Raw genomic sequence first — 288,358 nt, 5'->3', positions numbered from 1 at the left:
TGTTAAGAAGATGCACATATTTGATATTGCTAAGTGTTTTCCAATAGTCTGGATCTTAGTCTACAATAGTATGTCTTTCAGAGAAACCCTGATCATGTTATGACAGTCCAACATCTAGCTAGTCAAAAATGATATCACAGATGGATTTACTAAACAGGAGGCAAAGGCAAAGGGCTCCTGTTCCTATTAGTATACATGGGGAAAAAGGCAAAGCAATGTTTCTAAAATACTTTACATGTTACAGGACTTCAGTAAACCATGGGGTGTCTGTAATGGCTAGTCTAGCCTGATGGAATCAATCGAGGGAGGCCACAGCAGGAGAATCCTTGTGGCCTGCATATAGGTAATATGTGCAGTTTCTGATTTGAAACCTGGACTAGATTTTTAATTTATGATTGAAAAGATTGTGTTCACCTTTGAACAGCTTAGGTAAATTAGATTGTTCCAAGTCACACTTGACAAGCATCATAACCACCTCCATGAGTTTCAATTTGTAAAATGGATCCCATGAAATGCTTGCTAGAGGCACATTCACACACCTAACCCTTAAATTATGCATAAATAAGAACCAGCAACACCTCAAGCAGGCTTATGAATTTCAAAGTGCAAGACTTTCTATGGAGAATTCTCTGTTCAAAAGTTCAATTCAGCAGTGCCAGCAGGATTGCACTAATGAATCAACTCTAAATATATGGAAGAAATGGAAGTAAAATCAATGTCTTGTTATGGCCAATATTTCTCTAAGTTGCCTAGACACCACTAAAAGTGTGCTTCTCTAAAAGAGTTCAGTGAATTTAATTACCTGATATTAGATACTATAGGTTTAAAGGGCAAAAGAACTCCAAAGAGAATAACTAAAGTAATTCAAGTTAAAGTTTCTAATTTCCTTCTCTTCTCTAACAAAACTTTTAAGAATGTTGTAAGAAAAAAAAAAAAGTCACTTGTGTAAAGATTTAGAAGGTAGCAATTGGGTCTATGAATTCTCATTAAATTAGTCCTATAAATCAGAATCTATAGAATAACTCTGAAAAGCAAACCTTATCTTACCCAAGACAACCCACCACATATATTTAAGACCTCATAAAATTCTATTAGTAATGTATATTGTATTAAGTAAGCCCATTTAAAGTATACACTTTAGCTTCCTTAAGCCAATGTTTTTACAAGTTCATGACCATGATAAAATATATTGCTTTTCAGAATAAATATCCTTTATGCCTATCATAACTATGTTCTACCAATTAAATTACACCAACATTTATGGAATAAATTTCTCTAGAAACAAAGGCTGTGTTTAATGCCTGCAGTGACACCTACTGGTAATGAATTACACTTAAGTCTTATAGATATTTGAAAATAAAAATATCATTGACCAAAAAAAAACCACACAAAAAAAAAAACAAAAAATATCATTGACCCATAGTTTCATTCTCTGGTCCTGAACTCACCATCCATTGCAAATTATTTCTTTTTATTAGTTAACTCGTTTCAATAGAGTTTAGTTAACATAAAATATATACAAATGACATTTTTTTGAAAGAATAAGAAATCGTAAAGAAATTTGTTGAGTACGATGAAGAAATACCTTTTTTGTTGGTAACAGATTGTAACAAATCATTTCATTTACACTTAGGCAAAACCAGATGTCTCTTCTTAGTCAAGATGCCATAAGAGATGATATTCTTGACAAATGGAGGAGTGAACCAAAGGGAAAGAAGCCTTTTCCATGAGGAGATTTATAGGATGGTCTGCACTCACTATCATCCCTGAGGGCCCCTGGGTATATTCTATATATTCCACATTGACAATGTGGTACGTTCTCAGAGGTCTTGCTCACACAATAGCAGCAAACTCCTTTTGTAAATCCTCCCCACATGCAGCCATGCACTTTCCTCTGAACACATTTTCCACAACCCAGCTACTTGTGGTCATGACTCAATAACACATTTGCCCCAAGTACACCCACAGTCTCCTGTCCCTCATTCCTCTACAGAAAGTTTTCAAAATTATTTTTAAAAGTCCCAAGAAGCCTTTCCTGGCCATTCTAATACCAGTAATTTACTTCTTTTTGAACTCTCATTGTTCTCTGGTCTCTATTACCTCACTAAGAATTTGTATATATGTTCCTCTTTAATTATTTACTACAAATAATTATAATAGATTCCACTTATGGAAGATCCACAAAATGCTGGCAATATACTAAGGTGTATGTAATGACTTTAATCCTTATAATGGCTCTTCAAGTTAGATGCTATAATCTCCATTTCTCAGATAAAGAAACTGACATCAGAGAAGACAGATACCTTGTTCATAGTAATACAGCTTGATGGCATCAGGATTTGAAACCAAATCAGTCTTGCATTCCTAACCTCTTCTCCTTGAATTATGATACCCTAATTTTGATCTCTAAGTTCTTTCCATCCAAGTGGTAGCCCCAGTGGCTGCTGGGAACATTTCATCCTCTTTAGGTTGCCCCCTCCCTCCCCTACAAACAATGACAGCTGTATAACAAGTAGTTAGCTGTCACTCCACTAATCATCAGAGTGTCAGAAAGTATTCTTGGGCTTTTGCCTAAGGGTTGAATTTCCTGGAGAGGAACTTGTCATTTTGTTGACAGTATCATAGGCGGTTCTGGATACCCCACCTGTGTAGGTAGCTTCTTACTGCTAGTGCAGTTGTTTATCAAGGGAACCTTTGAAAAACAGCCAATCCACCGCAGGAAATAAATTCAGAATCTCTGGGTTAAGACCTTTGCACCAATAATTCTTTACAGTTCCATAGGTGACTCTAGTGTGCAGCCAAATTTGAAAAACTGCTGTGCTCATGTCTCCTGTGTATCTGAAGTGCCTCTGGCCCTCGTGGCACCTGGTGACAGAGGGGAACATGCTTTGTAGCTAAGTTAGCCACTCACAAACACTCTGGAGCATTTCCATGGTAATTCCTCAGCTTCAGTTTCCCTCAGCTTACAATAAATCCATGTTCCTGGCAAGTAAACCATTTTGTACTTAGCATTGCACATACTACTGATCTCATTTCTGAGTCTTTGTCCCAGAGCCACCATCTGACTTTTTCTTCTGCACTAGCTAAGAATTAGAGTATCCAATGACTGCACTGTGAATTCAATTTCTGTCCCCAGATTTGGCCCTGAACTCCCCTACTCCTTCTTCCTCCCTTGCCATCATCTTTCATCAAGTTTATATCCAGATGTGTTCACAGAGTTCAAGGACTTCCTTCAGCGTTACTTCCCTGCCCTTGGGCAGCCCTGGGCATGCTGCTCTTTTACTGTTCACCTGGAAAATGGTAAATCCCACTCTAGCATTCATGAAAATTTTCACAAACCACTGTCTCAAAGCCATCACATAGCCTCTAAGCACCAACTTCATACATAAACTCTCTACTCCCAGGTGTAAGTGAGCATATTCAGTCCGGCTTCCTTCTACTAGACTGAAAGCATTTGAGGGCAGAGGGAGGCCATACCTTATTCCTCTACACGACCTAGCATGGTGCCTGATCAATCTTATGTCGGGGATTGAATCATGCCCCCCACAAAAGACACCTCAAAATCTTTATCTGCATTCCTGTGAACCCATTTGTAAATAGCACCTTTCAAGATATTGTCTTTAGTTAAGGCAGGACCAAATTGAATCAGGGTGGGCCTTAATCCATATTCCTGGAGGCCTTATAAAGAAAGGAAATTCAGACACAGTTAGTCCGAGAAAGCCACTGGAGACACCAAGGAGAGAGATCATCCTATAAAAGATGCAGAGATTCAGGACAAGGAATCCCATCACCAGAGTGCTAAACACCCAAAGAGAAAGAATGACCTTGCTCAGGCCTTGATTTGGGACTTCTGACCACTAAAGATATGAGCCAATAAATTTTTTGTAAATTCTGCGCCCCCCCCCCCCACCCCTGAGATGGCTCCCTCATCTGTTTGCTCATTGTTTTTGTTCTTTGTATGCTTGTTGTCCTTTGCTCATTGTTTTTTCAGGAGGCACTGGAAACCAAACCTGGAACCTCCTGTGTGGGAGGTGGGTGCTCAACTGCTTGAGCCACAACTGTTCCCTCGTTTGTTTTTGCTCATGGTCTGCTCGTTGTTTTTTTGCTCATTGTATGCTTGTTGTCTCTCTTTGTTTTTACTCCATGTCTGCTCATTGTTTGTCTTCCTTAGGGAAGCACTGGGAACCAAACCAGGGACCTCCCATGTGGGAAGTGAGCACTCAATTGCTTGAGCCACATCCACTCCCACCCAATAAATTTTTGTTTAACCCAAAGTATTTTGTGGTATTTGTCATAGCAGTCCTGACAAACTAAGATGCCTCACCAGACATTTAAATATTTAAATGAATATATCAATTAATCTTCACTAAACTTCCTAAGGTTCCAAAATACATTTCAAGGGTTGGGATTATATATGGCCCTTAGTAAGTGATGCACTTGAACTATTTTTGCTCACTCATCACAATGACAGTTTCAATTAAATCATTCAAGTTCTTCAGTTAAACACTCGTGTAACCAAGGTCAAATTGTGAGATAGTTATATAAATTATTTAGCAACCATTAGCACCTCATACTAAATAATCAAAAGGTGCACCTGAGGGCCACAGCATCTCATTTTGTTAAGTACTTCATTGAATTTCTCAATAAAGGGAAAATATCTCCCTGTAGCGGGATGAATTATGACCCTTCAAAATATGTGCCCACCTAGAACATGTGAATATGAACTTATTTGAAAAAGGGTCTTTGCAGAAGTAACTAAGTTAAGGATCTTGAGACAAGATGATCTTGGATTAGGATGGGCCCTAAATCCAATGACAAATGTCTTTATAAGAGAAGAGGAGGGTAGAGGAGAGAATAGGCAGAAGGGACATCCATATAAAGATGGGGCAGAGATTAGAATTAAACTGCCACAAGCCAAGGAATGCCTGGAGCCTCCAGAACCTGGAAAATACAAGAAAGGACTCTCTCTTAGTGTCTTCAAAGAGCACATAGCCCTGCCAGCATGTTGATTTCAAATGTCTGATTTCCAGAACTACAAAGGAATACATTTCTGTTATTTTAGACCATGAAGCTTGTGATAAAATTTTGGTTGCCCTAGGAAATTTATAAACTCACCAGTTGGAAGAGAGGTCATTTACCTATAGCCAAACATGGGATCAGTTATTAAATCTCAACTTTGCCACTACTTATCTCTCTAACCACCCCCAAGTTATTTATTGAGGCCAACTAACTTGTGGGGTTTATTATACTTTTTTTGTAATATGATTTATGTGTCAGTGCCAGCGTACATAATAATAACTATAGCCAATGTTTTTATTATTGTTACATTATTGGCATTTTCTTTACATATCCATAAAAAATATTTTAATGATAATTAATCCTACATTTCAAATATAAAAGATGTCACCAATCTACCATATTCTAGGAAAAGTTTGCAATTTGATAGATCAGTCAATAGACTTAAAAGTCTTTTCATTGCCAAGGAATACTTAATATAGGAGTAAACTGGCCACCGTAGTTCAGAAAAATATTTTGTTTATGTCAAGAAAGCTTTAATGATCCATATTGTATATATTTATCTTCTATATCAATCAACTAATATTCAAAGAGTACCATTATGTTCTATAGATGTTTTATGAAAACAATCTTAGTTTAGCTTAACTATCCATTCTCTATAATTCACACCAACATTTTATTTTCAGAGAGCTTCAGAATCCCTGCCTCAGCAGTATAGAAGAAAGATGAGGTCAGCTCTATTTATTATAGAACAGTCAGATTTTGGAATAGATAGTGGCCTATTTAATCTAACCAGGATCCTTTCAATGCCCTCTACATATAAAATTAGCATTTTATAATAGGAAGTTGCAACCAGACACAGCAGACGTTTGTTTCTGTCTGTTTTTGGCTGTGATTGTTTAAATACAACCTAAGGAAAGGTCTAATGAACACTTGCTGTGGTGATGAAAGCTCCTACGACGCTTCCAGCATTGCATTATTTGATTTGCATCAGCCTGATGTCAGGATGTTGGTGGGGTTCTCTTAATGTCATTATTATAATACATTTTTTATATTCCTAATTTGGTATACATTTAAATGTACATATGTACACACAAGAATGTTTTTGCTTGTTATTTAAGGTATTTGCATTTTTTCAACAAGAACCAACATATGTATTTATTTATGGAAACATTTTTGGCATAAGACTTTCTATTAAATTATAATAAAAAGCCTTATCACCCTGGGGAGTCTGGCAATAAGCCTACCTCCTACCCAGATCAGTCTTTCCCACCTACCCCAGCCTTCTCCCACCCACTATACGCAAACCTTAAGCTGTGGTCTTGCCTGGAGCTGGAGTTGAAAAGAAATGGAAAGTTGAATAAGGCAGTATGTGTCACCATGGCTATGATTCCCATGAACTTCAAGATCCCCTAGGAAATTATAGACAGATCATCTAAAATTTAGTAAGCTCTATTTTCATTTTCTGTAAAATGGACACAAATAAATGAGTCTTTCATTTAATGACAACCAATAAACTAATTGAATTCAATCATTCCAATGAGTGAATGTCAGGAGAACCAGACAATAATCAGTCTTTAAATTTCTTATTCTGCATCCAGTCGAAACTTAATCAATTACTGGTCCCCAAATAAGCACTATGAATTTAAAATGGCAATTATCATTAATTACTACTGCTGAGATAATAATACATACTGAATGCTTATTAACTTCCAGGCAATTCCCAGGTTTAGGTGTGCAACACTATTTACATCCATGATTTATTCAGTTGTCAAAATTCTAATTGAGAGAGCAGATGTAGCTCAAGTGCTTGAGTGCCTGCTTTCCATAGACAAGGTCCTGGGTTCAATCCCCTGTACCTTCTAAAAAAAATTCTAATAAGAAAGAATTATTATGAACCCCATTTCACAAAGAGTAAATCAGAGATTACAAGAGATTAGAGTGATTTGTCCAAAATCACACAAAGTAGAAAGTGGCAAAACAGAAAATTGAATCCAGAGATGTCTGATGAGTCTGTGTTCTTAACTACTGCTCAGTCTCCTATAGTATTAGTAATTTTTATTAATTATAATGAACAAAATGAGTATATATTTTTCCTTGACTGAGTGCTTATTGCGTACCAGTTACATATTCAGTGCTTTTATACTTATCTATAATGTCCCAGTTAATCTTTATATCCATGCAAGTTGGGCATTATTAATGGCACATAGGATCTTTTCTCTCCCATAATGGTATGTATTTGGATTTTTCTTTGCAATATGTTTCCCTGTTGAGCTAACTCCATCTATTCAATAAGCTGAAAAGGTTGGGACCTTCAGAGGAGAAGGGACCTGGGTAGCTGGAAAAGAACAATAAATAGATAAATTTACCAAAACACTTTTCTACATTTTAAATTTTGAACCAGGGTCAAATGTCATAAAAATAAAGTTCTTAAACTAGGGTTCAATATTTTTTTTATTTAAAAAACACATTGTTTCAAAACCATAATTCATCAATGAATAACTGACAAGTTAAAAGTGGAAACTATAAAATATTCAGAATAACTAACAAATAAACTTCAAAAAATAGTAGAAAAACATAACAAAAGAACTCTTTAGAAGATAAAATGAAGACACTAACAAAAACAGAACAAAGATGAATGAATGAATAAAAAGTCAAATATATACAAACAAAAATTAGAGGAAGCTATTTGAAAAAGCCAATGCAATAAGAAAAAAATCTTTAGTAAAATTGACCAAGGAGAAATTAAGTTTGCGCAAATAAAAAAATGGTAGTAGTAAAAAGGAATCACATAGATACAGAACTATGAACAACCTATATCAATATACTTACAAAAGTAAATATGATACATGATCCTGGATGGGATCTAGCAACAGAGGAGAAAAGAGTCAAAGAGACCCTATTGGGGCATATGAAAAAAATGGAATATCAACTATATACTTTATACCAATGTTAAATTTCTTGAACTATATATCTGCACGTAAAGGGGTTTGTATTAGTCAACCAAAGGGGTGCTGATGCAAAATACCAGAAACTGGTTGGTTTTACAAAGGGTATTTATTTGGGGTAGGAGCTTACAGATACCTGGCCATAAAGCATAAGTTACTTCTCTCACCAAAGTCTATTTGGAGCAAGATGGCTGCCAACGTCTGTGAGGGTTCAGGGCATCCTGGGTTCCTACGGTCCTGGGGCTTCCTTTTCTCTGGGTTCAAGGTTCCTTTCTTCTCGGGGCTGGCTTCTCTTTCCTCTTTCAGCTTACTTCCCAGAGGCTCCAGTTTAAGTCTTCAGCATCAAATTCCAACATTAAAACTCCAACATCAGAAACCCTCAACTCTGTTGCGCGCATCAGCACTGTGCATGGGCCAGCTCATCACACAGGACAGGTAGAAATCAGATTACAAGCATAATCCACTATTTCTTTTTGGAATTCATCAATTATATCAAACTGCTACAAAGTTACATATGTGAATATCCTTGTTCTTAGTTTATGTACACAGAAGCATTAAGTGTTCAAGGAGCTTGATATATACAACTTATACTCAAGTGTTCAGAAAATGGACTGATAAAAAGACCAGCAGACAGACAGATGGACAGATGGATCGATAGAATGATATGGGAAATGTGACAAAACATTAAAATTGGTGGATCTGGGTGCTGGGAAGTGGGGGTGTAGCGGTATTTTGGAGGTCTCTACATGGGATTTGTATTATTTTTGTAATTGTTCTGTAAGTTTGAAATTATTCCAATAAAAAGTTTTTTAAAAAGCTTTAATATATATATACATATTTTTTTTTACAAATGTAATAGATATGGAAAGTTTTCTTTAAAACACTTACCATTGTTGATTCAAGAAGAAATGTGGAAAGCCTGAATAATCAATAACCAATAAATTCACTGTCATATCCGACCATCATCTTGCCCCCTAACAACCAGAGCAAGATAGTCACTATTTTATAAAAGCCGTTTCAGAATTTTAACAGTCAAAAAAACAAAAAGAGAAAAAAAGAGTAAGAAAGAGAGAAAGCTACCTAATGGATTTTATGAAACTACTATAAAAACACAAGAATTGTAAAATAAAGAATTATAAGCTAACCTCACTTAAGAGTATAGGTATAAGAACACAATGAATCAATCCAGAAATGTATTAAAAATAATAATAGGGAAGCAGATTTGGCTCAACAGATAGAGCGTCCGCCTACCACATGGGAGGTCCAGGGTTCAAATCCAGGGCCTCCTTCCTGTGTGATAAGCAGGCCCATGCACAATTCTGATGCACGCAAGGAGTGCTGTGCCATGCAGAGGTGTCCCCCATGCAGGGGAGCCCCACACACAAGGAGTGAGCCCCGTAAGGAGAGTCACCCAGCACAAAAAAGTGCAGCCTGTCCAGGAGTAGCGCCGCACATACAGAGAGGTGATGCAGCAAGATGACACAACAAAAAGAGAACAGATTCCTAGTGCCAATGACAAGGATACAAGCTGATACAGAAGAACACACAGCAAATGAACACAGAGAGCAGACAACTGGGGGATGAGGTGAGGAAGGAGAGAGAAATAAATAAAAAATAAATCTTAAAAAAATAATAATATATCATGACCAAGTAGAACTATTTATAGCAAAACAAAGATGGCTTAACATTAGAAAATCAATAAATGATTGTCATAAAAAATTATTAGATAAAATTTATAGCCATTCACTATAAAAATTCTCAGCAAACTGAAAACGGAAGATCACTTCTTCAACCTAAGAGAATATCACAAAAAATCTGTAGCAAACATCCCACCTAATGATAAAGCAGTTACTATAAATCAGGAAAAGAGAAGGATGTCCTTGCTGCTGTTCAGTATTATTCTGGAATGAATATTGATCTAGAATCAATATTATACTGTAGACTATGCAATAAAATAAGATAAATAAAAAGACACAAGGAATAGAAAAGTAGAGAGAAAATTCATTTTTTTCAAACAGTATGAATATCTACCAATAAAATCCAAGAAAACATGTTGAAATTTTTAGAATTTGTAAGTTTAGCAAAATAGTTAAACACAAGATCAACATATAAATCAATAATATTCTTAATCACCATAACTAACCAAATACATAATTTAATAGGAAAAAGATTCCATTTATAAAAGTAACAAAAAACATAATATATTGGGAATAAATCTAAAAAAATGCAAGCCTTTTAGGGTGGGAATTACAAATTAGTATTGAAGGACTTAAAAGAAGACTGGAATAATTGGCAAGAAATTATATGTTCATGGACAGAAAGACTGTTACATTAAAAATGACAAATACATGCAAATTCTAGTCAAAATCCTCCCAAGATTTGTCTTGGTACTTGACAAATTTTTACTAAAGTTCCTATGGAAACATAAAGTCAAACAATAGCCAAATTCATTTCTGAAAAAGTAGAGGATAAATAGAGATACTTACATAAATCTGTACTAATTAAAACTGTAGTGTAAGTGCAGTATGATAAAAAGAGGCCAATGGAACAAAATAGGGTACTTAGAAATGGACTCAAGCTCCAGACTTAATATAATGATAGAAATATCATTATAAATCAGTAGAGAAAAAACAATATAGTCAATATATGATATTGTGATTATTTGCTTGCCTGTACAATTTAAAATTAGTTCTTTAATAACAAATAAATAAATACAGTTTAAAAGCAAAAAATATATAAATACTTACATACACATCTTTAAAACTGTAAGAGGAAAGTGTCTTGAAGTTTTGGGTTAAGGAATGATTTATTAAATAAGCTACAATCTAGGCAAAACCATAAAGAAAGTATTTATATACATAAAAATTTAAAACATCTGAACAGAAAAATACCCAGTACACAAAATTAAAAAAAAAAAATAAGTGATAGCATTAAACAGATTGCAACATAATATTCAAAGGATAGTATCTAGAGTACAAAAAGACCACAGTGAGAAGGCAAAAGAAAAAAAGAATCTAATAGAAAAAAAAATGGTCAATTCAGAGAAAAGAAAACCAATAGCCTATAAATATATAATGAAATGTTCATCTTCACTAATAATTAGAGAAATTCAAATTTAAACATGACATATTTCAGACTCATCAGACTGATGAAATAGAAATTGGTAATACTTAGTGTTGGAGAAAATGTGGGGAAATGGGAACCCTCATATATTTCAATATAGGCATAAATAATTTAATCATTTTAAATTTAGCAATATCTAATAAAATTGAAAAGTGAAATTCTCTATTATCCAGCAATTCATGTTCTAGGTAAATATCTTCCAGAAACAAGGAAATCTGTCTAGGAAAATTTATTGCAGTATTGCTTGTAATAGTGAAAAACTGGAAACTACCTAAATGTCTAATATTTCAAACCAGTATAAAATAAATAAATTCTAAACATATTTAATCACAATTAAGATGAATGATTTTACATGTATCAACATGTATAGATCTCAAAATACATAGGTTGAATAAAAAAGAAAGTTGAGGAGTAGTTTGAGATCTATATATTACTTTAAAACAAAAATATGTACGTATGCATGTATCTAGTTAATATATGAAATACATGTGAATTAATGAAAAAAGCCTAGACATGCTCTGAATTCATGATAGGGGATGTCTTTAGAAGGGATAGGAATGGTATCGCAGATGGAAGGGAAAAAAGACTTCCTTTTTATTATGTGGCCTCTAACTAAAGAAAAAATGACATAAGTTTGCTAATTCTGGGTATGACTATATAAATACTAAACTCTACTTTGTAAAGAGGAAAGGGAGAAAAAAATATAACTTTTTCCTGGTTTCTTGTTTTTAATTTTTACCATATGTTGCCATAGTCTATGCTACACCTCATGAATATTTTTAACATTCTGATTTTTAAATTAGTGTATTAGTCAGCCGAAGGAGTACTGGTGCAAAATACCAGAAATCTGTTAGCTTTTATAAAGGGTATTTATTTGGGATAGAAGCTTACAGTTACCAGGCCATAAAGCATAAGTTACTTCCCTCACCAAACTCTACTGCCGCATGTTATGGCAAGATGGCTGCTGAAGTCTGCCACGAGCTCAGGCTTCTTGGGTTCCTCTCTTCCTGGGGCTCCACTTCTCTCTGGACTCAGCTGCTGTGCTCTCTCCACAAGGCCAATATAGACTGCCAGGGTAATAGCTCTGTCTGTCTCCCCAGGGCTTTTGCACTGTCTAAGGAGCCATCTCTATTCCTCTGTGTTCTTCTCCTGTGTGTTCACTTCCCAGGCTCTAGCACAAAAATCCCCCTTTCTCTTCTGCTATGTCATTTTCCCTGTGAGTCCCAGTCCCCTTGGAATCAATGTCCTACTGATGTGGCCCAACCAAAGCCTTAATCATTAAATAATCAAGTAAAAATAAAACTTTGGAATCCAGTCCAATCTAATATGCCCAGAGGGACAGACCAGTTCACAAACATAATCCAATATCTATTTTTGGAATTCATAAATGATATCAAACTGCTATAATTAGTAAGTTTAAATTAATTTTGTTGAGAATTAGCGGCCAAACCTAAAGAAAACTGGAAAAAGAAAAGCTGGAATTCACCAGCTTAGACATTAATATTAATCATTTTGCCCTAACTTTTGGACGTTCAGAATCATAAGAAGATGAAAAATCTCTTTGTAAGGTAGGAGAATTCAGGATATTCTGAGTATATCTTTAATATCTGTTCTCATACAAATAATGCTTTTTTATGTGTACTTGTTAATTTAATGATAATAAGTACCATTATGATAAAACATGTGCTAATTGTTTTAAATGCATTTTAACATTTAATTCTCATAACAATCTTATAAAAAGTCACTTGTATCTCAATTTAAAGGAGGAGGAAAATTTTTCCTTCTGTGAAATGAAAATATTAATTTATCTAGTTTAAAATTATTTTGTGAAAATTGAATTGATTTATATAATGGTACCTGGACAGAATAAGCTAACAGTATTGATTTAAAATTTAGGAAAATGAGACTTAGAGAGGTCAAATAACGAGCCTGAAGTCACAGAACTAATGAGGACTGGTGTCAGGACTTTGAAATTATGTTTAGCAACTGTGAGGATGACCCCTGTTTGTCTGTTTATTCTCTTAATGCATAGTAATGAAATACCAATTTTCATTTATCACATTCATAAAGACCAAAATTTTTCATTAAAAATATACACACTATTGGTGAGGTTGAGGGGAAATAGACATAAATTGGTATGATTTCTAGGGTGGGGAAATTTAGTAATCTCTATTAAATTTAAAATGTATAGTGGCAGTTTGAGATTATTTTATGAATCCCAAAAAGAGAAAGATTATGTTTTTAAATTAGTTTATTACTGTAGGTATGATATCCTTTGACTGTATTTAAATTCAGTTGAGGCCCCTTTGATTAGATTACTTGATAAGATTGCTTTAGAGCTTTTGATTGGACTAGTCAGTGAAGAGTGACTCATGTTGAGTTTCTAACCCCTTGCTGGGTCTGATATAAATGGAAACACAGACACAGACAGACACAGGAAAAGGAAGCCACCATGTTTGATCCTGCCATGGAAGAGAGAATATTAGAGGATCGTGTGCATGAAACCCTAGGATGCTGGGTCCACAGAGCAGCTTAAGAGCAGACGAGGCCAGCTAAATGCCTGCTTGCCCTCAGCTGAGCTCAAACCTTGGCAGAGATCAGTAGCAGTCTTGCTTCAACATATTGTAGCTTACATGAGTGAGAAAGCCTCGGTTTGGACTTTTCATGGCCTTGGAATGGTAAGCTTATATGCCAAATAAATTCCCTTTATAAAAGCCAACCCATTTCTGGTACTTTGCATTGGCAGCCTTTTGGCAAACTAAAATATGTACCTACCTTTTGACTTAGTAATTTCCCCTCTAAATTTCTGCATATATTGCATGGACCATTGTCTAAGGAGACTTACTGCATCACTGCAGTAGCACACATACTGGAAACACCATCAATGATCATCAATGAGAGATTGTTTTTAAAATCTGATACATTCATGCAATGAAACACTATGCAACCATTCAAAAGAATGGCTTGGTAGCACAGCATTGTGAATATAGTGGTGAATTACACATTTTAATGTCATTAAAGGGGAAATTTTAAGTTGTATAGGTATTACTAAAATAAAATTTTTTTTTAAACTATAGGGCTGTAGTTTATAGTGTAGTTTATAGTGAATCCTAATGTAAAATATGGACTATGGTTAATGGTACAATAATATTATTTCATCAATTGTAATAAATGTATCAGAATAATATACAGTATTAACAATAGGAGTGACATATGGGAACTCCGTATTTTCTGCATGATTTTTCTGTAAACCTACAAGAGACTAGAAGGGATTGATAGTGACTTGAGGAAGATAAGGCCCAGGAAAAATTAGCAAGGAAGTGTGTTTGTCTAGAAGGAGGCTGGGGGCAACTGGAGATGGTGAAATAGGAGAGGGATGGAGTAAAAGGGGCCATGGCTCCAACTGTGAAAGAGAAGATTTGTTTGGGGTAACAGTGAACTCTCCAGAAGTTCATTCTTAGCCTCAGCCCCGAGACTAGATGCCGAAAAAATGGCAACACAGATTACAATATCGGGACTTGTAACTGGAAGGGCAATAGGCATGGAAGTAGCATCTGATAAAAGTGAATGAAGTGCAGGTATCTTTCCAGAAAGCTGCCTCTCATAGCTTGATGCAGGACTTTATGAGTTTCCAGATGGTTTTCACAAAAATACCAGTATACTTGATAAATCTTTACCTGGGAGCTCACAACCCAGACAGCTTGAAACTGGGCACTGAGCAGTCTTCTTTGCCACATCTAATTTCATGGAGAACAAAAGGAAATATCAAGGAGAATTCTGTGAGCATCCCTCCTCCCATGAGTGTTCTGCCAGAGAGACAAAAGTATGGGGTTAAGGTAGGGGTCGAGTTGATGTGTTGAAACCCCAGATTGGGCCAGGCAACCATGTTGGCTAGAACGGTTTAGGGAAACAATGGTTTCAATAATAAATGATGTTCCCTAATATAAAGCATAAAAAACTGATAATGAATTTTTTCTTATTATTTTAAAATGTATCGCCACATGAAAAATGAATAATTTATTGAGTGGAGAACAAAAAAATCATAGAATAATGATAAATAAAGATGAAAGGAGATTTAAGAATTTGGCTGTTCTATAGTATGAGTTAAGGGTACTGTTTTTGACAACACTGGAATACATGATGCTTTCAACATATGCCTGATAGGTATTCTACAGAAACTTGACTTTTTGAAAAATCCTACAAACATTTTATTTGCCGTTGTAGAAAAAATCCAAATGCAAAAGCACACACAAAACAGAGAATAAAAGGAATGAAAAGCAACTTAATAAGACTTGTTCTTAAACAGGGGGAAAGCACTTTATTAAAAAAACTCTACAAATTTAATTTTCCTGATAACTTAAAATATTTACCAATAAAATTTGTATCATTTGACATTTGCTCTTTTCTTTTTTGAAGAAATAAATTTAGTTGCTCCCAGTCATTTTCTGTCTCTTACGCTTGGTAAAAGTAATTCCTCACATTCACTTTATCGTTGCTTGGGAATTTTCTTGGTTTATATTTAGTTTTCAAAAGAAATTAAGGAAATGTTCCAAGAATTCTCCCAGATCTTAACTTATTGCACCATCTGCCAAATTGATTTTGCTTATCAAGCTCTTTAGTTTGTTCTTTTGAGATGCTACATCAAGTCGATAAAATTTATTATTTTTCTCAAAGAAGAAACAGAGGTTGATTTTTAACAGATGTTTAGATGTTTTAATTTTCAGAGTTTGCAACTCCCACTTGGTTTTAATGAGTTCATTCAGTAGTGCCGGGTTTTACTGGATGCTATATGTTCTCACGCTTGGTTTTTCAGCTCTAAATCACAAAAGAGTATTAGAGAGCCTGTAAAACAAGTTTATGGTGGGAATGGAATTCTCATGTGCCAGTGATCTCAGAGTGAGGGAATATCCTTTATAGGGAGTGGAAGAGGGGAGGGATGATGAATGAGGAAATACTTCAAAAGCAAACTCTCTCATAGAATTTTACAGTTGCTGCTTCCCAAGCAAATTCTCAATCACTCTGATATTTGTAACTATATTTGATTATTAATAGTATTACATCTGTACTACATTTGCCTAGCAACATTTTGATTGAGAATATGTAGTTTATTATTTACAGATTGTGTTCTTAGATTAAGTTAGAGTAAAGTCAAATAGTATCTCATTTTAAATCTCAGATACAATCTTTGTAGACTTCTGTTTTCAATGCCAGCCTCTTCAGGGACAGAGTTAAGTTCTTGGTATTTCTTTCTTTATGTCAATGATTCAAGCAATGTTACCATTTATGATTCTAATGTTTCAAGTGCTTTGTACCAAATATATAATCATTCATAAAAATATAAATTTTTCTCATTCCTAGGGAACACTATGCTCAAGATTTATCTGTGTTGGGGTTGAATCATGGGAACAAAAAGGAAAAATCCATGCTTGGTGTATAACATGGTATATAATATGGGTATCACAGAGGTATGACAGGTAATGTACAATATAGTCACCTAGGAAAAAGTTTTATTGTTCAGGATTTCAGGCTATTATTGCCAGGTTCTAAATCCAAGACTGATAGAACTGGAATAAGAAACACATTAGAAGGAACAGAGTAATCTTTGTCAGAAAACAACAAGGGAAGAAAACACACCAATCATTTTCTTCTCTTTTCACTATGGTCAGACATAATTCCTAGATAATATTCTGTGGTCTGCTTCATTCCTTGTTTTCTTCTCCCTTCTCCCCACCAAAATACGGTGATTTGAAAGCTTGTATAAGCCTATTGCTTCTGGACCCCAAACTGTAAGAAACGGCATGAAAAGGGAGTTTGGGTGATAAAGTTCTATAAGAGTTCCAGCTATTCACAGTGATTTAAGTTTAAGCAAAATATCCACTTAAAGGAATTACTTTTTCCATCTAAGTATACGGTTTTAGATAGCCTCAAGACAGTTGACATTCAGTTGAGAAAGATTTCAAAAATATCCAAAATTAAATATTAGCAAAGTAAATTCAATCTGGATTATTTTAGGATTGAAAGGTTGGTTTATTGATATGATAGTTCAAAATATAAGATATCATCTAAGTAAGTCCAATTTAAAAACACTCAATATGTATAAAAATGAAGAGGATAAAATTCATCAACCTTTCCTATAAAACTCATAATATCCTAAAGAGAAAAATATTCCCTGAACATCATTTATAACAAGGGTTCTTAACATTTTTTGTTCTACAGACCCCTTTGCCAGTCAGGTGAAAACCACAGATCTCTACTAAGTCCACACTATACTATGTATTATTTAATAATCTATCAACCCACACCAACACACCACCACAAGAATAATATTATTTTGAATTCCAATGCAAGCTTACAGACCCTCTGAAATCTTTTCATGGAACTCCAGTCCATGGACCCTTAGTTAAGAACCCTTGGTTTAAAATGTCTATCTTACACCAATTGCTAAAATCATGATTTTGATGAAAGCCAAGAGACATTTCCAATAACATGAGAAAACTGACAAGGATATGTGCTATCCTCATTTGCTATTTGCTTTCAGTCAAGGTCCTGATGGGGGGAAAAAGTGACTCACTCAGACTGGGTTACAGGGACTAGATGTGTGGGCACAGATTAGAGAAACCACTAGGTTTCTACAACACCATAGCTTAGCAACAGCAGGGAGATGTGACTACTTACAAGCCAAATCTATCTTAGACTTACCATGATTCCAGAAGCCAGATAGAGCAGCTGTAAGGAAAGGGTCCGTGACAAGAACTGTGACCTTTGGCAGGAAACAGCCTCCAAACACCGCCAATGAGCAGGGAGGAAGTCAAGGAAGTAAATACCTTCCCCTGACTTTCTTCCCACCCTCTGATTTGCTGCCAGTGGCCCTATTGGCCGACCCAATCAGAAGCCAGAAGTCTTGGAAGCCCCAGTGAAGCATGACCTCACAAGTCTGCCTCCATGGACGCAGAGCAGGTTGCTGAGGATGGAGAGGTATCTGAAGGGTGAAAGGGAGATATCCAATACACCCAGCTTGCTCTAGTTACGTAGTAAGAGATGAATCCATTTACTTAGAGAAAATCTAGCTCCTGGGTGTGAGCTGTTAATTATCACATTATGGTGCTTTTCCCTAATCTCAAGGTTAACATTTAGATGATCCAAAGCGGGGAAAAATGGATTCTGATCTCACTGGTAGCAAAAACCATAAAAATGCCTAAATCATAAATTACAGAGGAATACACTGTAAAAAGTGCATAGGGGCTAACTTTTGTGCTTCAAAGAATCACAGCAAGAAAGTGAAAGGGCAATCTTCAGAATGGAAGAAAATATTTCTAAATCATATATCTGATAAGGGTCTAGTATCCAGAATATATAAAAAACTTTTACAACCCAAAATAAAAAAAGACAAAGAACCCAGTTAAAAAAAACAACAAAGGAATTGAACAGACATTTCACCAAAGAAGATACACAAATGGTCATAAGCCCTTGAAAAGATTCTTAACATCATTAGTCATTAGGAAGATAAAAATGAAAACCACAAGTTACCAATTCAACCCAGTATAATGGCTATATATAAAATAGAAAATAAGTGTTGATGAGATAAGGAGAAATTGGAAGCCTCATACATTGCTGGTGGGAATGTAAAATGTTGCATCTGCTGTGGAAAACCATTCTGCTGTTCCTCAAAAGTTAAACATAAAATTATCATATGATTCCTAGGTATATGCCCCAAAGAACTGAAAACAGGTGTTCAAACAAAAGCTAGTATACGAATGTTCATAGCATTATTATTCACAATAGCCAAAAGATGGAAATAATTCCAATGACCATCAGAGGATGAATAAATAAATATAACATAGTAAATTCATACAATGGAATATTCTTTAGCCATAAAAATGAATGAAGTACTGATACATATTACAACATGGATGAATCTTGAAGACATCATATTAATGAAAGAATCTGTATTTAAAAGACCACATCGGGGAGAGGATGTAGCTCAGTGGTTGAGCAGCTCCTTCCCATGCACGAGGTCCTGGGTTCAATCCCCACTACCTCCTAAAAAAAGGGGGGTAAGGTGGACGGTGGGGAAAGAAATATTGCAAGACCCCATTTATATGAACTGTCCGGAATAGGCGAATCCATAGACAGAAAGCAGTTAGAGATTACCAGAGGTTATTGGGGAAGGGGTTCCATGGGAGGAGATAAGAAGATATCATTTAATGGGTAGAAGTTTTCTTTCTGGGATGATGAAAATTTCCTGCAACTGGATAGTGGTGATAGTTGTACAAATTGTAAATGCACTGAATTGTGAAAAATCACTGAAGTAGACACTTTTAAATGGTTTTATGTTATAAGGGTTTTATCTCAAATTTATATATAGGCTAGAAAAAGAAAATATTTACCAAGAAATATAAAATATTGAATAAATGACAAGGAATAACATGCTCCTGAGTGAAAAGATAGAACATTTTAAAGATGTCATTTCTTTCCAAATCAAACTTAGTTTAACATGATCCCATTCAACTTTCTCATAGGATTTTCCTTTAATTTAAATTTCTTTTGAAACTGATTTGCAAGAAAAAACAAGCAAAAAGAACTAAGGTTTCTTTTTCCTAAAGATTATTGAGGGCATACTTGCCCATCAAATAAAAATAATAATAAATATTTCAAGTATAAAATACATATCTTTTTACCAATCAAATTGGCTGGGTTTTTTCTTTCTCTGTTTTGTTTTAAATACCGTGTGCAAAGGAGGATATGGCAAAAAAGGACCTTCTCGTTGCTGCTGGAAGCTTAAATTAGTGCAAACTTCCTGGAGTGCAATTTGGCAAATGGGTAAAATCCTTAAAAATTTTCCAACCATTTGGCTCAGTAATTTAATTTTTGGGAAAGTGTCCTTAGAAAGTAATTAGACTGTACAACAATCTATCTACACACATATCCATGGCATTAAAATAGCTTTTTAAAGTAAACAACATAAATGTTGAACAATATGTAATTCATTAAATTATGAAAATCATGTTTTAAAACATCAGGTAGATTCCAAGGATGTTTGTTTAAAAAATATTTAATAGGGAAGCGGACTTGGCCCAGTGGATAGGGCATCCATCTACCACATGGGAAGTCCGCGGTTCAAACCCCAGGCCTCCTTGACCCGTGTGGAGCTGGCCCATGCGCAGTGCTGATGCACGCAAAGAGTGCCCTGCCATGCAGGGGTGTCCCCTGCGTAGGGAAGCCCCACGTGCAAGGAATGTGCCCCGTAAGGAGAGCCGCCCAGTGCAAAAGAAAGTGCAGCCTGCCCAGGAATGGTGCAGCACACACGGAGAGCTGACGCAGCAAGATGATGCAACAAAAAGAAACACAGATTCCTGTGCCGCTGACAACAACAGAAGCAGACAAAGAAGAAACACACAGCAAATGGACACAGAAAGCAGACAACGGGGGGTTGGGCAGGGAGGGGAGAGAAATAAAAATTAAAAATAAATAAATAATATTTAATAGCATAAAAATACCCCTGATATACATATTAACAGGATAAAATGCAACTCTATGTGATTTGATTGCAAAAATTGTCTGTTTTCCTAAGTCTATAAGGGGAAAGAAATGGAGAAATGCACCAAAATATTAGGATACAGTTACCTCTCATGGTAGGTTTTGAATGATTTTAAACATTTTTCTTTATTTGTTTATATATTTTCCAGATTTTTCTGTAATTAATAATTACTTATATACCCAGAAAAACTAATATGTATGTTAGAAGATATTTAATTTTAAAAATCAAATTAAATACTTAAATTGAAACTCCTTCAGGCTAAAGTGCTGTGTAAATTGTAAACTGCTGATGCCTGATGCTTATATTGTTAAAAGTTCTGGAAACTAAAGTGGCTTCTACAGTGAAGAAAGAGTTTATGTTAGAGGGAGGAAAGCAATGCAGATGACAAAATTGCAGCATTCTTCTAAATCAGGCCAGTTCTATTCATTACCACCTAGGTAATGGCAGGGCAGAATCATTTAACCAACGAAACTCTTGGAAATACAGGACTACCATTTCATGGAACTCTTTTTTCCAATAACTTATGAAGAATTCTTAAAATTAATTGATTAACAAGGGAGTTTTCTAACAAGCAACACTACTTTCCTGATACGTGATCACTAGTATAAATAATAAAACCATATTATTAGAAACTATACTTATATAAATGCATGCTTCTAACATGAAAATTAACAAAAAAATTAAGCTGAATACATATGAATAAGAGAATATTGCAAAGCAGTCAGAAAGAGATATATTAGTAAATATTATAGATATAGATAATTTATCTATTTTGGTGAAAAGTACAGTGTTAGATATATACTCATCTGTTTTCACTCAGCAAACCTAACGTCAGAATTAAATATGTTATAATTATATGTATAATGAATAAAATCATAAACAAATAAGAAGAAACTATATGTAAATACATAAATATTATAATTGTAAGAAAATGGAAGTATTTTTTAAACATGAAAGAAATGGAAGCAGCATGAAGGAATTATGAAATTTAAATCTTCGTATTTAAAAAACAGGTTAAATCTTTTTTTTTATCTATAAAGATTTCTATTTATCTACTTAAAGCAATGGTTACACAATGAACATTCCTGTTCTTATGAGGGTTTGTTCTATACAGTGGAATGGTTTAAGAAAAGCATTGTCTAATTTTTATTTTATAGTCTCAAAAGGCACAGAAGGAAGAGAGAGAAAGCATAACTAATTCTCCAACTTGAGGGCCCAGCCTATATAAAAACAGACTTCTCTGACTTGAGGTCCATCCATATTTTTTAGATGTTCCAATGCTGAGGGAAGGCAAGTGAAGCCCATTACATCCCACTCCTACAGTGAATCTATCACAGTGTTCTAGCTAAAGCGTGTGTTTAAAACTACAGAGGGTTTCACCTCAACATCGAAATTTTAAAACTGAAGCATTTCTGCAACAAATACTCTCAGAGAGCTCATCTCAGAAATGAAGTTGAAAAACTATTGCTCAGATATTCTGAAGTCAAGCTGCAGCTTGTCTCTGCCGCCCTTCAGGCTCAGGCAGACACATAAGGTGGCGGCGGCTCCTTGGCGGTGCTGTTCACGGTGGCATCATCATAGGAGGGTAACAGCACCGTAGTGTCATTGCTGGTAACATAAACCAGGACGTCAGAGGAGTTTCTGCCATTGATGTATGGGTAGCAGTTCCAAACGCAGCTAATCAGGTGACCCTTAAAAGTCAAGATGATGCTGATAAACAGAAGTATAATCAGGACCAAACAGGTAGGATTCACTGACATGGTATCATCTCTGTAGGGAAAATTAGGAGGCAGGTGTCTTAAGTACCCCTGAATGAAGTTTGGATAGACGAGCACAGTGACCGCAACCAAGGTGTTCAGGGCAAAATCAAAGATCTGGTAATAGAAGAAGGGGATGATGCAGGCGGCATGTTGCCATTGCACGTATCAGGATCGTGAGAAGGGAAATGGCAACAGCGATGCACATGTTGGCATCATCCATGAACTCAGTCACCTCCTAGTTCAGAACTTGAAAAGTGATACTGATCTGGATTAGCCGGGGCACTCAGTAAAATCAACAGCACCACGGCATTGATCATCAGGTACCAGACGCCGAGCAGGATGGTGCCGGTGCGCACATGGCAGCACAGGCAGCAGCTCTTCTAGTAGAACCGCGTCCAGGGCGCGACCTTCTTCAAGGTTCGGGCGGCGGGCGCAGCTGCGCGAGCGCGCGCTCAAGTTCTGAGAAGGGTCCGCCGCGCAGCTCCGGCCTCTCCCGCGCGCTCCGCGCTGCCGCCCGCTCCTCCGCGGCTGCCGCCGCCGCGCCCCCCGGCCCGCGCGCCCCCCGGCCCGCGCGCCCCCCGGCCCGCGCGCCCCCCGGCCCGCGCGCCCGCCGGCCCGCGCGCCCGCCGGCCCGCGCGCCCCCCGGCCCGCGCGCCCGCCGGCCCGCTCGCGCTGCTTTGCCCGCAGAGCTTGGAGCGGCTGCCGGGGCGGGACCCTGCGCTCCGAAGCAGAGGTTAAATCTTAAGTGTAAACTTGGAAAAAGAAACCCATTTTTAACAAGTCTAATAGACTAAAATTGTTGTCCTTCATGTATGAAAAATTCTTCAAAATTAGTAAGAAAATTCTAATAATCCAATGTAAATATAAGACAAAGGCATAAAATAACAAATGTCAAACCTTATTTTAAGGTAAATATAAGGGAAATGAATGTGGCTCAAGCGACTGGGCTTCCATCTGCCAAGTGGGAGGTTGGAACCCTGGGGCCTCCTGGTGAAGACGTGACTGCACAGCAAGCCAGGCCCACATGGCGAGCGATGCAGCAAGATGATGAAGCAACAAAAGAGAGACACAGGGAGAGTCAAGGTGAGATGCAACAGGAACCCGGAACTGAGGAGGCATAAGGGACAGGGAACCTCTTCCACATCAGGTCCCTGGGATTGAATCCCAGTGAAGCCTAGAGAAGAAAACGAGAAGAGAAGACAAAAAGATAGCGACACAGAGGATCACACAGTGAGTGGACACAGCCAGCAAAACAGAAGGGTGGGGGGGAAGGGGAGAAAAAAAAAAAAAGACAAACACAAGACACTATTTTTTTCTTATAAAATAGTCAAAGAGTAAAGATATATATATATAGGGAAGTAGATGTGGCTCAAGCAGCTGGACTCCTGCTTAACACATGGGAGGTACCGGGTTCCATTCCCAGTGCCTCTTAAAGAAGATGAGCAAGACAGCAAGCAGGCACAATGAGGTGATTCAACCAAGAGACAGCGAGGAAAAATAATGAGATACAACAAACAGAGGGCAAGGTGGCTCAAGTGATTAGGTACCTCCCTCCCACATGGGAGGCCTTGGCTTTGGTTCCCAGTACCTCTTTATTTATTTATTTAATTCCCTTCCCCTCCCCCAGTTGTCTGTTCTCTGTGTCTGTTTGCTGCGTCTTGTTTCTTTGTCCGCTTCTGTTGTCGTCAGCAGCACGGGAAGTGTGGGCGGTGCCATTCCTCGGCAGGCTGCTCCCTCCTTCGCGCTGGGCAGCTCTCCTTATGGGTGCACTCCTTGCGCGTGGGGCTCCCCTACGCGCGGGGGACACCCCTGTGTAGCACGGCACTCCTTGCGCGCATCAGCACTGCACACGGGCCAGCTCCACACGGGTCAAGGAGGCCCGGGGCTTGAACCGCGGACCTCCCATGTGGTAGACGGACGCCCTAACCACTGGGCCAAGTCCGTTTCCCTGGTTCCCAGTACCTCTTAAGAAGAGCAGAAACAAGTGCAAACAATGAGGGGGAGCAGAAATAAATAAATAAATCTTAAAAGAAAGATATATATAATTTTTCATTATATTTTGGCACATACAAATTTCAAGAGGGAGTATAAATTTAAATTGGAACTATCTTTCTGCAAATAAATTTGGCAATGTGTAAACAGGTATTAAGAATATTCATTCTTTGAATTTGATATTGGGGAATTAATCTTTTGGAAATTATCTAAAACACACTAATGACATGAATAGTCTCACTCAGCTTTACTTGTTAGACTGAACATTAGAAACAATCCATAATACGTGCAACAGTGTAATGGCTAAATAAATTATAGTATTTCACATGAATAATGAGATAGACCTAAATTAGATTTCCAAGAAATTTTAAAACAATTATTGGGATACAAAATATGTATACAGCAGATGTAATACCATTTTTGCACATGTATACACATATGTGGCTGAACTAAGAGTTCTTACGCACTTATATAGGCCAGACACTCTTCTACAGGTTTTACAAAATCTACCAATTATCAATGCATTTCCTCTCAGCTCCAAATTCACCCTTTTTGCCTGCTGGATGAAAATGGAAATAGGCCCTTTAAATATTTTTTCCTTTACCATCTGGCACAGTGTTAAGCTTTGCCAGTAGAGGGTGCTGGAGAGACATTGCAGGAGGAAGGGGTTTGCCCCCTGTTTCTGCACCTGGCTCCTACTATGCAGGGAGACAGTAATTTCCCTTGGTTCCTGACCCCCATCAGGCAATATTGTAGCACAGCCTCCTGTGAGACACTTCCCTATGAACAAGTTTCTCTGGCACAATAAAGGGAAGATTTCTGACACATTCCAGAAAGCAGATTTTCCAACAAATTCTACTAGGGTGTTGACACAGCAAGTTCTCCATTTAGTGAGTCCAGCCATGACTTCTTCAATAAGGTCTGTATGGGGGAAGGGAACTCTTTTCAAGTCTTTTAATGGGTATTATGTCATTAAAACTCCATAAGAACCCTAGATAGTAGATTATTTTTTCCAGGTTACAAATGAGGAAACTGAAGCATCATATAAAACTATATATCTAGGAACTGATGAAACCAGAATTTAATCTAAGCACTTAGGCTCCAAACATAAACATACTCAAAACCACTGTAGCATACTAACTTCCTCAGTATTTCATATATACATGTAGATACATCAAAAGGCATTGGAAGGAAAAGCAAGTGCATGTAAACAGTAGCTAAAATCAGAGGTGTTTGATTTTCTGCTATGAAATTTCCAAATGTCCTTCAAGATGCAAATATTAATTTTTTAATCAGAAACATACATGTGTAAGTCAAGAAAGAAATATTGAGGAAACCTTTCTGGACCAAAGATATTTCAGACTTTACATGAAGTTACACTGCTGGCTCAATAAAGCAAAGACTCAGAAACTATCCTGGTAACCAAGCCAACTCTTTTTTTTTTTTTTTTTTAAGGCACAGGGACTAGAGAATTGAACCCAGACCTCATATGTGGGAAGTCGGCACTCAGCCACTGAGCCACATTGGCTACCCTGATTTAACTCTTAATTTCTGTAGTCTTTACTTCAAACCCTTTCCTGGTATTCAGGGCAATATGCATCACTGAAAACATAACTGCAACTTCCTGTAAGAGCTATGCTTACAATCCATTCAACACAGAGGCAAGAGTTACTATAGCTAAATTTTAATTTGCATAATTACAATCCCACACAAATAAAAGGCATTTATTGTAGTTATACCTGGCTTGAGTCCAATTTGTGTCATTCCCCAGACTGACCATACAGCAAAGATTACTAGCAAAGCGGAGCAGAGAAAATTTAAAGTTTCAGAAAACTAAAATATGAACATTAATTCCCAATATTAAGTTATATAAAGTTATCATCTTCTTCCAGTGAAGTCTCTTTTTAAAAACTCTGCTTATCCTGAAGTCTTTTTATCACATTTGATAATTTGCTCTCTTCTTTGCAATTGACTATTGTTACAAGCTGTGGTTCTTATTCATCTGCATTTCCCCTTCTTTTTCTTGAAATACAGTTCCTTCATGGGACCCCTGACAATCTGGGAGAATCAATTTTCATGCCTCATGTTTTACCCCCAGAGGATTAGTGTCAACAAACAGCAACTATTTTTTTCATAAGAAAAAAAGAAGCCTACACTTTCCCCATATATTTCTACACATGGCCTGTCAATTATTAGAGAGAACTCCAGGTCAAAGTCCGTTGACATAAACTCCTGATTTTTAAAACTCTAAGTTGAAAATGCAAAAGAACAAACAAACGAAAAGCCCAGAAGTGTTAGCTATTTCTACTCTAATCAAAAGTGTTTTCAACCTACCACAGATTATAAAGTTTATGAGAAACTTACATGACCATAAGGGAAACCTTTATTACTGTTCATTATTCGTTATTTTTAATCTTTTATTTGTACCTGTGTCATACATTTAGTTATTCAATCAGCAAATTTGACTGAGTCAGAAATAATGCCTAGAGAAGAGACCTATATGTTCAGCTATTAGATGGTTAGTACAGGCCTAACTTGTATGCAATAAATTAGATAATAGCATTTTAGAGTAATAGCTCAACCTTTTGTTCTAGTCTGCTAGGCGGCTGAAATGTAAATACCATGAAATGGGTTGGCTTTTAACGATGAGAATGTATTAACTTCCAAGATTTGAGGCTGAGAAAAATGTCTAAAGCAAGGCATCATCAGGCAATGCTTTCTTCCTGAAGACCAGCTGCCGGTGATGCTGGACTCCTCAGTCACTTGGCAAGGTACGTGGCAGCATCTGCTGATCTCTCCCTTAGCTTCCAGGTTTCGTTGCTCTCAGCTTCCTGCTTCAATGGCCTTCTCTTTCTTTGTCTGACTTTCAGTCTCTTGTAAAGGACTCTAGTAAGAAGATTAAGATCCCCCTGAATGAGATGGGTAATGTCTTAAATTAAGACCCTACTTTTCAAGGGTCCACAACCAAACAAATGGATCAACCTTAAGAACATACTGTTCTGGAGTCCATTCAGCTTCAAACCATCTCATGCTCCATGCTAAGAAACTGCTCAAATCACTAGTAATCTATGGTTAAAAGGATTGACTTTATTCTTTCACTTTTAGAATTTCTATTCTTTTTGCATTGTCTAGGTTCTGCTTTTGTGGGTTCCCCATTGCTTTTACCCTTTGCAACCTGAGCCTGAAAGTTTTTCAAATATAAAGACCCTTACTATTTTCTGCACAGTACTATTCTTATTCACTACATCTGTTCATTTTAGAGATAAAGTTTTTATCAATTTTATTGCTACAGAGGATTTTGTTTCTCTGATATGTTCTGCTAAATGCCTACACTAGATTCTTATTACCAGTGAAGTCTTTTTTTCTAATAGTTGATATTGTCTCTGTTAAGTATCTCTTGCTTACAGTCCTTTTGGTTCTTCCCTCTCCTAAGATCTGAGAGGCATATTATTCTTTTACTTTTTTTGTAGGGAGAAAAAATCTAGACCGACCACAGGAAATAAGGGATTTCTCAATGCTCAGAAACATGAGTGTCATGATACTTTCTATACTAGATGAATGGTGACCACAGAATCCTTGCAATCCTGTCCTTGAGAGATGAAGAATCTAATTCCCCTCCCCTGGAATCTGGGGAACATTAGAAACTTGCTTGACAAATAGAAGAAAACAGAAGTGATGTGCTGGGATTTCAGATTCCTTGCACCTTCAACCAGAGTCTCTTACAACATTCCCTCTGGGATTCCTGGCTAGTCATGAATAAGTCCAACTACACTGAGACCACCATTCTGACAAGGTCATGTGTAGACTCTGGTGAACAGTGCTAGGTGAGCTCTGCCTTCCAGTCAACCCCACCAAGATGACAGACTTATAAATGAAACTATCTTGGACCCTCCTGGCCAGCTTATTGATCAACTGAATACCACCAAGTCACCGCTATGAATGCCATTTCACACAGAATAATCACCCAAACCAGCAAAATCATAAGATGTTAAAAACAGTAGTTGTTGAAGACTGTAAGTTTTGGGGGTAGTTTGTTAGACAGCAATTGATAACTGGAACTTTCTTCCCTGACTGTAAAATTGTGGTGGTTTTATTCTTCAAAACATTTCAGATCCACTTTCATGTCAGCAACGCTAATCTGGAAGAGATTATGAAAATTCTGCTCTCTACAGAATAAATTGAGATGCAGAGATGTTTGTCCATCAAAGGAAATAGAATTAAACGGTGTCCTGTTGGTCACTTAATAAAACCACTTACAGATCCAATTCAACTGGCAAAATATCCCATGGCAGAAGAAATGGTTTCTTTACAACGTCAAGGTGCTACCCTTGCTTGGTTAACTCACAGAGAATAAGATACTAAGACATTTTTCCAGGGTGAGGAGCCTTTGTGAAAGAGCAGAAGGGAGGCAGAAAGTTCAGAGCACATTAGGAAATTTGCGGGTTAATTAGATGTCTAAATTCCTGATTTCTTCAGGTCCTTTGTTTTTTATTCCTAAGCTAGTAATGTGGTTCCAGCTGCCCTCATCATCACTATTTCATAGTTGCATACAGAAGATAAAATCTTGCTCCTCAACCAAAGATAAGAAGAAAAGTAAAGTGCTGTACTGGAACTCGAACCATCATCTCTATCTGAATTTGAAAGATGAGTTCATTAGAGTCCTTATCTAAGAACAGAGTTCTTTGTTAAGGCCATTGTTCTTCAAGATAGTGGTTCCCAAACTAGGTTGTGCATCAAAATCACCCAGGAAGCTTTTCAAAATACTTTTCTCCAAAATTTCTGATGTGGTATTTGAGAATATATATTGCACAAGACTCTACAGTATAAAAATGAAACAAAACACAGAAAAATCAATTCAAACTGACATATGCAAAAAAGGGAATTTATTAATTGAAATAACTGAAAAATCTAAGGAAGGCTGGATGAGATACAACTGGATTTGGGGGTTTAATGATGTCCTTAGAAATTAGGTTTTGCTCTTTTTGTTTTTTTTACCTTAAATCTCCATAGTAGTCCATTCTTAGGTAGGATTTCCTCTAACGGTAACAAAATGGCTGCAGGAAGCTTATGTATTATCTTTTCCCAATCCTTTCTCCCAACAGTTCCATTAAAAGTTCCATAATTGGCCCTGCTTGGTGTCCCTAAGCCACTTGATGTGATGAGAAGGATGGAGTTCTCTGATTGGTCAACTCTGTTACACCACAACAGACCAAAATCACATGGCCTGTGAGTGGAAAAGGGGTGAATCCTCAAAGGAAAATTACCATTAGAAGAAAAGAATGAGTCTGAGCAGAAATAATAGATGGTCACAATATCGTATTTTTTTAAACTTCCCAGATAATTTTGATAATGCAATCGTGTTTGGGAATCATAGCTATAATGTTAACTTAAAGACCCCAATGCATTTGAGTTATGCAAATAAAGTATTTTAATTAGTCAAAGGCATGCATATACTAGTATCTCCTGACTCAACATTTTCTCAAATTCATCCCAGGCCATGACTTAGATCATGGCATTGTAATGACTCATATTGGTTTCTTGACACAAAGTATTGAACCTTATTTTCTACCAAAAAACAATGTTATGTATATGTGTATATATGTATCAATTTCCAATGAATAGTTTTGATCAATGGAAAAATTCTGTCGCTTTTTTTCTGAACCCAATAATGAAGTATACTCTGTTCTCAGTTTACAAATGACTTATAGCACAAAAGTTAAATTGTAAATTATTTGTTTGGTACTTAGAATTAATGTTTCTGTAGAAACTTTATAAAAAATGGTGACTCACAGAGCATATATCACTCAGTGGTTGAGTGCCTGCTTCATTTGTACAAGGTCCTGGGTTCAATCCCCAGTGCCTTCTATGAAAAAAATTTAAAAATTAAAAAAAATGGAGGGTCAAGTCCAAGGTTAGCTCATAAAAATTACTTAATCTATATTTCCTATCAGGTCTTTATAAAATAAATGTTTTTAATCCCCCCAATCTCTATCTCTGCTGTCTCCTGAGTTTCCTGAGTTGGGGCTCTAATACATATTAAACCTCCTCAATTTCCACCCTCTTTAAGAGGTTTTTTTTTTTTCCTTCCTAGAAGGACTTGAATAAAGAAGGGTTCAATTAAGTCATGGTTGGGACTGAAACTTTGTATGATATAGTGAAGTGCGCCAAGGCCACAGGAATAAACAAACCAGAAACCGTCAAGGAATGTGGAGGTGAAAATGCTAGGAGTGAGTCAGGCAAAACAATATTCCTGTAGAGAAAGGTGGATCAGGGGCAGAGGGCAGGTAGTAGAGACCAAAGTGAAGACATTAATAATCCATCTTTTCCCCCACTGGTTTCAATATCAAGGTTATTATGTGCTAAATTTATATCTGTGCAGGTCTATATGTGACCTCTTTCTTCTGTTCCATGGGTTTGTCTATATACTAATGTTTTAGTCTCCTGGCTGCTAAAACAAATACCATACAATGGTTTGGCTTAATGATTGAAATTTAGTGGCTCACAGTTTCAGAGACTAGAAGGCTTGCTTCCTTTCAAGGTCAATAGAATTCTGGCTGGCCGGTGATCCTTGCTTTCCCCATCACATGACACTGCACATGAAAATGTCCTTTCATTTCTCTCTCAGGTTCCTTCTGACCTTCAGCTCTGGTTCCTACTGTGGGTTTTTCTCATAAAGCTTCCAGTAATATGATTAAGACCAAACTTCATTCAGTTGGGCTCCAAATTAAAAGTAACATCTTCAAAAGGTGTTATTTATGGTGGGTTCATACCCACAGGAATGGATTAAAATCAAGACTATCCTTCTTTCTGGGATTCATAGTTTAACCTACCACAACTAGTAACATTATAATTATGGCTTTATACAACTCTCCTTCCTAAAAGCAAAATCTATCATTTATTAATATGATCATTTTCAGAATTTCCCCCACTATTTACATATATTTTATAGTTTTATTTATTTTATATTTTAATTTATTTTAGTAAGTCAAATAGTTCAATGAGAATTTTTTTTTAATTTGTTTCCCTCTGTAAAATTCCCACTAACCAGAGTCAACCACTTTTATTCTTCTAGGCGTTTCTGTTGGTATATCTTCTATTTCAAATAATATTAGTAGGTCCTTCTTAATATTTCTGTTCTAGGACTTGTCTATTGACTTTCTACTATGGAAGAGGAGGATTTAGTTTATTCACCAATCCCTGTTCCTTGCATCTGTCCCCAACCCCAACACCACCACCTCAATTCCCCACTTCCAGGCATACATTCATGCACTTTCCAATATAATTCAACATTCAAGGTTATATTTCTATAGCTATATAACTGCCATTCACAGATAAGCCATGTAATACATATGATTGCTTTTACTGGTTTTTGTTTTCCCTGGAGTAAATAGTTGCATTTTTATATATTTGTTAATTTGCTTAATTTCATTTTTTAATTCACACCAAATTCTTTCTCAGAGGTGTCTATCAGTTTGTTCAAATATATTGTTTTCAATGAATTTCTTTTTTTCATTTGGAAGATTTGCCCTGTTAGACAACTATCACCTTGGAATCTACATTTTCCTTTCTTTTCTAACCAACCTCTTGCTTCTGGGTTCTATGTCTTCTCTGTATTGATTGAATCCCCCTACCACCTTTTCTTTTTTGATGGAGCATAATCTCAAGTAGCAACTGTGAAAGAGTGTGTCTTAATTTCTCAGCTGCTATGATAAATACCGCAAACTGATCTTGGCTTAAACAAAGGAAATTTATTGTCTTGCAATTTTGGAGGCTTGCTTCCTCCAAAGATTGGCAATATTCTGACTGACTGGCAATCCTTGGGTACCTTGGCTTTCCTGTCACATGGTAATGTCCTCTCTTTTCTCTTCTGGGTTCTTCTAGCTCCTCCCCAGGACTTTATCCAGGTTTGGTTGGCCACACCTTAACTAAAATTACATCTTCAAAAGGTCCTACTTACAATGGGTTCACACCTATGGTATTGAGTTAAGACAACATGTTTTCTGTGCATGAAAGATAATATTCTGAACTCTTACATACCTATAAATTTTCTTCATATTATAGATTGGAAATCCTATTCCTTTGGAACTTGAGGACAAATCTCTTTTGTCTTCCAACTTCCAGTGTTGCTTTTGATAAATCCAATGAGATTGCAAACCTCGATTTTTTAAAACATGAAACATTTTTCTATTTTAAATAATTTGTAGTACTTATCTTTTCTCCAAAATGTCTGAAATTTCACAATTACATGCCTTTATGTGAATCTATTTTGAGTCACCTTACTGTTAGGGGACTTTACAGTCTTGAAAATCCATGACCTATAGTTCTTGGAAATTTTCTTGATTTATTTAGTGATTTCTTCCCTTTGTTTCCTTTGTCCTATCTTTGCAACTATGATTACTCAGATTTTGGATTCCTGGACTGATCTTCTAATTTTCTTTTATTTTTTTATTTCTTCTCTTATGTTCCATATTTGGTCTTAAACTCTATATCCTGACAAATTTCAGCTTAATAATCCAAAATTTCTACTCCAGTTTTAAAATTTCTACTATTGTTTTTAATTTCGGAAAGCTCATTTTAATTCTCTGCTTAGTTTTTGGTTTTGTTTTTTTAAAGAATCATGATATTTTGGGGGGATGAAATATCTTCTCTTTTCTTTTGAAGCCACCATGGATGGTTCACAAAAGCATCTTATCTTTTCTACTAGCTATATTGATAAGAAATAGTGTTATTGCTTTTAGGGCTTTCTTGAACAAATGCGTTTGTTTGTTTAGTGTGTGTGTGTGTTTCCAGAGCATATTTTTATCAGGAGTGGCATTTGACTGCTGTAATGGAGCCAAAATAATAGTAGCTTAAATATGAGAGAGATTCATTTTCTCTCTGTAAAACAAATCTAAAGCTAGAAAATTTAAGGACCTTACGGAATCTCCCTCATGTCACCATTATCTTAGACTGCTTCCAACTTCCTGGCTTCCATCCTCATGGTCATTTCATGGTTGCAAGATGACCACAACAATCCCATCATTCACATTTTCATTCCAGAATCAAAGAAGGAATGCAAAAAGTAGAAGGACATAGAAAATCATTTGACAGCTAAATAAATTTTTCCAGGAGTCTCATTCAATGACTTCCACTTGTATTTCACTGGCCACCTCTATTGGCAAGGAACACTGGGAAAAATGGGCTTTTTAAAAAACTCAATACATTGTTATACTTGAATATGCAGGGATTTTGTTTGGGAGAAAGAAGAGGCAAATGGTTATCGGGTAAACAATTACCAGTTTCTACCCCACTGCCATATTTTGCATTAATTTTCAATGTTTATCCCTTTGAATTCTCTTCTATTTGAAAGATAAGTGTTCATACCTTAGCCCTACTATATGAGGTAACATTATAAATTTGAAAGATTTTACTAGACCAACTTTTAAAACCAGCATTCTAATTTTGAAATACATTTGTTACCCAAAAGTTGCCTTGTTGCTTTAAACTCAAAGCTAGCTAGTATATTGTACAACTGCTTTACATCTTTCATTACTGCATGTTGATCTGACTGCAAAGAAAATAGGTGTACAACTATTTAAAAACAAATAGTAACAAATCATATTTTACTTTAGGTATTTTATACCTAAAAAAAAAATATGTTGCATTTGTTTAACCCTCTATGTATTTTATCAGCTTTACTGTATTTACTGTGATGAAAGCTGAAGCAATGGTTATAAGATTATTTTGTACATCACTAAAAGTAATTTAATATGCTGCAATTGCAGAGTACTTTTAGGAGTTGTTAAAAAAAATCTTAAAAATGACAGCATTGTAATCCCCAGTTCTACATTAAGGGGCACATTCTTCCCAAGATACTAATGCATAAAATAGTATAGTAATAATAGGTACTTGAAAATGTGTACTCAGGGAAGAATATAACCTTTTAAAATTACTTACAAATGGAAAGCCATGCACTACGACTGCCAAAATACATTTCATCACATCTAAAACTAATTTTCCATTCTTGCAAATACAATTACAAAAATATTAAATGAATTCCAAGTGGTAAACTTAAGATAAAGTTTCTTAATTTCAAGTTTACATAGTAACATGAATGGTGTTTCAAAAACTATTTCTCTAACTCAGTAATTTTCAAACTTGTTATAGAGATGGGATCCTTCTTCAAATGAAATCTTATCTAGAAGATAAAATGACAAAAATAAATAAATAAATAACCTTTCACAGTAAGGGATCCTGAATAGCCAGAAACATCTTAAAAAGGAAAAGCAATGTTGGAGGACTCTCGTTTCCACACTTTAAGTACAGTGATAAAAACAGCATGGTACTGGCACAAATGCAGACATATAGAACAATGGAACCGAACTGATGGTTCAGAAACAGACTCTCACATCTATGGTCAAGTGATTTTTGACTAGCCTATCAAACCCACCCAGTGAGCAGAAGAGTCCATTCAACAAATGATGCTGAGAGAACTGGATATCCATCGCCAAAAGAAGGAAAGAGAACCCTTATCTCACATTTTATACAAAAATTAACTCAAAATGCATCAAAAACCTACATATAATAGCAAGAACCATAAACCTTCTAGAAGAAAATGTAGGAAAATATCTTAAAGACCTGGTGGTAGGTGGTGGATCCTTAAAGAAGATAAGAGGAGGACTGAGATGGACTACTGATATTTAAGGTATGTAGAAGTTTTAATTTGCTTTAATGTAAAAGTGTGGGAATGTACAGAGTTGGTGGTAACACATAGTGAGTAACAGCTAGTTTACCAGCCCAGAGGTGGATGGGAATTGTGGTTGATGGTACATATGCAAGAGTGTCCTTCATGAGCTAGAGCAGATGTATATCACTATTGCAGGGTGGTGGGAATGTGGATAAGCATGGGAAAAATACAACTGGAGTGACCTATGGACTGTGGTTAACAGTAATAATGTAATATTTATGCCAAAGATGTACTGTGTTGATAATGGGGGAGTATGGAAAAAGCGTGCCAAATGTACCTGTGAACCTGGTAATAATCTGATGATATTATCTCATAATCTGTAACAAATATTCTACCATGGTGTGGTGTGTTGATAGAGGAGTGTTGTTTGGGAATTTGCAAATGTGCATGATTGTTTTGTAAGTTTACAACTTTTGTCATAAAAATTTATTTAAATAATAATAATAGGATGAGTTGGGGGGAAAACACACAAAATGTAAAATAAAGACAATAGATAGTAGTAAGATTTTGACAATATTTCATAATTTGTAACAAGTGTCTCACATAATGCAAGGTGTTGGTGGTGGGTTATGTATGGGACCCCGTGTGATGTTATGTATGTTTGCTTTCTAAGTTCACAATTTTTACAACACACTTCTTATTTATGCATGTTCATGTAAAAATGAAATAAAAATAATAATAATAATAAAGATAATAGGGTAGGTTGGGGAAGAATACTTTGGTTAGTAATAAGATTTTGAGGATGTTCTTTAGTCATTAGTTAAAAATGTTTCACAGCAATGCAAGATACTGATGGTAAGTTTTATAAGAGTCCTCTATGATTTTATATATGTTTGTTTTGTAAGTTCACAACTATTACTATATACTTATTGTTTAAGTATGTTTATGTATGAGTGATATGCTTCAATAAATTAAAAAGAAAAAAGAAATAAAAAGCCCTTCACTATTTACAGTGATGAAGGAAGGGCCCAAGGACCTGGCCCCCTTGCCGTCTGATGTCCAGTTCTACTACCCAGTTTCTCAGAGATGTGTATGATGCACTTCTGAGAAATTATTAGTGCTTTTAAGACACTTAAATCACTGATTCTCTAGCTCACTTATTAGGTACTTATAAGGTAAAAAAATTTTTGAATGTTTCTGAAATTGTGGGAGGTCCTAGGACTGTAATCAAGGCCTAACAGCTTATTATTTTACCAAAATAAAATCCAGAGTCAGGAAAGTAAACCAAAATAAGTATGAAAACTCTGCAAAGTTCAGTGGGACTATAACCTTTTCTAGCTTTCTCCTTCACTATTTTTAGTGTAGGCTTCTATACTCATACTCATCCCACGGTGTGTCTAGTTTTAAAAGCCCTTAATAATAATTCTATTGGATACTATTGGGTGGGGCTTTGCAGGCTTGAGGGGGCTAGGGTTGGGAGGATATGTCAGATGGTTCATGGAATTGGGGGGAAAGTTGGGGAGAACAGGTGAACATGGGAGATTGTCAGTTTTGTGGTTGAAACTATATTGTTGAGAAAGCTCATTAGAAAATATAATAAGGAAGGGTTACTGGTTTAAGGTGTTTGACGGGGGGCATCTGGCACAGAGTGCACCTGGGGCAGGCTTCTAGGGAGTGAGTGAGCGCTCATCTTATCACGTGTGTTATAACAGTGGGTGAAGACCCATACAATGAGCAGGAAGTTGTTGTACCCCCATCATGGGGAGGTCTGATGTTCTCAGAGGGGAGGGTGTCTCTTGAGAGCATGAGTGGTTCCCCATGGGGGAGGACAGACTAGTGTGTCAAGTCCTCAATATTGTTGCAAGTATGTATGAATCTTGCCCTTCAAGAGTGAAGCTTGGTTGTCACTGTGGGCCCTGAGGGGAGGGGAAGATAGGAATAGAATAGATGCAAGAGGGGGTACCTGGAGGGGTAATGGAAGTGTTCCACAAGACCGTGCAACAATGGATACAGGTCATGTTAAATTTCACCAAAAATATATAAAAGAGTATAGTCTAAAATGTAAAACATAATGTAAACCATAATGTAACCAAAAATTTATAAAAGTGTACAGTCTAAAATATAAACCATAATGTAAACCATAATGGAACCATGGTGAGTAGCTATGTTTCAGTATCTGTACATCAGTTGTAGCAAATGTAATATCCACATGAAAAAAATCATTGCTGGGGAAGAGGGAAAAGGGTTTGATGTTGGGTAAACAGGAGTCCCCTATATTCTATATGTGACTTTACTGTGACCAAAACTTTTTTGACATAATAAAAAAAAAAATTTTAAAGGTTGTAGACACTGAGGAAGAAATGGAAGAGATTGCCTTGCCACTGTACATACAGGGCAACACCTATTACAGAGATGAAAGGCAAATGTCAAAAAAAAAGTTTTATGATAATTTTCATTTTTTAATACCCCAATTTATTTTTTACTTTATTTTAGTTTTTCTAAATTATTATGTATCCTATTTCTAATCTTTAAGCCTGTCATTACTATTTCATTTTCCTACTAATTGAATGTTACCATATATTAGTCACCGTTTTTTAAGTTTTGGATCACAGAGTGGTTCAACTATGGCAGGAGAGAAGCACGGGTGTGAGGTGTCATTGATGGGGGATGCATGGGTGGGAGGGAGTTCTCCAAGGCATGCATATATGGTACATAGATATGTTCAGATGTTCGTTGGGTATTGTCATAGTGGGTAGAGTTAACCCGACAACTGAGAGAGTGCTGAGTTCCCATCCTGGGGAGCTTTGTTGCACTCCCCAGTGGAGCAGCAACAATCCCCCAAATGCAAAGATAAAGACCAGTGAAGAAGGGTCCATTGATGGGCCCTTGATACTGATGACTATGCTTATAAGGCTGAGTGCTTGAAATTTCAGCTTGGCCTAGAGCTGCAGGATGCCTAAAAGTTACCTTCTGAGAGCCTCCATGTTACTCAAATGTGGCCACTCTCTAAGCCAAACTCAGCGTGTAAATGCATTACTTTCCTGCCAGCATGAGACATGACTCCCCAGGGATAAGTCTTCCTGGCATTGCGGGATTACTACCAAGCACTAGTTGGCAATGCAAGTAGAAAAAGACCTTGATGGATGTGTGGGAGTGCTGTATATTATATATATACATCGCTGTGGTCTAGGACTCCTGTGAAGAAAAGCTGAATAATTAGGGGGGAAAAAAAAAAAAAAAAAAAGAAAAAGATAGGATGTGGAATTTTTTCAAGTCAACATTCTTTATCTAAGCTCTTTATCTAACTTTATCCAAGTTCTTTATCTATCCTTTAAACCCATGGCTATATGCCATTCCCTAGTAAGGGACCATGACATTATATTGGGCTTCAAATTTCGGGGAGTTCTGGATCACAGAGTGTTTCAACAATGGCAATGGAGGGATACTGGTATGGGATACCAATGACAGGTGATATATGGCTGACAGGGAGCTGTACAGAACATATGTCCAGGGTGCATGGTAATGTTTGGATATACTCATAGTGGCAACAATTAAAAACCACAGCAGGGGGGGTACTGGGTTCCTGACCAGTGGTGCTCTGTCGTGGTCCCTAGGGGAGCAGCGACAGTCTCCCAGGTACAGTGGCGGGGACTGGGAGGGAGTGAGGGTTCAACAGTGAGCCCCTGATGCTAATGACTATGCTTGTGAGCTGATAAACCTAAAATAAGAACAAGGCCTAGAGCAACATTGTGCCTGGGAATTTCCTCCTGTCAGCCTTCATGTTACTCAAATGTGGCCAGTCTCGAAGCCAAACTCAGCATGTAAATGCAATGCCTTCCCCCCAGCGTGGGACATGACACCTGGGGATGAGCCTCCCTGGCAACGAGGGACCACTATCAACTACCAACTGATGATGCAACTGGAAAATGACCTTATATGGAAGGTTCAATGCGGATCAGCAGAATATCCATGTCTACATAAAATACCATGACTTTAAAATGCTGTTTGACCTAAAGTAAGGGGGAAATGGAAAGGAGAAATGAGTTTATATGGCTACGAGTTTCTAAAAAAGAGTCTGGAGGCTGGCAGAAGGATTGCCCTCATGCACAACTGAGCAGAGTCAGAGAGACAGATAAAGCAGATACAACCCCCAGATATTGGTTCCTTTGAGGGCTAAAGAGACCCATGGGAGTTATGGTCATGGCCGATGGGGTTAACTACCAGGGCAGATGGCCCCTCTTTGGAAATGGTGTTTATGTGTGATGAAGCTGGACTCAAATGGGATCTCCCTTCATAAGACTTTCATGCTAATGTGCTGGAGGTGCAGTTAATGTTGGGGTTTAAGATATATTTAGGGGATTTGAATCTCTGGACTGACAATGTGATAGCCAGGTCCTGAGCCTCAACAGACTCCAGCACCTACAATCTGATCTATTGGACTTACCACACTCAGCTAAGATGGAGCTGAAGAAGGACAACCACCACACCATGGAGCCTAGAGTGATTACAACTGAAAATGGGAGGATTGCATCCAGCATCCATGTGGAATCTGAGCCTCCTCTTGACATAGAGGTGCAATGGACACAACCAATCCAATGTCCACATAGAAGAGGTGGCATTGGATTGGGAAAAGTGGACATGGTGGACGATGGGTATGGGGAAAGGCAGGAAGAGATGAGAGGTGGAGGCGTCTTTGGGACATGGAGCTGCCCTGGATGGTGCTTCAGAGGTAATCACCGGACATTGTAAATCCTCACAGGGCCCACTGGATGGAATGGAGGAGAGTATGGGCCATGATGTGAATCATTGTCTATGAGGTGCAGAGGTGCCCAAAGATGTACTTACCAAATCCAATGGATGTGTCATGATGATGGGAACGAGTGTTGTTGGGGGGGGGAGAGGGGGGGTGGGGGTGGGGTTGAACGGGACCTCACATATATATTTTTAATGTAATATTATTACAAAGTCAATTAAAAAAAAAAAAAAGAAAATGTTAGCAAACATCTTCAAAAAAAAATATATTGAACTTAATAACTGCACTTTAGGTAGTTACATAAGTGAATATCCTGTTTTAGGGAATGTACATGGCGGTATTAAGTGTTCAAGGAGCATGATGTGTACAACCTACACTCCAGTGTTCAGAAAGTGTACTGATAAATAGGTAACAGAAAGTTAGATAGAATGATACAGCAAAGGTAGCAAAATGCTAAAATTGATGAATCTGGTTTTCAGGGCTATAGGGGTATGTTAGGGTTCTCTGTGTGGAGTTCGTACTATTTTTATAACTGTCACGTAAGTTGGAAAATTATTTCAAAATAAAAGTATAGAAAAAATGGAAAAAAAAAAAAAAAGACCTTGAATAAAAAAGGGGAAATGGTAAAGATAAATGAGTTAATATGCCTAAGAGACTTCAAAATGAAACAAGAGGTCACCAGAGGGGCCACGCTTATGCACATCTCAGCAGGATCCCAGAGACAGCCAAAGTAGATACAGTCCCAGGTACCGGTGTTCCTGAGGGCTATGGAGACACCCAGGTCCTACAGTCATAACAGATGGCTCTGGAGTTCAGTGCCTTACCAGTGGGCCCTACTTTGGAATTTGTGCTCCTGGGTGTGATGGAGTTGGACAGTGCTCAGATGTGACCTCTCTACACACGCCTTTTCTTTCACTTTTACTGAACCTGTGGTTGGCGCTGGGGTTGGTGTATGCTCAGAAGACTTGAATCTCTGGACTGTGCACATGCCAACTGGACCCTGAGCCTCAGCAGAATTGCAATACCTACTCTCTGGTTCGTTGGACTTACCCAGGTCATTTAATAGGGAGGTGAGGATGGTCAACCACTACACCAGGGAACCAAGAGAGTCTACAACTGCAAGCAGGAGAATCCCATCCATTAGCCATGTGGGATCTAAACCCCCTCTCGATTTAGAAGTGGAGTGGACAGCACCATCCCAGGGTCCTCAGGATGGAAGAATAAATTATGGATTAGAGTGGACTTACTAGTATTCTACTATAGAATTATTGTGACTCTAGCAATGGAAGAAATTTATCATTGATGTGGAGACAGTGGCCACTGGAGTTGCTGAGGGCAGGGAGATGAAAGAAGAGGTGTGATATGGGGGCATTTTCAGGACTTGGAGTTGTCCTGAATGATATTGCAGGGACAGATGCAGGACGTTATATATCCTGCCATAACCCACTGAATGGACCGGGGGAGAGGGTAAATTACAATGTAAACTATAATCCATGTGGTGCAACAGTGCTCCAAAATGTGTTCATCAAATGCAGTGAATGTGCTACACTAATGAAAGAGGTTGTTGATGTGGGAGGAGTGTGGGGAGTGGGCAGTAGGGTATATGGGAACCTCTTACATTTTTTAATGTAACATTTTTTGTGATCTATGTATCTTAAAAAAAAAAAAGACAATATAATAAAAAATATTTTTTAAAATCCTTAATAATTCAGTGAATATGTGCCCCACATATATAATTATCATATAGCATGATAATGTTTATATACATTACTAAAAATGAGCCAAATTAATTTTTCTATATATTTTATCTCATTTTAATGCTAAATATTATTCATATATGCTCAGTCTTCACATTTTGTAATTTATGTTAAAGGTAATCTAACTACAACTTAAACCAAAAGAAAGAAGGAAAAAAAATCAAAGGAAAAGCCTCAAAATTTAATTAATATCAAACATAAATATACCCGTATTTGTTGGTAAGCTGGAGCAAGGTTTTTCAACAGTTGGAATACTTCCTAAAGACCAGTAATGTATCATAGAGATAAAGAGCAAAAGCTCAGAGAGTCTAATGAAGAGGCAAAGCCCTTAAAGTCAAAATCAAATATTCCCTTGAATGCTACTGAGGTGTTAGCATGCTCTTGTGAAATTTTTCACCTTGTCCTTTTCCATTTTTCCATCTTATTACTGAACTAGAATTACTAAGAAAGCACCAAATTTGTTCATTCTTACATACTTCTTTTTTAAGAAATACAATATCTACTGTTGAAAGACAAATCAGAGCTGAGTTCACAGACTACCGCATTTTATTAGGGACACCAAAGTTTTGCTGCAGCAAAGGAAACCAGAACATTTGCAGGAACAGAAGTAGTTTCAAAGTTCTAGGTATGGCAAATGATTTCTATAGACATAAAAAGGAAGTTAGCTTGGCTCCTATTAATTGATAGGAGTTTGTCTAGTAGGGGTTGGTTTAGGGCAGCTGAGCTTTATTTTGCACTGGGTCAATATCATGGACTAGGGATTTTATTGGCTACCCGGGATTTCAAGAGAGAATTTTCAAAGAGGAAGTAGGGCACAATTTTGTTTTTGTTTTGTTTTTTGGCTCTAAGAGGATGCCAAGGCTTTCTCTATACAATTTTATCACTATATTCATTAAATAGTTCATCCTCTAGCAACAAAGATAAAGCCACTGATATCAGAGGCTAATTATTCCATTTATGAATTTAAGTCCTTCATTTTGTCCATCCTTTTTTTTTTTTTTTTCAATATTACCACAATGGAAAGATTAAAAACTAATAGTGGGGGGGGGGGCGCAGATGCAGCTCACCATTGAGTGACAGCTTCCCATGTACAAGATCCTGGGTTCAATCCCTGGTACCTCCTGAAAATTTAAAAAAAAAAAATTGTGGAAGGCAAAGACTTTTAAAAGATGGGATTCTCAAAAAATGATGTAGGTACAGTACATAGTTTCACAGTTCTCATTTCTCCATTCCTCCCTTCGCTGCTTTTTCAGCCAGCTTCCAATTTCCTCTCTGTAACCAGCATTTTTAAGCTGAAAGGAGCAACACAGATAACTCACTTAGCACCTTATCATGAATTAACTTGATAGGTGGTGTCTGGTTGACTCCTTGCCTTTTAAAGGGAACTTCAGGGAAATAAACATGTGTTTCAAAGTCTTTGCTATGATTTGCCCATGTGAAATTACCTCTAAAATATAAACTCCACTAAAATCTACAAATGTAGTTACTTATAAGAAAGGATGCAAATAACTTCAGTCTATTAAAAGAAAAAATAAACTACAAATTCCTTTGGATTATATTTTGGATGCTCTAACATTCTTGATTCCTGTCAGGTATAGTACATAATTAAAGAATTCTATCAGGCAAGAAAAGCTATGAGTTTTTTGAGAAAGAAAAGAGTAGTGTAAGGACACCAGTTATTAAAACATACTCTAAAGCTTAACAATTAAAACAATATGATATTTGTGCAAGAAATGACACAGATGATTCGTGATCCAGCAACAGACATTATAATATGATTCTAACTGTAAGATAAAAGAAGCACACCCAACATCAATTGGGACGTTCTTGTTTTCTTCAAGTATTGATGAAACACCAAATCTTTGGACACTAGGGAATTTTAATCCTAAATTCTAAACAGATGTGCTAGATCCAACACTACTGCACTTACTTAGAAAGGGTAAAACTGAACTTCACAAACTTTGCCCATAATCCATTTACAGGTTACATTTAAAAACACAGTAGGGATTGAAAGGAGGGTTCTCAGAGTGAGGAACACGGTAGCGTTTTCCTCCCTTCTTTACAGTGGATATTGTCTTGCTTCTGTGCCATCTTGCCCAGGCAAGATGCTTGCTGAGCAGCAAAAACACCACTTAGGCCTGCTTGGTGCAGCTACTGAAGCACAGCATCGTGAGCTAGTCTTGAGGGGAATTTGGTCTGTGTCCCCTGGAGGGTGATGATCATAAAGATTACCACCTGACTTTCCCTTAGCAAAGTTTGAGTGTGTGGGAGGCTGCCTAGAATTGCTTGTGATGGCAGAGCCAATCTGCTGAGTTTCCCTGTGGTGCCATATAGAGGACATGGAAGATAGTGGGTCTAGATAGAGCCATCTTAAAGGACACCCCAAAGAACTGCCTGTTGGGTGAGGGAAGCCCAGCAGGAAGAGTCCACGTGGGGTGTACCAGGAAAGCAGGATCTGAAGGGAAGTCTGTGGCGGTCAGCAGGAATGTACCTCATCCCCACAGCAGGCAGAGATCCAAGAGGCCAAAGTAGAGGTGGTCTCCAAAAAATTACTAAATCACCCGTAAGAGAAAGAGTCAGCCTTTGGACATCTGCCATTGAAGACAGTTCTCAACATCTAGCCAGGTAAAAAGATATTTTTGCTCCTTTTCATCTCATTCCTGTCTCCTTACCCTAACTGTGTGGGAGACAGAAACAGCAGTGAGTGACTTGAGAGGAAGGAGAGTGCATAGAACGAATAAAACCAACAACATCCAATTAAGCCTAGGGCGGGGGAGTGGGGACAGGAGACGCTTTAAACTGAATATAAGGTGATTTTTTTTTAATTTAGTTTGAACAGGAATTTTTAATACAGTACTCAAAAATAAGCTCTGGTTACTAATACCCTCAAAATGACTGTAAAATGAGATCTGTGGTAATTTTAAACAATGCTGTAAATTCCTTGACACTCTTTCCATCAAAGGATAGAGTCTATGCCTCTTGTACCTGGCAAGGCTATGTGACTGCCTCAGTGAATGAAATGTGGCAGAAGAGACTGCATGACTTCTTCCCCCTGCCTTCCCTGAGATGGCTCCCTCGTTTGTTTGCTCATTGTTTGAGCTCATTGTTTGTACTTGTTGTCTGCTGGTTATCTGTTTGTTTTTTCTTTAGAAGACACTGGGAACCAAAGCCGGGATCGCCCATGTGGGAGGTGGGTGCTCAACTGCTTGTGCCACATCTGCTCTTCCTGCATGACATCTAAGGCTAGGTCAGAAAAGCCGTACAGTTAGGAGCCTTCAGGGGTCATTTAAGGAGTCCCAGGTACTCTGAGGCCACCTTGTGGAGAGACCACATGGAGGGATCATATTGAAAAAGGAATGGGAGAGAGAGAGGGAAAGAGAGAGCAAGGCTCAAGAACTTCAGGGCTGTTACTAGAGGAAGGTGGGTGAGGCATTCAACTCCAGCACAAAATTTAAGGAGGTGACAAAAAACTCAGTAATCAAGATAAACCATATTTTAATGAATTTTTTTTCTTTAAAAACTTTTATTGAAGTATATCATTTATACATGAACATACATAAACAATAAGGGTATAATAAAGGTTGTGAATTTACAAAACAAACATGCATATCATCATGCAGAACTCCCATACACCAACCTACCACCAACCCCTTGCATTGTTGTGGAACATTTGTTAGAGCCTATGAAAGATTTATGCACTATTTAAAAAGATAGAAATGAATGCAAAAATCCATGAGGAATAGCACATCAACATTTCAAATAAAGGCAGGATCACTATTACTGAGTACTCATTTTGCCTCAGGCTCCAATGTTGCTCATTGACTGGAAAGGGACAAAAGGAAAATTTCTGGAGTGACAGAAATATTCCACATCTTGGGTTGACTGGTGTTTACATGGGTGTGTACAATTTTCGAAAGTTATTGAATTGCGCACTTAAGACCTATGCATTTTCTTGTTTGTAATTATGCCTATTTCTATATTTCTATATGTATTTAGAATGGGCATGCTAACCAATTCCGCCTAAGAAAGGCTGGAGGAATGTTGCAGGACTTTTTCAAGCAAGAAGTTTACCTTTCTTAGAAAGAACATTTACAATGGATGGTCTCTGGTCATGGCTGTCTAGTAACTAGCCTGAACATGAAGTTAACAGGTGGAGAAGGCTAAAGCCAAAAGCATCAGAGAGAAATGAGCCAGAGCTGTAACTGAATTGTGCCTGGTGGCTACATTTACTCTGGATCTATGAAGTTACAAAAGCCAACATGCTTTTCCATTTTTAAGTCACGTTGGGTTGGGATCTCTACTACAGATTCAGAAAGACACCCAGAAAAAGCAATAAATAGAAATGGTGATGGGGCAGGAACTAGACAGGGGCAGTAGTCAAGAGGTAATGATGCCTACCACCCACCAGGCACTGCCATAGCATTGGCGAAAGGACAGAAAACGAGACGAGGGCTCTTCTCTCATAAGTTATTCTCACTGGAGTTAGAAGCAAGAAGGGAGACATCAATATTTCTAGACAGTTACAGATACTATAAAGAAAAGAATACAGAGCTGTGAAGAGGAAGGTTACTACTTTCATTGGCAAACCAAGGAAGGCTTCTCTGCAGAGGTGATATTTGAGTAGTGACCTGAATGAGAAGATGCCAACCACCTGAAGATCTGAAGAAAAAGCTTTTCAGTAGCAATATAGCAACATATTATTGGAAGACAAAAGGCAGACAAAGTAGAAATACCCTAAGAATTTTAATGTTCATGTAAATCACCTGGGGATCTGGTTAAAATGAAGATTCTGATTCAGTAGGTCAGGGATAAGGCCTGAGAATCTGCATTTCTAACAAGCTCTTAAGTGATAAAGAGGTTGCTGGTCAAGCACCACACTTGCAGTAACAAGACCCTGCGGTATTTTACCTAAAATGGGACCTATAGGCTGGTCCACAAAGAAATTAAGCATTTAAAAACCTTTATGGAAATTTTATATTAACACACCATCCAAGCATGCAATAATTTTTTCTAGTAAGTCATTCTTTTTTATTGCACCCCCCCCCACCACCACCACCACCACTGGAGGCTTTTTTGCTTGCTCTCTGCTTTCTGTGTCCATTTGCTGTGCGTTCTTCTGTGTCTGTTTTTATTTTATTTATTCATTCCTCCCCCTTGCAGCTTGCTTACTGTCTGCTCTCTGTGTGCATTCGCTGTGCGTTCTTCTGTGTTTTGCTTGCCTCCTTTTTTGTTGGGTCACCTTGCTGAGTCGGCACTCCCCAGCGCTTGCAGGCCAGGCAGCTCTCTTAGACGCTTGCCAGCCCGCGGCTCTCCAGGGCATGCGGACGAGCCTGCCTTCACAAAGAGGCCCTGGGAGCTGAACCCAGGGCCTCCCATATGGTAGACGGGAGCCCAACTGATTGAGCCACAGCCACTTCCCTCTAGTAAATCATTCTTAGTGTATCAGTCAGTAATGAAGTTGGGAATTTAAAAACAAAAACCCCTGACCCTTCAAAGATGGTTTGGGAAGTTCTGCCCTGGGGCCTGGAGTACTACTGCTGAGGAGAGAGCGATCCATCCACTAGAACTGCAGAGAAGCTGGGAGTTGAAATACAAGCTACAATGGAGAGTGGAAATAAAATACCAGAAATGAAGCATAGGGATTAGAACAAATGATATCACCATTCTCACTGACCCTACACATTCATACACATGCATACATACACACAAACACACAGACATCAGTGCAGATCTGCACAGACACAAACACAAAACCACATGTACAGACATACACTTAGCCATACCCACATATACACACACAAACACACACAGACTCATATACAAACATACACACATGAAGACACATCAGACAGGCAAACACACACATACACATATACATATATGTTCAGACACACACATACATTCACACATATAAACACGTGCACAGAGGCCCCAAGCTGCTGTTCATTGCCTCATTATTAAATATGAACAGACTACCAAGGATCAATGGATTTCAGGCCAATTTAAATAATCATTCTTAGAGGCAGAAAAACAGCAAGACAGATAGGGACAGCGCCAAGCAGAATCATAATTATGGTAGAATTGCAAAGACTATAAGAAAATCTGGTTTCTAGAGCTTCATTTCTGTCTATGTGACTCAGTGTAACCAGGAAGAAAATACATTTCTACTAAGACCTGGCAATTTACCTGTGGAAGATCTTATATTGTTACACTCCAATCTATTCTTTAATAATAAAACTCCCACTGAGGTAATCTGAGTGTGTCCTTTTGAACTTGGAAGTAATCATCTAGCTCACTGTGAAAGATTTACTATGCATGTCCCACTCATTTGTATGTTCTGGTTGTATACACCCCAATTCAAATTAGCTTAAGAACTAAAGGGGATTTTTTGGCTCATATAAATGAAAAGATAAGAGATAGAGTAGGTTTCAAGTAAAATGTGATCCAGTGACTCAGTGGTGTTCTCAAAAACTGAAATTCTTTTCTCTATTTTTTTTTTTTTTGCCATCACAAAGGAATATTACCTAAAAGAAACTATACAACTTAACCATGTATTTTTTTTTCTATACTGTTGATTTTCCTTGATTTTTTGAATAATTACCATATACCTTCATAGTAAGTATGAATGAGAGAAAATATTTTGTAGGAGAGAGATTCTAAAATGTCATCATAAATGTCATGCATAAATCTGAGATAGAGATTCTGTAACGGTTTTTGGATGTGCTCCTCCTAAAAAATAAGGGAGATCTTGACCCCAAATTCTTTCACCCAGGATTTCGTCACAGCACCAGACTTCTGTGGGTGCCAAGAAAATGAGCTTAATGTCGGAAGATCATGACCTCTTGTCTTGTGAGTGTAATTTTAAGAAACTGAAAGCAGATTGACTCAAAAGTAATTCAGCTCTTGAAAGCAGATAATAGTGTGAAGCTCAATGCAACTTAATTCCTTGCCTTAACACAAACTGCCAACACAAATAATAGGGAATAACTAGAATAAGGGCAAAGAACATATCTGAAGGTGGAGGATATCAGAGTCTAAATTTCATTGGTTAGAGAGCTTGCAGAAGGCAGTGGAGTAGCTTTAGGAAGTCTTAGGAGCCATTCCTACACAGTGTAGGTGGAGGCTCCTTAGCCATTGGTGGGAGGTGCTGGTTGCAGTGCACCTGCAAGGGCAATAGTGAGCCTTGCAGCATAGTACAAGAACTGGAGACCAGGAGTCAGAGCAACTGGGTGTCAGCCTACCTCTACCTGAGGCTCACTGAAGTGGCATCTGCACTGGTTTTGTTTTTTTTTTTAATTATTTTTTTAAAAGCTTTAGATTACATAAATATTACATTAAAACATAGGGGATTCCCATATGCCCTACCTCCTTCCCCTCCCCACTTTCCCACGTTAACAACATCTTTTATTAGTGTGGTACATTTGTTACAGTTGATGAACACATATTGAAGCATTGCTACTCACTGTGGACTATAGTTTACATTATATTTTACACTCTGCCCCTCACAATTTTATAGGTTATGAAAAAATGTATAATGATCTGTATCCATCATTGTAATTTCATGTAGGACAATTCCAATATCCAGAAGTTGGTCCCATATTACACCTGTTCTTCCCTTTCTCTCCCCTCAGAACCTCTGGTGGCCACTGCCTTTATAGCAATGATAGAAGTTCTCCCATTGCTAGAATACTAAGTCTATAATAGAAAATTAATAAGTCTATTTTAGTCCATTGTTCATTCCCCAATCTTGAGGATTTGAGGATGGTGATGCCCATTCTGTCTCTAATTGAAGGGGCTTAGATTCCATGGGGCAGATGGATGGACCTATCTTGCTTGCAGTTTTAGACCTCTCTGTTCCTTGGGATGTGCATTGTCCATCATCAACTCTTGTTAGTTGTCCTGGGTGAATCCAATGAACTGAAGAGCAGGTGCTGCAATTCTTCTGAGATTCAGGACTCAACCAGAATGTTAAAAGATGAATGAGTTAAGTCTCTGGGACATACATTTAATGAATACAGTGCTAATTATAGGTTCACATAAAAGAGAAGAGCCATGCATAGGGAAATTATAAATGAGTCTAACTGTGTTACACAGGGGAGTAGGTTAACATATATTCCAAGGTAAGGCCTACCAACAGAGTGCTGATTTCTTGGAGTTATGTACCCTGTCTATAATGTCCAGATGTCTCTAGAGCTCTCAAGAGCATCCATGATTGAGGTATTGTTTACCGTGGCAGTCAATGAGATCTTCCTGTGACATGCATAAGCATAACCTCTGTAGTGACCTTCTGACTAACTTTGAAATCTCTTAACCATAAAAACTCATTTGTATTTAATATTTCGACCTTTAGGTCAAGGTCTTTTAACAAATGCATTGCTGGTTTGTGCTTGGTAATAATTCCTTGGTGCCAGGGAGGCTCATCCCTGGGAGTGATGTCCACATCAGGGTGAAGGTAGCATGTTTATATACTGAGTTTGGCTTAGAAAAAGACCACATTTGAACAAGAGGGCTTTCAGGAGGTAATTCTTGAGCAATATGTAATACGAGGCTAAGTTTCAATTTCACAAGAATAAGAATTCACAAGCATCAGTATCAAGGGACTGGCATATTGGTCTGTCCTCCTTCACCAGTTACTGCCCATGTACTCTAGGGATTCTTGTGACTCTATTAGAGAATGTACTAGGACTCCCCAGGATGGGAATTCAGTATTTTTTCAGTTATTTTGTGGACCTCCATCCACCAAGACAACACTCCATGGCCACTTGGACACATTCATATTCCATAGAGGCATGCCCCGGGTGTACCCCTCCCCACACATCCCCCCACCACTAACATCCTGCACCAGTGAACCTGCGCTGCCACACTCTTCTATAATCCAAAACCTCTCTGAAAATGAAGTTAACAAAATAACCAAATAAAATTAATAGGACAATTAAATAAAAATAGTTTTAAAGATAAAATAAAAAATAAAAGATTTTTTAAATTTTGGGATAAAATAAAAAATTTTGGACATTGTGTCTTTCATCATTGTAAGATCTTTTGTATATACAGTGGCAATTTATTCCTATATTCTCCTGGTATCTTATTTTTTTCCTATTTTATATTCAAAGAAACTTTAAGATACAGAAAAATTGTATTTTTACAATACAATATAGGGATTCCCATATACCCAACACCCTCCCCTTTTCCACTCTCCCCTATTTATATCTTAGTAGTCTGGTCAACAATATTTCTTATTGAGGGTGAGACTCTCTTGGCTGGCATCAAACCAATCCATAGCATATTCTTGCATGAATATCTTATTACTTATTACAAAAACATGTTTTTCTCAATTTGTTTACTTTCTAATTGTGGTCAACATATTTATTTTTAAGACTCAAGATCATTAATATCACTTCAATATACAACAACCCACTCTTTGAAATTTGATATAGCTTTGAAGGAAAAATTCAATATCCTTTCTCTTATTCCAACAAATCATATTTCTTTCATTTTTAGAACATATTATCACAGTCAAATTATCTATATTATATACTTGCAGTTTCTCTGGCATATCAGCTAAAGTCATATGCAAGTTTATTTCTTTTTTTTTTTAATATTTATTTATTTATTTTTTTAAATTACATTAAAAAAAATATATGAGGTCCCATTCAACCCCACCGCCCCCGCCCCCCACTCCCCCCACAGCAACACTCTCTCCCATCATCGTGATACATCCATTGCACCTGGTAAGTTCATCTCTGAGCATCACTGCACCCCATAGTCAATGGTCCACATCATAGCCCAGACTCTCTCACGTTCCATCCAGTGGGCCCTGGGGGGATCTACAGTGTCCCGTAATTGTCCGTGAAGCACTATCCAGGACAACTCCACGTCCCGAAAACGCCTCCACATCTCGCAAGTTTATTTCTGATATCTTTGTATAGCTAGATATTAGTTATGCACCTAATGTACACTCATCCATACTCTGTGCTGATATCTGTATTCCTTCTATTTCTATGGGTATTTGATCTACCCTAAGGATCCACACTCCTCTTCAAAATCAGGGTATCGACAAAACTCAGTGTCCAATATCTGCCTGTTATGACTGCTAGCCTTAAAATATCCTACAAGGCCTTTAGTTTCTTGTTCCAACCCAACTCCTGAAGGGCATGGGTCAGTGTGGCCATATGACCAAAGAATGCACCAAGAAATATGTTAGGCATGAGCTTTGTTTGGATTTATTAACAGGAGAGACTTTTTAATGGCAGCTAATAGAAGAATGAAGATAGTACTCCACAAAGAGACAGGAAAATGAGGGATGATATAAGGATTTCAGAACAAAGGCATTCCATAGGGTATGAGAACAGAGATTCTACAAGAATTACATGAAGTGTTTAAATGGGGTGTTTGGTGATGTTATCACGAGAAGGGTATATACAGCCTTGAGAAGATTAGAGTTTGCAGTACAATCTGTACTTTCTTTCCTCTGGGGAGGTTTGTTACTTTTTAACTAGTCAGTGTTCAAATTATGCTGATGGCTACATGCTTCAGGCTGTATTTCATTGCATAAGGAGAGTCCACATAGACACACATAGAGCCCCAGCTATTTGCAATCCTGTTTGGTTGCCTTTCTACCTTCACCTGTCAGCTTTCAGGGAACCAGTGGGGAGGTTTTTCTGTTTGGAGTTATGCAGGACTTCCTCTGAGTCCAGGACTTTCAAACTGGACCTCATGACCAGGGTCTTTAATGGGGGTTTTATTCTGATCAGTCACCTTCCTTGTCTCCTATACTAACCTGCCTCAATTCCCCCCTCAGAGAGTTTACACCCTTATTCTTAAAGGAGAGCTGAAAGACAACGGTCATTCTGTAGCTGCTTCCTGCTGGTTAGGGACAGTATCTCTTCCCAATGGGATGTGAAACCCTCTGGCTATTTTATTGAGGTTGAATGAAGGTGGGTCCAGCACCATGGTTGGAAATGGGTGAAATCCCTGCATGACTAATACTTTGTTCTGGAAGGCATTGATTCTAGAAGAAATAAACTCAAGTTAGAATTTTGAAGATACATGGTTCTACTAAGAAGATGAAGAAAGTAGTGGTAAGCAGCCCCAAAAAGGGGGAGTAGCCATGACATACTGTACCATGGTAATGAGAAAGGCAAGGTGCCTCCAGAGGCTACATCCTCCCAAAGCTGATGGACTTAATACTGTAAGTTTCACATACAGTCTAGGAAACTGCCACTCACAGTTCCAACAGAAGTAGTTATGCCTAGGACAGCTGGGAGAGGTATGAGGAGATGCACTGCCCTAGACATAAGCTCACAAAGACAATATAGGCAGCAATGAAATAAGCATATGGCAAGCAAAAGACAATACAATATAGGGATTCCCATATACCCAACACCCTCCCCTTTTCCGCTCTCCCTTATTTATATCTTAGTAGTTTGGTAAAAAATATTTCTTATTGAGGGTGAGCCCCTCTTGGCTGGCATCAAACCAATCCATAGCCCAGGGAGATGTTTTAATTCCAGATCTCAGCTTCCATGGTTTTCCTCTTAAAGCTGTTTTCCCTTCCATCTCTCCCCTCCATGTCCCTACTAGTCCAGGCTAACAGTGGTTTTGTAACAGTGGTTTGTTGGTTTAGTATGCAGGAAACAGGGTCCAAGCCATCAGAAAGTAAAATTTATCACAAGTCTTTCCTAGATAACTGCATTTTCAATTCTGACTTACAAATTCCATGTTTAGTTAATTCCTCAAATGGAGCACTACCATCTGGGGGCTTGATTTCCAGACACTTGGAATTTCTGGAGTCAGTTTCTGGTTTCTTTGTGCCCATTAATTCAATTATCAGTTTATCTCTTTCCTCTAACATTTTGCTATAAGCATCAAGGAGAAGCCAGGTTGCATTTTCCACATTTAGTTTGGAAAACTCCTTGGCTAAATGTCCAAGCTGGTAGTTTTCAAATTCTGCCTTCTATACAAAATCAGGAGTCAATCTTGCTAAGTTCTCTGCAAATTTAAAACACAGATTGCCTTTCCTCCAGTTTCCAATAATAGTTTCATCATTTATTTCTAAAGTCTCATCAAAAGTCTCTTTAAGATGTGGAGGCACTCTCGGGACTTGGAGTTGTCCTGGGTGGTGCCCCAGGGACAATTGCCAGATGTTGTATGTCCTCCCATGGCCCACTGGATGGAACATGGGAGAGTATGGGCTATGGTGTAGAACACGGGACATGGGGTGCAGCGATGCCCGGAGATTTACTCACCAGACGCAATGGATGTGACATGATGATGGGGGAGAGTGTTACTGTGGGGGGAGTGGTGGGGTGGGGGCAGTGGGGGCAAATGGGGACCTCATATTTTTTTAACATAATATCTTTTTTAAAAAATGAATAAATTGAGTAGAAAATAAAATAAAATAAATGGATGACTCTGCAAAAAAGAAAAGTCTCTTTAATGTCAATATCCCTATCAGCAGTCTCTTCAAAGCAATCTAGGCCTTTCCATCAAGCACCTCACAATTCCTCCAAAAAATACCCTCTACTGATTTATAAAACCAATCCAGCATTTTGGTAATTGCAAAAGCAACACCCCACTTCTGGTACCAAATTCTGTATTAGTCAGTCAAAGGGATACTGATGCAAATTACCATATCAGAAATCTGTTGGTCTTCATAAAAGGTATTTAATAGGGGTAGAAGCTTACAGTTACAAAGCCCTAAAGAGTCCAACTTCAGATTACTTCCTTTCCAAACTCTGTTGCCACATGTTGAAGCAAGATGGCATAGTAGGTGACATATGCAAAGGATCAGCCTTTCTCTTCCCACTTAAGGTTTTGTGGGTCCAGCTTCTTCCAATCTCAGCTGTAGGCCTTCATAAGGCTTGTCTATCTTCCCAGAGCTCATTTCATTTCAGGTTCAACTGCTCTGGTCTCTTCCCAATGTCAGCTGTAAACTCTCAGGTGGTGGCTTATCTCTCTCTGGGGCTGCAGGGTCAAAGTTATTGTCTATGTCTAAGGAGCTCTCTCTCTTTTCTCTCATATCTGCTTCCATATTCTTCTCCTGTGTATCTACTTCTCCTACTTTCTTGATTGATTGTCCATTTATATAGCTCACAAAGGGGGCAAGGACTCAAATTAAGTTGCCCTAATGTTATGGTCTAATCAAAGCCCTAATCTTAACATAATTTAATCAAAGGGATCTCAGCTGAATCTAATACAAACAAAGGGTATTATGCCCAGAGGAATAGACCAATCTACATACATAATTTATATCTCTTTTTGGAATTCATAAATAATATCACACTACTATAGCACACTTTGGCATTATGAAATAGAACCAGTCTGGAGGCAACATCTAGTTTTAATCTGTCCACATCAAGCCATTGCCAGCTGCTGCAGAAGTCCAAAGCAGCAACATACTTTCCATCCACTTCAGGGGCATATCCAGAAATGTGGTTGACCCTTTTCTTATTTTAGGGGTTGTGGTGACCAGCTTAGCCAATAACTGAAGTAGAAAGACACCATGCACAGCACAGGAGGCCTGGTTTGAATGCACAAGGAAGTTTGACAATCCTGAAGTCTATTTCTTAAATTTAATACACTTCCTAAAAATTTCCAATGCAGTTCATAACATATTAAATGAACTTAATTATTTTTGGTACTTTACTTTTTGCTTCTACACCTTTACTATAATTACATTAATTAACAGGTATTTATTTTACTTTAGTAGTATAGGAAAAACTGCTTTCTCCATTATTTTATGAAAACCTAAGATTCCCAATGGAATCAAGATTATCTTCCCCCTACCACCACTTTAATACACAGATTGAGGTGGCCTCTGACAGGTTTCCCTGTTATGAAGTTACTTTTTGTTCTCAACATCAATTCAGTTTTCTATTTAATAATGGTTTCTTGGAAATAGCAATTTAAATATTTCAGTTTAGAAAATGCTTTTGCAAACTTCCTATAACCAACCATAACCACATAAATTATAGTTACTTCATCGAAAGACAATTTTCACATTTATAAAACACATTCCCTTACTTAAAGCTACATTCTACAATACCTTCTATAACTTTGTTCATTCAAGCCTTGTCTTATGTATTTCAGCCCTGATTTTATGAAAGCCAGCCTTCTTACCTTAGGACAAAACATATTCCCTTAAATAAACATCAAATTTAGTCAGCATTGACTATGAATTAACTTCCACAAAACTTTTACTTCTTTCTGTATTCATGTAAGTCTCATCCTTCATTCTGTTCTGTGAAGAAAAAAAAAAAAAAGATTTACTTAAATTTAGGCAAAAACAATTTTTAAAAAAAGGCTTGTAATAATTTCATTAGGCAAAATCTTACAATTTTCATTTTCTTAAAGATTTAACAGACTTAATATTACCTTATTTTATTAGTATCCATATAAACCTAGGGAGATAACACCCAAGCTAAATAAAATTTGAACAATTGTAGTTTATACAACAGATATTCTTTTTTCTTCCTTCCTTCAAAAGAAGCTAAAACCTCTTTTTTCTTTAATAAAATTCTAAAATTGTAAATAACCTTAAAAGCATACTGGCTGCCAGTTTCTGAAATATATTATAATTGTTTAATTTGTTTTAATCATAATTTAGAAAAAATCTTTCCATAGCTTTCATGGACTTTTTCCTTTACTTACTGAAATTCAACAAATGGATTATTAATTACTCTCTTTTTAAGGCTGTTAAATGTTTAAATTGGGGAATTACAAGACAAACTATGATTCTTAATTCCATAGCCTAGTAGATAGAGTTTTTGGGTTCCAGGAATATTCATTTACCTACATAAGCACTTATTTAATTTTAGCAATTTGAATAGTGCTCTTTTAAGAATTTTCATTTATCTATTTGATATTACCATCCCAGTGTATGAAGATATTAACTGAACAAATAAGCAGACACAGAGTTAGACACAAAAACACAACTCACTAATATTACTTATAATTTTCATCCTCTTACAAAATAAGTCCAACCATAAAATAACATATTCCAAAGATGTTTTTGAAGGTTATTTCTAATTAACCTAATCTGTATAGTGACTATGCATTTTTGCACAAGAATTTAATTCTTTTAAAATTCTTATAACCAACTTGTTCCCAATACTTTAAAATATAATCTACATCATTTTCCTTTATTTCAGAGCTTTGCTTATTTACACAAGGGTGAGGCTAGACCTGAAGTAACCATAAACAAAGGTAAATTAGTTTAAGATTGCCATCACAACAGTTGGTCTAGGCTAAATCCACCCAATTATAGCAATTTCAGATATTATCCTTTTTCCTGTTTTAGAATATAACGCCATCTATAATGATCTTAACTCTTAGTTACAGTTTCTAGTAAGTTTTTCTGTCAAAACAAATTGGCCACTTTCATTTATTAACTAAGAAACTAAACTATTTTATTAGTTACATTAATGTTGCTAAATTTTCCTGCTTCTTCAGTAGTTAAACTAATTCTTTTAGCTCCACTAACCCACAAGAGCAGCCTGCAGGGCAAAGGGTTCCCAGAGTTGCAGCTGGAATGTTTTTCCTATCTTAGTTAACTCTTTCTTCAAATGGTGGCTTTCTTAGTTCTCCTCAAGACAATCTGCTCTAGCTAATCGTATCGCCTATAGCAACTGGCAGCCGACTGCTGCAGCAGCATGCCTGCAATCTTTACTAAATTTCATAATCCTCTGTCCCAGCAGCACAAGCTCTACTCCTATCAGTGTTTTTGAGGAGTCCCAATACAAGTCAAGTGCATGGGCAACCCTATATTCTCTCAGGGGTTCCCACTCATCCTGGAGGGCAGCCTCTCTCCCCACATGGACATTATAGGCCAACCCAGGATTTATCCCACAGATTCTCCTTTCCCTGAGCTCATGCCCACTACTGCCGGTGGTCCTTCGGTCTCCTGGCTAATGGCTCACCAATTGCTCCAACCCAACTCCTGAAGGGCATGGGTTGAGATGGCCACAAGACCAAAGAACACACCAGGCAAATTAGATGTGAGCTTTAATGGGACTTACAAACAGGAGATTCTTTGATTACAGCCAGTTTAAGAACGAAGATTGAGCTCTGCAAAGAGATGGAAGAATGAGGGGTGATATAAGAGGTTTCAGAATAAAGACATTCCATGAGATCAGACTTTCTGTAAGAGTTACATGAAACACACAAAGGGGATGTGATGTTATCACAGAAAGGGATTATACAGCCTTGAGAAGATGAGAGGTTTCAGTATATCTGTACATTCTTTCCTGGGTTGAGGCTTGTTACTCTTTACCTAGTGAGTGTCCGGGTTATGCTGGCTACTATGTGCTTCAGGCTATCTTTCATTTAAGGGGAGGGGAGGTAGTTCAGACCCAACATGTCTGTTGCAGCATGTTACACTAATTTTCTTGCTGTATTTTAATGATACAAAATATTTAAGCCCTAATATTTTGAGGGCTTAAAATCTACACAACCTATTGCTGTTTTTAAGAGGTCCAATGGTTCTTCTACCTTTCTTTCTTGTTCCTGAATGTGATCAATGATTTCATATATGTATTTTTTAAAGATTTATTTATTTTTGTTTATTTCTCTTCCCTCCTCCCCCCAGTTGTCTGTTCTCTGTGTCCAGTTCTTCCGTGTCTGCTTGTGTTCTTGTCAGCAGCACTGGGAAACTGCATCTCTTTTTTGTTTTATCACCTTGCCGCATCAGCAATCGGTGTTTGTGGCGCCACTCCTGGGCAGCTTGCACTTTTCTCAGACATGATGGCTCTCCTTAAGGGGTGCACTCCTTACATGTGGGGATCCCCTATGCAGGGGACACCCCTGCATGGCACAGCACTCCTTGCGCGCATCAGTACTGCACGTGGGCCATCCCTCCACACAGGTCAGGAGGTCCTGGGTTTGAACCCTGGACCTCCTATGTGGTAGGCAGACACTCTATCTGTTGAGCCATATCTGCTTCCCTCATATATATTTTTAATTTGAAGTCCTGTGTGTGAGGGAGTTGCTATGTCATAGGCATTGAATTTTGTTGTGTTCTTTTAAAATCCTCCAGTTTCACACCCATTTTTCCTATTTGTTGCTATGATACCAAAGTTCACACTTATGGTCCATCTAATTCCCATAAGAATTGCAAAGTTTTCCTGCTTCTATAGTTTTGATTTAGTGATAAACCCATACATTGCAGGCTATATGGTTCTTGAAAGTACTTACTGCATGTTGGAGGTCTCATACAAACTATAAATTTTCTATTATTAAATTGTAAGGTATAGAGTTCCCATATACCACCCTATTATTAATACCTTACATTAGTGTGGAACATTTGTTATAATCAATGAAAGAAGATTTTTAGAACTCTGTATTTTATACATGATTTTTCTGTAAAACTACCACTTTTCTAATAGTCATAATTTCAAAAGTCCATTCTGAGACTTCTTATGAAGACCTCCAAACTCAAGAAGGCCTATATGGAGAATTTGTGCTATTTTTGCATCTATGCAAACAATCAGGCCAGATCTAATAAGAACAGCCTTATTTTGTGATCAAGAATAATCTTTCTTTGAGATTATTATGATCACAGTCTAAAGACTATAGTTAAAAATTGTGACAGACTTTGAAATGCACAAAAAAGTTACTGGTTTTCAGGGTTATCTTGGGCTTTCCTTGACTGTTTTAAAATTTGGTAAATTGTAGAAACTGATAATAATGCAAATGAATTGTGTCAGATTGACTGCAAAGGATGATTGTCCTGGGGCCAGACAATTAGCTTCCATTTGTAAATTCCTTTCTGCATTTCTGGTTCCACTGAATATATGTGGTTCTCCTACTTTTCCTTTGAACAAGTCCTCATATATTACTGGTTCCCTTATTAACTAATGAGTTAAATGAAATATGTGATATGTGCTCATGACACGTGTTTGGCAGTCATGTTACCTTTTTGAAAAAAATTTTTCTCTTTAATAACAAGAACTTTCAAACCCCTACGCGCTAAGTATTTATTCTGATCTACACTTAAATGACAGTAATTTCAAGTCAAGGCTCTCAGATGCTGAAGAACTTCTGAAAGATTAAAAAAAAAAAAAAAAAAAAAAAAGCCAGGGTGACCTACAGAGAGACTTTGTTCTTAGAGAGCACATCGGAAAGCAGGGTTTGGAAGCTCTTCTTCAGAAATTATCTGGCAACCAGTGTGATGGGTCTCTATTTGGAGGACCTAGCTCAGAGGACCAGCTCAGTATCACCCATTACCAAGGAAAGAATGCATTCAGCTCAATTATGGGTCATGGGCAAAATCGTGCGGAAGTGAAAAGGACATTTGGGGAAAGAAAAGGACATTTGGTTCATCCAGGCCTAGGGAAATAGTTTATTTGAAAGTTATATGAGATGTGAAGAAATTGGAAACCTCATATACTGCTGGTAGGAATGTGAAGTGGGGCCACTGCTGTGGAAAACAGTCTGGCTTTTCCTTAGAAAGGTAAACACAGAGTTACAGGAGGACCAAGCAGTACCACTTTGTTGTAGAATTTGAGAGAAGTTCAATTATTTGAGTATAGAGAGGCCAGGACTCAGGAATGATTTTGAGAAGGAAAAATGGTTTATTGACGGCCGGCCAGACTTGGGAACTTCTGTTTGAATCCCGAGCCCCGAACAAGATTTTCAAACGTCTTTTATACAGAGAGGAAAGGCCAAATGGTCCCTTTGTTTCAGTTCTCGATAGACTTCAATTAGCATATATATCTTCCACATCTTAGGTAAGCTTTTAGCATGGACTCCAGATATTCTAGATAAGCTTTTAGCATATTTACTTTTTGCATTTCCCCTAAATACTTAAAGTTTATAGCCCTTGCATTGTTAAACTGTTTCCTGGGACTGGAGCCTGTTGCCATTGTTCCTAAGGGCAGGACTGCAGCCTCTTACCGTTCCACACCCATAGCCTTCAGCTTAGGTTATCTCTGAAGAGACAAAGAGCCTTCCACCCATAGCCCACATCAACTTGAGGTGTATACCCAAGAGAACAGAAAACAAGTCCACAGGAAAACTTGTACACAAATGTCGAAAGCAGCATTATTCACAATAGCCAAAAAGGTGGAAACAATCCAACTGTCCATTGATGGATGCATAAACAAAATGTGGTCTATCCATATAATGGAATATTATTCAGCCATAAAAAGGAATAAAGTTCTGATAGGGTTAAGATCTATTCTGATTGAGATGGGAAACACCTTAACTAAAGTAGTCCCAACAAATGTACTATTTAATATATAAATCAATTTATAAAGATGAAATTGGGTTAGTGGTTATGTAAGGCTGGGAAAGGACTGCTAAGAGGTATGGAGTTTTTCTTTTTAGAGTAATGAAATGGTTTTAAAATTTTTTGTGGTGATGAATGTATAGCATTGCAATTATACAAATAGTCATTGATTATACACTTTGGATAGTATGGTATGTGAATATATCTCAACAAAACTGCTTAATAAACAAACAAATAAACAAACAAAATAAAAATCCTACTTCACTGGGTTCATACCATACCCACAAGAATGGATTAAGTTAAGTACATACAACTTCAAATCACCATAGTGTCTGCTATGCATTTGTTCACCTAAATGGCAGAGGATTTTTAAAAACATCAGTGAATTTCTGGTGGGTATGGTCAATTTGTCAATTCTGATGCAAATTTAGAGAAGTAAAATTTTTTTATTTAATTGCCTTTTTGAAAAAAGATACGTAGATCACAAAAAATATTACATTAAAAAATATGACGTTCCCATAAACCCCATACCCCGCCCCACTCTTCCCGCATCAACAATCTCTTTCTAGAGAATTCTTATAATCCACAATATTTTCTGTTGTTAACATCAGGGAAATTTCCTATGTTGCCAGTTCTATTCTGCATAAGCAAACTCATTATCAAACTGTGACCAGAATTCTTTTGGCTTAAAGAACTCAGATTTTCATGTGGTTAATTTAGTTTCATGGATAGTCATATTTCCATAATGGAACACATTTGGCCATTCTGTGACCATTTGCTGTATCATAGTTCCACAGAACCCCTAATCTTATCTCATCGTACTGTGATGGAGATAATTTCACATTAACCTTAGCCCTTCTTTTGTAGAATTTAACAATTGTTGCTGTATGAGAGTTATAGATATGGTATGTGGTCTTGGTGTAGGACTGGGTATAGTGCTATTTCCCTCATCTTCCTCTTCTGCCTCTTTGTCTTTTTCTTCCTATTCTTCCTCCTCATCAGCATAATCACCTTTATAATCATCACTAATTTCCACAGATATCCATTGTGCCATAACCAAATAGAGTAAACCTCTGACTGACAAGTCTAAGTACCATTCATAGACTTCCCATTTTGTGGTTCATGTGGGATCATGCCTGTTATAAGACTTTTCATATTTATGCCTATAAGATTATAGTAATTATTCATAGCACATCCAAGAATTGTTTGGCAGTTTTCCATTGCTTGGTAAGCTGGGGCTATATTAGTACTTAAAAGTAATGGGAGTCCTTTTGCTTTGCCTGTGTGGTTAGATTATGGACTCTAATGTGCTCATGGTGGTGAACTCCATACCTACTTAAGTATCTCAAGGTATCGTAACATTTCCGGGAAGTGTTGGTCAAAGTAGTCCGTGCAAACACGAGGGGATAAATATTTTAATTCTGATTTTTTTCATATACTCATATAGGTATCCTGAGGTTTGAAGGTTAGTTGCTTCTGCTAGCCAATAGAGTCAGCCAAAGATTAAATGTTTTCCTGAATTTGTATAATTGGTTCCTTGGTAGTTGTGACTATGGTTGCAGTTTAATTACTAGAATTACCAGTCTCACTTCTCCTATGTCTCCCATTGTTAGTATTATTGGAGATATCACTCAGCAAAAACATACCAAGCATAATATTAAATAATAACAACATATAAAGCCTTTTAGAGCAATTAGCTTATATTCCCCACGGATGCATTACTAGTTTCCCTAAATGGAGCTATTCCGGCATCAAATAGGCTTCTTAGAACCCTTTGGCTTCCTTTGTTGGCAGTTCTGTTAGTTCTAGAGTACCAACAGCTGATTGTGCATAGTATGCACCCGCTGTTTTACTATAATATGCAATTATAGAAAGCAAATTAGGTATCAAATTTGGGTACTGTTCACTCAAGCCTTGAATAGCATCTAAAACTGCATCTAACTCAATCAGAAATTGTTCAAGAAAGCCAGAGTAAGTACCTTCAATAGCAGAATTATCAAAGTCCTCAATGTCCCAGGTTGGCAACAGGCATTTCCAGTCATTCCATTCAAGGTCCTAGAGTTCCTCATCACAGTTGATATTTTGCTCCATTGCTTCTCCCCACTCTTCAAAAGTGCTAAAATTACTGTGGTGCAGGGTTGGTGCAGTAGAAGGTATGGATGTAACTTCAAATTCAAGTTGTTTGGCAGTGTGACAGATAATGATATCTGTATTAGTCAGCCAAAGGGGTGCTAATGTAAAAATACCAGAAATTGAGTAGTTTTTATAAAGGGTATTTATTTAGGGTAGGAGTTTACAGATACCAGGCCATAAAGCATAAATTACTTCCCTCACTAAAGTCTATTTCCGTGTGTTGGAGCAAGATGGCTGCTGATGTTTGTGAGGGTTCAGGCTTCCTGGGTTCCTCTGGGCTCAGCTCCTCTGTTTCCTCTACAAGGTCAACTGTAGACTATGAGGCTCTTTAAGCTTTGTTTCTCTCCACAAAGTTAGCTGTAGACTGTCAGGTGAATGGCTCTGTCTCTTTACCTGGGGCTCCAACTTAAAACTTCAGCATCAAACTCCAACATTAAAAGCCCTCAACTCTGTTCTTCACATTGCCTTTTATCTGTGAGTCCCCAACCACCAAAGAGTAGGGACTCAATACCCTAATGATAACTCAATCATGCCCAGGTACAGATCAGATTACAAGTACAACCCAATATTTCTTTTTGGAATTCATCAATTATATCAAACTCCTACAGTATCCTAGAAGTTGGAGAGGGTGGAATGATTGCTTCTGGTGTCTTCTCTGCTCTTACAGTGAATTTAGTTTCCAACCAGGATGCAGATCGAAAGGATGTCTAGTCCAATCAGAATTGTCACAGTCAGTACCCTGCAACACATCTGCAGCCTAGATAGGCATGATATTAGAATGTTTAACCAACCCTACATGCCCTTTTCCTAGGTTTAGCACATGAGTCTTACATGACGCTAGTGCTATAACTTCTCCGGTCTTCATAGTTCTGTCCGTGTTTCTAACACCTTTCCCTCTGTTCTCTTTTTTAGTCTGTCTTTCTGCATTACCTCCTGTATTTATATTTCATATAAATACATAGTAGGTTGTGCTTTAATCACATCTATAGCACAGGGTAATTTCAGTCTTTCCTTGAAAAAGCCTTTAGTGACCTTCCAAACTTATTTAGGCCAATCTTTCAGGTCTGTGTTAAATACTACTATTTTCATTTTTTCTTTTAATAATCCATTATGTATTTGATACTTCCTGCTGCTCTGATGAAATGTTCAGCATATTCCTTCATTCTCTGCTAATTTTTGCACTTATTTATCTTGATCTGATTCCATGATTAGAGGGTTTCCATAACATGTAACCATATTTCAAGAGCTTTAGTAGTTGATTTGTGACCATTCTTTTTACAAAGAAAAGGGATTCCAATTCTGGATCATCTGTCTACTATAATACAAGAGTAAGATTTATTTTCTGTTAGTGGCATTAGACCTATGGAATCCATGTGTATGTTTTTGAAATGCTGTTGTAGCAGTTTGATATTGTTTATGAATTCCAAAAATAGATATCGGGTTATGTTTGTAAAATAGTCTGTTCCTCTGGCGTATTAAATTATGTTAACTTCAGAAGATTCACTTTTACCAGATTAAATTATTATTAGGGTTTTGATTGGACCATGTCAGTAGGACATTGAGTCCCATCCCCTTGGGGGCGGGCTCACAGAGAAAATGACACGGCAGAGGAGAGAGTTGGAGTTTTTGGTGCTGAAGCCCCAGAGAAGCTGTTATGTGAGGAAAGAGAGAAGCCTCCATTAGACACAGCAGAGGCCCCCAGGAAGAGAGAGGAGCTGTTTGCCTGATAGTCTACAGTGGGCCTTGTGGAGAGAGCAGAGCAGCTCAGCCTGGAGAGAAAGGAGCCCCAGGAGAAAGATGAGACTTCTCCCAGCCTAGGGCAGAGATTGGAAGAAGTTGAGACCACGGAGCCTTAAGAGGAAGAGGAAGGCTGAACCCTCACAGACATTGCCTGCCATCTTGCTCAACATGTGGCAAATGACTTTGGGTGAGTAAGTACATCTTATGGTACCTTGAGTTAAACTCTTTAGGGGTCTGGTAGCTGTAAGCTTCTACCCAAAATAAATACCCTTTATAAAACCCGACAGATTTCTGGTACTTTGCATCAGCACCCTTTTTGCAGAGTAAAACAGCTGTTTCAATGTTTGTCAGTTATAATGATTTTATATTTTCATGTTTTAGATTTTTACAGCTCTCCCATTTGTGAACAATGTCTCTTGCAATGTATGTGTATGTGGGAAAATTCTTCTTTTGTATTCATTTAATTGGACCATGTAATCCTTGGTGTCCTGTCTATTCATGTGCCTATTCATAGACATACCTCCATGGTGTTACATCATCTTTGTGTATTTTCCATTCTCCGTTTGCTTTTTAAATAATCTTAAGTATAGTTGCCTTATGCTCCTTTTCTATCTTAGTTAACCTGTCTATGCATTATTATATTTTCTTGTCTTAGGTTCTGATGTGCTGATACACATATGACCATGATATCTATTTTTGAATGAGCAATTTTATCCCATATTTCTTTGCCCAAATGTCATGCTTATTAATTTTCCAGTTATTCAGTTTCTATGATCTAGACCATATTGCCATTCTATTTAGCTACTGCTCATAAATCTGTAAATATGTATATTCTCTTCTTCCCTCCTTTAGTATTTGTTCAATTGCCAGCCAGACTACCACTAATTCTGCATATACTACTGGAATACCCTATCCACTCACTAGTTAGGGTTTTTGCATGTTTGGGTTTCAAAACCTTAGCCTTCCAGCATACTCTAGAAGAGGTCATGCTGGCTCCACCGTCTGTAAGCCTTGCATTTTTCTAGTGGCTTGGACCTGGGTGGTCCCCATTGCCCAAATGCTTGCATTTGGACTGACTTACCATGTGGTGGTTTGGAGCTGTATGAACCCCAGAAAAGCATGTTCTTTAAACTTAATCCATTTCTGGGGGTGTGAACCCATTGTAAGTAGAACTTTTTGATGATGTTACTTTAGTTAAGGTGTGCCCCACCTCAGACAAGATGGGTCTTAATCCTGTTACTGAAATCCTTTATAAGTGGAATGAAATTCAGACAGAGAAAAAGTCAGAGGGAGCAGCCAGAGGATGAACATCAACAGAACTTGGAAGAGAAGGGAGAGACCAGGACAGGCTACCATGTGCAGTGCACATGACAAAAGATCCCAGGACCAAGGATCACTGGCAGCCAGCCCCGGAATGCTAGCCTTTGGAAAGAAAGCATCACATTTATGATGACTTAATTTGCACTTTCCTTAACCTCAAAACTCTGAGCTAAAACATTTTCACTGTTTAAGTTATCCCATTGCATGGTGTTTGCTTGAGCAATCAAGGAAACTAAAACACACACTTTGGAAATTCCAGTAAGTTCACAGCAGGCAGTGCTGAGATTTCCTCAGTTAATGCAGAGGGCTGAATGTCTATCTTGATATTATACTGAGAAATACACCGTTTCCAAGATAAATTATCCATTGATCCAGGATAATTCTATTAAGTGTATTTGGTGTTTGCTTGGCCCATGTCAGTATAGGTTGTGGGAGTCTTAGCAATATGTTTTGTTTTTCTGTTAATGGCTCTGTATGTTGTAGTGCTTCATACAGTGCTTGTGATGGTTCAGTTCAAATGTCACTTGACAAAGGAGATTGCCTTCAGCAATGAGAGAAGTTTCATCTAATATCTGAAGACCTTAAAGAGAGAATTACTGATTCCAAGCAGTCAGACAGAAGAATTTCTATCTCCGTTTCAGCCAGCAGCTTCTCCTGGAGAAGTCATCGAAAACTTCATCAGAATTCTCTGAGGAATTCATACTTGCCAATCCCCTGCACAGTTGCAAGAGCCAATGAACCAATTCTTGTAATAAACACACACACACACACACACACACACACACATATCTGCTGTTGGTTGTATTTCCCTGGAGAACTCTGAATAATACAGTGCCCCAAGTACTTTTTTCTGTTGGAGATAATCTGGTCTCAACCCTGGTAAGGATTTTGTCCAGAAACCTACTGGATAGAATTTAGAGTTTTTTGATGTCTTGGTCCATAATGACCATCTGGCAAAGCTCAGTGTAAATATACATTGTATTCTAAATTTAGAGTATAGTACTATCAGTAGTCATGTCTGATAAGTTGTAATTGCGTCTTTATTTCTTGTAATATTTAATATTAATTCCTTTTTTTCTCACCAGATATTTTGGTTTTCCTTGTTGTTTCATGTATTGGTTTCAACAATATACCTAAAATATGGCATATGCCATATCCAATAGCCAAATAAACCTAGCAGTTTTGTACCTCTTCTTTTGTGTTGGGTGGTTGTAACTGTTGTAATTTTATGATTGGATGTGGTATAGTTCATACTTCTGAGGACAGGTGTATTTCTAAAAATTTTACGGTAGTACATGGACCTTGCATCTTACTAGGATTTATAGTCCAGCCTCTTTCTGTAAGAAAGGAAATTATTTGTAAATTAGTGTTCTCCTTTTCCTTTGGTGGTTCCAATTACAATGATGTCATCCATGTAAGATAAGGTAGTATCCTGGTGTGGATGTTGCAGAAAATGTATATAAATCTTGCATTAACAGATTGTGTGCTATTACTGGTCTATTAATATATTCTTATGGTAATCTAGTGAACATATATTGCCTTCTAACCCATGAGAATGCTGTCATGGGTTGGCTTTGACTAGCAATAGGTATTATATAAAGAACTTGTCACTAAGATGTATGGTTGAATACTATGTACATTTTCCTATGGTAATTTTATTAATTAGTGTACCAATATCTGGTAGTGCCCTCTCCAGTTTAGGAGCAGACTTACTGAGATTTAGAAAATCAACAGTGAGTCTATAAGATACACCTGTTTTTTTTGACTGGACAAATGAGATGGTAGGTATTATTATGCCTACTTCTAGAAGCTCTTATATCTTTTTGCTAATGTCCTGGAAACTTTCTTTTAAATTATATCGTGGGGCATTAGCTACCCTATTTACACCTGGTAACACTACAGGAGTCCATGTAGCCTTCGCTAATGCAGCTGTTGTATATACTTATTTCTATTTACATGTGGTGCCATAATGTGTATTCCCAATATGTTTTCTAAATTAGATCCTTTTAGGCACTTGGCTTTTATGGGTTCCATTTCTTCTATTATAATATATCAATCAACCCCAAGTTCCTATACCATCTTAGCCTTCCAATCCTCCATTATAAATTTTTTCATTATTTTCTTCAACTTTGTTAATCTGGCTTTTAATCATTGTAATTTGAGATCCAGTACTCACTAACATTAAATGGTGTTCATATTTACAATTACCCTTAGAAATGGCCATCCTTATATCTGAGTAATTTTACCATTTTGGCTAGGAGTCTGAGACTGTCGGGTACCTATGGGGAGACAAGGTTTCTACGCCTCTCCTTCCTTTCTCTTGTTTCACTTTGCATTTCATGCCTTACTGCCCTAGTTATATGAGAGGTCTGTTGTAGTTTGCTAAAAGCTGATGAAAGCAATATACCAGAAATGGGTTGGGTTTTACAATGAGGATTTATTAGGTTGCAAGCTTACAGTTCAGAGGTCCCGAAAGTGTCCAGATCAAGGCATTATCAGGCAGTGCTTTCTCCCTGAAGATTAGCACATGGAGGCATCTGCTGATGTCTTCGTCCTCTTCTAGGCTGAATTGCTCCTGTCTTTCGACTTCCAGGGATTTCATCTCCTTGCTCTTGGGGCTTTCTTTCTCTGTTCCTGTGGATTTTTCTCCATGTCTCTCTGTATTTATCCAGTTTATAAAAGACACAAGTAAGAAGATTAAGACCCTTCTTGTCTCAGGGAGCCCTATTGAAGTAACCTGATCAAAAGAAGCCCCCACTTAAAATAGATTTACCCACACAGGAACATAAGGGCATGATTTTACGAGATTCATAAAAGCCTCAAACTACCAGGGGTCCTAGGTGGTCTAAAGTTTTGTCTTGATCTGCCATCACTGTTGCTTCTTTTTTTAAAAAAAAAAATTATTTTAAAGAAGCTTTAAATTATATAAATGGTACATAGAAAATATAGGGTAATCCCATATAACTCACCCCTTCCCTCCCCCTTGCACACTTTTCCCCTTTAACAACATCTTTCATTAGTGTGGTACTTTTGTTACAATTGATAAACATATATTGAAGCATTGCTACTAACCATGGACTACAGTTTACATTATAGTTGACACTTGGTACCACACAATTTTATAGGTTTTGACAAAATGTATAATGGCCTGTATCCATCACTGCAATGTCCTGCAGAACAATTCCAATGTCCTCAGAATGTCCTATGTTACACCTATTCTTCCCTCTCTCTCCCCTCAGGAATTCAGGTGGCCATTGTCTTTATATCAATGTTACAAATTCTTCCATTACTAGAATAATATAATGTAATCTACAATACAATATAATATATAATAATAATATGTCTACTTTAGTCCATTGTTACATTCCCCCCTTATGTTTGCTCATTCCTCAATCTTGAGCATTTGGGGATGGTGGCACTCACTCTACTTCCTATTGAGAGGCGGGTCATAAATCCCATGGGACAGATGGACGAAACTGTCTTGCTTGCAGTTATAGATACTCTCTGTTTTGGGGAGATGGGCACTGTCCATCATCATCTTTTTGTTAGTTGTCCTGGGTGAGTCTGATGAATTGGAGAGTAGGTGTTGGCTGCAATTCTGACCATTGTTTCTAAATGGTGTTCTTATCTGACTAAGTTCCCCATTTCTACAATTGAAGGGGATCCTAATATCTTGTATCCCATTTTGTTTCTGCATTTCCCCTATTGCTATAGACTTTTGCCATTCTGGATTAAATGGTTTTTTAAACCTGAACAGGACTCTGAATGGGTAATATTTACCCTTGCTCAATTCTTCAGGAGTTCTAACTGTTTCAGTTAATTTGCCAATTGTTTTAAGACTTGTGAAAATTGTGAATAGAGTTGTTCTTGCATAACTTGGTACTTTTCTTAATTTGGTGTTTTGTTTCTTCTCCTAACAGACTATTGGCACAACTGTCATGGTAGCCCTAGGTTCATCAAGAAATTAATGGCATCCCTTGCAGAGGACGAAGTTCTTATTTTTAATGCTGTTAAATTTGGTAAGAGCAATCTTGATTTCCAGGCCCCAGATATCCAAACAAACAGTAGTCTTTCTGTTTCTGGATGTTTTTCTCCAGAACTTCCAAGTATTTGATTCAGTCTAACATCATTAGATAAGTTTCCTGATTAGAGTAATCGGCCGCCTGTTAGGAGCAAGTTTTGTCTTTTGGACCGTAGATCTAATAGCCATTCTTTCAGTTGTTTCTCCATTTTGAGACAATTCTTGTTTTAATTTTATGATTTCTTGTCTGGTAAATGCCCTTTGCTCTGTTACTGTAGTAGGGTCATTATCATTATTGCTCTTACTAGTTTTAGCAATTGTCATGAGTCTTGCTACCCATCCACCTGGGTTGGGTGGATTATGGCATAGTCATAAGAGATCTGGGTCATTATTTGGAGCAAATGGGTCAGAATTTGGGATTGGTTTTTTAGAAGCAATACTTCTGGTCAGAATTTTCCCTTTAGATTTATCTTTGTCTATGTTGCTTATTGCTTCTAGTAATAAAGAATGTATTTTGTCCCTCATAGCTCTTTAATTATAGGAAAAATTCTTACGGTCAGGTGATCAGGCCAACATCAAAGTGCTTCTAATCCTGTTTTCCTAAAAGGTCCTCTATTGGCCTCCAAGGATCCTCATTTTTTAATCCATAGTTTTTCATTTTCAGTTGTTTAAAAAGATTTTTCCACATCTTAAGTATTCTCCAACACTTGTCTTAGTTTTTTCCTCCCAAATGTAAATGCCAGTTAAAATATGAATGTACAAAATTCCAAAATAGGAAGTGAACATATGTCTAGATAAGAACTCTATTGCCTATTGATTGATTCAGGTGTTATGCTTCGACATGTGTCTTTTATGAGATTCTTCTTTATACTGGCAGATACTGAACCAGTGTCCCACTTGTGACGAGTTGTCCCTTTTTATAGGACTCTTCTTTAAAGTGTTAAGTGCCCTTGTAGCATATGTGCATGACCTGTAAAACCAGTATTTCCTTAGGATCTTGAGACTGACTAACCTCAATAAGGTGATTTTTTAAAATTTAGATTAAAACATTGAAGCTGCTGTGCCCTAACAAGGTATTCACATTGGTACTGGAATCTTGTTGACTAAATTCACTTGAATGCAGATTCAATATAGTTTGAATGCTCAATGCAATTTACTTTCTTGCTTAATCACAAGCTGCCAACATAACTAATATGCAATAACCAGATCAAGGGTACAAAACACATTTAAAGGTAGAGGACACAGTCTGTAAAGACCATTGGTCTGAGAGCCGACAGAAGGCAGGCAGTTACCTTTGATGAGAAGCCTCTGGAGCCAGGTGCCATGTGACATCATCAGGGGAACCAGGGCTGCTGGCAGGAGGAGACAGTCGCAATCCACTGGTGAGGGCAATAGCACTTAAACATTGGAGCTAGGAGTCAGAGCAACAGAGTGTCAGCCTGCCTCAACCTGCCACTCACTGAAGTAGCACCTGCTCTGGGTTTTTATGCCTCAGAAGTCTGGTCATCAACATTTTTATTCAGGGTGTGCCCCCTCTTGGCTGGCAATAAGCTAGTCTGTATCAAATCCTCCCACAAATGTCTGCTTATCACATTACAAAAAGCCTGTTTTCTCACTGTTTGTTTATATTTTAAATGTAGTACGTATGCTTACAATGATTTTGGGATTCAAGATCATTGATATCATTTCAATACACAAAACCTCCTAATGCCCTTTCTTCCTTAGAAAGATGAGGCCCAATCAGACACACTGTAGGTATCAGAGCCTCTATTCCTCTATAAACAGTTTGTTACATGACGAAAGACAAATTACCTGTAGATAGTCTCAAAAGAGAAATGTTTTACATTTTTCTCATGCTTGGAATTTTCTCTCAGTCATTCTCTCCTCCTAATGGCTTTCTACTGGACACATAGGTATTCATTATCTTAATGTTCTTTTCTTTCTTTTTCTTCTTCTTTTTTAATCTTGGGTGGTAGATTGAAACTGTACATACCCCAGTAAAAAACATATTCTTAAAATCAATCCATTCCTGTGGGTGTGAACCCACTGTAGTAGAACCTTTTGATGAGGTTACTTCAGTTAAGCTGTGTCCCACCTCAATCAGAATGGGTCTTGATCCTATTACTGGAGTCTTTTATAAGAGAATGAAATTTAGACACAGAAAAAGAAAGTCACAGGAAGCAAGAAGCAGAAATGGAACCTAGAACAGAAGGAAGAGACCAGGAGAAGCCACCATGTGGCAGAGGAGCCAAGAATCACTGGCAGTCTGTCTTCTCGAAGAAAGCATCATCTTGATGATGCCTTGATTTGAACATTTCCTGGTCTCAAACCTGCAATCACGTAAATTCCCATTGTTTAAGCCAGCCCATTATTGGCATTTGCTTTAAGCAGCCTAGGACATGAAAACATCTTGTTTGTTTTCAATGGAGGGAAATTTAAAGATGATTTAAAATGGTCTTGTGAGTGCAGACAACATTCTTGATTCTTTCACTTTCAGATCCCAGAGGCTGCAACTGATGCAAAATAGAATTATTGACGTATATGTATAAGGGAACTTTCAACCCACCTTATAAATTAGAACAGCTCTATTTTTTCTATTTTCAATGTGGGCTTTCTCCCTAAGATTTTACTTGAAGAAAGATTTTAGTTTGACTTTATTTATTTATTTTAAACCGTGGTGCAATATATCGCCTTGTCTTATTAACTCTAGAAGATCTTGAGTCGTATAGGTTAGAAAAAGGAGAGGGAAGCCAGGGATATGTATAGGGGCTAACCTCAAAAGGAGAAGCTCCTGGGTATAATCATCCCCAAATGCTGGATAGTTTTAAGGAAGAATTAATCTAAACAGTGTTCCTTTTTGTCCTCTGCTACTGCTTAAAGTAGGTATATAGGATTTGCCTTGCTAACTGAGACTAGAACAAAACTGCCTTTTAAACCAAGGTAAAGTTCTTTTTCTTTTTTTTAATCTCATTTAGTCACTTAAACAAAATAGACCAGAGAATTAAATTCCTTAAACATTTATCAAATTCAGTATTATGGGTTCTTCCCCTATTGTTTAGTACAACAAATGAATTCTACCTTTTAAGACTCCTAGATTACTTTCAGTAGCTAGTTATAGAGTTGCTTTCCTCCTACATGTCTCCTAGCAGCTAGATTTCTTGTGCTTATTTCCTTTGTATTTGAGAATAACCAGATTTGGAAAATGACAAATGGAAATGCTTTGCTGTTCAAAGGGGAGGAACCCTTTGAAATGTCTAAGCAGTAAGAGAATTCTCACCAAATGGGATGCCTTGAGATGACTCTATGACAAGAACACTAAGTCATATAGATGAATTGTTCATTCCAGCAGTCATCTATTAATCCTATGCCACTTGAGCATGGGCCAGGTGTGAAGTATTTTGCTAAACTCTGAGGAAGAAATGATGATTTGATCCCTACTCTGTCTAAAAGGGAGGAAAGACATTGTATAAATGATTATAAAATGTAATATATAATTATAAAATATGATTAATATTATGAAATGAAAGTATAGGGTACATTAAGAGTTTATCCTGATTGGTTTATCCTATTTATGGAAATGATGGAGCTATGCCTAGGGAAGTGTTCCCTAAGCAAATGACATTTGATCTGAGATGTGGCGAATCATTATAAGTTAACAAGGAGAAGAGCAAAGGGGGAGCTTAATGCTACCCGCTGTACCAAATATCCCCCCAAATTTCAGCAGCTTAATACCATAGAATTTATTTCTAGCTCAAGTCTGCTGTAGTTGTTCCAGGTTGGCAGGCTTAATTCCCCCATATGGTGATTTAGGGATCTAGGTTCCTTCCACCTTGTGACTCCATTAGCCTCTAGAGCCTTGGATCCCTCTGCTTCTAGCTTTAGAAAGGGGATACAGAGAGCAGGGAAGCCCCATCAGCCTCTTGAAAGCCCTGACCCAGCAATTGTACATTTCTTCCACTTATATTCCACTATTGAGAAATAGTGGCATCATCACACCTGTATTTGAGGGGGTGTGGTGAGTTTAGAACATGATTGCCAATTCTCTTACATTCTTCCCAGTAAGACACATTATAACAAATAGAATGATGAGAAAACAATGCTGTTTAATTTTTGAGACTTGGTTAGCAAAGGCCATACATCTTCTTCCTGGTTCTTTTGTGACATTTACATTTGGAGCCCTGAAACCCTGTGTAAGAAATCCAATTGCCCCAAGGTTGCCATGCTAGAGGAAGCCTAAGCCAAGCCACATAAAGTATTCTAGTCAAAGGCCAGCATCAATGCTAGACATGTGAAAAGGTGCCTGCAGATGACGCTGGTCTCCTGCCCTCAAGTCCCCTGCAGCACTTAAGTTGTCCCAGCTGAGGCCTGAAACATCATGGAGCAGTGACCAGTTACCCTAATGGGTGCCCTGTCCATATCCCAGAACCAAAGAATTCCTGAGTATAATAGTTTTGTTTTTTTTTCACTATTAAATTTTTGGGTGCCTCACTACACTGCAGTGGTAATTGGAATGGGTCTAAGAATTGTTATCTACTTTTCTGTAGAGAGATGCCATCTTTACAATGTGGAAGGGGGAGTGCAAGTTTTTGCAGTAGCCTAGCCATCTCACCACAAGAAAGGATGACATCCATGAGTCCTGCAGCACTAAGAGCAAAGTACCCTTAAGTGAACTGAAACACAACTGGTATGGCTGAAGCACAGAGAGAAAATGGAAAATCATGTGTGATGAAGAGAAGAGGTTGGCAGGATCTGGACTAAGCCATGTTAAGAATGTAGGTTATTAATCCTAAAAGCAATGGAATGTGTATTTAAAACGTTAACTGTGGTGACAGTGAGAACAGAATGGGAGTAACGAGATCAATGAAGCTATTCCTATAATCCAGGTGAGACAGGAGGTACTTGGACTGTGGCAATGGAAGTGGAGAAGTAGATAGAATGAAGAGGTATGTAAAGGGTGACATTGACAGAACTGGTTGAAAAATCAGGATGAGTATGAGAGAGAGAACAAAATATTCCTAAGTTTCTCTTTGTGCAATTAGATTGATGGTGGTGCCATTCCTTGAGGCAACTGTGGAGAATGACCAGGCTTGAGTGGAAATATCATGGTTGGATTTTGAACACTCTAGGTTAGGAACAAGTGAAGATGTCAAATAAACACTTGGTTATATGGAAAAGAAGTCTGGATTGGAGATAATTTAGAAATCCTTGAAATTAATGAAGTTTATGTATTAGGGTCCTTCTCTTGCCTGTGAGGCACTCTAGCAATGTGTTTACATTGTCATATATTTTTGTAAATTTTTTATAAGAAAGATATTTTTTGTTTTTATGTCTTAAAGCAGAGCCACACATTGTATAAGCTTCAGGTCTTGCAGATCTGCCCTATCTGAGAGGAAGAAGCAAAACCAAGAGCTTGTCATCACTTGGAATTGGAGGGCGGGGGGTGGGTGGGCAAGTCATCAGAGTGTCTAAGAGTTGTAAGTGCATCTACGAAGACAAGGAACATGAGAAAAGAAACATATCCATTGGATTTACGTAGGGGGAGGTCATTGTTATCCATAGCAAGAGCCATTTCAGTGCAGTGATGGGGCAGGAAGTCAAGAACTTGATGAATTCAAGAAACTTCATTGTGAAGGTGAGGAGAGAAAAAGTAGCTGGAGGGAGATGGGCTAAAGGTTTATTACTCCCTTCCCTTCCCTCCCCTTCCCTCTCCTCCCTTCCCCTCCCCTCCCCTCCCCTCTTCTCTTCTCTTCTCTTCTAACATCGGGAGACTTGAGCATGTTTAAATCCTGATGGAAAGGTTACACAAGAGAAGGATGTGCTAAAACACAAGAGAAAAGATAAGCTGAGATGGGTTTTCCCTCCATCCTAACTCCACTTTCAATTTCAAAGGGTCCAGAGGTGATGAATGTCCATAGAGTCTGAAGAATCTAGTCTGTGTTTATTTCCCTGGTGAACAACTTTACACTGATTCTGTATAATCATTTCTTTGTGAAAGCACAAGAGGTTGTGGGCTGATGTCACTTTCTCCCCCCAGGGCACCGAGCTCACTTTACTTAACTCACAACCATCTGCAGGCAAATTATCTATTTTACAGTTTTCTGAAAAATATCCATTTAAAGACTTAAATCTGTTTCCCTCTGAAGCCTTATATATTTTATAAACTGTGTTTCCCCCTAAACATTTGGTGAACATTGAAGAAATGCAAATTGATGTTTTTCGTAGACAAAACAAATCAAATTATAAGTCTGCCCAAGAAAAATAATGCTTTTATTCAGAATATAAAAAGAAATTCTTATTAAACTGAACTCCGTATGCTTTGTGTACTTTAATTTCAGACATATGTATTTTAAAACAGAACTTCTTCCACAGGAAAAAAACTCGCGAGACTCAGGAATTAAGGATATCAGAAAGAACATTTTAAATGACACAAAATAGTAATGGCATTTGGCACCATGTAGTCCTAAACTCTTTTTTCATGTTTATTGTTTTTGTCTTTTAATTGGATCATTGGTTTAAAAATGCACATTGATTTACTAAAAGATACTTAGAGAGTTACATGATTACCCCTTTCACCCCCAACCTCTTGCAATGTCTCTCATTAAAGTGCTTACAATCATTCTGTACCACTCAACAAGCTACTATTGCAGAAGGCCTCTCCACGGAGCAGTTCACCTAATAGACGTTAAAAAATCCCTGAATTAGAAATAGAGGCCACCAGTTCCCACAGGTTGATAGGTTTAGCAATCAAAAGCACAGGCGACCGATTAAATTTGAATTTCAGATAAACGACGAATACTTTTTTAGTATAAGTATGTCCCAAATATTGTAGGGGCATACTTACACTAAAAAAAATATTACTTTTTTATTTGAAATTCAAATTTAACTGGGCGTCTCGTACTTTTATCTGGAAACCCTACCCAGGCCATTGCCCCCATCACAGGTTCAGTACCCAAGGAGCTAGTTTAAAAACCCAGGACCGACGGCCGCGGCCGCGCCCCCTGATTGGCCGAGGCGCGCCCGCCGCCCCGCGGGCCGCAGGCGTCACGGCGGCTCAGGCAGCCCCGGCAGCCCCGGCAGCCGGGTCCCCGCCGCCGCCGCCGCCTCTGCAGCCCGGGTCGGCGCTAGTGCGGCGAGCGCAGGGGGAGGGGGCGCGGCGGAGCGCGAGGCTGGCGTCGGGTCGCCCGCGGCCGGCGGGATTAAGTTTCCTGGTCGTGCGTGAGTGTCTGTGCGCGTTTATCCCGACGCTCCTCGCCGGGCCGTTACTTTGGAGGAGAAGAGAGAAAGCGTGGGTGAGGCGAGATACTTCGGGTCCCCAGCGACCCTGGCTCTTCAGCCCTCCGCCCCTCTCGCGTACCCGCCCGGGGCGGCCGCCGCGAGCCGGGTAAGCGGCGCCAGGGCCGAGGGCCGGGGATGGGAGGCCCAGGCGCGCCCCCGCGCCCCCGCGCGCGCGCGCCGGCTGAGTAAGTGCTGGGGCTCTCGGGACTCGGCGCGGGGGGCGGGAAACGGGCGGGCTGAGCTCGCCCCACCCCGCGCGTCCCGGGTGCTTCGGGAAGCCGCTGCTCCCATCTCTTTCAAAGGATGGGGTTTGGAGGTTTCCTTTGCTTCTAGACGGCCTCCCAGTGACAGTCCCGTCCTTTTCATCTACCTCCATCTCCTCTTTCGTTTACTCGAAATGGTGTAAAAGTATTTTCTTTTTCTGCGCCTGAGGGGCAGTAATGTTGCCGAGAAAGGTGACTGACCAGGCGTGCGGGCCGGGCGCTGGGGGGCGCGGGAGCCTGTTGCTCTCCCGGGCTTTGACCGTGCACGGGCGCCGGACGCCCCCTCCGCCGATACTCAGGTGGGCTCTGCGGGTTGGGGTAGAAAATGCCCCCGGAATTGGTCTTTTGCCTCGGCCACGGGAACCCCGAGGCAAACCGCTAATTGCCTTCTGCTCTTCCCCGCATGCCCCGTGGCGCCTGTGCCCTTTCTTCTGCTGTCCGCGTGGGTCTGAGCATTTTACTTTCGCCTCCTGTTTCATACCTCCGCCCGCAAGGGGTGGCTTTGTCTGCGGCTTCGCAGTCCTGGGATGCCGGATGTTCCTAGGGAAACGACGTTTGGGAGAAGCTTTGTGTCTTGGGGAGTTTGCGTGTCGGGGATGGTGATGGTGTATATTTCTGCTTGCGTTCTTTGTAGAGGCACAAAGACCCGGTTATTCTCCCCTGCAGATCACATGAAAATTCTAGTTGGGACTGCGGGAGAGTGGAGGGGTGGGAGGGGGCGGGAGAAGGCAGCTGCTGAGCCGTGGCCGGGGGCGAATGGGGAGGGGACGAGTCCAGCCTTCTCTGCGATTGGAGCTGCTGTGCGCTGGAAGAACCCGAGTCTGGGCGCTGAGTGTCCTGGGAGTGGGGAGGGTTCCGGGTGGTGACTGGTGTTTCCTTGGTATCTTCAGATAAGAACTATGACTTCACCACTCCAAGGAAAACCTCTCCATGTTCTTTTGATGTAGAGAGGGGAAGAATCTGAAAAAGGACCAGGCTGTCTCATCCAGACTTGGTGTATAAACATCCCCTTCGTGTTTCCGTATGCATTCCTTTTTTTCCCATTTTTTTATTATCCTTTTTTTTTTTTTTTTTACGATATAGATCACACAATGTTACATTAAAAAATATGAGGGTCCCATATACTCCACTCCATATACCCCCCACTCCTTCCACATGGGCAACTTCTTTCATTAGTGTGGTATATTCATTGCATTTGATGAGTACATTTTGGAGCATTGCTACACAGCATGGATTACAGTTTATGTTGTAGTTTACACTCCAAGTCCATTCAGTGGGTTATGGGAGGATATATAATGTCCTGGCTTGGTCCTTCGTATGTCTTCCTTTTAGGCTACCTTTTTCAGAATAAATAACACTAAATTTGAAAAACTAGCCAGGAGATGTTTGGGGCCTAGGGAGTTTTTACATGTTCAATTTGGATATAGATGATTAAACTTTGTGATGGTGGAATCATCTAAATTTGTATAATATGTGCTTAGCACCTGGTCATATTTAGATATACAATGACTTTTTTTTTTTTTTTAGGGAAGTCTGGGAGTATTTAACCAAGGACCTTGTACCCCCTGCTAGCCCTGAACCAATGCACTACACTCATTCCTATACAACGACATTTTAACACCCAAAAGAACTTGAAGTTTCTTGGATTGAACTGATATAGTGTGTTGCTCTGGATGGGTTCACCTGTGCCTTTGACTTGGGAGGGGGAGGGAGAAGAGAAGGAGGGTGATGATGAGCTGGAAAGGGCCCTGAGGGCTAGCTTGTCTGGTGTGACCATATAGCCTTCCTGCTGATGGGCCATTTTCCAGATGGGCATCTCCATCTAGAATGTATGTTTGCTGAGGCATACTATCCCTATTTGGTTTGCATTAGGATCCTTTAAAGCAGAGGTCTTCAGTCTTAAGGACCTCAGGTCAAATATGCTTGTCCCAGCTTGTTTTGTTGCAGCCTGGGAGCTAGGAATGGTGGCTTTTACATTTTCAAATGGTTGAAAACAAAATCAGAAGAACAGAATTTAGAAAAACTTGAGAAATTCCAATTTCAGTGTCTGTAAGTGAAGTGTTACTGAATCACAGCCCTGCTCATTCCTATTGTCAGTGATTCACGTTCTTATTATTTGTGATTTTCACAACACGTCAGCAAAGTTGAGTAGCTGCGTAGTGACAGAGTCGAATAGTCGAAGAATAGAATGTATGACTTTGAAAACCTGGAATATTTGGTATTTGGCTTTTTACAGACAACAGTTTGTGACCTGCTTTAAAGGATGGCTTAAAACCTTCCTCTTGTGATGGGTACATTGTTTGTCTTTCTGGCCCTATTTCTGATGTCCCTTGAACTGGCAGGCTTTTTTCCAATAGGCATACAAATTCAGTGTGTAGGATTTTCTCAGTTCCAAGTTTCATTTCTATACAGTTTTTTGAGCGTCTGGTGTCTTTTCTTTTGTAGTATAAGTTGGAAATTCTGATTGACACAAATTTGTATTTATTTTAAGGTTAATATAGCGATATATCAGGGTGGTCTGAAGTGAGTTTTAGTGACTTCTCGCTGCTCTGTTACCTGAACAGATTTAAAAATTCTGTACTGTTTGAGTGGGAAGAGGGATGGGTTTGGGGAAGGGTTTCTTTTCAGAGACCTGTGGCTACTTAGGCAAAACTAGTTCTGGTTCTCCCTTACTCTTCACTACTCTACTCTTATTTCATTTACTAAATTAGTCCATCAGTTAATATGTGTATGTGCACCAAACTCCTTTTTGTTGCTTAAATCTGATGGTTGTGACTTGGAAGGGGAGAGATGTTAAGTCACAGTTTTTTTGTGTTTTTTTTTAAACTTTATTTCAACTTCAAAAAATAAAATAACAGATCAGAGACAGCCTAACAAATTAAGGAAGCATTATTTAAAAAGTACTGTCCAAGCACATTTGTCTTATTTAATCCTAAAAACAAACTTAATCCTTTCTCCAGTGTTCTGAAAGATCAGTGAATAAGCACTGATGGGTTAAATGACATGGCTAAGGTCTCATTGTTAATGAAGAAAATGAAAAAAAAAAAAGCTTGATCATATTCGCATCTCATAAAACTAAATCCCATATTCTTTTTTTTTTTTGCCTTTAATGTTGATATGGTCTGTTCTTTGCCTTTGCTGCAAAAATATTACAATACTATTATTAACTATAGTCTATAAGTTATGTTAGTGGTATTTTCCCCATGTATCACCATATTCTTAATGCTTTGTAGGAACATTCTTGTATTTGTATTATTAACCACTGTCCTCATCTACCATCAAAATCACTGTAACAATCCCAAGATTACCCTGTAGCTGTCTTTCAATTTACAATTAACCTCCCTAGACTGCCCTTTTCAGCCAGTCATTTTTATTATCAGCAGTGTTAGTTATTCTCATTGTAATGTGTTACCATCAACTTTGTCAATTACCTCATATTTACAATGAACCTTATTAAACATTCTACATACATTCAGTATCAGCTCCTCAACCTTAACCCACCTTGTCTGCTACTAACCTGTGGTCTGTAATTTAACTCCATATAACTCATTGTATTTAATTCATATCAATGAGACCATACAATATTTGTCCTTTTGTGTCTGACTTATTTCGCTTGACATAATATCCTCAAGGTTCGTCCATGTTGTCCTATGCTTCCCAAGTTCATTTCTCCTTACAGCTGAATGGTATTCCATCTTATGTATATATCACATTTTGTTTATCCATTCATTGGTTGACGGGTACTTAGGTTGTTTCCGTTAGCAATTGTGAGTAATGCTGCTATGAACTTTGGTGTGCAAATATCTGTCTACACCCTTGCTTTCAGTACTTCTGAATATATCCATAGTAGCTGGATTGCCGGATCATGTGGCAGTTCTATATTTAGCTTCCTGAGGAACCACCAAACTGTCTTCCAATAAGCTGCACCATTTTACACTCCCACCAACGGCGAAGGACTGTTCTTATTTTTCCACATCTTCTCCAGCACTTGTAGATTTTTAAAAATAATGGCCATTCTATAAGGTGTGAAGTGATATCTCATTGTAGTTTTGATCTGCATTTCCCTTATAGCTAGTGATTTTGAACATTTTTTCATGTGCTTTTTGGCCATTTGTTAAAATGTCTACTCAGGTCATTCAAGTCACAGTTTTTTAATGTTCTTCAAATTCCTGTAATTGACAATATGGGATGAGGTAAAGAACCACTTCTGGATAAAGGAAATCAGTATTAAGTAATACATTGCCTTCCTATGAACTATTTCTTGAGGATTTGTGCTGAAGAAAAAAGGTTGGGTGACGAAGGCCAGGGGATGGAGAGCAGTGTGGTACAGGTTGCGCTTTGTTTTATCCTCTTGGAATGTCTTAAGATAAACTGGGCTGCTGTAAGCCGATGAGACCCTGGTTGAGGGTAAGGGAAGGAGGTCACCTAGGAGGCCACTGTGGGAATCTAGGCATTTTGATGTTTGGGAAGAAAGGGAACTTGCTCTTTGAGGAAAAAGATATTTTATCTTTGGTCTGAAACCACTTGTTTTCTTTCTCGTGTTCACTGGGAAGTTGTACCACTTAGTGCTCCTTCCTTTTTGTGGAGAGAGTTACAGTTTTCTAAGTGTTTCATAAAAGCATTCACTTTCTTAAAATATTTCTTCTGTCTCTTAAAAACCAATAACATTAAGTTAGCAACGATGGAATAATGTTAATGTAAACATCTCATGATGGTTTTAGAGTTTGATTAAAACAGCAAATTTATTTTTTAAATTACATTGGTTTAAAAACATGTTATCCCATGTTTTGTGGGCTAATATTTGGCATAATTTTTTTCTGGAAATTTTTTCTCTTTTTTGGAAAGAGATAAGATTAAAAAAGATTTATATCATATAATAAAATAAAACTTTTTTCGTGTTGCAGTAAAATAGGTCAAGAGAAATGTTAAAGCCGTTTTTCTAAATCTGTCTGCTTGACTTAAAAAGAAGTACGAGATTTAAATTTTTGCTTGTTTTCTTCCTGCCTTTGGTAGTTACTTTTGTTTGAGCTAGAGAATTCTTATCTTTATCCTCCTTTTAGTTTAATTTTTGTCTAGCAGCACCATTCATTGTTATTTTCTTGTAAACCACTCTACCTCTAGTTCTAAAGTGCTATAAATAAATGCATGAGGGAAAAGTGAAAAAGTAAACACTTGTTAGAAAGGAAAAAACAGAAACTTCAGCTTCCTCTCATAGGAAACAGGAAAAACCTATTAGGACTGTGTTGGCAATTTTAAGTTGATAATTTGAGCAGATTATGGGGCGATTTATTATTTACTCTGTTGACTACATTTAAAACTATATTGGTAGTAAGATTCATAAGATTGTTCTTTCTCTTAGTAACTTTTTTATTATAAAAATAGCACATTAAAAAAAAAGTGTGTGAAAGACAAGTGCAAAGAAGACTAAAAACTTACTTGATATTCTGCCACCCAGATTCCCTTTCCCCCAAAATCCCTTACATATTTTATGAAATGAGGATGCTTAAATTTTTTTTTTTTTTTAAGAACTGAAGGTAGAACTGTTGAGCAATAGATTCCACCAGTTGCTCTTTTTCTCAGTGAGGATAATCTGATCTGAGACTATTAAACATCCATAAATTATGAATTGACACCAATAGCATTTCTTTGGACTAGTGTCTCTTGCCTCTTTTGAGGTGGTATAATGTGATTAACTACCACGTGGCACTCAGGGCATGCATTTAAAATCTTGATCTCTGCTTACTTAAAGTTCAATGTTACATAGCCATAGAGTTAATTTCAAAATGACTTTATATTATACCTTGCCTCACAGAAATCACTATAGAAAATTGTCGTGGGCAATCTGAGATTCTGTGTGCATAAGACATCACTGACATAAAACTGTGAAGTTAGACTCAAAGATTAAAGATGATTTTTCAATTTTAAAAAATCCTCCCTGATCTGTACCAAGTCTGCTCAGCCTCCCTTATCCCTTGTTAGGTTCCTCTAACAGGTACTGTTTTGTGTATTTGTCTAAAGCATTTTCCATGAAACCTTAGCCACCCCCCCCCCAAGCACACCTCTCCCACCATTTTTGAAGGCATTTAATTTTTAAAAAATTAAATAAGCTGTAGGTTTACAGGAAAATCATGCAGAAAATACAAAATTCCCATATACCTCCCTCTATTATTAACACCTAGCAGTAGTATGGTTCATTTATTACAAACGATGAAAGAATATTATTATGATTGTAGTTTTAAATTATAGGCCATGGTGTATATTAAGGTTCCCTCTCTGTGTTGTACAGTCCTATGCTGTTTTTTTTTTTAAATTCTGGTAACATATGTACAACCTGAAATTTTCTTTTTTAACCACATTCAAATATATAATTAAGTGCTGTTATTTACATTCACAGTGTTATGCTGCCATCACAACCATCCATTACCAAAACTTTTCCATCACCCCAAACATAAACCCTGTATAATTTAAGCATTAGCTCCCCATTCCATACTGTTCCCTGGTAACCTAAATTCTAGTTTCTAACTCTCTGAATTTGCTTATTCTATTTATTTCATTACAGTGAGCTCATATGTATTTGTCCTTTTGGGTTTGGCTTATTTCACTCCCAATGAATATATGTATGTTCCACATTTTGTTTATTCATTCATCTGTTGGTAGACGTGTGGATTATTTTTACCTTTGACAATTTTGAGTATGAACATTGCTGTGCAATATCTTTTTTAGTCCCTGCTTTCAATTCTTTGGGGTATATACCTAGAAGTGTGATTGCTGGGTCATATGGTAATTCTATACTTTCTGGGGAACTGAAGGGTATTTAATTTTAATAAGTCAGTAGTAAAGTCTGCCTTTGGGCAACATTCATTTCCTACTTTGGGACTCAGGGACTTCAACAACTGGGTGGAGTGGAGTATTGCCCAATCCCCTTCCCCTAGCCTTGCCTCCCTCCACTGAGGTTTTCCTGGGTGTAGTGAATGTAGTCAGCCAATACCCTTTTAGAAAGATACAGCATAGGAATACCTCTTTAATCTAATCTGCTGGGTTAAGCTGCATCACAAGGTAGTTTTAGATCTGTTTTGTGCCTGAAGTAGGAAAACAAAAAAAGAAAAAGCCCCTAGCCAGATCCATTAAGTTCACTGAATATATGTTGGGTGCTAAACTCAGGATATTCAGGATCCACTCCTTTCTCAAGGGCGGGTGTAAGTTTTATTGAGGTATGTTTGACATACAGTAAATGGACACAATGAAAGTACAATTTGATGAGTTTTTGCACATACAAAACCATCACGATCAAGTGATTATAATAAGGAAACTATCCACCACCCCTGAAAGTTTCCTCATGCCTCTTTGTAACCCCTGGGCTCACTATCCTTCCATCTCCAGGCAATTGCTGATTTAGTCTTGTCACTTTAAATTAATTTGCATTCTCTAGAACTTTGTATGAGTGGAATAAGACAGTTCGTACTCCTTTTTATATGACTTCTTTTACTCAGTGTAATTATTTTGAGATCTATATGCATAGATTCTATGCTGTCTATCTGTGTATATCAATACTTCATTCCTTTTAATTGCCGAGTAGTAGTCTATCCTATGGATATACGATTAGCAGCCTTTTCATAGTTTAGAAATTTTCCATTTTTGGCTTCAACTGCTTGTGTCAGGCTTTTGCATTTGACAGTGTTTTTCAGTCTTGAATCTACACTCCTTTCGAATAAACATAAAATTTAAATGTCCTTATATAATGGTTCTTTAAGTTTCAAAATAAGTCATGGATTTAAAAACACCTAGAAATTGCAAAATAAAAGGATTTAAACATTTTTCATCTTGAAAGATATCAGGTGATGAAAGTAAAATATAATAGTTAAGTGTCTTGGGTTTTTGTTTTTTTTTTTGTCTATTGAGGTTTCCCACAAGCTTTTGTAGAGTATAAGCACAGCATAGTCTTCAGTATTGAACTCTATGCTTTATTTTCAGACTACTTGTCAAATTCTTACCTATTTGAAAGCCTAATGCATAGCTTTTGTAGTTCTTATCATTTTTAATAGATTTATTTTTATAAAGACTCCTGTGACAAATTCGTATGGCAATCAGATAGTGAATTTGACTGGCAAAGGGTAGTTTGATGCTTGAATTATCCAAATTATTTTATTCGGTATTAATTAAGATCTTTAAGCTGGATTGGAAAAGGGGATGATGTGAACTCTAGATCATTTTAGATCACTGCTATCCAGGAGAAATAAAATGCAAACCACAAATGTAATTTGAAATTGTCTAGTAGTCACAAAAACAAAACAGGTGAATTTAACTTTTAAATTTTTATTTACTTTTTTATATTTATTTTTTGAGGTATGGGTTGCCAGGGATTGAACCACTCAAACCACTGAGCCACATTGGCTTCCCTGGGTTGTTTTTTTTTCCTTTTGTTTTGCTTGTTGTTTGTTTTTGTTTATTCAGGAGGCACTGGAACTGAACCTGGAACCTTCCATGTGGGCACTGAACCCCTTGAGCCACATCTACTCCTTGAATTTAATTTTAATGTTATATTTTATTTAACATAGTAACTCTAAGTATTATCATCTCAAACTTGTAATCAGTATAAAAATTGAGATATTTTATTCTTTTTCCTTTGAAAGAGAGTCTTCAAAATCCTTTGTGTATTTTACACTTACAGCATATCTCAGTTAGAATGTGGCATATCTCAGTTAGAAGTGTTCAATGGCCCTGTGAGCACTTGGCTAGGATATTGGTCATCACAGCCCTAGATAATGTTTCTAGGTTGCACAGAGAAACTGAACCATTTAATCATTTAAGAGAAGAGATGTCTTCATTATATTAGGAAAATATGTTATGCTGGCTGGAACCATTCAGATTTTCTCTCATTTTTAACATTTGTACTTTCCTATAACTTAATTGAAATTAAGTGGCAAATAAAAAAAAAACAAAAAACATTCTATTTAAGGCAGATGTGCTCTTTGGATTATTACGAAAGTAAAAGTTAGTTTATAACCTTAATATTAGCATTTAGTCTCTTGAGTACTATAGCGAAATGTAGTTAGCAAATGCAGTTTAATAGTGGATGAGTTAATTAAGAAGCAAATAGTCAAGTTTATTGAAAGAGAATAAGACGTTTTAAAATGTTTTCAGAGAGAAAACACCAGTTACCAAGATGGCCCTTGAGAGTCCTACAGTATTACAAATGGTAACTAAATCGTGTAGCCTGTTACATTATCTGTGAATTAGTAATCAGGGGATTGAATTGGTCCGTGCTTATTTATCTTATATGGCTAAGGTTCATGTTCCAATAGGTTCATATTAATTTGGATTTCTTTATGTAATTTTCCTTATCTGAACTACTGGGAATCTTGCCAGCAGATATAAATTGCCATCTATTTTGTCAACTTTCCTTCTGAGTAGTCTTAGCAAGGCAGGCTTCTAATGACTGACGAGCTCATCATCAGATTTAAGCAGTAGTATTTCTTTGCTGTTAGAGGACTATAGAGTTCTCTCTAGCAGTTCTTTAGTTCAGAATATGAAAAACATTTTATGTTTTATGGTTGTGGACAAATTTTACTTTCTTCTTGGATTATGTTCATATTCAATTAACAGAAGATCCAAAGGTGAGTTTGTTTTGGTTTAGTGTAGAGGTTAATAAGAGGATCATTCTCCTCCAAATATACTTCTTACTTTTTTCATTCTAGAGCTTGTGTGAATATTTTTGATTCTACTAGAATTTTTAATTTATCTCACCGTTTATTGTTTGATGGTTATTTTGATCTTCCCATGCATTTAATTTGACCTTATTAAGGCACTCTTAGCATAGTATAGGAACCAAAGTGATGTTAGAAATTGTTTATTTAGGATCAGCTAAAAATACAGTAACAATATACCTTACCTACTGCATTGACCATAGTGGATACCTAATGAATGTGGTACTTAAACGGTACGATTAAGCATGAATTGTCTTGATTTCTAATAGGTTTTTATCACTAAAATAATTTATATATCACTAAAATAATTATTAATAAAATAATTTACATTCCGGAGTTCCAACCCCAGCACTCCCCTCTTGCTAATCTGTACGTATTTCCTTATTGAACTTCTTTATTGTCAGCAACAGTTTGGAGACCAGTGCTTTTCCACTTTTATGTATTCATGTTCTTTTCTTCTTATAGCCACATGTGTAATTGATTCATTGTTTCAGCATATCCTTACCAAGTGCCTATTCTTTGCCAGCTACTATTTCAGTAGGAAAAAAAGGAAATAAAAGAACAACACAAATCTTTACCCTCATGGAGTTTCCATTCTAATATTTCCTATTTCAAAGGCATTTCAAACTCAGTATGTCAAGAAAAGGAACATATTTCTACCTTTTCCTCTAAAAACATATGACATTTCTCTTTTCTGCTGTTGCCCTTTCACCTAATGAGATCCCAGTATTTCTTGTTTCCTAGGTTAGAAACATTGGGAGATTCAACATCTATTGCAGTCACTGAATCCTTTTGTTTCCCCCTAATGTGTGTGTCTGTATCTCCTTTCTTTCATCTTGCTGCTGCCTTAATCTAGGCTCTCATTATTTTTTGATTAGGCAGTTTTCTTTTAACAGCCTAACATCTGCTTGTGCCATCATTAGTACTTTTCTCTCTTTGGTGAGTTATTTATCCTGTTGTCAGAATTGTTTTTCTAGAAAACACATTTTAGTAATATCCACACTCCATCTCTATGTGCTCCACTGTGCTTAACAGTATAAAGTCCAAATGAGGACCTGGCTTTGCTAACTTGTCATTGCTTTCAAAGCCTAGTACAGCAGCCCCACTGCATTAAATGCTCCGGGCACTTCATGATTTCATTGCCTAATAGATGTTCTTCCCTTAGCAAGAAATACTTTTCCTTCTCCTTGCTCTCCCCCTCACTCACCAAATCTCTGCATCCTTCAATACAACATGCCACATCGTCTCTGAATTCTTTCTGACTCATGCTAATGGCATTGGATTCCTCTGTATCTTCACAGTATTTAGCCATCATTTTGCAGTGTAATTGCTTACTGTTTTCCACTAAAACCGGTGCTCAGAAGTTAGGTACTCTTTTGCCACAGTAACAGAGGCAGATCCACGTTTTGGGAAGATAGAAATTTATAGGATGGGGGAGTGCTTTTAAAGAAAAAGAACATAAAATTATGTATATGAAGTTACATATGAAAGTGAATATTTCAATAAGAATAGAAAGGTCTGGATCAAATATTTTCATGCTTATGCTCCAAGCCTAGGAAAATATGGATGCTCAGTTAATACTTGCTGAAACAATGCCCTGATTTTGGGGGGAGAATGTAATTTTTTTCTGTTGATTTTCTTAAAATCAGTAGCTATTCTGATGGCTTATTATTATTATTGTTATTAATAATAATGCTCAGTGTTTTTACAGCATGTCCCCATTTTCCAAGCACTTTTGTATTATAGGATTCTGACAATGAAGTCTCAAGGAAAGTGACTCAGACTTAATGACTCTCACTGTGCTTGGCTGCTTTGAGGGTGAAAGTAGAGTTGAGGTTCTTACCTTGCGAATCAGATTTCACTTTGATGGGGGAAATGGTTCAGTTCTTCCTGTACAGTAGCATCCTTTTCTATCCCCTGTTAGCCTGGTGAATGCTAAGGAATTTTCTAAGGGCTTTTTAAATCATCTGGCTGCAGCTCCATCTTTCAGTTTCTTCTTTCTATTTTTCCTTTAACCTATTCAGCTTCCTCACCTTGTTATTTCTTCTTCCTTTGCCGCCCCTATTTGTTTATCTGTGTCTTGATTATATCAAACCTATTCTCTCTCCATCTTTCTTTCTTGGTAGATAACTTACTATTCCTAAGTGTCAATTCTTTGACTAAAGCTGAATTTTAGAGCTTGTAATTGTCAGTTCTGATTCTACTTCTTTGAAGTATTAGGATTTTGGAATCCTCAATATAAAAAGTATGTATAATTTTCAGTAATGGAGAAGAAGATATCATAAAGCCATATATTTTACTGCATAGGTAAGGCGTGGTGTTATTTGCAAGTTCCAACCCAGAAATGATCAGTTTTGATTGGTGTTAAAGAGTTACTGATGTAATAAGCTTGGTTAATCCGATAGCAAATGGGAAATATCAAAATGGAGAGATTAATGTCTAGACACTAATAGAAGATACAATAATAATAGCAATAGTGTTTAGATACCTTTTCCTTCCAGCTACTTTGCATAGATTTTTTGTTTGTTTGTTTTTTTGAGGTACTAGGGCAGGCATTGAACCTGGGAACTTGTACATAGGAAGCTTGGCTCTCAACCATTGAGGCCCATCAACTTCCCTGAGTAATTTTTTGTTTATTTGTTTGCTTGTTTTTTGTTTGTTTTGCTTTGCTTTTAGGGAGACCCTGGGAACTGAACCAGGAACCTCCCTTGTGGGGAGCACATGTTCAACCACTTGAGGCACATCCACTCCCATGCATGTGCTAGTTTTGAGCCCCATTTTACAAAGAGGAAACAGCAGCTTAGAGAAGTTGAGCTACTTACCCAGGATCTCACAACTAATAAATTGGCATTGTTCTTTCAAGATAACTTTGTAAAGCAACGAAACCCTGAAGGCATAGCTGCCTGGGGCTACTGAATGTAGAGGTAAATAAATATATTCTTACCTGTATTACTATTATTAGAGCACAGAGCAATGATTTGGTAGAGGGGGATTTGGCTTTGATGTCAGACTTGAGCTGGGTTTAAGTTTTGACTCTTACTTACCAGCTTAGTAAATGTAGGGGAAAACACTTTGTCTTTCTTAGCTTCAATTTTCTTACCTGAAAATGTGTAAGTTTCTGATATAGGGCTGTTAGGATTAAAGGAAACATGTATTTGTAAAGCTCATACGTTCTGGTTAAGAAGACAGATATATCTAAAACCTATTTCATAAATAGTTCCTTTCCAAACCTTCAAAATAATGCCAGTTTCATTGTCTAAAAGAATACATTTCTGTTTTCTAAAAAATTAACTTATGGAGACTATTTTATTCTCCATAAGAGTCACTGTTATAGATACAATAGAAATCAACTCTTAAGTCCAGCTTTATTATAAGTTCTTACTGAATAACATTTTTTAAAAGTCCCCAAATGACAGATTGTTCATTTCATTTGTAGATTACACAGAGCCTGCATTTTAGACATTCTGATGATGAAAATATATTTGGAAAGCTTTGCCTGTTAAGGGGAGCATTTGTTGGTAGATTTGTGCCTGAGGAATAACGTTGCTTTTTTATTGACCAAATGGCGTGGAAAGTTAAACAGTTTCTTACTTAGGGAATCTAGTCAGGGTAGAATCCAACGTGATTAAGTAAGGCTTTTAATCCTTATTATTTCTTCTTTCCTCTTCTCCCGCTTTGCCTTAACTCCTTTTGTAGCTGACTAGATTATTTTTGGTTGGAACTGTTCAGGTATTAGTTGAGCATTTTATTATATATTCTTTTCAATATACCACATAATGTGGCCCTAGAAATATACTTACTTAATAAAAGGTCTGAGTTCTGTGACCTTGAGCAAGTTAGTAATCTCTCTGAACCTCTACTTAGGCATCTGTAAATGTGGTATTAGAAAGTTATGTGTTTGGAAATGGTAAGTGCTTACAGCATTTTCTTTATATCGTCAAATAATTAAATGTTGATAACTTTTTAAAAAAGTGTTGATCTAGTCTCTCAGCTAAATTTATGGGTTCTGAATTGTCCTATGAAAAGTATTGCAAAGAATGTGTTCAGAGAGTGCATGAGTACATGAGCCCCCTCTCAGTACACGTGTGGTATTTCTCTGTGCAAAGAACTGGGACCAGACCAATAGGGAATGCAAACTACTGGTCACCATAAGCATATTATAGGAGAGAAAAACAGCCAAGTTAAAAATCACTCCAAACGTTGTTCTTTTCCCAGAGGATTTCCTATCAGAAACTTGAGACTGCCCTTTCCTGAGTAAAGATGATAAATTTTATCTTTATTCCTTTCCACATTCAGCAAGGAGAACTCATGAAAGCCACAAACTGAATTAAGGAGGTGCTGATTGATGGGAGGGATAAAACTATCTAATTATGTTTGGTACTTAGGGGCCAGTGATAAACAAGTAGGCGATATGATACACAACCCTCTTCAGAAGCTTCATAGAAAGTATTCCAGAGTGGGAGAAACAATTTGGAACAATAATAGGGAAATGTTGGAGGCAGAGTTATTTTGGAAGTTATGAGGAAAAGTCCTACAAAATGAATGAATAGTGTAAGGTATTTGGGTAGGGAGATAAGGGGAAGCAGAATGATAATATCCTGGTCTATCCTTGCATCTTCCAGTGCTGCAATTATGTCTGCATTGGAAAGGTTTCTATTCACTGCTTTACCTTGAGGAATCACTTGGTCACAACCAAAAAAGCTACATATTGTTCTACTCAACGAAAATCCTGTCCCTGAGAGAGTTGCCAAGAAATGACAGATAGCAGAGTGTCACCTCCTGCATTTGATAAGATGGAACAGGGAGCTGCAACTGCTGATGGCTGTTTAGGGGTCCCGTGGGGATATCTTGAATAGCCACACTTTTTGTAAGTACCATGGACACAGTTTTCCTGGGCTCTTTGGAGAATTGCCTTACTTCAGGCAGGCAAAAGGGCAGGAGATGGGAACCTGGTATAATTTCTCTGGAGAATTTTTTGTCAACATAGGAATTCCACTTGAGAATTCTGTGTCATAAACTTATTCCTGCAGGTTTTAGGTTGCCTCAAGAAAATAATATAGCTGGAATGCGCTCTGGATGAGGATCTAACTGCCTCTGGAGTTCTGCATGACCCATTTTCCACTCCAAGGGCAGCCCTGTTCAGTACTGGCTGGGGAGAGATGCGTCTGCCTGGTTCTATCCAAGAAATATGCTCATCCTGTTGCATCGTGGCCATTAACACTGAAAATGTGGTAGCATCAAGGGCAAACTGCCTGGCAACCTAAATTCCTCTGAGTTTACATGAGGAGTGAGAGAACCCAGGAGGCCAAATCTTCATACTTGGAACACCTAAATCTTTTCCGAGTCACTGTGTTTGAGTGAGTTAACAGTCAGGGGTGGGAGGAAGTCTCTGTCCTAAAGGGATGTACTAAGTAAGAACACTGTAGATGGAAAGTATATACAAATGTGGCCCCAGAGAAAATGTATTGGAATTGATAGTTCTCTCATGCATTCTTTTTTTTTTTTTTGAGGTACTGGGGCCAGGCATTGAATTATTGAATTTGGGACCTTGTATGTGGGAAGCTGGTGCTCAATCACTTGAGCTACACCTGTTCCCCTCTAATGTGTTTTTTGGACTTTCTTTTAAATTAGCTGTGGTGAGGGCAAGGGAAGGAGATTAAATATAATAAATGGACTATAAACAGTTGATTTGTCTAATCTTTTTTAAAGATTTATTTATTTATCACCCTACCCCCTCCCGCTCATTGTTTGCGCTTGCTGTCTGCTCTCTGTGTCTGTTCGTTGTTGCTTTCTGTGCCTGTTCATCTTCTTTTAGGAGGCACCGGGAACTGAACCTGGGACTTCCCACGTGGGAGGTTGCCCAATGGCTTGAGTCACATCCACTCCCTACTTGTTGTGTCTCTTTGTCGCATCACGTTGTTGCATCAGCTTGCTATGTCAGCCCTTTGTGTCAGCTCCCTGTCTTGCCTGTCTTCTCTAGGAGGCACTAGGAACTGAACCCAGGACTTTCCCTGTGGGAGGTGGGCTCCCAACTGCTTGAGACACATCCACTCCCTAATATATTTTTTAAAAAAGAGAAAGTCCAGCATTTCAAATAGGCCATTAAGTAATAACAGTACCTGGAGGTTCTAATCTCAGACAGAGCATTGATTTGTTATGTAATCACCTTAGTGGACTTTAGCTTGTCTGTGAACGTATATCTTTGTATTCCTTTTAGCTCTAAAATTGATTTTATATTTGGGTATAAGCAGTACATAAGGGAACTTAAATAAAACAGTACCACGATATAATTTAAATGTGTAATTCTGGAAATGGATATGATTTTGGTAAAATGTCTTTATAAAACTTGTATCTTTGTGCTTTAGTGAATCTGCATTATGGAAAGAACATATGTACTTTTAAAAAGGATGGTAAATGCTTGACCTCAGCCCAACAATCTTAAAAATAGAAGGATTTAACTATCTAAATCAAAGTAAATTTAATGAATGTTTGTTAGTATACATATATTTATTGTGTAAGTGTATCTGTAAGGAATAGAATATTTTAATTCCTATGTTATATATATTTTCCTTTTCAGTAGATTTTTTTCCATTAGGAAATTTCTAGGAAAAGGAATGAAATGCTGCTATTGTCACCAAAACTTGTTTAGAGTATGTGTATGTGGATTGTTGGTCAAAGTAATGATTTTTGATTATGTGGTTTATAATTGTGGATGAATATGCCACCTTTCGTATTTTAGTATTAGCTTACATATTCTATGGGGCTATTTATTTTATTGAATTGTCCTTTGAATATATGTGAAAGATAAACAAGTTCTCTTTTAATTGAAACTGATTTATATTTATGAATTCTTCTGGGTTCACTCATTATTCTCAAAGTTGGGGTTTTGGTTTGCACTGTGCGTATGTTCTAAAGTGGAACGGCAAGAGTCGTTCATCACTTCCTTCCTCACTGCTCTTTCTCTGTGACATGGAGTTGGCTAATCCAGGGCCATCAGCATTCTGCTTCTAAGGCTCTTTATCAAATACAGCTTGGTAAAACTAGAGACAGAGTAGCCAGCAGAAAATCAGACTAAACCTTTGTTTTTATGGTAAGCTGGAACAACATTTCCTTTTGAGATAGTAATTTTTGAGAAAATCTTCTCATAGTATTTCCTTTCTCTTTGTTTACTAATCTAGCCTGAAGAAATGATTTTACTGACAGTATTTAGCAACATGGAAATTTTTTCCAGATAATTTAGTAGTTTCAGGTAGGATTTTTTTATCTTGAGAAAGGATTTGAAAAATATGGTGAATTATAAAGAAGAGAATAATCATTCTCTTCTAGTCCTATCCATCAGAATTAAATATAAATGTTATGACATGTTCACTGCCAATCTCTTCTTTTTCTAATTTTTATTATGAAAACTTTGAAGTATCCATAAATATTACATTGAATCCCCATATACTCATTTACTTTTAACAGCCATTGGTTCTTGGCCAGTCTTGTTTTTTCTCTATGTCAGCCACCCTGTTTTCACCCATTTTTTAAAAGCAAATCCCAGACATTTTACACTTTTATCCATGAATATTTCTACCAATCACTTTTTAAATATATACTTTAAAAACATTATAAAAATAGTCTTCTTAAATAGAGAAAGCTTAAGTTCTCTTTTGATTTCTTCCTGATAAAGCCTACCATTTCTACCAGTCTACCCCTTAAAATAACTACTGTTATAATTTTACAATGTGTCCTTTTAATTTATTGTTTTAGTATGATAAAAGTACATGAATATTTATATGTAGCGTACAGTATTGTTTTTTATATTTAAAAATCCATGTAAATGTTATCAAACTGTACTTATTTTCTGTAACTTGATTTTTTTCTCTCCGTTTAACTTTTGGACTCCTTTGAGATGTTTTATTAAGTGTATTTTAACCCATTAATATTTATTGTGACTATGGGTGCTTGGATTTATTTTATTCTCTTTGTTTTGTGTTTTCTGTTTACAATGCTTTTTCCTTGTTCCTTTTTTCCCTCTGTTTCCAAACTATTTCAGATTGTTTAAATATTCTTTGTTCCATCTCTTTTCCCTTTGCTTTATTAATTATAGATTACATTTCTGATGTTTTAGTGGTACCTTAAAATTTTAATGTAAGTACTTAGCTTATTTTTCAAATAATGAAGTTTGAAGTGAGAATGTTTCTATCTTCTTCACAACTTTTTAGCCAGAAATATTTTCATTGTCTATAAATATTGTCCACAGTTACTGTAGTTTTATTTGTTTCTATAATGTTATCATTTTTTTGTTAATAAAATAAATGCATGCTTATTGTAGGAAAAAAAATGGAAAGTAGAAAAATTGAAAAAAAAATCGCCTTTTTTTCTGATTTATTTCCTGGCCATCTTTCTTATTTAGACATATTGTATTTTTTATATTCTTTTCCTATTGTCATTGAAATAATGCTGAACATTTACTTTTCAGATCAATTTGGTATTTGGATTTTTTTCCCCTAGATTTTTAGTGTTTCCAAGTAAACACTAAAATAGTAAAAAAAATAAAATAGTAAAAAATAAAATAGTAAAAATAACTTTAAGGCTTTATCATTTTAAGAAGTGCTTTCATATACTCTTACTTTGGTTGGCTTTTACTCAAACTTTGTGAAATAGGAAGATGTTATCCCCATTTTATATTTGAAAAAAAATCATTACAAATATTAAGATTTTCATAGTTAAAGAGTGACTTTGTGGCAGATCTTAAACAAGAGCACAGGATTCTGACTCCTTAGTTATTGCTTGTCCCAGTATGGTTTATTGCTTATGATTGAGAAAGCCAATTACATTTTAAGATTTAAAGAGTTTCATGGTGGTATCTGTAGTATTTTACAGGAGGAATGTGAGTGATTCACTTATATCTGATTTTGTGACTATTTCTTTTGCATCTGTCCTTAGCTTTTAACATTCATAAAATTCTGTCCTCAGACTCTCAATATGACTTGCATTATAGCTTTTAAGTTTTTATGGGAGGAGATATATGTGCATATGTGTACATAGCACTTTGCATTCAAATAGGATCTTACTGATGGAATACAAATAGCATTTGATTGATTTAAAAAGCAAAATTTTAAAAATAGCTTTAAAAAGTTAACTTGAGGGGAGCAGATGTAGCTCAGTGGTTGAATGCCTGTCTCCCATGTATGAGGTCCTGGGTTCAATCCCTGGTACCTCCTAAAAAAAGAAAAAATTACCTTGTCAGTTAGATTCCCCACTCTTTTTTTGCAGCAGTGGATTTATGTTTTGTTTGATTGAAACCTGGTGACTTTTCTCAGACTGAGCAAAATCGAATACTCTGTAGTAGCAGTTACCCTGTCCCTTATTTTTTCTGATGTAATTGTCTTCTCTGTAGCATTCTTACTTAATTACCTCTATGTTCCTATTAAAATTGTCTTTGCTTTTATGCCCCCTTATATCTCTATTGCACTTCGAATCCAAATGAAGCAAATAAAGAGGAGGGCACTTCTTTGGGAGGGGTGTTTGAGGGGCTGGTTGGTTTTGGGATGTGATGGTACTAAAGTAGGCTGTAACAGATGTTTCTGGATGGAAAGAACAGAGCCTCGAGCAAATTATCTCTGGCAAATGGAGTTCATTGTAAGAATGGATGTCAGTGACTGTGCATCTCTAGGGACCAGTTACTATTTCCCTGACATTGGCTGTGTTGGATCTCCCGTGGAGTGTCTACATCTTGTATTGTCAGCTATTGTCTTCTGTCTATCATCTGACTTATTTTTACCCTGTCATAACTCAGTCTTACATGTGACCCATCTTAGCGTCTTCATCCCTTACTTAACAACTTCTTTCTTTTCAATTCTAGTTCCAACACTAATTGGTTTATTCTCTCAATATTTCTCTTCAGAAATTCCTGAGAGACTGGCCTTGTTCCACCTTTCAGTTCATCAGTTAGACTGGCTTCTCTTGAGTGAGGAGCCCAAAGCTGGTTCCCTTGGGTTATGGTGGAGGAGGGGGTGTATCATAATGAATAATAAGGTACTTCTTGGAGCAGGGGCTGTGGGAATGTTGGCACCATAAGTTGCAATTGCCCAGTCATCTAAACTCTTAATCAGTATAGATATTTATTTCTAGAATGAACACCTCACGGAATTTCCTGCTGTTTTCCAAGAAATAGGAGTCAGTATTTGAAGTATGTTGTAAAAGTAAGTTTTCCTGATTATTTGGGGGAACAGTGCTTAATAGATTCTCTTATTATTGAATGAATCAGGAATATTTATAAACATTTTGTTGATGAATGCGCTTTTGATCAAGTCTATAAAAATGGGGAAGATGTTCAAAAGAACAGATAACTATGAAGAGTCTGAGTATTTCCTGTTGGCTGATTGCATGAGGTTGGTTGGTACTGGAATGTATCTATACTTTTGGAGTAATATTCAGTAACATTATCTTAGAGTATGAATTATGACTGGTGGTGTAAGTATTGCTGTCATGGCCAGTTGAGTTTATGGCAGAATACTGCAAATGACCACAACTTTGCATTAGTCTGCTAACTGCAGGTTGTGCTGAGGCAGGTGTCAAAGAGACAATGCTAAATTTAAATGCAATCACAGATGCTGAGCAACTTTGACAAGCTGCAAAGCATTGCAGCAAGCTCTTTTAATGTTGTATTCCTTTTTCAGTCAGAATTGTTTGAGATAACTAGAAAATTGTATGTATTTGGGACAGTTTCTCTTAGTAGAGCTATTTTTAGCATAAACATATTTTCACTTGTTAGTTGCCATATAATCTGCATTGGGTAGAATGATTTGTATTTTATGTTTTAAACACCAATTCTCTCCTCCATAAAAGCTGTGCCTACACATTACCAGTCCAACTTGTTGAAAAGTAAAATGATTAGTCAATTTATCAGTTTGTTTCTAAATATATCTCAATACCCCATTTGATTTAAGGACATGGCTCTTCTGTTATGTTAAAGTTTCACAGAAAGCATAAGGGTCTTAAATTAAAAATGGCTTTAAATTTAACTTTTTTTCTAAAGACTACATACATAAGAAGGTTGCCAGATAAAATAAAGGATGCTATGTTGGGTCCCTGAGACCATCCTCAGGCTCAATGATTTGCTAGACTCCCAGAACCCAGGAAAGCTGTTACAGTCACAGTTATAGTTTATTACAGGGAAAGGATACATATTAAGATCAGCAAAGGGAAAAGGCACATAGTTCAAGATCCAGGATAAACTAGGCAAAGCTTCCATTTATTTTCTTCCAGAGGAGCTACAGGGACAGTGCTTAACTTCCCCAGCAAGCATGGGTGACAACACATGGGAAGTGATGCCAACCAGAGAAGCTCACCTGAGCCTTGATGTCAAGGGTTTTTATTGGGGTCAGGCACCTAGGCATAGCACCTATATCCCTGATGTTAGCTCCTTAGTATCTAGCACCCCAGAGGTCAGACTGATTCAATGTGTCCTAAAGCCTCAGGCATACAAAAATAGGTGTTTGCCATAGTTGGCATAAGCTATCTGGCATGGCCCAAGACTTCAAGCATATGAAGACATTCTTAGGGTCCTGAGGATCTTGGGAATGTACAGGGTTTGGACAGTCAGTGCCTCCTGAATTAATGCTTTCCAGCAAGATGCCCACAGACTCTGAAGACAACCTCCCTGGGTTCAAATCCTGTCTCCATCATTTACTAGGGGTGAGATCTTGGCAAGTTGTTAACCTCTGACCTAGGCTTATAAAGTCAGTGGGTTGTATGAGAATTAAAGGACTTAATTTGATAACATGTGCCTAGCATGTGTGTTAGTGCTATGCTTGCTGTTATTGTTTTGGATGTTGTGTGTTGTTGAGGGGTAAACACAGAAAACCAGCCAGCCGAGATTGCATGGAATTTCAGCTTTGTTAGATCAAAGGTCTTGGATGGGGAAAGGGAGAATGAGAGCAGTGGACGGGCCTGGGGTTTACCTGATCTGTGCTCCTGTGAGCGTTCATGGAGTGGGGGAGAACAGCATGTGTGTCCCTGGGCCCTTGCCTTTATTGTGACCTAGAGGGTGGTTAGGACTTTCTCATGGATACTGGTGATTGGCACTTTTAAGATAAAGGGTATGAAAAGCAGAAACAGCAAGGGCCATTTGAAAATCTGGGGCAGCTCTTAAAATCCAAACCATATGGAGGTGCATGCCTTACTAGTAGCAGATGTATGTGGGGCAGAGCTAGATGGAGTGACCACTCAGAAGGGGAATTGATGACTAGGCAAAATCATGAGGCACCAAGTATAATTTATTTTATGCCATTACAGTTGATTCCTGCTTCTTCCCAAGCATTGGTTTTGATCTATTTGTTATCTTATCCGACTCTTATCTCTTTATTCCCTTAACCATTATCCTTGTTCCTAGAATGAATCACCCAGACAAAATCTGTGGTACTTGGCATTTCTCCGACAGTGTTGCTGGACCTTCATAATTCTCACACATTGACTAGGATTCTCTGTTATCACCCAGGTGGCTTGATATTTCATACAGTTTTGAGATGGGAAAAAAGGTTAGGGTGATGGTAGAGTGGTGAAAGGGTGAAAAGGAGAATTCCTGTCTGTTATTTGAAGGGAGTGGAAGCAATCTCTCCATCTCAGAAATTCTTTTTTTTTTCCCGAAGATTTATTTATTTATCTCTCCCTTCCCCCCACCCCGGTTGTCTGTTCTCTGTGTCTATTTGCTGCGTCTTCTTTGTGTGCTTCTTTTGTTGTCAGCAGCACTGGAATCTGTGTTTCTTTTTGCTGCGTCATCTTGTTGTGTCATTTCTCTGTGTAGACGGCGCCATTCTTGGGCAGGCTGCACCTTCTTTGGTGCTGGGCGGCTCTCCTTACGGGGCGCACTCCTTGCGCATGGGCCTCCCCTATGCGGGGACACCCTTGCATGGCAAGGCACTCCTTGCATGCATCAGCACTCCTTGCGCACATCAGCACTGCATGGGCCAGCTGCACACGGCCCATGCAGTTTGAACCGCGGACCTCCCATGTGGTAGATGGATGCCTAACCTCTGGGCCAAGTCTGCTTCCCTAGAAATTATGTTACTACAAATGGATTTGTTTATAATAAGAACTAAATCTTTGGGGTAGGGACATAGAGCATAGAAAGGAACTTTTTTATAAAACACTTCTTGTCTGTGTCATGGTTGTTAATGGTAAAATTTTACTCAGAAAGGAGAAACTGTAAGATTACTTTTTTAAAAATTGAATCACTAAAGTCTAAGGAGTAGGGATCTCATTGAGGACCTAATGTCATGTCAGTGGCTTGCAGCTGAATTGGGCTTTTAAAATTTTTAAATTTCATTTTATTTTATGGGAAAGCTTTTAATAAGAGTTTCTTTGACAAAATAAAGTAGTCCTATATCCGTACAACTGACTTGTAGGTGAACTTTTGTATGACAACATTTTCCTAATTTAGACCATGCCTGCTTTGTACTTTCTCTGCAGAATTTTCAGAAATCAATGAGCCTCTAAATCCATAGGTGACTTCCTCCTCTACCCTCTGACTGGTGTCTACATTGTGAATACAGCCTATCTTTGAGTTACTTTTTTCACAGGGAAAAAGAGATAGAGTTAAATTCTCTTGTGCATACCAAGCACATATAATATATTCCTTGAAAACTATAAATATCATTCATCAGGAAATAAGGAGATTTGTGTTCAGAAAAGATAAGTGATTTAACAAGAGGCAAATAGGTAGTAAGTAGACAAGCTGAAATTTAAGTTCAGGTTATCAGAGTCTCCAGTCCATGCTCTGTCATTGTTATCCTGCTTCCTCCTGGGCTCTTTAACTAAATATGCCTTTGTAGACCTGGGCTTCCTTATATTGGGATATCTTTACTTTTATTTTTCAATTGTTAGAAGTTAATAAATTGGGGGTGATTACCTCATAGTATGCTGTTTTTATAAAGGAATATTGTATTCTCTTTGTAAATAAGAATAAAAAATGTCACCAGTTTATTTCATATGTTCTCCCTGTATTAGGTCCCCATGAAACATGCATTGGCCTCAGTGTGCCTGTCTACATAGGCTCAGCATTAATCCCAAATACATATTTCATAGTTGTTGGCTATGCAATGAGCTGGGAATAACCCTAAACACAATGAACAAGTTTATTTTCTTGGAAACAGGCTACTTGCTCAAGGCTACACTGCTTTTTAGATTTCAATTTCAGGTCAGAGCCAGTGCCTTTTTTCCTTGACTTTCTCTAACAAATACCAGTAGTTATACAAGAAGATTCCCTGAAATGGAGTTGGTGTTTTAAATGTGTATTCTAAGTTGTGGTAGGGAAAGTCAGTAACTTCTCCCTTCTTACTCAGAGCAAACTGCAGGCATTGATGACCTCTGCATCTGCTCACTTACATTATGTACTTCCTTTTTTCCCAAATGTATTTTCTCCTAAAGAAGTAACAAGGAGATGACTTGTTCCTCCTCACAGAAAGATCATTTCATCTTCTAGATGGAGAATGAGGATGTATGGTGGTAGATTCCTTTTTCCCTGTTGAAGAAATGACTGACTGATTTCCTGATGACTTAGGGTTTTCTCCAAGGCCAAAGATGGGATAAATAAGCAGTCAGTTTTAGAAACATGTTGGACAGCAAAGGTAAAGATGGGTTTAGTGGTGTGGACATTGTTAGTGTATATCTGTATCTGATACTTCTTAGAGTCTTAAGTATTGTCAGAAAAAGATAAGATCTGTGAGGGTTGAATTAGTTGAGAAAGTTTTTTGAATGGGAAAGAGAAGAACATATTCAGGAGGATATTTTGACAACCTTTGAAAAATCCTTTTGTGTCTAACATTATACTCTCTTTTATTGAGTTTTGCTTCAGTGAATTAATGTATTATCTTCCAGTGGTTCATGTACTGCTTGAGTGTCAAAACTCATTTCTAACTGTTATATGTGCATAGTTTCCTCAGTTGACAATGTGAATATTTGAGGGCATGTTAACATCTACTTTTACACTTTTAATCTTTTTTTAGGCAACATCAGGTAAGCTCCTGACTCTAGGAGGTTAAGGAACCCTAAATGCCTTCAAGATAATAGCCATCAGAGTCGAGAAGCTATTAAATATTTTAGAAATGTCTGCCACCTTATTTAAAACCCATTATATACCTTTTATCTTATTATGCAAATATTACCTGCAAATATAATATAATTATGAGTAGCCCCTAAAATAGATTTCCCTTGTTTTTTGTTTGTTTGTTTTACCATAAAGGAAACTATCTTAAATTAAATCAACAAAATTTTAATGGTCTAGAGATTCAGAGTACTAGGCGCATTTTAGAGTATTTGATTTAGAATACAATTTTGAAGTTCCAGTAAAACATAACCATTCCATTTTATTTATTTTCTCTCCAGGGCTCATTTTAGTTGCTGTTTTTAATCATTGTAAAGAAGAACACTGAATGTTGAAAAAAATGTTGGAAACCATAGGTAAGACCTATTATGTCCTGTCTACTGTTGTAAGAATTCAAACTTCTTCCATAGGAATCTTTGAAATATATTATGTTCTAGATAGCAGGATGCTGTTAGCAATGACTTAGTTTGGAAAATTCTTGCTTTTAATTGATAAAGAGAACAATAACACAGGCTGAATCCAGGCATGTAAGCTTCAGTGAAGATTTAAGGCAGTTTAATTTCTACATGAGATAGTTTAGATTGAAATTTCCAAATCTCACAAGCTCATGTGTCAGTCTTCTTTTCACACTGCTGTCTAGTTTTGGAGGAACTAGTTTATAAAACTAGTAACAGATATGTACACACTCCAGTCATCTCACACCCCAGGCCCTCACCTCTCACAGATAACACTTTGGATATGACTATTGGACGGTATCTGGATTTCTCTCTGGCATTTCTCAGCCATGCTGGTACCTTGATATCCATGGGTGGTGCCGGGTAGAGTGAGAGTAGGTGGCAGCAAAGGGGAAGGAGCTAGTTTTGTGATCATGGGGATCATTATTGTCTTTTGCTCCTATACTCTGGTGGCAAGGAGAATGTATGGATGTGCATTTCCTTAATCACCATTTTATACTGAAGTCACACAACAAAAAGACTACTATTCTACATAGGAAAGTTATTATACATGGAAAATGAAGGGGAAATACAGAATTATTTAAACTATTCCTTTAGAGTATTCTGTAAGTTGTTACTGAGTTGCAGATTGACTTGAGAATTAATACTTGATCTGTATTATGAGATACTGTGGGAGATTTAATCCAAAATAAAATTCTCATGTGTATCTCTATCATTAAGTAATGATTTAAAATTAGGAGTAAACATTGCTTATTTTAAGTTGTATGTTTGTGTGTATGTGAACTAATTACCAACATCAGTACGTATTTTAGTTTCCCCATTTCTGTGTAGCTCAAGATTTGGTGCTAAAGAAAGTGTCTCTAGTGATAATTCCCACTCTTTTTGATTAGTATGGTATGGCAAATATATTTTGGTAGACGTATTTGTTACCATTATGAATCTGTTAGGACATATATCTGAACAGTGCCAAATTGGCTTCTCTTAAAAGTGTGTGTGTGTGTATACGTGTGTATATGTTTTAGGGAGATGTTTTTAACTGTTGTTTGTGGTGAAAAACTCACTATCTGGTGAAAGCATGTATGCAAAATGCTGTGACTATAAGGGACAAACATAATCAAAATATTTACCTTTGCAATTCTGTTTACTGATACCTAAGATGCTCAATAAATGATTTGAATTGGATTGGTTTGATGTATATGTTAATATGCTATTTAATTTTGGGGAAGGCTGTTTAAAGTATTAAAAAGTAGTGTTTTTGAAACAATATGTGCTATTGTGATAAATTTCCAAGTAAATTCTCGGTTATATTAATAGAATGTTTAGGCCCTTATAATAGGAAATTGTTATAATTTTGGATGCTGTGTCTACAGTGACATAAGCCACAACTTTCTACTGATGAGTTAATTCTATTTGAACTTTTTATTATATATAAATCATTTTTTAAAAAAAGGAAAATATCAGCATTTGACAATAGAATATTTTGTTTTATATAGTTTTTATGAAAGAGTTGAAATAGCTGGCACTGGAATTCAAACATATGCCATCTGAACTAGGTTCTGTACTTTACATGTTGCTAGTTGCATATAGCACACACTGCACTTAATACCCTTAATACTTTCTTAGAAGGTTTGAGTGGCATTTTTATAGTAACTTGTTACTATATATATGTTAATTCTGCAACCCATTTTGTGCTCTTGATAGAGTCCTCTTAGGTTATGATTGGTTCGACATGTGGTTTTTGAATTTTGTTATTGACTAATGCTACTGTTTGGTATAGACAAAAATCGGGCCCTGCAGGCTGCAGAGCGCTTGCAAACCAAGCTTCGAGAACGTGGGGATGTAGCAAATGAAGACAAATTAAACCTTCTGAAGTCAGTCCTGCAGAGCCCACTCTTCAGTCAGATTCTGAACCTTCAGACTTCTGTACAGCAGCTGAGAGACCAGGTAGGGCATTATTCACGCAAACAAGCATTCACAGCACAGCATAGAGCTCATGAAAAGCTTGTGTTTTTCTGAAAGGCTGGATTTTGTATGTGTTAATGAATAGTTAATGAAGTCATTTAAATCTCCAAACAAGACGTTCAGATTCACTGTGGCTTTTCTCCCCCTAGTTATTTTTGTAATGGTTGTTGCTGTGTATTGTAGATGATATGACATCGTGTTGAAAGCTGTGTGGATGCTGAAGAATGAGCTATTACAGGAGAAGGGGATGATAAAAATATATGTAGGGGAGATGGCTGTAGACTTGGTTTCCTTCATCACTAGGGCTCATTGTTCATGTGATCTTGCTCATTCAGATTCAGACATTTATTACTTACAAGATTTCAGATAAGCTTGGATTTACATGTGTGTGTAAGGAAGGGAAATCACCTCTGTTTTGACAGTAAAAGGAATAATTACATTGTCATCAGTTAGAGGAGTTGCAAATTCTCACTTCTTAAATGAGTGTAAGTAGCAATTGCTTCCATGACAGCATCAGATGGTGATAAACATGAGATCTTCTAAATGGAATAGAGTTCTTTTTTCTGAAAAAATTATGAACATTGAAAAGTCCTAGCACTTATATTAAAATTGAAACATACCTCAATGACAGAATGAGACCTGAAGTCAGATGTTTTTTGAATTTACTTAATTTAATCACCATTTCTCTGGTTTTTAAAAAAATATATTTTAAAAATTGTTATTATCCTCAAGGTTTGAAGTTAATCTAATTATGCCTTCAAGCCAATTTAATATTCAGTCTAATGCTTTTAGCATCCATAATTTAATGGTTATAGATGACTGGCTAGCAAATATTCTGCCTTAAAAGGTTAAAAATGAAACTTGAAGACTAATTTCGTAATTCTTTGAAAGAACAGCTCCATTTAAAAAACTCCAACATGTGCCAAATGCAAAAGGATAAATAGTGGCAATAGTAATAACATTTTTGCTTAATGTCATGTAACTTTTTAATGTAGACATTTTGGTAGCCAAAAAAAGTAAATCAAGAATAATCTTTCAAAATATTTTCTCTATACTGAATTTCTACTATATTGTTTTAAAAGTCATACTCATAAATTAAGGAAAAAGAGAGTTTTTGTTATATGTAGTTGTGTTCATTCTGTTGGAAAAGATTGATTTTAGAGACTAATTTTCAGAACAAACTGGCAAGTTTTGGGAGAATTCAGTAGTCTAAATATGAGCATAATTATGATGTGGAAAATTGTTTTTTTTCAGAGTGTGTACAGAAGTTGAACAGGTGTCTTCTTCCCTTATTGTGTATTATGTAAAAATACAATTAGAATGAGAGGAAAAGTTGAGACAAAAGAATATTAGCAAGTATGTCAGGAAATACTAGTAGTCTGGTGAGATACTGTTGAAAGTTCCCATCTAACCAGCCTTATGTAAGTGGGATAGCCTTCGTGTGGATTCTGCCTCCTGCACAGAGGGGATTAAATGGGCCTACTTGTTGAGCTTGTTTTAACATTTCAAATGGAAGTAGGATTCACCAAAAGAACTTGTGGGCTATAAGATTATCTGGGTCTCTTGTGGTTCAGTTGAGTTCTGCTTGGAAATCTATAGTCTGTAATACTGTTGCGCCTCAAGACTCTGTGACTAAGTACAGTGTGATCTTATTGTTTTATTCCTGATAGATGCTGATACATTTCAAGACTGCATTGTGAGGTTTGTGAATTCTGTAGGTATGTCTTACATGCCTTTGGACTTTTGACTCATTGGTCACCTATTCAAATAGAGGGGAAAACTAATGCTGATGAAACCATGGACAATATCAAGCCTGAACCCTGCTAATTATAGCAGCTTAGGGAGGTTAAGCGATGTCTTTATAACAATAGAGCCAGAACTAGAACTTGATTTTCTTGGCATTCAAGAAATGGCCTATTCCCTTTTGAAATTTTTGCAGCCTTCTTTCTTTTTCTCTTTTCTTTTTCAAGGATAGAGATTTGATACCTAGATGCCAAGTGTTTCATTTCTGTTAAAACCATCGATAACTTCTCACCATTTCTGTGACTTTCCTCTTTAGCCAATATTCTTTACTAATTCTCTTTTATTAGTTTTATCAAAACAAATTCTTTTTTACTTGTATGAGTAGAGGAAAATGTAAAAAACTAGCATTTTTGTCTCTTAAAATTGAGATACTCTGAACTTTATTATGTTAGATTAAAATAGTCTGTGCAGTTTACCAATTTCTTATTTATTATTATTTATAATAATTAATGCATCTAAAGAATGAATTTTGTTTCTTTTAAACCAGCAAACACAAATCTGCTAAATGTCCAACTTTTATTTATTATCTTATACCTAGATTGTGTTTTCGAATGTATAATTTTGTATTTATGACAGGTACAAATTACTGTGTCTTTCTTTTCTGGTATTACTGGAAAATTTGACCCCTCCACTTCTCCTCTTCCATCATTCTCCTGTCTTTTAGAGAAGCTAAAGAAATGAATAATTAAAAAGTATGAGATATAGGCAGCGTGTTAGAGAACATGATCATTTTGTTGTATTAATGACAGATGCTGACATGCCATGTTGAATTAAGTCTAATGTTTTTTTCCTCAGATCCCTTTCATTGCTTCTATTCAATAATGTTTAATTTTTCCAATTTGCTTCTTTAGTATTAAGACTGCCCTTAGAGATCAAACAGTTTCCCTTTGGCACATTAAATCCTTGACAGGTGTGTAACTGAGAGGGCAAAAAAGCCATGCTCTGAAGGGATGTGCTATTTAAATATTGTCAAAAATATTAACAGGTCTGAGAGTATAATTGATGCCTCTGCTTAACTCTGCCACGTTGTGTATTGTTCTAACTACCAGCTAAAAGGATGCGTGCTATTAAACCTGAATAATCTCTTAATAGCTCCAGTTCATTTCCTACTGCATGATTCCTGTTTAAGTGAAGAGAGAGAGAGAAAAAAAAGGAACTGTGACTGTGTGTCAATGATCTGTCAAAGGCACATTCTCAAGTGGTGTCTTCACTGTCACCTAGTCATCACAACTAATAACTACAAGATTTAATGTGTATTCATGACAAAAATTCAGGTATTGTGGGGGAAATAAACACATTAGCAGTTTAATAATAGAAACTTGTCAGCCATGAGAATGCTACATTTGCGTATTATTCCATGAAGTTTCTTCAGTATAGGTGGATGCTACTTTTCTTGATTAATTAATTGCCTTGACTTTTCAATTGAACACAAGCACTAAATTGAATGTCATTTTACCCTGAGTTATTTGTAGCAAAAAGTGTGAATTACAGTTCTTAATTTTGATAGAAATTTAGGACTGATACATAAAAAATGACACTGTTATGATTATTTTTAAAACTATGGTAACAGACACTAATTCAGAGATTGAAGAAATCATGTGGGTATTTCAAGATTAAAAAGCTACGTGTATGAGTAATGGGTCTTGGGCATAGAATATTCAGGAGGACATTCCTGTAAATGATCTTCAGCCTTTATGGAATGTGACACTTTATTATTTGTTGTTGCTGATCATTTGATATTTCCAGGTTCCGAGTTTTCCTTCTTCCCAGATAAGTGTGGTATGGCAGCCTGGCTTATATACATAATATCTAAATGTGTAATGTATATGCGTACAAATCTAAGTCAGATTTTTCTAACTTTTTCTCTGCAAATTTTTTTATCTCTTGAAGTAATTGGAAAAATGCTGGGTTAACATAGAATCATGGGGAAGCGAACTTGGCCCAATGGATAGGGCGTCCACCTACCACATGGGAGGTCCACGGTTCACACACCGGGCCTTCTTGACCCATGTGGAGCTGGCCCATGCGCAGTGCTGATGTGTGCAAGGAGTGCCCTGCCATGCAGGGGTGTCCCCCATGTAGGGGAGCCCCATGCGCTAGGAGTGCGCCCCGTAAGGAGAGCTGCCCGGCGCGAAAGAAAGTGCAGCCTGCCCAGGAATGGCACTGCACACATGGAGAGCTGACACAGCAAGATGACGCAACAAAAAAAGAAACACAGATTCCCGGTGCTGCTGATAAGGATAGAAGCAGTCACAGAAGAACACACAGTGAATGGACACAGAGAGCAGACAACTGGGGGGAGGGGGGAGAGAAATAAAAAAATAAGTCTTTAAAAAAAACAACAACATAGAATCATGGTTAGAAATCACTGTTTAGTGTTAGTGTAACTTTTCATTTTTATTCTTCAACTGTATCTTTTTTTTTTTTAATCAAGTTGTTTGTATTTTTTTTTTTTTAATATTTATTTATTTCTCTCCCCTTCCCTGCCCCCCGACCCCGGTTGTCTGTTCTCTGTGTCTATTTGCTGCATTCTTCTTTGTCTGCTTCTGTTGTTGTCAGCGGCACAGGAATCTGTGTTCTTTTTGTTGCGTCATCTTGTCAGCTCTCCGTGTGTGCGGCACCATTCCTGGGCAGGCTGCACTTTCTTTCATGCTGAGCAGCTCTCCTTATGGGGTGCACTCCTTGCACATGGGGCTCCCCTACGCGGGGCCACCCCTGTGTGGCATGGTACTCCTTGCGCACATCAGCACTGTACGTGGGCCAGCTCCACACGGGTCAGGGAGGCCCGGGGTTTGAACCGCGGACCTCCCATGTGGTAGACGGACGCCCTAACCACTGGACCAAGTCTGCCGCCTGTATTTTTTTTTAAGATTTATTTTATTTATTTCTGCTCTCCCTCCCCCGTCCCCCCGTTGTCTGCTCTCTGTGTCCAATCGCTGTGTGTTCTCCTGTGTCTGCTTGTTTTCTTTTTAGGTGGCTCTGGGAACCTATCCTAGGACCTTCTGCAGTGGGAGAGAGATGATTATTTTGCGCCACCTCAACTCCCTGTTCTGCTATGTATTCTTATTTTCTCTCCTCTGTATCTCTTTTGTCATCTTGCTGCACCAGCTCTCAGCATTGGCCAGCACTCCTGTGCAGGGCGTCTTTCCCATGCTGGGTAGCATTCCCACGCAGGGGGTCACTTCCGTGTGGGGTGGCATTCCAGTGTGGGTGGGCACTCTGCATGGTCCAGCTTGCTTCTTGGGCCACCTTGCCCCCAGGAGACCCTGGACATGGAACCCTGGACCTTCCATGTGGTAGATGGGGGCCCAATTGGTTGAGCAACATCTGTTTCCCTCAACTGGATCTTTATGGTACAAAATTTTGGTTTTATGTTTTTGTGCTTGCTATTTTTACCCATCCACATTCCAAAAATAATTTGAAACAACTAATGATGACATAATAGTTTGAATAATGGATGGCACAAAGATAAATCTAAACAAGGATCAATTTCAAATATCAGAAAACTAGGTATACCTGGATCCTTGGAGTGTATCATTTAACTTCAGTTTACCAGAATAAAAGGAAAAAAAAAAAAAAAGTAAACCCGAAGGGTTATTTTTTTACTAATTCAGTGAACTAAACTTTCTCTTGGCAATGGGAATGTTATCTCAGGTATGCTTTTTATAAAAGGCTCATAATTTATTAACAAACATTTGTTGAACACCTAAAATCAGCATAAATAAAATGAACAATGAGACGGAAGTTTTCATACTCTAATGGGAAAATAGAACATATATGTTCGTATGTAATCAAGTAGAAAAACAATAAGGTAAGAGCTACAAGAGGAAAAAACTATGAACTTTTTTTTAAAAATAGGCTTTATATTTTAGAGCAATTTTATGTTATAAGAAAAACTGTACTGAAAATACAGAGTTAACCATATACCTCCCCTGTAAAATTCTCCTTCCCCTATTAATGTCTTGTGTGAGTGAATGTGGTATATTTGTTACAATGGATGAACCAATGTTGATTCATTGTTATTAACTAAAGACCATAGTTTACATTAGGGTTTACTCTGGTTTTGTGCAGTTCTGTGGGTTTTGACAAATGCATAATGTCATGTATCCACCATTACAGTGTCATACAGAATAGTTTAAATATCCTGAAAATGCTTTGTGCTTCATCTCTTCATACCTCTCTTCCCATTCAAATCTCAACAGACATGGATTATTTTTTGTCTCTGTGGTGTCATATAGTTGGAATCATACAGTACGTATCTGTTTCAAACTGACTTCTTTCACATAGCAATATGCATTTAAGGTTCCTCCATGTCTTTTCATAGCTTGATAGCTCATTTTTTTTTTATTGCTGAACTATACTTCACTGTATGATGTACTGCAGTTTGTTTTCCATTCAATTTTGAAATATATATTAGTTGCTTCCAATTTTTGGCATTTAGGAATAAAGCTGCTGTAAAATTTGTGTGCATGCTTTTTTGTATGGACATAAGTTTTCAGTTCATCTGGGTATTTCTTAGGAGTGCAAATTCCAATAATTCATTGGTGGTGTATAGGAAAGAAATTGACTTTTGTATAATAATCTTGTATCTTGCTACAATTTTGCTTATTAGTTCCAGGTGTGTTTTTTTTTTTAATTGATCCATTCTTTGGGATTTTTTATAGTCTATCACAGCAACTGTGAAAAGTTTACTTTTTCCTTCCAAGTCTTTGTACCTTTTCTTGTATTAGTACATTAGCTAGGTCTTCCAGAGCAATGTTGTATAAAAGTGGTGAGAGAGGACATCCTTGTCTTGTTTCTGATCTTAAGAGGAAAGCATCTAGTTTCTCACTATTAAGTATGATGTTGACTAAGTTTTTTGTAGATTTTTATCAAGTTGAGAAAGTTCCCCTCTATTCTTTGATTACTAAGGGTTTGTTTTTTTTAAACATGAACAGGTGTTTGCTTTTGTCATATGCTTTTTCTGCATGTATTGATATGATCAAATAATTTTTCTTTTTGAGCCTGTTAATGTGGTGGATTACACTCACTGTTTTTTTTTTTTTTTTTTATTAGACAAGATACAAGTTTACAGTACAGTCAGGCATACCATACAGGATTCCTATATGTAGCCCCTCTACCAACACCTTGTGGAACATGTTACAAATGATGAAAGAACATCTCAAAATATTACTGCCAGTTGAAGTCTCTATCTCACATTTGGTATATTTTCCCCACAAACCATTCTATTATTAACACTGTATTAATTAGTATTGTATATTTATTATGAGAGAACATTTTCATATTTGTGCTGTTAACCACAGTCCACAATCCACCATCGGGTTCCCTTTGTTATATGGTCCCATTCCTTGTATAATCCATTGAAAGTGTGTACTCAGTGGCTCTCAGTTTCATCACCTCAGTCAATTTTAGAATGTTTTCATTACTCCAAAAGGAAAAATCCCATACTCACTTACACCCTCCTTTTTGACCCTTAGCATTGATAGAGTATCTTCTTTGCTATTGTTGCAAAAATATTACCATATTACTGTTAACTATAGCCCATAAGTTACATTAGTTATATTTTTCCCCCATATCATCATGTTCTTAACACCTTGTAATAGAAAAGCATTCTTGTATTTGTACCATTAACTACAATTCTCATCTACCACTGAGATCCGTTATACAGTCCCTAGATTATCCTCTAGCTTTCCTTCAATTGACATTTACATCCCTAGACTACCCCTTTCAGCTACAATCACATGTATTAAATCAGTAGTGTTAGTTATACTTACTATAATGTTACCATCAATTCTATTTCCATACTTTCATAATCAACCTTATTAAAAATTCTACATACATTAACCATCAGCTCCCCCTTTTCAACCTGCATTCTATTTCCTAGTAACCTGTACTCTATAGTTTCACTACATGAGTGTATGATTGCATTTAGATTATATTAGTGAGATAATAACATTTGTCCTTCTGTGTCTGGCTTATTTCACTCAACATTATATCCTCAAGGTTCATTCATGTTGTCGTATGCATTCCAAATTCATATGAATATACTGTTACTATATGATGAGTAGTATTCTATCATATGTATATACCACATTTTATCTATTCATTGGTCGATGGGTACTTAGGTTGTTTCCGTCTTTCAGTACGTGAATAATGCTGCTATGAGCGTTGGCATGTAAATGTATGTTTGTGTCCCTGCTTTCACTTCTTTTGAATATATTCCTAGTAGTAGGATTTCCAGATCATATGGAAGTTCTATATTGAGCTTCCTGAGGAACTGTTAAACTGTCCTCCACAGAGGCAGCATCATTCTACATTCCCACAAACAGAACGAGTGTTCCTATTTCTCTATAGCCTCTGTAGCACTTTTTCTTTTCTTAATAATGGCCATTCTGTAAGGTGTAAAATAGTATCTCACTTTAGTTTTGATTTGCATTTCCCTAATAGCTAGTAATAATGAGCATCTTTTTATGTGCCTTTTGGCCATTTGTATTTCCTCTTCGTTAAAATGTTTATTCAAGTCTTTTCCCCATTTTTCAATTGGGTTGGCTTGTCTTTTTATTGTTGATTGCATGATCTCTTTATATTAACATGGAAATCAAACCCTTATCAGTTATGTTTCCAGATATTTTCTCCCATTTTGTAGGCTATGTTCTTACCTTCTTGACAGTCATTTGAAGTGCAAAAGTGTTTCATTTTGAAGAGGTCCCATTTGTATATTTTTTCTTTCATTGCTCATGCTTTGGTTGCAAGATTTAAGAAACTACCACCTACCATGTGATTTGATGATGTTTCCCTTCATTTTCTTCTAGGAGTTTCATGGTCTAGCTTTTATATGTAGGTTTTTGATCCATTTTGAGTTAATTTTTGTACATGTGTGTGATGGCTGTCTTTATTTATTTTGTTAATAGATATCCAATTCTCCGAACACCATTTGTTGAATAGACTGTTCTGACCAAGCTTGATGGGTTAAACAGCCTTGTGAAAAATCAGTTGACCATAATAGACGTGAGGTTCTGTATCTGAACTCTCAGTTCAGGTCCATTGGCCAACATGTCTGTCTTTATGCCAGTACCATGATGTTTTTGCCACTGTAGCTAAGTACTATGCTTTAAACTGGGAAGCAAGAATCCTCCAGCTTCCTTCTTTTTAAAGATATTTTTGCCTATTTGAGTCCCGTATCCTTCCAGATAAATTTGCTAATTGGCTTTTTCATTTCCTTAAAAAAAAAGTCTGTTGGAATTTTTATCAAGATTGTGTTGAATCTGAAATCAGTTTGGGTAGAATTGACATCTTAATGATATTTAGTCTTCCCAACCATGAACATGAAATGTCCTTCAGTCTGTTCGGGTTATTTTTTAGTTCTTTTAACAATGTTTAATCATTTCCTAGGATAGGTCCTTTATGTCCTTAGTTAACTTTATTCCTAAATATTTGATTTTTCTTGTTGCTATTGTAAATGGAATTTTTTTCACTGACTTCCTCCTCAGATTGCTTGTTAGTAGTATATAGAAATGACATTAGTCTTGTATCGTACCATTTTGCTGAACTTGTTCATTAGTTCTGGTAGCTTTGTTGTGGATTTTTCAGGATTTTCCAGGTATAAGATCATCCAGTCAGCAAATAATGAAAGTTTTATTCTTCCTTTCCTATTTAGGTGCCTTTTATTTTTTGTTCTTGCCTAATTGCTCGAGTTGGAACTTCTAGCATAATATTGAGTAGTAGTGATGACAGTGGGCCTCCTTGTCTTGATACTGTCACTGAGAAAACTTTCAGTCTTTCACCATAGAGTACAATGTTAGCTGTGAGTTTTTCATGTATGTATCTTATCATGTTGAGAAAGTTTCCTTCTGTTCCTATCTTTCAGAGTGTTTTTATCAAGAAAGGAAGGTATATTTTGTCAAAATGCCTTCTTTCTCTGAATTGAGAAGACCATGTGGTTTTCCTTCCTTGATTTCTTAATTTGGTGTATTACCCTGATTTTCTAGTGTTGAACCACCCTTGCATTCTTGGGATAAAACTCACTTGATTGTGATGTGTAATTCTTTTAATGTACTTTTGGATTAAATCAACAAATATTTTGTTGAGGATTTTTTCATCTCTTCATTTGAGAAATTAGGCTAATTTTTGTCTTTGTAGTATCTTTATCTGGCTTTGGTATTAAATCTTCTTTGAATGATTGGTAGAATTCTGGTCCTGGGCTTTTCATTTTTGGGAGGATTTTGATGACTGTTTCACTCTCTACTTGTGATTGATTTGTTGAGATGTTCTGTTACTTCTTGGGTCAGTGTGGCTTGTTAATGTGCTTCGAGGAATTTGTCCATTTCATCTATATTGTCTAGTTTCATGGTATACAGTTGTTCATAGTATCCTCTTATGATCTTTTTTTATTTCTGTGGGGTCAGTAGCAATGTCCCCCATTATTTCTGATTTCATTTGTTTGCATCTTCTCTCTTTGTTGATTTGTCAGACTATCTAAAGGTTTGTCGATTTTGTTGATTTTCTCGAAGAACTCACTTTTAATTTTGCTGGTTCACTATTCTTTTGGTCTTCATTTCGTTTATTTCTGCTCTAATATTTTCTATTTTTTTTCTTCTGCTTTGGGATTAGTTTACTGTTCTTTTTCTAGTCCTCCATGTATGCAGTTAGGTCTTTGACTTTAGCTCTTCTTTTTTAGTGTAAGCATGGCAGGCTATAAATTTCCCTCTCAGCACTGCGTTTACTGCAAGCTATAGATTTTGATATGTTGTGTTCTCATTTTCATTTGCCTGAAGATATTTACTGATTTCTCTTGCAATTTCTTCTTTGACCCACTGGTTACTTTAGAGTATGTTCTTTAATGTCCATATATTAGTGAATTTTCCTTTTTTTCTGACTGTTAAGGGTTTCCAGCTTCATTCCATTATGATCAGAGCAAGTTCTTTGTATAATTTCCATCATTTTAAATTTGAGACCTGTTTAGTGACCCAAAATATAGTCTGTCTTGGAGAAAAATCCATGAGAACTTGAGAAGATATATATCTTGTTCTTTTTGAAAGTAATGTTTTATGTATGTTTGTTAGGTTTAGTTAATTTAACATTTTTCAAGCTGTCTTTTTCTTTATTGATGCTCTTTCCAGATGTTCTATGCAATGATGAGAGTGGTATATTGAAGCCTCCAACTATTACTGTAGAGATAGCTATTTCTCCTTCAGTTTTGCCAGTGTTTGCTTCATTTTTTTTGGGGGGGGGCACTCAGGTAAGGTGCATGAATATTTATTATTATTTCTTCTCAGTGAATTGCTCTTTTTGTTAATAAATAGCGACCTTCTTCACGCTTGTAACAATTTTGCATTTAAAATCTATTTTGTCTGATATTATTGTAGCTACTCCAGCTCTTTTTTTAGTTACTATTTGCCCCAACTATCTTTTTCTAACCTTTTACTTTCAGCCTATTTGTGTCCTTTTATCTAGGTTGAGTCTATTGTAGACAAGCATATAGATGGTGTGCTTTTTTTAAAAAAAACATTCTGCCAGTCTGTGTCTTTTAATTGGGGAGTTCAATTCAAGGTTACTACTGTAAAGGCATTTCTTCCTTCATCCATTTGATCCTTTGACTGTCTGTTGTCATATCTTACTATTGTTATCTTTTAAACCTTTTAGATACCCTTGCTAATAATATTCATTTCTACACGCCTCTCTCCAGTCTTTCAAGCTGTAGCAATCTCTTTATTATCCCTTGTAAATCTTGTCTCTTGGTGACATACTCTCAGTTTTTGTTTATCTGTGAAGACTTTAAACTTACCCTTCTTTTTGAAGGACAGTTTTGGCAGATTTAGAATTCTTGGCTGGCAGTTTACTCTTTCTGTACCTTAAATATATCTTACCACTGCCTTCTTGCCTTCACAGTTTATGGTGAGAAATCAGCACTTATGAACCTGGGACCTTATATATGGCAAGCTGGAGCTCAACCACCGATCCACATTGGCTTCCTTGAGTTGGCTTTTTTATTTATTTTGCTTGTTGTTATTTATTTATTTTTTTCTGGAGGAACTGGTAACTGAACCTGGGACCTTCTGTCTGGGAGGTGGATACTCAATCACTTGAGCCACATCCACTCCCTTTTTTATTTTTGATAGCTGTAATTTGCGTCTTCTCCCTTTTTACTTTCGTAAACTTGGCTAGAGATTTATTTATGTTATTGATCTTTTCAAAGAATCATCTTTTGGGTTTCATTGACTATTAATTTCCTATTTTTAATTTCACTGATTTCTGTTCTAATGTTAATCATTTCTTTTCCTTATTTTGAATTTAATTTGTTCTTGTTTTTTGAGTTTCCTCTGGTGACAGTTTAGATTATTGGTTTTAAATCTTTTTTCTTTTCTATTATACGCATTCAATACTATAAATTCTTTTTAAACATTGATTTTGATGCAAAACAAAAATTTTGATGTGTATTTCCATTTTAATTTAATTAAAGTATTTTTCTAACTTCTCTCAAAACTTTTACTTTGACCTCCATGTATTACATAGGAATGTGTTATTTAATCTCCAGATATTTGGGGACTTTTAAACTATCTTTCTGCTATTTATTTCTAGTTTAATTCCAATGCAGTTTGATAGAAAAATCAGTATGAATTCAATTTTTCACATTTGTTAACATGTGTTTTATGGCTTAGAATGTTGTCTCTCTTGGTGACTCTTCCATGTGAACTTGAGAAGAATTTATTATTCTGTTGTTGGATGAAGTGTTTAATAATTGTCACTTGCCTTTTATTCTTTGATAGTACTGTTCAGTTCAGCTATATGCTAACTGATTTGCCCTGCTGAAACTGTCAGTTACTGATTGAGGGGTTTTGAATTCTCCACCTATACTGGTGAATTTGTCAGTTTCTTCTTGTAGTCTATCAGTTTTGCTTCATGAATTTTGAAGCTCTATTGCTAGGTATGTAGACATTCAGAATTGCTATGTCTTCTTGGAGAATTACTCCCCTTGTTATTATATAATGCTCTTCTTTAGTTCTGATAATTTTCCTTGCTCTGAAATATGCTTTGTCTGAAATTAATATAGCTAGTCCAGCTTTTTTTTTTTAAGTTGGTGCTGGGGATTGAACCTAGGAACTTGTACTTGGGAAGCAGGCACTCAACCACTGAGCTATATCTGCTCCCCAAAGAGAGTTGGTTTTTTTGTTTGTGTGCTTGTTTTTAGGAGATACTGGAGATTGAACCCAGGCCCTCATATATGGGAAGCAGGTGCTCAACCATTTGAAGTTACATCTGCTCCCTTCCAGCTTTCTTTTGAGTCATATTAACATGGTATATCTTTTCCCATTCTTCTAATTTATCTGTTCCTTTATATATTTAAAGTCAATTTCTTACAGACAATATGCATTTGAGTCATTTTTTTATCTGTGATAATAATCTCTGTCTTTTAATTGTTTTATTTAGATCATTCACATTTAAAGTGATTGTTGATGTAGATGGATTATCCACCATATTTGTAATTATTTTCTATTCATTGCCCTTCCTTCCCTTTTTTTTTCATTTTCCATTCCTTTTGTTTTTTGTCTTTGCTGGTTTTAATAGAATATTTTACATTATTCAATTGGCTATCCTATCTTAGCATATCAATTACATTTCTTTAAAAAAAGTTTTAGTGGTTGTCCTATAGTATGCACTAGACATTTATGCTAATCTAAATTCACTTTCAAATAACACTATATCACTTACTGAGTAGTATAGATACCTTATAACAGAGTGTTCCAACTCTTCCCTCCTGTCCTTTACAGTATTGCTGTCATAAATTTCACTTAAACTATAATCTTTTAATATAGTCACCATTAATATTTTGAACTTTTACATGCTAAATCAGTTTAGATTAGGGAAATTAAAATATTTTATTTCACTTTTATTTATTCCTTCTTGAATGTTTTCCATTCTTTGTATAGATTCAAGTTTCTGACCCATGTAATTTTCCTTCTCTTTGAGTAACTTCTCTTAGCATTTCTGGCAAGACAGGACTACTGATAACAAATTCCCCCAAATTTTGTTTATCTGAGAATGTTTCTTGAGAACTTCACTTTTTTTTTGAAGGCTAATATTTTGCTAGATACAGAGTTCTAGGTTTGTGAGTTTGTTTTCTTTTTTTCTTTCAATACTTTAAATATTTTACTCCACTGTCTTCTTGCTTGCATGGTTTCAGAGCAGAAGTCTAATGTAATTTTTATTCTTGTTCTTCTGTAGGTAATGTGTTTTATCCTCTGACTTTCTTCAAGATTTTCTCTGTCTTCAATTTTCTGCATTTTGAATACACCTAGGTGTTGATTTTTTGATTCTTTCTTCTGCTTTGTCCTTTGAGCTTCCTGGTTCTGTGGTTTAGTGTCTGTTGATAATTTAGAAAAATTCTCAGTCATTATTCCTTCAAATTATCTTCCCTTTCTGGTATTTCCATTGTATATTAAAATTTTTGTAATTGTCTCATGTCTTGGATATGCTGTCCACCCCCTCCCCTTTGCTTTTCAGTTTGTAAAGTTTCTATTGACTTATCTTGAAGCTTACTGGTTTTTTTCCTTGTCTGTGTCCAGCCTATTGATGAGCCTGTCAAAGGCATTCTTCATTTCTGTTATAGTGAAATCAATGTATTCATTCACTATATATAATAAATGCTAGAGTTCTAACATTTATTTAAGATTTTATTTTATTTACTTTATTTTTCTTCATTTATCCCCCCTCCCCAGATGGTTCTTTCATCACCTGTTCATTGTTTGCTTGCCTTTTCCAGGAGGCACTGGGAACTGAACCTGGGACCTCTTATATGAGAGGTGAACGCCCAACAGCCTGAGCCACATCCTCTGGGCTGCAGAGTCTGCTGGCTTTTGGCATCTGCTTGTTACAGCAGGGTTAGAACAAATCTAACTCCTTGTTGCAGGAGGTGGCATCTAGCTTGTCACGGTGGGAGGTGGCGTCCGCTCATCTTCTTTTTTTAGGAGGCTCGGCACCCAAACCCAGGACCTCCTAAGTGATAGGTGGGGACCCAAGAGGTTGATCACATCTGCTTCCCTCCAGCATTTATTTTTGATTCTTTGTTAAAGTTACCATCTCTGAATGAAAGAATTACTAACTTTGAATGAAAGAAAACTTCATACTGGTGATAAGATGGAAGTTGGGACTTGAAAAATGAGTAGGTTTTTTTTTTTATGGGTGGAAGTTGTTCCAGGTAGAGGTCACAGTGTTTACAAGGGTGTAGAGCATTTCTCATCAGGGGTGATTTTGTACCTCCCTGATTAGGGAACAGTTATCAATATCTGGTGACCTTTTTTTTTAAACAATTCAATTTTATTGATACTTTTTAATAAAGCATGCAGTTATTCCAAAATGTACAATAAGTGACATTTGGCATAATCACATACCTGTGCATTCATCACTTCAATCGTTATTAAAGCATTTTCATTATTTCAATAGTAATAATAAAAAATAGACAAACAAGAAAATTCTTCACCTCTCAATCTCTGTTTCCCCTGCTATACATAGCTGCTATTTCTGGCTCTCTTGCACAATTATTTATTTCTTGAGCACTTTCATTAAGATATATTCACATACCATATGACCTATCCAAAGTGTATCATTATTGGCTTTTAGTATAATCACAGTATTGTGCATTCACCCCCACAAAAAACTTTTTGAACAATTTCATTACTCCAAAAAGAAAATCTCCACACCCCTTAGCATTTCAGTCCTACATAACCACTAATCTAATTTTCTATTTTAATCTTTATAAATTGATTTATATATACATTTATATAAATGGAAGCATACAATATGTAGTACTTGGTATCTGGTTTCTGTCACATAGCATGATGTGTTTTCTTTTGGTCTGGTATTAACATTTTATAGTATTAACATACATTTGTTCAGCTTCAAAGAAAAATGGTCTTATATATGCAATTTTACCTATATTCATATGTCACATGCAGTTTTACTATGCTAAACAGTTCTGGGTTACATCTTTTAGCTTTTCTTTTATTAATATATATGACCTTAGATTTTCACTTTAAACCGCTTTCATACCCACATAATAGTATTGCTAGTTATAAACATTATGTTGGCTTTCATCTTTTCTGTTTATTTCCAATGATTAACACACATTTTTTTACCAATTCTGCACAGATTTACTCTCAGCATTCCATTCTCTAATCTCATTCTAATTTCTGGTGATCCATAATCAATTTAGTAACTCCATGAGATTACAAAATATATTTAGTTCATAATAGCACAATCATACAGTGTTTGTCCTTTTCTGTCTGACTTGCTTCACTCAACATAGTGTCCTCTAGGTTCATCCATGTTCTCATATACTTCACGACTTATTTCTTCTTACAGCTGCATAATATTCCATCATGTCTATAACCACAGTTTGTTTATCTTTTCATTGGTTGATAGACACCTGGTTTGTTTCCATCTTTTGGCAATTGTGAATACCACCACTATGAACATCAGTGTGAGAATGTCTGTTTATGTCACTGCTCTCAATTGTTCTGGTATAAACCTAACAATGGTACTGCTAGGTCACATTGCAAGTCTATATTCACCTTCCTTAGGAACTGCCAAACAGTTCCCCACGTGGCTGTACCATTCTATATTTCCATCAACAGTAAATAAGTGTTTCTATCTCTACACATCCTCTCCAACATTTACAGTTTTCTTTTTAAAAACATTTTTATATATACTTTTTTATTTTTGTTTTTAAAGATACTTACGTTACATAAATATTACATAAAAAATATAGGGGATTCCCACATGCCCTGCTTCCTAACGCTTCCACATTTCCCCACATTAACAACATCCTTCATTAGTGTGGTTCAGTTGTTACAATTGATGAACTCAGTTTGGAGCATTGCCACTAAGTGTGGATTATAGTTTATATTGTAGTTTACACTCTGTCCTGTACATTTTTGTAAGCTGTTACAAGATATATAATGGCTTCTGTCTGTTATTACAGTGTCATTCAGGGCAATTCCCAAGTCCCAAAAATGCCCCTAAATTACAACTATTTTTCCTTCTCCCTCCCCTCACAACCTCCAGAGGCCACTTCCTCCAAATCAATCAATGATAAAAGTTCTTCCATTGTGAGGATCCAGTAAGTCTGTAGTAGAATAACAGTAAGTCTAGTCTAGTTCAAGGTTCATTCACCACTCCTGAGGATTCTGGGATGATGATGCCCACTCAGCCTCTAATTGAGAGGGGCTTATATCCCATGGGGCAGATGGATGGGACTGTCTTTCTCACAGTTACAGACTCTCTCAGTTCCTCGAGATGGTCATTGTCCATCATCATCTCCTTGTTAGTTGTCCTGGATGAGTCCAATGAACTGGAGAGTAGGTGTTGCAACTCCATTGAGATTCAGGGTCCAACTGGTACATGGACAGCCCAAAGATTTAAGTCTCTTGGATATACACCTATCAACTCTAGTACTAACTATAGGTTCAAATGGAATGGGCAGTAGGGAAACCACAACTGAGTCCAATTCTGTCACAGTGAGGACCATAAATTCCAAAGTAGGGCACACTGTCAAGGCATCAAATTCCTGAACTGCCTGCCCTGTCTATAGTGTCTGGGTGTCTCCAGAGCACTCAGGAGCCCCACTATTTGAGGCAATATTTACTTTGACAGTCAATGAGATCCTGCTGATATGTGCATAAGTATAACCTCTGGAATGACTTCCAGACACACTTTGAAGTCTTTTAACCATATAAACTCAGTTGTCTTTACACTTTCCCTCTTTTGGTCAAGGTCTTTTTTCCAGTTGCATTGCTATACAGTTTTCTGAATTTTTAATAGTGGCCAATCAATAGGTGTGAAATGATATCGCACTGTGGTTTTCTTTTTTTTAAAATTTATTTTAATTGTCTTTTTTTTTTAAAGATACATAGATCACAAAAATGTTACATTAAAAAATATAAGAGGTTCCCTTATACCCCACACTCCTCCCCCACTCCTCCCACATCATCAACCACTTTCATCGTTGTGGCCCGTTCATTACATTTGGTAAATACATTAAAAAAAAAAAAAGATTTCTTTCTTTCTTTCTTTCTTTCCCTCCCCCCGCCACCCCAGTTGTCTGTTCTCTGTGTCTATTTGCTGCGTCGTCTTCTTTGTCCGCTTCTGTTGTTGTCAGCGGCACAGGAATATGTGTTTTTTTTTTTGTTGCATAATCTTGCTGTGTCAGCTCTCTGTGTGTGCAGCGCCATTCCTGGGCAGGCTGCACTTTCTTTCCTGCTGGGTGGCTCTCCTTACGGAGCACACTCCTTCTGCGTGGGGCTCCCCTACACGGGGGACACCCCTGTGTGGCATGGCACTCCTTGCGCGCATCAGCACTGCGCATGGGCCAGCTCCACACGGGTCAAGGAGGCCTGGGGTTTGAACCGTGGACCTCCCATGTGGTAGACGGACGCCCTAACCAGTGGGCCAAGTCTGCCACTGGTAAATATATTTTGGAGCACTGCTGCCCCTCATGGATTATAGTTTACATTGTCGTTTACACTCTCCCCCAGTCTGTTCAGTGGGTTATGGCAGGATACATAATGTCCTGCATCTGTCCCTGCAATATCATTCAGGACAACTCCAAGTCCTGAAAATGCCCCCATATCACACCTCTTCTTCCCTCTCCCTGCCCTCAGCAACTCCTGAGTGGCCACTGTCTCCACATCAGATGGTCAACCACCACACCAGGTAACCGAGAGTGTTTACAAATGCAAGCAGGAGAATTGTGTCCATTAGCCATGTGGGATCTAAGCCCCCTCTCGATTTAGAGCTGGAGTGGACATCACCATCCCAGGGTCCACAGGATGGAGGAATAAAATATGAAATAGAGTGGACTTACTGGTATTCTACTATAGAACTATTGTGACTCTAGGAATGGAAGAAATTATATCATTGTAGTTTTTGATTTGTATTTCCCTAATCAGTAGTAATGTTGAACATTTTTTTAATGTGGATATGTCCATTTGTGTTTCTTCTTTAGACAAATACCTATTTAAGTCTTTTTGCCCATTTTTAATTGGGTGGTTTGTCTTTTTTATTGTTGAGTCGTAGCATCTCTTTATGTATCATGGTTATTAAACGCTTATCAGGTACGTGATTTCCCAATTTTTTTTCCCATTGAGTTGGCTGCCTTTTCACCCTTTGATACAGTCTTTTGAGGTACAAAAGTGGTTTATTTTGAGGAGGTCCCATTTATCTATTTTTCCCTTTTTGCTCATGCTTTGCATGAGCTGCCTACCACAGCCTACCACAAGACCTTGAAGATGTTTTCCTCCATTTTCTTACAGGAGTTTTTATGGTTGTTACTTTTATATTTAGGTACTTGACCATTTTATGTTAATTTTTGTATAAGGTTAGGGAGGGGTCTTCTTTCTTTCCCTTGGATATGAATATCCAGTTCTCCCAGCACCATTCATTGAATAGACTGTCCTGGCCCAGCTGGGAGGGCTTGATGGCCTTGTAAAAAATCAATTGCTCGTAGATGTGAGAGTCTGTTTCTGAGTTCTCAATTTGATTCCATTGGTCAATCTGTCTTTATGCCAGTACATGCTATTTTTACCACTGTAGCTAAGTAAAAAACTTTAAAGTCAGGAAGTGAGTGTCTGCTAACTTTGTTCTTTTTTTAAAGATATTTTTGTCTATTCAGTGCCCCTTACCTTTCTAAGTAAATTTGATAATTGGTTTTTCCATTTCTGCAGAAAAGGCTTTCGAGATTTTTATTGGGGTTGCATTGAACCTGTAAATTAGTTGGGTAGAATTGGCATCTTAACAATATTTAGCCTTCCAGTCCATGAACACTGAATGTCCAACCATTTATTTAAGTCTTTGGTTTCTTTCAGCAATGTTTTGTAGTGTTCTGAATACAGGTCCCCCATGTCCTTGGTTAAGTTTATTCCCAAATATTTTATTGTTTTAGTTGCTGTTATAAATGGAATTTTTTTTTCTGATTTCCTTCTCAGATGGTTCATTAGTAATTATATAGAAATACTACTGATTTTTGTGTATCTTGCCACTCTGCTGAACTTTCTTCTAATAGTTCTATTAGCATTGTTTTGGATTTTTCAGGATTTTTTACATATAGGATCATATCACTGACTATTGTAAGTTTTACTCCTTCCCTTCATATTTGGGTGCCTTTTATTTCTTTATCTAGCCTTATTGCTCTAGTGATAACTTTCAGCACACTATCGAATAACATTGGTGACAGTGAGCATCCTTGTTTGTTCCTGATTGCAGTGGGAAAACTTTCAGTCTTTCACCCTTGAGTACAATGATAGCTGTACATTTTCATATATACACTTGACCATATGGAGGAAGCTTCCTTCTATTTTTATCTGCCACTGTGTTTTTTTTTTTTTCCTTGACTGGGGATTGAACCCAGGACCTTGTATGTGTAAAGCCGGTTCTCAACCACTGAGCCACATCAGCTCCTTGGCTTGGCTTTTTCTTTTGTTTTTTGGTTTGAGTTTTGATTTTTATTAGGCACTGGTCGCCAAACCTGGGACCTTCTGTGTGTGAGAAGCTTACTTGCTTGAGCCACATCCACTCCCTGACACTCTGTTTTGACTTTGGTTATCAGAAAAAAAGCTGTTTTGTGCAATTAATGTCTAAAACGGCAAAAATCCCTGTGTTTCCCTGGCCTTTTTTTTTTTTTTTTTTTTCGTTATATAAAAGACAAAACAGAGCTCTTCCTCGGTAGTTTCTAATTTGAGACTGAAATGAAGTGATTCATCTGTAGGCTTGTTTTCAGTAATGGGTAAATGGCTGCTGTCTTCCAAGAATGCCTGGGTTGGATTATAGCCTGGTATCTGGACAGGGATAGTGATGGTAGTGGTGGTGGTGGGGAGCAGACTAGAAAGAAAGGCAATATTAATTGAGTCCATTAACAGGAATTGTCAAAAATGTAATGGAATTCTTTACAGTTGATGTTGATTGTGAAATGAAAAAATATTTTCTTACCCCTGAAGTGTTTTTCCTTTTTTTAATAATGGGGCATTGCAGTTTGCTAAACAGTCAAGTGGCTATTTTTTGAGATTTTAATGTATATTATCTAGGAGAAGTCAAAAGAGAAGGAGTGATTCTTATGTTTTTACATTTACTATAAAGTTTATTTACTGTAGAAACTTCAAATACTTTATTTTTGGTGCAATAACAGCTTTTAAATGTTTGTTCCTTTAACTAAAAGTTTGTAAATATAGAACCCTTGAAGGAACTTAAATTCATGTTTTATCCTGGGCAAGAAGGCACTGTTCAAGCTTTTTATACTGTGCTGGATTAAAATGCAAGACCATCTTGTTGTTGGATATGCATGCATGTCTAAAACAGCAAATGGTGTTAATTGTGTGGTGTTCAAACTGAAATTGTCTTTGGAGAGGAAGGAAAAAATGTGAAATTTATGGGGTATAATCTAAGTTGAGTTTTTTTAACCCAGGTTTTTAAGAATGATAGAAATTGATCAACATTTGAAGTCATAACAATAGTAACAATTATCTTTTAAGCTACTAAGGGCATTGTTTCATTTACTCTGTCCATTTCAGCTTTGTGAGGTAGGTTTTATTCCCATTTATTCCTTTTAAGAAACTGGAGCTTAGAAAGGTTATGTAATTTAACCTGGACCACACAGTTAAAGAGTGGTAGATTTAGGAGAAGAACACAGGTCTCTCTGACCTTGAACTAGTGCCTTTTTACTTCTAATTTACACTGTTTCTAACCTCTTAATTCTGTAATATAAAGGAACAAATAAATGGAAATGGTAGTTAATAACAAAGGCACATAAGCTAGCTATTTTATAAATTTATATTCACTATGATTCACCATTTCCCTTTAATTCTTCTAAATTTTAGTCATAGAACCTTTTAGACGGTAATCATAGCTTCATTCTCATTTTATTAATAATTATGTTGAATTTTATAGATATGAACCTGGACATAATGGAGAGGCAAAATGGCAGAATAACATCAATCTTTATGCCTTCATTTCCCATACTTGTCTGTAAGGTTTGGGTTTTGTGTTATTTTGATTTTTCTCTTAACTGGCTAAATAGTGAATCAGTTTTATTAGTCTTTTGGAAATGTAGGATTATTGGGGAAAAACACTGTAAAGATTCTAATATGTTGTTTATCTAAAATTTCTTTTGTTTTGACTTTTAAATTGATATACTCAATTTTGTTATCTATTGATTTAGGTATGTCAGCATACTTGGATAAGAATATTTTCTTTGGTCAAGCTACATTCTTTACATTTTTTCCCTTGGAATTTGGCTAAGAAAACACAGAAGGGCTGAGATTTAAATAAAGAAAAGACATTCTGCAGATACACATAAACACACATGCCTAGACTGCAGTGTATATGCTTTGCTCCACTTGCCATTTGTTCTTAAGCATAAAAAGGAACTTTAGAATTAATTGCATATCAGATTTGTTTGGAATCTCTTTACTACTTTTGGAATAAAATCCATGTTATGTTCATTTTTTAATACCTTGTACTTAATGTGACACTTTATTTCAGCTCAAAGATTATTACCTAATAAGTGAGTATGTGAATCGAACACTCAGAACTGTCATGCATCGATCGTTTATTTTTCCTTTCCATAGAACTATTTTTTATCATAAATAAATTAGCCAAAAATCTGAAGTTACTTTGAAGACTCCACATTTTTCTCTTAGTAATCATGTCATCATCATCATCATTATAGTAATTCACATGCATTGAATTCTTACTGTGTTCCAGGAACTACTCTACATATAGTTAACCCTTTCATCATTACAACAATACTATAAAGTAGGTAATATTGTTTTCCTCATTTTACAGATAGGACAATGGAGGCACAGAGGCTAACTGGTAGAAGCAGTGTTTGAATGCAGATAGGCTGGTGCTGTAGCCCAGATGTTAAGCATAGAGCTGTATGATGTTTCATGTCATTGTCTTCTTACACAACTTACATCATTTAAAGATTTTCTAGTGATTAGAGGTCTTTGCTATGATTATCTGCTCTTAGACTGTGGCAGTGTGGTCTAGTGGGATTTGGAGACAGATGCAAACCTGATTTGTAAATTTGTATTCTGGTGCTGATATTTATTAATAGATGATCTGAGGCAAGAGTTTATTTCTTAAAATGGATACTTTTTTTTTCTCTTTAGTGGTAAAATGGGAACTAAATAACATGAATCTAAAGAGCCTAAGGCATAAGCCTGGTCTTACTAAGCAGTAAATAAATGTTATTTCTCATTCTTATTGTTTCCTCTTATTGTTAAAGTTCAATATTTTAAGGCAATAGTTTTCAAATATTTTAGTCTTATGACTCCTTTACACTCTTAAAAATTACTAAGGATTTCAAAGAACTTTTTTTGTTTTGTTTTGTTTTTTAATTTATTGAAATATATCACTCACACATAAACATACATAAACAATTAGTGTATAATAGTTTTGTTTATGATGGTTTTATTCATCAGTATTTACCATGATAGAAATTAAAATTGAAAATATTACAAATATTAATTTATCAATTCATTAAAAAGTAACAGTAATAAACCTATTGCATCTTTCAAAAATTAGTGAGGAGAGTGGAATTGTAAAACTACTTGACTCTCATATCTGCTTCTGCATTTGATCTGTTTGTACTTGTTTTAGTTGATGTATGTGGAGAATATAGGACCTCATACTGATAATGTAGATGGAAAAGGGAGTTCTAAAGCCTTTTCTGATAATTCTGGTTCTTCTTTGATAGTGTATCAAAACATGTGGTTGCTTCTTAAAGGTTAGTTCCAGTGTGGGATCTTAAATCAAATTATGAATGTTTTGTGCTCAGAGCAGAATTTATTTGTATATCTTGCTCTTTGAAAAATTTTTTTTACCCATACATAGTTTTATATTGTCTTAGTCATTTGGAAAATACTGGTTCAGTGTATTCTGTAGATCTTCCTAATTTGGGGCATATTTTGCATTTCATTATATAATAAAAAATTAAATTTGCTATGATTGAGGTGATGAATGCACAACTATGTAATTATACAAAACAGATTGTACACTTAGGATGAATTGCATGCTTTATTAATATGTATCAATAAAATTGATTTGTTAAAAACAATTAAATTTGCTAATATCACTTGTGTCATCAGCACAGTCTTTAATTTATGGAAGGGTGGCAAGGTCAGGGTGGCAGATACAACTTTTCTAAAACTTTAGATTTTACTTGAAAGCTCAGATTTTATCATTGGCAACAATCATTGTCAACTATTTACCTTGAAGTGACAAGCTTACCTTGTTCATTTTTGAGAATATGTCTGCCCAAAATACCCATGTCTGAATAATCATAGTTTTAATTTTCAGTTATTTTTTCCAATAATGAGGTGTTCATGAAAAAAGAATCAGGTTCAGCTTGCAATTCAAACAATAACACGAGTGTTTTTCCTTAAGACAGCCATTATACTTTGTTATGTAGCCAAGTACATCTATCTTCGTCCCATTTTGAAATGCAGAATATTCAAAAGACATGCATACAAGGGTCCATGATTTAATAAAATTAATACTTTTTACTACTTCTTCAAGAATGTTGTTAAGTAATTAAAATGGTGGGGAAATAGATTATTGCTCTTGATGAGAGTCACTTAAAAAATTTTGTAGTATTTTCTTTTTTTTTTTTTTGAAATCTACAATCCCCCCTTAATAATCATGAAAAAATAAAGATACTATCACAAAAGATGAAGTAAGTATGAAAAAGAGCCAATTGTTATTGAAGTTTGAATCCCAGAGGAAACTCAGAGGATTGATTAAAGCATAGTGTACTTTCTTTTAATGATAAAGTTTAAATTTCCTTTATAACAATAATGAAAAAAAGTTTAGAACAAAACCTGTAACTGCCTTAACTGTTATTTTACTGTTGTTTTTCCTGTTTTTATTCCAATGTTTATATGTATTTTATGAAGTAGGGAAAAATAAGTCTGACTTATTACTTAAAAGTTATTAGTGTCATTTTTAGACCTTCTTTTAAAAATTAGTTTATAAAATGCACAGCATTATGCTGCCTAAGTCCAACATTTTAGTACACTATGCCTTTTGGATTGATTTTAATAGAGGTCTTTTATGATGTAGTTTCAAGAATGAATAAAACCTTAATAGATGTAGCTTTGGGTGAAAGCTAGAACATTATAAAACACCATAACTTGCTAAGGTGGCCATTCATTTAAGTCAATAACATTATATAAAAGCATAAAGGCTATAGTTTCGTACTTGATAGCATCGCTTTAGGTAAATTATTGATCATCCATATATACTTTCCTAAATATGAAAAGGGACAAATCAGGAGTCCTGGATACTCTTTATTTCTTTTCCTTCTTTAGTTTTTACTTGTTCTCTACCTTCCATTTTGAATTTCATAGTTGATTCTTATCTTTTTAGCACATGGAGATTTTAATACAAATATGCTACTAGCAACTGAAACTATGTACTTGACACTTCAGAGGGGCTGGTGCAGAAAATTTATGTTTCATTTACTGAGAATGAGCCAATAAACATTCTTAGTTTAAAGAAATACTTTCTAAGTTCAATACCCTTTGCCCTTTTTTTTTTTTTACACTATCTCACCAGTTTAGTTTTGTCCCCCTCCTCCCCTGCTGTTTTTTGCTTTGTCCCCTCACTGTGTTATCTTCTGTATCTATCTCTCTTTTTGTCTTCTTATTTTTCTCCTCTAGGATTCAGCAGGATTCAATCCTGGAGACCTCTGATGTGGAGAGAGGTTCCCTGTCACTTGCGCCACCTCAGCTCCTGGTTTCTAGTGCACTTCGCCTTGACTATTCCCTTTGTCTGTCTGTTGCATCATCATCTTCCTGTGTGACTCAATTGCGCAGGCACTGGCTTGCCACATAGGCACTCAGCTCGCAGCATGGGCACTTTGGCTCACCACGTGGGCACGCTTATTTTTACCAGGACGCCCCATGGATCGATCTCAGGTCCTCCCATATAGTAGGCAGAAGCCTGATCACTTGAGCCACATCTGTTTCCCTACTCTTTGCTTTTTAATTTGACAGTCAATGATAGTCAAAGGCTACTTTAAGAATATCTATAAATTATAACATGGGTTCCAGACCACTTTCTGCTTTCCTATTCAAGAATTCATAGCTATGAAAAGAAAGGTATTCTGGGCCACAAGGTGTGTGAACTAAGTCTGGTGTAGTAATTTTATAGGATATCTAACATATTAATGATTGTAGCAGGGATTTTTTCTTTTTAATTTCTTTCCATATTATATGGAGCTCAGTGTCTTGGACATTTTAGGTGCTTGATAAATATTTGAGTGAAAGGAAGGCCTTATAGAAAATGTAAAAAATGTTTATTCCATCTGAAAATGTTGTGTCCTCTCCTTGTTCCTACCCCCTTATAACTTGCTGCTCCATTTTGTATCTCATTTAGTTCAAGAGCTAGGAGGTGCATTATGTCTAAAATAGTCTCCATGCATTAAACTAATCCCCTTTGAACATGCAACTCAATTTCTTTAATTAGCCTTAAAAATAAGGATCATTAAATCAGAGTACCACCATCAATTACTGTGCAAGGCTTTGCTTGTTCAATAATGCATCAGAGTTGTGCCCTAATCAGTATTTCACTGAAAGATTTATGGAAAAGGGGGCCTCCCTGGGTTCCAAACTTGAAACGGTTCTATTATGTATGAAAAGTTTTTCTGTGATTGCTAACATTTTATTTGCTGTATTTCATTGAATACTCTCAGTATCCTATCCATCTTGCATTTCATATATGGGATCAGTTCCAGAGAGTGTTTTACAGCATTTTTATAAATTCACAAGAAAATAAGCACATTTTGCTCTGCAAGAAGAAAAGGCAAGGTGCAGATTTTTAAAAGTCTGCATTTCTAAGAGGTGCACCTGTTATGGTAAATTCTCCAGAGAGTGCCTTTTTTTTTTCTTTTCTTATTTCTCTTTATATTAAGGGGAAAACAAACAAACAAAAAGTTGGGAAATTGAACTAGCAATGTATGTTTTTAAAATTGTTTAAAATTACCAAAACTAAGAAATTGCAAAAGCAGTGACCATTTTTTTCTTGCTTAGTTCAGGATATTTACATATATTTTAGCTTTTAAGTGATAGAAATATCCACCAAAGACATTTGTGTCATTATGTATTTATTGCTTTACTATCCATTCCGAATAAGTAAAAATAACAGATATTGCTAATCTACTTAAAAATGCTTTAGGAAATTCAGTTTGAATTTCAGTCATTTTCATAGATGACACAATTATACAAGTATTTCCATGAAGTTTGATTCTGTGAAGAACAATAAAATAGAGGTAATAATATTAACTCCCTTTTCAGTTAAATACCCAAAAGGAATAGATGATACATTAGAAATTGATCTTTTGATATTTTGTAGCATATTTTAGTTAAGTAAATCTACATATCTAAAAACATTCAATTTGGGTTAAACTTTACATGCATCTAGTTCATATTTATATGGTAAAAATATTAAAGACATTGATCTCTTCAAGTATTGGTTGGAATGATATTAATTTTACAAAACAGATATTGTTTCTGAAAAAGATAAAAGCAATTTATAATTTGAAAATTTCATAATCACTTCACCTTTGTACTGGAATGGGTGAAAAGTATACTTCAGTATAAAAGATAACAATGATTATTTAATTTGGTGTACGATTGAATTATTGCAAATTTTAAATATAATCTTTGAGGAAGAAAAATCTAAGGGTACTATGGAGGTTAAAGAACATCTGCTCACAATTTATCTTGAGCAATTGTTAAAGGATTCGTTCTGTGAATGAAAGTCTGTGCAGAGTCTTTCAGCCCAGTTAGAAACTAAGAAACTAAGCTTCATCTTCAGATATCCACTTTCTTTATTCTCCTTCCTTTGAAGATGAATGCCTGGTCATTGAATTTTTATTTTTTTATTTTTTTTAATTTTTAAAGTCAGAGTTACAGTCAGAAAGTTTAGCCTGATATGCGGAAGCCATTCCTGTTTTCTTTAAGAAAAGTGTGTTTTAGGGTCATTCATTGAAACGTGCTAGCTTCTGTACTCTAGTTATAGCTCTTATTTTGAAGCCCTTCGAAAGTTGAGTAATAACATATAGTAAAAGGCAAAAATGTATAATTAAGGGTTCTTTACAAATTGAATAAACGTGTAATCCCACTTAAATCAAGATATAGAAAGTTCACAGCATTCCAGAATCCTTGCTTTTGTCCCTTCTCAGTTAGTTCTCACCAGCTCTTCCCCAATGGAATCACTATTTTGACTTTTATCTCATTAGTGTTTAAACTTTATGTAAATAAAGTCATAGAGTGTATATGTTTGTGTTTGGCTTATTTTAGCATTATGGCTGTGAGATTCTTCCCTGTTGCATGTAGTTATATTTCTTTGTCATTTTCCATTGTATGAATATACTAGCATTTGTTTTTCCTTTCTTCTCTTGGTTGTATTGTTTCCGTTTTTTGGCTATTATGAGTAAAACTGCTGTGAACATTCTAGTACATGTCTTTTGATGTACATAAGTATACATTTCTGGAATATTTACTTAAAAGTGGAATTTCTGGTGGGTGTATGTTCAGCTTTAGTAGATTATGCCAAACTATTTTCCAAAGTAATTGTACCAGTCTGTGCTCTCACTGTAGTGTATGAGAATTGTCATTGTACCACATCACTGCTTCATTTAATATTGCCAGATTTAAATTTCTTCCCCTCCACCCCAATTTTAGTCACTCTTGTGGATATGTTGTTGTATGATATTGTTGCTTTAATTTGCATTTTCCTAATGACTAATGATGCTGAACACCTTTTCATATGCTTGTAAGGCATTTGTATAAACTCCTTTGTTTATACAGAAGACTTAAAAGTCTTTTGCCATTTTTTTGTTGGTTTGTCAGTCTTTTTCCTATTGATTTCAGGAGTTCTTTGTATGTTCTGGATATATTATTTCTCACACTTCCCTGTGTTGGTGTTGCCTTTTTGTCATATTTAAGAAATTGGACTATGCCAAGACTATCGAGACTTTCCCTTAGAAGTTTTATTGTTTTGCTTTTTAAATTTTGGATATGATGTGAGATAGGGAGGGATAAAGGATATATGTGTATATAAAATCTTCTATATGAATATCTATTTGAATTAGCACCATTTATTGAAAATATCATCTCCCCCCCCCACACTGGTACCATTGTTGTAAATCAAGTGGTCATATATGTGTGGGTCTGTTTCTGAAATCTATCTTCTGTTCCCTTTTTTTTTTTCAAATTTATTTCATTGTATTTTAAATAGAACAGTTTTTTAAAGTTTTAGTTTTTAATTGGCTGTTGCTAAGAAATTTAGTTGATTTTCTAATATTGGCTTTATACCCACCAAATGTACTAAATTAATTTATTAATGCTAACAGTTTATCTGTAGATTCATTTGGTTTTCAATGTACACAATTATGTAGTCTGCATATAATTGCAGTTTTTATTTAATTCCAGTCTTCATATATTTTATTTCTTTTTCTTGCCTTATTATACTACGTAAGCCCTTGAGTCTGATATTGCATAGAAGTGGTGATTTGGATGTTATTTTCTCATTCTAAGTCTTGGGGTTAAAGCTTTCATTGTTTGCCAATTAAGTATGAATTTTACCCACTTTTTTTCCTGTGTCTATTGAGCTGATCATGTGTTTTTTTTCTTTTATTCTGTTAAATATGGTGAATTAAATGGAATAATTTTCAAATGTTAATTTGAGCTTGCATTCCTGGAGTATGACCCAATTTGGTCATAATCATTATCCTATTAATATAACTTTGGATTTGGTGTGTTAATATTCTTGATTAGGATTTTTTTTTACCTATCTTTATGAGGATTGGTCTGTAGCTTTCCTTTGTAGTAATGTCCTTGTTAGGTTTTGGCATCAAAGTTATGCTGGCCTCATGCAAAAATTTGGGAATAGTTCCTTCCTTTTCTTGTCACTGAAAGAGTTTGTATAAAATTGGTGTTACATTTAATTTTTAAATATTTGGAAGAATTTACTATCTGGGCCTGGGGTTTTCTTTATGGGAATATTTTCTTTTCTTTTTTTTATTGCAGATACACACACACACAGTTTGCCATTTTAACCCATGTTTAAATGTACAGTTCAGTGTCATTAATTACTTTTCCATTGTTTTGCTACCATCACCACTCTCCACTATCAAAACTTTTAAATCACACAAAATAGAAACTCTGTATCCATTAAGTACAATTCCCCCTTCCACTTCACCTTTCCCCCAAGTCCTTGGTAACCTGTAATATACTTTCTGTCTTTGTGAATTTGCTTTTTCTAGATATTTCATATAAGTGGAATCATATATGTGTTACAGCGTGTATCAGAATTTCATTCCTTTTTTATTTATGACCGAATAATATTCCATTTTATATATTTACTCTTGTTTATCCGTCCATCTGCTTTCACTTCTTTTGCATATATAACTAGGAGAGGAATGGGCTGGGCCATTCGGTAATTCTGTGTGAACTCTGAGGATCTACCAACTGTTTTTGTGGGGAAAATCTTAATAGTGGATTCAGTTTCATTAATGGATAGAAGGCTCTTCACATTTTGGTAAATTTATTTTTCAAGGAATTTGTTCTTTTCATCTAATTTTTTCAATTATTTTGGAAAAATGTTGTTCATTAGATCCTACCTGTAAATTGCACTGTGACTTTCTTTTCATTTCTTCTGTTTTATTGATTTTTGCTCTAACCTATGTTATTTTCTTCCTTCTTTGCATTTGGTTTATTGTCTTGTTTTATCTTTTTGATATGGATGGCTAGCTCATTGATATTTCTTCTTTTCTATATATTAATTAAGGTCAATACATTTCCTTTTAATGGAAGCATTGTTTATCTGTATACATCTTTTACACTTAGAGTAAAATATAAAAACCAGGAATTGATGCTGGTACAGTGTATGTGTACAATTTTATATCATTTTATCACTTTTATAGATTTGTGTAACCACCACCAGTGTACAGAATTTTCCCATTACCATAAGCTTTCCTCATGCTACTCCTTTTTAGTCCTACCCAACTCCTTCCCTCACAGCATCCTGAACCCCTGGTAACCACTAATCTGTTGTCCAGCTCTATGATCCTGTATATGGGTCCTTTGTAAGATATGCGTGTCTTTGACTTACTTGATTCTATTTTAATTAATACTTTTACCACTTCTTGGAAAATGCAAGGAATTTAAAATACTTTTTAAGACTCCATTTACCCCACTTCTCCTGTCTTTTGTGTAATTATCATGTTTTTTTAAAAAGATTTATTTTTCATTTATTTCTCTCCCCTCCTCCCTGCACCCCCTTGTTGTCTGCTCTCTGTGTCCATTCACTGTGTGTTCTTCTGTGTCCACTTGTATTCTTGTCAGGTGGCACCGGGAATCTGTGTCTCTTTTTGTTGCCTCATCTTGCTGTGTCATCTCTCCCTGTGTGAGATGCCACTCCTGGGCAGGCTGCACTTTTTTCACGTGGGGCGGCTCTCCTTACAGGGCGCACTCCTTGTGTGTGGGGCTCCCTACGCAGGGGACACCCCTCTGTGGCATGGTACTCCTTGCATGGTGGCAGTGCTGTGCGTGGGCCAGCTCACCGCACACAGGTCAGGAGGCCCCCTGGGTTTGAACTCTGGACCTCCCTTATGGTAGGCGGATGCTCTGTCAGTTGAGCCAAATCCTCTTCCCTATCATGTATTTTTAATTCTACACATATTTAAAACCCCACACATTTTAAATTATTGCTTTAAGCAGTTCCTGTAGATTTATTTGTACTTTTAAATCCTTTTTTGTTCCCTCTTCTGTCTTTTCTGCATTAGGGATTTTCATCAGGTATTATTTTGTTTCTGCTCAACAACTTACTGTAGTTTTTTGTATGTTAATTTTTTGTACAAAACTGGGGCAACAATTTTGGGTGGTATGGAGTGGCTCTGAAAATGCTAGGTTGTCACTTTTGTTACTATTGATTCTGTTGTCTTGCTTGAGAAATCAGCTGTGATTCTTGATGCTTTGAAGATAAGATGGTTTTGCTTTGGTGGCTTTAAGATTTCCTTTCTGTCTTTGCTCTCAGTTGTTTTGCTATGATTTGCTGTGATGGGCATCTTCTAAGATGGCCACCAATGATCTCTGCCTTCATGAATTCATGTTCTTGTGTAATCCTCTCTCCTTGAGTGTGGTCTGGTCATGTTGATTTGTGTTTAATGAATAGAATATGGTAGAAGTGTTTGGATATCACTTCCAACATTAGGTTCTGCAAAGACTGGCTTCCCTCTTGAATGTTCTCTCTGGAATCACTAGCTGCCATGCAAGAGGAAACTCAGCTCATGGAGAGTCCCACATGGTAAGGAACTGAGGCCTGCCAGTAGCCACATGAGTGAGCTTGGAAATGGATCTCCACCCAAATTCTTGCTCTACTTTAAAGAAACTGAAATAGAAAATAGTTCCATTTTATGAGTGTGGTTTTTGCAAAAAAGTGTGGGCCTCCCATTTTTGAAAGCCATACTAAAGGAAAAGACATTTTTCTTATATCAAGATATTTGTGAATGAAGGTACATATGTTTTAAGTTCAAATAAAGTGTTTCAGTTATATCTTTGGTTTTTGTTGTGATTTATGCTTTACTGACCTTTTCAAGTAACTGAGCCAATTGCTGACCCAGACTGCATCTGGTAAGAGGGCTTCTAAATGTCACAAGGGAGTTTCATCCTGCTCTTTCACAAAGATTTTGTAAAATTTTTAGCTGAGTAAGTTTAAAAAATCTTTTAAGTTATGTTTTAGGTTTTAGTGCTAATTAAAATCAATAAATTAGGTTAATATATATTTATTTACTAAGCACATGTGAAAGCCCTTTTTAAACTGAAATACTTAGCCACAAGTAAAACAGAGAACAGATAATTATTTGTGACTCTTGCTCATTTACTAGCAACTTCCATAAATTATCCAGATTGTTTATCTGTATATAAAAATCACCAGATATATGTGTTTTCTTCTGTTTATTTTATATTCTATAAACCAAGGATGGGAGTCAAGTTCTTTTTGTTAAACATTTTAATATGCTGTTATGAACAGGTCTATTAATTAATGCAAATAAAATTCAATCCTATTCCTCAAGAAGATTATAGTTCAGAAAGCCATTTTAATAAACAGCTATTATAGCAGAATCCAAAGGTACGTTTGTGGTTTTTCCTATGGTTATACATTTTCAAATAAAAAAAGCCCTTTTGCATGATGGTATAATTAAATACCTTTTAAAAGCGTGAATTAGTCAACCTTTGCTTTTATATTTATGCAGACCGCTAGCAGAGAGGAAGCAGGAGGAGCCATTGGCATTGGTTTAACCTCTAATAGATTAGGAGAAGACAATTTATATTAAATTTTTATAAGATTCTCATATTGTAATATTGTACTTGGTCAGGTCCCAAAGCTTTAGTCTGCTGGGAGTGCCCTGACACTTATCTTCTAGATTATCAGAACTCCTACTTCAACAGTTAAATTTGTATAGATTGACTCTCTATTCTTGAAATGGGATTTGTTCATTCAGGCTTATAGTAGCAGAAATCCAAATATTTTTTTCCCTGAGCAAACATACCATAGGCATTAGGTCCTGGTGTGTGGGATCCTCAGCCTGTCACAGAATTCATTATGCCATCTGCTTCAACCAGAGCAGTGTATCTTCTACTGGCAGACTTTATTGAAGTTGCCATGGCTCAGGATTTTAAAAAAAGCAGGTTTGGCATAAGATGCTTGCTTTTGAAAAAAAAAAAAAAGATCATGCCTGCTGTAGATTTTAAAATAAGCATTTGAAAGGATTCCCAAATGCTTCTTCTCAGTAAAGAGATCTCCTTTCCATTTGTGATTGTAGGTCACCACTGTAATAGTTGAATGATTGGTAACTTTGGTAACCTAAGGAGTTTTCTTTTTAATTTTTAAGGATAGGTGACACGCTCCTAAGTATGAATTGCTGATGTGTTGTGAAATGTTTTGATAGCTTATGTCAAAGGAAGCTTTTTACCTAATGTCTTATCCAGGAATGATGTCTCAAATGCCCACACCCACACACACACACACACACACACACGATAGGGATGCCATGATGGAAAATCTAGATCACAAACTACATATTAGGTGTGTGATTTTGTGCATTTTTGTTATTGTAAAATGGAGTTAATGATACTGGAAGGTTTCTAGGGAAGATCAGATCAGAGAAGATCCCTTAAAAATGGATAAATATTCTGTAAATATATATTGAGTACTGACTCTGTGAAAAGCAGTCTTCTAGTGTCTGAAGCTATAGTAGATAATAAAAGAGTCAAATTCCCTCCTGGAGAATCTGACTTTCTAGTCTTTCTCCATTGACTGGGATGGAAGTGTCGTGATGACAAAGCGCATGTCTGTGGTGATAATTACCATGAAAAAAGAAAAGTAGGTTAGGGTATATTTGTGGCACGTGATGTGGGGTGCTGGCTTGAATAGTGTCATCAGGGATCCTTCTCTGAAGTGTACTTGACCACACCTGAATGAAACGAAGCAGCAGCTCATGTGGCTATCTTGGGGAAGGATATACATGGCTGGCAGAAGCCTTGGCCATGTGAGAAACAGCAAGACAATTGGTATAGCTTGAGTGAAGTGAGAAAGCAGCAGAGTACTAGGAAGAGAGTAATCCTGAAATGCCATTGGTGTAACTTTTGCTAGATAATTGCAGATAAAAAGCATCTTAATAGAAATATGAAATAAGGGGTTGCTGTTTTTGTATTCTTTTATCCATTATTCAGCTTTTCCTTGAGCTCTTTATAACTGGCACACACAGGTAATTATAAATTATTTTTCTAAAATGGAATTATCTTTTTTTTATACTTATGTCAACATTATAAAAAGTTATAAAGAATGGAGAAAGTAAATGACCCTCTGTAATACCATCTCTCAGGGACAACTAGTGTTATGGTGGGCGTTTGGTGTATACATGCCTCCAGATATTTAATGCATACATAAGCATCTTTTTTTTTAAAATGTACATAGGACCATATTCTACACAGTGTTCACTAATTTGCCTTTTTAACTTGAGAGTATATATATATGTTTATCAGTGTGTTTTAAGGAGTACCCTGAAATATTGAACACACAGAATAATTAGTTCCCCACCCTTGTCTAATAAATAGTCCTACATTGAATACCTTGCTTGTGCATCTTTGCTTATTATTATACTTTTTCTCCTAGAAATAAATTTCTTGAAGTAGAATTGCTGGGTCAAAGGGTCTGGGAATTTTGAAGTCTCATATGTTCTTCATTATTACCTGTTTTGGGATGCTTTCTATGAAATAGTTTATGGAATATCAAATTTGGTGATAATTTACATATTACCCTTAGGTAAACAGTGCAACTCCCACAACTTCCAATATTGAATGTACCCACATTCCATATCAGAGCTCGACTGTAATTCCCACTCTGCAAAAGGAATCATTTTTCTTGTCTCCAAGTAATGGGAATCAGGAATCACATATGGAATCATGTGCTCCGCATATCAATGGGAAGCCTGTTTGTGATGAATTTGATCAACTGATCAAAAATATGGCTCAGGTAAGAACATTTCTTCCTATTAATTATGATAGAATATATAAAATCTTAAGAGTACAATAATGTCCCTGGATAATTTGAAGAATACAGTGAGTTTTATAACATATGGAAAAATTGGAATGAAAAAGAAGTGTTTATTTTGTGGGCGTTTGGTTGGTTGGGAGATTTTTCCATTACCACTTTTCTTTTTTTGCATTATGAGATTTTAAATTTAGTGTTATGTCTTGTGTCCTAGAAACATTATTCAGAATAAATAAGATGCCCTCTTCTCGGTGGTGCATGATAATGATTTTATTAGAGAAATTTTTCTTTCTTTTTTTTTTTTCCTAATAATAAATAATGTTGCCAATGAGATGACTGTGACTACATTAATTGGCTTTTTGATGTATGTCTTGTCTTTGTTTCCTGAACAGGGTCGCCATGTAGAAGTTTTTGAGCTCCTCAAACCTCCAAGTGGTGGCCTGGGATTTAGTGTTGTGGGACTAAGGAGTGAAAACAGGGGAGAACTGGGAATATTTGTGCAGGAGATCCAAGAGGGCAGTGTGGCTCACAGGTGAGATTGCTTCAGCATCTTCTCAGGTTTGTATACCACATTCAGAAGGTGTTCATCACCATGGACGTTGAAAAAAACAAAATCAATTAGAAAGCAACAAAAACCTGAATGTGATCTGTCATTTACCAGTTTTCAGAAGTCATTACATTGTTGTGGTAAAATGCAAGTCTATTGAAATGAGAATAGCTTTTAAATACAGTTATAACTTAAATTACTTTTTAGTAAGAAAAGACATATTTGACTAGAACATTATTTCCACTGTTATTAAATGGGCTCTTTTGACTAGATTGTTAAAATTATTATACAGATGGGAAACAGACTTGGCCCAATGGATAGGGCATCCGCCTACCACATGGGAGGTCCACGGTTCAAACCCTGGGTCTCCTTGACCCGTGTGGAGCTGGCCCATGTGCAGCATATCAAGGAGTGCCGTGCCAAGGTGTCCCCCGCGTAGGGGAGCCCCACATACAAGAGTGCGCCCCATAAGGAGAGCCGCCCAGCGCGAAAGAAGGTGCAGCCTTCCCAGGAATGGCACCGCACACGTGGAGAGCTGACCCAGCAAGATGATGCAACAAAAAGAAACACAAGATTCCCGCTGCTGCTGATAAGGATAGAAGCGGTCACAAAAGAACACACAGCAAATGGACACAGAGAGCAGACAGCTGCAGGGGCAGGGGATAAATAAATCTTTAAAAAAAAATTATACAGAAATAAATAAAAATTGCTCATATTATTTTGAGCTCTAATTAATATGTTTACAGTAACAAGGAAATACAGGATCAATACTTTCATTTTTAGAACATATATATAATAGACCATTGAAGAAGATAATGTATAGATTGAGTAGGTAGCTGAAAAGAAGAGGGCTTTTAAATAGGAGGGCTTAATTAGGGATGGCAGTTGATCACCTGAAACAAAAATATATTTCTTAAAAAGTAGAATTGCAGAAAAAAGACTTGTGAGTATGGAAATTAGAAAACAGGATTAACAACAGCCTGGAAATATATGCTAAAGAAACTGTCTTTTCCATGACAACTGTCAGTTATCTTCCCTCCTTTTTTCCCTTGATAGAGATGGAAGACTAAAGGAAACCGATCAAATCCTTGCTATCAATGGACAGGCACTTGATCAGACAATTACACATCAGCAGGCTATCAGCATCCTGCAGAAAGCCAAAGATAATGTCCAGCTAGTTATTGCCAGAGGCTCATTGCCTCAGGTTATCAGCCCCATAGTTTCCCGCTCTCCATCTGCAGCCAGCACAATTTCAGCTCACTCTAATCCGGTGAGTACAGATGATTTTCAGAAAGAACAGGACATATTTTTCTAGGGTTTTTCTTTTTTTTCAGTTCACAGGTTTCTAATTCCTATGGGTGCTTTGCACTTCCTGAGTTTTATCCTCTTTATTCTTTTATCTCCCCCTGGCCTGATTATTTGTTATGTAATCATGAGTAAGTTTCTAGCCCCAAAAACACCTTTGCCTTTCTTCATATAGTTTTTTGTTTGGCTGCACTCCTCAAAAAAGAAAAATTAGTCCTTTAACAAAATTGACTTTATCTTTAGACATATAATCTTGAGTTTGCTTGCAAATTATAGAATTACATTGTTACAGTTAGCTGTCAGTGACTTTAAGGACATGTCTAATTTGGAATCCCATTTTAAGGTGAGATTATGTGGAAAGCCTTCTTATTCTTAACATGAGACAGTTTTTTCTTTGATATTTTCTTTCTTTTTCTGTTTTCTCCTTTTTTTTTAAGAAATTCTACAAAGGATTTTGAAAATCATTGCCTCTCTGATACTGGTTAAACGCAGTCACCATCATGATGCATTGATAATGTCAGGAATGATTATATCAGTGGCGGTCACACTCTATTGGAAGTGAAGTATACCAAATGAAAGGGACAAAAGTTCATTGTTAGGGCTCATTATGTCTGAATTCAATTGTTTAATATTAATCACAAAACAATAATAATTATAAAAATCCCAACTCTAGTAACAATTTTTATTCTTCTAAATTTTTGTAAATTCACATGGGAGTTTTATTTTCAGGTTCACTGGCAGCATGTGGAGACTATCGAGTTGGTGAATGATGGATCTGGTCTGGGATTTGGCATTGTTGGAGGCAAATCAACTGGTGTAATAGTAAAAACCATTCTGCCTGGAGGAGTAGCTGATCAGGTAACCTACTCCAAGAGGTCTTTTATTCTGCTTTATCAAATAATATGGCCTTATCTTAACTCTGCTATTAGAAAGAGGAAATTTTGGCTTTAGATAATGTTGAAGAAAGTGACTAAGAATTTTGAATTTTGTTGGGCTATCTGTAAAGTGTTTTCGTAGACCTGGGAGAAAATATGTTTTTAAAAGGCACATATCTTGTTATAAAGAATGATCTTAAGGTGTTTTAGTACCAAAGACTAAAGCCAAGGTTATGGTTTTCATCATTGCAGAGGTAGCTACCCTTTGTTTCATAATCATCACCCTTCTTTGTATATCTAATCAGCTGTTTTATAGCTACAAGGTACAGTATTCCTAATTTTGTTACTCTAGGAGAAAAATATATAACTTGTCCCATTAGTGATGGTCATTGATGTCATCTTTGTATGGGAAGCATAGCCAATTCTTTTTACTTAGAGTAATTCATTGAAACATTGCTACTTGTGGTATGTGACACTTGCAATATGTATGCGAATACTTTTAATTTATTAGTTATAATTTATATTTTATTTGACAAGTTCTGCTAGTTTAAGTTACTTTTGTTTATAAACCTGCTTGTTTTTGCATGTATATTTGAGCTTCACACTGGGAAGTTAGGTTCATGAAACATTTCTCATGTTTATAAAAGAACACCTATTAAATGGCAACCTTGTCAGTAGAAGTTTTAACAGTAACACAATATTATGCAGATTTTTCTTCCCCTTAAACATTAGCTAGCTTCTAGCTGGTATCAGATGAAATGACCCCAGTTGATGGGTTTGTGATACATATGCTTTATCACTAATATAGAGCTGCACTGTCTAATGTTGGAACCACTTGCCATATGCCACTTGTAAAATTTAAACTAAATAAAATTAAATTAAATTAAAAAATCAGTTCCTTAGACAAGGCACATTTCAAATGATTCATAGTCTCATGTCACTAGTGGCAGCCATAGTGGACAGTACAGAATGTGTCCATCATCACAGAAAGTTCTGTTAGACAAGGCTTGCATGGAGGCTTGTAAGACTGCTTTTCACCCCCCTCATGAATTTCCATCTCACTTGGACATCATTTGAAAACAAATTCTTAGCAACATTTATAAATAAAATGGGCTGGCAGAAAATTGTGGTATTAATCCCATGCTTTCTTTTGGCTCACAGCACATTTATTAGAGTAATATGTATTTGCATAGTGACTTCATTTTTCAGTTTTGCTTCACGGCCTTTTCTTCCTCTTTCTGTTCCTGAAAATAATCACCAAAAGACTGAATATTTTCTTGCATCTAGTGGGTAGAAATCAAGTTGAAAAGCTTACAGGAACCATTGATTTAAGGAATATTTGTACACTTCAGTTACTTATATTAAATGGTACAGGAATATTTCAAAAGATAGTTAATATTACAGCCACATGTTTAGTGCCCCTTGATTGGTAATTCATATCCTTGCCATTTAGAAATTATTCTCTTTCCCTCATTTAGGATTCTTGTCATGCAGTTAAAGTAATAATTGCTTGATTATTCAACCAATCTCTTTTCATTCAGCATGGGCGATTATGTAGTGGAGACCACATTCTAAAGATTGGTGACACAGATCTGGCAGGAATGAGTAGTGAGCAAGTAGCACAAGTCCTCAGGCAGTGTGGAAACAGAGTTAAGTTGATGATAGCAAGAGGTGCTGTAGAAGAACTGACAGCACCCACCTCTTCGGGCATCACCCTCTCTTCGTCCCCATCTTCTCCATCAGAGATGCAGGTAAGTAGGTAGCAAAATTAATGTGAAACAGACAAGAGCACTTGACAGTGATGTTTATATAGAAATTAGAAATTAATGCTCATGTGTTAGTGCTAAAGCATAAACAGAATTTAAAAATAGGGTCATTTCAGGACCAACCATATTTTATTAAGCAGGAATACTGTTTAACAGATAAAAAAGAGATTGTTTAAAATTTCTAGATTACTGCTTTATATTTTTCTATTTGTCTCTAAAGAGCACATTCACAAGAATAGTATTTTGAAATATAGATAAAATTGTAAAGGATTATTTACTGCTTAGGAAGAGGATTTGGCCCAACAGATAGGGTGTCCACCTACCACATGGGAGGTCCAAGGTTCAAACCCCGGGCCTCCTGACCCATGTGATGAGCTGGCTCATGCGTGGTGTTGATGCGTGCAAGGAGTGCTGTGCCACGCAGGGGTGTTCCCCGCATAAGGAAGCCCCACTCGCAAGGCGTGCACCTGTGAGGAGAGCCGCCCAGCACAAAAAAAAGTGCGGCCTGCCCAGGAGTGGCATCGCACAGATGGAGAGCTGACGCAGCAAGATGATGCAACAAAAAGAGGCACAGATTCCGGGTGCCACTGACAAGAATACAAGGTGACACAGAAGAACACACAGTGAATGGACACAGAGAACAGACAACTGGGGCGGGGTGGGGGGGAGAGAAATAAATTAAAAAAAAAATTAAATTTTTATTTCTCTCTCTTAGTTAGAAGGTCCCCTGGAGGTGGGTCGTAAGCCCTAATCATTCCCTTTTAACAACTTTCTTTTTAGATTTTTCTTTTTTTTAATGTGTGGAGGTTGAGGGTTGGTGGGGGTGAATAAGGCTTTCCCCAACCTTTCACTGTTATTGTTTTAAGGTATGCAATAGAAATGTTATCAGATTTGTAATATGAAGTCACTTTCTTTGGCCTAGTTATATAATCTTTTAAACCAAAGTCATGCTTCTGGGATTGTAACAAAAGCCTTATTCATAGGCATAGCATTCCTTCGTTGTTCTGACTTGATATGAAAAAAGCTGAAAAGCTGGAAAATTTCAAAATTATTGGAATGTGGTAGTTATGTTAGATAGTTTACAGGTCACAAGCTTATGGTGGATAAAATATCAACAAAATAATTTACCCAGGAATCTCTTAAATGTTTTAGAAGAGAATTATGCCAAATTTCTAAACAAACCTTATAGCAAATGCAAGTCCTACATCCCTTTCCCATAGATATGAAATCATCTCTATTCTTTGTTCTGTTAAAGTTTCTTTCTAACCAGTTATTGTATTTTTAAAAAAAATAATCCTAACCACCTCCACAAGTCCTTTAAAACTTTATTAGAACACTTGAAATTTCCATGATTCTGTTGTTTTTAGGATTGAGTGTGTTGCTATTTTTTGCAAAGAGAAAGAAGAAAGAAAGCTTGTTTATGAAAGTATTTAAATGACATTCTTTTGTGGTAAACAAAACATTTTATTCAGCAATACATAAATGAATGCAATACCAAAAACCACTTGATATAATTGAAAGCTTAGAAAAATATCTATTCTGTGCATATCATCATTTCTGAAGCTTGTGCCCCTTTTAAAACCACTCGATAGTCAAATTGCCACCCTCTAAAATAGCACTTGCATGAGTCTTATTAAAAATAGAAAACACATTTGTTTCAATTGAAGCAGATTTCATCCTGTCATTTTCTTGTAATTATCTAAACTTTAAACTTTTGCTAAGTTTGCACAGATAATTATGTGCAAAGAAAAAAATTCTAACTTTACGATAAAATTATATCTCATTTAGGTGGATCATTAATGAGATACAGTCAGAGTTTGTTTAAAGAAAATCAGAAAATATTACCAGCTACCCCCAACCTGTATGTCCATTAGAGCCCAGACCCTTGATTCTGTTGTGTGTTGCTAAGGGTTCTGTAGAATCTGACACCACACTAGTTCATAATGGCAATAGCTTATTGATGACTTATTGTACCAGTCCACTAGTGCTTAATTTAGGGACCTTTTACCCTTCAGTCCATTTGAATGACAAATCGGCATGTTAGAGAAAGCTGATGTTTGAGAAACCTTCTCTCTACTATCATTCCAGGAATGAAGGGTACCAGTACAGACAGGTATATTTTCCTCATAGCTTTTTATAATAATATCTAAATTTATAAAACAAATAGACAATTTTAAATAGTTCACTGCTGTATTTCACTGGTCTTGAGAATGAGTCATCAGCTGATTCACAGTGTATGTGGAAGATGGAGTAACTCCTATTCATGGTGTTAGAATCAATTACCAACTGAAGATACTAATAGCAACTAACATTTTCTGAGTGGATACTATGGTCCCTATATTCTACTAGAGACTTTATATACATTTTTATCATTTAAAAGCAGGGACTCTACAACTAGGTTTTTTCCAGTTTGATTCCTGCCTCTAGTATATTACTAGCTGTTTGGCCTTTGAAATGTTTCGTGCTTCAGTTTCTCCAGGAAAAGTTAACCTAGTAATTACCTCATAGATTTGTTCTAAGGATTAAATGAATTAAGATATATCAAATACGCATTACAATTGATATTAGTTGGATTTGTCATTGGTACTATTATTCCTGAGATACAGCTGAGCAAAGCAATGCTTAGAAAGTTTTTGGCAAAGCTAGATTTAAATTTGTTGATCTGAATTCAAAACATAAATTCATTTCACTGTACTATGTCTTGTGTCCTTCAGAAATGCAGACTTGCCATCTCTGCAAATAGAATCTATTAATAAGAAAATACTTGATTTTTAAAATAAGTAATTTAAGACACAAGCAATAGTGTACCTTTCTGGTAAGGGGAGTATATAGGATATAAAAAAATTCAATAAGCAACTGCAAAGACAATAATTCTCAATCAATTGAATTAACACTGATCATCCAGAATTAGGCAAGACTTTACAGGGTAAGGGCAGTCTTCTACAAAATTGTCTTTCAGGTACCAGTTACAAGTTTGGGGGCCCTGACGGCCTTCACTTCTGACCAACTGGCTACAAATTTGGGTGATCCCACCACCCTCTCAGGCTTGATAATTTGCTAGAATGACTCACAGAGCTCACTGAAGTGCTATACTTAGGATTATAGTTTTATTATAGTAAACGGATACAAATAAGAAGCCAAAAGAAGAGTTGCAAGGAGCTTCAGGTCTGGGAGGGTCTCAACTGCAAGCCTCTGTGTCCTCTGCTTGTGGTATCAGTGTGTCAGCCTCCTGGAACAGCAGTGTTGTTATCCATCATGGAAACTTTTGAACTTCGAGTGTCCCAAGTTTATCGGCATGATTGGTGGAATTAATGCCCATATGAGATGCCTGTGCCAATCCCCTGCCCACAAATCGGGTTGATGTGGGCTAATGTGAGCTGACATGGGCTGCTGTGACCTGGCTCAATGCCACAGCCTCCTAATCATATGGTTGGTCCTTCCAGCCCCCCCTACCCTAAGGCTGCAGATGGGACTGGCCCCACCCTATACTCTGAGGTGTGGTCCTGGATCCACCATGAAGATCAAAAGACACTTCAACACAGGAAATTCCAAATATTCAGAGGATGCTTTCCTAAGAACTGGGGACAAAGATCAGCCACTTTCCTTTTCATTATGCCATTGTGAGGTTCAGCTTTATTGCTGACGTTCCTGTCTGAGTAAAAGTGAAGCTGAATCCATTTTCTTATGATTGAAAGAGTAATCTCTATTGTAATTCTCTTTACATCTACCATATTGTTCATAAATAAAGGCTACAGTTTTGGACTTGTATGTTTACATGTTCATTTAATTCTCTATATTTATTTATCAATTTTTATTATAGGTTGATGCTTCTACTCAGAAAAATGAGGAAAATGAGACATTTGATGTGGAACTCACTAAAAATGCCCAAGGATTAGGAATTACCATTGCTGGTTACATTGGCGATAAAAAATTAGGTATTTATAAATATCAGATTTTTTTTATTTTTAAAAATTAATTTTTAGGGGGCACTGGAGATTGAACCTGGGGCCTCATACCTGGGAGGCAGGTACTCAACCACTGGCTACAATTGCTCCTATTTTGTTTTTTAAACTTAGCAATTGACTTTGAAATCTTTATCTTATGTAATAGTGAATCAGCATTATATCTTTTCAGATTGTTGGATAAACTGAAAACTTCCTCAGTAATAATTCAATGTGGGCAGCTCTGATACTGTATTTATATGGACAAAACAATTGTCTTATTTTCTAGCCTAATTTCTGCTAGTGATTTTTGTTTTTGTATCTTCTTGATATATGTCAGTGCAAAATTAGCATTTTATATTTGAAGAATGGATATTATTTAAAGGTGTTTTGTAAATGTGTCAAATGACCTATTTTTTATGCTAGAACCTTCAGGAATCTTTGTAAAGAGCATTACAAAAAGCAGTGCTGTTGAACATGATGGAAGAATTCAAATTGGAGACCAAATTATAGCAGTAAGTAACACATTTAATACTAGCTTTGTTAATTTTCTTGTTGAGAAATGCATTCTCTTAGTTCTTCCAGTTTTGAGAATGACAACTCAGGACTAATTTAAGCTTGCTTTGATGATGTAAGGCAGTCGCTATAATTGCCCATGTTATTATTTTGTGGAGGTAAATTATAGCATTGGATAGATGCTTTAGTGATACAATTCAGTTTTAAAGTTTGAAACTTCTTTCTTGAATGAATTTTTGATGTCATAACCTTTAGTGTACTTGAATCTGAACTTGGGCTGTGTGCTTTTTTTTTTTTTTTAACATTAGCATAATGTCAGTTATTGGTGGTTCCACGGCCAGCATACCTTTCAACTCTAAAAAATAGACAGCGATTCTGTCTTCACTGTCCTCCACATTCTGATTTTTAATTTTTTAAGCTCTTTATTTGAGTTTTCCCTAAATGCTCTTTTTTTAAAATTAGAGGCGCTGTGGGTTTACAGAACAATCATGCATAAAATATAGGATTCTCATATGCCATCCTTTATTAACACATTGCAATGATATGGACATTGGTTATAATTTTAAAAAGCACACTTTAATAATTATACTATTAACTATAGTCCATAGTTTAATTTAGGTTCACTGTCTATGTTGTGCAGGTCCATGGATTTTTAAAAAAGTTTTTATTCTAGTAACATATATATATAACCTAAAATTTCCCCTTTTAACTACATTCAAATATATAATTCAGTGCCAGTAATTATATTTACAATGTTGCTACTATAACCACCATGCATTACCAAAACTTTTCTAAACATTGTATGATATCACTGATAGGAAATAATTAGAAAAAACAACTCATAGAGTCAGAAACTAGAATGTAAGGTACCAGGGGATGGGGTGGAGGTATGAAATAGGGAGTCAAGGTTAAAATATATGAGTTTCTGTTTGGGAAAATGGAAAAGTTCAGATTTTTATATTTATTTTTAGTAATAGTCTCTTATTTCAAGTTTAGAAGCACTGCAAACTCCTGGAGAACATTGTGCAGTGTTTTTGATCATACATTAATATTGTGAGAAATATCACCATCTTGTGGACTTTTGAGATATCAGCAGAAAGGTCCTTCACACCTGGTTGCATTTTCACAACTTTGGCAATTTGTTCACTTTTGTTTTGGCAACAGCCATTTGAGGTCCAACTCTTTTTTTTTCCCCCCAAAGAATCAACTTTACTGTTTTTTTAAAACAAAGAATCAACTTCATTGTTTTGTTTTTACAAAGACTCTATTTTGTAATTGTTAGTGTTGTGAGAAAATGAAGAAATTTTGAGAAAGTGTTATTTATTGCAACATTAAAACTCTTGTTATCCCATCCTTGTTTTACAAATTTCGTTCTGTGGCATTATTACAAGGGTAAGGAATAAGCATAGGATTCCCCCACCCCCATTTTATATGTTGGTGTACTTCATAAGATTTTATTTGACAGAGGGGTTCTGTTGTGTGTGTGTGTTTTAAGTTGACCAAACTTGTCATTAGATAAAATCAGATACTCATTCTTTTTTGACTGATACATAGTGATCCCTGCTATAAATGCAGTATGGAACTGTGATTGACAAAAACAATTACTCTAACAAGCATATAAAAAAAGTACAACATAGTCAGACATTGCATTTGATATTTTGTAACCTTGTTACTGGTCACAGGTTCTTTGTTTATATGTCTGGGGTATTTCAGAGGAGGGCATGGCAAGCGAGATTGAGTGTGCTAAGGAGTTTGGGTTTTATGAATTGTTCAACTATTAATATTATTTTTCCCCTTTAATTTTTCCTGTTAATTGTGGTATCTGGACTGCACACAATGTTGGATCTCTTCTTTCCTGAGCTAGTGCATAGGCAGTTTGCTGCCGGTGCTCAGAGTCCACTGTGCTCTGCGGTTCCATTGTGTGTGAAGTGCCCTCTTATCTTTCTGCCTGTGATAATGAAGACCCAGTGCTGGACAGGGTCCCTGAGTTAGGTGCTGGTACCCCTAATTCATGCATCGCGTTAGTGTGATCAGATTGAACAGAAATCTCTGTGTATGAAAGCTGGGTTTTTCGTGTTTATTCTGTGCCTCTCTACACACTGTTAATAGTTGTACCAGTTCCCAAGTACCTCCATGTGCTGGGCACTTGGTATTCTGATCATTACAATTCTGGGGAAGTAAGTATCTTTATTCCCAAATCATGGATAAAGATTCTGAAGAGATCGGATATTGAAACTAAGTTCAGAAGTCTGTGATTATTCCATAACAGCAATATATTCTGTGCCAATACTATCCTCTCACATTTGGATAGGGAATATATTTTTAAATGCAAGTCATCATGTTCTGAAATTAAAGGAGAAAATTCATTTTTTTCCTTTAATATTTAAAGTTTATAGCTGTGTTTTAGGCCAAATCATATATATTCAGTTTTTATTAATGAAACTAATTTTAAAGTGCTGAGCTATAAAAATCTATTGCAAATCTGTTGGAAAAGAAAACTTGCAACCTAAAGTCCCGTGCATTTGAAAAACTTTAGTGTAATATCACTTGAGATTTTTTTAATCAGTTTTTTATCTTCCTTACTGCCCTGAGAGTAAATAACTCATTCATTTTAGATTAATTTTTTGTCTTTGAGGTTTAAAGAATATAAAATTTGGCATGGTTTAAAAAAAAACAACTTTCTCATAGAAACCACTTTTAATACTTTATGGTTAAATATTCCAAAATTTTTCATCAATTTATATTTAAATGGGACCATACTATACTTGTCTTTACATTTTTTGTATTACTTAAAAGTATACTTGGGAAGTCTACTCATATCAATACATACAGACCTATTGTAATATATTTAAGCAGTCTTTATTTATCTATAGTTATATTATTTACTGTCATTTGGTGTTATTAACAGATTATTGCATACCACTGTATATGTACTCTCTTTTAGGGACTATAGCTTGAAACATTTGAATTTAGTTTTATTGCCATATTAGTATTGTTCAGATTTGACTTTCACTTACTTTGTTGCTTAGTGCTTTAATCTTGTATGGCACAATTTTGCTTTACTTTGAGTTTTAAGTTCTAATTAATCTCTCAGTTGGCCGGAGCAGTTTGAGAAACTTTTCCAGGAAAAGAACGTGGTTAGTAGATGTTTCCAAACCTTGCGTGTCTAAGAACATCTTCTTTTGACTTCGTTCGGTTACAACAATGTGTCTATGGAAGACAGATAATTGAACAAGAAGGATAATCTTAAACAACTTTTTGGCATCATCTGTTCCTTTTAATTTTCAACGGATGAGGTTCTTCCTTTTCCTCTGGAAGAAATATTAAGTCAAGTCCTACAATTTATATTATTCTTAGAGATAAAATGTCCTATGGCAAATTAAATTCACCAAACACAATCCCAATTTTGTAATATTCACTTCCAAATAATAATCTAATTTAAACCTCCTCTTCTCCCCCCAACCCAACAGAAGTCTGCTATGAGCTGATGACTTATTAAGGGATAGAGGACATTTTATTCACTCTGTTTTTTTGCTACCTATTCTTTTCATTCCCCCAATTCTTATTGTCATTTCTGAACCCAGCAGGATAAAAGTTGGGAGAAGGGAGAGAGAGTCAGGAGAATAGGGTATCTGTCCTTGACTTGTACTAGTGTAAGTGGGCTTTGTGCTGAGTGATCCTGGTAGCTGTTTAAATTTTACTATTAGTGTGCATTTTCAGTTCAGTGGAGATGTTTAACTTAACTTTCCATGACAGATGATGGATTTCTCATCTGGCTGACTCTTCTTTCTTTAGCTTCTCCTTTCTTAGAAAGTCTACTACATAGATTCTCTCCTTTACATCCCATAATGCCCTAGGGGTACTCTGGGTGGGTTTCAAAGTGGCCTCAGCCTGGCTTTCTCCTGTGTGTGGCCCTCTTTTGGTCTATAAGAAACATGTATGTATTATGTGCTCTGACAAACTCAGGAGTTGAGCAGGTCCCAACATAACAGCATTTTTGTCTTTCTATTAAAGCATCTAACCACTTATTTCTTATTCACCACATGGGGTTAGACACAATCCACTGCATCATTCACTGCTACAGGTGACATAACTCTTCCGAGTTGAGGTTAAGTGGGAAATGGTACCACTTTTCTGGGGGTGGAAGTGGGATGGGGGCTTCCAGTACTCTTTCCTAAAAAAAAAAAAAAAAGTCATACTCTCTCCTCAAAAAGAAAAAATCCTTTCCAATATTTCCTAACCTTCAACAACCCAGCCCTTTTATGCCCCAATTGTGTGTGAATTATAGATTGCTTGAACATCTACCTCATTTAAATTTCTTCATGGTAGCCCCTCTCACAACTGACTTTGGTATAGAATATCCACAATCATGGCATCTCATCAAGATTTGCTTTTTAAGATACATTACACTGGGTATAAAACTCTTGGTTCACAATTTCTTTCCCACAAATTCTATAGGTAACTTGCTCTTTCTGCTGCCTAAATGCTGGCAGATTTTTTTGTTAGTTTGTTTGATCCTTGAAATTCAAGAATTTTATCAGGATATGTTCTTGTGTTGGATTTTTTTTCTTTCATTTTCTACTTTTTCATGTGCTTCTTTGATTTATAGACTCAGGTAAGATTCCCTGATTCCTAAATAGACTGTATTTCTTAGGTCAGTCTATATGTCTTCAGTCTTATTTCTCTGCTCATTTTTATCTATTACTCAGTTCCCCAGAGATATGGGAGAATTGCATGATCCTGTCTTCTATTTCCTGACTTCATTTTTGCTGTATTTAAAATTTTATTGACTGTCTTCATTGTAATAGTATTTTTTTTTTCTTTTTCTGAGAGATGTTTGCTTCTTTTTCCTGACTATAGCTCCTATTTCCATAAATACAATGAAATCTGAATCTTTTCTGTTCTTAGCAGAATCTTTTCTGTTCTTAGCAGGCACTGGGGACTGAACCCAGGACCTCCCATTTGGGAAGCAGTTGCTTAACCACTTAAGCCACATCTACTCCCTGAAATTTGAATCTTTTGAAGGAAGTTGTAGAAAATATCTTTTCCCTGTTCATTGCAGTAACAGTTTCATAGGAAGATATTTGTACTGATGATTCAGTGTGTATATTATGCCATGTCCTCTGACCTTTGGTCATATTGTGCAAATGTGAGTTGAGATGGGTTCTTTTGAAGATTGTGTAGGTTTTGTCCATATGTTTCTTTTTTTTTTTTTTATAGATTTATTTATTTATTTAATTTGCCCCCCCCTTCCCCCGGTTGTCTGTTCTCTATGTCTATTTACTGCGTCTTGTTTCTTTGTCCGCTTCTGTTGTCGTCAGTGGCACGGGAAGTGTGGGCGGCGCCATTCCTGGGCAGGCTGCACTTTCTTTCGTGCTGGGCGGCTCTCCTTACGGGGCTCACTCCTTGCGCATGGGACTCCCCTACGCGGGGGACACCCCTGTGTGGCAGGGCACTCCTTGCGCGCATCAGCACTGCGCATGGGCCAGCTCCACATGGGTCAAGGAGACCCGGGGTTTGAACTGCGGACCTCCCATGTGGTAGACGAACACCCTAACCACTGGGCCAAGTCCGTTTCCCATGATCAGGTTCTAACCAAGGAAGAAGGAAGGGGAAAGTTTAAATTTACTGTAATTTCACTTGCTTAATTTGTAAATTAATACATTAGAGAAGAGACCAATGCTAGAGAATCACAATGGGGAATTGCTTTCTGTGTTTGTTGTGACAGCCATGACTTTGTTGATGCTTTGTGTGTGTGTGTGTATGCATGTATGTACATGCATGGTTTAACATGATTTTCATTACATATATAAGTGATTCTATGCTGCTGCATGCTCCCACCTTGCACTCAGTGAATTTCTTGAAGTCACTGGGTAGGATCCATACATACCATCTGGCTGTCTTCTTTTAATGAGAAAGTGTTAGTGGATTGTGAAGTTTCTTCTTACGTACCAGATGAGCTCTTCTTTCACATGTAGACTCAACTGGCCTGCCTTCACTTTGGTCCTATCCAAACTGTTTTTTATAGAAATTCCACCAAGTTACTGGTGTTAAGACTCTTGTCCTTCCCTAGTTTCCAGTTTTGTTGCAATGTTTTCTCTGTTATTATATTCAGTTAGACTTCCCATAAGGGAATTAGCAGAGTGGGAGTAAAAGGAAACAAGAAAGAGTCAGACATATATGTTCAAGTTGCCATTAGGGCAGAAGTTTCTCAAGGTTTAAGGAATCTCTGAAGTATGAGAGAATCAGCTAAATCAGAGGTCTCTAAATTTTTGATTGTCTAGCTATCATTTAAAAAAATGCCTACTCTTTTCTCCCTCCCTTATTTCCCTCCTATCTATTCATATATAATATATACTAATAACTAATGTGTTATGTACATTATTTATGTATCATGTATAAAATGGAAATGAGATTTAAAATATGTTCATTTAGAAGTTCTAGTATTTTCTTCCAGAGACTTCTGCAGTAGGGTACTCCATCTTGGAGACTACTGATCTAGGTCTTATTCTAATTCTCATTCATTTAGTAAATATTTGGGCGCCGTAATATGACCAGCACTATGCTTTGAAAGGCATGATATTCACACAGCCATTTTATAGTGACAATTTTATAGATATTCAAAAGAAGTACCAATAAATTTACTGTTATACTTTTCCAAACTGTTTTCACTTGGATTTTATGACTTTTTAAAAATATGGTATAATAATTTGCTCCTAATCCAAAAGGTAATTTTTTTACAAATAAATCTTTGGCATATGAGCCAGAAGCTGTGGACTTCCATTTGTAATGAACATCTGTGTGGACTGCTGTGATTTAGTGATGTAGTTGTGAAAAAAAAAAATGACACAGAGCCTGTGCTTGTGGAGCAGAACATTATAAATGAAATACTGTTGTGACAGCATAACAATGAAATTCCGATAAACATAATGAAGAAAGATAGGCAAAAGAGACCTTTGACGGTGGTCAGAGGGGTCAAGATAACTTAATTAAGGAACTAACTGTTGAACTGAAATCTGAAACAACTAGAAAAGAATATAAAGGAAGGTGTAGAAGTCTGAGCTCTGCCCTGGAACTCTTTGTTCATAAGAAGTGAGACCCCAGAATCTGCATTAAACAAAATGAGCAAAATTCTCCCAACTGATGTAGTGCAAGAAGACTCTTTCTAAGTGAACTAATGGACTGGGGTAGGCTGTCCAGAATGCAAGCTGAGGGAACAAGATTTCAGAGATCCCTTGGTTGAAGGGCACAGTGCAGGTTAGAGGAACGGAAATGAGGCCATGGAGGCAGGCAGAGTGAAACAGGCAGCATCATTCAGGATGAGGTTGGTGATGGAGGTGGGGCAGTTAACATGGGGCATTCTCAGCCACGGGGTGGTTTGGAGTGCTGTCTGTCCTAAGGAGCATTCTGGGGAGGCAGAGTTGAAATAGTTTGAAAGATCGCAGGGATATTTTCTAATTTTGTTTGTCATTTTTTGAAGAGGAAAAAGAAAGGCAGTTTTGTTGTCTTTTTGTTGTTGTTAAGCCAGTATAAATATGATTTTGGCATGCCTTAGTGTTCTCAGCAACCACTCTCATCACTGTCTTGTTTACCTTTAGGAGAGAAAAACAGCCACATTAAAATCACTCCAATATGCTGTTCTCTCCCAGAGGATTTCCTATCAGAAACTTGTTTACCTTTGTATCCTTTATAGAAACTATTCCCCAGCTTGACTGTGGGTTAGGATCACTTAGGGCATAAAAAAGAATAAAAGAAAGTATAGAAGTCTGAGTTCCACTCAGGAACTATTGGCTCATAATTTCTAGAAGTGATGCTCCAGAACCTGTATCAACCAAAATAAACAGAAGCCTCCCAAGTGATCTAATGCATTTATGGTAGGACTGGTCCTCTGGCCCCTAAAAAGATGTTAGGGTAACACTACCTGTTTTCCAGTTAGGGTAACATTGCCTCTTCCCCAGATTTTTCATACAAACAGGTAACAAATAAGCATTTTGTGAATGGGTAAACAGATATCCATTTGATTTTTAACATGTGGTGTTTTCACAGGTAGATGGCACAAACCTTCAGGGTTTTACCAATCAACAAGCAGTAGAGGTGTTGCGACACACAGGACAAACTGTGCACCTGACACTAATGAGGAGAGGTACAAAGCAGGAAGCCGAGCTTACGTCAGCAGAGGATGCCACAAAAGACGTGGTTTTATCACCTCCTAATGCCAGCATAAGCAAAGGTAACATCAGATTGATCTGGTTTAACATTAGAATTTTATTTCATTTTGATTTTTTCTAATTCTGAAATAATTTATTTGAAGAATGGTTTCTACCCTCAACTATTATTATGAGTCAAATGAAAAGGAAGTTTGATAAAGTCAGGATTACTTAGAACTAGCACTGTGTCCATTAACTAGCGAATGGGCCTCTGAGTAAAGCACCTTTATCTCTATACTATTCATTCAGTTGCCATTCCGCTATTAGAAACATGCATGGTCATTTCCCTTTCTGCTCCCACTTTACCTTACTTTTGAATATCATGGCAATGCTCTGTCTTTGGTGAGAGGACTCTGCTTTGACCTGATTATTTATGTGGTCTCATAATGTCTAAGTGCTCATCACTTTCTAGTAAGCAAATTATTGAAGTTCTTGTGTAGCTCAATGATGTAAGGGTTTGTTGGTAAAAGTTGGGCTGTTGGCTGGAAAATTGTTTTACTTCTAAAACCATTCTGCTATTTACACCATATACTACTTCAGTATTACAGGAAAGGAAGGCAAATCAGTGGAGAAATTTGTCACTTCTTTGCTACTATTAATAGAAGAACTTTCCTTTAAGTACACATGGTTTTTGAAGAGTTTACCTTCTAAAAACAAAGTCTTATCTAGGGATTAAATTTCTAGATATATCCAAAAGAATTGAAAGTAGAGACTGGAACAGCTATTTATATACCAGTATTCATAGCAATGTTATTCAAAATAGTAAAAAAAAAGCCTAACAGAAAGAGTCTAAATGTTCATCAACAGATGAATGGATAAGCAAAATGTGGCATGTACATACAATGGAATATTATTCAGCCATAAAAAGGAATGAAGTTCTGATATATGCTACAGCATGGATAAACCTTAAAGCCATCACGTTAAATGAAATAAACCAGTACCGAAGGGCAAATATTGGGGAGCAGGTGTAGCTCAGTGGTTGATGCCTGCTTCCTATGTATGAGTTCAATCCCTGATACCTCCTAAAAAAAAAAAAAAAAGGGCAAATATTCTATGATCTCACTTATATGAAATAACTAGAATATGTAAATTCATAGAGACAGAAAGTAGATTATACATTACCCAGGGGGCAGGGTATCTTAATGTATATAGAATGAGACTTTAAGATTTGGTTTGATGGAAACATTTCAGTAGTGGATGATGGTGATGGTAGCATACCTTTATTTCTTTGTGAATGTAATTGATACTACTGAATTGTACAAAAATGACATAAAAGAAGAAATTTTGAGTTGAATATATATACTACAATAAAAGTTAAAAACAAAAATAAAGAAGCAACAAACACACAATTAGGTAGAAAAATTCAAATGCTTGATTATATTAAAGACGTAACTACTAAAATAATCTTATCTTTAAGACAATTATGAAAAAGATGAAGATTCTTTATCTTTGAGGAGAAACACCAACATATTACCAACTGAAGAAGAAGGTAAACACTTGGAACCAGGTTATTATGTCCTTATTTAGTCTTTTTAAAGAGGAATTATTTTTATAAATGTCATTCAGGACATTTATAGAGACATCAAATGTCTCTATGAATATACTGCAAATTTCTAAAAGTATCTTTCAGAAGAGAGATATTTGTAAGTCCCTTTTTGGAGACGTGATGGATTGCTTTGTAGATGTTTAAAATGTAGATGTACTTCAATTATATGTAGTATATTTTCTTGTGTAATTTTTTTTTTCCTCCTTCTACATTTACCCAAAACCCTTTTGGAATCCATCAGTTGTGCACATGGTTTTAATTTAATTCCCTTGTTTCTGTGCTGTCAACATGTCTCTTTAGAGAGCAAATGATAATAAAACTATAATGTATTTTAAAATAAACACTAGAGAAGTATAAGCTTTTAGGAATGAAACTGTCCAGTGTTGGTAGGCTTTTTCTCATTTCTCAAGTTTAAAAAAGTTCTAATTTTTCATATTGGGAAGTTGGTTTGGAAAGGAATTGTACAAAGAAATTATTAAACCTTTCTGAGAATTATTTCACTACAAATTTAGAGTCCATCAAGCTGTTTAAAATTTTTTTTGATCAGCATTATTTTCATCTGCAGTTGTGCTAGAGTGTAAACTGCCATCATGTTAGGCTATGTGCCATGTGCTTTTTTTACTAGTCAAGATCAACTTAGATATGTTGGTAACTTAAATCTGCTGGATAACGTCCAAAGCAGATCTCCCTTTGTTTGAGTCTTCCCTTTTTTAACTGAATTTTGGGACACTAAATTTGAAATTTGAATGGTAAAAGGGACATTAAAAAATTAACTTAGAGAGTTCTGTGTAGTAGAGATTTTTTTGAGAACTATGATGACTGGAAACCTTTGAATATAACGTTTACATTCTTCTCAGTTTCTTGTTTTAGGTATTTAGACTTCAGTGTTGTGTACATAATTTGTTCAGTGATTTTATTTTTTAAATTCTTTTTCAGTTACTGGGGTTCTAATTTTGGAGTTTTCTTTTAATGCACACTATCAACTTTTCATTGAATTTTAATTTATATTTTCTCATTGTGCATGTGCTTACATAGATTATTAATTTTGTGTGTGTGTGTGTGTGTGTGTGTTTGCTAAGGGACATAGCATGGGTCCTTTTACTCCTGTAGGACCAAATGAAAAAATGGGAGATGAGTTAACCTAGAGGCCAGCAGGGCTTTTTATTATAGTCATTAAAGGACCATCAAGTGAATCCTGGAACAGCTAGGAGTCCTCACTCTTTTATATGAAAGTTAGACATTATCTGGATACTTTGCTGGAAATATAGTTAAGATTGAAAAGAAATCTCTTAAAAGAGTATAGCATTGAACACGCAAATGACAGGGTTCTAAATTAAATTGTTAAAATATGTATAGAAAGAAGAATACTCATATTTTAGGTAAGGAGTCTGATTTGGTCCCACATATAGATTCTGGTGGGTGTCCCTTGTACAGAATGTTAAGATATGGAGATATTTATCATTTGTCACTGACTTAATTCTTTTGACCATTTCAGAGTATCCATTACTGGCAGCTGAGCCTGAAGAAGTAGAAGATACACAACAACAAGATGCTGCCTTGCTCACAAAGTGGCAACGGATTATGGGAATTAATTATGAAATAGTGGTGGGTTAGCTTACTGTAACTCCCTAACTTGCAGCTGTATTTGAGCAGGAAGTACATGCCGTCATAAAAATGATCATCAGAATCTGTCCCAGATAAGTAATAAATGTCCAAGGCTTTTTTGGAAGCCCTAAAAGTGCTGATCTGGATGTTAAAAATTAAGGTTAAAGAAAGTTTGATAGTAACCAAGGAACTAAAATAAATGGGATAGGAATTTTAGAATTTATAATTCATCAATATTTTAATATTTCCAGAAGTAGCATAAATAATGTATATACAAAGAAGAATTATTTTTTGTTTCTTAAACTTGTAATTTATAGAAAGAATTGGACTAGAATGACATAATTTACTTAAAAATACAACAAAAATCATCATGAACTATATACAGAATTGCAAAGGGACTCCTTCTCACACTTTATCACTCTCTGTTTCCTTAAGAGGTTTAATTCTGCTTAGTTTTTTTTTTTAAGATTTATTTTTTATTTATTTCTCTCCCCTTCCCTGCTCCACTCCCTCCCCCCCATCTGTCTGCTCTTTGTGTCCATTCGCTATGTGTTCTTCTGTGTCTGCTTGTATTCTTGTCAGCGACACTGGGAATCTATGTCTGTCTTTGTTGCATCATCTTGCTGTGACAGCTCACAGCAAGATAATGCAACACCCTGGGCAGCTATCCTTACGGGGTGTACTCCTTGCGTGTGGGGCTCCCCCACATGGGGACACCCCTGTGTAGCATGGCACTCCTTGTTTGCATCAGCACTGCTCATGGGCCAGCTCTTACATTGGTCAGGAGGCCCTGGGTTTGAACCCTGGACCTCCCATGTGATAGGCAGACACTCTATCCATTGAGCCAAATCCTCTTCCCTCCATACTTTTTTCATATCATTGCTTTTATGCAATTGTGAATGTTAGCTTATTAATGATTTGCATATCTAATATAACACTAATGATCTGTTATCCTAAAAAGAACTTTAACAAAGTTGACATCAGTTGTCAGTCTTTAGGTGACTATTCATGTACTGCTGGATTAGAAGAGGTAAAAGGCAGATAATAATGTACAATATTAATGACAAGCATTTATTGTACATTTGTTTCCAAGCTGTGTTCTAGTGTTTCATTTAATTCTCATGACAATTTTTTTAAACATTCAAGATGATTAAACATTAAATAAGAATTAGGGACGCAACAAAAAGAGACAAAAATTCCAGGTGCCGCTGACAGGTATGCAAGCGGACAGAGAAGAACACACAGTGAATGGACACAGAAAGCAGACAACTGGGGGAGGAGGGGGGAGAGAAAAAAAATAAAAATAAAAAGAATTAGGTTATATTCAGCTGTTATTACAAATTTAAATTGAGTCAAGGAAAAATACAGTAAGGTCTGGTTTAACTGGTTAATTTAACATGAAAAGAAAGTTCAGAAATTTCTTCTGTGGGATAAAGTCAGCATGTCTGGTTTGCATACTTGAGAATGCAGTTCTTCAGTTGAATAATGAAGATGACGCTTTGACTAGCTATTTGGTCACAAAAGTCAGACTTGAGTCTGAACTTTTAACTGCCCTTTGTGTACATGCTCTTTTTTTTAAGATTTATTTATTTATTCATTCCTCTCCCCTTTCCTCTCCACCCCCCACCCCGGTTGTCTGTTCTCTGTGTCTATTTGCTGCGTCTTCTTTCTTTGTCCACTTCTGTTGTTGTCAGCGGCATCAGAATCTGTGTTTCTTCTTGTTGCGTCATCTTGTTGTGTCAGCTCTCCGTGTGTGCAGCACCATTCCTGGGCAGGCTGCACTTCCTTTCACGCTGGGCGGCTCTCCTTACGGGGCACACTCCTTGCGCGTGGGGCTCCCCTACGCGGGGGCACGGCACTCCTTGCGCGCATCAGCACTGCATGTGGACCAGTTCCACACGGGTCAAGGAGGCCCGGGGTTTGAACTCCGATGTGGTAGACGGACGCCCTAACCACTGGGCCAAGTCTGCCGCCTACATGCTTTCTTGATGGCACTCCTAGTAATTTGTCAAGGGCAAAAGTATTCTATATGTAAGAAAGCACTAAATTATTTATTAGCCTGGTCAGTCAAAGATCTAACTTCAGATCATTTGCTCTCTAGTTATAGCACATAAATGAAATCATAGAAGGAGCAGTGTAGAAGAAAGGATGGATCGACATTATCATTGTGGATCTGGAAGGTTTTTCTAAGAGGAAGTGAAATCTAAATTGATTTTTTTTTTCTTTTACTGACTTAAAATAGTGTAGTTATATATATATATATATATAAAATAAAATTTGCCACTTTAACAATTTTTAAGTTACAGTTTGGTGGCATTAATTACACGCTCAATGTTGTACTTACCATCACCACGTAAACTGAGTTTTAAGGGCTGAGAGGGATTTCATCCAGCATTAGGTTTCAAAGTCAGATAATATAGCTTCTGATATTGACCCTGCACATACTATCATTAAGATTTGGAAGAGGTCTCTTTTACTGCAACTTTACAGTAAGGTTTGTTCATCTTTGGGTAAACACAAAGTATTTGCATGAGTAGGAAAAAAACCCAAAAGAATGTTATAATTGTCAGTAATTTTTTTTTCTTTTAGGTGGCCCAAGTGAGCAAGTTCACTGAGAACAGTGGTCTGGGGATAAGTCTGGAAGCAACAGTGGGACATCATTTTATCCGATCTGTTCTACCAGAAGGTCCTGTTGGACACAGTGGGAAGCTATTCAGTGGAGATGAGCTATTGGAAGTAAGGAGCCATGCCATTTATCCCCCGCCATTAAAAATCTGAGAAGTAGAAAGATTAGCATGGTGAATCATTAAGTACTTATTTTAAATTTCTCTCTGAAAGGTATTTACGAGAGAGATCTTCAAATGAAAACCCAACCAAAGAAGAAATATCCAATCTGTGTACTGTGTATATATACACTGATCTTTGGGACTCATTCTAAGCTTTTTTTTTTGAGGTCCAGAGAACTATAAAAATTTTAAAACATTTATTCGGTTTTTAGAAAAGGTAATGTAGTGACCTATTTCAAAAATCACAAAGAAATTAAAGATAAACAGTGAAAAGTCTCCTTCCTGACTCTATCTTCCCATTTATCATCACCCTTCAGTAGACAACTACTGTGTGTAGTTTTTTTTGGTTATGTGCCATTTTCCATTTTGATTTTTTTCAAATATATAAAACATCAATTTTTAGATAACCTTTACCATTTTCCCTTCATTCTTTGGGAATATTTCTTATAAACTCTCCATCCCAAACTCCTATGCTGGTGAATCAAACATGGATGAAATCAAATGATTTTCCTGAGTATTCCTTTGAAGGTTCAGTTCCAACAAGACTCTAAACTTACATGTAAATTGTTTTAGGTAGTTACTACAGGTGTAATATAGTTTTGAGTAAAGCAGAATTATAGTACCCATAGTAAAGTTAAAATTTATTAAATAAAAATTATTTTTGAAGAAATATTCATGTTATAAAATATTTTTCTTTCTTGGAAAATTAATTTCTTTCAATAGGTTAATGGCATAACTTTGCTTGGAGAAAATCACCAAGATGTGGTGAATATTTTAAAAGAACTCCCTATAGAAGTGACAATGGTGTGCTGTCGTCGAACTGTTCCACCTACCGCCCAGTCAGAATTGGATAGCCTGGACTTATGTGATATTGAGCTAACAGAAAAGGTATCAGATTTTGGACATCTGAATGTATAATAGAAGGGCTGAGTTGTGTGCGACATTTTTTAAGTCTTTTTTTTTTTTTTTTCCCTGCTGTGGAGATAGAGGGGGCTGGAATTTGGTTTCCTCACATAGCCCGTGGCTTGTAGTCAGACAGCCTTGGAGTCAGACCTGTGTTTGAATCAGACCTGGCACTACTGTATGGATGACTTTGAGCAAGTCACTTCATATTTCCTTTTGTCTTCTGTAAAGCGTAAATGATAATTCTAGTCTCAGAGGGTTGCTCTTAAGGTTAAATAAGGTAATAAAATAATAGATATTTTATTGCACAGTTTAATTTAGTTACATATTCTTGTATATGCTTGTATAATTTAGTTACATATTCTTAGGAAATAGACACTCATATTGTCCCCATTACTGAAATATGTAAATGGAATGTCTGTACTATGTGGTAAAAGGTACTTATCACTTACTCAACTCATTGTCAGCACATAGTGAGTGCTCAGTGACTGGGCACCATTTCTGTGCATATAGCTCTTATGTGCACAATATGCATACTTTTAAAATGTGAGAAATTTGAGCACGTTATATCACAAAATTTTCAGTGAAATATATAAATTTCCATTTTCCCACTTATTTTCTAGTGCAATCAAAATGTCAAGAAATGGAGCAAATCAGCTTTTCTGAGGACATGTAGATATATAGTGTTAAAATTTGGATTTCACATAATTTGAAGTCTAGTCAAATCTGATGTAAGATATAATGAGAGAAAATACTAGTATTTGATTTACAGTGTAATGAAAGGATCAAACAATGGGATAATTTTGCAGACTTTGAAGAATAAGGTACAAAATTTAATATTCCTATGGAGATTAGGTTAGGGTAGAATCAAAAACGTAAATCCATATTGTGTGAACTCAAAGGACAGCACCATGTATATCCATACACATTTGTATCAGCTATAAATGAGATTATCACAATAAAGCAGGTAGACAGACTTGTACCCATGGTCCAAGGCTGTGAAATAATTGATTAAAAGCAAATAATAGTGCACAAATTAGTATTTCATCATCACGAACACAGGCTACTTAAATTTAACATTCATAGAGTTGGACAAAGTTGAATTAACCTAGATTCATTATCATTTATTTTTATGGAAAGAGGCTTACATTTTAATTACTTCTTCCTGAGTGCTTTATAAATTTTACCTCATTCAGTCCTCAAAAAATTCTGTGAAGCTCAGGCTAAGAATATTGTTCAAGACAACACTGATAAGAAATACTGAAGACAGTCCAATCTGACTTCAAATCTTATGTCTTGTCACTGTACTCATTAATTTATTAATGAAATAAATCATAAGTCACAACATTCCGGAACCCTTGTTTACATAGACTACAGAACTTCTACACATACCCATTTTTCTTGAATTTTTCTATGTATTTATTATAAGAGTTCTTTTTATTTAATATCAAAATAGCTTTACTTTTTTTTTAATGTAGAAGTAATTCAGACACTTGTGAAAAAAATGAAAATCATCCATGGTTATGCTGCTAAGCTGTAACCATTGTGTATTTTTATAGGAAATCTTTGATCCATAACTTTCTAATGCTCATTACAACTAGTTGTTTCTTCCTCTTTAACAGCTTTCAATAAGCTACTATAGTTCCTAAAGGTTTCAAGATAAGCTGTTGTTTTTATTCCATAGTTATCTTGCTATGAGCAGATGCTGGGAAATCTCTCTTTTCCTCTTAGCACTGATGCATTTATCTTCTAATCTAGTGCCTCTGAAATAAGAGCTGTCCTTGTCTGTTATCCAGCCTCATATAGACCTAGGAGAATTTATTGGGTCCTCGGAGACAGAGGATCCTGTGCTGGCGGTGACCAATGTGGGTCGGAATACCGAGGTGGTTCAAGGACCTTTGGCCATGTGGGAGGCTGACATTCAGCACATAGAGCTGGAGAAAGAAAGCAGAGGACTTGGCTTTAGCATTTTAGATTATCAGGTAAATATATCTGACTTTCAACAAAAAGACTATATATCCTAAAAGTATATTGTTGATAGCAGAAATGTCTCCATACATTTTCTTATTTCTGGGGAAATCTTTCAGAATAGTAATTTATAGGATTTATTTGTTTTTCTTTTAACATTGAATTCATTGAGATATCTTGTATTTCAGCTCTTGGGAACTTGAAGTACTAGCAGAAAACATCTTAGAGAATGTCATAGAAACATAATTTTATTTGGTCATTCGGGGAGTTTGTTTAAACTATTTGTATTTCTGTGCTGTTAATATTGATAGTTCGTATTTTAATGGTAAGACCCTTATTAGATATTTATTGCTATTGTCTGAGGTAAATGATGGATTTAAAGGTGGATATGTTGTAAATTCCCTTCATTTGACTAAATTTGTGAATACTGCTTTAAGTTGGTCAAGTGTGACCTGCATACTTACCCTGCATAATTGTAGCCTGTGCTGAGTAACTGAGCAAATGCTGAAGTCTGTCTGAGAGAGCGCAGCTGTTGCTCCTCATCAATTAATACTGAACCAGAAAGCCATCTCAGATGACTCCAGGCAGTTGTGTTCTTCATAGGACCTGATTCTGGAGTCTTATTCTAATAATTAAGATTGCTTGTCTCTGAAAATACTGTATCACCACGTACACTATGGTCTCTTTCTACATTTCTTGGTTTCAAAATTAGATATTCAAATACATCTTTAAGGGAAAAGGAAAGGCCAAACTAATTTTATTATTGTGAGAGGATCCAGTCTGGCTATTTAATTTAAATATTGATTATAACAGACAGAATATCTGAGGTTATATAAGAATAGTGTTGTTCCTTAGATTCAGAGCAAAGAAAAACCTTGTGTTTTTTACTTTTGCAAATTGTGTTTATTATGCTAAAAAGTGGTTTCTGTAGAAATGCAAAATATGCATTTGGCACAGTGCTGTACAATGCCCTTACCTGGGAGGCCAGGATGAAAGCCAGGCCCAGTGTTCAGGACACTCACATTTCATGGGACTTGATGTTCTGCACAGTAACATTCCATTTAACAAACATTGCTCTTAATAATTCCTATACCTGCCATTTAGCCTCAGGTAATAGTTATAAAATTATGACAATTACTATCAAAATTAAAATTAAAATTTGAAAGCTTTCTGTATGATGTAAGTGGTCTACTCAGGAATGATGGCAAGTGAATTCTGTATTGGAAATAACCTTTGCCCAGAGAATTCAGTAGAAGTTTTGTATGATTTTCTTGTTAAATACTTGAAACAATCACCCATTCATTACAATTCAGGATAAATAACCTTTGAACACTTTGCTGAATGTGAAAATGCGCTGATGCCTCTTTCCTTTTCCATTCTGTCAGGACCCAGTTGATCCGGCAAGCACTGTGATCGTCATTCGTTCCTTGGTGCCTGGAGGTGTTGCTGAAAAGGATGGACGACTTCTTCCCGGAGACCGACTCATGTTTGTCAATGCCGTTAACTTGGAAAACAGCAGTCTTGAAGAGGCTGTGCAAGCACTGAAGGGAGCACCGTCAGGGACTGTGAGGATAGGCGTTGCCAAGCCTTTACCGGTAAGAATTCACATTTTTAAAATTTCTTTTTATATTTGTACACTTGCTTTAAGTTCAGCTGTTCTTGTGATTTAGTCACCTCTTTTGATACTTTTCATCAACATGGTTATTGACTCCATAGTATAGAGATTTAATTTTGAATCATATTTTAGAAAGATAAGGGAAAGATAAGAACTGGGGAATTCAGAAATGTATTGCTTTATGGTTTACTTTTGACATTTATTATTAGATATTAAAGTCATGATGAATACAGAATCAAGTATTTTCAAAGAAATATGGCTTAAAACATTTATAACAATGTAAATGGATATTAGAGCAATTAATAGCATTAAAAACTAAGAGTGGAATCTTTAATCACAGTAGAATAAAGTAAAATCTCTGTTAGAATGGCATAAGTTCCTGGATTACTGTCTACCTGCTGTCTATATGTTATTCCTATATATGCTGTCCACATTTGCTGTCTAATTACTGCAGAGCAGGAGTTGAACTTTCCAGAGTGGGTTCATCAACTTGGGCTCTCCTGCTGGGAGGGAACAACCTCCATATCATTAATTAATGCAATATTAGAAACAACTAATGAATTTATGCTACATAATGGCAGTATCTTTTATTAGCTATAGTAAATGGCACTTACTGCTGTATTGCATTTAAATTTTAGAGAAAGTTTCAAAACTTGTGGATCTTTTTAAGTGAAAGAAAACCAAAATACATAAATATATTTGCATAAAATTGCTAAGGATTTGTTGACTTTGTGTAAGAATTTGCTCAAATAGTAAGCTTCTTAGTATATTTAAAGTGTTAACTATTTGTGCCCTACCTTTTAGACCACAAAGAATTTTAGATAATCCGTAAAATATATTTATGACCAAAGAAAGAGAAGAAGGGAGGGAGAAACTGTGATAAATCAGCTTAAAATCAAACTAGGATTCAGATATCATGACAAAACATCAATACAAAGGGAATGTAAGAATGAAGCTAGGCCATTATGGGATTCTACATGTTTAGTAAGGTTGGACCATAGGTTTGATTCTGAATTTTCTGTTGGACAAAGAGACATGGCAACATGACTCAGTGTATGTTTTTTATTGCCCTAAAGGAGAAACCATACCAATTATTCAGAGGCAGTCTTTTCATTTCTTAAATTAGTTCCAAAGTAACTTTCATAAGCATATTGAATATTTCAAATTTAGTATACACTGCAACATATCAGAACTGTATCTGTTACAGAAAGCGAGGTCTTAAGAATTAAATTCATGGGAAAAGAGGAAAAGCAGTTTTTCCAATTAATAGTCCTCTGTATGTATTGCTGATATAGATTGATATAGGTAGGACAATTATCTAAATACTTTAGCCCATTTTGTGTGAGTTTGAAATAAAAATGTTAGATTTTCTGTCATTGGAATCAAGGCTACAGTATAATAGCCAAGGATTCCAACTTAAGCAGACTGTACATGTAAGAACTTTGTTAAGCCATTCTAAATGAAGAGACTTTACTATAAGGTAACTTTCCTTGTCAAGTAAATTCCATTCTTTAAAGTAATATTCTAGTAGGAGATGACAGAAGTAGCTCCTTCTTTTAAATGTTTTGTTCTTCTGGACCTTCTATTATACCCAAAGGCCTAAAATTTGCTTCATTTCCATATTAGGAAGTTGTTGTTTTGCCAGAATATTTTGCAAATAGAAATGGCCAGAAGATGATTTTAATATAAAAATTGTTTATTTTGATTGTCTTTTATAAGGAGAAGAATGACAAAATTACTAGGAAGGAATTCTCATTTACAGAAAATGCTGGTAGTGGAATAAACAACCTCATTGTGCCTTGACTCGTAAAATGTTAAATATGAATATTTATTGCATTTTGTATTCTTAATTCTGTTAAAATTCATATCTTTATCATTTGAAAATCTTCCCATGTTTTCTTCTCCCCTCTCTTTCTCTTGCCCTTACTTCTCTCTTTCCTATTTTCTTTCCATTTCATGAACTCAATGTGGAGCTTCACTCTCCCTGCAGCTTTCACCAGAAGAAGGTTATGTTTCTGCTAAGGAGGATTCCTTTCTCTACCCACCACACTCCTGCGATGAGGCGGAGGGGCTAGCTGACAAAGCCCTCTTCAGGGCTGACTTGGCTCTGGTTAGTGGTCACGACTTATCAAGCTTTCTTTCAGAAATCTCTTAGGTCTTATTTTATCTTTCATGTTTTTTGTTCATTATGTTTTAAAAAGCCAAACATTCTCTCTAATTCCCATGGCTCTCACAGTTGAAAATGAGAATAAAACAGGTAGTAATATATATGAAAAATAATTGTTGGATTTGTGGGGAAAATTCAATGTAGGTAACCCCTTTTGTCAATATGTAGAATTAACCCGTATATCACACCAGACATTACTGGAAAACTCATTTGTACTAATTTCATACTTGGGTATTTCTTAGCAGTCTTGAACTGTTTTCCATATTCAGTTATAAATCAATGCTTTGGCTGCCTTTTAATAAGGGAACAAGTATATTTTTTCCACTAGATAGTAATAGTGTGAAATTATATAAGTTGGTTCAGTTTTTGATTAAGAACAGAAAACCTTCCAGAATAGGTAAAACCCATATTTTCTAGAATACATATTTATGATTTACTAGAAAAATTTTAAATTCAGGTTTTTAATTTTTAAATTCTGCTTGATCTATATAAAAAAGTATTCATTGAAATATGTATTTAGGTGCCACTGGGGTTCACTTTGAAAAAATTCATGATTCCTGTGTCCTTAAGAGCCTTATTGTCTGGTAAGGTGGACAACCATATCTCAATAATTAAAGCATAGAATTAAATACCAGACATAAACATGCACGTGATACTTAGGCAATATAAATATAACAAATCCTATTCAGAGTAATGGTAGGAACCATCAAAGCCAGGTTCCTGGCTTAATGGTTTTTGTTGGTTGGTTGGTTTGTTTGGCAAACGTCACCCAGTGTCACTAGAAAGGAATATACCTTGATTTTTAAATACTTGTTTTAGTGTCATTAGACGAGAGAGAGGTTTTAAACCGTCAAATTCTTCAATATGTATTTATAATTGGTTTTGTTTATCCTTCTTTAAACCAAAATATGAATTATTTTTTTCCTCTACAAAGGATTTTTTTTTTTTGAGGTACTGGGATTGGGGGTGATTAAACCCCAGGACGTCTAAGTGGGAAGCCAGCTCTCAACCACTGAGCCACATTGGCTCTCCTGAGTTGGATTTTTCATTTGTTTGCTTGCTGTTGTTTTTTAGGAGGCACCGAGAACCAAACCCAGGACCTTCCATGTGGGAAGCAGGTGCTCAGTCCCTTGAACCACATCTGCTCCCCTACATATGATTTTGTTAATACTAATTTTGGGGGAGACAATTCTCTGTTAATGCTTTTAAATTGCAAGCCTCTAAAATAGTCATCTGGAAAATTTTGTGTAGATGATAAATGCAATAATTTCACAGTGCAGTGCTTCACATACCAGGGAACATTTGGCCCTACTCTCCATAGGCATTATGTTAGCACTTCAAAGCTGGATGGCTCGGAATGCCATGAACTGCAGGAAACAGTATGGTATAAATGTATTAATCAGTCCCAGTCATAGCACATTCTTTTTGAAATGTCACAGGAGGCCAATATATAATTGTCTCTAGAAATGAAGAAACAATTTCTATGCTAGAGGTTAAATGGCTTCCTTGAACTCCCTCACATGAATGCCAGTCAAAAAGAAGATCACCCCCTCTTTCCTATGTTCTGAGTGCCTTATCAATGTCCGCAGGTATCCTGCATCTTCTCCCTGACTAGCTACATAATATGGAACTGCTCACTCAGTTTGTTTTCTCTCTATGGTAATGAGATGAATTGATCATTAGGATCTCTTCTAAAATTCTAAGGTATCAATGGTAGGTATACAAATTTTATTGAGGTAGTCTTTCTTTAATTGTACTTAAACACTTATTTCTTATACTCCATGGCACAAAGCTTAGTTAATAGTAAATAAAAGTATTTACTATTTGGATTGTTGTGCATAATGTAGTGCGCACTAGTGTATTTTAATATGCATTTAGAATATGTCGTTTGGTCTATGAAATTTATTTGAGGAGAGGGTCACTTAATAAAGACCCACCTGCATTTTTATCAGTTATTTGCAAGAATGTGATTTGGTATGATATTATATGCTTCTAATTTCTCTTGGCTAAACATGTGAGTTGAAATTACAAGGAAATAGAACATATGTGATTTTTGTGACCAAGACAGATGATATTGGTAATGTCTGAAAAAGGTAGTATCTATATCACTTTTATTATTCTAAGGTGTAAATATGAATGAATTGCAAGAAGAGTTTCAAGCTCCTCATTATTTAATTCTTTCACTTGGTTCTGCCTCTGAAGGTAATAATAGGATCTTTAGACAATATGTAGTGAAATTTTTTATCTCACTTTATGTGAGTTTTCTAACAGTAATGTTTATAATATAGCTTCACATAAATAAGTAATAATTAGGTCTTTAGTTTTATAGTATATTTTTACTCTTTGGTAACAATATCAAGCTCTGTCTTCTGTACCTTGAATGATTTAAAATCTGGTTAAAGGTAGTTCAAACAAAATATTTTAATGAGATTTATAATAGATAATTACCTAGGTGCTTTATTGAATAATAGTTTATTTTAATTAAATAATAAAAGTGATGACTTCATGTATTTTATTATAAAATTCTAGGAGTTGGGCAGGTGGTTTTAAAAAATAGTGTGAATTGGGAAATGTAAATATTTTCCTTAATTTATGTAACTGTTTAAATTTAAAATTGATCCAAGGCCTTTGCTAATTGTCATCTTTGGAGTTTTTTTATTAATGGAATAAAATAACCTTTAATGCCAGCATCCTCTGCTGCAGGTAGGCAGTTTGTCCTTCTTCTCTTGGATTAGTCAACCTTACTGTGTTGAAGAGGGTAAAGAGAGCATGTAAAAAATAGAATAGACAAAAGAATAATGCCAGAGTGCCTTTTAGCCTCACATAGAGACTTTATCATATATGTACGTAAAACACAATCCCCAGCTGATATTGTTTTTATTTCCTAGGTGGACATGAATGATGAACCCACTTTTGAGTCTCAGTATTCTCCTGATGACAGTATCTACTCGACTCAAGCCTCTATTTTATCTCTTCATGGCAGTGCTTGTAGCGACGGCCTCAACTATGGTCCCTCTCTTTCATCTTCTCCTCCCAAGGTACAATGGAACTGTCATTTTATTTGTGATAAAACTTGTTACAGTTTTTTAGAGGTCAGTGCTTATTGGGTGTTAAGGTTAGCATGTAAAGACATTATGTTTCTCCATTCATGGATTCATTATCAGATTAAAGTGGAATTTAATTCAGGTAGTATTGAGAAGGTGTCTTTCAGATTACTAGGAACTTTTATATCAATGTCTGTGAACAGAGTGATTGACACAAGGGCTTGTCAAACTTGTTTGTCAGAAAGAAAAGAAAATTAATGGCACATATTTCTCAAAGTGGTTTAGTAGTTTCTACTTTGGAAAAATTATAAGAATAACTTTACCCTTTAAATGGTTCTAAAACCAACTTCCATAGTAGAATATCAGTAAGTCCACTCAAATCCATAATTTATTGCTTCATCCTGTGACCACAGTAGTTGCTGAGGGTAAGGAGAGGAAAGAAGAGATGTGATGTGGCGGATTTTCGGGACTTGGAGTTGTCTTAAATGATATTGCAGGGACAGATGCTGGACGTTATATATTCTGCCATAACACACTGAATGGACTGGGGGAGAGTATGAACTACAGTGAACTATTATCCACGTGGTGCAGCAATGCTCCAAAATGTATTCACCAAATCCAGTGAATGTGCCACAAGGATGAAAGAGGTTGTTGATGTGGGAGGAGTGGGTTGAAGGGAGTGGAGGGTATATGGGAACCTCTTATATTTTTTTGAATGTAACATTTTTTGTGATCTATGTATCTTCAAAAAAAATACAATTAAAAAAATTAATGAGGTAGGGGATGGGGAGTGGGGTATGTGGGAACCTCATGTTTTTTAATGTAACATTTTGTATGATCTATTAACTTAAAAAAAGATCATTAAAAAGTAAGATAAAAAAATAAATAAAATCAACTTCCATGCAAAGTTGGATAGTAAAATATGTCTTGCATTAATTTAACATTTATTAGCTTGGTTTGACTTAATGCTTATGTGTTTTTACATAAAGTAATGCCAAAGAATATTTTACCTAAAAATCACAGGGAATGGCTGAGTATGTTTAAGTTGCTAGATATGAGTGAAGAGTTTAGTTACTATTTGATCTACCTGTGCCATGTATATTTTAGAAATAAATTGTTGGCAGAAATGGCCCAATACTATTTATTTTCTTGGTAACATATTCTATAGTCTTCAATAAGTAATATTTAAAAAGCTGTCTGATCTTTTGGCTTTGAAATATATCTTACTATTTTAATTTGAATTTCCTGATTACTAGTGAGGTTGAACACTTTTTCATATATTGGACTTTCGGTTTTCATCTTCTATCAGTTGCCTCTCCATGTCTTGCCAGATTGGATTGCTTGCCTTTCTACTCATTTGTTGAAATTGTTTGTTTATTTCTGGAAATTGATATATGAAGCAATGCAATATATTTTTATGAGTGTGTGGTATGTGTAGCAGTAAAATTCTAAAAGTGTGTGAGAATGATACATTGCAACTTCAGGGAAGAAGTTGCCCTTGGAGGAAAGTAAGGATGGGAATTTAGCGATATATATATAATATATTTTATAGTTTTGAAAAGAAAGAGAGATATGAAGGAAGTATGGCAAAATGTTAGTATCTGTTAAATTTGGGGAAACATTTGTATGCATATGGTATTATATTTTCTGTACTTTTCTATGTTGGAAATGTATCATATAAATATATCATATAAATCTAATGAAATATACATTTTTCACACAAAGTGATTGCAGTTGGAAGGGGGGGTCTGTATTTCAGAGTAAATTTTAAGGTGAATAGCACAGTTTCTTCCCTTTCCTGATTAGCAAGTAAGTTTTTTTGCCAGACCTTTTTTTTAAACAAGGTACTAGGACCTCATACATAGAAAGCTGGAACTCAACCACTTGAACTACACAGGCTTCCCTGAGTTGTTTTTTGTTTGTTCGTTTTTGTTTTAAGGAGGTACCAGGGATCAAACCTGGGACCTTGTATATGGGAAGCAGGAGCTCAACAACTTGACCTACAGCATCTCCCTTGTCCAGACCATTTTTATGGTATTTTCTTTCATATTCAAGGTTCACTTGTTATCCTTGCAAATGATGCTGGACAATCTCCTTAAATTGGTTTGCAAAGTATAATCTTGAATGTAGCAGCTGCTCCTCTGTCTTCATACCTGAAACTGTCTGTGCCTGTCTGGAATGTGTTCAGTCTTTTCTGGCCCAGCGCTGGAAGCTGGAATCTCCTAATCTAGAGCACAGCACACTGCCTCTTGCCAGTGGGACAGATTGCATTGTTTAATTTAGTAATTGTTACTTAAAGGGATTACACAATCTGCATACTGAGAAGCGTATATTTTACAGGGCAAATGCTGGCTGTATGCAGCACAACATATTGGCTTACTCAAGTCTGTTTGCTTCTTTTTTTTTTTTTTCTCAAGCAGTTTACTCTTTTGTTGAAGCAAATTTTGGCAAGCTGGCCTATCAACTGAAATATTTAAACTACAAAACAACAAAGAAGACATTAATGAGGGTGTTTAAAACACATTGGGAAACTCCTGTGTGCTTTCAGTTTTCTTAGAAAGTAAGACTGTTCTTGCATTGTAGTATATCTCTGCAACTTTTTGTTTGGCATCCTTCGAGTTCCTAGATTTTTGCTTGAAAATATTTTGTAAATGAAAATAAAATTAGATAATACATTCATCTTTCTGTTTCCTTGCAATAAAATTACTTCAAGATGACAGAGTGGTGATTGATTATGGAATTTGAAATTGACCGTTTTTCTTGTTTTAAAAAGTGAGTTCACTTCAGGACTTTTTAATTGATAAAATAAAACCTTATGGTATTGTGTATGATTTTTAAGGGAAACAAGACTAGCCTCCTTTTTTATTTTTGATTTATTTCTCCCCATCCCCTTATTATTTACACTTGCTCTGTGCTGTGTCTTTAGGAGGCACCGGGAACTGAACCTGGAATCTTCAATATGGGAGGGAGGTGCCTAATCGCTTGAGTCATCTCTGTTCCCTGCTTTGTTGAGTCTCTCATTATGTTTCTTCTTCTTGTGTCTCTTGTTGCATCATCTTACTGCATCGGCTTGTCGTGACTGCCCTTTGCTCTAGTTTGCTGTCTTGCTCATTTTTCTTTAGGAGGCACTAGGAACCTCTGCTCCCTGCTTTGTTGTATCTCTCACTATTTTTTCCTTCTTGTGTCTCTTGTTGTCTCTTGTTGTATCATCTTGTTGTGTCAGCTTGCCACGCCTGCCTGCCATGCCAGCTCGATTTCTTCTTTAGAAGGTATCGGTAACTGAACCACAGACCTCCCGTGTAGTAGGCGGGAGCTCAGTCATCTGAGCTACATCCACTTCCCGCTGGTCTCCATGTTGATTTGAAAAAAGGGTAAAAGTAGGGGGTGAGAATTTCAGTGATTTTCAGGTTTTTGACTTTGCTAAATAGTTAATATTGGTTTACCTTTAAATGGAGGATAGAAATGGCCTGTAATGAGAGGTCTCTTGATGTTGGTCAGGTATGCTACCAGAAAAGGTAAGAACTGATTGATTCCCTGGCCGTGGGCTCACTGACTCAATACAGAGGAGGCCTCGCTCTTCAGGGTGGAGCCTGGGTCTGCACCACAGCTTCAACAGCCATGCGCTAGAGCTCTTATTCACAGAATCCTCCCTTTTTGTGGGCCTGTTCTCTTTTTTTATTTAAAGGATTATGTGGTTGCTTAATTTGATTATCCTTTAGGGGAGAATAACTATTACTCAAGAACCTGAAAAATATGCTTGCTTACATGGCTTTTGGATTAATGAAGCAGCTTATTGAAATTTGGATTTTAAAAACAAAAGTGTTTTTTCCTCTCTGATTAATCTTTTTACCCCCCTTTCTTTGTCACCTCCAAAGATAAGACAAAATGCAGAGGCATTTGTTTTCCAAACCTATATGCTTATAAATTTTTTGTTAAATGCCCAACTGGTTTTTGAGAAGTTGTTTTCTTTTTTTTATATATATATGTATATATATTATTTGGCTTAATAATATAACTGATATGTAAATATAGTCTTATTGTGAAATACAGCTTTAAGAGCTATGTAATAAAAGTCTTCTTTCCTTTCCCTACACCTTCATGCTCTGCGCTTCCATGTACACCTATATTCTACTCTCACTCTCTCACCAGGGATACATTGTTACCAGGTTTTTGCATATCCTTCATTTCTAATTATTGGTTCCACTAGAAAATGCTGTTTATTTTAGTGCAGGTTGAACTTGATAGGAAGCCCTCTTTGCACCTTGTTCACCAAACATGACTAATGGGTTCTGTGATAAAAAGTCTGCATATTTCTTCACTGTTCCCCCCTTAGTGTCATTCTCTAGCATAAAATATTGCTGCCTTCACCCCTGCATTTTAAATGTTGGTACGTTTCTTTAAAATTTCTTGGAGAAGTGGTTAGGATCAAAGCTAATTAAATCACTCCAGTCAACATGATGAGAGTGATTGTGAAAATTTTCATGACAAAACTGTATGCTTTCAAAGGTACAGAAGATGTTGACTTTTTTTCAGTAGGGCTAGTGTATAAATATTAAATATAGTGGCCTTTATCTTAGAAGGAGTGGAAGAATGAAAGATGAATGGTAAGTTCGAGCAGCTGTGCTTACAGTGTATGTTTTTTTAAGTATGAGAAGAATTCTTTGGTAGACTGCTCATTGAAGACAAGTGGGTTTACGTCTTGTTAATGTTTATATATTTAGCTTGTGTATGTAAATTATTTGGGAAAATACTACTCCCCAATATCACCATAATTTAAGCCTTATACTTAAGAAATAGAGCTCTTTTGAAGTATATTTGACATTGTTCTTTAACATCTTCCCCTCTTTTTCTTGAGAACAAAAATGTATCAAGTAGGAGCAAACACTAATATGAGTTTTTTAAAAGACTTTAGTTTAGATACCAAGTTGCACTAGGAAATTGTAGAGTTATTTTGGAACGTCTTATGGGGGAAGACTGCAATTCTTTTGGATCCATAAGAGTTTTAAAAATAAAATTCTGTTGGTTGTTCAGCAACCAGAAACGTTTCTGAAGTAGGCGTATGTTGTCTGCTGTGTTGATTAGCTCTTTCTTTTCTATGTGTCTGTGTTAACTCCTTCATGAATAATGCATGGAAGTTTCTGTTATGAGATTTAAGTAAACCCTGGCTAACAGGGCTGCTTGACCTCTTTTTCTGATGAAAAGCAGTTTTGATTGTTGCCATTATTTGAGGCAGGGAGAGATTATTTACTGCTAATTATTATAATTAATTTAGTAATATAGAAACTAGCCAGTTCTTTAGTTAAGTACCTTGTTAGTTTTCTTAAGAATAAAATAACCAAAGTTGGATAAATGAGCCAAAAGGTTATTGTTTAGGTTCTAGGAATATGGATGATACTATTATATAATTTCTTCCTGAAGATACTAAGGCTGTCACTTGTTTGTATAATATTTCCACTTGCCTTAATTCTTTGTACAGGAATATTTGATAATTCAGAGAGGTGAGAACTTGCATTACGGAAGAAGAGTGATAAATTGGAATGGAGCAATTGATTATGCATTTAGAAAAAAAAAAGAAAACAACCCATATCTCGCACCACACCCTGAAGTAAATTCTAGATGGGTTAAAACTAAACCTAGAGTAGTGGATTTGACTTAACTGATAGAGTGTCCGCCTACCACATAGGAGGTCCAGGGTTCAAACCCAGGGTCTCCTAGCCTATGTGGTGAGCTGGCCCTTGTGCAGTGCTGATGCACGCAAGGAGCGCCGTGCCACGCAGGGGTGTCCCCTATGTAGGGGAGCCCCACGCACAAGGAGTGCGCCCCTTAAGGAGAGCTGCCCCGTGCAAAAAAAGCACAGCCTGCCCAGAAGTGGCGCTGCACACACGGAAAGCTGACATAGTAAGATGATGCAACAAAAACGAGACAGAGATTCCTGGTGCCGCTGACAACAATGCAGGTGGACACAGAACACATAGCGAATGGACACAGAGAGCAGACAACAGGGTTGGGGGAAGGGGAGAGAAATAAATAAAAAATAAAATCTTAAAAAAAAACCCTGAATCTAAACAGCATTTATAAAATAGAAGAAAAATGCTAGAAAGTATTTCATTTACTTCATGTAGAGGAAGGACCTATTATGCATAATATAAACCCAGAAGCACAAAGAAAAAATTAACAAATCTGATTAATAAAAATCTTAACTTCTACATGACAAAACACATATATACAACTTAAAGAAATGCATGATAGTCTGGGAGAAGATTTGCAACATATTGTGGGCAAAGACCTTGTATTCATATGTAAATTATAAGAACAAAGTGTAAGTAAGCCCAAAGCAAAGTATACAATATATAAAGAAAATATTCACAGAAGATTTAAAAATGGCATATTCTCCATGTCAGGGACATGCCTAGTAAAATACTAAGGAATATATTTCTTCTAGATCATATTGCCAGATATATCTAGGGTTGGCAAGATTAACAACGGGTGTTCCCATACTCTGTGAGAGAAAACTGGAAGACAGTTTGGCTGTATATGTCAACATTTTAAATGTGCAAATATTTGACCCACAACTCCAATTCTAGGAGTTCATACTAAAGTGTGTCCACACACTTTGTTCACATTTGTGCTCAAGATGTATAATGCAAAGAGCAGCAATGGCTAACATTTATTGGGTGTTTTAAGTCAAGTGCTGTACTTAGTACGTTGCTGGCATTAACTCTTTTTTTGCCTCTCAACCATCCTATGATGAGGCCTATTAATTCTCTCAATTTCTAGATGAGGGAACTCATGCATAGTGTTTAAGTAACTTGCCAAAGCTCAAACAAGCCACTAGTTGTGAAGCTAGGGTCTGAACACAGGCAGCCCGGTTGCAGTCTGCATTCCACTCCCATATGCCCAGAGGAAAAGACCAGTTTACAGATATCCAATATTTCTTTTTGGAATTCATCAATAATATCAAACTGCTACAGAAAGTAAAAATACTTATTATTTGGCTCTGTTTAGGTTTTAAAATGTGTATGTGAACATGTGTATGAGTGTGTGTGTGTATATGCATATGCGTAGATATTATGTAAACACATAAGAGAAAACTGATCGGTACATACCCAACGGACGCCAGCCATTTCTCCTGGAGAGGACTTTCATATTATGTACTCTGTATACATCTGTATGACTGGACTCTTTTATGATGATAAAGTTTTCATATGCTGCTTTCATGCTTAAAAGAATTGATATGTTTGTCCAATAGCAGTTCATGTAGCAACTGCTAGTCCAAGGCATGAAAGTGATACACTATATCTACTGTAAATAGATTTATGCATTTATGTGGAACTATAGAATTTTAGAGTTTAAGAGAATTTTCGAAACTTGAATATTAAGCTCAGAGTGTTTCTATGATGTATATAACAAATTTTGGATGAGAATATATATGACACCCCATCTTATATTCCTTCTGTTATATCTGGCAGATAATTATGAAATTTTCCTTATAGTAATCTTAATGGTATGGCTTTCTCCTGCATAAATGTCTATACAATATTTTTCTCTTGGAGGCTCTTATGAACCTAAATAATTAATGTTCTATTTATTTTCTTGGTCTCATATTAAATAGGAATTTAGAACTGATTGGAGGAGAGGTATACATTAAGTGAGATGTGGAAACATAAATTATTTGCTTTCCCAATTATTTGAAACTCCGAATAATTTTACTTGTGGGTAAAACATCGTATGTATCTAGGTGATCTTATGACCACTATATTGCATAGAGTATTACTCAATAGAAAATAAGATATGTGATTCGCAGGAAATATCCTCAAAATCATTCATGAAAATATATTATGTGGAAATCTCCTAAGTGAAGAGGCAATATATTTATTAATGATTTTTGAATCACAAATAATATTATGTTGTATTTTATTTTTTGCCTAAGTAGGTGTGCATTAAGAAGTTGTCTTGCAAAACATGTTCATCTCATTGTGATCACAATTCTTGTTTTTTGTTTTTTGTTTTTTTTAATTTTTTGATCATCAGGATGTTGTTGAAAATTCTTCAGTTCCAGTACTTGATCTGCATATGTCCTTGGAGGAACTATATACTCAGAATTTGCTGCAAAGTCAGGATGAAAATCCACCCTCAGTAGATTTGAGCATGGGGCCTGCTTCTGGCTTTAATATAAATGATTACACACCTGCAAATGCTATTGAGGAACAATGCAAATGTGAAAACACACCAGCATGGATAGATTCTCAGATACCAAATGAAATTTTATCAAGTATGGAACTTACTTCTCCTGTGCTACCTGATTCAGCTGGAAAGGTAACATTTTAAAGATTTGGTTTGTGTGTTATGATGGAGTGGAGAACAGTGAAAGATGAGAGTATTCTTGCTAATCTATTCATAGGGAAAGAGAGCTCTCCTGACACTGAGATTTTCAAAAGACAACCTATGAACTTGTTTTGGTTATAGATTCTTGCTGAATAAAAGCACAGCCAATTAGAGAACATATGTGATGTTGCAATCACACTCCAAAGTCTAGTTTTCATTTCCACATGTCTTGGTTTTTTTTCTGTCAGGGCTCCGAGTACTTAATTGAACAGAGCTCCCTGGCCTCTACTGCTGAGAGTATCATGCTCCAAAATATATCCAAAGAATCTTTTGAGAAGACTATTACTATAGCAAAAGGCAATTCTAGCCTAGGTAAGTTCCTATTTTCAGCATATATATATACCCTCCCAACCCCCTCGCAAAGAGGAAATATTGAACATGGTAGAAAAATTTCAGTATTTTTTGCTGTTAATAAGAAAATAGGTGTTTGGAATTTTCCTGTAGGTTTTATGGTCTGTCTTTCAGTCTACTCATTATTTTACCAGAAATGGTTAACAGTCTTGTTTATTTAGATTAGCTTAAATTCCTAAATCGCTTAATGGTTTCAAAGTATTCACAAGCCTCATTTACATTCAGGTAAAAGAAATTTGTATTGTTTACGTATGAAATAGCAAATCAGAAAAGGAATTCTTCAAAAATGAAAAGTCAGCAATTTAGAATTCTAATTTCTTTGAAAAAGTAAATTATTAGTTTCTTTGAATGTTAGCAGTTATGCATAAGTCACTTTGTACTTAATTTCTTTCATTCACTGAAATAATGACTAAAAAGACAGGCAGGTGTGCCACCGCCAAAATATAGATGCGAGTTATTCATTAGTGCTTCCCAGGTGGCAGGATTTTGTGTCCGCTGTTACCCATAAAGTGTTGTGACTGGTTAATCGTCATGAAACCCTCTAGATTGAGCAAAGAAGATTTCCTGTAGAACTAAAACCATAATTACAACAGCTATAACTATTTCAGAGCAGAGCAACTTTTCTCTCACTGAGTTAAGCAGGTATGTGACTTGGCCAGTCCCTGGTGCTCCCCGCTCCAAGTGTCCAAATACAGCCCAAGACATTCCAGTTAACCATATGTCAGAGAGTCTGTTATTCTGTGATGCAGCTTATCAGTACCGTTTTACATTGATATTTTATGCTAGGGTTTTGTTTCCTTGTTACATTTGAGACTTAACAGAGGAGTCAAACAGTGCTCATTTCATGAGTGAGATTCCAGCCTCTGACCTCTGGATTTTGCTCCATTTTGTGGTGACTGTGCAGCTAAATGGTAGTTATAGCTGAGAATTTCTACTTTGTTGGAATATTTTTTATGTCTTATGTTTAACAGAATGATATAAAACTTAAGCTCTAGAACTTTCTTGCATTATGTGTCAGATATTATAGATATCTAAGCATTCCAGAACTATTTCATCTGCTCATGTAGTATTTCTGAAAGATGTTCCTTCAAATAATACTTCTATAGAATGTTAATAGGGTTATAATTTGAAAGTCTTTGAAGGTTAAATGTTCAGGATGTGCCACCTTTAAGGAGGTAAGTTTCTGTTTGTACTATTTCTTGGGACTTTTGATACTCAATTGTGCACTATGGAAGTCTGGAAGCTATTTATTGAATGAGGCATTTCTCATATTTAGTTGGCCATGGCCCTGTTTTTTTTGACCAATTCATAAGCAGAGATTTTGCAAAGCCCATTTGGGAAACCCAATTCTAATGTATTCTTTTACTCAATTATTTTATCAGACATTTATTGATTGCCTTCTATATTCTAGCCAACACTATGCATAGATTCCATACTACGAACACTTTCCTCAAGAAACATGAGGTTGAGAGAGTAAGATAATCAGCATATAAAATTCTAAAAGCATTGAAATAATGTAGATGCTGTAATAGATGCCCATAAAACAGAGATCATAGAAGGCTTAAAAGAAATAATAGCTTATCCCTACTCTCTTCAGGGTGGAGGACTTCAGAAAGGTTTCAGAGAGGTGGAGATGTTAGATGTAGGTCTTGAATGATGAGTAGATTTACACTACTATTTGTGGAATTGGAAACTGTCAGAAGCTGCTAGGGTTCTAAGGCAGAGAGTTGTGAAACATTCCTGAAACCTGTTTGATATGGGTGAAGTGCGATGTGATGAATGGCAAAGCAAGAGTTGAAGGTAAAGGAATGATAGTGGGGCTTGCATGCAGGACACAGGACTTCTATCATAGCATTCTCCTGACTTTAGCTCTCTATAGTTAGTGGGAGCTGAGGCCAGAAGAGTAACATGATGATGAGATTTGTATTTAAGATCCTTCTGGCGTAGGTTGGAGAATTGGACTGGAAATAGTTAGGAGGGTCTTACAGTAGTTTATGTGCCCAATTATCTTACCTGATGGGATGAATATAAAAAATATTACCATGACAGAAAGAATGTAACTTGTTGCTCAGTTTTTCCTAGGAAAACTTGGAGTCTCAGATTTCAGTTCTAGGCAGCTGGGTCAAGAGGAAGGTCACATAAAGGGGGAGCTGATGGAGTCATTAAAGTGGGGAATATAAGACACTGAGTTGTATTTGGAGTCTGGGATATTATAAATTTGAGGAGCTGTAGAGACTTCCAGAATTAGATATGATTTGAAGTCTGGATCTTATGAGAGAGGTCAGGATCACCACTTTTGATTGGGATTCCAGGTAGCTGATGAAGGTTTTGGAGGGAAATATCATTTAGGCTGGGAAGACTGCAGAGAAAGAGAAGAGGTTCATAGGAAACTAGTAGAGCGCTAGCATTTAAAGGACCGAAAGGACCAACTATTTTCACTCTTAACCTATCAATGAGCAGCAAAGATCAAACACAGTAGTCTTCACCCATTTGTGATGTTGTATTGGCTCTTATTCCATTTGGAATGCTGCTTTTAATAAGTGCTCATCACACACTAATCCAAACAAAAATACATTTGCTCAAAGTCTGGAGAATGAAGTATAATGGGTAGAAGCACTTCTTTGAGTCAGCAGAACCTAGATTTGAAACACTACTGTTTCTTAGCATTCGGATTTTGAGAAACTCATGTAAACTTCTAAGTCTTAGTTTTTGTGTCAGAAAGAGGGGGATAATACCTCCTAGAGATGTATGAGGATTAAATGTGCTACTGTAGGGGAGGCGATATAGCTCAGTGGTTGAGCACCTGCTTCCCCCATGTGAGGTCCTAGGTTCAATCCCCAGTACCTCCTTAAAAGAAAAATCGATAAAAAATAAAATAAAATAAAGCCGAGCAGGTGTGGGCCAGGGGTTGAGCACCTGCTTTGCATGTATGAGGTCCCAGGTCAATCCCCCAGCACCTTGTTTAAAAAAAAAAAAGAATGGAGCTGGAACATTAAAAAAATAGTGCTACTGTATGTAAAATGATTGGCACTGTGCCGAAATAATTACTGTTAATTACCATTTATTAATGGTAGTAATGAAACAATGACAATGATTAATAATATCCTAATCAGCAACAATAATCTATCTCACACAGAACAAATTTTCATGAAAATATGCCTAAAAAGGATTCCTCTGTACTTTTATGCTTTATAATCCTTAAATGGAATATTATTTTTTCTGTAATAATAATATAAAGATACTTAAATTTGAGAGTTTGGGAAACAAATGATTTTCACTTTCTCAAAATTTAGGCCAATGGTATTACCCAGATACTTGTTTCTTTGGTCAAAATTATTCTTTTATTTTGAAAAAATCTTCTTCTAAATACTTTTTATAAATTTTAGAGATCCCCAAACATGAGTTATTTTTGTCTTGGCCCATCCTGAATGAAAAGAAACATGATGCCTTTCATTAGAGTTCCTAAATAACATGGAAAATATAATGTTCTTCAGTGTCTCCAAATCTGTTTGAATTATGCATAGCTTACGTTTCAGAGAAAGGAGATGGACTTGGTAACCATTTTTGGCCAAGGAAGAGTGCTTTATTTATACTAGCAGGTGATTGGCCCTTATACAAGTTGTATAGAAAATATCTTTTAATCTATTCATAATCATGCCCTCCTCATAAGGTCATGCCTGTTAAATTTTATAAAATATAATCTCATGAATGTTACACACAGCATTATTCAGTAACCTTGATTATAGCTTTATGAAATTATATCATGTTTGTTACTATAAAGTAATGAAACAATTTCAGGTATTTTAGAACCTTTTTTTGTGCATGTGTTCAATGCAGTTTCTCAGAACAGAAGTTTTCTTAATTTTCACTGAAAGCTGAATTATATGAAGTTTTAATGTTTTGAAAGCAATTTTTTTGTGTTTTTCCATTTAATGACAAAGACAATGACAATAAAATTTTTAGTTCAAGTCATGGCATTGTTAGCTTTTACATTTTGATTTTAAAAATGTGTTAAGATGGTTAAGTACTTGAGGAGAAATAGTGAAAGGTACAAGTGTGCTGGCCTTCTGTCACATCAGGGAAGCCATGTAAACCTCAACAGCTTGATTTTAAAATTAAAGTATAAAAGAATCCGTTCATTTGCTTTCTGAGGGTAAACCACTTATTTACATGTGTAAAGTCACAGCACCATTAATTTACCAACCAAACTGTGATATAAACATTTGAGTAAGTTTTCCTTTTCCTTTTAATTGTCCATTATTTCTATTAAGTTATGTGCGTAAAATGTTTATGGGGCTTTATTCCTGGCATTTTGACTTCTGGAACCCAAGGAGTTTCCACTAGCATTTTCGAGTTAAGATTCCCAGCATGCCAAGGAGAGAAAATCCTCTATTATCTCTTTGACAGATGTTCAAGGTTCCTATTTCTCCAACACCTTTAGAGTAAGTAAATGTAGTGGAATCGTGGAAAAGCACCTATTTTTAAAAATTTTCACAGCCCTTCACCTAACCTCTGCATCTCTGAGAAAGCTACTGTCTTTGTCTCTGCCACCTTTGTCTGGGGCAGGTTGGAACAGTGGCCACCCCCAGAGCTGGGTCCCCAGCAATTGGAAGCAGCTGATCAAAAACAATTATCAGTTGGCCCACATCCCCACCCTCCACTCCTTTCCAGCTGATCTTGGGGAACTGGACTTTTATGTCCCTCTCTGGCACCAGCACGTTACACTAGGTGCTAGACCCCACTGCTGCCTGCTGTGATAGTGGGGGATGTGCGGAGACAGCAGTTAACTGGCGTTTACCATGATTTACCAGCCTCCTCCTCCCACTCTTCCCTGGATGCTCTACAATGTTCTACTGGACATGGAGTTTGGAAATAGTTGATTCTGACAGTTCCTGCCTGTTTAATGATTGTTCTGGTGGAGGGACTGATTCCTGGAGCTTCCTACTTTGCCATCTTCCTACCCTCACTCATTTCTTTAAATATTCACAAGACAGAGGACATATCTCCATTTTACAGGCAAATGAGGTGCAGAATGAGGTGGTCAGTTGCCCAAGGCCATACTAGAAAGTGGAGCTTAGATCTGGACCCAGGTCTTTGACTCTATAATGCATAATTTGCACTATTCTACCATAGTTCAGCCAGGGGGCGGAAAAAAAATAATCTTATAAGTTATAACCAAAATCTAGTGGTTGTTACCTTAAAGTTGTTAAAGTCCAAAAATTATTGTTTGATGAACGTGAAGTATAGGCTGAGCCAATTAGTGTGTCCACCTGTTGGTTTATACAGTTGACCTTATGTGAAAACCTGATAGAGTCATGAATTAAGTATGTTAAAAAAGACTGATTTTGGAGGACATGTTGACTATAGCTCAAGATGTCTTGCTTTATTTGTAGAATGCATGGCCCTAATGAGAACAAGGTGGTGGATTAGATTCCTAGCATGGGCCACTGAATTAAATACTGTTTTGTGGCTACACATTTGTTTACCATAGTACAGTTGTTTGGTGGTGGTGTGGTGGGGAGAGTGGCTGCAACAGGACAAAACTAGAATACCTAATGAAACATTTCAGAGCCAACCTATTTGCTCATAAGAAACCCATTAGGGATGACGTAGTCTCTACCCTTGTTTATTGATTTATGGTAAGCAGGGGAATTTTTTTTAATAGCAATACATTTAAAATGATTAATCTTAACAGAATAAGAGAAATGCCTGTAGTAATGATTTATTTCTATCATCTGTCATGAAATATTGGGCTAAAAACCTACTATAGACAGGATTATCCTTACAAATGTTTGAAATAGTATACCTAATCTGGTTTAATTAAATATTTAATATGCAATTTAATATTTAATATACAATTATTTTTTAATAGTTAAAAGCTAAAAAGGAATTTATGATTCTGTTTGGAGAGAGTTTTTATAAATGTCATTATGCCCTTATTTCTGTCCTTATTTGTTTAATTATATAATCTTGTTTTGGGAAGAGCTTTTAACACTTGGTTTTAAGTGAACTTACTTGCTTCATATAAAGTTTTAAAGATAATTTCAAAAGGCTTTATGTTTTTGAAGGTATAAAAGTGAGGATAGGGTGTGAAGAGAACATTAATTCATATAGGGATAAGGTATGTTGAGAACTTTTGAGGAAATAATACCGACAAGTGAGAGGGAGTTAACTATGCAAGAGCTGCAGAAAGAGAATATTTGGCAAACACTCTGAAAGGGTGAGAGACTACATATGTTTGAAATTCTGAAAGAAGGCACTTTTGGCTAGAGTGTATAGAACAGGAGAGGACATGACACACAAGTTGAGTGACAAGGAAGGCCAGGCTACCAGTGCCTTACAGACTAGCAGGTATGTTGAAAATTAAAATAATAGAAGCCAGCGAAAGTTGTAAGGGAGAGATATGATATGATACGAGTTTTCTTTTTTCATTGGTCTTTCCATCTGCTTTTGAGACTGCATTAGAGGTAACTACATTGGAAGCCAAGAGACCGGGTAAAAGGCAATTGCAAAAAGTCTAGGCAAGAGAATGTAATGCTTGGCCTGGGGTTAGTGAGGAAATGGGGAAAAATGAATAGAATCAAGATAAATTTTGGAGCTAGAATTGACAGGACTTGGCGATGGATTCCTTGTAGGGGTAAACTCCAACATTTTCGCTTTGAGAACAGGAGAATAGTGTGGTGATACCATTTGCCAAAAAATGGGAGAGAGAAATAAGAAAAGGTAAAATTTTTAAAATGTATTTTCTGTGAGATATCCAGGGACATGTCAGGATGGCAGTTGAAAATCTAAATGTGGAACTCACAGGAGTTCCAATTTGGAGATAAAATGGTAATATATTAGAATTAATTTCACATCTGCTCAGTTCAGCAGATCACTCTACGTTCATGCTCTGTGATAAGCCCTGGGATTAAGACTTTAATACAAGCCTCTTGATGTAAGAAACTCTGTGCTATGATTTTTATCTCAAGCAACCAGCATAGAATGTGGCACATAGTGAACATGCAGTAAAATATATAGTGTATGAACGAAGGATCTAGAAATAAGTTAATAGCAGGTTTCTTAATTTGTTTAGCTAATTTTTTTTGTAGTCTTTTGATTGTCTTAAATGTACAAAAGATGAGCTATTGTTGTAAAATTGCTTTGATACTGTCAAAATAGTAATCATCTCCCTGAGAGGAAGATGGGGCATCACATCAGTGGCCTTAATTCCATCCGTTCCATATTGAGGATCTCTTTTGTCTCTAATGTCTTCAACGTGGAGTGTTCTTATCAACATAAAATTTCACATTTTAAAATTTACTTAAAATTTTTTTAATTAAAATTTTTCTTTCCCATTGTTTTTTATTGGTTAAAAGAAGTTACTCTTATTCTTTTATCTATGAATCCATAGGGATTATTCAATAAAAATTAATTTGAAAATCATATATTTAATGTATTCCTGTTTTACCACAGGTATGACAGTAAGTGCTAATAAAGATGGCTTGGGGATGATTGTTCGGAGCATTATCCATGGCGGTGCCATCAGTCGAGATGGCCGCATTACCGTTGGGGATTGCATCTTGTCCATTAATGAAGAATCCACCATCAGTTTAACCAATGCCCAGGCACGAGCCATGTTAAGAAGACATTCTCTCATTGGGCCTGACATAAAGTAAGTTCTGTTTGGGCCCCAGTTTGGCTTGGGATATTCAGAAATTTCACTTATCAGAATTTTTTTTTTTTTGGAATATACTTCCATTGATATAAAAGCTATCACATATTTGTTTAACATTACACCTTTAGGGATTTGAATATTTCTGAATAGTTCTTTTTTTTTTTAAAAGATTTATTTATTTATTTATTTCTCTCCCCTTCCCTCCCACTCCCCCACCCCGGTTGTCTGCTCTCTGTGTCTATTTGCTGCGTCTTTCTTCTTTGTCCACTTTTTTTGTTGTCAGCGGCACGGGAATCTGTGTTTCTTTTTTTTGTTGTTGCATCGTCTTGTCAACTCTCCGTGAGGGTAGCGCAATTCTTAGGCAGGCTGCACTTTCTTTCGCGCTGGGCGGCTCTCCTTATGGGGCACACTCCTTGCGCGTGGGGCTGCCCTACACGGGGGACACCCCTGGCGTGGCACCGCACTCCTTGCGCACATCAGCACTGCACATGGGCCAGCTCCACGCGGGTCAAGGAGGCCCGGGGTTTGAACTGCGGACCTCCCATGCGGTAGATGGACGCCCTAACCTCTGGGCCAAGTCCGCTACCCTCTGAATAGTTCTTGATTAGAGTGTTTTTCTTTAAGTCTTTAGCAGTGTTGAAATGGACTGCATTGTGTTTTTGATTGTACTTCTGCAGTGATTTCTGTAGCAACCCTACCCACCAAATAGGGAAAACTGGTAGTATATTTGATAATAATAGGGGACCAAAGGGCCATCCAGTGGTATCAAGGAGAGGCAGTCAATTCCTGATAAATATTCCATAGACTGTGTCTTTCCTAGAGTTTTGGGGGCATAAAGAACTACTATGAACCATAGGTTATGGCCTACATGGAGACAACTCTTAGGAGCAAGAGGGTTCACCCTGAGGATGGTACCCAGAAGTTTGAATTGGCCTCAATGAAAGGAATCATGCCCTATCAGATTCCCTTGTGTGATTCCTAGAACTAAGCCATTTCTTTAAGAGTCAAGCATAGAAAAGACCTGATAGAACAATGCTTCTGACCCATAATCTACTTTTTCTTGAACCTACTTCATGACCCAAGGGGGTTCAGCAATATGTAGGAATAGACTGATTGTAGTTCACCTGGGATATTTTGGCAGGAAGTGCTTAAAAAATTCTATAATCCCATAATGTACTAAAATCAGTCATGTTTGTGATTTAGTTTTTAAGTCACTAAACATTCCTTGAGCCAACATGAGAATCAGTTCATGACTTTGTTGTCACACCTCATCAGTGTAATAGCATATTTCTTTTTTTTCCTTTCGCATTAATCATTCAGTATTTGCATTTAATGTGTAAAGGATAAAATAGTAAAATAAGAGCTCAGGGAAAGATTGTTTACCTTAAATTGATGTAATGATTACTGGGTGGGGTAGATGTTTTTGTGTTGTTATTTTACTGACTGCATTCTGTATTACTGTTTCTTTTGCAAAGCACGTAGTGATAGAGCTTAGGTAAGGAAAACTATTTACAATCTGGTTTTCATTCCGTCTGCAATAAAAAGCAGAAAAATATATACAAGAAATTGTTTGGATTCTGCTGACTTAAACAAAAGAGGTATTATTTTTAGTCATAATTTTCATTAACGGGCTTTCATATTTTTTGCATGCCTTTTTGACTTTTATTTTGCAGTTGATCAGCTCACCAGATAATGTGACTGTTCTTAATTATCTTATGTGAGTACAAGTAAACATCATTAAAAATATCAGTGCCTCTACACTAAGAAAAGAAACTTCAAGTACTTTCCTCACTACCTGGAGGCTAATGTTCATTCATTCTGCTTAAAAGATGAATGATAAAGATCCAGATGGAGACTATTGTAAGGGTATTTAGCCTAATATAGATTTAGTATAAAATGCAGATGGCCAAGTAACTGATCACTTGGATTTCTTTGTCCCATGATATATATGTTAAGCTGTGTGCACGGAATCAGGTCCTTGCTCACTTTTTGGCACTCTGAACACCAGAAGTAGTGTTTGGTGTCAGCCTTAACCCTCAGTTCTAATGTATTAGAGAACTTAAAACATGACCCAGAAAATAAGCCCATTGTGACACCAGTTTTCTCTAAGTCATTAATTATCTAGTCAACTCCAGGTAAGTTGTCACGTACATTTTATTCCATCTATCAAGTTCAAAAAAATTTCACTGCTTTGTGTTTTTCACCTTTTGATTCAGCAGCAGAATTTACTAGTTTCATGCGGGCGGTGGCTTTATTATGAACTTGAGGGGTATCTGGGGACTTTGTCAAAAATAATTGCTTTAGGATCCCAGGAGGAAAAATATATTATAGAAATCTTACATTAAAATAGAAGAAGAAAGAAAGAAAACTACAGCTTCCCCTGGAAATCAGTCAATGAGTCAATAGATCAATTTCTCACATGCACATATACTCATGGAGCACATTGATTTCTTCTCAGGAACCCTAGTAAAGCTCTGATTTAGCTGACTATAGCATTTGACTAATTGAATAAATGGTAGAAAGAAATTAGAATTACCTTTATAGAATCCTGTTCCAGAAAAAGTATGTTAAAAGAGAAAACAAAATAGTCATTTAGATTGACCAGGGCTGAACAGTTTGCTTAGTGCATTTTTCAGAAAGTGATTTTGATCCTGTCCCCTCCCTATCAGTTGTCTTTCTTGAAGCAAGGGTTTAGAATTACCTTGAAAGCTATGTGAGTAATCCTCCCAGAAGTACTCCCAGAGTACTTCCATTATCCTGAATGCAACCATAACATTGCCTCTGGCCAATTGAGCTTTATGGTCATTGCCTGAATCCAGGCTCCATCCACATTTTTCTCTTTGTTTCTTGTTCTGAATGTAGTTAAACCTGGGATAGGAGTGGAGAGGTATATTGTAGAGACTTCACAAAAAGGATGCTAAAAGATTCAGTTACATAACTGATTGGTTTTAGAAAAAGCATTGCTTATTGAAACAACGCACTGGATTTCTTTTTTGCCATTTATGATAGCTAGCAACTTTGTCTGTACGCATTCATGCATGCCTGGGTAGATAATTTGAGTTTCAAGAGTTCAAGAACAGCCAGTTTAAGTTCCAGGTTTCATTATTTTCTATGGAAAACCAGATGTGAAGCATAACCAGAATGCATTCTGTTTCACTTCTTACTCCACCTTGCCAGGAGCTCTTATAGTTCTGAAATAATAGCCAGGGTTTTGTGCTTAGCAGCAGCTGCTTGTAACATCTGCCAGATAATTACCGAGCTGAATCAGAATTCACCTGCCTTAACCCAAAGTGTGGGATGAATTCCTGATCAAGGAATAAAAGATTGATTGCAGTTACATTTTTCCATGCTTGTTAATAATCACTGCTATAGACACCAGTAAAGAGCAGATGCTTTTCTGGGGGAGGTGTAGATGGGAGGGAGGTGGAAAGGGGAAAAAAAACAAACAACCGGGAGCACCCACTTTTAACTACATATGTATGCATCTCACATTCAGCACAAGACATTGACATTTGTTAACACCATTGTAAAAAGATGCCGTGGCGTATGCTTCACATTCTAGATTTTCTACAGCACCTGCTGACGATCGAGCCCCCTTTTATGTGTGAGTATTGGTGATTCAAAAGCTCATTATGGCTGTATGTTACAACATGTCTGTGAAAACCATTTCGTGCTTTTGTAACATCCCAGTGCAGGGATAGATCCAGATATAGATACAGTGTATACGTTTTGGCTTATTTCTTCATTTATAGAAGAACATAAATTCCAACAGAGCTTTGAGATTATGTTTTCACTTTGCACTGACGGTTGTGAACTTCTTTGAAAAGCATCTGCTCCAACTGCTAAGCTTTAGAGCTCTTTCTAAGGGAACGGTCTTGTCTGCATGTGCAGGCACAGTCTCTGGATTAATATCTATCACATTTCGGTGTCACCGATGGTGTTCCTTTTTCTTCCATTCCATGTATAAGCAAAGGCTAGTTTACTTTTAAGAATGTTTAATACACATATGTCAAGCTGTTCTCAGTGTGTGTATGCAGTCTGTAACTTAGTTTTAGGGTTCTTCATTGGTGATTTGGAGGTTTTGAGTGGCTGTGTGACCAGGCAGGTATAGCATTGTTCTCTGTGTGCTGTTGCATTGTGGGATGATTGTTGTGATAGTCTCACTGTCTGTATTAGGCTATATATTTATAAAAACTATTTTCTTTGCTCCTTTTCACTCCTTCTGAAGTATCAGAAAAATATTTGTAAAGCCACCCCACTACTCCTCCTTGGATAAAAGGAAAAACAGCTTTGAACCAATATAGAGGAAAACTCATTTTCAACATTGGTTGGAATAAAACATCTTTTTTTTCTCAAATTGGCTAAAAAATTAAATGCTTTGTACTGATTATTATTTACATTATTTTGCTCATACCCTCCCCCTTCCACCTTATCATACCTTTTTTTTCTGAAGGTTTTATTATGAGTTTGTACTTTATTGAATCTTTAGAAATAATATCAGTTTTCTTCAATAGGCTTTTCAGGTTTTAGGTTTAACTTTATTTTTCTTTGTGTAAAATACAATCTTATTTCCTGATTTAATGTACTGTGTATTTTTGGCTCATTATTTGCAAAGGTATAAATAAATATAATGGTTAATGTATCTCATAATACCTTAGAGGTATATTGTATATGAGTAAATTAAATAGGGCCAGAATTAGAATGTGATATTCTCACCCAGCCTAATCCAAATCCACTGAAGTGTGCTTTCTGCTGCATTGTTAATAAAATCTTTGCAGTATAAGTGTCCATGAAATTATTCCCAAAGGATCTTTGAGTTCTGTCAGAGTGATGGGATGTGGCCAGAAGTGCTGATGTGTTGTTAGAACACTACTTTACCTTATGTTTTTGTTGTGCATCTCCGCTTATTGTGGTCTCATAAAAAATGATAAGAACTTGAGGACTTGGAGATGCGGTTGTGGTGATTTACTTTTACTTCACTTTCCTGATACGCAGCAGAACCACATCTTCTAACTCTAAACCTAAGTGACCTCACAGAGTGAATGTTTTTTATGGAAAAAACCAGTATATCTGAAATCATATATCTTAATCAATAAATGGTGGCATTGGACAGTTTTTATTTTACTCTAGCATAAAAGACAATTTCCTTATCCCTGCCCTGGAGCTGTAAGGTTTTATATAGTTACTATCTTAATGGATAAATTATGGATAGGTGATTTAATAGTTTTCATGATTTCTATATGTGTGTTTTTTCATACAGGCATTTATTTTAGTTAAACATGCTGGACTGACTTCATATACAGTATTTATCTTCACTATTCATTAATTTTGAGAATGTCTCAATAGCCTACTTTAAAAAGAAAAGCAAATAAACTACGTAAATGTCCTGTAGCACAGCAGCAAACTTCTGAATTTCAAAATGTTAATTTCTAAGCCTTACCTGTTTCAGCATCTAGCTCAGTGCCTTACATAGAATAGGCATTCAGTCAGTGTTGAATTAGTTAAAGACCACTTAGTTGTAAAATAGACTTTTCTGTGAAATGGAAGTGTACTTATAAGAAACTGTTACAAATTAGTAAGAGAGATTTTCCATTAACTTATACAGTGGTTTAACTTCATATTTTAGAGTCGAGGGTTTATAATTTAATAAAGCTAACAGATGATTATTGATAATACTTGTTAATGCCATTAATTAATGATGTATTATGGAAACATGTAAAGTTGTTTTGGATATCCGGTGTTTTAATAGAGTATCCCTAATTTGTTTCTGCTAGAGAACCCAAAAATCTCCAGACAAATTTAATGTTATTCTTAACAAGTTATTATTGTAACGACATGTAGATCTTCCTAATCTAAGAAAAAAAACTGCTATTAGTCTTCTCAGTTGGAAATATAAATAATGCTGCTTTCCTCCCCCATGTGATTATTTGTAAACACATTGCTTACAGAAGCATTTTAAAATTTAATTTCTGTTGTTATTCTTGCCTACAGGAGACTTTGTACATATGTCCTTTTGAAGTTTGGATTCTCTGCTGAGTAAGCTGATAAAATGAGCGGTGTGAAAAAATAGGGATAAAGTGACAGTATAATTATATTTGTGCATTTTGGATGCTTTTCCTTACAGTTTGACCAAACTTTGCTGCTCTTTGAATTCATGGATTTTGTGTTCTCTTCCAGAATTACTTATGTGGCTGCTGATCATTTGGAAGAATTCAGAATAAGCTTGGGACAACAAACTAGAGGAATAATGGCACTGGATCTTTTTTCTTCATATACTGGAAGGTAACTGAAACATTAAATCTGCTAAAATGAATAAATGATACAGCAAGTTGTAAATAAGGCTTTGAATCCAGGGTCAGGAAATAATGGAGGAAAAAAAAAGACTGAATTCCTTTCCCTCTTATAAGTTTTTTTTTAAACAAACCAATTTTAATAAATCATACAATACATCCAAAGTATATAATCAATGGCATTTGGTATAATCACATAGTTGTGCATTCATCACTTCAATCATTATTAGAGCTTCTTCATTATTTCAATAATAATAATAAACAAAAAAACAGATGAGCAAGTAAGAAAATTCTTCACCTCTCAATCTCTCTATGCTTCCCCTGCTGTACATAGCTGCTATTTTTGGCTATTCTTGCACAATTATTTATTTATTAAGCTATAGTATTGAGATTTATTTGCATGCCATATGATATATCCAAAGTGTATAATCAGGGGCTTTTAGTATAATCACAATATTGTGCATTCCTCACCACAAAAAATTTTAGAATAATTTCATTACTCCAAAAAGAAAAACTCTAGCATTCCTTTCTAAGCCATACATAACCACTAATCTAATTCCATCTTTATAAATTGATTTTTACATTTTATATAAATGGAATCATACAATATGTAGTACTCTGTGTCTGTTTTTTTTTCATTTAGCATAATGGATTTTTGTCTGATAGTAACATCCTGTGGTACTAATATACATTTGTTCAAAGAAAAATGGTCTTATGTGTGCAATGTTACCCATATTTATATTTCATATGTGGTTGTAAATATCTTCCCTTCAGCCCTAGTCACTTATGTAATTAACTTATGGTCTGGGAAATTTGTATGAAAATACAAATCAAGAAACTAAAATCATCTTTGATTCTATGACCCAGTATAGCACTTTCAACATATTGAGTTTTGATAATTCACCCCAGATATTATTTCATTAGTTCTCTAGATGCCATAATTTGTATAGTTTTGTATTATGCTTTTTCCTTTCATAAATATTTTCAGTTATCTTCAGAAATTGTATATATTCCTTTTTAACATTAATTTAGATTAAAAATACTTTGAATGTTATTTATTCTCAAGGAGAATGTTGGGTTGAATGTCTTGGTAAATAATTATGTATATCAGAAAACACTGGATTTTTAAAGGCTCTTAATATGCAATGTAATAAGAACCTTCAAATAATAAAGGGAAAGTTTTTGTTTTTTTCCCTTAGAAAAAGCAGGAAGTGGGTTTTGATGGTATGATTAACTAAATTCAGCTGGCAGCGAGAAAGATTGTCCAGTTACTTTTTCATGAAGATTGTACCATTTTACACTCTCAGCTGTGGGCCAGTTTTTGTCAGTTGCCTTGGCAGCTGAGGACTAACTTTCTCTTAGGCATGCTGTAACGTAGCAGTGACCTTGCCACCCTTCTGAGGTCTTCTGGTCGAGGTTCTGCAGTTCTTCAGAGGATGACAGAACATCCAGGACACCCTGGTGCCATGACCCTGCAGCATCTAAGCATCTCACCACTGTTTCTTCTGTAAACTCTCCATGTCCTCAGTTTACAGAGTGTTAGAAAAGGGAAAGTTATGTTATATGTTTAATAAAGAGAAAGAATGTTATGGACTTTGCAGCCACATTAATTTTATGGGAAAAAGAGTAGTCACAAAGTGCAGCCATTCTCTCCTCTAGAATTTCCATCTCAGGGTTAATGGCATTAATTGATTTTAGTTTCCCAGTGCTGCCTGTTAAAATGATAAAAGCAGTCTTTTCAGTGTCCCTCTGAAATATTTTATCAGATAACTTAAAGAATACTCCAAAGTAATATTTTATTAGTATTAAATTTTGAGGCCTTAAAAGCACTCATAAGTTATTAGCCAGAAGGAGCTACTCTCTCCACTATGCTTCCCCTGCAGCATAGAAAGAGGAATGGCCCCTAGTATCCAATGCTGAACTACACTGCTACTCCTGAGACAGTGCCTTTGCTATTACTATGAGAGTGCTTAAAAACAGAACTATTTCATTTTATAGAGGATGAATGTACATCAGAGAGAGGTTTAGTAATTTGTCAAAGTCCCACAGCTAATAAGTGGCAGTGCCAAGATTAGAATTCAAGTAATCAGGCTCCAAAGTCCATATTACTATAAAGAACTATACTTTACTATTTCTAGGGATGAAAATAAAGTCCTGATTTTGAATCCAAAAAAAGAACTACCGGGAAGCGGACTTGGCCCAGTGGTTAGGGTGTCCACCTACCACATGGGAGGTCTGCGGTTCAAACCCCGGGCCTCCTTGACCTGTGTGGAGCTGGCCCACGTGCAGCGCTGATGCGCACAAGGAGTGGCCAGCAGGGGTGTCCCCGCATGGGGGAGCCCCACGCGCAAGTAGTGCACCCCGTAAGGAGAGCCACCCAGTGCGAAAGAAAGTGCAGCCTGCCCAGGAATGGTGCTCCACACACAGAGAGTTGACACAACAAGATGACACAACAAAAAGAGACACAGGTTCCCATGCCGCTGACAACAACAGAAGCAGACAAAGAAGAACACGCAGCAGATAGACACAGAGAACAGACACCTGGGGTAGGGGGTGGGAAGGGTAGAGAAATAAAATAAATAAATCTTAAAAAAAAAAAAATAAAGAATTACCTAAGTACAGTATAAAAAGTACATGGCAGCATAGCCTGGAAGTTAAGAGCTCAGGTTCTATAGTAGGTGCCCTCAATTCAAATCTTATTTCTGCTACCTTACTTTGTGACCTTGTGCCATTATTTCACAGGGCGCAAATATGCAGACATAAAAAGAGTGAGTTACTGTAGTTGACCGAAACTAATTGGTACTCAGCAGTAAAACATCAGAGCAAAGAAGTCTAATTCAGTTTTGGCTGGGTTAGTGCAGGAAGAGAAGAACAGGTCCCTTCTCTGGTGGCCATAGGGCACATGAGTCCCAGAAACCACATCTAAGGTGGATATACAGTAGTCAGCACTTTCTGAGGAGCGCACTTCTTGGTTAGTGAAAAGATTCAAAATTACAGAATCATTTGAAGAGACTGAGGCAGAAAAATATCAAAGGAGTCAATATCTTTGTCTTCATATAGCTAAAAGGCAGGCACATATGGTTCCTTATGGCCAGAGTATTTCTGAGTAGCCACCACAGCTTAATCTTTAGGGACAAGCATCCCTGCAACAGCTATATCTAGTATGTTAGGGACTCTCTCTTGTCTAAGTTTTCATTCTTGCATGTCTTCCAAACCTGCTGTTGCATCATATTCTCTCTAGTTGTATTTCCAGAGGGCTAGGCCAAGGTTTTACCTAACCCAGGGCTCTTCTTGGTTGGGTCTTCACTTGGGTCATTCAGTTCTCAGTACCTCGTTGACATCATTTTTAGATTTGCCCCTTGCACCCATTCTCAGGATTCCTGTCCCATTACCAAACTTAGGCAAGGCTTTTGTAATTCTAGTCTTTTTCAGATCCTTATTCCTCTATAAGCACAGAAGAGGAATGCAAGCACAGAGAGAGAATTAAAACTGATAGGTAGAACCTACAAATAAGCAGATTTCATTCTAACAGGAAAAACAAACAATAAAACACACTAAAAAAACACCTAACATTCTTCTGAAAGAAGGAATGAGATGTTCAAGAAGAGCCAGGACAGTTGCTTGCCAGAGGTGTTGTAAAGCACATCTGAGCACAGATGGATAATTCAACTAGATGACTTCTGATGGAAAAGTCTAAGGATTATATAATTTGAGAGAGTTCAGTGTTTTTGTCGTTAGAGAATGGATACGATTTCATTATTCCCTTTTTGAGTTTTATTTTCAATTTTTATAAAAATCAACTGATAACATTTATTGAATTACAGACTTTCCTACTTTAAAAGGAATTCATGGGCATGTTTCTTTAGAAGTGCAGTTTTTGCTGGTGGTATAAGGGCATGCCATGATTCATTAACCCTCCTTTATTGCCCTTATAATGTCATGTATTAGTAAAAATTATACCATTGGAAAAACAAAATATTTCTAGATGTGGTTATTGTTTTAGTTTCCTAGACTGCTACAAGCAAATGTCATGAAATGGGTTGGCTTAAACAATGAGAATTTATTAGTTTATAGTTTTGAGGCTATGAAAATATCCAAATCAAGACATCATCAAGGTGATACTTTCTTTCTGAATGCTGCCAGGGCTCCTTGGATCTCCTGTCACATGGCAAGGCACATGATGGCATCTCCTGGACTCTCTTCCCTGCAGGGTTTTGTTGATTTCAACTTCTTCCTTCTGTGGCTTTCTCTCTCTCTCTCTGTATTCATCTCTTTTATAAGGGACTCCAGTAAAATGATTAAGACCATTCAGATTGAGGTGGGTCATACCTTAATTGAAGCAGCTTCATCAAAAGGTCCTACTTACAATGGGCTCACATCCCCAAAAATGGATTAAATTTAAGAATATGTTTTTCTGGGGTACATACAGTTTCAAACCATCACAGTTATTATTTTATGCTTTCATATACTGTCAGTCAACAGACTGGACACATTTGGCTTTATCCTTGGCATTTGGCAAAATCTGAATTGCTGTAGAAATTGAAAGGCAGCTTTGAACAATGCAGGTGCATTGTTATCTGCTTCCTATAAGGAGTATTTTGTGTCTGGCCCCTGTGCATGGACTGCAGCTGGACCATAATTATTTTCCATTTTTCTTTGAAAGTTGAAGGAAAGCATTTGTCCATCCTTAGGAAGCAGAGATGCCAGCTCCTAGTATACTTGATTATGAGTTCCTTCAGGTCATGTATGAGGTCTATGCATACTTGCAGCCCACACAGTGCCTTTAGTTTCTTGCACATGGTAGTACTTGTTGGATCATTTTTTCTTTAAAATTCTAGTATTTACCTCTTCCTTCTCATCCTTCTATTCCTCCATGTCTCATTAGGAAAAAAAGGTTAAGTGAGACTCTTCAGTGTTCAACTATGTCTCCAGATACATTGATTCTAATGTAAGGTTTTTATTTGGTTTGATTCTGTTATCTTTTCTTTTCTGCCTACTCTGAAAATGTTATTTACTGATCATAAATGTGGAGAAAATAGAAATCAGTTCTTCATTTTTAATGCTAAACCAAAGTATATGTAAGGACAATATCACATGGTTTTACTAGAATTTTGCAGTACTGACTGCATTATTTTTTAACAGAGACATCCCAGAACTCCCAGAAAGAGAAGAAGGAGAGGGAGAAGAAAGTGAACTTCAAAATGCAGCGTATAGTAATTGGAATCAGCCCAGGCGGTAAGGACTGTTTATGTCTTTAACCCTCTCAGTGGATGGATAGATTAAAGATGGGAATGTGTGGTTTCAAGTACTGCATTACTCTCTGCTACTTGTGACCCTGGGCCAGTGTTTACAGACCCTAACCCTCCATTTCCTCATATGTACAGTGCAGAAAATAATGTCTACCACACAGGGTTAAAATGAACATGCATGCAAGTATCCTGGGGCATAGTAAGGACTAAATAAAATTAACTAGGGAAAATGATGCATAGGTAGTTGCAATGGGTAAATACTATCTGTAGAGTTTGATCTTAGGTGTAATATCAAAAGTTAATTTAAATTTTATCTAGCATTAGTTGAAAATAGATATTGAAACATAGATATGAAGGTAAGCAGCCTTGTTATCACAGGCTAAGTTTATTCTAAGCAATGCTCTGTCTAGCACCAATTTCCTGTATAATGGAAAAGATGACCTTCCTGAATACACTCAGATACATCACCATCACATCAGTGTGTTCATGCTGAGTAAGGTCAAATTCAGTGAAATAGGAATTTTTTAAGCCCCAGTTATGCACCCAAACTTGAGGTGGATGATTTTGTGAATAGCAGGGACATGCACAACATGAATCCTGTCTTCAAGGAAATTACAATGTACTTGGATAGGCAAGATACAGACACATGGGGAAAATTAAAGAACAATACAAGGCATTTTGCATTGAAAGTAAAATGTAAATAATCGCTGGACATCCTCCAAACAGATCTAAAGCTGACCATCACAATGACACCTTGTACTTAGTAGACACTTAATATTTGTTGTACAATAAATAAAATGCCAAAGAGAGAAGAATTTATGCTCTTCAGAGATATAATATAGTTTTAAGATTTTTCCTTCCCACCAGTGAACTTAAAGCTGCAAACTCAAAGGAACAGTAAGCATTTCCAGCCATTTAAAATGAGTTTTTAATTAGAATTCTCCAAAAGCCAGTTTGTTCCCTTAAAAACCCGAAGTCTATTGACAGCACTTCTCACAATAAAATATAAAATGTTGAGATTCCTATTTATTTGAGGGTGGGATACAAGTAAGTTAGATGAAATTATTTTGTAACAGGTGCTCATAATTTTGTTGGGGAATAGTAATCCCAGGGGAATGAAAAAAAGGTAAGTTGGCCAATTTTAATAACAACATTATGGGAAGAAGAGTAGTTTTAGAAGGTATTTTGCAATACTGGTTGGAGTCAGTAAGAGCCATACTTGAATTCCAGCTTTGCCATTTTCTGAGTCAAGTTTTTTTTTTTTTTTTTTTAAAGATTTATTTTTTTTTTAAATTTAAGTCCCCTCCCCTCCCCCGGTTGTCTCTTCTCTGTGTCTATTTGCTGCGTCTTGTTTCTTTGTCCGCTTCTGTTGTCGTCAGTGGCACGGGAAGTGTGGGCGGCGCCATTCCTCGGCAGGCTGCTCCCTCCTTCGCGCTGGGCGGCTCTCCTTACGGGTGCACTCCTTGCGCGTGGGGCTCCCCTACGCGGGGGACACCCCTGTGTGGCACGGCACTCCTTGCGCGCATCAGCACTGTGCGTGGGCCAGCTCCACACGGGTCAAGGAGGCCCGGGGTTTGAACCGTGGACCTCCCATGTGGTAGACGGATGCCCTAACCACTGGGCCAAAGTCCATTTCCCATGAGTCAAGTTTTTAATCTCTGCTAGATCTCAGTTACTCTATCTATAAAGTGGGTTAATAATAGAACCTTTTAAATTTGGAGGAGGATTCAGTGTGATGAGTCAGTATAAGTCCTTGGCATAGTACCTCTCACAGAGGGAGGGTTTAGTAACTGATTGGCCTCATCAGTAATAATAGAAATGGTCAGCAGTAGCTAAGCAAAGAGAAAATGTTAAGCACAAGAGTCACAAAATGCTATTATAAGAAAAAATTGAGTGTAACTTCTGGAACGGAAGGTTTTAATACTTTTTCCTCAGTTTTGTCCTTCACATTAGTTGGAACAGATATCTATAAATGTCATAATTACCACACATGGGAAATACATCTGAAGTTCCGTAAATGCTTCTAAAGAAGGTGCACCTGTACTCATTAACGTATATGAAAGCACTAAGCTACCCTTGGAGGAAGGTTCATGGCCTGTGATGAGGAAGCTTACCAATGCAAACAGAAGTCTTAGTAAATGAGGAGCAAGTGCTATGAATAGGTGTCACAGCATTGGCAATGTGATGGGACATTCATTCATGCAGTCTACAAAAGTTTATCAGCTACTGCCTTTGTGTTTAGAAATAGAAGGAAAACAATATTCAGCAAATTGTAAGTAGTAAGGTTAGAAACAAGATGTATTACTCTTTAATCTTGCATGAGATTTACATTTACATAATTGGTATCATATTGAATATATCATTTTCCAGCTTGCTTATTTTTCTCTCATCCCTATGTTTTGGAGATCTGTCATTTTCATACCTGGTTTAATTTGCCAAAGGCTTCCAAGAAATACATCAGAAATGGGTTAGTTTTTATAACAGGGATTTATTAGCTTATATGTAAACTTACAGTTCTAAGCTGTGAGTGTTCAGATTAAGGTGTCAACAGGTGATGCCTTTTCTCCAAAGACCAGCAACATTGCGGCACCTCCCTTCTCCCCTGGGTCTCCTTGCTTCAGCTTCTGCCTTCCTCTCTTCTTCTTTTGATTTCAGCTTCTTGCTCTCTTGGTATTCTCTCTGCTCCTGTGGTTTTCTCTCTGTCTCTGCAGTCTTTCCTCTCTGCATTAATCCCATTTATAAAAGACTCCAGCAAGAGGGCCTAGACCTGCCCTGGCTCACACCTCAGTGATTTAATCTAGTCTAAGCCCCTTAATGGAATCTAATCTAGTCACAGGGTACTGCCTACAATAGGTTCACACCCAGAGGAATGGGCCTATTTAAGAACGTAATTTTCTGGGGTCCACAAAAGACTCAAAGTATCACCGTACCTAAAGATCTGAGTCATTCAGTTTAGTTTGAATTGCATTGCATTCCAGGGTGTGAATATACTACAATTAATCTATTCTCAGATTGCTATTTCGGTAGTTAACAGTTATTCACTATTATAATTATGCTCTTTGGTCAATATACCTTTTCCTTATACTTATGTATAAGCATTTATCCAAGGTATATATTGAAAAGTGGGGAGGCTGGCACATAAGTTTATTTGTAATTATTCTTTATTAGAAGTTGTAAAATAGGTTTTCAAGGTGACTAGACCAGTTTTTACTTCTATTTCCCATATGAGTTTCTTCTTCCCCACATCCTTCTTAGCACATCATATGATCATTAAAAATTTTTTTTTGTCAATCTAATGAGTAGAAAAACATACCTTGTCTTAAACAGTGTATAGGTAAAATAGGCTCAAGGGGGTAAAGCACACATTTACTCATTTGTCATACAGTTTGTTTCCTTTTCTTTGGTAATCATCACCATAGTCATCATTGTCATCCTAATCATAGCAATAAAGCATTTCTTTATTGCTTACTATGAGCCAAAGCTTCATTTTGCACTTTATATGTATTAACTGATTTAATCCTCACAGCAACTCTCTAATATAGGGACTGTTCTCTCCATTTGACAGGTGTGGAAAATAGAGACTAAAAAGGTTGATTGGGATTATTCAGTTATGGTGCGAAAGAACAGGATTCAAACCTGCGGGCTCTGGTTTCAAGATTCAGGCAGCCTGGCTTCAGAGCTATAATTTACCTTTGCTTTCTGAATCTTATTATTTTTAGACCTATGTTCAGGAAAAGAAATTGGTTGTTTTATTTCACAGAATTCCTAGAATGAGACAAAATGTTGAATAGAATTTTTAACTAGTTTATTCACACACTTTTTGTAAGATCAAGAATCCTGTTGATCTTTTCAAACTAAACAGCTAGCATTTCTAGGTGAATTATATTTTTACAATTAAGAAAAAAAGTATGACAAAAGAAAGGAAGCTTTTCATCCTCTGTTTTCATCTGATCCTTTCACTCTGTCTGCAGTGCTCCTTAATCCTCTCCCTTTTTCTACCAGGACCTTCATTCTCAGGAATCCTTGCTCCAGGCCATCTCCTCTGGAAGCACCCCATATGTCAACCCTGGAGGCTTGTTTAGATCTTGCTTCCTTGTTCCATTTAGTGGCCAGCTTCATCTTCTTCTGTGCATCATGTAGCAGACAGGATTGTCTCATCATCTCTCCCAAAGCTCTCTGCTTAGTATCTCACCGTTTTCCTCCAGCAACCCAATCTGCTTTCTTATCTGGGCCAAACACCTTCTCACTGCAAATTACCATATTCTTACATCCCAGCCTTTTCACAAGGTATATACTTGGTAATTCACTCCTAACTCTTAAGGCTATTTGCAGTTATTGTATATGAGTCCACGTGTCTATTTTATGTGTAGGGGGAGTGCTTTCAGGACAGAGGAAGTAGCAGGTGCACAGGCCACAAGGCAAGAGCATGCTTGAGGTACTCAAGGAACAGAAAGAAAAGGAGGCGGTCGCTGGAGTGGGGAGAAGAGGAAAGCAGAGAGTGGAAGATGAGTTTAGGGAGTTTCTGTTGGGATCTTATTAGTCATTGTTCTTTATGCCCTGATTATTGGTTACCAGGACTGCCTTGGCAATTAAGACTATTATAGATGTAAGCTTTTGATATAGTGTGTGCAGGAATTGTTCTTTCCTTTGATCTGGTTGCTAAGCTCAGAAGCTGTACCGTCTTTTCAGTGGTAGCTGAATTTCTGGATTCCATAATGTCTGCATTATTAGAGCTCCTGCCAAATTATATTTTGACAGCATCTGTGCCCGAGCCTGGAATTTATTTATTTGCACATAAAACAGCTTCAGAAATATATTAGTATTTATCAGGCCCTACAAAACATATACTTAAAGAAGATATTTAAAACTGTCTTGTGGTGCTACTAGTTAAATTTAAACAATTGAATCAATAGTTATTTGTAAAAACATATATAACTAAATTTTATTCCACTGCATTTAAAAAATAATGCATTTTTATAGGGTTGAACTTTGGAGAGAACCAAGCAAATCCTTGGGCATCAGCATCGTTGGTGGACGAGGAATGGGGAGTCGTCTAAGCAACGGTGAAGTGATGAGGGGCATTTTCATCAAACATGTTCTTGACGATAGTCCAGCTGGCAAAAATGGAACCTTGAAATCTGGAGATAGAATAGTAGAGGTACTCTGCAGTGAACTTTCTGTGCTAAAACTTTTCACCTGTCCATCTCCTTTACCAAGGAAATCATGATCTTTACACTGGTTGCTTGACTCGATATTAGCATAACATGTGTTCGTGATTAATGTATTTCTTATTTGTTTCTTTTCATCCATAATTTTTTCTTCTGTGTGTAGTGACAGAATGAATATGTTGATGTAGAGACTTATGTTTGAATGTATAGCCAACCATGTTAGAAAACATGAGCGCCAAGATAAAAAAGCTAATTTTGAAAGAATAAAAGCATATTTCTTTAAAAAATTGAATTGTTTAAAAGTATAGACACACATACATAAACACTATTTATGCATCATACTAAGTTCTTCAATGAGATTTTATTTCAAGAAATGCTTTCTTGCTATCATTTCATCACATACAAGATTTTTTCCCAAGTGAGTGTCTTTTGGTACAATCTTTTATGTTAAGATCCTGATTACCATTGCTATAAATGCTTCCCTCTTGATCCACTCCCCGATTTTCCTTCCTCTTGGTTCTGTGCCCATTCAACACTGAGAGGTGTGTGTGAGTGTGTGCATACAAATATATATGCACATTATGAATGCAAGAGAAGCATTTGGTCAAATTGTACCTAATCCCTTAATTTAAAGCAAAGTTTAATATGTTGCATTGACTCTTCTCTCACAAGTCAATCACTCATTTACTCAGCAAATATTCCTAGAATAGCTGATGTATTCCAGGTGCTGTAACAAGCTTTGGCCATCCCACAGTAGGCAAGATACAGTGCCTGCCTCTCATGTGGGAGAGACCTGACAAATCATCAAGTAATTTTAAAACAGTGTGCTAAATTATTTGATTAAGATAAACATAGTTTTAGAAGACAGAGAAAGGGGTACCTAACCCAATTTGCTGAATTTTCAGAAGAGTCTACCTCCAAATAGAAATTGATCATTTAATTACTGTAATGAGCTTTATATTTACTTTATTGCCTGCCTCTCATGTGGGAGAGACCTGACAAATCATCAAGTAATTTTAAAACAGTGTGCTAAATTATTTGATTAAGATAAACATAGTTTTAGAAGACAGAGAAAGGGGTACCTAACCCAATTTGCTGAATTTTCAGAAGAGTCTACCTCCAAATAGAAATTGATCATTTAATTACTGTAATGAGCTTTATATTTACTTTATACAAGTGATTACCTCTCATTTTCCAAACCCATATAATTTACATATTAAAATGCCTAAATTAATTGTGTGTGATGGGATTATAACATGCCCACCCAGTTCAAAGTGAGAATTTGAGGGGTTTATTTCTTCTTTCATTGATTGCTTGTCTCTGATAGCCGAAGGAGAGTGAGTCTTAATAGAGAGGGAGGACCAAACCACTGTTTTCCTGCGACCATTTATAAGGAAGAATGAAGGACTTTTTCTCTCCTCCTGCATTCTTGTATTTCATTAGATGATACTGTTAGCCCTCTTTCAAAGAGCTCTTCTTTAGTTGATGAACTGTCATTTCCAATTTTAGATTTCTCACAATGCAGTTTACTTTAATTCATAGTTCACTATTAAATCCCTTTGACTTAAAAAGAAAAAGTAAGAAACATGGATTATAATTAGTTCTAAAAAGGATTGATAATGGTTTGTACCAAAATGTTCCTTAAATGTGTTTAAGGAGTTAAAGCATCCCTTTCTAATTGAAAAGAAGGGATTTTTTGTGTTGTAAAATTCTGAATGCAATTTAGCATTGATTTATTGAGTGCTGTTATGTGCAAGGGCAGCTCCAGCAGATAAGAAAGCCATAGGCATCTGTAACCCTGAGGATTCTAAAACATGCCCCTGCTAAGAGATTCTGAAAATTTATGTAGGCTAGATGAGTAGAGACCTGTAAAGTCTTCCATCCTGAGTATAGAATTCTTTGAACTTGAGCAAAGATATTTAACATCCTGTTAAATTTGCTTACTAATGGAACAGGTAGTATACATGAGTACTGACTTTTTTCCTACAAAAAAGGTAGAGGTTATTTTTCTTATGTACTGGAGATAGTATTGTGTCATCCAAATAGCAACCTGAGGAAGATTTTCAACTAAATGCATATAATATAAATCTTTTAAGGGGGATAATGTTCTAGTCGACGATCCGGTAATTTTCTTCTGATTTGTTTCTGCTCTGATTTTGCTGTTTTATTGTATATTTCATATCCTGGTAGTTGGAAATGATAACTTCCAATAGTTTCCTGACAGGATTAGCATTTGGCCTTTCAAACTATTTTCTTTCTTATTCGTTTAATAAATAAGCTGAGCTGATCATTCAGGCAAGCTGTGATTATTAAAAAGTTAAGAATTACTAACAAATAAGCACAATTTCTTGACTTCCAGCTCCTGTCATGTCTATTGCAAAGATCCTTTTGCATAACTAACCTTACCATAAACCGATTTTTCTGGACATTGGATTTTTGTTTTTAATTTCAAGCCTCTCTGTACAGAGAGATAGGCAGAGCATTGCCTACTCATCCCCTCAAATGACTCTGTACTGTGTTGGATGAAAACTAGAATAGTCACTTTCATGCTGAAGACAGTGCTCCTAATCAGTTCCCTTATTTCTGTAATGATGCTGTTTTATTAATTTGAAGGAACAGCTGAGCAACTGAAGGAAAGCAGATGTAGAGCCTTCCTCCAGGGTGATTATTATTCCAGTTGATTATTGGAGACAGGTATCTATCTGTGTCTAAAACTAGGGACCACAAGTCTGCTGAACAGATGAAAAGTTCTGAAACCTCCTAAGTAGTCTCAAACATTTTTTTATTCTGAAACATATTTTCCGGAAGTCTAGCCAGGAATCTCAAAATCTGGATCCACACATTGTTCCATTGTTCTCAAGCTTCTTGTAATGTTAAGTTGAGGCCTTCCATTGCAGGTGGATGGAATGGATCTCAGAGATGCAAGCCATGAACAAGCTGTGGAAGCCATTCGGAAAGCAGGCAACCCTGTAGTCTTTATGGTACAGAGCATTATAAACAGACCAAGGGTAAGCAAACCCAGAGGGCAAGGTAGGCCTATCCCAACAGTGTCCAACTTGGAATCTAAAGCATCAAGGTCCAAGTTGTCTCTATGAGCAGAGATTGATTATTGAAATTTCAAAAAAAGTTGGTTTGCTTTTTTTTCAAAAATTGAAGTATCCTGGGAATTCCTTCCACCATGTTTAATAACATCTTGAAATCTATTGAAAACACAGAAGTAGAATTTTTTGGTGGCCATAAGTATCTAGAAGGATTATTATTAGTATCCATTGTAGTAAAAAAAATACTTAATTTGTTCAAAGGAATGTGATGTAGTCATTGAGATTAATAGTCCATGACCTCCAGTGGGAGACCCAAGGCAGCCAGAGAGATTACTTTTTCTCTGTAATTTTATTCTCTAGACAGAATTCCTGCTTTTGCGATCCCAGGATCACCAATGAATGCTGTTTAGTCTATCATTACATCCCACTGATCACTAAATTTCATTATGAATTCTGTTAAACTATATGTTTATTTACCACTGATTTCATAAGTGTTGTTTCCCAGCAACAGTCACTTCATAGTATTTCCCCTCTGTGGACAGAAACCTGCTAACTCATTTTACCATCAGTCATCACAGGTAAAATGACTGTAAAAAATATTTTAGAAATTATAAAATCATCTAGTAAATGTTAATAGAGAAGATACTAAGTGAGGCTTTGTTTATTTGATATGTCTTGATGCTAAAGATGAAAATTATGCCAGGAGTTTTTTAAAAATTATTACTTCTGAATGCTTTAGTGAAAAAAATTCATTTTCATGTGTAGCCATTCTTAAACATATTTGAGTCACACAACCTTTTGAGGGTTTGTATTCCCTTTTTTCTCCCCCAGAAACATACACATCCACTCAAAGGTATGCATACCATTTCAGGAGTTTCCTTGGCCTCCAAAAGCTCCTAGAGGCTCCATTCTGGCATTCAAGAAACTCTATGATAATGTTTCTCCTTTGAATTATCTGTTTAGTACTTTTAGGGTTGGTTGTCTTAAAATACAAATGTCAACATATGTGAGGGAAGTTACAGACATCATATAAAGCTTAAAATGTGTGATTTATTTGTAGAAATCTTTCAGTTTCAATTTTTAAAGTTACAGATACAAGAAATTAGTACTGAACAGCTCCATAGATGACATCAGTGAAAGTAACTTGTCAATATTCTGTGACATGGAATACAAATGGAATGACTGGATTTGTCTTAGTGGTCCTTCCTTTTATTGTCAAGACAGGTGTAGCTCTAGTCTGGGTTCACTGTAAAGAATGAATTTAGTAGTTGACATAAACTGTTATCTTCACATCTGCAGTTCTTAATCATTCAGTTGTTTATTGTTAGGTAATAATTATCCATTCAGTTGAGAAAATCTGCCAAATGGTAGGGCTGCATCATGCTGCATTCTTTATAAATGCTGCTCAGTTTGTTTAAATAACTACAAATCTTTTTACATTTGTTACCATTTGTTGTGTTAAACATAGACACAGTGTGATAATGTTGGCAAATGGCTGTTTAAGTTAAAGCTATTTTTTTATGGGTGGGTTTTTTTTTTTGTCCTGGTTTCAATTTTCAACTTTTATATATCATTTGGGCCAATACTGGAAACTCCTGAATAATAATTCTTGATAGTACTTAAGAAATTTAAACTACAAACATTTCTTTCAATGCCTGTCACATTTTCTTAATAAGCTGAGAAGATATTTTCTTATATACCTGGAAAATATCCCTATTTTACCATATGAGGTATAATGTTGCCTGACTTTATAACAATTATTTGCAGGATAAACCTAGCTTAGAGTCACATGTTTAGTCAAGTTAAACTCGTATTGCTTTAGAAATTGAGAATTACTTTTGCATTTAAGATGGAACATACTTTGTTTTCAATGATTTACTTCCTTATGGTGATAATCATGTCTCCAGTAATCTAAAGTAAAAAAAAAAATCACAGGTTAATAACCTGAAGAGTCTCTTAATGGTAAATGTTTTGTTTGTGGATGCAAGCTAAAGCTTCTAGAAATCTTATATGTAGACTGAAAAGCCAATGTCTTTTTGGCTCTTAGGCTACTCAAGAATCAGAACCTCCCAGAACGAGCCTTGATAGTTCTACTAGTCTGACCACATTGTCAGACTGAAAATGGGCCCCATTAATAAGGGCTAAGGAATGCTTTGTCTTCTCTGTGCTTTTCTTTAGTTAACATTTCTACTTTTATCATCCCCTGAGACTATAAACAGAAGTTTAGGCATTGATTTTTTAAAATAAGAAATATATTTTATTTCTATGAATGTTAACCTAATAATACAGTGATCCACTATTTTATCTGTTGTGCTCATGCTGTACTTTTATACTCTGATATCAGGGCCAAATTCTAATCCTATACAATCTGCAAATTAAAAAACCAAAACAAAATCTGGAGCTCTCTTTATAGTTAAATATTCCATTTCCTACCATTATGGTTTTGTTTTATATTGTTTTACAGAATTATAGAGGACATTTAAAACCTAAAAATTCCCTGTATGAGGGTTAAAAGTCCCCAGCCTCCATATGGTTGATTGAATTATTTTCCTTTGATACTTTTTTTTAAAAAATCTCTGCCCGTTCATTTCTTCCACCTTATTAAACCATCCTATTGTTGGCATTTTTGGTCTTCTCTTTTGTAAAACAGGAGTTGGCATTTTAAATGGAAAAGCAAAGAGAAAGTTGAACAGAAATGTCATTGTGTCCATTTCTTTTCCTTGTCTTCCCTCTGTAGAAAACATACAGGAAGAAGAGCAGATTGAAAGGGTAATGTGACAGACACTGTAGTGCAGACATGCTGAGGATAGTCTTTCCAGAGGGTTCTCCTACACAGGGAAGCATCACCCGATAACCTCTCCCTACACGTGATGCCTGCCGATAGGGTTTTTTTAATAGAGAGACATAACACAAATTGTGAGTGCCTACAGTTCCCCCTAAAAGATATAGTCAATAAAAGAAAAGGATAGTATTGTGAAAAAGAAGGAAAAGAATTATTGTGGTAAGGAAATTACTTTTTTTTTCTTTATCAAAATGTTCAATTCTATCTGGCAGGCTTCATGCCAGACTCCAGCAGGTCTGGCTCCAGGCATATCAGGCAAACCACAAAACCTTTGAGGCACACTATAAAGTCAGGGCTTCTAGTATTATCCACAGTCTCATAAGTTCAGCAGTTTTGTAGGGATTGCTTACATTGGACTAAAAATTAACTTTCTAATGCACAAAACGTGGACAGAAATAGAGAACACCACTGTACAGTGGTTAATTTCTTCACAAGTCGCCAAATGCATTTTTTTTCCCTTAAATTCTATTGATCTGAAGCAATCTTGTTGTCTATTCAAGGTGTGAACAGTTTCCTTATAGGAAGTAAGATTTAAAAAATTTTAAAAAGACGATTACCGATAAATTAGCAGACAAGTGTTTAATTTGTATCATGGAACAGACAGACTATTTGGAAAAATAAAATCATAATTAGCTTTTAAATATAAATGGAAAACCTTTCATGGTGTTAATTTTGAAACATGTTTACTGAGATGCAAGGAGCATATATTACTGTACAAAGTGGGTGAAATTTATATGTCTCTCTGCTAGTGAAGACATTCAGTGAAAATAAAAGAAATTTGGGAGTCGCAAACTAGTTTCCTGTATGGCTTGTGGATGGATTTAGACTCAGGTATAGATCCAGGTAGAGACAACCCTTTAATCCCAGTCTGTTTAAGAAGATGCTATTACTAATTACTAGATCTGACAGGAGCTAGTTTCATATAAACAGTTATTTAAATCAGTAAGTTCTTTGATCTTAACACTGAGATGTTTAAATACATTTCTTTTGCGCTCAGGCCTTTTATGTTTCCTTTTAGAAATCCCCTTTGCCTTCCATGCCGCACAACCTTTACCCTAAGTACACCTTCAGCAGCACTAACCCATTTGCTGACTCTCTACAGTTCAACGCTGACAAGGTTGGATAATGCCCTTTGTCTCGAGATTGCCTTTGCAACGTTTTTTTTCTTTGTTACTATTGTGTGATTGTTCCAGTTCTCTGTTTACTAAATCTGGGGGGGTCGGGTGGGGAACAGTGTGTTTGGAATGGGCATGCAAATACTTTTTTCAGCAAATTGTCTTGCCAGAGCATATTTCTTTTTAGCTGAAAGTAGAAGACCCTTCTTAAGAGTAAGGGATTATTGAAAGTCCAATGCTTTCTGCAACATTTTTTTCTTTGTTACTACTGTGTGGTTGTTCCAGTTCTTTGTTTACTAAATTTGGGGGGCGGAGAGGGGGTGACAATGTGTTTGGAGTGGGCATGTAAATTCTTTCTTCAGCAAATTGTTTTGCCAAAGCATATTTCTTTTTAGCTGAAAGTAGAAGGCCTCTCTTAAGAGTAAGGGATTATTGAAAGTCCAATGCCTTTCCTGTATTACAGTGTGATTTAAATTTCCTGATATTTACATTTGTTTGTTGCCAAATATATGATCTTCTTTCACACATAATTTTTTTAAAACCTTGTATTGGTTTAAGTCCTTCTCAGACTTCTATGAAGTGGTCCCATAAGCTCTTCTAAATAATTGAATACATGCAGGATCTGTTGAATATTCATAAAGCATGCCCATGTAAATAGCAGAACCAAGAAACATATAATTTTTTTTTAACAATTTGCAAAGCCATACTTGGATATTCTCATATTCTGATAAAATTATAAAACAAAATTGAAAAGAAGTTTCACAGCAACTTACATACCATAATTTGATCTTGAAAAGGAAGAAAACTGTCAACAATTTCTCCCAGGAGGCATTTTATGAATATTCATAGGGATTTCATATTATTGTGAAATGGATAACCAAGGATGCTGTGTCTGAAGGAATATGTTTTCGGTTACTGTAGGAATTACAGAATTCAAGTAGAGCTATCCTCCGTTGTTCCCCAACTAATCCTTTTGCTCCCGTACCATTTAAGGTTTGTCTCAGTGTGGAATTTTCGTGAATAATCGGGTGTGTTGCAGTGTCCCAGTGTGAATGCCTTGTGCTCAATGTGCAGTCATGGCATGGAGTGATTTCAAAATACACTTTTCATTTGCGCCACCGAAGCCTAAACAATCTTTGTTAGTTATATTTTCATTAATACATTTTAAGAAGTGTCAGCAACAAGTCAATAACAAGATCTCAGTGAGAATCAGGCTCTCAAGAGTAGTACAATAGAACACCTAATCTCCCCTTCAGTAGATGAAGCATTCTATTTTATCTGCTTAATCAATAACACTATGACACGATTTTAGTTTACTCCTCACACAGTGTGAAAATGTTTTGCCCAACTTAGATCTTGGACAGTTTTTCAAACACACAGGCTTTGTTTCATTCTTAAGGAAAATAATAGCTCAGATATGTTATGCAGTAAGTAAGATCTATAAAATAAGCATCCACAGATTTTTTTTTTTTAAGTTTTGGGAAGTTTAAATGAGATGTTTTTCACTTTTTAAAAATGAAATGAGCTTAATTCATGATTGCTAACATTTTCAGTTGTTAGAGAGAAATAATTAGTTTTCTATTTTAGCCAGAAAACTTCTAAATAATATGTTTTCAGGGAGTGGGTATAGCTCTGTGGTTTGAACACTTGCTTCCCATGTACGAGGTCCTGACTTCAATGCCCAGTACTTACTTAAAAAGAAACAAATAAATATAAATAAATAAATTATATGTTTTCTTCCTCCCACATCTTAGTATGATTAATTAACCTTGATTCAGTCAGATGAGGTTTTTTGGTTATTTGTTCATTTTTATTTATTTGTACTTCGTTCATTTGAGAGATTTCTGGCTAGCATTTGGGATAGTAACAAGAGTTTTGTTTGAATTAATTACTTTTTGTCTAGTTGGCCAATAATGAGTAAAGTGAATGTTTTAATACAGGAGGTTCTCTAACCTGGATTATGTATTTCCATAAGTCTTTATCAACCAGGCCTCTTCTGCTTTGCCAGAAAAATTGTAGTTGATGTTTAATTGATTTTGAAGTAACTGAGAATCCTAAAGTACTTTCTGAATCATCAAAGAAATATCATACACAATGCCAAGTAGTTTTAATTTTAGGTATGATTTGTGGCATTTTGTTTCTTGGCACCGATTAATAACCCCTAAGTTTTTGTGAGTGCCTGTCACTTAATATGTTTTATAGAAAGTTGATCATTGTTTTTTTAATTTTTAATCACAAAATACACTTATAAAATAAAACAAGGTCTATCAGAGGAATTCTTGTGCAGGAAAAAAATCTCAAATAGAAGTATAGGCCTAACAGGGACAGCTTCGCAGCAGAGTTAGAACTTTAATTCAAGGGTAAAGGACACCAAGATAGATTCTCTCTTACTATGGAAATTGGAAGAGGCAACATGGTGTAATGGAAAGTGCATTGGACTAAAAATTAAGCAAAAAGAAGTGTGAAATTTTGAACAAAATCTTTCACTTCTTGTGGCCTCAGGGACTTAAAGGCCTTTCAAACTCTAATACTCTGTTTAATAATGTGTAAATAAGAATTTGATTATACCAAGTCCTTTTATTGAAAGAAGATCCATATGCCCATGTGATAGTAAATATGCCAGCTTTGGGTTTGTATGAAGTATTCCCTTGTGTTTTCACATTTACTCTTGTGCAAGTTAACTTGGCAAGGGAATGATGGTATTATCTATTAAAATCATGCACAAGCTCCGAGTCAACAAACTGGCTCCCATGGTAGATGAGCCTACACATGTAATGCTTATTTTTCATGCATTTGCAGAGTCATTTGAAGAGAGGATTCAGGTAGCAAGAAAGAATTCTTTATATATAGTCTTACTAGTAAGATTTGAAGGGTGACTTCTTTTTAATTAAAATAATTTTTTTAGTTTCTTGATAGACCTTAATCTTGCCCATATCCCTTCACATTTATGAGAATTTTTGAATGAGGATTTTTTTTTCCCAAAAGGGGATGTTTGTACAATTTTCTAAAGTCATTTGAGCCTTCAAATTAAATAATTCATGGGCTTAAAATAGTAAATAACAATTTTTGAATTGTGCTCTGAACATACTGTTTTGTTTAGTATATTTAAACACACCTGAATCCTGTCTGATATTATATAAGTATGTGAGCTTTCTATTGTTTATGTGTTACAAAGTTTAAAGCCGGTTTTTATTTTGGGGATTTTACACTGATTTTTTAATTCCTTCTCTGAGGATTTTCTTCCTTAAGACTGCTTATACCCACTGCATTTTTCTTGTTCCCACAGGCATTTAGTCAGTCAGAGTCGGAGCCAGAAAAGGCTCCATTGTGTAATGTGCCTCTGCCCTCTCCTTCAGCATTTTCGGAAACAGGCAGTGATCTTACACAGTCGTCGGCAAGCAAAATCTCGGACGATGTGGACAAAGAGGATGAGTTTGGTTACAGCTGGAGTAAGTTGTCTTTTTGTAAAGCATGTAAATATAAGAGGTACTAAAATAGCTCTGGCTGAATACGTATCTTCCAACTTTACTTACACATACTGCAATTCTATGTGGGAAAAAAAATAGTTTTGCTTGAATACAACACACATTCCTGAAGCATAAAATCATGTTCTTACTTTTCTTTAAAAAATGTGCATTCCTGTTAAAGCCAGTTTTGCCATTTGTTTGAAAATTAAAGGGGGCATGGCACTTAAGAGTGAGTCCTGGATCAACCAATGTGTGGTCTTAGGCAAGTCATTGACCTTCTGTCAGCCACAGATTCCTCACTGTAAAATTGCATTGTTATGGATATGACTCTTAAACTCCTAGCCTTTTCTGTACTAAATGTTAACGTTGTGTTTTTTTGTTTTTTGTTTTTTGGTTTTTTTTGAGATCACAACTTTGGGACTTTGGCAAGTTGTTTGCCTCCTCTAAGTTTTAGCCTAGCCTAAGTTTAGCCTAGCCATTATACCTCCTTTTACAATACAGTTCTTACCTCAGGTTGCTAACATTAAATTAGATGATGTGTGAAGAGTGCTGTGCACAGTGCCTGGTGCACAGGAAGCAGTCAAAGGCAACTGTTACTCTGATCATTGCAGTATCTGTATTTTCTAAGGAAATAAGTCATTTTGTAGGGAAGTAAGGAAAATTTAGCTAAAAGTTGTAAATAGGTCATTGTGTTTTTAAAAAGCTTCATTTTAAAAATCTCATTTTCTTTTAGAAAGCTGTAGTATGTGATTTTAGGAAGTACACGGTATATAATTTGTGTTGTTAGGTTATAGAAGGAGTGAGGAGATGGTAGTTTCTGAAAGTAATACTTTTAAAAATCAGTATAGGGGAACAGATGTGACTCAAGTGGTTGAGCACCTGCTTCCCACATGGGAGGTCCCAGGTTTGGTTCCCAGTGTCTCCTAAAAACAAAGCAACAAACAACAAGCAAACAATTAAAAAAAACAACTCGGGGGAGCTGGTGTGGCTCAGTGGTTGAGCACTGGCTTCCCATATTTAAGGTCCTGGGTTCAGTCCCCAGCCCTGGTAACTTAAAAAATATGTATATAATATTGCATGAAATTAACCATGTAGTAGAGTTTTCTGAGAGATGGTTTGTAAAGCTTGCAATATTCTTAGTCCATTATGAATTAAATTAGAGGGTATTGCCAATCCAGTCAAGGTGACCAGAGTGTACTCTGAGGAAACCGTAAAGGGGAATATTTCAGTCTTCTCTTGCCCTATAACAAACTACCCCAAAACATTATGGCTTATACCAATAATTTATTAATATATCAGAATTCTGTTGTTGACTGGGCTCATTGCCTGGACGTCCAAGATGACTCACTTCTCTGGCTGGCAGTTAGTGCTGGCTGTTGTCTGGTTACTCATCTGATGCTATGGACTACCTGTGGCAGCGTCACCAAGTGGCTTAGGCTCACAGCTGACAGAGCTGGCATTCTGAGGCAGAAAGTAGAACTGCCAGACCAATTAAGGATTATATCTCGAACGAACATAGTGTTACTGTCACCCTAGTCTTTTGGTCAAAGCAGTCAAAGCATCCAGAGTAAATAGATGGAGAATAAACTCCATGTCTTGACCATGTAGGGTGGGAGATATGAATGAGCTCATTTAATTAGGACATGTTTCCCCAAACTTTAGTAGGTGCAATTGATTTTCTGACCTGATAGTCTTGTGCATTAAGAAAAAAAAAACAAACACATTCCCTTTACTCTGGATATGTGCACCAAGCAACTGCCCAATGTTATGTGACTTCCAATGTAGATTTTCTTCTGGGAGAAAAGCTCCCATTGACCAGTTAACACAAATATTCTGGATGACTTAACAATTCTGTTGCCCTTTGCAAATGATAAATAACTTTCTGGCTTTATCACAGTTTTGATTTTGAGAGTTTGTTAAATGTCATCACTTCAAGGCAAACTAATTAATCAGACACTGTACTTTCTCCACCCTGGATGGAAATGAATTCCTTGAAGTTTGGTACTCCAAGAAACCAGTCCAGATACCCAGGTGGCCAGTCTATTTGGCCTTTCTTACAAATAATGCTCTTTTGAAACAAAACTGATTAGCCTCCTGTAGTAAAGCATTTGGCTATGGATTAACTCTTGATACCTCTGTTTTGTTTTGTTTTGTTGGTATGTGTCTATGTGGGTGTGTGTGTTTATTGTTGTCTGTGTATAGAAAATATCAGAGAGCGTTATGGAACTCTAACAGGCGAGCTACATATGATTGAATTGGAAAAAGGTCATAGTGGCTTGGGTCTAAGTCTTGCTGGGAACAAAGACCGAACCAGGATGAGTGTCTTTATAGTGGGTATTGATCCAAATGGAGCAGCTGGGAAAGATGGTAGATTGCAGATAGCAGATGAGCTTCTAGAGGTAAGTTCTTGTAGAGAACTCTGATTTATTATTGCTGAACCTGAGGAAGTAATGGTGTAATGGAATCATCAGTTTACAGAAAACCCTGTTGGGTCTCACACTGTGACTATGAAAACTAAAGCTTACTTAAATAAATATATTGCAGCAAATTTGGCTCTAAACCAAATGTGTTCCCATTAACTCCCATTAAAAGGTCATGACTGTGTAGCACCAGAAACAATTTTTGTTCCAAGAGTAGTAAGGATCACATGGCAAAACCATTTTTGTGTGTGCTGCATTTTTTATTAGGAGCTCTTATAAAGCCAAATGACCAGTCCCACCCCAGTAATGAGGCTGACCCTTTGAACACCCTGGAATCCCAAATGGTTTAAGTGGTGGGGTGGGGTGAAGTGGGGTCAAGGTTAAGGCTAAATACCAAAAGCAATTACTCAGCCCACCAAACAAAATGACTTTGTGGAGCTTAACGTTGTAGGGTTTGGAATAGTATTTGCATGTTTTGTCTATCCTTGCCTTCTCTAGTCTAGGATCCAAGTGTCCTGCCTTAATACCTTCCCCATGCCTAGTGTATTTCTCTGTTGACTGAGGAGGCTCAGTCAGCAATGGCTAAGTGACTGGCAGTTCCTTCAGGTACTGTGCTGTTGAGGCACATTCTGTGCCCAAATCCTGAATCTCCCAGCATTGCTTCTCCTGGTGGCATGTTCCTGGGCTTGCGTTTTGAGGTTAACTGGGAAACGTGCTAACAGGGGCTTTCCAGGATGATCTTTGCAGACCACAGTGCTTCCATAGAGCCCTTGCTTTGTACAAAGCATGCCAGAAGCCCAGTGCCTGCTGGGAAGTTTACTTTCTGTGCCCCTGCAGTAGGTTCAGTGGTACCTCTTAACTAGCAGTCTGTGGCTACCAGGTTACATGTATGCCATTTTAATGTTGGCTTTAAACATGAGCATTTTTTAATTCATCATCAAAAGTCAGGTTTGTGTTCTGGGGAAGAAAATATATATAATTATTTTAAAGGAAGAAAAATGTGTTTTTCATAGCTAGATAAGATGATAAAAAAATCATCAGGAATGTTAAAAATGATCAAAATGTTAAGAAATTTAAATTCCAGGCTCAACTGATATTTGTTTTGCATAGATCAATGGTCAAATGTTATATGGAAGAAGTCACCAGAATGCCTCATCCATCATTAAATGTGCCCCTTCCAAAGTAAAAATAATTTTTATCAGGTGAGCATTTTCTTTTGCTGGTTTGCCAGATACTTTTTGTTAGCACTTCAACTCTTGAGGACTTTTTTTTTTAAGATTTATTTTGCTTGTTTCTCCTCCCTTCCCTTCCCCCCGCCCCCATCAGCGGTTCTCTGTGTTTGTTCGCTGTGTGTTCTTCTGCGTCTGCTTGCATTCTTGTCATGTGGCACCAGGAAACCGTGTCACTTTTTTTGTTGCGTCATCTTGCTGCATCGGCTCTCCGTGTGGCTCTCCTTGCGGGGTGCACTCCTTGCGCATGGGGCACCCCTACGTGGGGGACATCCCTGTGGCATGGCACTCCTTGCGTAAGGCAGCACTACGCGTGATTCAGCTCACCCCACCGGTTAGGAGGCCCTGGGTATCGAACCCTGGACCCTCCATAACCGCTTCCCCTTGAGTACTTTTGAATGAAAATAAAACATATGTAAATATGTGTTTGATGTCTCAGATCTTTGTAGTTAAAGAATTTTTTTCTCATAATCCTTGTGATTCTACAAGTAGAAAAGTGAAAATGATGTGAACTATTATGATATGCTGATGCTTTTTATTTTAGAAACAAAGATGCAGTAAGTCAGATGGCCGTATGCCCTGGAAATACAGTAGAACCTTTGCCTTCTACCTCAGAGAATCTTCAAGATAAGGGGGTATATATACATATATATAGATTGTGTTTATTTCTCTGAGAAAATTTGATTGATATAACACTTATTATTTCAATAAATAATAACAGAACACTTACAGAGATATCAAAATTGAACGCCATCGCCTCAGCCCTCAAGGGTTTATAGCTTGGTACAAGACAGTGTTCGTGTATATAAGCACACCACTGAAATGAAGGCTGCCAGCAGACATCTGCATAGAAAACAGTGATTGTAGAAAAAGAGTTGTCAGTTCTTTCCCAAGAGAGGGAGTAGAAATAAGACTGTATAAAGTAGGTAACACATGAAGTGTGTGTTGGAAGGAGAGGATTCGGTGGGAGAAGACATTGCAAGCAGAGGGCAGGGGGTGAGAAATTGCATGAAGGCTCTGGCAAACGCAAGAGAGTGAACATTGCAGTGGGGTGCAAGGAATGGGGAAAGGGTGGCTAGAAAGAGAGAGAGGGGCAGATGTTGGAAAACTTTAGGACAGACTTTGTCTTTGAGGCAATGGACAACTTGAAGAATGGCAATTGTATTTTTAAAAACTCTGCTAGTAGTTATGAGAAAAATCTGAGGTCACAGGGGGGAAAAGTTAGAGGGCATGAGAAAATTATGAGAGTAATTCAGGAGAAAGACAATGAGGGCCTGAACTAATAATGCAAGAAATGGTTAGATGAGCTGTTAAGGAAACCAAATGGACAGTGCTTCATCCACCACTAAATGTATACATTGAAGAAAAATTAGCAGTTAGGAATTCACTTATCCTACTAATATTTTTTATCTGTCTTGTGTCAGGGCTATTCTTGGGGCTAGGGCTATGATGGTGAGTGAGACAAATAGGATGTACAAGACTTCCAGATGTCTGACTTGGTGAATGAATGGATGACCAGCTTTCAAGAAAATAGGAAATAAAGAGAAAAGGAGCACATTATTTGCAAAAAGATAATGCATCCTATTTGAGACAGCTTGTGAATGAAGTGCCTACTGGAAAGCCTGGGTAGAGGTGTACAGTGGGATATTTGGTCTAGAGTTTTGAGATGGATTCAGTTAACTATAGTTTCTGAGGCACTTGCTTGTGGAGAGCAATTAGAAAGGAGAAGAAAGTCAAAGTCAAAATCATGGAAAATCAACAGTAAGAGGGAGTGCAAGGAAGAACTGTTAGAAAAGATGAAAAAGAACCAGGAGAGTATGTTGCATAGCAACTGAGGAGAGCACATTTCAAGAAGGGTATATTCTACTGCCATAAGTGCTGCAAAGAGGTCAGAAAGAGATGACTAGAGAGTCCATTGGTTTTGGCAATTAGGAGATCATTAATGATTTTTGAGAAGAGCGGTTTGAGTATATGATGAATAAGAGATTAGGAGAGAGAAGACAGTGGCTAGAAGGTGACAGAGTTGAAAGAGGTTTTAGTAGTTCTGTTTGGATTTGGAATAGCCTTGTTTGAATATGTATCTAGGATAAATAAAGAAAGATAGTAGGGAGTCAGAGGTTTAAAACTAGAAAAGCAAGTGGTCATTATCATTGGAGGAAGTTATTATATGAATGGGAATACTCCACTAAATGAATATTTAAATGTTGGGCTTACCAGTACATAATAGAGCTTTATGAATTATTGTCTCATTCTAACTGCTTATTTTGTTGAATTGAGTCAGGTGGTTATTCAAGATACCGAGGTCCTAAAGGAGAAAATTTTCTTTTATTTTTTTAACAAATCCATTTTATTGACACATGTTAATAAAGCATACAATTCATCCAAAATGTACAATCAATGGTATTTGGTATAATCACGTAGTTGTGTAGTCATCATTTGAAAATTTTATTTTTGTATTAATTGTATTAAGTAAAAAATAGACTATTTTAATAATTTTTAGTTAAAACATTTAATAGTTCCTAAACTCTCTCAAGACTAAAGCTAAAGAATAATGAATGGCATCTCTGTTGGCATTTTATGTTTCAGTGAGTTTCACGTTTAGTATAATAGCTTAGAATCAACACAGTCTTGAGAGCTACTTAGTGTCTCTGTGCTCTAAAATAATCACTGTCTAATCATACTTTGTAAGTATTCTGAGACTATAATGTTCATAAATGCTATAGAATGTTATAGTAATAATAGATCGTGATATATGAAATAATTTTAAGTGGCCCTTATATATAAATAAACAAACAGAAATACATACACTCGTTTACCTTTTGTGCCATTTTTTTCCCCTCTTCAGGCCGAACCAAGTGTTACTCCTTCTCATGCACCTGTGGACCTTAGTTCATTTAAAAATGTGCAGCATCTGGAGCTTCCCAAGGTAAATCTGCTTTAGATTGAAATGAAATGATGTATCTTCACATCAGTGTTCTAATTCACTGGCTCTCGAAAGTATGATCTCCAGACCAGCAGCATCAGCATCACCGGAAGCTTGTTAGAGAGCAGATGTCTGGGCCTGTCCACACCTGCAGAATGGGAACCTCCGGGGGTGGGCTGGCAATCTGGGTTTCACAGGTCCTCCCTCCTGGTGATTCCAGTGCACCCTTAAGTTTGAGAACCACTGTGCTAATTGCCGCTTTATTAGTGTCCCAGCTTTTCCTGCCATTTTGATTTCCCCCAGGTATAAACTTTAGCCTTCTATCCTTTGATACATTTACCAAATGCCTGCTATAGAGGAAATAAAAGGAATAGAGGTGATCACCTTTACCCTTCATAAAGCTGAAAATGCAAACAATTGGAACTTTTCTTGGTAGGCATCAGTGAGGTATTCACTTATACAAAAAAACTGAACTTTAGGTTTAAATGACCACTTTAAAGAGGCGGTTTCCTGACCAGAAACCTTACAGTGCTTTTCATATGCTACAGGCTTTTGCTGAGGGGAAGGTGGTCAGTGGATAAACAAGGAGATAAACAGTAGAGCAGTAAGTTGCTCAGGAAGAAGAGGAAGGCACGCGGGGGGAGGGGAGGAATAGGATATTTCCATGAAACAGAAAGAAAGATCCAGATACCACTCTCCAGCCATGAGGCAAAGCAGCATAATTCTTAAGACCTTGGACTTCAGGGTCAGTCTCTCTGAGCTGAATCCTTGCTCTCTCAGGCACATACACATTTTAGACTTCTATATTCCTCAGTTTCCTCATCTGTAAATTGAAATAACAGTGCCATCATTTGGGTCATTGTAAAGATTAAATGAGTTGCTTATTAGATGGTTGTCATGATGCCTGCGCCTGGCACATGGTCAGGCTGTGAGTGTTCAAGGAGAAAATACCATGACCATATGTATTGGTTTCTTCTGGTCTTGTTCCTATATCTATACCTGAAGTCCTTATTGTGGGTCATCGGTCAGGCCCTTTGCCCTTTCTATCAAGAAGTTCATACACTTCAAGAATCCCTCACTCTGTTGCCCTCTAATGCCTCATTCTATTGCAATATCTTTCCCTTACTGATTCCAGGGTTTAGATTTTTGTTTTTGTTTTTGTTTTTTTCCCTTCTAAATCCTGAAGTCAGAATCTGTGGTATTGTATTTAAAAGTGCTATCACTTCCTGATAATTTGTTAATTACCAAACAATTTAATGTGTGCTGAATTCATTAAAATGAATGATTTTTTTCAATCTTGGTCTATGCTTATCTTTAACAGTCCAAGATAAAATAAATTTTTAACATATATCCTTTCATGGCATTGATTCTAATTTATTCACCTAGGGTGTAATGCATCATGGAATGAAATGAGTGCCTAGAAAAAGTTGGTGGATGAACTTTATAAATGGAGGGATAAGAAGCAGAATACTATAGTGGTTGAGAGCGTTAACTTAGAGCTGGAACGCCTGGGTCGAGCCTGCAATTTAACTATAACCTTGGGCAAGTTTCTTAATCTGTGCATAGTTTCCCCTCTACAATATTGGGATAATAGTAGTGCATACCTCATAAAGTTGTTGTGAGAACTAAATATATATTGCGAGCATTAAATATACATGTATAGAGTCCGAAGCCTGGCTCACATATGAATATTGCCTGTTACTATTATTGTTATAACTATTCTTTGGAAAGGATAAGCTGGCAAAGAGATGACCACTTCTTTCACTGATTTTCTCTGACGCTTTCTCCTCCTGTGTTAGGCTAGCTGATTAAGGTGTTATGTGGTTGTTTACATCATTTTAATCCCCTACTCAGAACCTTTTAGGGACTTTGTTCTTCAGCAAGTAATTCCTTAACCTGGCATTCGGCAGTGGAGGTGCACAAAATCCTGCTCTACTTCTCGGAAACCCTCCTCACATCCTGAGTGATCTCAAATAAGTCACTTTTATTGGTCTCTTCTGTAAATGTGCTACCTGCATCAGAGGGTTATTCTTGGGATTGGGTGAGCCAGTAAGCATGATACTTTCTAAAATAAAGATAAATATTCTGAGTGATCATCCTGCAATGTACAAGCTAATCTCTACCTTTAACCTCCAGCTGATTTATTCAACAGGTGCCTATTTGTGCATTTCTCATCCCAAATTAGTTGCTATAGAAGAATCTAAGAACTTAAAGACTCTTAGATGTACTACCCACAGAACCTTTCCATTTATATATGGATTTAAAACAAGGCTCAGGTACTTGAAATGTTTTTATTATTGGAAGCCAAATAACTGAAGAGGCAATCAATCCATGATTTTAGTAATTTAACAAACATGTGGCTTAAGCAATCATTTACTTCACTGGGGTAACTTCCCTGAGCCAGTTTCCCTGTCTGTAAGATGGGGAAAATAAATACCTTATTTTAGGGATATTATTATAATGACCGAATGAAAGAATTTACATAAAGCACTTTGCACAGTACAAGTTATTTTAATTATTTTTCCCATTAATATTTTTAATCACAAGGTTCTGAGTATCCCAGAGAATGTGTCCTTGAAAACGTTCTTAGAGGAGTCCATTGCTGAAAGTGACATACTGAGACATCATGCAAAGCCCATTACTGGACCATGCTGGGAACAAAACTCAAGCAAAGAAGGGAGAATTAGCCAGCTTTTTAACATTCATGCCTCATTTGAAACCCGTTATCATTTGTACTATCTTGTTGTTTTGTTTTTGTTAAAGTGTGATTAATTATTTTAGAACACAGTTTAATGGTAGAGTCATATACATGTGTTATGTCATTTACATCTCAGAAATCCTGTGAGGTTGCTATTCTTTTCTTTACTTTTAAATGTTCCTGTAACTCAAAGTGGTAAAGCTAGAACTTAACATTCTGGACATCTACCTCCAAGTTCATTCCCTATTTTTCATTTTCTACTTTTCATGCCCTATTTCCACTGGCAATTGAGCACCATCTACCTTGCCTAAATCCCTGTTTGTTCCTTATAAGAATCCTCTACTTAAGACAAACTGATTTGTATCAAGAGCACATAGAGAATGTACCCCTTCTTCCCGTTGTTTTTATTTTTCTCCTACTTGGAATGTTCTTCCTCTTGTTTTTAGTTTATCTAAATCTTATGTACATTTCAAGACCCAGCTTAAATCTCCCTCTGTTTTTTTGTTTTTTTTTTTTAAATATGCCTTTGATATTCTGGCCTGCATAGTGCTTACTACTAATGTCTTCATTTGTCTGTCATTTAACAATATATGGCCCAAGACACATCTTTTGTGATGAACTTGCATTTGGTCATGTATGTACATCTAAATTAAACATACTTTGAGAGAAGAAACTCATGCACTTTCTTCCCAGTTACCCTATTGTAAGTATTTGAGGTGGAAGAATGAATAAACACTTAGATGCAGTCTAAGTGCCCTAGGGAAAAGATAGAGATAGAAACAGAAAGAATAGTTTTTGTGTTTTCTCAAAGTGGGACCTAAAGTAATGGATTATTTCTAGTTTTCTTCTGACTCCTTAGAAGCACTCTTGACAAGTTCATTATCTTTTTCTTTTAATCTTTTACCTTTTCCTAAAATGGGGAAATAAAAGTATAAATAGGAAGTCTTTACATATATAATGTGAACCCTGAGCATCTGATTGAAATTAACAGAAAACATGCTCTTGATTAAAGATCTATTTTAAGTACACTTTGACCCAGAATAATACCTATACATCAAAGTAGGTAACAGCCTCACATGTTCATCAGAGTTATATTTCTTAATCATGCAGTTTTATATTGCAAAAACCTTAAAATATAGTTAAGGGTTTTTTCTCCTGAATTTTAGGAAATCTTCCAACTTCAAAGTAGTTCTCTCGATAATAATAATAGTATGTTCAGATTAATCCCACTTTTAATTCTTGTTTACTCTTCTCTAGCTATTTAATTATGTAAACTGTTCCTCCTTAAATATGTTCCCTTAATTTGCTTCACATTCCCTGTATGGTGGCATTTTAATAACTATCTCAGAACAGTGTCTCAGATCTTTTCCTGCTAAGTACTGTATGTGCTCTGGCAAAAGTGAGGTGTAATGTTGAATAGTTAGGTAGGAAATTGCACTCTCATACTCACACTTGTATTATTCTTGACATATATCAACTAACTGTAGATGTGTACCCCTATTTACTTTTTCAGGGTTCTAAGTGGAGGTCGTGCATATTATACATGCAGATTTGTAGCATATTGTTCCGTTTAGGATTCCTGTTTCAAGTAACAAAAAACCCAACTCCATCAGGCTTAATCCACAAAGGGGATTTATGGGCTCAATTTACTGGTCAGCATTCTTCCCAAATCGTTGATCCTGTGGCTTAACCATGTCATCAGAGCTAGTTCTTTCCCTTTCTTTGCACAGCCACCCACAGTGTCACCTTCATCTCAAGACTGATCCCCCTCAAAAACTTAGCAAGCTGCCAGTCATAATTGGGCCTCATGCTCCTTTTTCAGGATTGAGAGAGAGTGGCTATCCCAGCATTCTGAGGAGTCCTCAGATGTAACCTCATTGAACCATTTTAGATCATATGCCTACCTCTGAGCCAGGGACTATGGCCAGGGGAATAGAATTGTAGAATTGACTTAAGTCATTGAGGCCCCATCTTTGTAGCTACTTATATGTTGCTGCATAACAAATTACCCCAAAACCTAGCAATTTAAAGCAGCAGACATTTCTTATCTCATAGTTTCTCTTCGTCTGGAAGTTGGGAGCCGCTTAGCTGAGTGGTTCTGGCTCAGTCTCTTAGGCAGCTGCTGACCAAATTCTGGCCTGTGCTGCAGCTTTCTTCAGGCTTGCCTGGATCTAGGCAATTGCCTTCTGAGATGGTTTACTCTCGTGGCTATTGAAAGGAGATCTTAGTTCCTTTCTGGGGCTGCTTGGCTTGACACAGCAGCTGGCTTTCTTCAGAGGAAATGATTTAAGAGAGAGCAAGGGGGGCAGTGGACTTGGCCCAGTGGTTAGGGTGTTCGTCTACCACATGGGAGGTCCGCGGTTCAAACCCCGGGCCTCCTTGACCCAGTGTGGAGCTGGCCCATGCGCAGTGCTGATCCGTACAAGGAGTGCCCTGCCACGCAGGGGTGTCCCTGTGTAGGGGAGCCCCACGCGCAAGGAGTGCGCCCCGTAAGGAGAGCCGCCCAGTGCGAAAGAAAGTGCAGCCTGCCCAGGAATGGCACCACACACACGGAGAGGTGACGTAGCAAGATGATGCAACAAAAAGAGACACAGATTCCTGTGCCACTGACAACAACAGAAGCAAACAAAGAAGAACACGCAGTGAATAGACACAGAGAACAGACAATGGGGGGTGGGGGGCAGAGATAAATAAATAAATAAAATCTTAAAAAAAAAAAGTCAAAAAATAAGGAGAGCAAGGAGGAATCCTTTGCTTCCTTTTATGAACTTTTGAAATTACATACAATCTCTTCTGCTTTATTGTTTATTATAATTGAGTCATTCAGTCCAGTCTAGACTTATCTAGGCTCTACTTCTTGAAGGAAGTATCAGAATTTGTACACATATTTTAAAACTGCCACCTGAAACATAGGCGGTGTGGGGAGTAGAAGTCATATGTATTAGAGGCAGCAGAGGAAAAGGAAATTTCTAAGGAAATCTGTGAGTTTTTACAGTGGACAAGATGGGAATGGATAAACAACCAATTAATATCACTGTACCAGGAAATTACTTTTCTGACTTCAGGTAAGTGAGTGGATAATGGAATCAATTCTCAGAATTGAACACATACAGTCATAGATAGAGGGTGCTGCTTATTCAAACAAACATTTATTTCTTTGTGGTAATAAGAGAGACCATCGGTGTAGAAAACTCCAAGTAGGGGATAACTCTAAATAATTTATATTTGTTATTGGTATTAGGATTTTGTCAGTTTGGAAGCCGGTTGGTCTCCCTATTGGTTAAGCCATATTTCTTTTACCACTAGGTCAAGGTTTTGGGTTTCATGATCCTGGGAAGTTTAGAGAATTTATTTAAATTGGCAGATTTGATTGTTCCTTAAAGAGTTGCAAGTAGAAGGAATGTAAATGTTAATTATATAATTTTGTATGCTGTTTCAAGCTTTCAAGCCTTTTCTTACTATACTTAATCCCCACAGCAGTCTCGTGGTTGGGCAGGTATTATTACTCCAATTTTTAGATAAGAAAATTGAAGTTTAGAGATCACGAAATGTCATATCTAAATGTCTACAATTAAGTGGAAGGTAAAGTTGAACCCAGCACTTCTCACCCTAACAATGTCATTTTCCATGTCTTTTAAATCATGGCTGATTGCCTAGAAAGAGAGAGTGGTAGAAAGTGATGCACAGTGACAGTCTGAATTCATCCGGCATTAATAATCTACACCAGAAATCTACAACATTGATAATCCTTAAAATGATGGTCAAGCCTTACCACAGTGTCATGGCTATGACCATCAGTGTGTCTACTTACAACCTTGGCACTCATATGTACATTTCAGAAAAGCCATGACAGAATTCCCTTTTCTTTACTTTGTGTTTTGTGACTTTTCCCTGGGTGGAAACTGTAATGAAAGAGATGGCTGGCTCTGGCCAGAATGAAAATGCTTAAAACCCTATTTTAATTTTATTAAAGTAAATACTAAAGAAAGGTAAAAGCTAATATTATTGATTATTTGATTTCGATGAAAGAAAACATGGAAAATATAGACAAAAGTTTTGCTCTTGCCAGCCTTGACAGGTTTTCAGTGCAGGTCTTAGTGTTCAGAGTTGAGTGTTTTGATTCTACAGTGAATCAAAACCCAAATATCTGGAGAAATAGACTGAGGGCATTGAGCCCCAGGAAGGATGGTGCATGCCCCAGATTGCAGTCTGTCTGTGAAAGGAAGGAGTGGCAGAAAGGCATGCTTGGTTGTTACTTCTAAGTTGCATGCCAGAAAGAGAGGAGGCAGGATACTGTAGGTGGTTTTAAATGACTTATTCTCTCAGCCAATTATACAAGACTAAACTGCAAATGTTATGTGTTATTGATTAAATCATTGACCATGTATTATTTATTATCTGGATATTTGGGTAAAGTAACTAGAGATGTCAGATATATCAAAAGAGTGAAAAACACTTGAATTTGAGGGAAAAGAATTTTTTCCCATTCAAAAAATTGGAAATCTTGCTTAAGAAAAGATTTCCAATAAGGGACTTCAGAAAAGTTAGTTGAGACATTGAGAAGTTATGACCACATACCTTTCCATTTGGATAAAATTAACTTTTTTAGGATTTCTGAGGGTTCGTTCTTTTCTCTAGGATCAAGGGGGTCTGGGCATCGCCATCAGTGAAGAAGATACACTCAGCGGAGTCATCGTAAAGAGTCTAACTGAGCATGGGGTAGCAGCCAAGGTGAGGCTCCACCAGTCTCATTATCATAAACTGGTGGAAAAGAGAATTCTGGAAAATCACAATCTTCCCTCTTTCCATTTAGGATGGACAGCTCAAAGTTGGAGATCGGATCTTGGCTGTAGATGATGAAATGGTCATTGGTTATCCTGTTGAAAAGGTACTTTTCCAAAAGAAAGCAAATGGTACAGTGTACCCAACCCTGGGCATGGCTAAGAGTGTGTGTGATCATTATGGTAGGGATGGAGAATTAGAGCTGTGTAATTAGTAACAGTCAGATCCCTAAGGAAAAAGGAGAGATTATTTGGAAGTTCTTCAATTTCTAATTTCTTTATTTCAGTAAAGGTGAAATTAAGGATTTTTCTCTTGGCTGGTAAAGTAATTGATATTCAGTGGACATTTTTGACAATATTTCCATTTTCCTTTTGGAAAACTTGAAACTGCTAAAGGCAAACTTAGTGTTAGGACTTAAGGAATATATTTTTTATGAATGTTAGTTTCCTTAAATATCTACTATGCATTTTGCCCTGTAAACATATTATAAGACGCAGCTATTAAATGTATGATATTTTTGGAGTTGAACAATTCTTCGTACCTAAGTTTTCTCCTCTTTAAAAGTGATAATGGGGATGCAGACTTGGCCCAGTGGTTAGGGCGTCCGTCTGTCACATGGGAGGTCTGCAGTTCAAACCCTGGGCCTCCTTGACCCGTGTGGAGCTGGTTCATGCGCAGTGCTGATGCCATGCAGGGGTGTCCCCCGCGTAGGGGAGCCCCACACACAAGGAGTGCGCTCCGTAAGGAGAGCCGCCCAGCGTGAAAAAAGCGCAGCCTGTCCAGGCGTGGCGCCGCACACGTGGAGAGCTGACAAAACACAGATTCCCGTGCTGCTGACAACAACAGAAACGGACAAAAAGAAGAACACACAGCAAATGGACACAGAACAGACAACTGGGGTGGAGGCGGGGGGAATGGGGAAAGAAATAAAATAAATCTTTTTTTAAAAAGTGATAATGAAACTTACTAGATGTCTCACATGAAGCCTTTCATATGTAAGTATCAGAAAAAATTTAGTCTTGTCTGCGATTGGGTGTGCAGTCTCACCTGGTGGTGAGAAAGACTCATGTAACCACCATGTTTCCATTTCTGTTTTGGGCAGCAAGAAACTCAAAAGTCACTTTAAGATTCAGTTTCAATAATTGTGTACTTATACCCTTTAACCTATATATCTTGTTTTAAATTTCTGTATGTAGTGTTTCCTTTATCCTGCTTTTAAAATATGTTTCCATTTTATTAAAGTGTATAAATTGTTTGAGATTCTCTTTGGAATCAGGAAGTAGGTAAAATGCCCCAATTTGCCTTGTAAGGTGAGAGGGACCCAGGGAAATGGATGAGATTAATTAAAACTGGAAAAAATTGAAAGGAAGAATATGGTCTAATCTAGCCTAGAATAGAAATGAACCCTAGACTTATCAATCAGATGAACTAGAGAGAAACTAGAACCGTTCCTTTCTTAATCCCTCAAAACCTGCCAAGGAAATAATTTGCCTCTGTGTCTTTTCTCAATCATTGATAGCATTTGAGTCCAGCTATAATAGTGACTTGATTGAATCTGCTCATTTGCCTTTGTTTCCCTCTCTGTTCCCACACCCTGCCAGTTTATTAGTCTTTTGAAAACAGCAAAGACGACAGTGAAACTTACCATTCATGCTGAGAATCCAGATTCCCAGACTGTTTCCTCAGCGGCAGGAACAGCTAGTGGAGAAAAGAAGAATAGCTCCCAGTCTCTGCTGGTCCCACCGCCTGGCTCCCCGGAACCAGAGCCCACCCGAAGTAAGAGCAAGGCTCTTGTGAGTCCTGGTACATGGCACATTCCAAACTCAGCAGAGGGCCCTACTCGGCAGCACGTTGTTTGTAAGGCATGGTCAGGGACCCTTAGGTGAGAGGATGGTATAAACAGAGGGGCTCCTGAAGAGAGGACTGCACTTTGAGGCAGTGGCATGTGCTCTGCATTAACCAGCCATCCCCTTGGGAAACCCACCCACTCTGAACCTGAGCTGCTTCGTCTCTGAAACAAAGGAGTGGTACTTTTTGCTTCTCAAGGATCTTTTGCTCAAGGATCCTGTAATTTCGTGTATCTGGCAAATGAACTTAAAACACCATGTTTTTTATTCTTATTCTTGTTGTGTATTCTTATTCATTTATTTTTTTAGAGAAATTATAGGTTCATAGAAAAATCAGGCAGAAAAATACCGGTTTCCCATATACTCCCCTCACCCACTTAGTTTTCATTAGTTTATGTTCATTTAACATTCATTTTTGATACTGTGCAAATAGTTTAGCTTCTCTGAGCCCCAATTTCTAATTTGTAAAATGTATACAGTTATCCCACTTCACAGGCAAGTACCTGGCACTACAAGAAACCCTTTAAAAATGCTGTCATTATGACAGTATATAAATTAGATTTGAGTTCTGTGGTTTGGGTGTAACAGTAGATCCTGTCAAAGTTGGTGAAACGGATGTATATGGACCTTGGCTTGATACTTGAATTATCATTAAAATGCCAGTCTAGAACATCAAAGCAAATTATCCCTTTGCATTACTTTTTGGGGAAAATTACACTGCTGTTTTAACAAAATAGTAAATTTCACTCTTTACAGCATCAAAATTAAAAAAAAAAAAAACACCTTGAACATGTTGGCTTTTTGCACAGTTGGGGGAAAAAAATTCTTTGGCCTCCAAACTGAAACATTCCATTTTTTTTGTTTTTTGTGGGTTTTTTTTTTTTTTTGAAGGAAACAGTCATTTAAAACATTGACAATATAGTTGGAAAACAAGTCTTAAAATAGTACATATCTGATTAAAATAATCCTTTATTTAGGAAGACTTGATAATTCACTGAAGTGTTAAATAATTATATGGAATTTTTCTCAATTTTCAATTTTATTTTGATCCTGAAATAGCATTGTTAAAAAATATGAAATGTTAAATGAAAATGTAGCATACAGTAAAACATCTTATACCTATTCTTACCTTTTCAGAAACAAGAAAATAATCTCCATTTTCTTATAAAGAAAACATTTTGTCTAAAGCATAAACTACTAGATTTCCTACCTTTCCTAAAACATGCTCTTTGGTATGCTGTGCATGCTATTTTGTATAACATAAAGCATATGCTAGGACGTGAAAATAATCACAAGACAAGGTGTGAAGAAGCATTCGCCTTGTTTTATTGTAAACTATTACTCTCTGTTCAATTCTGATCATATATGCAGCAAGTTTTAATATCAAAATTTATAAAATGTCAAGTAAAAGCCAAGAAAGGAAACTACAAATGAGTTTCACTTGATGTTTTATAAACTCAGATATTAAATCCAGTTGCATATATACTCAGAATTGAGTAGATGAGCATAAATACTCAAGGATAAAGAAGAATTGGAGAGGGAAAGAAATGAGAAGCCTGGAAAGGCACCATGAGGGGAGTGAGTGATGGTGGCTGCGTTCTGTGGTTTTTCCTGAATGTCGTTCGAGGTCTCTGCCACGCACCTCAGTTCGAAGTTTTACAAGTCATAATTTCATAGGAAGTATGTTTGGCTCCAGTGAAATGTAAAATATCAAAGTGAAACTAAAAGTTCAACTATCTGTTCTAACTCTTTTATACATGTTTTTAGCAATTTAAAAAACAGCTAATTTAACAAGTAATTTTGTGCACAACATCCTAAATTAACAGTGATGACTTAATTGTATTTTGTTTGATGTTTTTATATAAAATAACTAAAAGATTTCAGATAAATTTGACATCTCCCTGTCTCCATTCTGGGGCCCATTTCCCTACCAGAGGCAACCAGTATGGTGAATTTGATACAAATCACTTCTGTCAATTTTGATTTTTCTTTCATTTTATTTTTCAAACTAATTTTTAGGTTGGAGCAGATCATCAACACCAGCAATCTTTGCTTCTGATCCTGCAACTTGCCCCATTATCCCTGGCTGTGAAACAACAATCGAGATTTCCAAAGGGCGAACAGGGCTGGGCCTGAGCATTGTTGGTGGGTCTGACACCCTGCTGGTGAGTACACACTAGAGATCATTATCCGAGGGACTTTTTCTAGTGTTACTGAATGAAATAGAAAGACCTAGAAAAACATACCATTCATTGTTTTGTGTATGTGTCTTTTTTTTAAATTTAGTAAGCCAACTATTCCGTGAGATATGGGAATTTTTACTTTTAGTAAGCTGATATGCAATCAATAAGATTCTGTTACACTTTGTAATTGTGACCTTTAGATCAAAATATTTCTATCAGTTCACCAGTTCGTGCCATATTTTAATTTCCTTTTTACTGACTGGATGTGGTTGGATTAGACTCATAGTGGAAGGAGTCTGAAAAATTGGATGATTTTTAGACAAAATTTTCTAAATATTGCCTTTAAATTCTAATGATTTCATTTGCAGATGGAAATGATATATTGTGTGTGAATTATGATTTATGTACTTTATAATTTTTTCTTTAAATAGTCATGTCATTAGGGAAAAAGTATAAGCTTTTTTAGCCTTTTAGCAAAAATCGTTATGTAATACTTTTCTTTAAATTTAATATGTGACTCACCTATGGATCCAGTGGGTATTCAACCCTTACCTCTGTGTGTAAAGGTAATGTATTTGGACTCCATTTTTGTCCATGATTCCTAGAAAGAATGTGATAAAGCATGCATATGTTTCGTTTTGGCCCTTAGGGTGCCATTATTATCCATGAAGTTTATGAAGAAGGAGCAGCCTGTATAGACGGGAGACTCTGGGCCGGAGACCAGATATTAGAGGTACAGAATTTCGTGGATTTGACTTTTACAATTTGCAAAGAAAAGGCTACTCTCTGGAACTTTTTTTCTTTTAACTCTTAACTCACCTGGTTCCTCACACACAGTATCCCATTTCCGCGCAGGTGAATGGAATTGACTTGAGAAAGGCCACCCATGATGAAGCAATTAATGTCCTGAGACAGACGCCACAAAGAGTGCGCCTGACCCTCTACAGGGATGAGGCCCCATACAAAGAGGAGGACGTGTATGACACCCTCACCGTTGAGCTGGAGAAGAGGCCAGGGAAAGGCCTGGGCTTAAGTATTGTTGGTAAAAGGTATGACTGAGGAGAAAAGCCCATCGCAGAAACCAACAGACTTTGACCTTTTGGACATGATTTAATGTATGTTCTTTTAAAGAGTAATCGCAGTAGTAAAATTATCGATTGCTAGTGTTCTGAAGGTTGCCGTTGCTGGTCCATTCGCTATTAGAGTGTGAAAGGATGCTGATTTTGAACTTTGTGAGTCTGTATTTTGGGAGATTCTGAAGATACTCAACAAAAAGCCATTTGGCATTTTTTTGAATCCTTGCTGTCTGTTGGGAAATGCATTAAGTTATCAGGAATAAAGAGTTCTGACCCCAAGAAATTCACAGTCTAATGAGTGAGGATATCATATAGTCTTGTAACAAAGCAATCTATTAAATTGGGTGCCAGAGATGCATCATGGGAGAGCTGTGGGACCAAGAGAGAAAGGTCTAAGTGACCTTATTTAATTAAAGGAAATGGATTAGGGAAAACTTATAAGTGATAAATGAGAGTCTTTAAAAAGAAGTGAAGGATATTTTAGGGATACAGGTCAGCGTGAAATAAGCCAGTCATGGAGACTAAGAGCATGCCGTGAGAAGGGAACTGAAAGAATAGTTTTTGGGCCAGGAATGGTGATGTATATAAATAGAGCACCGAATTTATTTATATTCTTATATAACTTATATTTATATATAAATTGTATTAAAAAATATGTAATCCCTTGAGTACCCTAAATCTTTCCTGCTTTTACTTTTACAAGCCCATCTGCATTTAATCCTCAGACTGTACCAAATAGTTAAAAATGAAGTCAGCATTATTCATGTTTGACCAATTCTCAGTGAAAAGTATCTCTTTATTCTGCAATGGTTAAAAATCACCATACTTCAGGCCACTGATACCCATCATTTCAAAATAGCTTGTTTTTTTTTACAATGATTAAAAATGAACAAAATTGTGACCTTTATGTAAGAATAGCCTTATTTGGAAATAAGTGTTCTTCAGGATGCCCAAAGCATCGCTGTGATTACCTTGCTCAACAGTGGGGTTTCTGTGTGGGGAAAAGGGACATTTACATTAGTTTGGTTTGTTGAATCAATTAAAAGTTATATATTTTTTAGCATATGAAAGAATATAGGAATTATTTTAATTTCAGTGGGAATGTGCTTTGAAAATTTAAATACTTCTTTTAGAATATAGTATCGCTAGTCCAGTTTTTGTGAAATGCAGGCAGTTAAAATTCATTTTGGATGCCAGAATACCACAACATATGGGGTCACTGGGTCACTATAAACACTTCCATTAATGGGTCCTAAAATATTTGCCTTGGGAAGAGTATGCAAAGACCATTTAACATTTAATCCAACACCCTTATTATAAAGATGGAGAAGCAGAGGATCAGGTGGCAAAATAAATGTTTTTTTTTAAGAAAATTTTATTTCTACCTTTTTTTTTAAGGAGATACCGGGGAATGAACTGGAACCTTGTACATGGGAAGCAGACAACTCTACTACTTGCACTATAACTGCTCCCCTGAAATGACATTTTAAGGCCATGGCCTTGGCAAGAATAAGTGATATAATTCAAGTTTCATTTTATTTTTCTACTTGCAGTTACCTTTCTAGTCTTAATAAGAAGTTGTTTTTCTTTGATTTTGTTTTAACAGTTTTGTGAATGAAAGGTGGATTGGGATAAGAATAGAATGTATTTGTTGTGCATTAATCTGTCTTGTGTTAAAGTTAGATCATTAATGATTTAAAATAAAAGGCACCACAGTAATGATGCTCAGGTTTTGGGTAGCCAATGGCTATTGTTTGTGATACCCATTAAGTTATTTATTTTCAATAATGTTAATGATGTTTATATAACACAGATCAATACCCACTCAAGGCTTCATGATGATGGGAAGTAATAGATTTTGTACACAAGGAATGGATATAATTCACATTTTTACCATTACTAGTGCATGACCCTTAAAATGAGAAAAATAGTGCCCCCTTCTTCTCACAGTGTTAGAATTGTTGAAGAAAAATTTAACAGATCTTTTTAATCAAGAAATCAAGAAATACTATAAAACATCAGCTAATATTTATCACAAAAATAATCTAATAATGTTGCCCAGTGTTGCTCAAAACAAAACTCTTTGAAAGTTATAGAAATAAAAAATTTCCATTAAAAATGTTAATTTTCATAAAACCTTGAAAAAATAATGTTGAAATTCAAAATTGTGTTTCCAGAAATGATACTGGTGTATTTGTGTCAGACATTGTCAAAGGAGGAATTGCAGATGCCGATGGAAGACTGATGCAGGGAGACCAGATATTAATGGTGAATGGAGAAGATGTCCATGATGCCACCCAGGAAGTGGTTGCTGCTTTGCTAAAGGTAAAAACCAGATGCCAAATTAATTTTTGTAATCCAATAGAAAAAGAAAGATAATTTAGCATTGGGCTACCATAGTCAAATAAGTAGACTTCTCTTTATTTAAATTTCATTTAAATAAGACATTTATAAGTAATATGCCATATTCCAGTGGCAGATTTTTCAATGGTAAATCTACATATATTACATTGTTTTATATTTATTTAGATGTAGTAAAAATTATGAACTAAATATCTATAATATTAGTAAATCTTTTAAGTTTGAGGTGAGTTTTGTATGGGTTTGCTTCAAAGAAAACACTATATCCAGACTATCAGGAAAGAAAACAAAGTCTCAATCTCAGTACCCCATATTTATTTCTGAATTCCTTGTTATGACTTCTGGCGTAAGTAAAGACCTTAATGCAAAGTACAGATGGACTTGAAATGTGACTTCGCAGAAATGCTGAATGTGGGAGATCATCAGAGGCAAGAAGGGCCCTAAGGAGCTACTGGGGATCATGCTTTCTGTCCTTTGCTGTCCCAGCCCCCTCCTTAACCCTTTTCTGGGCACACCAGTTTGGACATTTTCTTGTATCTCTCAGAGATGAAGAATTGACAGTATAGATTTGACCCGTTATGACCCATAAAAGGAAAGGAAATCTGATTTCATTGGACTGGTTACCTAAGAAGGCGGTATTTGGTCCAAATGTTATTCTAACTCAAAACTGTTCAGCTATTTATATGTTGACATTTAAAATCAGGCTTGAATGGACAATCCTTCTGATGTGAAGGGGATTTAATGCAGATTCCCCGGTGGCACCTTCACTAGGAATTACCGCAACAATTATAGGTCTCATCCCTAGGTAGCATTCTAGACTTAAATACATTTTACGTCATGAAATTGATTTCCTCCAAAGAAGACTCTCCATGGAGAATCATTTTCTGATTGGAATGATAGACCTCATTTCATTTTAAACATAAATTGTAAAGTTTAAGAATAGATACTGGAAAATATCATTCTTGGGACTAAACACATTCCCAGTAAGGGCATATTCCAGATTCTAAAGAAGTTCTTTGTTTCTGTAAAAAGTAAGACAACAATCTCAACAACCATTGAGATCATCTTATTGTTTCCCTTTACCTAGCACGTGTTTAATGATATGAAGAGCAGTTCAACATTTGCTTAGAAATGCTCTGCTCTCTGTACTCAGTGCTTCACAATGCCGCACCCAGTAGGCTGGAGCTGTTTAAGGTCCTGGTGGTAGACAGTACCAGGCACCTTCTCAGGGACTGAATTCCATGGAGGGATTTCAAGTGAGCCTCTTTGAATTAACCTCTGGTTTAGGCAAGATCTGATGTGTGAATGTGTATATAAATTGTTATCAATTTTTTTAAAAAACCCTGTCATTTGTTACTAGAGTTACCATTCTTCAAAATTAGCATTACTTAAGGAGGAGTAGGCTCCTTTTGGAAATAAGTTTAAAATTTTTGTTATATCTGTAAGATAGATATATCTTAAAGAGAGTGGGAAGATGGTACATCCATAAAACAACATAAATAACTTTAAAGCCAGTTAAACCAGCCTTTTTTTTTTTTCCTCTTTTTGCGGTACCAGGGGCCTGGTATTAAACCTAGAACCTCATATGTGGGAAGCCAGTGCTCAAGCACTGAGCCACATCAGCTTCCCTGAGGTGGTTTTATCATTTGTTTTGCTTGTTTTGTTTTTGTTTCTTCAGGAGGCACTGGGAGAACTGCACCTGGGACCTCCCATGTGGGAGGCAGGAGCTCAACTACTCGAGCCACATCTGGTCCCTAAATCAGCCTTTTTAAAAAAATTTTTTTATTATTATTTTTTTAAAGATACATAGATCACACAAAATGTTACATTAAGAAATATAAGAGGTTCCCTTATACCCCTCTCCTCACACCCCCCACTCCTACATCGACAACTTCTTTCATTAGTGTGGTACATTGATTGCATTTGATGAATACATTTTGGAGCACTGCTGCAGCACATGGATTATAGTTTATGTTGTAGTTTACACTCTCTCCCAGTCCATTCAGTGGGTTATGGCAGGATATATAATATCCTGCATATGTCCCTGTGGTATCATTGAGGACAACTCCAAGTCCTGAAAATGCCACAGTATCACACCTCTTTTTCCCTCTCTCTGCCCTCAGCAACTCCCATGGCCACTGTCTCCACAGGAATAAAATACGGATTAGAGTGAACTTACTGGTATTCTACTGTAGAATTATTGTGACTCTAGCAATGGACGAAATTATATCAATGATGTGGAGAGACAGTGGCCTAAACCAGCCATTTTGAAAAACCAATTTGGCAGTAAATAATGAAAGTCTTAAATATGTGTTGCTGTGGCTGTTGCTTCTGCTTCTTGTTTTGACCTCGTAATTCTTCATTGAAAAACATTGCATGCATAAATAATCCTCAGTGCACAAAAACTTCATGCCTATAAGGTTCATTGCAGCGTTGACTATAATAACAGAAAAACTAGAAGCAACACAAATGACAAATACTATATAGACTTTGGTCTATATTCTTGGTCTAATAGGCCTCTGTTTAAAATGATGTTCCTGATGACTATCTTAACATAGAAGAATGTATGATCAGCCTAAGACTGTATGACCAAAAATGGCATTTTATAGTGCAGACACAATGATTTAAATGAAAATGAAATCTTACAATAAGGTTTTTGTTTTGTTTTTTAAGGAGTATCAGAGATTGAACCCAGGACCTCATACGTGGGAAGCAGGCACTCAACCACTGAGTTTCATCCATGCCCCTTAGAATAAGTTTTTAAACAAAATTTATGAGATAATTGTTGGGATTATGAGGTCCTGTTTTTTTTCCTTCTTTTTTCATTTTATTTTCGAATTTTTCTTTAATGAGCATGACTTGCTTTTATGATGGAAAAATTAACTTTAAAAAATTTTATCATAATAGAAACTGTTGATATTTGAAAAAGGTATGTTATAGGTAGATGAAAGAGTTGTAACTTTATAAAGTAGATCATTAATATATAGAACTCATCTACCTCTGAAGTTACACAAATGAAAACAACAAACAACCCAACTTATGGATCTTGCAGTTGAGTTCTGAACTTCCAAAGTTTGATTCATGATTAATAAGTTCAAGAGCAACATACATCCTTGATGCTCCAGTCAGAAGCAGCATAATATTATATTACATTATGCCAGAGCCTGTGATAAGCATTGTACATAGATTGTCTTACTTATCACAACAACCCAGAATGGTCTGTGTTTTTAAAAATCAGAATATAAGAGTTACCAAAGTTAGATAGCTTTTGAGTTCACATGGCAGCATCCAAATTTAAACCAGTGTGTCTGACTCCAAAAGCCCAGGGCTCAAGCGCCTCACTGCGCTGCTGCCATATTAAATTATAGCATTTCTGGTTTTCCTAGGTTTTTATTTGCAATGGAACACAGGAAAATTGTCCTCAATTCTTGTCTTATGTTTATTTCTTTAGCGATGTGGCTTATTTAAGCATTGTATAACAGGTCTACTCAGTACAATGTGATGACAGAGAACTTACCTAGTTTTCTGAATCTCTCTGCTATTGAGGGTTAAACAAGTTGTTGTGGTGGTTTTATTTTTCTTGTTCCCCTGTTTTAAACTCGGTTATTCAATTGATTTGGCCGGTCTGTTTAATGAGTTAATTGCTCATTCTCAGTTTCCCTTTGCTTAGAAGAAATGGTCTCCATCTAAATCGTGAGGTAATAAGATGGACCCTGCCGCTGCTGCTGCTGCTGCTTGTGGTTATTCTTTTTATTTTTTTTAATGTTTTCGAAAAGCCTTTTCTGTGGAGGATTTGGAGGTGTCCTTACTTGTAGAAATTCCAAAAGGAAGTTGTCTTTGAAAAACTCACTCTTGAAGAGTCAGATGTATTTCTAAGGATGATCATTGTGTTTTATTTAAACATTTCCATAAAACAGCCATTCCTTCAGTGTTCTCTAGGCACAGTAACCTTGGAAGTTGGAAGAATCAAAGCTGGTCCTTTCCATTCAGAGCGGAGGCCATCTCAAAGCAGCCAGGTGAGTGGCTGTGGAATCCATCAGTGTGGTACAACACGTTTGAACATAGGAACTCCCAGGTGGTTCAAACCGCAGGTCAGCCCGTGGTCCTGTGCACAGGCTTGGTGACCTCTGCTCTCTCCACGCCCTGCTCTGAAGCAGTGCTCAGCATTTTTGTCACATCTCCCACAGGACATCCAATTCCATTGTGCACCAACAAAAATGGATAATTAATTTAAGATTTTATAAAAGATTTCCCAGGGATTAGGTACAAGGCACACTGCTTCTAACCCCCCAATACATTCCCGTTCAGCATCTCTTTCTTGGGACCAAGTAGAGATAAAAGAAAGCACTGTTTTTTCCTTGCCCATTTTAAGTTCACAACATTTACTATGCACTTAATTGCTTATGAATGTTCATGTATGAATGATATAGGTCAATAATTTTTTTTGAAGCTGAAAAGCAAAACTTGGTTAAATTTTTTAAAGAAGTGTTTTTATTGCCTCCAAGAAATGCAGTCTGACAACAGGGACTCCAAGTGATGTCACTATGTACAGATATTCTGGTAGAAGCAAGCACCAGTTGCTTGGATTGCTAAGTTTATCTGCGTAGAGTCAGTATCATGATTTAAGGAAACAGTCTCTGAACTGAGTCAGTCTAAAGATCAGCTCAGAATTAATCCCTGGAAGTGTGTTCATGGAAGAGGGAGGAATATATTCAAAGACCCATAAGCATGAAAAAGCCTGGCGTCTTCAGCAAACGGCATGTAGCTCAGAGTTTGAGATAGAGAAGAGCATGAGATGAGAGCATACAGGTAAGCTAAGTGCAGATTCTGACTAGTCTGTAAGTGATTTTAAGGAACTTTATTTCATACCTTCTTCTTTCTGACATGCTTCTTTTAGCATGTTCTCAAAAGTTAACCACCCTCTCTATGAAAAGCCTACTGAGATGGCATATTTTTATTTAGCATTTATACCAGTCCATGAATATTCAACTGAAAAAAAGTCTTATATGGATGAACTGTACATTCTCCTTGTTATGTAAAAAAATACTGTTCAAGACCCTTGGCAAGTCCCTTTCCTTAGTCTTATTTTCTGATAACAAAAGGCTATTTTCATGAACCTGTCCTTAAAGACCCTCTTACTCACCTCCTTAGTTACTAACGTGAGTTTCCTATTGACTGATCCTAATTCTCCAGTTTTTTGTTTAAGTTCCAGTCTATGCATATCATCAATTTAAATTTAGGGAGGATTAGCTTGAATATAATTATGAAAATTTTGAGTAGGTTGGAGTCAATTGCATCTAGCTGTATATCTCCAATTCATTTATGTCACTAGGCAACTTGTTCTTAAAGAGGAAAAGAAAGAAAATTGCTAGGGACCACATTTAAATTGCTCTTCAAATATCAGGTTATTCTTTCTAGATGCATTAAAAGAATTGGATTATTTTTTTTTTAAAGTGGTATTTATGGGGCATTATTATTCCCAGACTTTCCAAAATAATTGTTGTGTATTTATAGGTGAGTGAAGGCAGCCTGTCATCTTTCACTTTTCCACTGTCTGGATCCAGTACATCTGAGTCCTTGGAAAGTAACTCAAAGAAGAATGCATGTAAGATTGGCTTGATATCTTAAGCATAATTTACTGCTTTGAATTTTGGCCATCAATGCTTATTTGTTTCCTATTTTAAATTACCTCTGAGCTTTCTTTTCTCCTAAATTATGCTATATTTCTAGTATTGGTGCAAAAATGGTGTGTTGGCAAAAACTTCTGACCAACACGAAGCTGTGCTGATGATGGGTTTTTCCATTTGATGTTTGACACACTAAAGGATAAACAAAGCATTAGAATCAGGATCCTGTAATTTTTCTTACTAAGCAGATTGGTATATTTGATTTTATTCTCTTTTTCTATTTAATGTAATACTGAGACATCAGAAGATGCTATTAAGTAAAAGCCTTCCTTTTCCATGAAGATTTCAAAAATTTTGATTGAGAAAATTGATGTGATGCTCCCATGTTTTAGTCACAAAATCATGAGAGGTTTTTTGTTGTTTTTTTGTTTGTTTGTTTGTTTGTTTTTTTGGCTTGGCACATTGGTTAAGAGTTAAAGAAACTAACCATATGGCTATCTCTGTTTTCAATTTGACTAATATTCTACAAATTTAGGCCCTTAAGTCCATAGATTTTTTTTAATGCATCACAGCTTTATTTCTCTTAGCTTTGCACATGTGTCTTTCTATCCAAAGCACATTCTGTCCTTGACTCAGTCAAAATGAATAATACAGTTATATAATCAGTGCTTAAAATGAAAAGGAAGAAACAAGATAGTTGTATTTTGTTCTAAATGGAGAAATAAAGAACCTGTGTGAGACAAGTCTAGTTAGGTATATAAGTAAGTTGGAGCAACCTCTTCTAAACAAAAGGAATTAGGGTATCCCCTTTGTACTATCAGCCAGCCCCAGGCATAGACTGAGATTTTAAAAGACATCAAAATGCTTCAGTAACCTTATTTTTTCTTTTTCACCTTTACAGTGTCATCTGAAATACAGGGATTAAGAACAATTGAAATAAAAAAGGTAACTTGAGGGAGAGGAAAGAATCTAAACTCTCTTGACTTGAAAGACATCTGCATATATATTTTCCCGAAAGCTCTCTTACTGTTTTAAAGTACCCGACGGCAAAAATTATGTACTGTGTATAGTGGAAATAGCACAATGCAACCATTGCTGAATTTCCTGGTCATAGCACCTTGTTAGAAATATCATTTTTGGCATATTCTGTATTTCCAAAAATGGCCTCAACCTGGCCCTACACTAAATAAGGCCCTCTCACTTCTCATACTGATGCATGAATCTTTGCCTCCAACTAATATGTCCTAGTTCCCCTGAAACAGATTTCCCCAGCAGCCATGCACAAGAGGGAGAAGAGTTGCTGCCATTTATTGATCCTTTTTTATGTGTTGAACAGTCCTGTAGACACTTAACAGGTTTTATCAACTCCTTTTTGTAAATGAAGATATAGGGATTCATTCATTGAGAGATGAGGACTTTTTCTAGGCCCCAGAATTTTTAAGTGGGGCTTCCTAGCTTAGAACAAAGGTCTCTCTGATTCCAAAAATTGTGGTCTTTCTTTACTTCATCAGTTTACCTGCTTTTTCTTAGTCCTCCAACATAGTTTCCATTTAGCATGCTTTGGTGACTTTTACCTCTGGAACAGATGCTTATTTTCCACACTAAGGACCTTATTTTCATAGTAACAACCTGCATCAAATAAAGTAATGCAATTTTCTTGAGGTTAATTTTCCATTCTCACACCTAGGACATCAGAGTTAACTGTAGAAGATTGTGCCAAAGAAACAAGTGTTTATTGAAAATATCCCTTTGATTAAAATTAAAATACCTTGTCTGTTCCCGTGGCAGGAACCTACTGACTCACTGGGAATCAGCATTGCTGGAGGAGTGGGCAGTCCCCTTGGTGATGTTCCTGTATTTATTGCAATGATGCACCCAAATGGAGTTGCAGCTCAGACCCAGAAACTCAGAGTAAGTTTTACTACTAATGGAAGCAGCAGCCCTGGCAAATGTAGTAAAAGTTTTGGTAAAACCTTTGAATCTGGCCAACTGTTGTGAGGCAATACTAAATGCTGTGTCTGCTTTTAAATCAGCTAATCCAGCCACAGCAAAGATTGCTTTGGGTAAAGGATAAAGAAATTTAAAGAAAGGAGAAAATGATGCTGTTATATGCAAATTTGCAAGTAAATAAAGTGGGAAGATTTGCAGCTGTTTCTTAACCTTTTTTTCCTTGTTTGAAACTATGTGGAACAAGTTAAAAGAAAACAGAAAATGAGACTTGATGTGGGGGCATTTTTGGAACTTTTGAGTTGTCCTAAATGATATTGCAGGGTCATATGCTGGACTTTATATAACCTACTGAATGTACTAGGGGGAATGTGATTTACAGGGTAAACTATTACTATGTGGTGCAGCAATGTTCTAAAATGTGTTCACTGAGTGTGATGAGAGTATGCCACAATGATGGAGGAGGTTGTTGGTGTGGGAGGAGTGGGGTGGGGGATGGAACATATACGGGAACCTCTTAGATTTTTTAATGTAACATTTTTTTCTTCAAAAAAATACAATTTACAAAAATGATGAGGTGGGGGGGTGGGGAGCGGGGTATATGGGAACCTCTTATGTTTTTTTAAATGTTTTTTAATGTAGTGTTCTTTGTGATCTATTAACTTTAATTTAAAAAGTGTAAAAAAAAAAAGAAAAAACAAAATGTTTTCAGAACACTAGCATGAAGTAATTTTTTTCCTTAAATGTTTCACTAGTTTAAATACCACTTTAACATTTTTAAATGAAAGTTATCGTTTATGTTGCATTTGATTATAAGTTTCTTAGAAGTTTAAATATGATTTACAATGTTATAAAACTGTATGAAATTCCTTTGAAATTGAGGGCTTATCCAAATGTAACACTCTACACTAGAATTCGAGCTTACTGCCCAGCTCTAAAATCATTAGCCAGTCTCTCTAAAGTAAGATCTGTATGGCCTCATGCCTCAGACAGTCTCCGGATATTGTAACATCTTAGTTCAGCCTCTGAGTCAGGATGGTTCTGTCTCCTTTGAAATCTAAATCTATGACTACAACTTAAAAACTGATTGTACACTTAGCACAGGAGTCAGAGTTTCCTGAAAGAGCCAGACAGTCTGTGTTTTACGCTTCACAAGATATGGGCCTCGAATGCAACAACTCGACTCATGAACTGTAGCGCAGAAGCAGCCATGGACAAGAGGTTAATGGAACCAATGAGCATCCCAACAAGACTTTATTTACCAAATCAGGCAGTGGGCTAGCTTGGCCCATGGGCTCTAATTTGCCAAGCCCTGTTAGAGTTACAGCTTATGTTTATAATAATATGTTCAGAGAAATTCTGATTTCCAAACCATGTCAGATATTTTATTATTTTTAATAGGAAGTAATGTCTTACACAGGAGAAGTGAAGAGAAGGGAAGAGTGACTTCCTTCTCCTGGGTAGACTACAGAATGCTCTTTGTGGTTGCTGCTTTTCAGACTTCCTGTGACTCTATGCATGTGGAAAGATAGAGAAGGAAATGACTGTCTTAATGTCCCACTCCCTGTGGCTGCTTTAGCATGTGGCTCTTTCTCCCCCTTGTAGGTTGGGGATAGGATTGTCACTATCTGTGGCACATCCACTGAGGGGATGACTCACACCCAAGCAGTTAATTTACTGAAAAATGCCTCTGGCTCCATTGAAATGCAGGTAAGATTTTTATCCCAAGTGCTATTCAGAATATGGCTAGCTTGAGGACAAATGAGCTTTGATGTTAGGAAAAATGATTAAATCTCCTGCTATTATTTTATTTAATATTTCTCTTGAACAGAAATGATTGAGAGTTCCAAGAAAGTGCATATGAAACACATTCCCTAACATTTTTATCCTGATGCATTTATTGTCTCGTATTTTATATGTAAAGGAAAAAAAAATACAAGGCCTTTGCAGTAAATGCTTAATCACTAGAATTTTAAGTGGTGTGAGTGAATGGCTTTTATGCTAAAGATCTTTGAAAAATAATTGCATAGGAGACCATGTTTTAAAAGCATCAAAGAACTTTGTAGAATTGAATTTGTAGAATTTGTTTTACTGTCAGTTGATAAGCACTCTGGACCTTGTTATATTTGGTTATATTTTAGGTTAACAGATATGATTAAGTTGACAATAAAGCACATGTTTTTATCTAGATCCTCTTTTTGAAGAAAAATTACTACTGTGTCCCTTGCCATATGAGTGTGAGTTTTTCTCTTCTCGTTTACATATCTGATGCCCAGGTGGTTGCTGGAGGAGATGTAAGTGTGGTCACAGGTCATCAGCAGGAGCCTGCCAGTTCTAGTCTTTCTTTCACAGGACTGACGCCAAGCAGTGTCTTTCAGGATGATTTAGGGTGAGCTCATATCTTTTGGGTTGTATGTCATTTGTCACTTGGAAAAAATCCCCCTGACAGTTGCATCTTCTGACCCATGTTCTTTGTATTCATATAGAGGTGAAATAATCAGAAATGAGATATAAACTATGAAACCCAAGTGTTTCTAAAGTGTTAAATAACTGTGGCATGAATTTAGGTCATCAAAAATAGATAGATAGATGGGCAGGCAGATAGGGGAGCCACTTCCCTGCATTCATTTTCAGTTCTGAGTTTGTTTGAGGAACATTTTACTCTTAAAGTGGAAATGGAACAAATCTATCCATTAAAAAATCCCCGCATTGCCTACTCATTTAATAAATCATCCTTTTGGTAGAAAAAAATTCAATTACCCATCCCATTAGTACAAAGGCATGAGAAAATACAGAGGGAGAGAAGAGAGGAATGCATTAGAATTTTTAAAGCATCTGATGGAGCTGTTGCATTCCTATAATGATTTTTCTCTCTGAGCTTTGGGATACTAATGTTTATGACTTACTCCATGGTCATCCCTGCGCTTCAACCGTCTCACTTCAAATAAACTGGAAAAAAGAATGAGTTTCTACATGCAATGAGAACATTCCGTGAATATGTTAGTATAAGGAAACCATAAATGAGTAATAGAATTAGGGTGTTAAGTAGGATTTCATTAGATTATGTAAATTTAAAACCCTGAGCACAGCATGTACTGACAATTTAAGAATCCCAAAAATACCCATAATATACCCACTGTCAGCAGCACACAGACTAGTGCTAGTTCTAGGTATATGTCAGATTCACAGAGATACATTTTTAAAAATATCAAAACCTCTTTTTCTCCCCTTTACTGTAGACCTCCTCAATGTAAGTCTATTATGCTAGACCGAGGACCAGATGGCTTAGGCTTCAGTATAGTAGGAGGATATGGCAGCCCTCATGGAGACTTACCCATTTATGTTAAAACAGTGTTTGCAAAGGTAAGCTTACTCATTCTAACCATCCTCTTTTCCCTTAACCATTCATTAATAGTGGTCAGCAGCTGGCTTATTAGTTTATGGCCCGAGGTAATGCCAAATGGTTAACAGTTGATCATTTTCTTTCAGAACTCCCTACAGGAACAGACCATTAAATATTTTTATCCAGTTTGTGGTTTAGTTGTGTTTAAAGGAAAATAGACTCAAATTGAAATTCTGTGGGAGCTTTCGACAATATACATAGAAATATTCATGAATTTCAGACAGTAAAGTCTGTTTGTTTTCTTTGAAAACAAGTTGCGGTGATTGTCTTTTGAAAACAGAACATTTTGGAGATGTGTGTTTCAGAGCACTGGCTTTTCTTTTTCTTAGCATTTATTTTGTTGTGGAATATAAAATCTGGGGGAAAAAGAACATAAAAGGTATGTGCAGATCAGTTCACAAGGTGTTTTTTTTTTACAAATGAAAATTCATTGACTAAGATAGAAAAATAGCTACTGAAATAATATTGAAGAGTATCTGGCAGCCCTATCTCCAATAATAAGTTAACTATTCAATAAAAAAATTTAAAAAGCCATTTGTATATAGTTGTGTCATATAGTAAATCATTCTGTCTTAATGTTCAGAGTATCACTGTTATAAACTGGGTGAAGTCATTAAAATAATATAATCCTATATAATTATTGTAATACACTGTTAACAAATTTTTTCAAGCGCTACAAAATTGGACAAAATTTCCCGAGAAGAAAAACCAGAATCCCATAATTTTACAGTGCGAAGGAGCAAAATATATGCCACAACCTGTTGAAAGCTTTGATACAAGGACTTGAGATTAGTGCATTGGTCCTTTAAGGTATCTACCTGTGGAGTTAACATTCTATTATTTTTAAAAGCAACCTTTTTAAAAAATCTCAAGTGCTGTACTTGCAGCAAACTAGTTGTTAATATTCAAGAGATTTTGAAGCCATTGATATGTCCAAAAATACTGACAGCCTTTGCCAGTGAGTAGAAGAGTCATGCAGTCCTTTTCCTCAGTCTAGGAACAATTTATTTAAAGCATGCTGGTTAGAACATATTTTAAGACTTGCATCATTATGGATTCCTCATTAACTTTTCCATATTTTTAATCTTATATTTAATTGCACAATTGCCTACTAAAAGCATGTCTCAAGTTTTTTGTAGTTTTTTTTTCCTCCCAAACAGCAATGTCTATTTAATCTAAATCACTGAAAGGCCCATAAGGAATACAAGGAATCCATCTACCCTTAGAAGTTAAGAAACAGGGAACTTGAGTGATTTTTTCCAAAGCCACAGACAATTAGAGTTAGCATTGGGCTTAAAGTCAGGTCTAGTGTCTTGGCCTGCCCTTGGCATTGTGGTTGTGGGCTTTGAATAGAGGCTTCGTGCCTCTGCAAACCTTTGGATTTTGTGGGTCACAAGTCCTTATGCCATAAAACCGCAGTTTGTTCCTACCTGCTCCCTTTGTCTTTCTGTAGGTCTTCTTTATGGGATAGAAGAAAATCCTGAATTCTGTGTCCCTACTAGGCAAATCCCCAAGTATTCTTTATTAATTTGAGTTCTCACCAGTTGCTCTGCTGAACAGCCAAAAACACATCCAGCTAATCTCTTGACTGCTGAATGCACTCTCAAATTGGAATCTCCATGCTTAAACCTTTTAGGAAAAAGGCCCCTTTGTATATGTGCATCATTGCTTAATAGCTGTGCAGGATCCGGGGAGCACTGGAGCAATGTGTGTGTACATGCAGGGTGACTTACATTCTTGTTTAGATCTCTTTCTGTTGTGTTGCTGGGAGGCAGCATTTTTTGAGAAGTAAACAAGTCTACTTTATAATTGCAGGGCGCAGCCTCTGAAGATGGGCGTCTAAAAAGGGGCGATCAGATCATTGCTGTCAATGGGCAAAGTCTAGAAGGAGTAACCCATGAAGAAGCTGTTGCCATCCTGAAGCGGACAAAGGGCACTGTCACTTTGATGGTTCTTTCCTGAACTGGCTGCCAGAACTGAGCCAACCCAAGCCCTCGTTCACATCCCACACTGGAGGGAGGATGGAACCGTGCTGGTGGTCTTTTCCCATGCTCTGTTCATTAGGCCATTCAGGACTGGAGGGGAAAAAATTAACATTTCAGTTGGTTTTTCTCATATGCAAATGGTTTTCATACTGACTGCCTAGCACCATTTTTCCTTTCCCTTTCCATTCTGTAAGCCTGAACTCAAAGAAAAGGGATATTTGCATAAGAAAATCCACTGTTTCTTTGTGAAGATATCTGACATTTTATAGTCACATGGGCAAAAATTATTACGTGCTCAACTAGTTAGCAGAAAAAGAAAAATAATTCTAAACCTAAGTATAGAGTACCTTTTTCAGTGAATTAGGGTGAAAAATGAAAATATAAAGTTACGAAGAAATTCTTAGAGAGTTTTAAAAAAAATGTCTAATTTTCCCAATCCCTTTTCCCCACGCCAAACAACAAAAGAAAAGGAAAGACGAATTTTCCATTTTAAAGCTTAAAAATAGTTTCACTTTTTAAAAAAGTGATTATTATTTTAAAAGTTCATCTTCCCATCTTCATATGCTTGCATATTTTTCCTGCTAAAATCAGTTTCTAAGATTGAGTAATTAGCAAATATATGAAGTATTGTCCCTAAGGTATGTAAAGAAAAAATTTAAAGCTCATCCGAATATTCATTTTTAGTTTTTGTCCTTTTATAAAATATTTTCATGTTGCTAAAAGTAAAGCAATAATATTAACCTGTGTTGATTATGTTTCCTCTCAGAAGAAGCCATGCTAACTGTAGAGGAACATGGAAGGATCCTAGAAATTTTAAGTGCTGGTTTTGACAACTTATACAGCACTACAAATGTGTTGGTGCACTATGCAATTGGTTTTCAATTAGTATTATCTTAATGACAGAGGAAAAAAAAGCAATGAGTTAGTAATTATTTTGGTTTTATGCCATTAGTAAATTGATAGAAAAATTAAGGGGATTAACATAACTTCATCTCATTGCCTTATATTAACATTTTACAATACAATAGTTTAAGACTAAAGGAAACAGATGGAGCTGTTTATTGAGACAACTGGTGAGGAATTATCATGTGTTCATTCCCAATTTAGAGCGTGAAACTCCTACATTAGAATATATAAAGTCACTTTAAATATTATCTATATTTGTAACAGAAGTAGTGTACAGATACTTCTTTATTACACCATTTTTGTGTAAATGCAGAATTGAAGTGAATAAATAAGTGCACAAATAAAGTGGTGTACAAATAAAGAAGCTGGCCTTTTTTTTTTTTTTTGGTTCTTTTTACTGGAGAAAAGCTTTATTACATTATTCAAGATTTATAAGTTAAAATTGTTTTTTTTATGATGTCTAACTGAACTTATGGTGTCCAGAGTACAATTGAAGAAACTTTGGACAACATCATTATGAAAAGTTCAATGATTTTTATGTCCAGAATTTTTTCTTATATTAAAGATTCATAGGAAAATAATCAACATCTTAAGAGGAGAAGCATTCTACCTGAATAGGCACACCTCAAAAGATACTGTGGGTTCAGCTCCAGACCACCACAATAAAGCAAATACCACAATGAAGAAGTCAGATGAATTTTTTGGTTTTCCAGTGCATATGAAAGTTATGCTTGTAAACCATACTCTAGTCGATAAGTGTGCAGCAGCATTATGTCTAAAAAAAAGTGCATGCCTTCATTTAAAAATACTTCATTGCTAAAGTTTTATTAATACCTTCAATTGACTTGTAATCTTTTTGCTGATGGGAGGGTCTTACCTCAGTGCTGCTGACTGATCAGAGTGGTGGTTGCTGAAGCTTGGTGTGGCTATAGCAATTTCTTAAAATAAGACAACAATGAAGTTTGCAGTATCGACTGACTCTTTCACTTGAATCCTTAGAGGCCATTGTAGGGTTATTAATTAGCCTAATTTCAATATTGTTGTCTCAGATAGGGAGGCCCGAGAAGAGTGAAAGAGATAGGGAAGAGCAGGTCAGTGGACACACACAGCGCATTTACCAATTAAGTTCACTGTGTTCTAGGGGCACCCCAATTACAATAGTGACATCAAAGATCACTGATCAGGGATGACCATAACACAATAATAATGAAGAAGTTTGAAATACTGCGAGAATTACATGTGACATAGAAACACAAAGTGGGCACATGCTGTTGGAAAAATAGCACCAAAAGACTAGCTTGATGTAGGGTTGCCGCAAACCTTCAATCTGTACAAAAAAAAAAAAAAAAGCAATATATGGGATGTGCTATAACAAGCGAGGTACAATGAAGTGAAGTATACCTGTCTGTTTTTCTGAGGTGCTATTAATGCTAGAATATTACAGGTTGTTCTTTACAATTGTCAAGAGCTGATGTGTGTTCAATGGGAAAAAGTCAATGAAAAATATATTAATGAACATGGAAAGTCTAACTTGAGCCCTGAGCAAGGAGTTGGTGAACCTTTGTTCTGCTAATTCTGCCACTAAGTAATGAACATATGGAGTCCCTCTGTGATTCACCTGTGGAATGATAGGTTATTTTATCTCAAAGCTTCCATCTACTTCTGAAATATAAGACTTCTGTGATTCTTAGTTATATTAAATGAATGAATAACCTATTGCAACAATTCAGGCAATATTCTCTAATAATTGTAAATTAAGGTAGTTGAGGAAATAAAATTCCTTTGAGTTTCCCAGTGACATATCCAGCTTCTTAGCAGTAACTTAATGGCCTTCCCATGAAGGGAAAGCTGCTGGAAGCTGTATGAGCTAGCAAAGATTTTTATGAAGGGCATTCTCTGGCCTACCCTGTGGGGGTAAGTCAACCAAACAAATTAAAGTTTGGATGAGTATGTTGGAGTTGGTGAAAGCAGCCCAGTGGGTGTCGTAAGTACTTGTTTATCCTAACCCACTATCATTGTGCCTGGCTCAGTAAAGTTCTGTGTATGTTCATTGAACACATGAACAGTTAAAATTCGTGATTAATTTCACACATTAAATTGTTTTTGTGGGGCTACCTGCAGCCTTCATACTAAATATAGAAAGAAGCAGTGGGAATGTCACTGTACGGCTATAAAGACAACTTGGGAAAATTTCCCCTCCTGAATTGCTATTAATTAAGTTCAAAGCACATGAAAGAGAAGGAAAGAGGAAGGAAAGAAGTTAAATTTTAAAAGAAAAAAATATATTGAGTCATCACTTGGGGAGAAATGAAAAAGGCTTACGCCTCTTACATTGTTGTTTCTAGAAATATGATCATTCATAGTAGTAAAGAAAGTGCTTGAGCAAAGAGTTTAAATAAATTCTTGAGCAATATAGTGCTAATGCCATGTACAGCCAAGACAGTGTATTGCCTGTACAGGTTCATTATAATTGATTTAATCAAAGTGGACAGACAGTATTGTGCGTTCCTGATGGTCTTCATCTCTCCAAAAAGTAAAAAAAAATAAAAATAAATTTTCAAGTGTTTAATTCGCAGACTGATGTGGATCAGCAGTGAAGTATAGCACATCAGTAGGACCCATAGATCAGAGCAGTGATGGAGTTAAAAGCATAAAAAGAATAGAGTTAATGAAAGATAAGAAAAAGGAGGAGGCTTTGTTTTTTTTTAAAGAGAGTCTTGATAAAGCAGATCTTGATAGATATGAAGAAGCAAAGGGAGTTCTTCCCCTCTCCTGAAATATACTATATTAAGCTGCCTTGGATCTCATCACCTAGCTTATTGTCTGAGAATGTCATATGCAGTGATTTAGTGCTCCCTCTTCAGATCTCAGTGAGAGTGAACAGAGAGGTTGAAAGGATGCCTGCAGGGAGACAAGAGTAAATATGCTTTTTGGGGGGGCAAAGAGGGTCTAGGTGTGGAAATGTCAAAACTATCATCACCTGCTTTCTGCAGCTCCGGTGTGTTGTTTCATGTCAGTGGCAGGTATCCTGGAATGCATTTGATTTGTGCAAAGATATTCCTCAACTTTGAAAACTGGGGCTTTATGTTAAACTCTGTCCCTTTCTGAAATGAGTTACTTGGAAGGTAGGATTGACCTTCTTTACCTCAAAAGAAAAAAAATTGTTGGCGTCAAGAGAATTTCTAAATGAAAAGGCCATGAAAACTAATGAAAGCCTATGTTCTTAAAGGGGCTTTTGTCAGTTTTACTTTGCAGCATCTCTCCCCTCAAAATATAAGTGTTCTACATTGTCCATTTTAGTGTAAATTAGAAAAAAAAAGTATTCTTATATTTGTCTAAAATTTTAATTATTTTAGTCAAGTACTGAAAGGTTTAATACTAGACCCTTAAAAGGAATTCTGTCAAGAAAGGAGGAAAGTCTGTGGTAATGATCTCAGAACTGTCTCACCGAAAATGTTTCTTGAAGTTTCCAAAAGTACCACCAACAAAAAGACTTCAGGCAATTTTTAGAAGGAAGTTCAACTTGTTCTCTTAACTTAGAACATCCTTCGAAAAGACTGTCTGCTTCCCTCCCCAACCTTTGTCCTCCTTACTTGCATATTTTCCAAAACAAACATGATTATCTTGGGAAACATACTTTCTCTTCTTAATTTTGTTCTTATTGATATACTAGAAATTGTACAGCAGTTTCTACCTTGAAATATTTGGCATTCACAGTTCTACTCTTCTCAGCTTCATTAACCTGAAGATACTTTATTCCATTCGGTATATCTTACAGATTTACCTTTGCTTTGAAAAATTAAATGAGATAGTGTTTATAAAACATTAATATGCACAGAGCAAGCAATCAAGCAATGGTAAAATTACTTGTATTTGTAATATCTTAGAAAACATAAGAGTGCTACCTAAAACAGTGATCTTAAAATGTGTCCCCTCTTTGAAAAAAACTGTATCATACCAAAATCAGGCATGTTTTGTTTAAAGACTACTTGTTTCAAAATACGGAATCAAGCCCATCAAGTTCTGTTCTTCAGGCTCTTCTTGGCTACTGAGGTTGCTTACCAAAATGTAAGTCTTCACTAAAATCACAATTGGGTCATCAGGTCCAGCCTTGCTTTTTGTTTTGGCAATTCTAGCTTGAAATTAAGGACCAATAACTTAAATTAATGGAGTGAAATGAATGTTGTGATAATATTAAATAAAGCTAATGCCTCTTGCACCTGAAGGGCTATGCAGATGGCAGGCATACCTAATTATGCACCCTGCTGGCTTTAAAGTGTGCTGATAAAAAATCTCTCAACTGACTATAACATATCTTCATTCTTTAGCTCCAGAAAAGTTAGAGGAAGGCAACACAATACACAAAAACAGCTTAACGTACTTAATTTTTTTAAAGGAAAAAGATGCAATCCTATAAAATAAATGAAATAATTAAGGATTTACCTGATATTTTAAATAAGTCATTAATACAGAGTCCTGGTTGTTTTCCTTTCTGTGAATGCTAAAAAGGATGTTTCACAGCCCCATCAGAAAAAGATTATTCTTAAACCAGTAAAGAAGTAAAAAAGTGATCTGTTTAAGTTAACTGTAGGTTTACATTTTTACTCACTCCATGTCAGTTAAAAAGAATGCTTTGTTAGTAGAATCTAAATAAGTTCATTTGAATTCTCACTCTAGGTGCAAATTGGATTGGCCATTTATCACTGAGATATTTATAAACTTGTTCTTTTCTTCAAGTAGCTACTCTAGAAAATATGTTATTATAATTAGGCATTTAGGTAATAGTCTTTATCACAGCTATTTCAGAAACCAGATTGAACTTAAAAAAAAAAAAACAACAGCAAAACATCCTAACTTAGGAGTTCTCTTTGTTTAAGGAATATGAATTCCCTATGAACTTCATTTTGTTGTAGTTGGACACCTAAGCCAATAAAAGCATGACCAGCAACTCCTAGTTTTGCCTCCAGAATGATTTTGTTTTGATGCTTTTCTTATAATCAATAATATATATTGATTTACATTTTAAAAATAAAGAGCATGTAAAATATTCTTTTTCAGGTATAGTTTCCTTCAAAATGTTCATTTAATGATAAAGATGCGGCTCCTTTTTAAGAAAAAGTGGTTAGTTTTTTCTAAACAGTACATAATTTTCTCATTTTCTACTCCCCAGTCCTAGGGTTAATAAATAAATTACACATTTAAAATTTACATTTATAATATATGATGCCATTTGGATGACTTAAAACTATGGCAATTATTTCTGCCCTATACATCCATATCGATTTATAGGTACGTATTATTCCTTCTATTCAATAGATTTTTTCCTAAAGTTTTTCCTTACTCTGTGTTACAGGTATTCATGTAATTAAGCCAACCATGTCTTGGCTCCCAGTTTGTCTTGCATTTAATATAAATCATAGCTGATAAACGTCCTTTGCTGAAAGAACTCTAGATTTTTCTGAAACATATAAAAAGCATGGGCCTCTGGCTTTCAAGGCCCTGACTCGATACCCTGGCTTGGTCCTGACTGAAAAGCAGCTGACCTCTCTGATCTTCTTATCTGTAAAATGGAGATGATAATATCTTGCACTATAAGATGAGATGAAGTATCTGCACGTGACGGCACTTTATAAATGGTAGAAATATTGTTAATACTGCAAAAGTGAATGTAACAAGGGCTGTCATAATACAAATAATGAATTGTACAGGCATCTGGAGTAGACTGTACTATCTCTGGTATTAATTTTTATCCCATCTTTCAAACGAAGTGTCCTCTGATTGTCTTATTCTAGAAACTTCCTCATAATTTCTACTAGAAAGGGAAAATAAAGCAAAAATGATTTCCAAAAGAACTGAAAACTGCAGGGTGTCTAGTTGGTGAAGTGAATGTATCACTCTTTAATATTTTAAGATAGGTAGATTATGGATAGGCATAGTTTAAACCTAGTGAAACATTTTATCATACTCTAAGCCCAGTGTTTGTAAATTAAGCCAACTCTAGTTTTAAAAGTAGTCGGGAATTTACACAATAGCCACTACTCATAGAATACTTCTTCCACAAGATCTCTGGGTTAAAAGTTAAAGTAGTTTGTATAAATAAATTCCATCTTCTCCCTTTTTTAGGCATGTGCAAATAATCCCTTTGGGGACAGGAAGGGAAAAACAAACAAACAAAAAAACCCAGCTTGGTAGACTAAACAGGCTTCCCAAAGGAAGTTGTGAGATCAGACTGGGAGTACAATATTGCTTTTCTTCCGTATATCATTTCTTGAATGGGTGATGCTAAAAAAGTTGGGGAAATATAAGGTGGAAATTGCATGTACTTCCAGTGGTTAAATATTTTATTTTTAAAGAGCCAAAGAAGGGAAATTTGCTTTTGAAGAGGACTTCTCCCAACCCAAAATCCCATGTGGCCCATAAAATAAGCTTCAAAATCTATAGGATCTGGTTGTAAAAGTTCATATTGTATAAGATTTAGGTTAAGGATAGGAGAATAGAAGCTTTTACTTGGAATACTGCAGCATACTTTTCTTTGAATATAATGCAAGTTGGTGGTTCTTGAACTGGAAAGCAGAAAACCAGTACTCAAATGCCAATATCTAGGTATGCAGACTGAATAGAGTAAGCTTATAAACCAAATTCTCAATCCTTATTCGCTAGTAAAATATTTTACAGATATTTATGAAAGAAATTGTACATTTCAATTTCTTAAATATTTGGAAGAGAACAAGTCAAGAATCACTTTAAACAGTTAAAGTATTGAGATCCCAAAGAATGAACATATATATAAACCTCCTATTGTGAAAATTTGCAGATAGATGAAGTCTTTGAAAGTTGAGGCGGGAAGATCTGAAGTGTGGAAGTCCTTTATAAGTTTTCCATTATGACCCACAAACCATGTTTTTTTAGAATGTATCTACCATGATTTTGCTGCTTAAGAAGCTTATCTATTTCTCACCTTTCAAATGAAATAAGTCATTAGAAGTACTTAATTCAAACCCAGGGCCTCCTGACACGTGTGATGAGCTCGCCCATGCGCAGTGCTGATGTGTGCGAGGAGTGCCCTGCCACGCAGGGGTGTCCCACGCAGGGAAGCGCGAAAGAAAGTTCAGCCTGCCCAGGAATGGCGCCGCACACACAGAGAGCTGACACAGCAAGATGATGCAAAAAAAGGAACACAGATTCTGATGCTGCTGATAAGGATAGAAGCAGTCACAGAAGGACACACATCGAATGGACAGAGAGCAGACACCTGGGGAGTGGGGGGCGAGGGGAGAGAAATAAATAAATAATAAATCTTAAAAAAAAAAAAAGTATCTTAGCATTCCATATGGGGATTCTGAATACTGTAGAAAACCTTAGTTGTTATTAAAGAATTTGAATGCAATTGTGATGTTCCAAATTCAAAGGGGAAATAATGAGATCAATACAAGCACCAGATAATTAATTTCTCTAAATCTTTCTTCAGGGGATTTTATCTTACTCCCAGGATTTTCAATGTCAAAATATGTAATGGATATGAAAGTCTTTATTAATTTTTAAAAAGTACTATGTAAACATGGGAAATTATTTTATATTAGCTTAACCATATATTTGGCTATTTTGCTTAAAAGTCATCAAATGACCAGTATTGTCTAAATATATATTCTGTCATTTTCATGTTCTATAGACCTAGAAATGCAACCTTCCTACTGATATCATACTTTATTAATGGCTAACATATATTCCACCTTTTACCAAAAGTATGAGACAGTATATAATATTTTATCTTGTCATATGTAATTTTTTAAAAATATTCACAACAAATCAGTTAAAGAGCAAGCCCACTCTCACCAGCAGCAAGATCTTTCCACCATTTTTGTCGTCACTGTATCTTGGACTTATCCATTTTTATAAAATTTGCCATTTTATAACAGGTAGTTGCACTATATTGCCTTGGGCTTGGTACTATACTAGAGGCAATATTAGCGCAGGGCTAATGCTCAGAAATGAGGATAGTGGGAAAAGTGGGAAGGAAGAAAAAAGTCAATTTAGAGGAAGAGGGAAGATCATTAGCCTCAAGCCTATCCTGGTAAGATTTCTGCCATTGGGTATAACTGTTAAATATGAACTTCCTTAGAGTCAATGGAACAATGGCAAAAAGAAGGGGATTAGGTGGATTTTATAATTCTAATTTTTAGACAGAAACAATTTATAAAATTTCACATTTTGCATAAATTATTGATGCTTATAAATGTTGGCTAAACAATGAATGTGATTTAGTGACTAAAAAATAAATGAATAAAGCATTGTTTTGAATCCAGCATTGTTCTGAGACAGGCAGATCAACAAAAAAGAAACTAGGCAAAATGCAGTTCTGAACTGCTTGGGAGAACTTCGGGTCTGGAGATCAAATCTGGGTTACAGGAAATGGGACTAAGAAAATGGTGATAAATCATAGATATTTCTCACTCTGAGGATGTAGGAAAAATGTATAAGTTCTCCAGGACATGAAGGCTAGAAATTAACTGTTGCTTGTTTCCGCAGACATTGCTAAAACTAGGTCCAGTGAATGGTTTCCATGGCGACGCATGATTTCTATCTAAGTAGATGTTGGCAATATAGTTTTAACCTTTTTGGAATGTGAATTCTTCCTAATCAACGAGCTACTCCCCAAGATAGTCTTCATTATAAAAAGAAAATATGAGATGGGTCTCTTATCTCATCTGCTTTTTCAAACTGGGTGCAGCATCTATTGGACAAGCAATAAATCATTTGGACCTTGTTTAGCTCCCTTTTACCTTTGGTAATATTGTTAATTAGAATAGTCCATTCCAATGATACCATTTGGTACCATTCAAGAAAAAGCATATTTCCTCTATCCTTTAATATTTGAGCCATCTGAAGCCCCTTGAGAAGCAACATGACAGATGGTATGACATCAAGAAGTGAAGTGAAGCCAAACTCTAGATACTTGAGAGGAAATTCATTTTCTGGATTAAATGATCAAGTAAATTGTCCCACTCTCCCAGGTATTTCTCTAGTGTAGATTTGGATTTAAGTGCAATCAAAATAAAGTATAAGCAAACAAACCAACCAAAAAAGCAAAATCAAAAAACAAAAAATGAACTCACAGGGATATGAATTTTATTTCTGAGTCAATAACCAGGGTACTCTTTGGTCTGGAAATATTGTTCTGTACCTGTATTCTTCATAGACTCTTTAGACAGTAAACGTTTTCTTGGAATAGATGATTTATTAGAGACTTGGGGGCAACAGAACAGCCTCAAGTGGTATCTTCACCAGCTTTCCCTTCTTCCCCCACAAACTACTACATTATGGCAGTACCCACATGTTTCCTGTCCATGTGATTATCTTCGTTCTTGTTCAGGATTCTAGGAAGAATGATTCCCAGCCTGTCACAGAGAAATAGATAAGAGCCAAGTTCTTGGAAATGAGAGTATATAGCCTTTGCCTTGGATAGAAAGAAACAGGAAGTGACAGTGATAAGCATTTCTCAAAAAGGATCACAACATTTAGGATCCCAGTTAAGATGAGTGGACAGAGAGCACTTTAAGGCAAAACTGAGGAAATGAGGCAAATGTAAGAGGAAGGGGTAATCTGACTGCAGAAATCAGGAGAAGGCCTCAATTCCAACCCATTGTTTTAGTAGACAGACTAAAGGAGAACAGTTCATTCTCAAAATTTCTCCATTTCATCTAGAAGGGCTGTTTATAACACTTGGACAAATGAAATCAAAATCTCTGGGAGTTAAGTTATTGGAGATTTCCTTGAAGTTTGTTTTTCCTACCCATATGCAAGTCTTCCATAGCTAAGCACAACATCCCTGATGATTAAGCCTTTTCCACTCATAGCTTATTTATTAACTTTTCAATCGCTTTTATTTTATTCTGGGCCCTCTTCAAATTCCTCATTATGCGGTAGAGTTGAAATCTAAAGCTAATTTTTCATAATTGCATGATCAATGTGTAAACCATAATTTATCTGTAACAAATATAAATGAGCCATTGTATTAGTCAGCCAAATGGGTGCTGGTGCAAAATACCAGAAATCTGTTGCCTTTTATAAAGGGCATTTATTTGGGGTAGAAGCTTACAGTCACAGGCCATAAAGAGTAAGTTACTTCCCTCACCAAAGTCTGTGTTCTTCTTCTCTGTGTATTTACTTCCCTGTCTTTGACTGAGCATGCGTTTATATAACCTACAAAAGGAGGGGGTCGGGCAGTGACTAAACCTGAGTCACCCTCATGATGTGGTCAAATAAAAAGCCTTAATCTTGATTTAGTAAAGTAAAAGTGAAACCTCTGACTCTAATACAATCTAATATGCCCAGAGGAACAGACCAGTTTACAAACACAATCCAGTATCTATTTTTGGAATTCCTAAACAATACCAAACTGCTACAGCCATATTCAAAGAAACACAGTCTGGCAACCAAAAATAAAACTGAAAGCATTCTAAATATATGTTCGTGTATGAGATCATAGTTGTCATCCACATTAAACCTTCTTAAAAATCTTCTGACTTTCATCCTGCCCTAAAATTAAACACTCAAAGAAGTTGTTAAAGATCACATCCCCTCTCCTGCTCATCCCCCCAGTACTTCCCTTACATTATGTGCTACCCCATTTCTTTCCTCTGGCTTCAAGCTGGCACTACCATTTCTGCCTATCATGTGCCAGGCCCACCTAATATGGCCAGAACAACCTAGAAACTCCACATCCAGTTCCTTAGCACTGAGCTCCAAGGAAATACAGTTCGCCTCTAAATCTGACCACTTTTCTGGATGAATCCTCTCATTCTCAGGATTCAGCACATAAATAAATGATAGCAAGCAAAAAAGCTCTGCTTGAGAGAAGGTGAGGAAGGCATATATAAGTATGCATAGAGAAATGCACAGCCACTTTGGCAGGGTGCCATCTTTTATATGTTTTCTCTCTTTTTTCTCTGCAATCTAAGTGCCATTGTCACCTCCCAGCCAATTCTGAAACATAGGAAACAAAAGAAAGTATCAAAGTAGTTGCTGGCAAAAAACGTTAGAGGAAAAAGTTTGGGTGCCTACTGCAGTGTTTTCACTCCCCCAAACTGTATCATAATAGGACTGGCAAAGGGGAAGAGTGTCAGAGAAGAAAGAATGAAAAGCCTCAGAGTTGAAGGGGAGAAAAGAGCCCTCCATTCTAAGGACCAGGGAGCTAAGGGGAAGAGGATGAGTGCCAAGCTGGCCTTGAGTGGTGATCTCTGGTTGCCAGCTCATCTGCAATTGTGTGTAGTCCCTGACTTTGCTGCCTTCCCCACACTCTCACCTGTGGACAGCCCACCATCTGACAGAACTAGTCACTTATAAGCCCCCAACTGAAGGAAGGCATTGGATGACTTGTATGAGTTTAGTGACATCGTGGAAAATATCTAATGCCCTGATTAAGAAGCAGCATTTTATAGCCAGTTGGGAAATCATGTAAGCCTCCCTCTCTCCCACAGACACACAGAGAAGGTGGCTCCAACTCTCAATTGGCTTGTGTTCCAAAGATTTTTTTGGAATAACTGGAGTAGGGAAAGCATAGTGGTTGTAATATGTCCTGACCGTGTATTGGCCTCTGCATGTATTCAAACTTATCTAATTCTGTATCCAAGTTTGCCTAGTTTCCAGAAAGCCAATTAAGTGATATAGACTCTATAGACTTTGTATATTCAGAAAGGATGTAGACTGAATGTGTATTCAAGCTTACATCCAGACAGAATGAGGGCTGTATGTTAATTCAAGCTTACCTGGTATCCAAACAAACCCTAAGAAACTAACAAAGAAAGTTCTTTTCACACCAAAAGAGCTCCTTGATCCCTACTCCCAAATCCTCTGTGTAAAAAGGACTTGGAAATCTTACTCAGGGCCCGGTTTTTTGGACAGAAGTCCACCAGGCCTGGCCGGTCATAATAAATCTTCCTTCTCAGAGCATTCTTGCTTCCTGACCTTCAATACTGTGAACACTGACTTCTCTCTGATGCCACAACATTTCTGGGGGCTTGTCTAGGATTGCTGCGAAGGCCAGAGATGGCAACTTTTGGGTGTCCCTCTCAGACGCCTCTGAGGAAGCCAGGAGGGCCCAGGTGAACCCCAGCCCAGGGTATCCCTGGACCTCTTTAGTCCAGAAAGAGGTTGTGGACTCTACTGGAACCCTCCCGGAAGAAACTGGAGGCACTGAAGGGTTTAGACGAGACTCTGAGGACGAAACAGAACTCCACACACCAGATGGGTAAGTCCCCTAGGGGCAGAATGTAGAAAACATCTAACTGTAAATGGTAGAAGGGAAGTCTGATCAAGACACTAGGACTCCCAGGAAGTTCGGGGGGAAACCATCTTCTCTAGGTCTGAAAAGGAAATAAAAGTGAGTGAGATGCAGAAACATACTTCTGCGGGGCAAGAGCAGAGTCCTAATCTGTGGTTCTGTGGTGACCTCATCTGGCCAAGGGCAGTGAAGGCACCCTCTGGGGCTCTTCATCCACGTTGGGGGTTTATACTGACCTGCTGTTTGGTTCTGGCTAACTGCAAGTTAAAGATTTGGTGGTAGTGAGAGAGGTTTCGTGGGTTAAAGTTCCACTCCCTCATCAGTATCCCAGTGTTTCCCACTGGGATGCATCCTGCAGAATTGGTCTAAATTTGGAAGATCTTAGTTAGAGGAAAAAGGACTGGTTTTTGAGATAAAGCTTGGTCTGAATATGAATTGAGCAATGGAGAAGTTTGGCCAGAAATAGGCCTTTAAATTTTAATGCTGCATTGCAATTGAGCTTGTTTTGTAGACAGCAAGGATAAGCAAAGAGTCTTGTTAGAGGTTCCCCCTCATTAAGTTTGCAATAATTAACAAGCAAATAATTAACTCAGTCCCCCCTAATATGCACCAAGGAAAGATAAGCCCCCTCCCATAGCTTACTTGTCTGAAAACATGACACTTCCCCAAAGGTTGTGCATTAGTGCTGTGTGAGTCCCCTTAGCTTCAATCAAAAATCCAAAAGCAATAAAAATAAACAATGTAAAATAATGGAAAGCTTAAAAACAACCATACCAAAAGACTAAAAATTATGAGTCAAATTAATGAACTTAATGTTTCTATCTGTGTGCCGTAACTCCTTTTGTGTTTATCAGTTTGTTCCGTGCCAGCATATATATTTATAACTCCAGATGGTAATATTAAATTATGTAAAATTGTGAACTTTGGTCAGGCTGGGACTCTGGGATGCCAGGTCAATCCCAGAAACTTCATATCATGTCTCCTTAAAGAAATAAGAAAATAAACCTCAAACTTCCATTAGTGTAAGCTCAGTTGTGCCAATAAAAGGTGTAAATAGTGATCAAGATAAAAAGAGCTCATATACCATCAATTAAGATCGAAGAGTTCCTAGAAGTGCTAAAGGTATAGTATTTTCTCTTCTGTTTTATTTATTTGTTTATTTTTTAAAAAGATTTATTTATTTCCCTCCCTCTCCCCCCACCCCGGTTGTCTATTCTCTGTGTCTGTTTGCTGCATCTTCTTTTGTCCACTTCTGTTGTTGTCAGCAGCACGGGAATCTGTGCTTCTTTTTGTTGCGTCATCTTGTTGTGTCAGGTCTCCATGTGTGCGGCACCATTCCTGGGCAGGCTTCACTTTTTTTTGCGCTGGGCGATTCTCCTTACGGGGTGCATTCCTTGCACGGGACTTCCCTACTTGGGGACACCCCTGCGTGGCACGGCACTCCTTGTGTGCATCAGCCAGCTCCACACAGGTCAAGGAGGCCTGGGGTTTGAACCATGGACCTCCCATGTGGTAGACGGACGCCCTAACCACTGGGCCAAGTCTGCCGCCTCTCTTCTGTTTTAATCTATGCTTAACTCTGTGTTCAATTTTAAAATCTGCATTTAACTGTCAATTTGCTTATGCCTAGAAAATCAGACTTGAAATTCACCTGTTAAAAATTTGAAAATGGTGAAAGATAACTGAAAAATAAATCTTTAAATTTCAGTACTGTCTTGTTAGTGAATTTAATGCATAAATCACAAGTGAAATTTATTTAATTGCTGAAAAGAAAACCAGAGAAACTTCACAAAGTTGTTACTAATAAAATTAATTGCTTAGTTAATAAAGGTGTGCAAATTGATTTTAAGTGAAACTTTCTAGAAACTAAGAGTTAAGATCATTCTATAAATGTCTTTATATGTAAAACAGCAGAAAAATAATAACAAATTATTACAATGGAGTAAATGTAGCCTAGATTTCAGCTATTGTAATCGTAATTTTTAACTAATTTACCTTTGTTCATGGCTACTTCAAGTCTACCTTGTGCTTGCTATAGTAATGGTAATCACAACTTAAATTTACCTTTAATTATGGTTATTTTATAAGTAGCCTCACCTAGTCCCTGAACTTCAGCTATTGCGATAGTAATTATAAACTGAGTTTGCCTTTGTTTATCATTACTGCAAGTCTGGCTCCACCCCTTGCCTCTGCTTATGGTTATTTCTTGACAACTTCCGCCCCTATGGCTCACGAAAAGCAATTTGAGACATCCCTGTCTCCTGTTCTACTGGTATTAGTAACCCTGTTTTCTCTCATGGCACCAAGTGAGGACTAAGTTGCTTCCTGGTGGATTTCTTAACCCTCAAGTTTGGACGTCCACTCTTCTAGTCAAGCAGCAGCTGGAGTCTTGTTATCTCTGAGGACTGGGAAGTTAAAAACAAACAAACACCTCCTGCCTTGACTGTCAGAGTTCCTAAAAGTAGCATTTCATGAGAGAAACCAGTTCTCCTGAGACTTTAATAGCTTCAGTGAATATACATATAATTAGTCTTGCTCATCCAAAGTCTGTTAAAAGTCAAAGTAAAATATAAAGTTCTGAGGCAAAAGAAAATTGTATTAGAGCATTGGAAATATTTTTGTTATAAGCCATTAATTAAGAAACTAAATTCTTGTATAAAACTGCATGGTCATAGTGCAAATTAGAAAAAGCCTTCTGGAAAATCTTTCAAATGTTGTTTTACAATTAAACTTGTTTTGTAAAAGAATGAAAGCTTTAAGTAACTAAGTTTTGTTTCTGTATCAAACTATTCATGTCTCCCTATTTTCTCAATGTATATCTTCATACATTAGGATGATAATATCAAATTAACAAACAATTCTTAAAAGAGCTCTATTCAAATTATTAAAAATTAAATATGCAGTTATATATGTGATAAATATTCCTAGAGCCCAAATTTGGCTTTAAAAAAGGCAAAAAAGTCCTATAGAAATCTAAATATAGCAACTAATGAAAAGGGGGAAAGGTTTTCCTAAGCTCTTTAACCTACCCAGCCCCCAGGGCCTTCTCCTTGCAAGAACTCTGAGGGAGGGGTTAGGTGTAACAGATTAAAACCCTTCTAAGCAGAAGGAATTAAGAATCAGTTTGTATTAAAAAGGAATTTAGCCTGCTATAAAGAAATGCAAAACATTCTTTGTAGAAACTATAACAGTTTCAATTTATTTAACTTGGGTGTTACCTCATTGGTTTATAAAATACCAAGTTAATAAATTAACATACTATGTATTAAATCTTTAAAATGATAAAATTCTAAGTTCATATCTAATGAAACTAAGGTAAAGAAATGTAAATCTGCTCTCTTAAATGCATAAAGTAAAATCCATCGATTGCTAATTATAATTTAAGGTAAATTAACCAGTCTTTTGTGGTTGTGGTTAATTATAAAGAGTTTACAAAAGCATCTTCTAAACTGAAGCATTTAAATGGCTAGTTTTTTTTTTTTAAGATTTATTTATTTCTCTCCCCTACCCCCCCAACCTGGTTGTCTGTTCTCTGTGTCTATTTGCTGCATCTTCTTTGTCTGCTTCTGTTGTTGTCAGTGGCATGGGAATCTGTGTTTCTTTTTGTTGTGTCATCTTGCGTGTCAGCTCTCCGTGTGTGCGGCGCCATTCCTGGGCAAGCTGAACTTTCTTTCATGCTGGGCGGCTCTCCTTATGGGGCACACTCCTTGTGCGTGGGGCTCCTCTACGCGGGGACACCCCTGCGTGGCAGGGCACTCCTTGCACGCATCAGCGCTGCGCATGGGCCAGCTCCACAGGGGTCAAGGAGGCCCGGGATTTGAACTGCGGACCTCCCATGTGGTAGACAGATGCCCTAACCACTGGGCCAAGTCTGCTTCCCAAATGGCTAGTTTTAAAAAGCCATTATTAACTAAAAACCTAAATTGATGTTAATGGCAAAAAGGAACTTCATAGCAATAAAACCTGTCTAGAAGTCACCTCAATGTACATATTCAAGAAGTGGTAAAGAAAAGTTACCTTGATTCCATCGGGAATCTTCAGTTTTCATTTTAAAAATGAAAAAAATAGGCTTTCCTCTACTGCTAAAGGAAAATACCTGTTAATTAGTATCTTCATGGAGAAAGTGTAGACATAAAGAGCAAAGTACTAAAAAGTTCATTTGCTATATAACACATTGCATAGGAAATGTTTAAAAGGTGTATAAAAACCAAGAAATAAACTTCAGCATTGTCAAACTCTCTTGTGCACTCCAAGCAGACTTTCAATACACTGCAGATTGCCTCTCCATATGAGTTATTAGCTAGGATAGTCACTGACCCCTAAAACAATAAAACTATCTACTACATCTCTGGTTGTGCTGCTAGGGTCGATGGCAACTATGTTGCAGTTTAAAACTCCTGCAGCAGCCAATGATGGCTCAGTACAGCTAAATATACAATGAATATCACCTCCAGACTGACACTATTTGATATTGCCAAAGAGCGCTATGTACCAAATGGAATACTGGAAACTACTTTCCTAGCTTCTCTCTGGGGTCAACCATGCTGGAGCTTCTGTGAAGAACATACAAAGTGGAGCAATGAATACCAGAGTACTGTCAGTAGAACTTAAACACAATTGGCACTATAGCTTGCTCCCATGGAGAGATAACATGTGTGGTATTGCAAACCTGAAACTTGAAGCTATTAATTGCAGCTCAGAAAGAAACTTATGCATTGAGTAATATATCCGTTAGTATTAAATACTGTATCTATATTCTAATCTGATGATTATGGTAATATTTCTATTAAATCATATGCAGATGATTGAACATGTTAAAAGTCCTGGTAAACTTCATTTTCTGAGTAGATAATGAACATGTCTATAAGATAAAGGAATAGCCATCTTTCCTGAAAACAGTGGGGCCAACAGCCCTGTTAATTGAAAAAGCCACCAAACTAACTTGGGGGCAACCTCTCAAAGTCTTCTCCCACCCCAGGTGAAAGACATGCTTGAAGCCAGAGGCCACCAGTGGCTTACAGATAGCCAGTTAACTAAACACCAGGCTCAATTCCTAGAGACTCCTGAAATGCAGATAAGGGTGTGTCAGACTCTCAACCCTACTACCCTACTACCGGTAGAGGGCCCATGGTCAGATCCTGAGGAAACCCTTCTCCATTCCTGCCTTAAAACTCTTAACAAGCTTTGCCAAATGGGTTTTCAAAAGCAGAGCCTAGTAAAAACAGGAAAAAAAAAAGTAACCAGGAATTACTCAATTAAAGCCAAAAATGCAATGAACTTTACTCTGTAGTTCTGATCACTCCCACAGCTATTATAGTTTTTAAAAATGTCCAGCTTGGTGCACTAATCTTGAATGAAGCCAGCTGCAGAAGAAAGTGTCAGTTCACCAGAAGCACCTGATGAAATATACAAATGCCAGTCATGGGATGGCCTGAAATACCTCTTCAAAAAAAAAGCTAAGTAGTGTCTATGTCAAAGTCAGTTGTTCCCTCAAACTTTAGCCCAAATGCCTATTGCTAAAGGGAAAACAAACCAAACATCCCTTTTACAAAAACCTTATCTGTTTTCATCTGTAGCTTAACTGAAAAGAGAAATGCTTGGCAAATTACACCTAACTCTGTTGTCTATTATAATTTCTAGAGATGGCCAACAGCATAAAATAACTCAAGGGAAAATACTGTTTCCCATCAACTTTGGAAAAAATGCAGCCTTTGTAAGCACCTAGCCTTTTCTATTTCTGTAGTCCAATGTCCTCTTAATGAAACCATATATTCTCAAAATTCTAATTGAGTTTTATTTCTTCCAGAATCAACATCTTGCTAGCCATATAAAAACTGCATCCAGCTTCAGCCATGTTGCCAGATCCATCTTTCTCCAACTGAGATAAAACAGCAAGAGACATTTTATACCTTGTCAGGTAGAACCTACTGCCCCTAACCAGCAGGAAGTAGCTACAGAAGAAAAAGATCATCTCCCTTCAACATCCCTTCAAAATTAAAGGTTTAAACTCCCTGAAAAAGGAAATAAAGCAGGCTAGTAAGACAAAAAAATTGGTGGATGAATCTGAAACCTGGCAAGGAGTCCATGTGGACATCAATGGCCCCCAGGATGGCTGCTGGAAGACTCTCCCCAAGATTCTGCTGCTTGGAAAGGAACTTCCTCCTGAGGCCAGGAGGTCCCTGAATACTTCCCAAGGACTTTGTCATTGAACTCTCCTGGAAAATTGGTAAAAAAAAAAAAAAAAAGGGCAGTCAAAACAGTGAGCAGCTGAAACTCCTCCCATGCTCTCATCATACTTCCTCCCCTTAATGATAGCTAAGGCACATGCTTTAATAAATAATTCAGTAAAAACACAGACAGCCACCCACCTCATAACTCTGAAAATAGTGATGCCAAAGCTTAACAAACTTAAGCATGCATCAAAGGGGGAAATAATATGGCCTGTGTGTGTATTGGCCTGTGCATGTATTCAAACTTATCTAATTCTGTATCCAAGTTTGCCTAGTTTCCAGAAAGCCAAATAAGTGATTTAGACTCTATAGGCTTTGTATTTTCAGAAAGGATGTAGACTGAATGTGTATTCGAGTTTATGTCCAGACAGAATGTGGGCTGTATGTCAATTCAAGCTTACCTGGTATCCAAACAAACCCTAAGAAACTAACAAAGAAAGTTCTTTTCACACCAAAAGTGCTGCTTGACCCCCATTTCTAAATCCTCTGCGTAAAAAGGGTCTGGAAATCTTACTCAGGGCTCAGTTTTTTAGACAGAAGTCCACCAGCGTGGGTCATAATAAATCTTCCTTCTCAGAGAATTCTCACATCCTGGCTTCCAATATCATGAATACCAACTTCTCTCTAATGCCACAACAGTTGAGAGTAGAATTTAGAATATATGTTATCATAACTTTAGCTAAAGGCTCTCTGGATCTAGATTGGTTTGCTAAAGAGAGAATCTTCCTCCCCTGAATTCCCAAGGTCTTACCCTTTTCCTCATGGAAGTGTTATGAAATCACTGCCAGAGACCTGTCCCTGGCCCTCAGGACATGCCCTGAGCAGAGCCAAAAGGAAGAGTTTGCTCCCTTTCTATAATCTGCAAGTCTAAAAGGTCTTCCTGGCTACTAGTCTTACCTTTATTCTAAGACCCACTGCTTTTAGTTTCCACTTCTCTTTTAGTTGGGCCTTTTATTCATTCATATTCTTTGCTTTAGTTCCCTAGCTGCTAATATAAATGCCACACAGTGGGTTGGCTTAAACAACAGGAATGTATTGGCTCACAGATTAGAGGCTAAAAGAAATCCAGCACTGAGGTGTCAGCAATGTCATGCTTTCTGCCAGAGACTGGCATTTTGGGGCTGGCTGTTGATTATCCTTGATCCTTGACTTTTCTGACACATGGCATCACACATGGTGGCATCTTTGTCTTTCTCCTCCAGGTTCCATTGTCTTCCTGCTGCTGGCTGCTTCTCAGGGCTGCTCTGTGTGTGATTTGAACTCTGCATTTAAAGAACTCCTGTAATCCAGGTTAAGGCCCAACCTCATTCAGGTGGGCCACACCTTAACTGAAGAAACAGCTTAAAGAAGTCTTATTTACAATGGGTTTATACCCACCAGAATGCAGACCAAGAACATGTCCTATCTGGAGTTTACAATTCAGTCCACCTTATCTTTGTTCTTGATATCCTACTCTGGTTATCTGGCTTACCTTTGTCAGATTCCCACTCAGGGGTGGTAGTCCTATCAAAAACCACCAGCTCTCACCTAATACCCAAAGACTACATGATTTAGATTCAAGTGCCGTCTGCCCTCTGCTTCCCATTGTTGAATACTCCCCATGCATTGAATGAGATATGCCTCTGCTTTATCTTAGTGTCTTCCCCTTTTTGCTGTCTCTTTATCAGGATAGGAAGGGATGATTACCATGATATCCTGGGCTTGTCCACTGACCCTAGTAACTGTTGTTGGCTCTCGAAGTGGAGAGTCCATTTTCCTGAAAAGTTAAACTCTTATACCATTTCATTGGCCACCCCTCTCTGATACCATATAATATGGGTTCTTCACTTCCCCAAATACATTTAACACACAAAATGGATTAAAATTTTCCTAGATTTCAATGAAAAAATTTGAATGCCATCAATGTATTCTGAAAAAATTTAATATCCGTTACCTAGAAAGACTAGTCTTTTGGGTATGTTGAATGCTAGTGTTTGAGGAAAAATAGACTTCATTACAGGAGGAGGTGGAGGAGTAAAACACTTGTGGAGATTTTGAAGAAAATAGTTGGATATGTCCAAGAACGTTAGAAGTGGAAAGAGCTACTTTTACTTACAAACATGTGCCTTTCATTTTCTTTGACCTAGGTATGTTTCTGACAACACCCTTTTGGACCAAATATTCAGTCATGCCACTGCTTGTTCAAACGTGTTTTAAGTCTCCCCACTCCATAGATACTAAATATATACTTTGCTGTATTAGAAGCATTTCTACCTTGGTCCCCAATTTTCCAGACTTATTCACCTTTTTTGTTCCAACAAAGTTCAAGACCTAGCATTCTTTTCACCATTTTCCGTGTATGACTGACATATATTGGCATCTAAGCTTTTATTTAAGCTCACCCTTTCTGGAATGACCTGTTCTTCAACATATCCTTCTGTTATCCATCCTTCAAGGCCTAGCCCAAATCCCTTATTCTTCAATAAGTATTCTATTTAATGAGCTGACATATGTTAAAATGCTTCTCATAAAAAATACCTTGCATATAATGAATATTCAGCAAATAATAGCTACTACTAATCAGAATTTATCTTATGCTCATAAAATTTTATCTCTGGCACAGCATTTCTCAAATGTTACACATTATTTAACAAACAATAAACTTCTGTTTATTGTGTTGGAACACTGGTTCAAGTGGAAGAGATTTATTTTATGTTGGACTTACCAGTTTGTCAAATAGGGTAATACATTATAAATCTTCACTGGATATTGACTACCATTTTCCAAACATATTTGACCAAAAATATCTGGAGAGACTCAAGTTCCAAAGAATACATTTTTAGGAAATGCTACTCAACCATACCACAGTTTTCTGATAGAATTATTTACATAGATGCTCTCTCTTCCAGTAAATGTTGAGCTTCCATACAGAAGGACTAGGTCTTATTCAGCATTTAAAGGAATATATCACATTATATCACTTACTGCATTTATTTAATTTTTCTTTTTGAGAGAGCAAGACTTTTTGTTTTTTCCTAAAGGAGCTGGACCAGAGTTGAAAGAAAGAAAGGTAAAGAGGACGTGTTTATTATTTTTGCTCAAGGAAGAATGAACAGAGTTTTGAGTGATAAAAGGCTAAGGGAAAAGGAAAACCTCTGTGCATGGTCCAACCTGCAGGAAGCATGGAGCTGAAGAGGGACGCATCGGCTCAGATTTTGGCACATTCACCAAGCTGCTACAAAATAACATAACTGTTTTTGCAAGATTAGAGTGGAGAGTACAAAGAGAAGATAGAAATGCCTGCCCTCATGGTCAGAAATGCTTCCATATTGGCCGTTCATATTTGGCAAATTCTTGTGCTTGGGTATATTTTAGTATTTCAGGTATCTATCATCTCTCCATCTTGTTAAATTTAACCAAAGCATTGCTCATGTAGTATGCTCTCTTTCCAAAGCTAATATTAAATAACGGGCTTTGAAATTCTTGACTTCCAGCAAGATTAAAATTTTAAATTAGAAAAAAATCTAGTCCAACATGCTTATATTATAGATAAGCCATTTTCAAAGTTACCAGTAATCTGTGGTAAAACTGGAACTAAAACTCAGGTTTTCTGACACAAGTATTTGACAGTGATGTTTTTAAAAGGATTCAATATTTAAATAATTTACAATAATAGTATCTTACTATATTTGCTTAATTGAAAGAAATTAACCAAGCATTAATCTTGTGGATTTGGTGTTGGGGTAAAGGGGATGAATGATTAATAGCTGATTATTATTATTAATTTATTGAACTGTACTCTCAAAATTCAAGACAATAAGCCACTAGAATTCACAGCCATTCATATATACAAATTTCTGGCAGGAAGCTATATGAAAGATCTTTTAGATTTTGTTTACTATTGATACTATCAATAGTATCAATATAATAATACTAATATAATACTGTCCCTACATTAACTTGAGCAAATGTTTGTTTGTATAATAGCGACTCACTATAGTGTTGCAAGACAGAGCAATTTTGTTTTAATATTTGTAGAGTTTGAAAAGCATTTGTAAATGAGTAGTAAGTTGGAAAAGAAGTAATTATAAAGCACATTCAATAAACGGAAATATTACAAATCGATACATTTAATGATGGAAGATGTTTTTAGTGTAAGTTTTTAAAAAGTGCAGTATACAGTAGATTAATGTCATAGATGGAACAGTCTTAACACTATGTTAAAATACGTGGCTCACCCCGGAAGCATCAGCCACCTTGGTTTCCAGGACCAAGTAGGAAATATATGCACATGCAATGCAACAGTGACACCTCGGGGCCAGATTTCACTGACTCCTTGAGTTTTCAAGGTGTAAAAACGAAGTTAGATGTTTACAAGAAATGGAGACGATTGAGAAAAATGTCCATATGGTTGTGGAAACTCTGCTTTTGAACTTTGTATGGGGTGGGGTGGGGAAGACTTATTAGCAACACTTTATAGTGCTCATTCTGTGTTTGATGTTCTTTTCTCCATGACGTAACAAATGATAATAAGAAACCGTATTATGGCTCTGTGACTGATAGTAAAGTTTGGCTATTCAAAATACTCAGGGTAATGTTGTTCATTGATTAAAGACCTCTCTATTTAGTTTAAACTATCTCCCGCCCCTGCCCCCCACCCCCCAAAAAAATCCCACTGGAGAATAATTAAAGTCCATGAACATGAAGCACTTTAATTTTTTCTCTGGAGACCAACCACTAGAGAGCAGTAGAGTCCACGTTACATCTGCTTCTTCTCAGATCCCACCCCTCCACATCCCCAGCGGCCCCTAGTCCCGTGCTGTCCCCAACCCACCCCTCTCATTCTTTCTGCTTGGCTGAACCGACTCTTCAGAAAAGGAGAAGTTTCTGAATTCTCATGTCTAAAATACCGGAAAATTACATTTCAGAAAACTTGTACAAAAGTAGAAAATGAGATAATCTTTTCCACATTTGAAGATGTGATTGTTTTCTTTCCATTACTATTTAAAATGAGCTCTTTTATGAAGCGAATATTAAGGGTGAAAAAAAAAATGTCCACAGTCTTTTTTGTGATTGCTGAAAAAAATTAATTCCAAGCACTAAAATAATTTTTATCTATACCTGTCATTTCTTAAGAAAACTCCCATTCCTGAAAATCCAACATGAGATGGGCAGGTATGAAAGTGAGAAAGCCAGATTCTTTATATACTGACAAGGAATTCCATATCAAGAATCATAGCCATATAAAATACTTGATACTTACAAGCCTCGCTTTTTGTTAATAATATTATTGCATATCATTGCTAGAATCTGGAAGAGAAAATGACCTTTCTAAGCACATTTTTTTTCAGTTTCCTTTTTCTTTCTCTTTGCTAACAAAAGCTTTCATAAAATGAAATATTTGGTTTGACTTGAAATTTTTCTTTGGCTTGAGTTTAAACAGATTTTGTGAGCAATTAAAAAAAATCAATAAAGAAAGGTGCTATTGCAGTGTTTCACTGATAAAAATAAAATCATTTTCTAATTTCTGCTTCTAGCTCTATCAATGGTTGCCACTGTAGTCTTCAACATTTTGCACATAAATTTTCCTCTGCAGAAAAAAAAAGTAAACTTAGCATCTTTGGTCTTGCAATACTTAGAATTAAATTTTTCAGTAAGCATACTCATAGAAGTACTACTTTCTACTTACTGAAGAATGAATGCTATAGAAAAACATTTTGAAGAAATATGAATCCCCATATTGACTTTTTCTCAGGAGACTCTATTAGACATGGTTGGGCTTTAACGTATATTTTTGAATAAATATTTCCCCAAACAATGCTGGGCTTAGAACAGATACCCTATTTGTTGAACAAAAATAAGCATCTATTGATTAAACCCAAATTTCAAACATTGTACTAGACACTCTTTATCTCTGCCTTATAGGAGCTAAAAATCTCTAGATTAATGGAAGTTGGATATTACTACCTCTATGGCAACTGATTTTCACACTCTTATAGCATTTGGCCAATTTTTGCCCAAGTCACAACCCTCCACAAAAGTTCTACAGGACACAAAATCTTTTCAGTTAAGGTGACTAAATTATTTTGGTGGAGAATTTTTAAACAAATTTTGAGATTATTGCAAGCAACTGCAGTGTCTCAAAAAACAATGTTGGCCATTGCTGGCCCCAATGATAGTTTTTCTCCAAATTCTCTGTACTTTGTCACCAAAATTTTATTTTCTAACACCCATGAGTAGCTTTGGTAAAAGTCCTTCCTGCACGAATTCACTTTAGGGACTTCCAAAGGATAATTCTGGATGTGGCCTAGGACTTGACAAGCAACTTCCTGGAAAGACTTGCAACAAGAAATTTTTAGACAAAAATGGTCCTGGCTCAGTTTAACTCTCTCCTTTGTGTGTAAGTCTCATATTATTCATGGGATGGTTCAGTTTACATTGGCCTTCGACTGAACTATGAGGGCTTGATCTTAAAGAGATAGTGTACTCATATCAACGTAACCTGGTAATATTGTTACAAGAGCCTCTTTTGGAGACAGTACAGTGGATTCTGACACGTCTTTTCTTGGAAAAAAAAAATACCTTGGCATTCCAAGTTAACCTCCAATATGTTATCTTTATCTCCTTAGAGCAAAGGAGAAATCCTTAGACCTCAAAGTAATTGGTATTTCAGGTATGTAGACCTGCATTTGTAAAGCAACTTTCCTAGAAATGGAAACCTCTCAGAACTCTGTTTTGCCTCATGAATGTTGCCCAATTTGAATAAGATATTTTTATTTGACAACTTTTACTGAGGAGGGATTTGGAAGGGGGGGAGCTCCTTTCATTACCCTCTATAAGTAAGATTATTTTTACAGAGATGCTTGATAACATTAAGTTGGAAAGAGGAAGACCTTGGTTAACCCAGAGTTAAGTACAGTTCAACTACCATTCTAACTTGTACTACTTTGCCAGGATTCCCTGTGTCGGACTTGGGGGCCAACTTGTCCAAGAGAGTGACAGACAATATTAATCCTTTTCTGGTGGCGTAGGCTTGTAGGTGTGGCGTTCTGTTACTTGCAGTCCTGTTTTTGGGTGGCCCCCACCATGTTGACATTATTACAAGGCTCTGATTTCCTATTAAACCATTATTTACTCAGGGTTATGGTGACATGTTTCTCTCATACATTATGAAATGGAAACACTCTTGTGTGATGGGAAACAGCTATCTCCATTTTACAGGTGAGAAAAATAAGGTTCGCAAGTTGAACCAAGGTCACACAGGTAAAAAGGGGGCAGAATGAGAATAAAGCCAGATCTTCTGATTTCAAATCCCCTATTCTTTCTGCTATAGTTGCAGCTATCTCACAAGGGAAAACAAAGTGCAGTAAACTGGACTAAATTTGGGTTTGAAGCAGAAACCCAAGTTAAAGGGTCACTGTTCCCAAATGGGAACAATTACATGAAGCTTTGACAAGGCTTCTTGCACCTACAGACTCTACCCTGCCCTCAACCACATCATTAAAGCTTGGAATGCAACGATTCTGCTAGAGTTTAAACAGGATAGTTGTGCCATGATTCATGCTAATCAGGGCCAATGATACTGTTGCTATTTTATAGAGCCGCAAAACAAGTTTCAGCAAACCAGATCTTTATCAATTTCAGCTGAAAAGGCTGAATGCTGAAATAGGCCAGTTACATTTTAATCTCAGTTATATAAATGATTGTTTTGAAAGCAAGCTGGCACATTTGCAGAAGGTTTTCAGTTTTTTTCCCCCTTTGATGTTCACTAATTTTCTCTCTCTCTCTTTTAAGTAGCTACATGTCCATTAATTTTCTCTCTCTCTCTCTCTTTTTAATGTAGCTACAAATCTGAGCTACATTAAGCATAGAAAATGATGTAGATCTTTCTATTGGACAAATCTATACAGCAATCATTTCCTATATCTCACAAAATTCCGCTATCCCCCTTTTCAGTCAACTTCCCCTTTCGTGCAATCACTACTCCTGACCACAGGCAATCACTGACCTGCTTTCTGTTACAGCACATTAGTTTATTCTTTATTCAAATTTCATATTAATAAAATCACATAGCATAAATATTTTTTATTGGCTACTTTCACTCAGTATGTTTTGTGTATCAGTAATTTAACCCTGAGCAGTATTCCATTGTTGGGATATCCACAGTTCGTTTACCCATAATACTAAGATACATACTTGCATGGTTTAAAGGTTTTGTTCATTATAAATGAAAATGCTAAGAGATGCATAAAAATATTTTGTTTGGCTATAGAATTTTAATTTTCTGGGGGTACAATCCATGATTAGAATTTCTGCTTTCATAGAAAAGTATATATTTAAATTTATAAGAAACTTCCAAACTTTTCCAAAGTAATTCTACCATTATTTATTCCCACCATTAAATTATGAGAGTTTCAGTTTCTCGACATACTCACCAACACTTAATGTGGTCAATCTGTTTAATTTTAGTCACCCTGATAGGTATGCAGTGGTATTTCATAATAGTTTTCTTTTGTATTTCCCTAACGAATAGTGATCTTGAGCAACTTTTCATGTGCTTGTTTATCATGTACATATCTTCTTGGGTGAAATGTCTTTCCAAATCTTTTTTCAGATTTTTGTAGACTTTTTAAAATTATTGAATCTTAAAAGTTCTTTGTATATTCTGAAAACAGTTATATATGTCTCAATATTTCCTCCCAGTCAGTGGCTTTCTTTTTATTTTCTTATCAGTGTCTTTTAAAGAGTAGGCATTTTTAATTTTGATGAAGTCCAGTGATCAATTTGTTTTTATGTAAGTCACGCATTGGTGTGTATCCAAAAAAATTGCCTACCCCAAGGTCACAAAGATTTTCTTTTCTTCTAAATGTTTAATAATTTAAAATTTTACATTTAGTCCTATGATTTACTTTGAGGTAACTTTTGTATGTGGTATGAAGTATATATTCAAGTTCATGCTTTTACAAATGAATATTCAATTGTCCCATCACCATTTCTTGAAAAGACTATCCTTTCTCCACTGTATTGCCTTTGTATCTTTGTAGATAATAAGTTGTTCATATATGTTTGGGTCTATACTTGTTCCACTGATGTATTTTTTTGTTTTGTTTTGTTTTGTCTTATAAAGAAAAAAAATCAGGATCAAACAATCTTGATCATTACAGCAGAACAGAAGTTTTAAATTTTACTAAAATTCAACTTACCAATGTTTTTGATCATAGATTGTGCTTTTAGTGTTGTATCTAAAAATATCATTGCCAGACTTCTGATCAACCAAGATGGATGCAGAAGACAATCCAGGGTGCCACTCCCATACAGAATCTTTTTTTTTCCCCACTCTAATCCATATTTTATCTTCCATCCTGAGGACCCTGGGGTGGCGATATCTACTCCACCTCTAAATTGAGAGGTCGCTTAGCTCCCACATGGCTGATGGATGGGATTCTCCTGCTCTAGTTGTAGACTCGCTTCCTTGGTGTAGTGGTTGACCAACCTCACCTCCTTGTTAGCTGACCTGGGAAAGTCCAATGAACTGGAGAGGAAGTGCTGCAACTCTGATGAGGCTTAGAGCCCAGCTGGCACATGGACAGTCCAGAGATTCAACTCTCCTGAGCATACACCAATCCCAGCGCCAACCACAGGTTCAGTAAAAGTGACAGAAGAAGCATGTATAGAGAAATCACATTTGAATCCAATTCCATCACATGCAGGAGCACAAATTCCAAACTAGGGCCCACTGGCAAGGCAGTGAACTCCAGAGCCATCTGCCACAACCACAGGACCTGGGTGTCTCCACAGCCCTCAGGAACACCATTACCTGGTATTGTATCTAATTTGGCTCCACACAGAATCTTTGAAACTAGCAAAAAATTGGCAGAGCCATCTTCCTAAAAACTCCAGAAATAAGCCACAGAGTTGCAGTAACTGGGAAAGTACCAAATCAAGAAAACAGTTTTTAAAATGGGAGAAAAAAATTATGATGCACTTGCTGGCCCCTCCAGCAACCCTTCCCCAGTGCAGTGTGTAGTCAATGCTCCTCCTGTGGGCTTGGCTTTGTTCTGGAAGGAGCAGAGTAACACCTATGCTGGCACTGGGGTGCCTGGACACTGGTGTTGATCTTTCAGGTGGCAGCCTGAAAGACTAAATTAGGAAACTCATCTCTGACTTTCCCTCCCAGAGCATTCCTGCAGACAGAAACAGCTTGTGGACAGCTAAATTGGTTTAATAAACAATTAAGACTTAGTAGTATGAGGCAAAGGATTACCAGCTTAAAGACATACAGCAGAGCATCCAACCTAGAGAAAAGGAATCTATTTTATAGAGAGTAGAGGGGTCATTTAAACTCTTATAAATGGGGAAATTCCTAAGACCATGAAGGCCAGGACGTTTCACAGGCTCAGAAATGACAGAGAGAACCCACTCTTAACTTTACCTCATGCTGATCTTCTTGCTAGATTGGTTAAACTCTTCAGGAGTTCACTAGCCATTGTAGAGCTAATATCCAAAGACTGTGAAAGGTATTTTTTGCATTGGTTTGTTGGGTTTTTGTTTTTTGTTTTTTGTTTGGTGGGGGAGGTACTAGGGTTGGGGATTGAACCTGGACCTCATATGTGGGAAGCTGGCATTCAATCACTGAGCCACATTGGCTTCCCTGAGTTTGTTTTGCTTGTTCTTTGTTTTTGTTTTTTCAGGAGTCACCATAAACCAAACCCTGGACCTCCCATGTGGGAGGAGGGTGCCCAACTGCTTGAGCCACATCCACTCCCAGTTTTTTAGTTTTTATTAGCTCCTAGTTCTCAAAGAAATCTCTTGTCATATCACCAGCTGAAAACAAACTCAAGGAAGAAATAGTTCAGAGACATCCCAGTTTTAACACATTAAAAAATTAAAATGTATAGTGTGCAACAAAAGATTCCAAGAAAAACAAAGAAACAGGAAATAATGACCCACCCGAAGGAACAAGACAAAAATTTAAAAAACCATCAAAAAGAAGACCAGACATTAGACATATTGGATGAAATTTTTTAAAACAATCTTCAATTTGCTCAAGGATATAAACATGGAGAAAGAACTAAAGGATATAAAAAAAGATAAACAATATGAGAATATCAATAAAGAAATAGAAATTTTAGAAAGGAACCAAACAGAAATACTGAAATGAAATATTCCCTAGAGATTTTCAACAGCAGATTGGAGCCAGCATAAGAAAGAGACAGTGAACAGGGGAACAAGATAATATGGTTCAGACTTAGGTTCAGAAATAAAAAAGAATGAAAAAAAGTGAACAGAGCCCAAGAGACCTGTGGGGTATAATCAAGCATAGCAATATTTTCTTTATGGGCATTCAAGAGGAAGAAAGAGATTCAGGGACAGAAAGAATAGTCAAAGAAATAATGGCATAAAACTTCTCAAATTTAATTAAAGACATGAATATAATATGCACATTCAAGAAGCCCAGTGAACCCTACTAGGATAAGCTTGAGGAGAATATGCCCAATGGGATCATTTGAAGTTCTTTTATGAATCCCAAAAAGAAAAAGATTATGTTTCTCAACAAATCTATTCCTGTGGGTGTGATACACTTTGATTGCACTAGATTCACTTTAGATGACTTAATTAGATTCCTTTTAATTGGTCAGTAAGGTGTGACAGGTTGAGTCTCCTCCCTCTTGTTGTGTCTGATATAAATGGAGACATGGAGAGAGGAAGGTACACGGGAAAAGGGAGCCACTATATTGATTCTGCCTTGTGTGAGAGAGGACTGCAGGAAATCAGAGAAGCCTGGAGGGCTAAGAAAGGTCCTGGAGTCTGGAACCAGCAGAAGACAGAGGCATGGAAAGAGGCCTCTGAGGGGCTGGGCCTGCTTAGCAGCTCAAGGCTCAGGAGAGGAGCCCGGCCTCTCCTGAACTCGGGGAGAACTGAAAGAGTAGGCTGGACAGAGACAAGTCTCATTCTTCAATTCACAGCTGAGCGCCTGGAGCTAGGCTCTGAGAGACAGTGAGCCTGGGGGGAAGGCAGAGACCTAGGCAGAGACCACCTGCCATCTGGCTTCACCACATGGCAGCTGACTTTGTGAGAGAGCTGCTATGATGGTTCTTGATCTGGACATTTCACAGCTTTGGATCTGTGTGCTATTACCCCAGATACGTCCCCTTTATTAAAACCACCCCATTTCTGGTACTTTGCATCAGCAGCTCTGTGGAAAATTAAGACAACCCAAGAACATAGTAAGTCAAACTGTTGAATGCCAGGACAAGGAGAAAGTTCTGAGTGCTGCAAGAGAAAAGCAATATGTTATTTACAAGGGAGTGCCAATTTCTCATCAAAATCTTGCAGGCAAGAAGGCAATGGAATGAAATGTTTAATGTGTTGAAGGAAATAATTGCCAACTAAGAATTTTGTATCTGGTAAGACTATCTTTCAAAAATGAGGGGGAGAGTCAGACATTCCCAGATAAACAAAAGCTGAGGGTGTTCATCATCACTAGACCTTTCCTACAAGCTAAAGAGAGTTTTTCTTACCAAAAGGAGAGGAAATCAGACAGTGGATCAAAGCAATGGAAAGAAATTAAGACCTCCAGTAAAAGTAGCCATACAGGTAATTATAAATGTCAGGACTCTTGTACTGTATTTTTTTTCCTTTTTGGTATGTAACTCCCCTTTTTACTTATTGCAGGTTCTATAATGTGAATTGATAAAAGTAATGATAAATCTATAGTTTTGAATATACAATTTATAAAGATAAAATTTGTGAGAAGTACAACACAAGTGTGGGGGGATGGAGCATTATAGGAAGAGTGTTTGTTTATGCTATTGAAGTTAAATTGCTATCAAATTAAAGGTGATTGTTATAGATTTAGGATATTAAATTTAAGCCCAATAGTAAACACAAAGGAAAAAATCAGAAAAATATATATAAGGAAATGAGAATGGACTTATAAAGGTACATGACAAAAAATCAAATAAATATGAAAGTAGGCATTAACAGAAAAAATTGAGGTACAAAAAAATGGTATAAGCCTGAACAATACAAAATAGCAAATGGCAGATGAAAGTCTTGCATTATCAGTAGTTATTTTAAATATAAAAGCATCAAACTCTCCAATTAAGAGGCAAAGATTGGAAGTATAGATGAATTATATGCTGTTTACAAGAGGCTCACCTTAAATTCAAAGACACAAGTAAGTTGAAAGTGAAAGAATGGGAAAAAAAATATCATATCAATAGAAGCCAAAAGAGAGGCAGGGTGGCTATACTAATAGCAGTTAAAATAGACTTTGAGTCAAAAACTATTGTGAGGGGCACATAAGGTCACTATATACTGATAAAAGGGTCAATTCAATGAGAAAACATAAATATAATTAAATATATATATATGCACCTAACAGCAGGGTCCCAAAACATATGAAGCAAATATTGACGAATTAGGAAGTGAAAAATAGATAGTTCTATGTTAATAGTAGAAGACTTCAATACACCACTGTCAAAAATAGATAGAACATCTAGAGAGAATATTAAAAAAAGAAATAAAAGACTTTAATGATACTCTAAACCAACTAGACCTAACAGATATATATAGAACAATTCACCCAGTAGCAGTAGAAAACATATTCTTCTCTAGTGCACATGAGTCGCTCTCCAAGTAGACTATTAGGTCACAAAAAAAGTGTCAATAAATTAAAATATATTGAAATTGTACAATGTAACTTCTCTAAACACAATGGAATGAAGCTAGAAATAAAAAACAAAGAGAACTGGAAAATCCACAAATATATGGAAATTAAACAATACACTTTTAAAAATCTTTTAAAATAAGACTTAGATTACAAAAATGTTACATAAAAAATACAGAGGATTCCCATATACCCCACCCCTTCCCTCTCCCACACTCTCTCACAATTGATGAACACATATTGAAGCATTGCTATTAACTATGGTCTATAATTTATATTGTAGTTTACAACTTGCATGACACAATTTTATACGTTTTGACAAAATGTATAATGGCCTGTATTCATCATTGCCGTGTCATGCAGGACAATTCCAATGTCCCAAAAATTCTTCCCTTCCCCCTCCCCTCCTTAGAAGCTCTGGTGGCTACTGCCTTTTATGTTGATACAAGTTCTTCCATTGCTGGAATAATAATAAATCTACTTTAGTCCATAGTTTCATTCCCCTTTATGTTTGTTCATTCTTCAATTTGAGGATTTGGGATGGTGATGCCCACTCTGTTTCTGATTGAGAAGGGGCTTAGATCCCAGGGGGCAGATGGCTGGACCTCTCTTGCTTGCAGTTGTAGATACACTGTTTTTTGGGATGAGCATTGTCCATCATCATCCTTTTGTTAGTTGTCCTGGATACATCCAATGAACTGGAGAGTAGGTGTTGCAAATCTTACTGAGATTCAGGGCTCAACTGGCATATGAACAGACCAAAGATTTAAGTCTCTGGGACATATATTTAATGAGTATAGTGCTAATTATAGGTTCAAATTAAAGCAGGAGAAGAGCTATGTGTATGAAAATTTTAAATGAGTCTAACTCAATAATACACTCTTAAAACAACCTATTGGCAAGAGAAAAAAATCATAAGAGATATTAGGAAATATTTTGAGAAGAATAAGGCAAGAATACAACATACCAAAACCTATGAAATGCATCAAAGGAAATCCTGAGAGGGAAATTTTACCTCTAAATCCTGTTATTGGAAAAGAGGAGAGATCACAAAAAGAGACCTAACCTCACACCTGGAGGATTTGGAAAAAGAAGTGCAAACCAAACCCAAAGTGAACAGAATAATGAAAGTAACAGTGATTAAAACAGATATAAATAAAATAAAAAAGCAATAGACAGAATAAAAAAGACCAAAAGTTGGTTCTTTGAAAAAAATCAACAAATTTTTAGCTAGAATGACAAAGAAAAAAGAGAGAATACAAATAAATATAGCCAGAAATGAAAATGGAGACATTACTACTGGCTTCACAGAATTAAAAGGATTTTAAGAGGACACTGTGAACAACTGTATGCAAACAAATTGGAAAATCTAGATGAAATGGACCAATTCTTAGAAACACACAAACTATCTACATTGACTCAAGGAAAAATAGGTCTTTACAGACAATAAGTAAAGAGATTGAATCAATTATCAAAAATATTCCAACAAAGAAAAACCTAGAACCAGATCAATTCCCTGCTGAATTTTATCAAACAGTTGAAGGAGACTTAGCACGAATTTTGCTCAAACTCTCCCCAAAATTTGAAGAGGATGGACCATGTCTTAACTCATTCTATGAGATAAACATCATCCTAATGCTTAATACAGATAAAGATACAACAACAAAAGAAAATTACTGACCAATATCCCCTATGAATATAGACATAAACATCTTCAACCAAATACTAAAAAACTGAATCTGAAAATATATTTAAAAAATTACACAAATTGTAGCAGTTTGGCATTGTTTATGAGTTCCAAAAATAGATATTGGATTATATTTGTAAACTGGTCTGTACCTGGGCATGATTAGATCATATTAGGGCTTTGATTGGGCCACTCAGTAGGACATTGATTCTCTGCCCCCTTGGTGGGTGAGGACTTACAGATAAAACTACGTGGTAGAGCAGAGGAGTTAGTTTGAGTTTAGATGTTGGAGTTTGGATGCTGGAGGTTCAGTTGGAGCCCAGGAAGTAAGCACACAGAGGAGCACAGCAGCTGAATCCAGAGAGAATCAAGCCCCAGAGAGGGAGAGACGGATCCAGTCACCTGATAGTCTACAGCTGGCCTTGTGTCGAGAAACAAAGTCTAGAGAACCTCATAGGCTACAGCTGACTTTGTGGAGAAAACAGAGATGCTGAGCCTGGGGAGAAATGAGCCCTGGGAAGATAGGAACGCAGGAAGCCTGAACCCTGGCAGATGTTGGCAGCCATTTTGCTCCAACATATGGCAATAGATTTTGGTGAGGGAAGTAACTTATGCTTTATGGTCTGGTAACTGTAAGCTTCTATCCCAAATAAATACCCTTTATAAACTCCAACAGATTTCTGGTATTTTGCATCTGCACCCCTTTGACTGACTTATAGAAGTGTGATCAAGTGGGATTTACCACAGAAATGCAAGAGAAGCTCAATATAGGAAAATAAACTAATAACTGTTTATTAATAGAACATGGGGGAAAAACACTGTCTTCTTAGTTGATGTAGAAAAAGCATTTGACAAAATCAAGCACCACTTTTACATAAAAAAAATTTGGTAAACTCGGGTAGAAGGAATGTTCTTCAACATGGTAAAAAACAGCAGCAACACATAGCTAATTTCATACTCAGTGGTGAAAGACTAAAAGTTTGAGAGTTTTCCCTCTAAGATTAATAACAAGGCAACAATGCCCATTGTCACAATGTTGTTCAATATTTACTTGAAGTTCTAGCCAAGGCAATTATGGGGGGAAAAAGTAAAGAAAAAGAAAAAGAGGAGACATTCAAATTGGAAATGAAGAAGTAAAAATTTCCCCATTTGCAGGTAATTGATCCTGTAGAGCTAACAAACAAATACAGCAGAGTGGCAGGATATATGCTCAACACAAAAAATCAGTTGTTTCTGTACACTAATAATGAAGAAGAAATCAAGAAAATAATTCCATTTAAATTGCAGCTAAAAGAACCAAATATCTAGGAATAAATTTATCTAAGGATGGAAAGGATATGTACACAGAAAACTCTAAAACATTGTTAAAAGATGTCAAGGAAGACCTATATAAATGGAAAGGCATTCCATGTCCATGGATTGGAATGCTAAATACTGTTAAGATGAAAATTCTACATAAAACAATTTACAGATCCAATTTAATCTCAATAAAAAAATTCCAGTGGCTTACTTTGAAGAAATAGAAAAGCCAATAATCAAATTTAAATGAACTTTACGTGTCCCAAAACAGACAATACCATCTTGAAAAAGAATGAATTTGGAGGGCTCACACTTCCTGGTTTTAAAACTTATTATAGGGAAGCAGTTGTAGCTCAACTGATAGGGCATCCACATACCATATAGAGGGTTGAGGGTTCGATATCCAGGGCCTCCCAACCCATGTGGTGAGCTGGCCCATGCACAGTGCTGACATGTGCAAGGAGTGTCATGCCATGCAAGGGTGTTCCCCATGTAGGGATGTCCCATGCACAAGGAGTGCACCCTGCAAGTAGAGCCACCCTGTGTGAAAAAATTACAGATGTCCAGGAGTGGTGCTGCACACATGGAGAGCTGATGCAGCAAGACGACACAACAAAAAAAAGTGACACGGTTTCCCAGTGCCTCATGACAAGAATGCAAGTGGACACAGAAGAACTCAGAGAATGGACAGAGAGCAGAAATAAATAAATAAATCTTAAAAAAAAGAATAGATTATAAAAAATAAAGAAAACTTATTACAAAGCTACAGTAATCAAAACAGCATGGTACTGGCACAACAAAAGATATATAGACCAATGGAATTGAAATTAGCATTCAGAAATAAACCTTTACATCTATGGCCAATTGATTTTTGACAAGGGTGCCATGTCTGCTCAATGGGGAAAGAATAGTCTTTTCATCAAATGGTGCTGGGGAAAGTGGATATCCCTATGCAAAAGAGTGGAGGTGGATCCCAACCTTATACTATATACAAAATTGAACTGAAATGGATCAAAGATCTAAATATAAGGAAGAAAAAAACTGTAAGATGTGAGGACACATCTACAGGATCTTGTGTTAGGCAATACCATCTTAGACTTTATACCAAAAGCATGAACAAAAAAAAAAAAAAAAAAGAAAAGAAAAAAGTGATAGATGGGACTTCATCAAAATTAAAAACTTTTGTGCATCAAAGGACTTTATCCTGAAAGTAAAAAAGACAACCTAAAAGATAAAAGAAAATATTTGGAAACTACATATCTGATAAGTGTTTAATATCAAGTATATATTTTAAAAATCCTACAGCTCAATGAC

At 36.5% G+C, this 288,358-nt stretch overlaps 1 protein-coding gene and 1 pseudogene across 19 annotated transcripts; one reads left to right on the top strand and one right to left on the bottom strand.

Annotated features, from left to right (window-relative positions):
- Positions 1-22,046: 22,046 nt before the first annotated feature.
- On the bottom strand, positions 22,047-22,798 carry LOC101429067 (lysosomal-associated transmembrane protein 4B-like; annotated as a pseudogene).
- A 54,260-nt stretch (positions 22,799-77,058) lies between these two features.
- On the top strand, positions 77,059-252,258 carry MPDZ (multiple PDZ domain crumbs cell polarity complex component). 19 transcript variants are annotated; one of them, XM_058301854.1, is made up of 48 exons: positions 77,068-77,373; positions 97,354-97,424; positions 102,607-102,681; positions 104,558-104,724; positions 139,927-140,136; positions 140,547-140,686; positions 141,758-141,971; positions 142,736-142,864; positions 144,423-144,632; positions 148,468-148,582; positions 149,015-149,103; positions 157,151-157,334; positions 158,729-158,800; positions 160,353-160,462; positions 163,052-163,198; positions 163,972-164,136; positions 165,948-166,133; positions 167,505-167,714; positions 169,725-169,844; positions 172,790-172,939; positions 180,977-181,261; positions 181,519-181,642; positions 189,137-189,335; positions 195,516-195,620; positions 200,771-200,863; positions 205,858-206,035; positions 208,943-209,053; positions 212,947-213,045; positions 216,330-216,492; positions 218,713-218,909; positions 220,041-220,132; positions 220,704-220,794; positions 223,005-223,085; positions 230,419-230,511; positions 230,594-230,668; positions 232,164-232,338; positions 234,429-234,574; positions 235,242-235,325; positions 235,448-235,641; positions 237,846-237,993; positions 241,959-242,045; positions 243,544-243,634; positions 244,558-244,601; positions 245,445-245,567; positions 247,209-247,313; positions 247,880-247,992; positions 248,843-248,966; positions 250,822-252,258. In XM_058301854.1, the coding sequence occupies exons 3-48, from the start codon at positions 102,654-102,656 to the stop codon at positions 250,966-250,968; spliced, it is 6,213 nt and encodes a 2,070-aa protein (XP_058157837.1). In that variant the 5' UTR covers positions 77,068-77,373; positions 97,354-97,424; positions 102,607-102,653; the 3' UTR covers positions 250,969-252,258. The 19 variants fall into 19 exon arrangements, with proteins under 19 accessions (XP_058157850.1, XP_058157838.1, XP_058157843.1 ...); XM_058301853.1 differs by having other exon boundaries at positions 77,107-77,373; positions 158,729-158,818; XM_058301855.1 differs by lacking the exon at positions 97,354-97,424 and having other exon boundaries at positions 77,062-77,373.
- Positions 252,259-288,358: the final 36,100 nt, after the last annotated feature.

The sequence above is a fragment of the Dasypus novemcinctus genome, chromosome 8 (assembly GCF_030445035.2).
Source record: "Dasypus novemcinctus isolate mDasNov1 chromosome 8, mDasNov1.1.hap2, whole genome shotgun sequence".
Classification (NCBI taxonomy): Eukaryota; Metazoa; Chordata; class Mammalia; order Cingulata; family Dasypodidae; genus Dasypus; species Dasypus novemcinctus.
Note: the sequence above shows the minus strand (reverse complement) of the source record. Positions and strands in the feature narration are given on the sequence as shown.

What these genes read in the sequence shown, in the direction of transcription:
- MPDZ (XM_058301853.1), top strand. Translation starts at nt 102,654, where the DNA reads ATGTTGAAAAAAATGTTGGAAACCATAG. An exon ending in TTGGAGACCAAATTATAGCA is followed by an intron (nt 149,104 to 157,150) that starts GTAAGTAACACA and finishes GTGTTTTCACAG; the next exon opens with GTAGATGGCACAAACCTTCA. An exon ending in TTGGTTATCCTGTTGAAAAG is followed by an intron (nt 230,669 to 232,163) that starts GTACTTTTCCAA and finishes ACACCCTGCCAG; the next exon opens with TTTATTAGTCTTTTGAAAAC.